The 288,358-nt window shown below is 44.6% G+C and overlaps 4 protein-coding genes and 1 pseudogene across 20 annotated transcripts; 2 read left to right on the top strand and 3 right to left on the bottom strand.

Moving 5' to 3' along the window:
• Positions 1-9,669: 9,669 nt before the first annotated feature.
• On the bottom strand, positions 9,670-53,802 carry ANKRD33 (ankyrin repeat domain 33). Of its 13 annotated transcripts, none has more exons than XM_067009327.1 (7): positions 53,020-53,296; positions 52,317-52,815; positions 28,174-28,345; positions 12,826-13,077; positions 12,448-12,573; positions 12,123-12,263; positions 9,670-10,988 (listed from the first exon to the last, which is right to left on the bottom strand). In XM_067009327.1, the coding sequence occupies exons 5-7, from the start codon at positions 12,566-12,568 to the stop codon at positions 10,267-10,269; spliced, it is 984 nt and encodes a 327-aa protein (XP_066865428.1). In that variant the 5' UTR covers positions 12,569-12,573; positions 12,826-13,077; positions 28,174-28,345; positions 52,317-52,815; positions 53,020-53,296; the 3' UTR covers positions 9,670-10,266. The 13 variants fall into 13 exon arrangements, with proteins under 13 accessions (XP_066865428.1, XP_058938817.2, XP_066865422.1 ...); XM_059082834.2 differs by lacking the exons at positions 28,174-28,345; positions 53,020-53,296 and adding an exon at positions 13,712-13,830 and having other exon boundaries at positions 9,670-10,398; positions 10,593-10,988; positions 12,448-12,577; positions 52,317-52,384; XM_067009321.1 differs by lacking the exon at positions 53,020-53,296 and adding an exon at positions 31,786-31,994 and having other exon boundaries at positions 12,448-12,577; positions 52,317-52,333.
• Positions 19,505-20,369, bottom strand: LOC131767235 (uncharacterized protein C10orf143-like; annotated as a pseudogene).
• FIGNL2 (fidgetin like 2) lies at positions 52,137-77,162 on the top strand. Its single transcript, XM_059082777.2, has 2 exons — positions 52,137-52,340; positions 75,106-77,162. Exon 2 carries the CDS (start codon positions 75,117-75,119, stop codon positions 77,085-77,087), a length of 1,971 nt encoding a protein of 656 aa, XP_058938760.1. The 5' UTR covers positions 52,137-52,340; positions 75,106-75,116; the 3' UTR covers positions 77,088-77,162.
• Positions 77,163-82,343: 5,181 nt separating this feature from the next.
• TMDD1 (transmembrane and death domain 1) lies at positions 82,344-83,328 on the top strand. The gene has a single exon (XM_059082835.2). The coding sequence runs from the start codon at positions 82,353-82,355 to the stop codon at positions 83,274-83,276; it is 924 nt and encodes a 307-aa protein (XP_058938818.1). The 5' UTR covers positions 82,344-82,352; the 3' UTR covers positions 83,277-83,328.
• Positions 83,329-87,235: 3,907 nt separating this feature from the next.
• On the bottom strand, positions 87,236-265,189 carry SCN8A (sodium voltage-gated channel alpha subunit 8). 5 transcript variants are annotated; one of them, XM_067009311.1, is made up of 27 exons: positions 265,105-265,189; positions 203,769-204,098; positions 179,332-179,449; positions 177,316-177,406; positions 176,535-176,663; positions 174,573-174,664; positions 163,400-163,621; positions 162,354-162,417; positions 160,222-160,363; positions 158,192-158,398; positions 157,039-157,332; positions 146,259-146,654; positions 136,510-136,642; positions 131,326-131,564; positions 122,890-123,063; positions 120,442-120,798; positions 116,917-117,387; positions 116,264-116,381; positions 115,567-115,721; positions 112,480-112,653; positions 106,662-106,784; positions 100,582-100,866; positions 98,696-98,749; positions 98,037-98,174; positions 96,945-97,049; positions 93,756-94,026; positions 87,236-90,746 (listed from the first exon to the last, which is right to left on the bottom strand). In XM_067009311.1, exons 2-27 carry the CDS (start codon positions 204,042-204,044, stop codon positions 89,599-89,601), a joined length of 5,976 nt encoding a protein of 1,991 aa, XP_066865412.1. In that variant the 5' UTR covers positions 204,045-204,098; positions 265,105-265,189; the 3' UTR covers positions 87,236-89,598. The 5 variants fall into 5 exon arrangements, with proteins under 5 accessions (XP_066865412.1, XP_066865413.1, XP_066865415.1 ...); XM_067009312.1 differs by lacking the exons at positions 174,573-174,664; positions 265,105-265,189 and adding exons at positions 174,816-174,907; positions 264,791-264,925; XM_067009314.1 differs by lacking the exons at positions 174,573-174,664; positions 265,105-265,189 and adding exons at positions 174,816-174,907; positions 264,791-264,925 and having other exon boundaries at positions 146,292-146,654.
• Between the last annotated feature and the right edge of the window lie 23,169 nt (positions 265,190-288,358).

Genomic DNA, 288,358 nt, shown 5'->3' with positions numbered 1-288,358 from the left:
GAGTCCGCATGCCACAAGCTACAGAGCCCGCGTGCCCTGGAACCTGCGTGCCACAACTAGAGAGAGAAAACCCGCAGGCCACAACTAGAGAGAAGCTGGCACACCGCCACAAGACCCATCGCAGCCAAAGATAAAAAACAAACAAAAAAACCCAAATAAATGAAGAAAATAAATAAATATATTTTTTTTAAAAAGCAAAGCAAGGAGGGTGGGGCAGTTAGCAGAGGGTGAGGTGGGCTTTGCTCCATTTAAATTGCAGAGTGGGAGATTTAGATCAGACAACCTAGGGAGTTTTTCAAATGAAAACAGTAGAACAGGATACATAAGGAGGAAGAACTGTGGGTCTCCTTTAGGGGAGAAGTGGGGCAGATTCCTATGAATTCCATTTAGCCATCTGTTCAACACAGAGGAGAGAGTCTCAGCTCTGAGGGCTGCAGGGAGAGGACGCTGCCCTCCCTAGATCTCCTCCGCTCAGGCCAGAGGCACCCTTACACCATTACTCCATTACCATGGAGTCCTGAGAAGAGCAGTAAACCAGGGGGCGTGGGGCCTTGGTTCCGGCCTGGCTTAGACCGGATCCTCCCAAAGGTTCTTCCCAGCCTTGTTATCTCCTTTGGCTGTAAGATTCAGGAAACTACCTGGTCCTGGACCGTGACACCGCAGCTCAGGTGAAAAGACAGTTTGGCCACTGCTAATGTTTGGGGAGGGTAGGGCAGCCAGAGCTCTGTCCAGCACCGCAAGAAGAGGCTGGGGGCTTCCCTGGTGGCGCAGTGGTTGAGAGTCTGCCTGACGATGCAGGGGACACGGGTTCGTGCCCCAGTCCGGGAAGATCCCACGTGCCGCGGAGCGGCTGGGCCTGTGCGCCATGGCCGCTGCGCCTGCGCGTCCGGAGCCTGTGCTCCGCAACGGGAGAAGCCACGACAGTGAGAGGCCCGCGTAACCGCAAAAAGAAGAGGCTGGCAGACAGAGGCCACATTTTGAGCCACTGAATCACCACCTTCCTCTTCCTCTCCAGCTCTTCCAGGATGTCCCCTAGATGGGTTTGTCCACTCCTTGCCCAGCCGGAGGCCTGAGGATGACTCATCTCACGAGGGAAGCTCTTAAGAAAGGAATGGCACTTCAGGGCAGGAGACTGAGATGAGACGGTGCCCGCACAATGCCTCGGGGGCCTGGGCTCTGTTGAGAAGCTGCCCCAGTCCCATCTCCTCCTCGGCAGTCCAGCAACCTGTGGATTGCCCCTCCCCACGGGCCTCCTCGAGGCCCTGACTCTCCTCCTCCAAACCCGCCCCAGCGCTGGAGGAGAGCAGCACCCAGGCTCATCTTCCATACCTGTAAAAAGGGGCTGCGAATTCCATCTCTACCACATTCTCCAAATAAAAGCAAAATACCTGTGAACATTCTCCTCTAGCTGTGAAACTCTCACAGCTGTCTGGTTTTGAGAGAAGGAGACTGAGCTGTGAGGTAGAAGGAGCACGGACTGAGAGTCTCCAGGAGGGCGGAGGCTTGCCTGTGTGACAGGGGCCTCCGCTTCCTTACCTGTTCAGAGAGGAGCACTAAATACTGCCTCTTCGGGCTTCCCTGGTGGCGCAGTGGTTGGGAGTCCACCTGCCGATGCAGGGGACGCGGGTTCGTGCCCCGGTCTGGGAGGATCCCACATGCCGTGGAGCGGCCGGGCCCGTGAGCCATGGCCGAAATACTGCCTCTTCTATGAATAGCTCTCTGAGGGGCTGTTGTATAGATGAATGTAGAGCCACTGCAGAGGACTTGGAGGTATGAGGCAGCCATTCTGAAAATAACTCAGGAAATCCCAAAGAAGCACAGAGTAAATACACTTTTAAAATTCTGCAGAAGAGTTTATCATGAGAAGTGACTCTGTCCATCCCCAGACCCTCTTGCTGGGGCCATCCCCTTCCCAAAGCTATTTGTTTCTCTGACATTTACTTCTATAACTCTAAATAATATGTTTACACTTCTATCTCTAGATTTTTTTCAGCTTTATTGAGGTATAACTGACAAACACAATTGTAAGGTATTTAAAGTACAAACACTGTAAATCAACTATACTTCAATTTTTAAACAGATGCAAGATTTTACCAAAAGATATTTAAAATGTACATCGTGATGATTTGATATACGTAACCATTGTGAAAGGATTCTTTCCATCTAGTTAATTAACACATCCATCACCTCACATATTTATCTTTTTTTTTTTTGGATGAGAAGTTTATTGGTGAGTAAAATTTAAGTGCTACTCTCTCAGCTAATTTCAATTATACAATAAAGTGTTATCAACTATACTTGTCACTGAGCAAAGGGCTTGTGGGCCCATCACGCAGAAAGTCCAACTCTGCCAGCAGGAGTTTGCAGCAAAGTAAGGATTTACTGCAGGACAGCAAGTAAAGGAGGAGGAAACAAGCCTCAGATCCACTCCCACATGGTCTATGAGTTAGGGGTTTTTTCAAGGGGAAAAAGAGGCTAGGATTAATCATCGTCTTGTGACATTTCTGTCACATTTCTTAATCGTAGTTTCAAGAGTTAGGATGTTTCTGGTTTACGATTCTCTGGCTAGTTGGTCCATGGATTAGGGGTCTGTTAGCTGATCTTGCCTTGGAGAAACAACCTAAAGTTTGTACGTTAATGGTGATATTTATAATAGCAATTTTAGTCATGAACAATATTATCAACAATTGCAATTTTAGTCATCTGACTCTGGTTGATTAGTGTTCAGTTAGCACAGGATTGAGGTCAGAGGGGACCAGAAAGGGAATAAATTTTGGGTAAAGAGATTAATCATAAACTTGGTAAGGGAACTCGGTTTTAGGGGGACTAGGTTTCATAGTCACCATGTTATATGCTAGATCCTCAGACCTTATACACCTTACAGCTGAAAGTTTGTACCCTTTACTAAACTCTCCCTGTTTCTTCACCCCTCAGCCTCGGGCAAGCACTTTTCTACTCTCAGTTTCTATGAGTTTGACTTGTTTTTAGATTCCATGTGTAAGGGATCCCATGCAGTATTTGTCTTTCTGCTATCTCTAGATTTAAAATCTTTGGAATTTAGGTTCTCTCCCTTCTAATTATTGATCATATGTTATTCTTTTGTAAATTTAATAATATATCTTTAGTTCCTGTTCTGTTGGTATCACACAGTATCTCTTGACTCTTCACTAAGTCAGAAGCGTGGTACCTCCACTCTTCCCTAGAGTTGCAATTTTGCTGCAATAAAGGAAGATGTGTCCACTAGCTGAGGTGAATGATCTTGTTTTGGGGGGATGTTCCCCTGAATCTCAGAACTTGAAGATGTCCTGAGGGTCTGGCTGAGCACTTTGGATGTCACAGGAGTTCCCAGGGGCATCAAGACTTTTGCCCACTCTAAACACAAGCAGGGCCTGGCAGGCTCTTGGGGGGTACTTTGGGGACCCTTGCTGCTTGAGGAGAGAGTCTGAGGAGTTAAAGGAACCATCCCCAATGGAGAGGGCTTGTTATTTGGACAAGGAGGGGGTCCCCAGGATTTGAGAGCTGGTAATGGCCCCGGCTGGGACAGACGTTGTTTGAAAGAGAGGCTGAGTGGCCGGGTGAGGCCAGAGGCCAGCGGGATTTCCTTCAGCTCCAGCCACTCGGGTGGGTGGGACCAGATTGCTGGAACTGGACACAGGAATGTGCCTTTGTTTCCAGCTGGAGGGGAAATGCCACAAATCCTGCCCCTTTCCTACCCCTCCAGCATCCGTACCTAGGCTCTGCCCTTCCCAGCGCCAGGGGGCCTGGTACTAAGGGCTCTCGGCGAGCTCTTGTCTCCAAGACTCCCTCATCTGCAGGCCTCTGCCCCTTGTCCGCCAGGGCAAATCACAGATGTAGGATGTAGGGGATGGGGGGTAGCCAAGCCTGGTCTGGAGGAAACAACCACAAAGAAGGATTTAGGCTTTAGCTGCCCACCTCTCTCCTTTCTTTCTTTTCTTTCTTTATTTTTTTTGGCTGTTCTTTGTGACATGTGGGATCCTTGTTCAGGCATGCGGGATCCTCACTGAGGCATGAGGGATCTTTTTTGCTGCGGCGCGTGGGCTCTTCTTTGCGGATTGCAGCCTTCTCTCTAACTGTGGCGTGTGGGTTTTCTCTCTCTAGTTGTGGCGCGCAGGCTCCAGGGTATGTGGGCTCTGTAGTTGAGGCGCGCGAGGTCAATAGTTGTGGCGCGTGGGCTTAGTTGCCCTGCAGCATGTAGGATCTTAGTTCCCCGTCCCGGGATCGAACCCGAGTCCCCTGCATTAGAAGGTGGATTCTTTACCACTGGACCACCAGGGAAGTCCCCACCACCTCTCTCCTTTTCCTGAGAGGGACCATGGATTTCATAGTTACGGATGATACCTAGGTCTGTGGGGAGGACTCGAGGGTCAGGCTTGGCTCTCCCTCAACCCCCTAACTCCCGCTCCCAATGGTTAGACAGACCCTGCAGCCTCGACCACCGTCATACAGGCTATGTATGGAGCCGGTTGGACAGGAGACTGCAACAGGTTGGGGGCACAGGGGATAAGAAGGGCAGCGGAGGAGCCAGGAACCTCTGGGAGTGGGGGGACCCTGTCTTTATATTTTTCCTTTGTTGGTGACCCTATGTGTTTGTGCACCTGTGTGATGGGGTGTGTTTATGTGTGCTTGTATGGCTGGCCTCTCTGTATGGGACTAGAAGTTTGTGGACTTCTGTGCCTGTGAGCCTGCAGACCCCTAGGGCCCCTGGCTGACCCTGTGTCCACATGTGACGTTGCCTGTGTGACTCTGAGGGATGTTGCAGAGGCCATCCAACCCCAAGCCTTGCCCTCAAGTCCTCCCTTCAAACGCAGTATCTTCCTTAACCATGAGAAGCCGTGGTCCCTCTGAGGAAGAGGGGCACGGCTGGCCTGGTGGCTGGTGTGATGGAAGGTACATAGATGTTTTCAACCATTTGGAAAGTACGACTGCCGGAGAGGAGGGAATCCTGTCAAGATGCCCCAGTTTGGGAAAAAGGGGACACAAACAAATGAGCCCCCACTTGTCTTTCTGTCCTCCCCACATATATGTACTCCCCTGCCTTCTCCTGACCCAATAGGGGTTTCCTAGGCTGTGCCCTGGAATAGCCAGGGCCACTGGCACTCCTGGAACCACGGCAGCCCCTGAGAAGAAGAGGGAGATGATAATGGCATCTCTAAGCATCCCAGACCTTGGTGGAGCCTGAACTCAGTGCTTTTCTATACACATTTATTGAGCCTGTATGGGTCGGGCACAGACCTAGGGGTTAGGGAGACAGACACGGTTTCTGCCCTCGCAGGAGTGAGGGGAGGGTTCCCCGGGAGTCCCCCACAGCCTGGCTGACATCCCAGTGTGCGTCAGGACAGCCAACCTTGCAGTCCCCTCTGTAGGAGCCCCTGTCTGCCAGGTTGGCAGGCCATCAGCGCCACGGTGATGGGAAGTGGGCTGGGCTTGGGGGCGCTGGGCTGCAGAGCTGTGTGGGGGCCGGTCTGAGAAGGCTGTCTGGGATAAGTGTGTGTTTTCACCTCAGGGGCCACCAGAATAATATCCTAGAATCACAGGGGAGGCCACGGGGTTCCAAGGACACGTCCGCTGGCCTCCTCCACGGAACTGCCCCCTTGGCCGTTTCCTTACCCGTTGCCGCCCAGCACAGTAACAAAAGCTGCTGTTTACCGGGCGCTGACCGTGAGCCAGGCCGTGCTCCATGCCTCCCGCTGTTTAGGCCGCACGACATCTCTGGGAAGTAGCGATTAAATATTATCACCCTTGGATGTTACAGAGGAGGAGACCAAGGCTGGGAGGGGAGCTGGTCACAGAGATAAGAGGCAGGGTTAGGATTCAAACCCACGTCTGTGGGCCGTAGCAGAGCGGCTTTGACGTGGCCTGTGTTCTTCACCACCAGGGACCTTGCCCTGGGTTCCTTGGCCTCTGCTGACAGGGACTCAGTTTGGAAGCCGCAGGAGCCAGGCTGGGGGTGCTAGTGGAGACATGGACCTAGGGCAGCCCACTAGACTTCTTTCCTTGTTGGTGGCCTGAAAGGCTGTCGGCTACTGTTAGAGGGTTAGAGAGAAATGGCTTGGCCTAGGACTCCAGTGGCCCTGGAGATGGTCAGGGATGGAGTGGTGGGTCTTCTCCAAGGTGGAGAGGTTCCCTCTGCTGGAAACTGTTGCCTGACCCATGGACAAGGCGATACCACCTGCTAGCCCAGATCTACCCCAAGCCAGCGAGCCTGGAGGGAGAGCCGCCGCCCTGAGGGTGCCATGGTCACCCCTGCACCCTTGTAAAACTCATGCTGCTTGGAAGTGGGAGGGAGAGGCTCCGAGAACCAGGGAGCCCAGGCTGTGGGCGGAGTCCGGGCGGGCTGCAGCCGAAGGGACACGGGCTTCAGGGTCCGACAGACTTGAACTCCAAGTAACACTTAGCCACTTACCAGCTGGTGACCTTGGGCAAGTACCTTAACCTTCATAGCCTCAGTTTCCTCAGCTGTAAACGAGGAAGGTTGTGAGGATTACATAGGATAATGATGACATTAAGGCCAGGCACAGTGCGGAGTGCTGCATTACCTCAATTAATTCTCACAACAGCCCTTTGGTGACAAGTCATTATAACCTCCACTCTACATGTAAGAGCCTTGAGGCTCAGAAAGGTCCAATAACTTGCCCAAGGCCACAGGCCAACTCTCAGGCTGAAGCATGTAATTTCCATGCTGTTCCAAGCCTGTAGATGTAGTTTCTTTCCCTGGCTGCAATGCCCAGGGCCAGGGTTGGCTTCATGTGCTTGGATTTCAGCAGTGGGTGGGGAGGAAAGAACTCTAGCCCCATCCCAGAGGTTCAGAAGCAACTCGGTCAAACTCGGTTCCCCAAGGCCCTTCCATAGCACCTCAACTCTTGGCAGCACTTTACAGTTTACAGAGCCTTTTTACCCATATTAGTTAATGGATCTTTCCAATAACCCTGTTTGCCCCCAATTAACAGATGAGAAAAGAGGCAAGAGAAACTTAAGTGTCTTATTCAGGATCACACAGGTAGGAAATGGCAAAGTTAACCTTGAACCCATTCTGGTTCACCATAGTTGCCTTCAGAGCCCTCTGGGGGAACTCACACACTATCTAACCCTAATATCATTGTCACAGATGTGTTTTACTTATTTATTTTTAACTGAGGTATAGTTGATTACAATATTATATAAATTTCAGTTGTAGGACATCGTAATCCACAATTTTAAAGGTTATATTCCATTTATAGTTATTATAAAGTACTGGCTATATTCCCTGTGTTGTACAATATATTCTTGTAGCTTATTTATTTTATACATGGTAGTATGTACCTCTTAATCCCCTAACCCTATCTTGCTCCTCCCCACTTCCCTCTCCCCACAGGTAGCCACTAGTTTGTTCTCTATATCTGTGAGTCTGTTTCTTTTTTGTTATATTCACTAGTTTGTTTTACTTTTTAAGATTCCACAAGTAAGTGATATCATGCAGTGTTTGTCTTTCTCGGTCTGATTTATTTCACTTAGTATAATGCCCTCCAAGTCCATCCATGTTGTTGCAAATGGCAAAATTTTATTCTTTTTTATGGCTGAGTAGTATTCCATTGTGTGTGTATATGTATATATATATATATATATATAAAACACATCTTCTTTATGCATTCATCTTTTTTTTTTTTTTTTCGGTACACGGGCCTCTAACCATCGTGGCCTCTCCAGTTGCGGAGCACAGGCTCCGGACGCGCAGGCTCAGCAGCCATGGCTCACAGGCCCAGCTGCTCTGCGGCATGTGGGATCCTCCCGGACCGGGGCACGAACCCACGTCCCCTGCATCGGCAGGCAGACTCTCAACCACTGCGCCACCAGGGAAGCCCTATGCATTCATCTTTTGATGGACATAGAGCAGATTTATTTTTAAGTCTTTCAAAATTTGGTAATACTTGATTAAAAAGTTGAAACCTTCTGTACAGAAGAATTCCAAATAATTTATGTAGATACTCCACCCCCAAGGAGATGGAATGTAACTCCCCACTCCTCAAGTGTGGGCTTCATATAATGACTTCCTTCTGAAGAGTACAATATAGAAAGGGGGTAAAAAGAGGAACATAACAGTGGAGAAACCTGACAAACACCACCTCAGCCAGGTGATCAATATGATCACCTGAATATGATGTGAGGAGAATGGTACATCTTCCTCCCGAAAACCCATAGCCCTCATCTCTTCAGAAAAACATCAGACAAATCCCAACTGAGGGACAGTCTACAAAATATCTGACCAATCCTCCTCAAAACTGTCAAGGTCAGGGCTTCCCTGGTGGCGCAGTGGTTGAGAATCCGCCTGCCAGTGCAGGGGACACGGGTTCGTGCCCCGGTCCGGGAGGATCCCACATGCCGCAGGGCGGCTGGGCCCGTGAGCCATGGCCGCTGAGCCTGCACGTCCGGAGCCTGTGCTCCGCAACGAGAGAGGCCACAGCAGTGAGAGGCCCGCGTATCACCAAAAAAAAAACAAAAACAAACAAACAAAAAAACTGTCAAGGTCATCAGAAACAAGGAAAATCTGAGAAAACTGTCACATTCAAGAGGAATCTATGGAAACATGATGACTAAATGTAATGTGGTGTCCTGAAAGGAATTCTAGACAGAAAAAGGATATTAGGAAAAAACTAAGGAAACCTGAATTAAGAATGGATTTTATTAATAGTAATGTATTGGGCTTCCCTGGTGGCACAGTGGTTGAGAGTCCGCCTGCCGATGCAGGGGACACGGGTTCGTGCCCCGGTCCGGGAAGATCCCACATTCCGCAGAGTGGCTGGGCCCGTGAGCCATGGCCGCTGAGCCTGCGCGTCCGGAGCCTGTGCTCCGCAACGGGAGAGGCCACAGCTGTAAGAGGCCCGCGTAATGCCAAAAAAAACCCCAAACAAACAAACAAACAAAAATAATAATATATTAACATTCGTTCATTAATTGTAACAAATGTACTACACTCATATTAATAAAAGAGGAAGCTGGGTATGGGGTACAGGCAAACTGTCTCCATGATCTTCACAACTTTTCTGTAAATCTACGACTGTTTGAAAAACCTGCTTATTTTTTAAAAAGGCCTAAAGTTTCAAAAAGATACTTAGTGAAAAGTCTCCCTTCCACCCTTGATCAGCTGCTTAGTCTTCCCTAAAACACTGTCATGTCTCTTTCCAGAAAGGTGCTGTGAGGCTGCATGATTTGGTGTTAAGAGTCTGGCCCCTACAACTGGAATGGCTGGCTCTCAATCTTGATCTCTGCCAGTTTCTAGCTGTGTGACCCTGGGCAATTCCTTACCCTCTCTGTACCCTGTGTCCTCGAAGATAAAATCCTCATAGGATTATTGGGAGTGTTAAATGTATTAATGAATACAGTAAGCACCTTACAAGTGGTTGCTTTCATTATCACAAATAAACAAGCAAATATATTTATGCAACAAATACGTTAAGGAAAAATACCCAAAACTTGTAAATAAGACACACCAAAAAAATCACTAAGTGCCCTTTCAAAGATATTTTAGATCATTGGCTAATAACCCCACCTATGGGTCATTCAGGGGAAGTAACTAAGTTTGCTATACGATTTACTATTGATTAGTGCGCAGACTAAAAAGTTAAGAGGTTAACTTGTACACTGATAAATAGCAAATTATTTTTGTCTGGTAGGAAAAAAAAACAGTTATGGTATTATTGCCAGGTAGGAATTGATTTTTTTGTATCTAACTTTGCAATCTTATTCAAGCATTCTTTTTTCCCCTGAATGGCAATGATAGTTTTTCATTTCTTCCTTTCATCCATCCTGCTGGTTTGCTCATTAAGTAGTTAAATAAATCTTGGTACTCACTACATATCTGTATTAGTCAAGTTTATCTTGGTTCAGATTTTACTTTGACAAATAGTAGCATGCCATAGACACTGTTCCACCCCTTGGTTTTTTGTTTTTTGTTTTTTTTTTCACTTAATACATCTTGAAGATAGCTTCACATCAGAACATAAAGAGCTTCCTTACTCTTGTTTTGCCACTATATAGAATACATCATACGGGTGTGCAGTATTTACACTCAGAATCAATTTAGCCAGTCCCCTTATGATGGACACCTAGGTTGTTTCCATTCTTTTATTGTTGCAAACGATGCTGTATGAATAACCTTGTATACAGGCTGAGAGCACAGTCAGTTAGACAGAGGTGGATGGGAAGGCAGAAGGGGCTCTAGAGGGCAAAGGAGCCTCAGGGAGGGGCCTGATTACCTGTTCCCAGCCCGGCCTATCCCGTCGTCCCCTGGCTCTGTGCCAACCTGGCCTCCTCCTGCCTCCTCCTCTCCATCCTGAGCTCCTGGTATCTCCAGACAGGAAGGGACAGCCTTCGATTCCCTGCAGACCTGGGCTCTGGCTTCCACTGAATGCCAGATGAGGGTGCCTTGGAGAGGAGGATCTTAGGGGCTCGGGGCCTGGGGCCGGTACTATCTCTGGGCTGGAGCCACTGATGGCACATGCTCAATACACCCTGAGGGCTCTGGTAGGGGATGAAGACCCGGGGGCCAGGGACTTCCTGGGGGAGTTGGGGTGCTAGGGGAGGGGGTGGGGCAGTGCCTAGCAGCTCTGGCACAGACTTGCTTCGCGTGCCCAGTGCAGGTGGGTGGTCAGGGCACAGGGTGCGGCAGGCAGTGGTAAGGAAAGGACTCGCCAGGCTGGTCGTGACGGTCACAAGGTGGTCCAGGACACCACCCTCCTGAGGAGACTGCGCAAAGGGGAGGCTCAAGGTGGCCTGAAGTCGTTCTAGGAAAGACGGGGCAGCCTGAGCCTGGGCCTGGGCCACAAGCCCAGGCAAGGCTGGCCACTCAGGCTGGTAATGATGGCTGAGCTGCTCCACTTGGGGCCGCCGCAGCAACTGCTGGATCCTTTGCACCGTGTCGAAGCTGTCGGTCAGAAATGCCCACTCCAGGGCTGTCTTGCCCCGGACAGGATCCACTGCAGTCAGGTCGGCACCTGGGGGCGGGCACAGGGTGACATGGGGTAGGACAGGGATTGGTGACTTGCAGAAGGGCAGATTCTTTAGCAGCAGGACTGATTGGGGTTAAATGCAAAGCCACAGAGTCCCATCCTGTTGCAACTGGAAGCTGGGGCCCCTCTGTGGCTACAGCCCAGAGACAGTAGCAGTCCCAGACCCCAACTTCTGGTTTAGGACTGATAGAGAAATCGGAGTCCAACGAGGGGAAAAGACTTCACAGAGACCTACTGGGGCGGGATGGGGGGGACTATCTCCAAACCTGGCGAAGAATAGAGACCTCCTGAGCCAAGGCACTGACCAGAGGGGTGGTGTGACGTTTGCCCAGGATGGGTGGGGGGAGAGCTGTACCCTCTGGAGCAGGGGAAGCGGGGATCCTGATGGTTCCCACTCCTGGTTCTTCTCTTCACCACCACACACCCCTAATCCTGGGAGCGAGGGAGGGGAGTGGCAGTCACTCTGAGACAAAGGAGGGGGTGTAGAGCTTCCTCCCTTCTCACCCCAAACCCAGGCTGACGGGATGGGAAAGGGAAAAGCTGGAGGCTCGGGTCCCCCAGAGTGAACAACAGAGGGCAGTCCCACCTCAGGGAGTAACGAGGGCCCGAGACTCCACAGATAGCATGGACTTCACCCCAGAACGACTCGACACGGCCACACGTCTCAACTACCTGTCACTGCATTCCTGGAACCCTGGCTCGTCAGAGCTGGAAATCAGCCCAGAGAAAGCCATCACTCTCATCTTACACTGGTGAGGCCCAGAGAGGGAAGCTGTTTGCCCACGGTCACTCAGCTGGTGGCAGAGCCGGGATGAGGACTTAGGAATCTGGTTCCAGGTACCAGCCTTCTTTGTATTAGGTTCTCCAGCTGGTCTAGGTTATCCTCCCAAGCTTTCTTTTCTGGGACCGCCATTCGCAATGCAAATAGAGCTATCAATAGCTGGACTTTGTTGCTTGTGAGAAGCCCCAGCACACTCCCCTCCTTCAGGAAGTCAGCCTGGATTGATCTTCCATCTCCACCTCTCTCCTCATTGCAACTATGACAGCTGATTTAGTGTCTGGTGGGGAGGCGTGGGGGAGGGACTGGAGACCACACATCCTGGTTCAGGCCCCATGCACCTGCCATGAGGAGGGCAGCCACGCATTCGGAGCGGTCCCGCATGGCAGCCTTCATCAGCGCAGTTAGCCCCCGCTGGTCCCGGCGCTCCAGGTCAAGGGCAGCATAGTAGTTGATCAGGAGACTCAGCAGAGGCACATGGCCTGCAGGGCACCAAGGGCAGAGCTTAGCTACCCAAGAAAGGGATGACAAAGCCCCAAACCCACCGTCTACCCAACAAGGCAGCATCTGGGGTGGGAGAACGTCGGTGCAAAGAGTGTGAGACTGTGGCCGGGTCTGGGGGGTGGTGATGGGGTTTGGTAAAGGGTGGTGTTAGCAGCCTCTCACCTGCTTGGGCAGCCAGCATGAGGGCTGTGTCTCCTTCTTTGTCCTGCTGGTTCACATCCAGGAAAGGACAGCGGCTGAGCAGGGCCACAACACTTTGGAAGCCGTGGTAGCATGCGACCATGAGGCCTGTCTGGGGGAGGGACAGCTCAGCCCCGGTGCTTTCCTCCAGGAGCTCCTTGGGGGGGGCCCTGTGCCTTCTAAACCCACAACTGTCCCAGAGATGTTCTAGCCCCTGTGAAGACCCACTCTCACCCACTCCCTTCCTCCTGAGGACCCAGGCTGTGGGTGCTGATCCTGAGACTCTCTAAGGATGAGTGTGGCGTGCTGAGGACACAGAGCGCCCCCTGTTGCCCTGTGAAGCACAGGTGTGTAGCTCACCCTCCCATTGCTGTCCACCTGGGTGGCCTCCTCTGGGGAGACCCCATCATCCAGCATGGCTTGGAGCTGGGCAGTGTCATTGCGGAAACAGGCCCAGTACAGGGCGCCCAGCATGCAGCTTGGGGTAAAGGTCTCATTGTCGGGGCAGGACAGGGCCTCAGAGACGTCCAGCCCTCCCTTCTGCAGTGTCAGCTCCTCCTCTTCCATCCTGGGGGCAAGAAGGCGAGTCTCCCCTCCTCACGCAGTTGGCATCTATAACAATGAATGAAGGGAACGGTCTCCCTGGATTCCGGGAGGGGTCCCAGCAGCTGCGAATCGCCCAACTGGCCCTGGGGAGAGTTTTTTCCCACTGGAGTCTCCCATCCCATCCACCTTGGAGAGAGGACAAGCCCCTGGCAGGGAGGCCCAAGGGCAAGAACCCTAAGAGGGCCGAAGTCATTCACTGCAAGTGAGGATCCTAGTGAGAGTCAAGGAGAGAGGCGGTCTTCTCTTTCCCATGGGACCTTACCTGGGGTTTGGAGGGTCCCTAGGAGGCAGTCATTGCTGGGGCCCAGCCTGGAGCCCACAGCATCCCCCCAGACTCCTGGGAGCACACACACCGGGTCTCTGGAGTGTCTCGAGGTGGACTATCCGCCCCAGGAAGTAACGCAGGTAACAGATGGCGCGACTTAACAGAAAAAGCTGCCTCAGACACCTCGGGGCTGAGCCGGATCAAGCCGGGTTTGTTAGGGATGGGGGGGTGGGCGGGGACGCTGCCCTCCTCTCCAAGCCGACCAACACCCGCCCCAAGAGCCTGGCAGGAGTGGGCGGGGCCCGAGTCAGGGCGGCTCCTCCACCACGGAGGCGGCTCTGAGAGTAAGACCCGCCTCTCTGCCGACGCGCTCACCTTCGGCCTTCGGGGGAGACTAGCTGCCGCAGAACCAGACCCTCCGACGATGGAAGCGTTGCCGGGTTTCCGAACTCGGCCTCGAAAGCCGAAGTCCCTTCCTCCTTGGTGGAGCAGGGCTTGGTGAGGCGGGGGAGCGGGGGAGGGTAGAGTGCAGGTGAAGACATCTCACTAAATAGGGGCTGGGACAGAGGTGGGATGCCAGGGGTCACCTGAATCTTTTCTCTCTCTCTGTGTGTGTGTGTGTGTGTGTGTGTGTGTGTGGTACGCTGGCCTCTCACTGTTGTGGCCTCTCCCGTTGCGGAGCACAGGCTCCGGACGTGTAGGCTCAGCGCCCATGGCTCACAGGCCCAGCCGCTCCGCGGCATGTGGGATCTTCCCAGACCAGGGCTCGAACCCGTGTCCCCTGCATCGGCAGGCGGATTCTCAACCATTGCGCCACCAGGGAAGCCCTGAATCTATTTTTTGAGGTTCTGGGAAAATTAAAGTTTAAAGAATTGCTTAATTAGGGGTACAAAAATCATGATATATTAAGTTTAATGGATTAATCTGGTGTGGTAAATTAAATATGAAATATTTAAATTGTGTTAATACTTAAATAAATCATTTAAAGTAAACCATTTATTTACAATTATTTATTAAATTAATAAATTATTCTTTAAGTTAAATTACTATTAAATATCAAATTTAATGAATTGGTTTTGGACCTCAGGTGTAGAAAATGGAGCCAATCATATTGCTCTGCTTATATCACTCCCACTATCAGACTGTACAAGATCTCTCTCTTGTTTTGTTGTGGTTTTTTTTTTTTTTTTTTTTTTTTGCGATACGTGGGCCTCTCACTGTTGTGGCCTCTCCGGTTGAGGAGCACAGGCTCCGGACGCGCAGGCTCAGCGGCCATGGCTCACGGGCTTAGTTGCTCCGCGGCATGTGGGATCTTCCCGGACCAGGGCACGAGCCCGTGTCCCCTGCATTGGCAGATGAACTCGCAACCACTGCGCCACCAGGGAAGCCCTCTCTCTTGCTTTATTTTACTTTATTTGGTTTATCTCCTTCATCCCTGATCCCCACAGCCCATTCTCCTCCTTTCCTTTACCAATTGACACATATATCCTTGAAAATGTACATTTCATTGAAAAAGGTAGTGGTTTTTTTTGTTTGGTACGCGGGCCCCTCACTATTGTGGCCTCTCCCGTTGCAGAGCACAGGCTCCGGACGCGCAGGCTCAGTGGCCATGGCTCACGGGCCCAGCCGCTCCGCGGCATGTGGGATCTTCCCGGACCGGGGCACGAACCCGTGTCCCCTGCCTCGGCAGGCGGACTCTCAACCACTGCGCCACCAGGGAATCCCGAAAAAGGTAGTGTTGACTTGCGTATGTTTTAAGTAACACCTTAGATTGTGCTACAGTGCTCATCGTGTTTGTTCTTTTTACTCAGCGTTATGTTTTGGGGATCTGGCCTTGTTGCATTCTGTGCAGTGTGCCAGTCATGAGTGCCTTTGGTTGTAAGTAACCAAAAGCTGAGACCTCGGTGGTGTGGTGGCTGCCACATTCTGGCAGTTCAACATCCATCCAAAACTATAGAAGCTGGAAAGCTAAAATGACACCACCCAGATTCTTGTGAGCTAGGAACCTGTGATTTAGGTTCTACTCTTGTGTGAGGCATAAATTTGGAATAGAACTAAGTAGCATGGGACATCCGTTTTGCTGTCACAGGTCATGACAGATGCAGGAGGGTCCTGGTGAGCAGCTTCCTGATTCATCAGCTTCCTGTAGTAGTGACTGTTGTTTTCCCCATCATAGGCAGAGGTCACATGCCTCTCAAAGCTGGGAGTTGTTCCAGAACCTAGAGCCTGCTTCTCCATTTAAACTAGCCAGATTTATTTCTGTTGTCTGCAATTGAACCCTAACTGACACGTGTGGCTTAAACAAATAGAGATTTATTCTTCATGCGGGATAAAAAGTTCAGGCATAAGAAGCTGTTGGTGTTGATTTAGTAAGTTTATGTTGTCAGGGTCTTCTCTAGGAGTCTCTTGACTTTTCCTCATGGTCACAAGATGACTGCTGTACCTCTAGCCATCACAGTAAAATGTGGTGAATGCACCCTATGGACTCTATGCAGCAGTTAGAAGAAATCTACCAGATTATGTGTCAGAAATAACTGATTAGATGATAGAATCCCTATCCATAACCTCCCTTCTCTCTAGTCACCTTTTACTATAGTTTGGTGTGACCAGGTAACACAATTTTGGCCAGTGAAATGCAAGCAGCAGTCTGATGGGTGAGGCTCCTGAAAGAAATCTTTGCTCTCTTGATAAAATATGTGAGGTGTACCTTTTAACCTCTTTCTTTCTTCCCTCTTATTCCTGCTGAATAGAATTCCATAGTCTGCATCCATCACATTTTACTTATCTACTCTTCCAGTGATGGACACCTATGTTGCCTCCAACTTCATGCCACTGCGAGTAATGCTGCAGTGAGCATCCTTGTACATATCTAGTTGTAGACCTGAAAAAGAGCATCTCTGAGACTGCTAGGTCATAGGGAACATATATACTTATTGACCAGGTACTGTCAGATCGCTCCCTATTTTGCAGTGCACCCACCGACAGTGCATAAAAGTCTCCCAAATCATTACAAACACTTGTACTTATTCGGCCTTCTAATATTTGTCAATCTGATGGTACAGAACTATAAAGGGATACTGCTATTTTACATTGGATTTTTCTGGTTATCAACAAGGTGAGCATCTCTCCACATACCTGATAGTCATTCTTGTTTCCCCTCCTGTGAATCACCTGTTCATAGCCTGGGTCCAATGTTCTATTAGAATTTCCTGTCTTTTTCTTATTGAGTTTTCAGGAATTCCTTTTAATATTCTAGATAATAAACCCATTGTCAGATGGGTTTTAAATGTGGCAACTGTAATATAAACCTTTCTGTTAGCTTTATCTGTGGTGAACTTCATCGAAAGAAATCCTGAATTTTGATGTGGTTAAATTCATAAAAAAATCTCCTTATACTTTGTGCTTTGTGGTCTTGCTTAAGAAGAATTTCCCACTCCAAGATCATAAGGATCTTCATCTCTCTTATTAATCTTGCAGTTTTATTTTTAATATTTAATTTTTAATCCATCTGGAATTTATTTTTATATGTGGTGTGAGGAAGAGAGCTGTTATGAACTGAATTGTGTCCCCCTAAAATTCATATGTGGAAGGCTTAACCCCCAATGTGGCTGTATTTGGAGACAGGGATATTATGGAGGTACTTAAGACTAAATGAGTTCATAGGGGGCCCTAATCCCATAGGACTGCTGTCCTTTTAGAAAAGGGAGAGACACCAGAGCACGCTCTCTTTCTCTTTTTCTCTCCTCCCTTCCCTCTCCCCTGTGTGAGCACAGTGGAAAGACCATGTGAGGATACAGTGAGAAGAGGCCATCTACAAGCCAAGGAGAGAGCTCTCACCAGAAACCAACCCTGCTGGCATCTTGATCTTGGACTTCCAGCCTCCAGAACAGTGAGAAAATAGATTTCTATGGTTTAAGCTTCCCAGTCTTTGGTATTTTGTTATGGCAGCTCAAACAGACTAATACAAGATCCAGCCTTTTCTCCAACTAGTGAAATAACCCCATCTATTAAACAATTCTCTTTCCCCTGATTTGTAGCATCATCTTTATCATATATAAACTTCAAGTTTTCTTTAATGTTTTATGTTGTGTTTGAGTTCTTATATCATTTTACTAGACTGTTCCAGTGCTCATGCAACACTGATTTTATTACTCCAGCTTTGTAGTGTGTCTGACTACCTGATAGGGTGAGTTCTCCATATTTCATTTTCTTTTTCAAAATTGATTTTTGTTCTTTCATATAAAATTGCAGGACTTCCCTGGTGGCGCAGTGGTCAGGAATCTGCCTGCCTATGCAGGGGACATGGGTTCAAGCCCTGGTCTGGGAAGATCCCACATGCTGTGGAGCAACTAAGCCCATGTGCCACAACTACTGAGCCCGCGAGCCACAACTACTGAGCCCGTGTGCCACAACTGCTGAAGCCTGCACTCCTAGAGCTGGTGCTCCACAACAAGAGAAGCCACCACAATGAGAAGCCTGTGCACCACCACAAAGAATAGCCCCTGCTCGCCGCAACTAGAGAAAGCCCGCGCGCAGCAACGAAGACCCAACATGGCCAAAAAAAGAAAAAACTGCAAATAAGTTTGTTGAATTCTTTAGAAAAAAATTTGCTAGCATTTTGATAGGAATTGCATTGAATTTATAGGTTAATTTGGAGAAAGTTGACTACCTCACAATGTTAAATTTTCTCCTCCACAAACATGGTATATGTCCATTTTCCAGGTTTTCCTTTATGTTCTTCAATAGTGTTAAATTTTCTCCAGCATGGTCTTATACATTCATTGTTAGGTTGATTCCTAGATTCTTTATAGTTTTTCTTACTATCATAATTAAAGTCTCATGTTTTTGTTTTTGTTTTGCTTATTGTTTATGTAGATTTAATTTTTTCTCTTTCTCTTTCTTAGACCTCATATATGCTGAATCAGATTAATCACAATCCCCAGTTCTCATTATTGGTGCCTGTATAGTCTGCTTTTATTTAGCTTATTAATTAGTTAATTATTTTTAACAAGGCAATAAACACCCATAATACCACCTCCAAACGAAAGCTTGAACTTGACAATACACTACGTGATTTTCCCAGTGTATCCCCTGCCTCTCCCCACCCAAGGCAGCTATAATCCTGAATTTCATGCCCTTTGTTTTGTTCCTTTATATATTGTTTTATTGTATCTTTAGGTATCCCTTCAAAGTATATATATTATATATATTACACATATAATTGTAGTATTTTAGCTTAAAGGATGTAAATGCTGTATGTAGCCTTTTGCTGTCTACCTTTATCACTGAATAACATATTGCTAAGATTCATTCATATTGTCGTGTGGTGCTACAGTCCGGTCATCTTTGTTGCTATGTGTATATTCGCTCCACTGTGTGAATACACCACAGTTATCATGCTACTTTAGTGATGGATATTTGGGGTGTTTCCAAGTTTCTGCTACTATAAATTGTGCAGCTATGAACACTCTCCATTTTTTTTTTTTTTTTTTTTGATCCAGCAGGGAGGTATGCAAGATCTTAGTTACCTGACTAGGGATCGAACCCGTGCCTCCCTGTAGTGGAAGCATGGAGTCTTAACCACTGGACCGCCAGGGAAGTCCCAAACACTCTTCTTTTTTTAATGAGAAATTTCCATTTTAATATAAAAGTGGTCCTGTGCCTGAGAACTTCAGTTAGGGACTCACACAGAACAGACTGGGTACTAGCATTTAGTAAAATTCAGTTGAAGATTATAGTGCATTTTAAATATAAAAATAAGACTTTTAGTTTAAAAAGTGTACATAGCCCTGGATACATCCATAAAACAATGGAAAAGTACAAAGCAGGGCTACATCTAGTTATGGGTCCATAAGCCACAGGCTTCTCAAACCTCACAGGATGTTTGATACTGAATTTTCTTAAACTTTTAAATAATGCAATTGATCTTCTCAAGCAAGATGCATTTGAAAGGAGGCCTAGTGAGTAATAACATCTGGAGGCTCTTCTGAAGTGACGAGATCGTCCTGGCTCTGGCGCAAAGGCCCATGGAATTACCTGGCGGAGAGGACAAACCGGGCTGCTATTTGAACAGGTGGGCACCCACATCCATCCATGAGAGATTTACATTTGCTGGCACAGGAGGGTTCCAAACCACAATTGGAATCTTCCTTTATCAACTTGCGTCTTCTAACAATTCTCTGTATGGTTAAAATGTCCAGATTCCCCTGCAGTGCATCTGGAGCGAGGCTGAGCCGAGGAATCCCCACACTTGGTCTCCCCTGGCCACCGTCTGTCCTTCGTGCTCCTCCCGGCTCCAGGATCCCAGGGTGCTCGCCTTCACCTGGGGGCAGCCCTGCTCCTGTGCCGCTGCCTCCAATCTCCTGCAGGCCAGTTTCCAGTTCCCCGGAATCTGCAGCTCCTCTGGCCTCTGCCGTCACCACCGGACCGGGGCCAGAGTGTCCACGCTGCCCCAGGCCTGAGTCCGCCCAGCCTCTCATCAAACGCTCTTGCATGATTGTGTATGCAAGAGTATTCTAGGAGAGGAATTGCTGAGTCAAAAATCACTTAATTATACAATTTTAGGAGATAATGCAAACTTGTGTTCCAAATTGTTTGTACCATTTATAACTGAACCCAGTAATGTAAAAGAGATCCTGTGAGTCTGTATCTTCTTCCACTCTTGTATTGTCAGACTTTTAATTTTTGCCGGTTAGAAGGATGTAAAGTGGTATCTCATTATGGTCTTGATTTGCATTTCCCTAATAACTAATATTGTTGCACATCTCTTCATGTGTTTATGGACTGTATGTAATAGAATTCTCTCGCTGGACACAGGCTACCCAACTAGAGAGTACATTTTCTAGCCATCCTTGCATTGAGTATGACTATGTGATTAAGCTCTGGCCTAAACTGACTCTTTGTAAGTGGAGATGGTATGCTCAGTTTCTAGAAGTATCTTTAATGCGATGGGAGTGTGTTCTTCTTGTCTTCACCATCTTGCCTTCTGGCTGCAGAAGTTATAGCTGGCGCTAAAGCAATCATCTTGGACCATGAGGCAGAAGCCATATGTTAAAGATGAAGGAACTACAGAGAAGGTACCTGGTTTATTTGTCTATACCTGGGTCCAAATCACACTGTCCTAATTACTGAAGCTTTAAAATAAATCATGGTATCTGCCAAAGCAAGTATTCCCACTTTCTTTTTCTCCTTTAACAATGTCTTGACTACTCTTGGTCCTTTGAACTATTGGAATTTTGAATGTTTGTCAAATGTGACAGATTGAAGACGGCCACAAATCCTTTGACACTTCTCCTACTGGGAGGTATTCTATTTACCTTTCCCCTGAACCTGTTTGGTCTTAGGGGCTCATGGCAGAAGTGATGCTGTGTGACATCTGAAGCTGGATCAGAAGAAACCTTTCAGCTTCCCCCTTGGAAGTTTCACTCTCCAGACACTCTCTCAGGTTATTCCCTCTCAGGATGCAGCCACCATGCTATGAGAAGTCCAGCTTGTAGGTGCTCTAGTTGACACAGCCCCAGCTGAGTTTCCAGCCTCCAGCCGGCATCAACAGCATTATGGGAGCGAGCCACCGTAGGCATCCAGCCTAGTTGAGCCTTCAGGTGACTCCAGCTTTGCAATGAACACCTGTCTGCGACCATATAAGAGACTCTTCTATTTAATCTGTAGATCAATTTAAAGAAAACTGATACCTCTATAATATTGAATCTTCTAATCCTTAAACATGGTCTATCTTCTGTTTATTTAGATTTCTTTAATGTCTTCAATATGTTATAGTTTTCTCCCTAAAGGTCTGTGCTAGAGACTTATTGTGCCCACCCATATTCAATTCTTCTATCTCTTCCAGACATATGGAGGATTATACTTCCCCAGCTCTCTTGCAGCTAAGCGAAGTTGTGTGGTTAATTTGTCTAATAGGTTGTGAGTGGAATTGACAATGTCCCTTTTGAGCTGGTGCATTCACTTGCTAATGTAAGACTCTACAGCAGCTTTTTTTCCTGCCTCAGTGATGGCAGAGGATGCCTCATGGCAAGATGATGGAGCCACAGGATCAAAGCAACCTGAATTACCAAATTGCTACCTGGATAATCACCCAGACACATGGCAGGTTTTGAGTGAATGAGAGTGAGAAATCAACTTTTTGTGTGTGTTAAAGTACCGATATGTGGTTGACTAATAGAACATTTTATATTGTACATGTTTTGATAGATTTTTTTTCCTACATATATTGTGATGGTAGGTAAATAGTATCCTTTTATTAATTTTATTAATATTTTCTAACTGCTTATTCCTACATTCTGTATTTCTATATATTATTTTTATGTTCTATTTTATATTTTATTCTAATAGAATATATTTTGCATATTAATTTTATATGCAACAAGCTTTGTAAACTTTCTTATTGATTTTAATAATTCATCTATAAATGCTTTTGGATTTTTGCACCTATATTCATGGATGAAATTGGCCTCTAATTCTCACTTTTTATCACCCTTGTCAGGTTTTGATATCATAAAATAATAATTCATAAAATAGGCTCATATAGTAAGTTGAGAAGTATTCTCTTTTTTCTGGAAGAGTCTGTGAGGGGATCATGATTATTTGTTCCTTAATATTTGTTACTCTTCCCAGTGAAATCAACCAGGCTGTAGTTTTCTTGTTGGGAATATTTTTGACCACTAACTTAATATTTTTAATGGTAATAGGACTATTCATTTTTTAAATCTCTTTTAAAGTCAATTTTGAAAGTTATCTTTTTCTAGGAATTTGTCCATTTCATCCAAAAATTTTAATATATTGGCATAAAGTTGTTCATAATATCTTCTTCTTACAGTCTTTTTATGAATGTGACATGTATAGTTAAGTCCCAATTTTTGTTCTTATGTCAGTCATTTATGCCTCCTTCTTTTATTTTTCCTGAGCAATCTTACCAAAATTTGACAATTTTATTAGTCTTTTCAAAGAACTTTTTGATCTTCTTGTTGTTTGTTTGTTTTCTAATGCATTGGTTTCCTCTTATCTTTTAAAATACATTTACTTCTACTTTCTTTGATTTAGTTTGCTGTTATTTTTCTAATTTTTTGAGATATAAATATAGATAATTAATTCTCATCCTTTCTTCTCTTTGAATATCCACATTTAAGACTTTAAACTTCCCAGTAATTACTGTATAAGTTGTTCCATTTTTATATCCTCTTTGACCAATGAATTATTTTTAAGTATGTTTATTAACTTCCAAACATATGGTGATTATGTTTTTGCTACTGATTTCGAGCACTATGGTGATAGAACATAATTTTAAATATTTATATTAATTGAGACTTGCTTTATGGTCTAGTATATGGTTAAATTTTGCCAAATATTTCATGTATACTTGAAAAGAATGTGTATGTTGCAGTTGTTAGGTGCGATAATACATTGAAACTATCTCACTGATTTCTGGCTTTCATTGCACTATTGAGAGTTCTTTGTTTCCTTTAAAGTTTGTCTTTTTTCTCTTGCTGTCTTTAAAATCTTCTCTTTGTCTTTGGTGTTCTAAAGTTTTTTCTTATGTGTAGGTATGGATTTCTTGTTGTTTACCTTTCTTTGGATTTTTATTTATACTTCTTTTGGATCTATAAATTGTTGTCTTTCATCAATTCTGGAAAATTCTCTTCACATACTGCCTCTGTCTCATTCTTTGTTTCCTCTGTTTCTGGAACTCCGTTTAAACATATGTTAACTTTATCACTCTATTATCCATGTCTCTTAACATCTCCATAAACTTTTCATCTCTTTTTTCTCTGTGTGAGGCATTCTGGGTAATTTCTTTTGAACCGCATCCAGTCTACTAATTCTCTCTTCAGTTGTTTCTTGTCTGCTGTTAAATTTGTCCATTTAATTATTTTATAATTCTATGATTTCAAACTTTGTGGAATGAAGTAACATTGTTATCATAGGCTGAACAATAGCCTCCCCAAAGATGTCCACATCCTAATCCTCAGAACCTGTGAATATGTTACCTTACATGGCAAAAGGACTTTACAGATAAGATTAAATTAAGGATCTATAGATTGGGAGATTGTCCTGGATTATATGGGTGGGTTGGATCTTGCTGATAGTCTTTTTTCCTTTTGTGTTTAGTGTTTTTTTGTTTTAAACTGTGAGCTATTTATTTTCCCTGGAATATTTTGTTGGAAATTCCTTGAAGCTGAGGATGAAGGTGTCTTCTTTCAGAGAATGTGAGCTTGCTTCTGCCAGGTACTTAGAGGTACCACCAGTCTTGAACCACTTTCAATGGAATTCCTGACTTGGAGGTTTTTGGATCACCCAGGATAATGTAAACTTGGGCTGATCAGCTCAAGTGGATAGAGGGGATAAGAACCTTTCCATCAGTTTAGCACTGAGGAGGCTTTCATTAAAGTCCCCTGGAGGTGACAGTGGGGTGGATTTATTTGAGGTTCAATCTTATATTCAGAATATACCCTTTGGACTCCTAGCTTTTTCAAGAAATCTTCTATGAAATTCCTCACCTTGATTCTGTCAGATATAAAGGCTATGGAAATTGAAACTCAGGTTTGCCTAATTAAACAGCTGTCCGCAAGCTAAAGCATATTCTTAGCTCTGTTTCCCTGAGTTTCTGCCTTCCCTTAGATTTTAACCTAAGAAATTCTTGCTATCTGGCCAGCTCTTCAATGCTTTTAAAATAATTTGTATTTTAACTTGCATTTTTACTGTTTTACTCAGAAAGATTAGTCCAGAGTCCAGCCAGTCATATTATTGGAAATAAAATTTCCTCTAATCCTAACTAAAAATCAACCTAATAGGAAAATGGGCAAAAGACATGGTAATTAATTCATAGAAGAAATACAAATGGCCAAAATAAATATATGAAAAGATGCTTCATCTCACAAGTAAGCAGGAAAAGGCAAACTAAAACAATAATGGGGCCTTCCTGGTGGCACAGTGTTTAAGAATCCGCCTGCCAATGCAGGGGACACGGGTTCGAGCCCTGGTCTGGGAAGATCCCACATGCCGCAGAGCAACTAAACCTGTGCGCCACAACTACTGAGCCTGCGCTCTAGAGTCCGTGAGCCACAACTACTGAGCCCACGTGCCACAACTACTGAAGCTCACATACCTAGAATCCGTGCTCTGCAACAAGAGAAGCCACCCCAATGAGAAGCCCGTGCACCGCAACGAAGAGTAGCCCCTGCTCCCCACAACTAGAGAAAGCCCACGGGCAGCAACGAAGACCCAACGCAGCCAAAAATAAATAAATAAATAAATATATATTTTAAAAACAATAATGAAATATCTATATTACTCTGGACCATCAGCTTAGCAAAAATTAAACACCAATAATATTAAATACTTACACTGTTGGAAGAATGTAAATTAGTGAAGTATTTTTGGAAAGCATTTTGACAGTGTCTATCAAAATAACAAATGTACATACACATTAACCCAGAAATTCTGATTTTAGAAATCTTTCCCAAAACAGTACTTGCATATGTAACAAAGATATACTGTGTATAACTTTGCCGCATTATTTGTATTAGTAAAAAAATTTAGAAACCACTTAAATGTTCATCAGTAGAGGAAGGGCTTGGAAAAATATGCATGTGTAGATTTTGCCTTCATTAAACAAAATAATAGGATAGGGGAATTCCCTGGCAGTCCAGTGGTTAGGGCTCCACACTTCCACTGCAGGGGGCACAGGTTCGATCCCTGGTCAGGGAACTAAGATCCCACATACCAGGCTTCCCTGGTGGCGCAGTGGTTGAGAATCCGCCTGCCGATGCAGGGGACACGGGTTCGTGTCCCGGTCCGGGAAGATCCCACATTCCGCAGAGCGGCTGGGCCCGTGAGCCATGGCCGCTGAGCCTGCGCGTCCGGAGCCTGTGCTCCGCAACGGGAGAGGCCACAACAGTGAGGCCCGCATACCACAAAAAAAAACCCACAAACAAACAAGATCCCACATACCATGCAGCATGGCCAAAAAAAAGGATAGATCTATATGGATTGCCCTGAAAATATCTCTGAGAAATGTTGTTAATTGAGAAGAAAAACACAATGTAATATATATATCACGTGTGTGTGTGTGCACCCGTGCACAGTTGGCTGCTTACATGTATGTAAATGCATAGAAAGGCCTGAAACAGTAGTTCTCAACACTGGCTGCAAAGTGTAATCACTTGGGGACTTTTAAAAATAGTGATGCCTGGGGACTTCCCTGGTGGTCCAGTGGGTAAGACTCCACGCTCCCAATACAGGGGGCCTGGGTTCGATCCCTGGTCGGGAACTAGGTCCCACATGCATGCCGCAACTAAGAGTTCGCATGCCACAACTAAAGATCCAAGTGCTGCAACTAAGACCCGGCACAGCCAAAATAAATAAATAAATTTTTTTAAAAGAATAGTGATGCCTGGAACGCACCCCAGAGATTCTGAGGTAATTGGTCTGGGGCACAACTTGAGCAAGGGGATTTTAAAAAATCTCCTCGTATGATTCTAGTGTGCAGCCAAAGTTGACTACTGTAAAGAATGAAGCTCATTAAAATGTTGGCAGTGGGGACTTCCCTGGTGACACAGTGGTTATGACACTGTGCTCCCAATGCAGGGGGCCCTGGTTTGATCCCTGGTCAAGGAACTAGATCCCACATGCATGCTGCAACTAAGGAGCCCTGGAGCGACAACTAAGGAGCCTGCGAGGCACAACTAAGGAGCCCACCTGACACAACTAAGACCCGGTGCAACCAAATAAATAAATAAATATTTTTTTTAAATGTTGGCAGTGATTCACTTAAGGAGGGGGATAGGAATGAGATGAAAGGGGACCTTCATATTTTGCTTTTTAATGTTTGAATCTTCCACCAGGATAATTACTACTTGATAACAAAATGGGGAAAGAAAAGCATCAGAAAGATTTCCCTGACTATTTTCTCCTCTTCCTCCACAACCTCTGCTGTACAGAGTTCATCATTGCTCAGTGCTATCTCAGAAATTCATTCATTCACTCAATAACTATTAAATGAAACCTACTTTGTGTCAGGCATATATTTTGGCTCTGGTGCTTTTCACACTAGTTATCATTCATCTCATACTTGGCTATTTCCCTCACCTTGGTCCCTCTGTCTCCTGCATCTAGCACAGTGTCCACCACTCAGGAAATGTGAATTTCCTGAGGCTCTCCTCTGGCCTGAAGAACCCCTCAGCACCATTCAGGAGGGACTGACTGTACTAGAAGGATAGGAGCCTTTAACTTGTGCTGAGAGGCCCCAGGAACATCTAGCTAGGTAAAGGGGATTTCACATTTTGCTTTTCAAATTCTCTTCCCCCAAGCCTCGAGAAGATCCTGCCAGTTCAGTACACACCACCCCCCAGCCTCTACAAGGGTCCTGTTTCTACAAGGCCACGCTCAGCCAGCAGGTGGCAGCCCTGTGCAGGGATTGGGAGAGCATCCCCACAGAGTAGAGGCTATAGCAGAGAGTTCTGGGGTCAGGTGCAGGTGCAGGGTCTTGGCAGGACTAGTGCACAGGGGGAGAGTGGTGGAGTTCGATTTGTGGTGCAAACCACAAAGAACAGGAGAATTATTTTTGTAGGTTATCATTAGTCAACTTGTCTGGGTACCCAGAAGTTTCATGAGTTTTCTTTTACATTCCATCTGCAGTGATGCCCATTTGGAGGTGCCCCGTCCAGGCCTCGGGAGACCTCTGTGTCCCTCCCCAACCCCTGCTCAGTTCTTCAGCCTGGGTCTTGACCCTTCCTGTGTATGTCTTTGCTGATAGAGATGATTGTGGCAGTGGGGGAGTGGAGGTTGCTGGTTAATGTGTCAAATAATGGATAACATCCTGGGTGATACAGGTAACTTTCTGTCAGGTACATTTCCTTCTGGAGTCTCCGTGTGGCGGCCTTAAGGATTAACAGTGAAGGAATTGTGCAGATTATCCTCCTTTTGATCTCTGAGCTGCTGGGGTCTGACAGGAGTTTACCAGAATGCTCTTTTCTTGTCACTCCAGTTTCGCTTCAGCCTAGTTCTCTTCACTGCCTTCTGTCTGTCTTCCTTCTGTCTGGCTTCACCTTTTCTCCATCTTTTCAGTTTTTGATCTCTCTCATCTTACTGTCTGGATCTTTCCATCTTTTTACCCCTCTAACTCTCTCTCTTAAGCCCTGATAATATGCATTGTTTGGAGCACCAGCTTGATTCTCTCTCTATCTTGCTCTCTGACTGTCTTGCCATATCTCCAGCCATCTAATCCTTTGGGCTGGGGTTTGCAGGAGTCTTGACATGTGGAATTCAATCAGAAAAAAAGGGGGAGTTTGGGGGAGAGCACAGTGGCAAATCTGCAGATAAAGAGCTCAGAAAACACTTGGGTCCAGTTTGGAGCATAGACCAGTCACCTGTCAGGAGCCAAATGTCCTCTCATCTCATTCCTCTTCCTTTCTTCCAGGATCTTTTTCCAGCATGAACACCCCTATTCCTACCCTACAGGTCTGGTGGCAGGTACAGCTGGGGCCAGAGGTCAGTAGGGAAATGGCCCAACCCAGCTTAAGGACTAGAAATGGTACCAGCAGGGTGGGGCGGAGAATGGAGGAGATGGCCTCTGACCCCAGCTCTGGCCCCTTCTGGGGGTCCTGTGTGACCTGCCATAGGTCATGCCCCCTCCTCCCCAACCACGATCTACATCACAAAACCCACAGCTCGTAACTCAATGCCAACCAGGGAAGCCTGGGATTGATTTAGGGCCCCCTCTGACCAGTTCACCCTCACTAGACTGTGGCCCCGGGGGTGGGGGTGGGGATGAGGGTCATGGGTGAAGTTCAGGCAGGGGGATCCTGCCCACCAGTACATCATACCTGTTGCACTCTTAGTGGACTTTTGGGGGGAGGGGTCCAGGCACAGGAGTTCAAGGTTCTCACTGACCAGCCCATTCTTGCTGGCTCAGCTCAGGACCATGCTGAAGGAGCAGCATCCATGGCTTAGTAGGTGTTCAAGGGTGAGCATCCTCAGGATTCAGGCCCCAGGCATCTTACAAAGCAAAGAGAGCCTCCTTATGCACCCAGAGAGCAAATGAGCAGATAGGTCCTAAGTAAGCCCCTCCACCCATCGCCACCAACCTCAGTTATACTGAGCTTCTCAGGGCTCATCTTCCCAGCCTGGGGTTCCACAATCCACCACCAATTACATATATATTGCACCTGGTGCATTTCTTGTTGTTAACGTCCATCCATCCACTATTCCTTTCTGGAGATACCACCAAAGAATCTCCTCCACTTGGAACGTTTCAAACTTTTTTGACCATCACCCACAGTAAATACATCTACCTTCAGCCCCAGGACACATGAACATACGTATAACGAAAAGCAAAGTTTTATAAAACTATGTGATGCACTGTGATGTTTTCTTTTCTTTTTTAAAAAAATTAATTTATTTATTTTTGGCTGCTTTGGGTCTTCGTTGCTGTGCGCTGGCTTTCTCTAGTTGCCGTGTGCAGGGGCTACTCTTTGTTGTGGTGCAAGGGCTTCTCATTGCGGTGGCTTCTCTTGTTGCGGAGCATGGGCTCTAGGAGCACAGGCTTCAGTAGTTGTGGCACGCTCTAATGTTTTCTACTCCATTTTATTTTGTTGTAAGAAAAAATGTTTAAAAAATAATTTTAGGGCTTCCCCTGGTGGCGCAGTGGTTGAGAATCCGCCTGCCGATGCAGGGCACACGGGTTCGTGCCCCGGTCTGGGAAGATCCCACGTGCCGCGGAGCAGCTGGGCCCGTGAGCCATGGCCGCTGAGCCTGCGCGTCCGGACCCTGTGCTCCGCAACGCGAGAGGCCACAGCAGTGAGAGGCCCGCGTACCACACACAAAAAAAATTTATAAACAACTAAGGTGCTGACACTTGCAGTTTATAAGTAACCTCTTACATTTTTACACCTTCACAAGTTGTAAAGCCCATTTTACGAAGAGGAAAATCCACATCATCTTCATAAAAGCCAGTGAGAAGGTAAGGCAGGGTTCTTTCATTGACTTTTTTTTTTTTTTTTTTGCGGTAGCGGGCCTCTCACTGTTGTGGCCTCTCCCCTTGCGGAGCACAGGCTCCGGACGCACAGGCTCAGCGGCCATGGCTCACGGGCCCAGCCGCTCCGCAGCATGTGGGATCCTCCCGGACCGGGGCACGAACCTGTGTCCCCTGCATCGGCAGGCGGATTCTCAAACACTGCGCCACCAGGGAAGCCCCATTGACCCATTTTATAGATGAAGAAACAGACTCTGAGAGGTTAATGGACCTGCTTGAGATCACCCAGCTGTGAGTGGCAGGGATAGGCTTCCAAGCCAGGTCTTTTCCGTGCCGGTTTGTGGTCCCCTGTACCCTGTGGCTTCCCTTCTTCTCCTCCTCAGCCCTCCCAATTGATATCATTATCTCTTTCCAGTTTGAAGGCCATCCCTTCTGGGGGGAAGATGGAGGGACGGAACATCTGAGTAATTCTGTTTTCCATGTCATCTGTTAGCCTTGCGCCATATGCCGATCCTACTCTCAGCCCCGACCCTCTCTCACTGAGAGGCCGGAGTGGGGGAAGAGGCTGTTTTCTGGGGTCTGGACTCAGAATACCCACAGAATGCTCACTTTTCTGCTCAGAACCAACAGAAGTGGACTAGAATTACAGGGCGTGCAAGGGAGTGGAGCGAAATGGGGGAAAGGGCTTTCTGACGTCAGAGGGATAAAACAGTAGCAGTCCCCCACCACTCACAGGGTTTTGTCTTCACGCCCCTCACACCTCCACCTTGATGAGGCTCCAGAGCTGCTGGGAGGAGGAACTGATCCCAGCAGCCAGAGCCCTGCAAGCTGCTTGGGGTGAAGGCAAAGGAAGTCCATCTTACAGGGAGCTGGGGCAGATTTATGGGGCCTCGGGTGTGGCCGGCTGTTACTCAGCCTCTGATTTTTTAGTTCCCCAGCCTCCTCCCCCGCCCCGTCTCCTCCCCAAGAAGGCCTTTGTGCAGGACAATGAAGAATCTATAAATTCCGGGGGACAGGGATGTCGGGGGAGGGGACACTTCAGCTCAGCATAGATAGCAAAGGGGGGCCTCCATGGACATGCTGCATCTCATCTGATCTACGCTGGAGCTCAGAGAGAACGGTGGGCCAAGCCTTTCCACTGCTTTTGACAGATGAAGAAACAGGCTCAGAGGCAGAGGGTGTCTCTAGTCCCTGCTTGGTTCACTCTATCTTTGAGTTTGGGTGTCAATACATCATGGTATTTATTTTTCCTCTCTTACTCATCCCCTGGTCATTCCCTCAAGCCAGGCATTCACTCAACAAACACGTGTATTCACTCAACAAACACTCATCAAGTACTAACTGTGCCAGGCCGAGGACAGAAGCATGCTGGAGGAGAGGTCAGCATAGGCAGGGGTCAGGGGGAGAAGTTGGGGCTCTCTTCCAGAGGAAGCCATGGAGGTGGTTTAGCAGGGAGTGACAAGCTCTGATTTGTTTTCTGATTGGTATTTCGAATGCCCCCTGGCAGCTGTATGGGTTGACTGTTGGGGAACCAGGAGAGCAGACAGAAGCCTCGGAAGCTGTGCAAGGAAGTAGGAGTAATAGGGGCTTGCACGCTGGAGAGGTTGGGGGCGGGGTCTGATCCAAGATATAGCTTAGAGACAGAAAGGCCAAATTTTGCTAATGAGATGGACAAGGGAAGGATGGGAGAGGAATTCGGAAAGAGAGAAAGGGCCAGCCAGGGAAGCCCAGTTTGTAGAGCTGTGTCCTGGCTCTTGAGAGCCCTCTTGTTCTCTCTGGCCCTGCCCCTGCCCCACACAGGCCACCTCGAGCCATCTGCGCTCCGGCACACCGTCCGCTGCCCTGAAGCACGGGCAGTCCAGGCTTGCTCCTTCCATCCCTCAGTGAGAAAAGGTGCCCCTTGCCTTCCTCCAGAGTCAACTCCTGCCAAGGCCCGAGCTTGGATTTCGGACCCCATTCTAAACTCCCGGCCCTTGTTTAGATCACAACCTGCACAACCGTACAGCTCCCCTCTCCCCAGCCTGAACCCCGGCCCGGACCTGAACACCCTAGGAGCTCTGAGACCTACAGGCGCGGGACTTGAAGGGACAACCGGCCCGAACCGACTCGGGCTGGGAGCGGGAAGGGAGAGCTTGGCCTTTCCTAAGGGAATCTCCCAGCCCCGCTCCCGGGTGAAGGAAGTCCCCTCCTGAACCTGCGCCCCTCACCCCGCTCGCCGCCTAGTCGGCTCCAGGCCGCAGAGGCCGCCGCCCCTCCCGCCCGCGAGAGCTTGCGAGGCCGATCTTCCGGCCTCAGGCTAAGGGCGGGGGAGGGTCCGAGCGGTAATTGCTGCCATCTGCTCCCTCCTCCCTCCCCCTCCCCCAAGCTTGGGGGAGGGGCTGAGGCGTACCGAACGCCCCCCTCTTACGCGCACCCCCCGCTCGGGAGGGGAGGGCGGGAGCTCAGGGGTGACCCGCGAACCCACCTTGGGGCGAATGTTGGGGGGTACCGAGAGCGCCCCGACCCGCCTCTCTTTGGCTGCGGACGGGGATTCCGCTGCTGGAGTCACACAGCTTTACAAGACGCAGAATCCCACTGTTCAGGTTCTACTCCTGGTGGGGTCGAGACTTCTGAAGCATCCTGGGGGTTGTCCCTCCTCAACTCGCTGACGCCCGCATTGGTCCGTGGTCAAGTCTTGCTTTGGGAAATTAACGCATCCATCCGTGAACAGGACGGCTGTGACTCGTGTGGGTGGGAGGGGAGGGTGAGGAACCCAGGGGAGGGCCTGGAACCCCCTGGAAGAGGCAGGGTGGAGGAGACAGAACTTGGCTCTCAGACGCCTCCCTCGGGCTGGGCTGAAATTCTCCGTCCAGTTACTCCTCAAGGGTGGGGCATCTTGAATACGTTCCTTCCCTGCTCAGAGCCGTTTCCTCCTCTGTAAAATGGGGATACCCCAGTATCTCCTTCTTGGGTGATTCCACAGAGGGCTAGTTGCTAGTCTTGGGGAGACCAGGAGCATCAGGCCCGCCCCTGGTCTTGGGGAGCCCCCGGGGCAGGGGGAGTGATGACAGGGTTTGACTGGGTCCCGTGGAAGGTGCTGTGACAGCTGGGGACCCTGAGGAAGCAGAGACTCCGCTGGGGAAGATGGGCGTGGGCTAGGGACAGGAGGCCAGGGAACAGATGATGCGAGCAGCCTCACTGGTTTCAAGCCCATCTCCTGGGGTCTCTGCAACATCAGCTTCAAGCGGTGAGGATGTTGTCCTCTCCATCCCTGTACTGATGGCAGCTCTGGGGGCATGGGGGTGTCACAGGGCAGAGTACCCCACTGCCCTGGCACAGGGAACCACTGCCCAAATGCTTACACATCTTCACACACACCCTCAGGGGTCTAAACAATCCCCCAGGAGCAGAAGCACAGGTGATCCTGAGTGAGATTAGGCTCCCATATATATCAAGCCCTCACCCACCTTCTCATGTCAAGGTCCCTGGGTGACACAGGTGTCCTTCCTGCCAAGATCCTTGGACCTCACCTTGCAGCACAGAACGCCTGCTGCCTCCCCTCCTGCAACCTTGCCAACTCCAACAAACCTGTGTTTGCCACTGAGGCCAGTTCCAGAGGGGCGGAGCTACAACCCCTGCCCCCAACCATCCCCATCACCCACCTGATGGCCTGATTCCTCAACACAGGTGAGCCCTGGGTATGCTCAGCAGGCCTGCTCCCAGCCCTGGAGGGGCTGTCACTATAGGGTGGGGATGCAGTGTGAGATGTTCTGGAATCCTAGGGACCACTGGACAACCTGAAGGTATTGCCTGCCGGAGGCGTCAGGAGGCTTCTGGGTTTGGGCTGGAAGGAGAAATAGAAGTTCATGGGGCAGGAAGAACAGCACGTATATTCAATATCCTGTGATAAACCAAAATGGAAAAGAATATTTTAAGAGAATGTAAGAGACTTCCGCAGTGGTCCAGTGGTTAAGAATGCGCCTGCCAATGCACGGGACATGGGTTTGATCCCTGGTCCGGGAAGATCCCACATGCCTCGGAGCAGCTAAGCCCATGTAGGACAACTACTGAGCCTGCGTTCTAGAGCCCCTGAGCCACAACTGCTGAAGCCCACGTGCCTAGAGCCCGTGCTCTGCAACAATGAGAAGCCCGCGCACCGAAGCGAAGAGTAGCCCCTGCTCACTGCAACTAGAGAAAGCCCATGTGCAGCAACGAAGACCCAGAACACACACACCCCCGCCAAAAAAAGAATGTAGGGACTTCCTTGGTGCTTAAGACTCTGAGCTTCCACCACAGGGGGCGCAGGTTCCATCCCTAGTCTGGGAACTAAGATCCCACATTCCGTAGGCCAAAAAATAAATTAAAAAAAAAAAAAAAGAATGTCTATATGTGTATAACTGAGTCACTTTGCTGACGGCAGAGATGAGCACAACATTGTAAATTAACTATACTTCAAAAAATGTAAAAAATTAAAAATAAAAAAAAAAGAACATGTGCAAAGACTCGGGACTGTGAAGGTAGTGATGTGTCTGGAGCAGGAGTGTTGGAGGGAAGGAGCTGACTGGGATAAGGAGCAGATAGCTGTGTGAAGGAGGCTGAAGAGACACATACCTTAGACTTGGGTTTGTTGTAGCAAATTGAAGTGTCAGCACAGGAGGAGACAGAAAGGAACATAAGATGCTGGAAGGAGTGAAACTGACAGGAAGTAAGATAAAAAGTCAGTGCCAGCCCAGTGATTAAAAAGGCCATTCACGGGGCTTCCCTGGTGGCACAGAGGTTGAGAGTGCGCCTGCTGATGCAGGGGACACGGGTTCGTGCCCTGGTCCGGGAAGATCCCACATGCCGCAGAGCGGCTGGGACGGTGAGCCATGGCCGCTGAGCCTGCACATCTGGAGCCTGTGCTCCACAGCGGGAGAGGCCACAACAGTGAGAGGCCCGCGTACCGCAAAAAAAAAAAAAAAGGCCATTCACTCATCTGGGCCTCAGACCTGGGAGACAGTAGGGACTGGTGGGGACTGTGGTGCTCACGTCAGCCCCAGGGATCCCTTCTGGAAGACCAGTTGCTACTCAGCTCCAGCCAGTTGTTGCCATGCCAGCCTGTGAGCTTAATATTATCAGCTATTTTCAAGAAAAATTACAAGTGTAGATTTTTATGTGTTGCCTCCTGGTTTTTAAATGTTGACAACTATTTTTTAAATCTTTAAAATGGTGTGTGTGTCTAAAACACACATAGCACAGATATATCTGAGGATGCAAACATACTGAAAGGCTGTTGGAAGTTTTGTAAGAGGGAAATGATCTGAATAACAGGCCTGGGTTTTAGAATGCCCACTCGGGCATTATGGAGGAAAGGCCTGGTCAGTGAGGGCAGTTGCAAGTGTCAGGACCAGAGGGGCTGAGGCCTGAACAAAAACAGCTAACCTGGAGAGGAGGGAAGGCCCCAGGCACAGTGTAGGGGTCTTTAGGGATTAGCCTTCCCTGGGGGGTTATAAGTTGCCTATCCCTTTGTCCCCTTTGACACTGCAAAAACATCATCTAGTGGGCAGGGAGGCCTATTTGGAGTGGGATGCCCCAGAAAATCCCCAAGGTTGCATTTTAGCAGGCCACCTGGAAGAACTGGGTAAGATATTCCAAACAGCCCCAAGAGGGAGGGGCTGTGTTGGGGGAGGGGCTCAGGAATCCGCCTGGCCTTCAGGAAGACCCCAGCCAGCCCTAATGGGAACCACACGTGGGGTGAGCTGGAATCCTGGATTGCCTGTGACGTCTGGCTTTGGAATCAGACACTTGGCTCAGGTCACTCCTGACCTGCTGAAGTCTGAGGCCTCCCAGCCCCAGCTCCCTTCGTAATCGCTGCCAGACATATTCTGCCCTGCACCCAGCTCTGGGGCCTGCCTGGGTCCTGGAGAGGAGGTGCTTCTCAGCTTCCCCCCACCCCCATCTCCTGCTAGGAGAGCACCTAAGTTCTGGGGGACTAGGGGTTCTCAGACCAGAATCCTAGGCTTCCTGCTGGGCCAAGGGTCGATGATCTCAGAGTAGCAGAACAAGAAGCCCTTTCCAGTGTCCCCCCAAACAGCATGCCCTGAACTTCACACACCTCCTGGTGCCCTTGGCCTCCATCCCTCCCCTGTAGCATCTATGAGGCACTCTGTGGCTCTGGCAGTCACAGCCTCTGCCATGCCCCACAGGGTTAATTTCCTGCAGGACCTCAGGCACCAGGAGCAGGAAGCAGTCCAAAGGGCAGGGGAAGAGCCTTGTGAACAGGTGGTTTGCTCCTGAGGATTCTCTGTAAAACCGGGGAGGGGAACACGTTTCTCCTAGTATATTTCCTGCTGCTCTCTCTTCCCCCTAACTCAAACACCTCCAGGCCCAGGGACTGGAGCTGTGTCACATGATATTTCAATACAACATGGAGGGTCTAGGAAAATTCCCAGTCCTTATTTGAGTGGCTCACTCCAGCCTTTGGGCCATGGCTGTCATCATACCTGCTAAACCCTCTTCATAACCCTCCAACTATAGTGTGTCTGTATGTGTGGGTGGGTGAGTGGGGATGCACTTCCTGCTCAATCCAGGACCCTCCCTATGACCCCCTACAGGCCCTCAGCCCCAGCCCCCTCCTCCTGGGTACCCTCCTTGAGAAGTTCCAGGCAGCCTGCTCAGCATCAGGCCAGGGGCCCAGGCGCTAGGACAGGCTGCATTCCTGGGGGAAGGGGAGAGGAGAGGAGGACTGCACAGAGCCCCCTCCTCCCTTCCGGCACAGACAAGGCTGCCCAGCCTGGAGGTCTCTCCAGCCTGCTGAAGATGGCCAGAGTAGCACCAGCAAAGCCCCTGGCAAAGGCAGCAGAACCAGGCACATAGAGGCCCCTCCTGGTCTCTGCTAAGGATGAAGTCATCTGTGCCTTGGAGCTATTCTACTCCTGAGGGTACCTAAGGTTCCAGCATTAATAATGACCCACAGTGGGCACTGACTGGGTGAGAGGTCCATGGGGTAAGGTGCCCAGGCATGGAGAGGATGCAGGGCAGAGGAATAGGGCAGCCCCTCGGCATAACTTAACACCACACACCTACAGGGCAGCTCAATCTCCCAGGAGTCTCTAGAGAGGGTTTAGGAACTTCCGGAGAGAAATGAGGTCCACCAGGATGGAAATCAGGCAGCAGTTGTAGGATATGAGAGAGTACTGGGGAGGAACAGGGAGCCTCCTCCGGAGCTGGTAGATTCGGGTAGTCCCTCCAACCCAATCACTCCCCTTCCCCCAGCCTGGTTTCGGGAAGGTCTCCTGATGAATATTTAATAGCTCAGCGCTGGGCCTGATTGAATTTTAATGCTGGAGACCCTAGCCGGAGCGTCCAGGCAATTAGTCAGGAGCCATTAACGCTGACCGAGCTGATTTATGGGCGGGACCGACCTGTGTGGGGTGGGGGGTGGGGGTGGGGTGGGATGGAGTGCTGGAGCCCAATCTGCAGGGAGGCCCTGGATTGGGCGGACAAAGTCTCCGGCGGCGTCAGCCAATCCCTACGGCTATCTTGACTTGCTTTGCATATCATTTGCATAGCACTGCCAGTGAGCAAACCTGGGCGATGGGGAAACCCAAGGGTAGGGGCGACTGACTGAGAGCGGGACCCAGGCTTGGCCCTCATCCTGAGACATGACTAGCATTTATGGCGAGGGAAATGTCTCTGTTTTGCACGTGGGATTCCATTGGACAGATCCATTGTTCAAAGGACCTGCCCCCAAATCTTGGTAGGGCCCAGTTCTGGGGGAAAATTCCAAAGGAGGAGGAGGGGAGCAGAGAGGAGGGCGGACCTGGGAACTCTGGGCAGAGATGCTGGGTCTCAGGACCTAACAAAGGACTCTGGGTTAAAACAGACAGGAGCCTTAAGGAGCCCTTACTGTGTGCCAGGCTCTGTGACTCCATGTGTTCCACGGCTCTTCCACTTCCCTGATCCGCCTCCCCTACCGGTTCCCAGTCGCTACTTCACCTCTCAGATGGAGGTTCTGCACTGATGGGGATGAAGGTTGTGGGTTTTCATGGTGCTGGATTATGCCTCCGAGGCCTGGGAATGAATCCAAGGGGCTCCTGGAGGAGATGGCCCTCCTCCCCTCCCTACTCCTCATCCCCCTGACCTGTGTGAATGAGCTGGGACTCAGCCTGGAGTGCTCTATTGAACTATGCCCGACCCCTTAAATTGTAGGTCAAGGATTTAGCTGGCCGGTCTGCTGCCACTCTGGCAGGTGGCCTCCTCCTTACCAGCCCCCCACCCCTGTCTGAGCTTTCAACCACTGGAGATGTGGTGGAGAGCCAGCGTCCCTCCCCATGGGTCCAGGCCTTATCTGAGCTGGAGTGGTCTTTACCGAGGGAGGGGCAATGGAAGGGAGTGGATAGAACTCTGAGCTGAGAAGCCAGTCCCTACAGGGAGGCTTGTGGAGGGGTTGGCAGGGAAGGGGGAGGCATTAGTCAGGGAAGGCTTCCTGGAAGAGAGAGGGCAGAGTAGAGCCTGGAAGGAAGGGAGGCACGGCTCAAAGAAAAAGAAAAGGAGAGGAAATCTTCTGCAAGGGAACATCCTGTTTGAATTGGGAGAAGGTGAAGTGTAAGCTCAAAACTCTCCATCCCTTTCAGCAGTAACTCAGTGTGAGGCTGCCTGCCAAGGCAGATGAGGCAGGGTGCGAAGGGTTGATGAAAATTAGTGTCACTATTTAATGAGCTCCAACTATGTGCTAGGCACGATGCTGAGCACTTTAAATATACAGTTTCATCTAATCTTTAGAGCAACCTAATGAGGTAGTATTCTAGTATTCTTAGAATTCCCATTTTACAGATGAGGACACTGAGGCTCTGAGAGAAGCGGTAACTTGTCCAAGATCACATAGCTACTTGGTGGCAGAGCCCTTGCTCTTGTCTACCCCTCCATACTGCTCACAGTCATATCAAATTCAACTTATACTCTTCTTTTTACTTTCCAAATCTCCTCCTCCTCTCATGTTTCTTATCTCCCTTTACCAGCATCTACCTAGTAATAAAAACAGATACTGCAGGTAATCTTTGCCAAAATGCTGAGAAACAATCCCATTTACATTGTCACCCAAGCCTGAGACCTTGGTTGTCATCAATCATTTACAGTTCCAGGATCTGCTTCCTAAAGATTTCTGAATTCTATTCCCACCTCTCCCACTTGGTTCAGGCCCAGGTAATCCTCATGAGGGCCAGGTGAGGTAAGACAAGAGCCTTATGGAGCCCTTACTATGTGCCAGGCACTGTGCTAAGAGCTTTCCTGCATTTTCTCTTAATTAATCCTCACCAGAAGTCTGAGAGTAGGTCCTTTGATTGCTAGGTCACTATGTTACAAATGGGGTGGAGAAGGTCAGGAAAACGGCGGGAAGAAACCCCCAGTTGTACTGGGCTCACTATGACGGTGGGGTGGGGAGCAGACCCCACAAAATCAGATGGAGCTCCCAAGTCTCTTGCCCTTTTCAGCTGTTCCTTGAAGCCCCCAGTTTCCCAGGCTGGATCTGTGTCCTGATCTCTGGGTGCCTCTCCCCACTTTGACAAGAGGAATTGGGTTTCAAGTTAACAGAAAACCCAACTTAAAAATGCCCTAAACAGCAAGGATGTATATTTATTATGTTGCAAAACAAGACATAATAGGTGGGACTGTTGGTTAATTCAGTGACTCAACAGTGTTGTTGAGGACCAAGGAAGGACCCAGTGTTCCTTCCTTCCTTCCTTGTTTGTTTCTTTTTTCTTTATTTCTTTTGCCAACTTTACTGAAATATAATTTACATGCAGTAGAATGCACAGATTTTAAAAGTACAGTTTGATGAGTTTTGACAAATGTATACCTAGTAGCCATCATTCCAATCAAGATATGGAACATTGATATCATGCCAGAAAGTCCTCTTGTGACCACATGTGGTCAGTCCCTCCCTCACCCCCACTGGTAACCTCTGATCTGATTTCTACCTCCATAGGTCAGCCTTGCATGTTCTAGACCTTTCTATGAATGGAATAATATTATATATACTCTTTTGTGCCTGACCCTTTTGCTTCAGACAGTGTTTTTGAGATTCAGCCAAATAGTTGTATGTATCGGTAGTGCATTTTTATTACTGAATAGGATTCCATTCTAGGAATATTCCACCATATTGCATTCTTTTTTCTGCCATCTGTATCATGCTGGTTTTTGTCCTTGTACCCTAACTTCTCTTAAACTCACAAGATGGCTCTGCAGTTCCAGATATCACATGCAGACAACAATATTCAGAAGCTAAGAAAAGGTGTTTCTCCTTTGGCCTCTGAGAAGTCTTTCCAGAAGTCTCCCAAAGAACATCCCCTCATGTGTCATAGGCCAAAATCATATTACACGTCCAATCTTAAACCAAACACTAGTAGAGAGAATGGAATTCCCACAGGTGTCTCAGACTAATCCAGATTCACCCCTGGGACTGGGGAGGGGCTCAGCCTCTCCTGAAGAACTGGCAGTCTGGTCCCTGAACAAAATCAAGGTTCTGTTAGCAAGAAAGGTGGTGAGGGGCAATGATTGTTGGTCAATAACCAGTAGTGACTGCTTTATCTGCTTCTTCAATGTTAACAATTCAGGTTTTCCATTTGCAGCAACAGGGATGGACCTAAAGATTGTCATACTGAGTGAAGTCAGACAAATATTATATGATATCGCTTATACGTGGAATCTCACAAAAGGGTACAAATGAACTTATTTACAAAACAGAAATAGAGTTACAGATGTAGAAAACAAACTTATGGTTACCAGGGAGGACGTGGGGAGGGATAAATTAGGAGACTGAAATTGACACATACACACTACTATATAAAAATTAGATAACTAATAAAGACCTACTGTATAGCACAGGGACTCTACTCAGTACTAGGTAATGGCCTATATGGGAAAAGAAGCTAAGAAAGAGTGGATATATGTAGATGTATAACTGATTCACTTTGCTGTACACCTGAAACTAACACAACATTGTAAATCAACTATACTCCAATAAAATTTTTTTTAATGCATCCGCATTGCATGTATCAATTGTTTGCTTTTATTGCTGAGTATTATTCCATGGAATGGCTGTACTACAGCCTGTTTAACCATTAACCTTTGAGGAACATCTGTGTCTTTTCCAGTTTGGGGTTATTACAAATAAAAAGCTGCCATAAATATTCATGTAAAAAAATATTTTTGTGTGACCATTAAGTCTTCTTTTTCTGGAATAAATGTCCATGAAGGAAAACAAAACAAAACAATTCAGATTTTGTTCAGGGATCCACCTCTCAAGGAATGTAACCCGTATCCACCCAGGAGTAAATCTTGATGCATCTACATCAGTCCTAGTAATCCTGCCCCCTGACCACGGTTTGGTTTAAGCATGAGGACTGTGGACGACACAGATTGCAGCACCTAACATCCATTCTCCTGTCTTCTTCCTTAATAATAAAGAGTCACATTTTATTTAGGGTGACACAGTGCTCTGCTGAAAAATGTTTCTAGATTTTCTTGCAGCTAGATATGGCCATGTGACCAAGTTCTGACCAACAAGATGTAAATAGAAATGCTCGTGGAACATCTGAGAAGTTGCTGACTCTGCTGAGAAACAAACGTTGGCCCTTTGTTTTGCTACTTCTGGTCTACCACGTGGATCTGATGGCTGGAATTCTAGCAGCTATTTTGGAACATGAGGTGAATTTGAGTGTGAAATCACATAAGCTCGGTGGTGGGTCTCCAGTGATACTGAAACTATGGAGCCAGCACACAAGCACCACGTATTTTCAGACTTTTTTTTTTTTTTTTTTTTTTTTTTTTTTTTGCGGTACGCGGGTGTCTCACTGCTGTGGCCTCTCCCGTTTCAGAGCACAGGCTCCGGACGCGCAGGCTCAGCGGCCATGGCTCACGGGCCTAGCCACTCCGTGGCACGTGGGATCTTCCCGGACCGGGGCACGAACCCACGTCCCCTGCATCGGCAGGCGGACTCTCAACCACTGCGCCACCAGGGAAGCCCCAGACTTCTTTTATGGAAGAAAGAATAAACTTCAATCTTGTTTAAATCACTCTCAGTTTTGCCAACATATGCAACTGACAAACACAAGCAGTAACAATTTCCCATCAATGAGGCAAGAGGGAAAATCTTCTGGATGTCTCTGGGAAAGGTTTCTTTGTTCTCAAAAGGAGGCACTTGAGGGGAATAGTTGGGCCCACATGGGATGATTAGAATTGCATTCAGGCATTTTGTGATTTGAGGGGAACCATCCAGGGACACAGCAGATATGCTGAGGGTGTTAGATGTGAAGATGGAAGGAACCTGGGTCCCTGAAGAAGGTGTTGAGTCTCTGAGTTAACTCTGGAGCCACCATTTCTCATTCTTATGTAAAATATTGTATTTGATGAATTCTGAAACGCACATTTGGTCACATGGTAACATTTCTGAAATCAGTAAACATCTTAGCATCAACAGCACGTTAACCTGCTGTCAGCCAGACAGCAGATGTGCTAAGCTGTCCTTGCTGCACATGTACACATTTGGGTGGCTTTCCTGGTGTCGTGACAGGACAACTGCAACCCCATGATGTTTCACTCCACAAACCATGTAAGGACTCTTTGAGTCCTGACTGATATCTAGAAATTTTTATCAACTATCTGACAAGATCATCTGCCAGCATCGAAACTTCCAGAAAGGATGTCAGTGGCTTAGAGGGAAACCCCAAGGGTAATAGTGGATGTGGTTGGCAACCAGCAAAATGGTCCCCAATGGTCCTCACCTTCTGCTAGTCACACCCTATGTAGCCCCTTCCCACATCGTTCTGGGCTGGTCTTTGTGACCAGTAGCATAGGGAAGAAATCATGATACTATGTGACTTCCAATATTAGGTTATAAAAAGACCGTGGCTTCTGTCTTGAATGATTGTGCTCTCTCTTGGATTGTTTATTGGAGAAGCCAGCTGCCATGTCATGAAGACAGTCAGGCGGCCTATGGAGAGGCCCACATGGTGAAGAACTGAGGTAGCAGCCAACAGTCACCTAAGAACTGAGTTCTGCCAACACCCACGTGCCTGAGCTGGGAAGTGGATTCTGCTGCCCACAGCTGGAGTGCTAGCTCATGAGAGACCCTGACCCAGAAACACCAGCTAAACCGCTCCCAGGTTCCAGATCCATAGAAACTATAACATAATAAATTTGTTGCTTTAAGCTTCTAAGATTTGGGGTAATTTTTTAAAGAGCAACAGATAATTAATTCAGTAGTGCAGTCTTTTAAGAAATGCTGTCTCACCAATCCTTAAATTGGCCCCAATGATGAGTCCATGTGGAAAAACATTGACAGCTCAAAGCTGAAAAGTGATTCCAAGTATCAGACTCTGAATATGATAAATTTAAAGAAATTCTTAAGCAATTTATTTCACCCATGTTTTCCTTGCTATATAGGTACAAGAGTAATTTATGTTAAAAAGTATATTTCGGGCTTCCCTGGTGGTGCAGTGGTTGAGGGTCCGCCTGCCGATGCAGGGGACACGGGTTCGTGCCCCGGTCTGGGAGGATCCCACATGCCGCGGAGCGGCTGGGCCTGTGAGCCATGGCCACTGGGCCTGCGCGTCCGGAGCCTGTGCTCCACAATGGGAGAGGCCGCGGCAGTGAGAGGCCCGCGTACCGCAAAGGAAAAGAAAAAAAAAAAAAGTATATTTCAGGGACTTCCCTGGTGGCACAGTGGTTAAGAATCCACCTGCCAATGCAGGGGACATGGGTTCGAGCCCTGGTTCCAGAAGATCCCAGGTGCTGCAGAGCAACTAAGCCCACGCATCACAACTACTGAAGACCACGTGCCTACAGTTTATGCTCTGCAACAAGAGAAGCCACTGCAATGAGAAGCCTGCGCAAGGCAACGAAGAGTAGCCCCTACTTGCTACAACTAGAGAAAACCCACATGTAGCATCAAAGACCCAATGCAGCCAAAAATAAATAAATAAATTAATTTTTTTAAAAAATGTATATTTCAGACTTCCCTGGTGGTCCAGTGGGTAAAACTCCACGCTCCCAATGCAGGGGGTCCGGGTTTGATCCCTGGTTGGGGAATTAGATCCCGCATGCATGCCGCAACTAAGGAGTCCACATGCCACAACTAAAGATCCCGCATGCCGCAACTAAGACCCGGCGCAGCCAAAATAAATAAGTAAATAAATAATAAAATAAATAAATATTTTTAAAAGTCTATTTCCATCTAAGTCGAAAAGAACTCTTTTTAATAAATGTAACATAAAAATTCCAAGTGATAAGAAATCATGTCAGTTTAATTGGCAGTGCTTTTTCTTTCTAATGGTACATAAAGTAACAGTGCTTCCGTTTTTTGGGGGTTTTTTCTTAACTTTATTTTCTTTATTTTCTTTTATTTTTTTGGCTGCATTGGGTCCTTGTTGCTGCTCACGGGCTTTCTCTAGTTGCGGTGAGCAGGGGCTACGCTTCATTGTGATGTGCGGGCTTCTCATTGAGGTGGCTTCTCTTGTTGCGGAACATGGGCTCTAGGCGCACAGGCTTCAGTAGCTGTGGCACACGGGCTCAGTAGTTGTGGCTCACGGGCTCTAGAGCGCAGGCTCAGTAGTTGTGATGCACGGGCGTCGTTGCTCTGTGGCATGTGAGATTTTCCCAGACCAGAGCTCGCACCCATATCCCCTGCATTGGCAGGCAGATTCTTAACCACTGCGCCACCAGGGAAGCCCAACAGTGCTTCTTAATATCAGTGGCATTTAGGGTATTTGTTTTTCTCTTCCTGCCTTACTTCACTCTGTATGACTGACTCTAGGTCCATCCACCTCACTACAAATAACTCAATTTTGTTTCTTTTTATGACAGCAGAGGATTTTAAGTCGGAGGTATTGGATAGGGTTGAGGAGGAGGTGCGTAAGGAGAAGCAGAGAACAAGTTTGTGAGGGAGGGTAGAGGAGGTTGGGCAGGGGTCTGTGGTAAACAGCTCAAAAATATTTATGGGAAACCCATGTTGCTCACTGTTCAAGTGTGTTAGTCCTAAGCCTCCAATTCGTTATTAAGGACCTGGAATCCTGTCACCCACGGTGTGTAGCAATTGCTGGCTGCATTGGAAATGCTTGCAGTTCCCAAACAAAACTGGAGACATGTGACCTGACACAGTTTTCCTGTATTTTAAATTTTATTTCCCCCCAAAAGCCTTTACAGTTTTACAGCTTTATGGCTCATACAAGGGCAAGTGGAAACATGCCAGACACAGGCTTCCCTGGGACATCCGTTGCCCCTCATCTCCCAGAGGTGTGGCCAGTTGTTGGGAAAATGTCCAGGGGCCAAAATCTCAACTAGGCAAGAGAGGGGACTGGGGCTAGCGATCCAGTTAGCTTTAGAGGTAAGTGTGAATCACTATTCATAGATTTTGATGACTCAGCCATTTGTTTCCTGAGCATCTTTTCATCCTTCCTCAGGAAAGCCCCGTGAGGGCTGGGCATCTATCATCAATCCACTTTACAGATGGGGAAGCTGAGGCAGAAATGTTAAATTTACAGGGTAAAGGGCAAACCAAGAGTTGAACTGGGGCAATATGGCTCCAGAGCCTGTGCCTGTCTTAGCCACTACCTTATGGCATTATAGCTGCGTGGAGAATTTAGCAGTCGCTGAATTCAAGCCCCTGATTTTACAGTTGAGGAAGCAGGGATTTTACAGAGAGAGCAGGACTTGCCCAAGATCCACAGGGAAGGGGTGGCTGGGCGGGACTCGGGCTGGGTCGTCCCGGATTACAGTTGGTGAAAGAAGGGGGTGGGGGAGGGAGGGTGTAGGCACGAGGAAGCACTGCCCCTCCCCACCCCGTCCCCAGTGCAAAGCGCCCCTTCTTTCCATTTTGGGAACGGGTTCAACTTGGTGCGGGGGTGTCTGGGGGTGGCCTCGGGAAGCCACCCGGCCTCCTTCATTCTCGGGATTCCCTGAGGCAGCCATTGTCCCGGGAGGAATGTTCGGCCAGCAGCCCCGAGGTGGGCGGGGCCTCTCTCGGTGCCCCAGACAAGCTTTGTGCTTTGTGCTCTCCACCCAGGGCCCCTCCTGGCCTTCACCAGCCAGGACTTCCGAGCATTTTTCAGGGCTTCCAGGCCAGGTCGCTTAAGGAGGAAGCTATTGGGAAAGGCGTGGGCCTTGGGAGATGCACTGGGCCCTGAAACGCCAGTCTGGGAGGGCTGCCTGGAGGAAATGTGAGGGCACCGCCCAGAGGCCTGGGGTAGTGGCTCCTCAAAGCTAAAAATATGCATTCGCAACCTCTCATTACTAGGATTTTTATCTTAACCAAACATATGCACAAAGGTGGGTGTTACAAATCAGTTCATCACGTTTTTATTTCGGAAAAAAGATCTACAACAAAGGAAATTTGTTATTCTTGCATGTCCACATGATGGAACATTAAACTGTCATTAAAAGTTGTGTGGTGGGGCTTCCCTGGTGGCGCAGTGGTTGGGAGTCCGCCTGCCGATGCAGGGGACGCGGGTTCGTGCCCTGGTCCGGGAAGATCCCACATGCCGCGGAGCTCCTAGGCCTGTGAGCCATGGCCGCTGAGCCTGCGCATCTGGAGCCTGTGCTCCGCAGCGGGAGAGGCCACAACAGTGAGAGGCCCGCCTACCGCAAAAAAAAAAAAAGTTGTGTGATATACATAAACAAGGATTTACTGTATATAGGGAACTAAATATAGGGAACTATATTCAATATCTTGTAATAAACTATAGGGCTTCCCACGTGGCACAGTGGTTAAGAATCTGCCTGCCAATGCAGGGGACATGGGTTCAGTCCCTGGTCCAGGAAGATCCCACATGCCATGGAGCAACTAAGCCCGAGCGCCACAACTACTGAGCCTGTGCTCTAGAGCCCGCGTGCCACAACTACCGAAGCCCACTCGCCCAGAGCCCATGCTCCGCAAAAGAAGCCACTGCAATGAGAAGCCCACGCACCGCAGCGAAGGGAAGCCCCCGCTCGCTGCAGCTAGAGAAAGCCGGTGCACAGCAACGAAGACCCAACACAGCCCAAAATAAATAAACTAATTAATTAATTAAAAAAAAAAACTATAATGGAAAAAAATCAGAAAAAAGGAATATATATATATATATATATATATATATACGCATAACTGAATCACTTTGCTGTACAAACAATATCGTAAATCAACCAGACTTTAATAAACAAAATTATGTGGTTTAAGTATTTTTATAGACAAGAAAAGATACTCAAAAATACTTGCCTATTGAGAAAAGCAGATTACAAGATAGTGTGGCAATCTCTCACTATATCGACATCTAGAAAAATACCTGTCTTACTCCAAAGTCTTACCAGTGGTTATCTCTGGGTGGTGGGATTAAGGGTGTTCAATTTAAAAAAATTTTTTTTGTTTTGTGCTTCTCTGTATTTTCTAATTTTTAAAGTTACTTTAAAAAGGTGTTTTACTTGTGCAACAAAAGTATTACGTGCGTGTGGATCCTAACTGCCTGCTGCTTGGGCTGGGTGTCCTCCACAGGAGAAGCTTCTCCAACTCTCAGAGGGTAGGCAGGGACAGCTGTTCAGGCATCAGAAAAATGAGCGGTGACCATCAGAGAGGCAACGTGCCTGAGCCCGGTAATAATAGCAACAACTCACTTAGCATTTCACAAAGTGCTACCACACACACAATCTTACTGAATTCCACCACAACCCTCTCAGGACACATCACTCACCTTTTCCAGGTGAGGAGCCAGGCTCCAGCAGCTAAGTGCTCCTCGGCTGCCTGCCCAGAGCGACAGCAGGCAAGTAGCTGGATTGAACCCAGGGTCTCCCATCTTCAACCACTACACCCCACTGCCTCCCCACTCATGTCCATTGCAGCATCTTACACTATCCACCTGTCCCTCTCCTCCTCTGACTGTGAGTTTCTCTACGGAGCACTGGGGTCTTACTCAAGTCTCTATTCCCAGAACTTAGTGTACGTAGGCATCAGTACATGCTATTGAATGAATGAATGAACAAATATTCAAACCTGGAGCCCTGGTGAAGCAGGTCTTGGTAGTTCCCAAACCTGTTCTTTGTTGCCTGTGTTCTTTTCTATTTGCTGCATTTTCTGTATTTATTTCCCTTTTGTTCTTTAATACTTGCAAAGTCTTTTGGAAAATGGCTGGCAGAGGAGTTGTTGTGGGAACAGCTCTCTGTCTGGATCTGAACCAAAGCTTTAAAAAGGCTCCCAATACCCACTACACACCAGTAACTGGAGGCAACCACCCTGGAGGCCAAGGGCACAGAGGAGAAGTCAGCTCTCCTTCGTGCCTGGGGGAAGGGTTTCTATCCAGGACCAATGCTTGGAAAGGATGGGGCTCCACATATTGAGTGCACACCCTTCCAGACCCCAGACCCAGAGAGATGGAGGTTCAAGAGTGGGCTGTGGTTACAGAGGCTGGGCCAATCAGGGAAGGCTTCCTGGAGGAGAGACCTGGGAGGCTGGTTTAAGAAGGGGAGGAGGCCAGGCCAGAGGGGAGAAAAGCAGGGAACATGCCTGGGCAGTTGGGCGCTGGATGATTTAAGTACAACCAGATGTGCTGGGAATCTCCTGTCAGGCCCAGCCCCAGTGAGGGCAGTGGGGGCGGGGAGATCTCTGAGCCACTTGGATTTTCAGTTCCTCGTTCTTCCTTGGGTTGTAAGCTTTAGGGACGGGAGAAGCTCAGTGGGGTTCCAGAGGAACAGGCATGTGAGAGAGTAAGCCAGGCAGGCTCGAGTGGAGTCTTCTGCCTTTGGATAGGGTGTAGGATGGGAAGGGCTCTTCTAGGAAGCAGGGTATTGGGCTCAACCCCTGGAACCTAGAAAAAAGGATTAGGAGAGCTCTGGGGTAGGATCTACCAGCTCTGCTGGGGGTAGGGGATAGCTAGGGAAGCATTACAGAAGAGGACATATCTGAGTTGGGGTTCTGAAGGATAAATGATACTACAGGGAGAGAGACTCTGCAGTATTAAAATGGTGTGGTGCTTAGTGAGAGGTTCTGTGGTGTTGTATTATAAAGGTGCATGGTGGGGTGACAGTTTAGTTTGGGGTGCTGGCCCAAAGGCTGTGATGCAGGATGGGGGTAGGATGGGTGTGTTTCTGCTCAGAGACCAAATGGCAGAGCCAGAGAAGGAATGAGGATTTGGGAAGTGGGTCCCAGGGTCCCCAAGTGTTGGGCCCCTGGGGGAAAGGAGGGGACTGACAGCCAGCCCCAGCACCTCCTCCCAAGTCTTAGGTGGTCCGGCACAGAGCTGTGTCTGCCCAGAGGGAGGGATGCTTTTCCTCATTCTCACGGAGGCTCTTATGTGCCCCTGGCCGGCCGTGGGGTGGGGATTGGACCCAGACACAGCCTGCAGCTCACTGGGAAGGCAAAGCTGGTATAAGCACACAAACTGTAAGAGAGTGAGGGCATGAGCAGGGGTGGGGAGGCACTGGGAACTGGGCCTTGAAGTCCAAACAGCCAGAAGGAGAAGGGTTAGGGCTTCCACTTGTGGGAGGAGCAGCCTGAGCCCAGGGTGAGTGGGAGGTGTGGCAGCCAGCTGGGTGTGGTGTGCTCTGGGCACGCACCCCAGTCACCCAGCCTGGACACATTTCCTTCCTTTCCTGCTTCTTAATGACTCCTGAGTGGCTGATCCAGAGGACTACAAAGAGAGGTCTCCCCACCCTTTCCTCTTCCTCCCTTCCATTTCTTTCTCCCTTCCTCCCCCCACCCCCATCCTTCCCCAAGGCCCTTTTCTTTCCTTCCTCCTCACCCCACCTGCTCCTCCCTCCCTCCCTCTCTGGCTTCCACATCTTCCCGAACTCTCCTCTCTCCCTTCAAGAACTCTCCTCTCTCCCTTCAAAACCCGTAAAGCTGATTCTCCCTGGGCCAGCTGGGTTATTTTCCTTGATGTTTTCGGAAAGGCCTTGTTGCAAGTCTCTGGACCAGGAAGGTCACACACACACCCCTGCACACATACCCATGCCCCCCTCCCCATCCCCCATGCTCAGGCACTCAGCAGCACACCCAAGCACAGCACCTGCCTCTACCTTGGATGTGATACAAGCAAAAGGGCTGGGAAAGAATGGAGGGCCCTCAGCAGAAGCTGAGCAGAGCATTACTGCCGTCACTACCACTATTATTATCCAATCCATTGCCAGGCACTTGACCTAGGCCCGGATGATCATAAGACCTGTCAAAACCCCGTCCTCAGCAGGCGGCTCTTAGGGCACAGATCTGTTGACTGGGGCCAGCCAGGAGAGGGGTCAGCAGGGAGTCCTCAGAGAACAGACCCCCAAGGCCCCGCCCAGGAGGGCAGACACGATGAAGGGCCATTTGCCAGGACTGAGTATTTGTTAGCCCAGGAGGCTGGATGATGTATTAACAGGACTTTAATGAGCTTGGGATGGGGAGCCACACTTCATTGCCTGAGCCTGGTGGGCAGAGGGGTGAAGAGACCAACCTCACCCCCATCTGCTAACTAAACACTTTAAGTCAACCTATGGCTGTTTGCCCATCAGAAACAATTCAGCACCTCCGAGATGCAGCACCTTCCCACGTGAAGTCCAGCAAAGGCCTCTCAGCATGCTGACCTGCCTTACTATCTTACTGGAAAGGCCTTCCTGAGGTCTAACCTTGTCTTTCATACTGGAGGGACCTGGGGGGTGAAGGAGAACCCGATCCCTACTCCAGGGGAGCACCTTATCAACTCCTTTCTCCATCCTCACACCTGTCACCCACCCCACTCTGGAGCCTGGGGGAGCATGGCCCCCAGTGACACCTAGCCACAATGCCCTGGCAATGCTGGGCTTGGCCTCCAGGCACTAGTCCTGCTGGTTGGGGTCACTCAGCTCATGCGGACATTGGCCTCTCCCTTAGCTCCTGCCCCTGACCCTTGGGGAGCCTGACAGATAGGGTAGAAAGAATACAGTGGATTCTAGATCCAGCTTTGCTGTGTGACCTCAAGCATGTCTCTTCTCTCTGGTCCTCAGATACCCCATCAGTAAAGAAATACTCAACAAATTCCTTCCCCCTCTGTTGTCCCGGGATTGTCCCTTTAGCTAGGGGTTCAGGTCTCCTAGGGTGGCAGCTGTGGCTCCCTTTATCCTGCCTTTCTGATTTTGAAGCCACGGGTTGCCCTACCATTCTGACCCTGTGCCAGGGTGTGGTCCTAGGATTGTGGCAAAGAGAGGAAGAGAGGGAGGGGTGGGAGAAGATCCTGACCTTGGTGAATTCCAGAACCTGCCTGGGTGCTAGTCTTGCTTCCATATGTGGGTTGGGAATAATATGGGAGCCTCCCCCTTTGCCTGAGTGGCACCTATAGGGGTGCCCTGGGAGATCAGAACCCAGAGCTTCCAGAGGGGGCCAGTGAGACCCCAGAGACTCCAGAAGAACCATCACTAGGAGAAGGGAAGGGGAGAGTTTGCAGTGTTTCTGCAACACACTGAAGACAGAGCACTACCGGGCAGTTGGGGGTGAGAGCACAAAGGGCAACCTGTCCCACTAGTACTCAGAGAGTCTGGGCAGCACCCACAAGAAAACAAAAACCAAAACCGCACCTCAGAAGAGAGGACCCTCAGACACTGCCCTTGCATTGGAACACAGAAGGCCTTGGGACCCTCTGGGTGCTCAACATCTCCTCTGGGAAATGTATCTGTAACTTCCAAGCTAAGCTCAGACCCCTCTCCTCCAGGGGCAAAGTGGGTTCTGCTGCGAGCTGCTCGCTTTGCAGATTTCCTTTCCCGCCTGGATCACCGCTGAAGACTTGCGTCAGTGTGTCTGATAGAATTCTGTCTACCCTTGTACTGGGAGCCCCACCGGGAGAGGGATGTGCCTTTGGGACTTTCTCGGGTGTCCCCAGCGCCTAGCCCAATGCCCAGGCACAGAGTAGACGCTGGATATGTATCTGCTGCATGAATGCACCAATCAATGAACGCCTTTGGATACCTCCAAGCCGATCACAGGTCTGGGATTCATCCTGTTGGCCCAGTGTGAATGCTGCCTTCTTGGGGAAGCCCTCCAGGGAAGCCCACGGTTTAGACGTCACATCGCATTCTCCACTGCCCACCTCCAGGGCTCTCGGTCCTCCCCCGAACCCACCCCACTCGGAGTGGCATTAGTGCAGGGCGGTGGACTTGCTGGGCTGTGTGTGTCCCACCCTCTGCATCCCGGGCAGGAGCAGCCAACTGTTCACCTGGGGGCGGAGGGGCGTGGGGGGGGGACGGCGGAGGAGAATGAAAGAGTGAGTCTACCAGGCTTAGGCTGAGAGGCCGAGGCAGTCCAGGGAGTGGGGGTCGAAGGCGGCTAGCGGACGGGGCGGGCCAGGCTGGCTGTCTTCCCCTTTGCCCTTCGACCCAGGAAGCCGCTCACACCCGGCGGACACGCTCGGCCGCCCTATTGCTCAGTCCCGGCCCACCCCCGCCCCCCCGGGGACTGCTCCTCACCCTGCTCGGCCTCCACCCCCACCCCAACTTCCCGCTCCAACGGCCCGGGAGAGGCGGGAGCAGGCCTGAGAGTGGCGCAATGACACTCCACACCAAGGGTCATTTGCTCTTTTTCCCCCTCTGTGGCTAATTTATTTTAGAACCTGGGGAGGAGAGGGGCGGGGCCGGGCCGGGCGGGTAGAGAGGAGGGGCAGGGCGAGCCCAGGGGAGGTGGGGGCGGGGCGGGGACGAGGAGGGGAGGGCGGGGAAGCAGCCGGGGTGGAGAGGGCCGGGGAAGGGGCGGGAGTTGGGGGGAAGGGAGGGGCACGAGGGGAGGGGAGGAGCAGGGAAAGGGGAGGGGAGCAAAGGCCTGCGAGGGAGGGCGCTGGGGGCGGGCGAGGGGAGGCGGGGGTGGGGGTGGGGGTCCTGCCTGCGGGGGTAGCCGGGGCGGCCCCTTGTCCGGCCACCCCCACTGCCCAGTCCCGCTCCCGCCCGCGGCGGCCGCAGCAGCCGCAGCAGTAGCGGCTCCAGGATGGTGAGCGCCGCTGCCCCCCAGTCCCGGCCTGTCGCCCCCGGCCCGCGCCCCAGCCCCGGGGCCGGACGCCCCCCCAGACCGCGCACACTCACCTAGGACCCGGCCGGGATGCCGAGGTACGGGGCCGCGGGCCCGGCGGGGGCAGGCACGAGAGCGCGCGGGCGGGCCGGGGTCAGGGGGTGGTGACCGTTCGTTCGGTCGGGGTGTCCGGAGCTTTGTCCGCGGGCGCGGGGCAGTGCGAGGGCCGGAGAGGGCGGGGGCTGCGGGGCGCGGGGTTCAACGAGGCGGGGGTCGAAGGGCAAGGCCAGCGAGAGACCCCGGCGGGTGCGTGGGAGCCGAGGGTCACTTCCCGGGGGGAGGGGGCGGGCAGAGAAGGGGCTCTCCTCTCCGCAGCCGACGGGCACCCTGTTCGCCGCCCCCTTTGGTGCGGAGGCTGCAGCAGTAGCGAGCAGCAGGCTCTGGGGGGAGCCTGCGGGATTGGGGGTGGGGAACCAGAATTTGCGGGTTCGGGTCCCAGAAGGATCCAGTGTCCGGAGCCCGAGGGCCGGCCCGAGGCCCCTCCCACTCCGTCAGGTCTTTGTCCAGCGGCCCCTGTGTGTGAGGGAGGGGGGTGGGGACTGGGTTCCAGGCCCGGAGATTCCCCCGCATCGTGACGGGGCAGTGACAGGAGACTGAAGCCACTTCGGGCCCTGCGGGTCCTGCGTCGCTCACGCCCAACCCCTGCCTTTCTTCTCTTCTGGCCCGGGAGAGCATAGCCCCCATCTCAGAGTCAGGGTGTTGCAGGAAGCAACTTACCTTCACCCGTGCGCTACAGGCTGCGAGGGTGACCCTCTGAGCTCCCGGCCCTCTCTCACGAGAGCCCTTTAAACTTCCCCACTCCAAGAGCCCTCTCTTGGTCTGTCTACACAGAGATTCCCTTGCTAAGGAACCCGCTCGATAGAGGGTCCTCCGCTAGGGTTGGGCACACAGTAGGTGCTCAGCAAATGTAGGCCCCCTTCTCGGCCCCTGGGCGGAGGAGGCCTGGGAAGGGGTCTGCGCGGGGGCGAGTGTAAGTGGCCTGGAGTCTGCGTCCAGAGGCAGCCAGGAGCCCAGAGCGCAGCGGTGGGTGGACGGGTGGGTGGGCTGTTAAAGGGACGGTCACTAAATCAGGATTAGGCCGTGGGGCTGTCAGGCTGCCAGGCCCTGTCTCCATGGATACCTAATTTGGAGGAGAATAGAGGACGGAAGAATGTTTGTGTTGTCGTCCGCGCGGGCTGCCGCGGCTGAGCGGACTCCAGCCCTCGGCCAGGCAGCGAGGAATGGGGATCCGTTTCGAAGCCCACTCTGGGCTTCCGCGGGGCGGGAGAACTTCTCGGTTCTCGGGGCCCAGAGCCTTCCCTGTGGAGTCGCTGGAGTGGGCCAGGTGATGCAGTGGTCCAAAGAATTCTGACCCTGCACAGGGGAGCCCCAGACCCTTCCAGAGTCCAACCTGAACCCCTGTGCCTCGTCCTGGAAGCGGCCGGGCTGGGGTTCCTCAGAGCCCCCATCCCGGAGCTCCTAGCCGGGAGCAAGCGCCGTCCTCCGCTGCGCTGTGACCCCGGAGGACGGACGCGCTGCGCGGCTCGTGGCTGAGCGCCGCGGGGACCCAGCCGCACGCCGGTACCCGGCGGCCGCCGGAGCGGCTGGGCAGGGGGCGGGACGGGACTTACTGGGGTGGGCGAGAAAGGGGCGGGGCCTGCCGGCCAGCTTCGCTCCACCGGGTGACAGGCCTCGTAAATCCCCCTCTCCCGTATTTAACGCCATTTCATTTATTTCCACTTGATTCCACTGGTGTCCTCAGCAACCACCCCTGTAAGGAGCGACCTTCGTGCCCTCCCGGTAATATCTTCTCGGGGGAAAGCCCTCTTGCGCCAAAGGGAATTAGCTCTGTGGGGCAGCGGAGTTGCTCCGGGGGAGGCCCAATAACCCCCACTTTTCAGGGGGACCCCCGTCTCCTCAGGAGAAAAAGAGGAGGGCTGAGAGACACAGGGATGAGTTTGACCTCCGAGGGCCTGCGGGATTTTCGGGCTGTGGTGTAAGGGTGGACTGGGCTGGGCTGAGGATCCCATGAGTGGACAATTCCACTATGCTGACTGGAGCGGGGCGGGAGAGGGACTAGACTGGAGTGTGTTGTTCTCAGAGCCCTTTCCTGCCTTCCCCCTGGTCATCCATGGCCACAGCTTTTTATGGAGCAAGAATCCCCTCCCCTCCCCTCCCCTGCTTGGGCTGCAGCTTTATTGCTGAGACCTCAGACTCTCTCCACGCAATTTCACGCCTCTCTGCCTTTGCTCTGGCTGTTCCCTCAGCCAAATGCTTTCCCATTGTCCCTGTCTCTCCACAACCTCCACATTCTTCAAGGCCCGACTGGGATGCCACACTTCCTCCATATACCCTCTTCAGAGCCCGCAGCTCTTGTCACTTGCTCCTCTCTACATGTTCTCCTAACCCTGCACCTGTGCCTCCTGTCAGCCTCTGAGGCTCAGTCCACACTAGGCTTTTCCTCCTGGAGGACAGGGGTGGAGCATACACTTCCCCACGCCCCGTCCCCACTGGGGACGCCTGGCACCTTGTGGGTGCTCCATAAATATTTGTTGGGTGAATAAAAGGGGTTTTGTAAGGGCAACCTGCAAAACATGGCATCTGGACACTTCCAGGCAAATAACTGTGCTCCTGGGTGGGGGGAGACCCCTGGGTGGGTCTCTTCCTCCTCCTCATTTGCTGACCCTCCCCCATCCCCAAGTCGGGGAGGACTTTGCCCCTTCCTTTCCCCACAGACCAGCATTCTTTCCCTGCCATTATCATCCTGTTAAACAGAGAGGCCAGTCAGGATCCATATGGATCACATTAACAATTGCTTATTATCTGGGCCAAGACTGCCCCCACTCTCCACCCCCAGCTCCTACTGCTGCAGTTGCTGGACCCTTAGGAGCCCAGCCTTCCCGCCTCCCCCTCCCCCCACCTCTGTCAGCCAGGGATCACAGGGGACAGGCTGGTCTCCCTTGCTCTCCCTATGCCTTCTAGCAGAAGTTTGCTTCTTCTTGACTTGGCTGGCAGCTAATGACTCCTCCACCTGATTTAATGAAAACCAGGTTCTTTGTGGGAGCATGGCTCAGTGAGGTTCCAGGGGCACTGTGGAGAGAGGTGGACCTGAGGCCGGGTACACCTGTGGTCCACAATACCGAGAGCCTCTGCCTTCCTGTGGACAGAGGCTGTGGGCTGGGGTAAGCCCCACTAGGCCGACCATGGGGTATACTGGTGCCTTCTGCCATCTCAGCCCTGGGCTGGCCCTCCTCCCTTTTTGGAGCTGGCAGGCTAGTGAGGAAGATCAAGGCAGGAGAGACCCTACAAGGCTATGTGGGTCCCAAGCCTTATGCTGCAGTCAAAGAAGCAAGAAATCTTGAGTTTTCCAGAGTGGCTGCTGAGGTTGGCCTTGAAGGATGAGGAGTGGAGTTTATGTTTAAATGCATGTAGCCCAAGAATACTAGAAATGGGAGGGGTCTTCAAGATTACCCAGTCCTGGGTCCATAACTTTTTGTTGATTTACAGACCCCCTCAAAAGCCATCCCCAGAAAAATGCACTTCCATCACTTGATACTAGACTTTGCCTTCTGCTTTAGAGGGTTCTTGGACCCCATGACACCCATGGGAACCCTACATCAAGAAACCCTCACCCCAATCCAGACCCCCCCTGAAGTGCTGAGAGTGGAGTGAGGCCTGCAGCCCAGCACTCCTGCCCTCCACTTGGTGCTGTCTCCATGGAAGGTGGGCAGGGTGAGCCAAGAGACCAGGGGTATCGGACGGAGCTGCTGGGCCAGCCTTTGCGTGGGAAAGGTTCACACTGCCTGGGTCGGGGTATGGGCTAGTCACCTCTGAATGTGTCACCTGGAGAGAGGAGGTCCAGGAGTTGTTTTGTTTTAGGACCCACTCATCCCCAGGAACAAGGATGAGTGGCAAGAGAGTCTAGCTCTTCTCTTGAGTGACTTGATGAGTCATAGCTAATATTTATTTACACAGTGCTTATTAAATATTCTATATCTCATCTGAGAAATGGTACTAATCACGGTGCCCTCCTCATAAACGTTATCATGAGGATTAAATGAGTCAGGAGCTAGAGGCCCTGAGTCCCAGTCTTGAAGGACTGTGGGCCTGTGAGGGCCTGGTCAGAAATGCAGGGGACAGGGCTTCCCTGGTGGCGCAGTGGTTGAGCGTCTGCCTGCCGATGCAGGGGACACGGGTTCGTGCCCCGGTCCGGGAAGATCCCACATGCCATGGAGCGGCTGGGCCCGTGAGCCATGGCCGCTGAGCCTGCGCGTCCGGAGCCTGCACTCCGCAATGGGAGAGGCCACAGCAGTGAGAGGCCCACGTACCGCAAAAAAAAAAAAAAAAAAAAAAAAAAAAAGAAATGCAGGGGACAGTGCTCAGGGCTATACAGATCTTCCTTGACTTACGATGGGGTCATGTCCTGATAAAACCATCGTAAGTTAAAATTATTGTAAGTCAAAAACAGTTAATACACCTAGCCTACTGAACATCATAGCTTAGCCTAGCCTACCTTACAGGTGCCCAGAAAACTTCCGTTAGCTTACAGTTGGGCAAAATCATCAAACACAAAGCGTATTTTATAATAAAGTGTTCAATATCTCATGTAAGTTATTGAAGACTGTACCGAAAGTGAAAAACAGAATGGTTTAATGGGTGCAAAATGGTTGTTTTGTATCAGTTGTTTACCCTCGTGACGGCATGGCTGACTGGGAGCTGCGGCTCACTGCCACTGCCCAGCCTACTGCATATTGATCGCTAGCCTGGGAAAAGATCAACATTCACAAATCAAAGTACGGCTTCTACTGAATGCGTATCACACCACTGTAAAGTCAAAAAGTTGTAAGTCAAACCACTGTGAGTTGGGACCATCTGTGATTGCTGTCGATGCTGACAGTTTCCTGCTTGGGCCAGCCAAGGAGAAGGGATTGCAGTGGGAACCATCCAGGTGCCTGGCTCTCTTTTCCTTTAGTACGGAGGCGTGGACAGTCAGCCTTTGCAATTCACCTTGGGGACTGGTGGTGGGGTGGGGTGTTCTCAGTGAATGGTAGCCATAGGCAGTGGCCTCCGACCAAACTCCGTAGGCCCCAATCCCACTTTATGATGACCAATCATGTCCCCCACCCGAGGGGCCAAGCCCTGGGCTGCAATGACCCTGCCCCTAATCAGGTCTAATTGCCCTGGACAAGTCACATACTCTGTTTGTGTCTCTATGTCTTCCTCTGCAAAATGGGGGTAAGAACACTGGTGAGTGAGTTCATAGGTGATAGAGGTGTTGGTTTCACATAGTGTGTCCTTGTCTCTGAAGTACATGCCTACCTATGGTGACCTACTTGGTGATTCGGTACCCACTGCAGAGAACCAACTCCCAGCGTAGGAGCAAGGAGAAAAAGGAGACGTGTGTGAAAGTTCTGGCCCAGGGCAGGGCTTGCCCAGGCCATCTATGAAGCTCTCTCCAAAGTAGAGTCAGGGCAGGATTGGGGGCTCAGGAGGTAGGTGAGAGGGGAGCCAGCTTGGCTACCTCTGGAATCCGGGAGGTGGAAGCTGCCTCCCCTCACTGCCTGGCAGATTGAAGCCACCTGATCCCCTGCCCAGTGCTGGAATTAATCAATCAGGGATGGATGGGAAGATGTGGCAAAGAGGCTGCATTTTATTCTAACAAACCTGGGTCGAGCACCTGCTGGGTCCTGGCACTGTGCCAGGTCCTGGGCGTATCTCAGCCAGGTTCCAGATGGTGCCCAGGGCCGGGACTCCTGGGCCCTTGAGACTCCCCACACACTCCCCGGTCACCTACATACCAGCCCCTGAGTGGGACTTTCCTGCCTCGGATCTTCCATAACAACCCTCAGCTTCCCATGTGGCCTGGAAGGAGCAGATCCCATCCTTAGCTCTGGCGCTCTTTCCTTTGCTGCAGGCACCCACGTAAAGCACTGCTACACTCACCTCACACTCAGCAGGGCCCTGAGCCAGGCCCAGATACTTTATCTGGGCAGGCTTTCATCCAACAAGCATTATTTCTGATGTGGTCCCACTTTCCAGGAGCTTACAAGACAGTCAAGGACCAGCGAATAGGCAAAAGAACAGGCTAAGCTTTCAGAACCGCTCTCCTTGTTTTCCCTGCGTAGGAGGGAGCCTCCGATAGGCGCTTGAGCTGGGGCGCGGTGGACAGGACCCAGGATGGGATGGAGAGGAGAGACTTGGGAAAAGACCACTTCCTTCACAGCAGGGCCTTGCATCTTCGGGCAGAGTCCCGAGGAGACTTCTTTTTCCCGAGGGAGGCTGTTCATAGGTGACAGAGGCCCTAATTCGGGCTCTTCCTCTCCTCTCTGCAATTTTTCTGGGTCATCCCCACTTACATGTCTAATAGGCACTGCAAACCCAGCAAGTCTAAAAACTGAACTCCTGACCACCCCACCCCGATGAGGCAGCTCCATCTTTGTGACAGTGGGAATTAGGAAACTGGGAGAGTCCACCTGCTGCTGACTGGCCTGTTGGGCCCTTGGATGCTCGAGAGTCTGGGGTGTTTTTTCTTCTTTCCAGGCCAGTGGGGAAAGAAAACTGGCGAGATTCGGGTTATACTGCAAAAAGACACCTCCCCCTGCCTCATGTTCTCGCACATCTACCCGGTCTACCTGGAGGTTTCTGTTGGGGCAGAGGGCCTCCAGGGGGACTTTGGCCACCAGGGGTGATCACACCTCCCACCCAGCTCCTCAGAGAGACAGCAGTCATTGGTGGCCAGACGCTCACCCCTCTAGGAAGGGGCTCCTTTTCCAGGTGGCCTGTGTTCTATGTGGGATGGCCATTCTCCTGTCACCAGCTTCCATACTGTAGCCCTCTTGGGTCAGAGTTTTGGGGTTTGAGCCCCTTATTGGGAAAGATGGAGCTGCCTCATCGGGGTGGGGTTGGTCAGGAGTTCAGTTTTTAGACTTGTTGGGTTTGCAGTGCCTATTAGACATGTAAGTGGGGATGATCCAGAAAAATTGCAGAGAGGAGAGGAAGAGCCCATCAACTTGCCCAAGAGTGCCCCTCCCTGTAGACAGCCTCTCATGTTGAATGCCTCTACTGATGGGGAGCTTATCACTTCCAGAGACAACCTTCATGTTCTCAGACAGCTAACATTAAGCCAAAAGTCTTTCACGGCAGATTCGCCTCATTCAAGGATGGGGTGGGGGGGGAGCTGAGGGCCTGCACAGAGCTGCCACCCAGCACCATGTCCTAGCTTGGTGACTTCGACAAGTTAACTATGCTTCAGTTTCCTCCTCTGTAACATGGGAGTAACAATCATACTTCCTTCCTGGGGTTATTGTGAGGATTACATGAGCTCATGTGCTTACAGCAGTGCTTGGCACATGTGCTGGGGTCCCAGATCAGAGCAGACAGGAGTTGCTGTGGTTGTTTGGGTTTTGCCTAGCACCATCCCCCCCCCCATTTCTCTTTCTGTTCCTGTGGCCCCGCAGGTGTAGGGGGCCACCCCCTCGAGGACAGCCCTGCCCACTCACGCCCAGGTAGACCGGCCAGGCTGCATAGCTGGAGTTACTCAGCTCGGCTCCCCCAGGGCTGGGAAGGGAGTAGGAGGGGGCAGAGGCAGCCGCTGGGGAAGCCTGGGTAGGCTGCCTGGGCCTGCGCCCTTACCTCTGCTCTGCTCTGGCCCTGTGCGGGGTGTCTCTCACATACCCCTATGCACAGGGAGGGGGGTATTTTGGGGCCCGGGAACATAGGATCACACAGACTTTAAAGCTTAAGCCTTCTGGAGGTCACATGCCACCCAGACTGACTCAAGTCAACCTTGGATCTTAAGCTTGGCTGGGGGGAAGGGGGTGGGGTCTGAGAGGGGGCCTTTGTCTCTTGGGCTAAACCACCCGTGATCTGTGATCCCGGAGGAGCTCATGAATAGAGTTGTATTCCAGTGTTATTAATTCCCTTTGTAGCCCCGTGTATTGAATATTTTAAAAATTCTACCCCCTCCCCAGGTTTATTAAGGTATAATTGACAAAGTAGTCCCATGTATTATTTGTTTCTTAATTGAGGTATAATTGACATATAACATTAGTTTCAGGTGTACAACATAATGATTTGATTTTCGTATATAGTATGAAATGGTCACCACAATAAGTCTAGCTAACATCTGTCACGATATATAGTTACACCTTTTTTTTCTCTTGTGTATTTTTATCTTATGCACTGACAGATACTTTTGAGAACAGGCCACAGGTTTACTAGATCGCACAAGGGGCCTACGACTGAACACTGCTCAAGAGCCCTGACCTCCTCCCCCTCCCACAGCCATGCAGGGCCAAGTCCCAAGGGGCGAAGGGCCCCAGATGCAGATCCACGAGGAGACAGGCACTAGGAGGGTCTCACCCAGCCCTGGCGAGCAGGGCTGCCCAAACTGGCCAGTAACCCCAGTGACCACAGCCTCCTCCACCAGTGCCCGCTGCTGTCCGCACTCGGTGTTGAGAAGCCGAGGGCTCCCCAAGATTCCCAGGGACAGGAAAAGTGTGGCTCGGGATGAAGTTGGGTCTGGCACAGCGGGTTCTCAAGAGGGACCTGAAGGGGCATGCGACATTATCTGGGCATTTTCTAAGTTGGACAGAGGGCAGAGAGGGGGCAGGGCCCTGGGGCTCCTCCTTCTATTGGCAGAGGAGGAGTGGGTGAGAGGTGCTCCAGGACACAGGGCAGCAGGGCCAGGGGTCAGGCAGGACGTCCAGGGAAGCCACGGTCTGGAACTCAGTTCCCCCCACAGTCCCACCCAGCAGTCGAGAGGGGCAGGACAGGGGCCTTACACTGCAGGGTGATGCCTCCACTCTGGGGCCCAGCTTGGAAACTTCCCTGCTCTCCTAGGGGTCTCTCAAGCACATTGGATCCTTTTGGCGCCAAAGAGTCTCCCCGACCCCGCCTTTTTCAGGCTGAAGTGCCTGGCCAGCCCTCTTGGGAACCAAGTCAGAGCCAGGCCTGGTGTCTTGCCCCAGCCCCTGGCTCCCTCCAGCCACTATTTTTTTTTTTTTTTTTCCTCCAGCCACTCTTGAGAGTACCACCCTTCCTTCACTGCCCTCATGCCAGCCTGGGGGGCATGCTGGGACATGCTGGTTCCCCCATTTCACACCGGAGGAAACAGAGAGGTTGAGACACTTGCCCCACATCTCAGAGGCTGACCCACTCCCTGCATCATCTGAGCCCTAGGAAGGAGGTGGGACTGTGACCTCCAGATGGACCCCTGGGCTTGCCAGGGTCGGCTCAGAGACCCCCAGCCCCAGGTCAGTCTTCAGACACCTGCCTAACTGAAGTCACCAGTGAGTCCAGGCTACATTTGAGGGTCCCTGGGAGCAGCCAGTGAAGGTGAGGAAAGGAGGAAGAAGGGAAGGAGTGTGTCCTGCTGTCCAGTGGGCTCGCACCATAAACCCCTCCTAGCAGTCTGTTGGGGGGACTCAATGACGTCATGGAGATCAAGCTCCGGGCCCAGGAGGCAATGGCCTCTGGGAGATAGCAGCCTGACCCACCAAGCCCTCTGGAAAGCATGAACATAGGGTGAGCCCTCACTCCCTTTCTGTCCTGTCCCAGGGCCCAGCAGTTAAAGCCCCCACTAACCTGCTCCAACACAGCTCAGGTAGTGAGAAGAGGGCGTAGTAGGGTGGGCTGTGCTGCCCTTAACGCAGTTACCAGCCCCGAAGACTCGCTTTACTTGGCCTTGATGAAAATTCTACTTGTTCAGTAGGGCCACTCTCAAGCAGGCATGGAGAGAAGCCAATCAGCTTTGCTAACTTTCATTGAGGGCCGAGTGGCTGATAGCCCAGAACCTCCCAGACCTGTAGGTAGTTTAAAAGAGGATGCCTGTTAACCAGAATGGTTTTCTGTTACTGAAATTTCAGGCAGCCTAAATAAAGCAAACAAAATCGAGGTAGGTAGAGACAAATTGAGTTTTCTTTGGAAGAAGGGGTAAGGGTGATAACTAGGCCAGTTCTCCCTACCTGCTGTCTCCAGGGAGATAGATGAGTTGGGGATAGGTAACCCGTATACCTTGCCCTGTGTTTCTGGATATCTTCCCAGCCTGCGGAAGGGGTGAGATTGTGTGGCTGGAAGGAGAGGGCTTAGAGCATCTCCCAGCAGCTACAGCCACCAGGATGAGGGTCAAGACAAAACATGGAGGGGCTGTCGGAAAGAAGGAAGTGGGCAGGAGAGCAGGGCTTCAGAGCTGGAAAAGTGATTAGCAGCTCTGATGAGGCTGATGTCAGCCCCTGCAGCCCCGGGGCAGCACAGGAGAGAAAAAGAGCTGTCATTCATAGAGGGCAGACCTGATGAGTCCCACCAAAGGCAGCCAGATCACAGTGGGTACAGGCAGGTCCCCAAGCCCTGGGAATGGATGTGCCTCATGGGGGTTGGGGATGGGACTGAGTCTGCAGATAAAGCGTTGGCTGCCTGTGTCCTGGCTCTGGCACCCCAGGACCTTCTGCAAGAGAGGGGAAAGCCCAGGAGCCATGCCCAAGTTCCTAGGGGAGTAGATGGTCCGTTTGATCAGTGAGTGTGTAAATTGGGATTTTATGGATCGCTTATTCACTGCTGGAGCTGGGGCCCCCAAATTCCTCTGTGCCCCAGAATGCTTAATTTAGTCCTGAGCTTTCCCCTGGGAGAGGAGGGAGGACAGCTCCCCACAGGCCCCCCTCCCCTCCTGCTGTGTCTCCTCCCAAGGCCCCAGGCTTTGTCATTGCAGGTTGAGCGGTTCAAATGTGCTAATACACTCCCTGGGGGCCGCTGGGCAGTGAGACTTACCCTTCAGTGCTGTGATTGGCTAGAAAGACCATGGGAGGGAGTTCATGGCAGCAGCTGGCAGTGTGTGTGTGTGTGTGTGTGTGTGTGCATGCACGCGCGAGCGCGCACACGCTCTGTGCGCCTGTTTGGGGGGATTTGGGGGGGGCTGTCCATCCTGCTCAGACCACTGGGCAGAGACAAAGGATCTTCATCTAGCCTGCAAGGAGGATTAAGTCCAGAATAAGCCACATCCCTACCTGGTCAAGCTGGTTAGGGAGCCCACCTGTCCATCTTTACATCCTCTTATTACCTCTTGACGTGGTGGGACTTATTCAATGTGCGCTGAATGGATGGATGGATGAGTGACCACATGACTGACTGCATTTTTAACTGGGGTTGTGTCGGCTAGAATAATCCAGCGTCTACAGATTCCTAAATCTCCCCCTAAGATTCCTAAGTACTCCGCGCCCCCGCCACCTTCTCTCACTGCTGACACAAGGGCGGGCATGAAGGACTGGCCAGGCCACAGGGGACACAGCTGTGACCCCCAGACTCTGTTGCACTGGAGAGTGCTTTCACAGTGATCACGTTTTTCCCTGCCGGCCCCCATCTGTCCATGGGATTTGATGAGGATGAGGATGGTAGGTGAGGGGGGATGGGTGTTAAGCAGCTGATGGGGGAGGGAAGGAGGCACAGACTGAAGGGCCAGATGACAAACTGCCCTGTCCTACTGTCCTCTCCTCTTCAGCGTGCCCCTCTGCTGGTGGCAGGCGGGACAGGCTGGGCTGGCGGGGAGTGGTGGGTTCAGCTCATCTGCCCTCCCTCCCTGGCTCCTGGGGAAGCTGAAGTCCTGAGGAACGGAATCCGAGTCCTAGGGATGTCTTACCTGGAGACCCTAAGACGTGAGACTCCATTCAAGTTCAAGAGAAAGCGGCAGAGGCTCCAGCTGTAGTGGGAAGCACCCCGGCTGCAGAAGCAAGTCCTGGCTGGGATGAGAGCAGCACTGTCCCATGGAACTTTCTGCAGTGATGGGGACGCTCTGTGTCTGCACTGACCATGCAGGTGCCACTACCGCATGTGACTAGTGAGAGCTTGGAGTGTGGCTAGTGCTGTCGAGGAAATTCCTTTAATTGAATTTCACTTTAATAATACATTTTTTATTTTTAAATAATTAATAAGTGATTTAATTTTAAATAATTAGTACATTTTAATGAATTTAAATAGCTCCCTGTGGCTAGCAGCTGCCATGTGGGCAGCACAGGATTAGAGGCTGTGTCCAGAGGTGGAAGCCAGGCTCTTGGGTGCAGATCCCTTCCTGCCTGTGTGACCTTAGGCGGGGTTCTTCACAGCGTGCGGTGCCCCCTCCCCAGTCTGTCAGAGCACCCCAGCCCCAGTGTGGTGGGTGGCCCTTAAGAGGTCCTGGCCGGTGAGGGGGCCCAATACCCAGGGACAGACCAACAGCCCAGGGTGGGAAAGGAGTGGCTGTATAGAGCTCTAGACTTTGAAGCATCTTAGAACTTCCTTGGGGTGTCAGTCCTAGAAGGCTTTCTGGAAGAGGGGGTGGGGAGCAGGCTTGGGGTGGAGCTGTGCCTGAGAGCCTAGCCCTGATGGGGCCCTGTGTTTGGCACCCAGGCACCTTGGCCAAGGCTGAGATAGGGAGGGGCTGGCAGGATGGGCTGAGAATCTCAGCTTCCCCTCTTTCTAGCTGTTGTGACCTTGGGAGAATCACTCCCCCTTCTCGGAGCCTCCATTTCCTCTTCTGTAAAATGGGGAGAATATGTTTATCTATCAGGGAAGTCGTGAGGATGAAACTGAATGGTAATTATTCAAGTTCTCTGCAAGCACTAGAAGCCTGGGAGAAAGGGAAGGTTTATCCTCAAGGGTGCTCGGCCCCTGGCCTGGCCTCTCAAGACGACAACAGATGGTCACAGCTTGTCTGTGGCCCTGACCGCGGACACAAGCAGGGATTTCTGCACTCTCCCCTCCCCCCAGCGCGTGTGCACACACACAGCCCAGATGGGGGCTGCTTGGCCAGCCTCCTGCTGTTTGGCATTTGACATATGAGGAGTCTAGGGCCAGAGCACACCCCACGCCCCCTGCCACCCCCATCTCAGAGAGGAGCCAGACTGGCGGGGAGGCCTTACTACCTTGAGGAAGCAGGATCCCAAGGGCCCTGATCTCTTTACCATGTGTCCGGTGGCCTTTGATGGGAATTCCATTGCCCCTTTTGTCCTCTCCCAGGGGCCTGGCTGGAGGAAGAGAGGAGGAGGAAGATTTTTGGGGGAAAAAGAAAAAAAATAAAAAAATAAGAAGGCCAGGTGGGGTCCCTGGGAGCCTGGGTGTCCCTCAGCTCCAGCCAGATCAGGGCTGGGTATGTCCTCTGGTGTTCACAGACACGGATTCCCCTTCCAGGCAATCCCTCCCCATCCACTCCTGAAGTAATTCCCTGGCTTTGCCTCTTGCCACCCTCAACAGCTCATGTGGGCTCAAATTCAGTCACCTGGATTTTTTTTCTTTATTTGGACACAGAAGCACTTTCAAGCCTCTTTGCTCATCCATCCATCCACTCGACAGAGTCTGTTAAGAACTTACTGTGCTCTAGGTACTGTCCTAGGTGCTTGGGATATGACAGTGACCAAAACCAAGTACCTGCTTTCATGTAACTTGCCAGTGGGTACAAGAAGATAAGGCAACAAGCAGGTCATATTATGATGAGTGCTACAGAGGACATCAGGTTGGGGGGGTCAGGATCTGATGAGGTGACAGTTGAGCAGAGGCCTGGAGTGAGTGAAGGTGTGAGCTGTGCAGAGATCTGGGGAAAGAGTGTCTCAGGCACAGAGTGCAGCAAGGCCAGGGCCTCTGAGGTGGGAGCAAAGCCAGTGTGCGGGGAGCAAGTGAGGAAGCCAGTGTGACTGGAGGGGAGGCGCCAGGGGACAGTGGTGGGAGGGGAGGCCTGGAGGTGAGGGGAAGCTAATCAGTGGGATGAGGTCGGCTACTAGGAGGACTCTGGCTTTTATTCCCAGTGAGATAGGAGCCTCTGGAAGCTTCTGGGCAGAAGAATGACATGCTCAGACATGTTTTCAAAGGTCCTGTGGCTACTGCGTTGCGGCTAGAGAGTGGGGGACGACAGTGGACATGGGGCGGGGAGAATGGGAGGCTGCTGCCGTGCTCTGGGTAAGAGATGTCGCCAGAGTGGTGAGAGGTGGCTGCAGTTTGGATAGATTTGGAAGCCGGGGCGAGTCTGATTTGCTGGTCGGAGGTGCGAAAGAGAGAAGTTAGAGGTGACCCCAAGGTTTCTGGCCTGAGCACCTAGAAGGGATGAGGCTGCCATTTCCTGAGGTGGGGAAGACCCAGGGTGGGAGTAGTGGGTGGTGGGTAGGTCGGGGGTGGGTGAGAAAGTCCGAAGTTTGCTTTTTGGACATGTCAATTGTGTCCATTAAACATTTAAGCGGGGAGGGGTCAGGAAGAAGGTTGACTATGCCAGCGAGGTGTGCATGGGGTGGAACTAGGCTGGAGAATCCTCAGTGTACAGCCGATGGTCAAGGCCGTGAGCCTGGATGGGGTCTCCAAGGAATGAATGTGGAGAGAAGGCTCCAAGGACTGAGCCCTGGGCTCAGCAAGGCTCAGAGGGGAGGGGTGAAAGGAGGGTCTGAAAGAGGTGGAGGAGGAGAGGGGGCGGGGCGCCCAGTAGAGAAGCTTCAGGAAGGAGGGGGGGATCGGCTGAGTCCAATGCCGCTGAGCTGAGGACTGGCCATCTGACTGACTGTCAGACTTAACAACGTGCACACAGACATCTGGAACGCCGGGCGTGCAAGCCTGGATGGAGGGCGTTCAAGAGAGAATGGGAGGGGAGGAATCAGAACTTGTCGTATAGGCATCTTTTAAACTCTTTCTTGTTTTTGTTTTGTTTTTTATTTTGGTAAAAAGCAAGCAGAGTGCAATAGGATGTAGTTGGAAGGGGACCAAGAGATCCTCTTGAGCTCCCCCGACCCCAAGATGGGAAAAGGAGCAGCATGTTTGTGGGCTGATGAGGATGACCCAGTAGAGGGGGAAACTGGTCATGCAGGAGACGGGAGACTTGAGGGAACACAGTCCCTGGGCATTGAAAGGGGATGGGATCCAGGCGCAAGAGGAAGAACGGCCTGTGTTCTTATTGCCAGGAGGGACTCTCTCCAGCTCTCTCCAAAAGGCAAGGGGTCAGTTAGGGCTGGAGTGGCCAAGGAGGATGCGTGAAGGAGGAAGGACCTGCCGTGGGCCTTGAAAGATGGGAAAGAGCTAGTTGGCACAGGGAGAGCTTTCCAGTGAGTGGACCTGGGTGAGCAAAGCCCTGTAGGCTGGAATGAGCAGGGCTGTTTTCCAGGTTTCTTTTGGCTCCGACCATTCCCACCTCCTGGCATGTGACCCCTTCCTCATCTCCCTATGGCTCTCCCTTCCCCCTTCCCCAGCTCCAGTTCTCCACCATTTTTCCAGCCAAGGAGTGAGTTTAGGGACATGGAGGGGAGTGTTGAGATCTGCTGGGTGGACCCCTGCTCTCCTCCGGGCTGTGCTCCTCCATCTGTATCCTTGCCTTACCAGAGCCTGTGGAGGTGGGAGAACACTGGCCAGAAGGAGGAGGCCCTCTTTCTGACCTTGGGCAAGCAGGACCTCCTCCCTGGGACTCAGTTTTATCATCTGTAAATACTATCTACTTAGGTGGGGTGTTGGGTGGTGAGTGATGACACGGATGTGCCAGCACTCCCTGCTCAGCTCGGCTGCGAACACACCCCAGTGCTTTCTGTCTGCAGAGACCCATTTTAGGTGCTGCTCTGATTCCCCACCGAAAATAGGCTCCACTGCCTCCCAACTGCCAGTGTTAATTCTTTTCTTTTCTTTCTTGCTCTTTCATTCTTTCCTCCTCTTTCTTTCTCTTCCTTCCCTTCTTTCTTTCTCTTTCCATGCCTCTTCCTTTCCTTTCTCTTCTCTTCTTTCCTATTGCCATAACCTCTTTCACCTTATCTTCCCTGTGAGATGGTAGAGTTGCAAGGACGGGTTTGATCCAGTTTTGCCCCTGTGACAGCTGCTGCTCAGTGGCTGGCACTCTGAAGGTATATGGAAGTGTTTGCTGGCTGGACGGAAACAACACAGTGAACCTGAAGAAAGTGGGCTGCGGCCCTTGTGGCGCAGAGTTTTGTAGCTGCCTCTCTGGCCTCTTCCGGTTCATCCCCTAAACACTTATTGAGCCCTACCCACGCTAGGCCCTGTGTCTAGGGCGGGGTGCTGGGGGTCCAGCTGTGCTGGGGGAACAGCTTCCTAGATGGTGGGTGCAAGGGCTGAGGCAGGTGACCTGTCCTGTCCTCCAGAGGCTCCCGGGTGCCCTCCCGCTCCTCTCTTGCAGTAACTGGGGGTTGGCACGAGGGGGCAGGGCCCAGTGGATGGGGGAACCGTCCCCTTCAAGCTCTGCCAGGCAGCCGGAGACCCCCGGGGCATCAGTTGTGAGTGAGAGACAAAAAGCCTGGGACAAAAGGCCTGTGGGAGCCGTGGTGAATAGATTAATGAGATTTCCATACGAGGCCCAACAATGGGATTCTCCACTCCAGCCCCTTTGTCCCAGGCTGAGATAATGGAGCCCGAGGAGCGGGCTCAGGAGGGTGACATCGGCCCTTCTCCATCCAGGCCTGGAGCCATCACACAGCTGCCCCTCCTTCCTGCCCCACCCCCAGCCCTGTGGGTCAGGGAATTCTGAACCAGAGAACTTCTGTGAGATGGGGAGGGCGTGTTAGGGGCCCCCTTAGGGAGTCGGAGGGGGTTGTTGACACCGCATGGTTGGGGTCCCTTCCCACCTCAGCCTGTATAAAATTCATTTAAAGGGTTCCTAGTGACAGCAAGTTTGCTATCCATCATCTACACCATCTCATTTGACAGCTGAAGAAAGTGAGGCTGGGAGAGGTTAGGTGTCTTGCCCGTGGTCACACAGGGACAGCTCAGGGTGTCTGCTGCCTCTTGATGTCAGAGTGAGGGTGGAGGCGTGTGTGAGGGAGAAACACACTCCTCCTGCGTGTCCCCCTTTCTCTCACACTGCTTCACTTCCAGCACCAGACCTGTGGGTTTTCCACACACCAGCCAGTTCTGGGACACCAGCTGGGGGGTCCTACACATTTAACTCAATTCTGACACAATCTGCTGGAGGTAGCGGCAGCTCCCACGGGTTAAGGGCCCAGTCCTACAAGACTGCCCCGTTCAGATGCCAAATCATGGGTCTGGGCTGTTACCTGTGCTTCTGACCAGTGGGGTGTAAATCAGAGGTTCCCACGACCCCCTCCTCCAGTTCGATTAATTTGCTAGAGTTGCTCACGGAGCTCAAGAAACCAGTTTACTTACTAGATTACTGGTTTATTATAAAAGGATTTAAGTCAGGAACAGCGGGATGGAAGAGATGCATAAGGCAGGTATATGGGAAGATGCATGGAGCTTCCATGCCCTTTCCCAGCAGCCACCCTCCCAGCACCTCCACGTGTTCACCAACCCAGAAGCTCTCCCAACCCCGTCCTCTGGGGTTTTTGTGGAGGCCTCTTGCACAGCCAACAGTGATTAAGCCGCTGGCCACTGGCGATGGAGCTCAATCTCCAGCCCCTCTCCTTTCCCTGGGAGGTGGGGTGGGGGGCGCTGAAAGTGCCAACCCTCTAAGTATGGCTGCTTCCCCTCACAACCAGCCTTCATCCTTAGGTTTCCTAGGAGCTTACCAAAAATCACCTCATTAACATAAACTCAGGTGTGGTTGAAAGGGGCATGTTAGGAATCACAGGACACCAATTTCATCTTTATTGCTCTGAAGCTATTTCAGGAACTCGGACAAGAGACCAAATATTATAATGAAAGATGCTCCCGTCACTCTTATGCTTAGGAAATTCCAAGGGTCTGGGGAGCTGTGAGTCAGGAACAGTGGATGAAGACTAAATATTGGGCTGGCCAAAAAGTTCGTTCGGGCTTTTCGGTACGACGTTACAGAAAAATCCGAACGCATTTTTTGGCCAACCCATATATATTTCTTATCGTGAATCACACTATCACAGCCTGTGTCAGACCTGATGCACGGAGTGTCCTGGGCCTGGTCCACGGGGATCGGAGAGGCCCACGAGGACTGAAATCAGTGCATTGAGTGCCTTGGCCATTGTAAAGGCCCAATCACTTCCCTCTTTGATCCTGGAAGCCTTCCTACAAATGAGGGGAGGGTTTTATAGAATTCTTTCCTCCCCCTCCATCCAGCAATTCTTTCTGTTACTATTTATTGACCACCTGTGAGTTTGAAGGACTGCACTCTGTGTGTGGAGTCAAGTGGAGTTCCAGCCTCCAAGGGTCTGCAGAGAAAGAATTGCTTCAGGAGCCTGACCTCCTTTGCTCCCCAAAGGGTGCAGTTTCAAAAAGTGGCGTTTTCTCCACAGAGTCCCAGCCACCCCCAGCGAAGGCCACACACCCAAATAAGGAACTGTCTGCCCAGCCTACAGTTAACTTGGGATCCCCCAGGGGGAGGTGCTTCCAACTGCAGGTTTGAAGGGTAAGCATACAGCACTTGAAGCATAGCCACATTCCCAGGTAAACACCAAAACACGTTTCCTTAGGGCCAAGGAAATGAGCCTTGGTGGAGGCTCTGTCATGGCCTCAGGCTCTTCTCTCTCTGTGAGTACCAAGGGCTAGACCAGGGAGATAGTGCAGCCAAGAGGTCAGGGCCTGGGCCCTGTAGTTAGACTGCTGGGGTCTGAGTCCTGCTCCCCTAGGTAACAGCTGTGTGACCTTAGGGGTGTATTAATCTCTCTGTACCTCAGTCTCTTCATCTGCCAAATGGGGATGATGACAATAGTATTTCTCATTGGGCTGTTGTGAGGGCTACACAAGACAGTGCGTAAAGCACAGAGAAGGGGCTGGCTCTGCCCCCAGTGGGTGCAGAGAGGAAATGGCATAAGGACCAGTCTGTCATATCAGAGCTGGAACATTCTTCACATTCCCCCAACCCCAAGGGGAAGTGACTTGTTCGGATTCACTCAGCAAGGTTGGGCCACTGCTCAGGTTCCTAACTGTACCATTTATCATTCTACTTTATATCCGACTGTGTACTTAGGTTATCTTTTTAAATCCTCATGGCCATTCTGCAAGGCATATGTTATGCCCTTTAACAGATGGAGAAATTGAGCTTCAGTGAGGTTAGACAGCCTGCTCAGGCTCACACCATAAGTGTTCGAGCCTGGATTCAAACCCAGGTCTCTCTGATTCAACACCCATACATACCTTCCCCCGAGTCCCCCAGGCCTTCCATCATGTGTAGCTCAGCTGATGTAGGGACTGCAGTGTGCCCTATGAACCTGGGAAGGAGGTGGAGTCCCCCTCCAAGGGAGATCCCTCCAGCTCCCGCGGGAGGCTGACTAGCAGGAGATTGGGCGGGCCACAGGCAGGCCCCACCTCCCCGTGTGAGAGGAGAGGGCTGTAACTGGCCTGAGGGTGAGGGCAGGGAGGCAGCATGCTCTATCCTGCTATCACTGCAGGCAGAGTGATGCTTGAGCGCAGGATGAAGGAGAAGGGCAAGAGAAGGGCTGGTAGTTAGTGGGGGACTTAGGGTAAAGGAAGTCTTTTTGAAAATGGGAAAGAATTAAGCTTGCTGTGGGGATGGAGCCAGGCCTTGGTAGTGGGGAAGAATAGTTAATTCATGGGGCAAGGTCCCAGCCTGGGCCAGGTGGGGTCACGGGTTGGGGTGGAGGGACACTCAGGCCGCCTGGCCTGCAAAATGGATGCAGATGTAGATAAAGGTGAAAACGGAAGGCCAGAGGTGAGGGAGACGTGCCCCTGGCAAAAATGGAAGAGAACGGCCTGGAGCGGAAGGCCAGTATCTGAGGGGATTGAGGGTAGAGACAGTCTCCAGGTGGGTGGCATGAGCTGTGGTGGACAAGGGCCCCCTTGGGTAGGGGCTAGGACAGCCTGGAAGGGGCTGAGCCCGGAGCAGATGAGATAGACAGGTGTGGAGCTGGGAGGACAGGTTTGGAGGGCCAGAGGTAGTGAGTTCCTGGAGTCCACAATGGCTGAGGTGGAGTGGTTCAATGCGGACCAGGGCCCGAGTGCTTGCTCTGGAGTGGGGACCTGAGTGAAGACTGCTGCAGGCCAGGGCAGGAGCTCGCTGAGGGGCAGGGAGGATACCGCATGACAAGGAGGAGCAGCGGATCTGGCGGTGGGTGAGGGGAAATGCGTGTGAACAAGTCCAGACCCAGAGCCTTTCTTGCTGTGTCTATGTATGTCCTTCTGGGAGGGGCCACCCTTTTCTCCCAGCATGCCCAGTTTAATAAGTTCAGGGAAAGTGCTCTCATCAAGTTCAAATCTCTTTTCCCTATATTAAGGAGCCAAAGCTCCTTATCTATATTCACAGATAATAGTGAATTAAAAAAAAAAACAGGTTTGGGGGGCTACGTCATAATACAATTTTTGCATGTGTATAACTGATGTTACCACATGTGACCCTGCAAGCAGAACCACTTGGGATTACCCCTTTGACAATAGGTAAAGCCTCTGTTCTTCGGAGACCCCTCAGTAGGAGCTGCATATCTGCATCCCCCAGACCTCACCCTCAGTTCTGCTGTCTCTGGTCTGCTCTCTTGCCATAATGGGTGGCCAGGATCACCTCTCAGATGGAGGCGAAACAAATCTAAGAACTTCTCTTTTAAAGATTTAGTATCCGTGGCTCATGCCTTCCCTAGGGCAGCGGGGATGAGAGTAAATAGTTTTATTTTCAAAGACTGTCGTCACCCACTGACATCAGGTTACAGCCGTAAGAGGTGATACAGTCAGGCTGCTGCATGTCAGGGCAACTGTGGAGAGCCTGAGAAATGGTCTGATTACTTTCAGCCTCTTCTACCACTCCCCCCACATATACCCACTTGCAAGGCTCCAGGGACCCAACAGTTCTTGGTGCTCCCTCTAGGCTTACAGCGTATGGTTATGTAGGTTGTGCACTGCACAGGAGCCCTACTTCTAAAGGGGCACAGTTCACATCATAGACGTGGTAGATGTGTAGATTTATTATGACGATTTTCCAGAAGGTGGCAGTAAGGCATCTTGAAGGAGGGAAGAGGGCATATGAACTATTCAGCCCTGGCTTTCTCAACGCACTGTGCTCTGCATCTTTAAGGGGGCTGGAACCCTCTAGCTGGTCGTCAGTTTTGGCCTCTCACCCTTCAAGGTCCAGCAAAGATACCCCTCCCTGGTGAGGCCTTCTCAACTAGGCATGGCATGTTCCCCTGAGCCCTAGACCTCTGGGCACCACCTCTCTTTTCCCACCTCATAAAGGATGTTGTCTGTCTCCTCCACCTGGTTGAACCATCATATTCACCTTTCAACCTGCCCCCATGCCCAGCGCAGCTCTTAGTATGTGCTCAATAAAAATTTTTTAAAAAAATTTTATTTATTTATGGCTGCGTTGGGTCTTTGTTGCTGCACGCAGGCTTTCTCTAGTTACAGCGAGTGGGGGCTACTCTTTGTTGCGGTGCGCGGGCTTCTCATCCCGGTGGCTTCTCTTGTTGCGGAGCACGGCCTCTAGGGTGCGCGGGCTTCAGTAGTTGTGGCGTGCAGGCTTAGTTGCTCCGCGGCATGTGGGATCTTCCCGGACCAGGGCTCGAACCCGTGTCCCCTGCATTGGCAGGCAGATTCTTAACCACTGCACCACCAGGGAAGTCCCTCGATAAAATTTTGTTGAAGAAAGAATTTTGAACCTGTAAGGTTAACTTGTCTTATCAAAAGCTTAGGTTTGAAAAATAATCATCAGCAAAAATCTTCTCTGGCATGTCATGGGCCCATTTAGTCTTTGAGATGTTATCCTCGGATCAGGCCAACCAATTGGAGCCATATGCCTGGAGAGTGCTGTTCCCCAGGCCTTGAATCCCTTTTACCAGTGTGGCCCATGCCTGGACTGGTGCTGAGGGACAGTGTACAAAACAGCTGTGTTAACACTTCTGCCGTGTTTACGGCACGGCCACTGAAGAGGCCACTTTTATTACATCTCACAGGTCGGCTTCCTGAGGTCCATGAAAAAAAGTTCCGTGATCTCTATGCCAGGAGCATTTTTGCTTCTTTTGAGTATGATGGTGTTTTTTTTCTTTACTTTGCAAGATGAGTTATTTGGTTCCTGGGAAGCTCCGAGACAAACCTGTGACCCACTTTCTATCATGTGCGCTAACTTCGCACTGCTGTGAACTAACTTTGTCCCATCTTCTCTAGAAGACATATATGTCTTTTCTAAACAAACTTTTTGTACTGTGGTGTAACATTCTGTGAACGAGGCAGGTGGCAGCACCTGCTCTTTGCACACAGTCGTCATGGGCAGAATTGGGTCTGGAACCCAGGTGCTCTAACTTCATCAGGTAGAGACTACAAGAAGCCAATTAGAAAGGAAGTGAGTGCTTCTGGGTCAGCCTCTGGGGTTTCCCAGGGACGATATGGTGCTGCCACTGACACTGGCATCCCTCACTTCAGGCCCAAGGGGAGCCCCTGGAGCCTCAGGGAAGGCTAAGGTGAACAGAGCACTTAGGACTATCAGACTGCTAGGCCACCGCTAGGCCAGGGGCCTCTGCACAACCCCAGCGCCTCTGTAGCGCCTACAGCACATGGTGGGTGTGCAGCAAATATCTGTGACTGAATGAGCCCCACCTGGGTTTGACTTCCCAGGGCTGGGGGCGGGGGAAGGGGGGACTACCCATTGCCTGACCCTTCACTACAACAGGTCTAAAAGTAAGGACCATGTGTCCTAGAGGGCAGGGCTGGAGGGGTCAGGACAAAACAATAGTCGTTACCTAGAAGGTGAAGTTAGGGCCAAACATGTCATTTTCAAATCCATCTTGGATCTGCGGAAAGTATTTTCAGATAACTTAATTGTGGGACATGAGGGGCAAGTCAAATATGATGTTTTTGGTGCCAGAAGACAGCCTGGGGAGGGTGGAAAGGTGTAGGTGGATGCTGGGAAACCAGCCTGTCCCAAGCTAAGGTTTAAGAAGGTCAGCCTGTGGCTGGCAGTCGACGGGTTCTCAGAGGCTCTGCAGGGTCTCACTAGACTCTTCTCTCTCTTGCCTGAAGCTCTGTCGAAGATGCACTGGACACCGGAACACGCCCAGCCCCTCAACCAGTGGCCAGAGCAGCACCTGGACGTCTCCTCCACCACCCCGTCGCCGGCCCACAAGTTGGAGCTGCCCCCCGGAGGCCGCCAGCGCTGCCACTATGCTTGGGCACACGACGACATCTCTGCCCTCACTGCTTCCAACCTCCTCAAGCGCTACGCAGAGAAGTACTCGGGGGTCCTGGACTCGCCTTACGAGCGCCCCACCCTGGGCGGCTACGGCGACGCCGCCTTCCTCAACGGCGCCAAGGGGGACCCCGAGCCCTGGCCGGGGCCGGAGACCCCCTACCCTTTGGCCTCGCTCCACGAGGGCCTCCCGGGAACCAAGTCGGGCACTGGGGGCGGCTCCGGGGGCCTCGGGGGTTCCCCAGTTTTAGCCGGTAACCTGCCTGAACCCCTCTACGCCGGCAACGCGTGCGGGGGCCCGTCGGCGGCGCCCGAGTACGCGGCGGGCTACGGAGGGGGGTACCTGGCGCCCGGTTACTGTACGCAGACCGGCGCCGCGCTGCCCCCGCCTCCCTCGGCCGCGCTCCTGCAGCCCCCGCCCCCGCCAGGCTACGGCCCCTCTGGGCCTCTGTACAACTACCCAGCGGGTGGCTACGCCGCGCAGCCGGGCTACGGGACCCTCCCACCGCCGCCCGCCCCGCCCCCAGCCCCCTATCTAACCTCGGGCTTGGCGGCGCCCACGCCCCTGCCCACGCCCGCCCCGTCCCGGCCACCGCCCTCCTCCTACGGCTTCCAGGGGGCCTCGGAGGCTGGGGTGTCGCTGAAGCGCAAGGCGGCCGACGAAGGCGCCGAGGGCCGCTACCGCAAGTACGCCTTCGAGCCCACCAAGGCCCCGGCGGCCGACGGCGCCTCCTACCCCGCGGCGGACAACGGCGAGTGTCGGGGCAACGGGTTCCGGGCGAAGCCGCCGGGAGCGGCGGAGGAGGCATCAGGCAAGTACAGTGGCGGCGTCCCCCTCAAGGTCCTGGGCTCCCCCGTTTACGGCCCGCAACTCGAGCCCTTTGAGAAGTTTCCGGAGCGATCCCCGGCGCCGGCTCCCCGCGGGGGCTTCGCGGTGCCGTCGGGGGAGCCTCCCAAAGGTGTGGAGCCAGGGGCCCTGGAGCTGGTGACCAGCAAAATGGTGGACTGCGGGCCGCCGGTGCAGTGGGCGGACGTGGCGGGCCAGGGCGCGCTCAAGGCGGCGCTGGAGGAGGAGCTGGTGTGGCCCCTGTTGAGGCCGCCCGCCTACCCCGGCAGCCCGCGCCCGCCGCGGACCGTGCTGCTCTTTGGGCCGCGGGGCGCCGGCAAAGCGCTGCTGGGTCGCTGCCTCGCCACACAGCTGGGTGCCACGCTGCTGCGCCTGCGCGGAGCCACGCTGGCTGCGCCGGGTTCTGCCGAGGGCACGCGCCTCCTCCAGGCCGCCTTCGCGGCTGCGCGCTGCCGCCCGCCCGCGGTGCTCCTTATCAGCGAGCTGGACGCGCTGCTGTCGGCTCGGGAGGACAGCGCGACCGCCGCGGGCGCGCTGCAGGCGCCGCTCCTGGCCTGCCTGGACGGCGGCTGCGGCGCGGGAGCCGACGGCGTGCTGGTCGTGGGCACCACGTCGCGGCCCGCGGCCCTGGACGAGGCGACTCGCCGGCGCTTCGCTCTCCGCTTCTACGTGACGCTGCCCGACGGCCCGGCCCGCGGGCAGATCCTGCAGCGGGCGCTGGCCCAGCAAGGCTGCGCGCTGAGCGAGCGGGAGCTGGCGGCCCTGGTGCAGGGCACCCAGGGCTTCTCCGGGGGCGAGTTGGGGCAGCTGTGCCAGCAGGCGGCGGCCGGGGCGGGCCTCCCGGGGCTGCAGCGCCCCCTCTCCTACAAGGACTTGGAGGCGGCGCTGGCCAAGGTGGGCCCTAGGGCCTCGCCCAAGGAGCTGGACTCGTTCGTGGAGTGGGACAAAATGTACGGCTTCGGACACTGAAGGCGCTCCGTGAGGCCGCGGGAGCCGCCGCCCCCCTCCCCGCCCCTCTGTTTGGGAGGGACGTCTTTAATCCTACCGGGCTGGGGGGTGCGGAGTGAGGGATATGGGGTGGGGGAGAGAAGGGGGCTGCCGGTGGATGTTTTTTTTTCGTGGGAAGGAAAATGCTTCTGCTAGGCAGATAGATGCCGTATGCGCTGTGTACTCAGGTTTTTCCTATTTATTGTGGACGGGAAGCTCGCCATCTCCGCTCCGCGGACGGACGGCCCGGGGCCGAAGGAACTCCTGCTCTCTCGCCACAATCCTTTTGTCTCCTTGGTTTCTGCATGGCTCCCTCCCCCTCCTCCACTTCCCCCTCTCTCTGCGTTCGCGTAGTTTTCTTTCCCCGTCGCTTTGTCACTGACCATACCTCCTACCCCGCCCCCCCAACCCGCGCTGGTTCTGTTTCTCTTTTGCTCCTCCCTCCCCTCTCTCTCCATCTATCACCCTCTGTGCTTCTGTCTCCATCCCTTGCTCTCCAGCCTCTCTTGTCTCTTGGTCCCTCTCCCTGCCTTCTGTCCCTCACATTCAAAGACTGCAGTGTCCCTTTCAGGAGATCTGGAGGTCTAGGGGCTGAAGGGGAGGGGTAGGGAGTCCCCTCCCACCCCGTATCCATCACCCAGCTGAAGCCTTGGGTCTGTGGGAGTCAAGCAAAAAAAAAAAAAAAAAAAAGTAAAAACACCACCCAAAGAAGGGTTTTTTGTTTGTTTGTTTTTGAGGGGGGAAATCCCAGAAATGTAGCTTGTTTAATATTTTAGGCCTCTTATTTTTGTAAGATGTGTAGAATTTGCTGTTTTTCTTTTTCTTTTGACAACTCAGGAAGAAACTGACCTCAGAAAGAATGTTAGATTTTGGCTGCTCTCCTGTGTGTGTCCCCACCCAACCCTTCGCCCCCAGGGAAGCAAGTTCTCCCAGAAGACTCAGAAAGTGAGACCTTTCTGAGTGGGGAAGGGGAGAGGAAGACCCAGAGGCCACACTTAAACCCCTGTGCTTCTTGGGACAGAAGCAGAATGTAGTGCTAGGGCTTCCTGCTCAGGTCCAAGGTTGTAGGTGGGGGTGAGGGGGATTGGGTTGTGGAATTTGGGAGGAGGTAGGTCTTGTTCCCTTCCTGCTGGGCCCACCCCTCAGCTTAGTGGGGTGTTTTCTGTGGAGAGTTGGTTATCCAGAGTTGGGATGCCCTTGTCTACTGCCTGCCCCAGACCCAGAAAGTAGGCTGAGAGGGCCCACATGGGAAGATGACCCAGGCCGAAAGTCCCCAGAGCAGTCATCCCACCTGGCCCTTGTCTAGGCAGAGGTCCCCTGTAACTTACGCTAAGGAGATTTCCTTGGGAGGGAACATAGTCTGGCCACAAGTGGTTGGGCACAAAACTGACTACAGACTCCGCCTCCCGGGCCTGCTGGGAGGCCCTGAGGAGGGGTGTATGAGCGTCCGTTACAGAAGGTTCTGTGGGGACTTGTACTTTTCCTATTCTCATAGAGTCCTAGGTCTAGAGCTCCACGGGCTATGAGAGGGTGAAAGAGATGGGCAGGCAGTGTTCCCCTGAATAAACATTGGGGGTTTATTCTCAGTCCCACCCAAACTTTCCCCCGGAAGCCCAGGCTTGGGCGCCCTTCCTCGTGAGAACCGTATTCTTCTTCCCACCAACTCTCCTTTGATGGGGCTTTGGCAGTTTGCCCCTCCCCCTCAGAGAGCCCATTTCACAACTCTGACCTTTGGTCCAAAGGTGGGGGGGACATGCTGTCACCCCAACTCTTCTTTCTCCCACCCCAGCCGCCTTTCCTGTTCCTTGCCACCCTTACAGCTCCTGCAGTCTCTGTACCACCTCCCACTACCAGCTGAAAGGAAGTCCGTGGGGGACATTTCAGGTGCCAAGGTGCTGAGGGCCTGTGCTGGCTTAGGAGTGCTAACAGGAAAGCTGCTCTGTTTTCCCCCCTTTCCCCCCATGGTCCCTGGCCTTCCACTCCCTGGAGCTGGCTGACTGCAGGGCTTTGGTGCCTCAGAAACAGTGGGTGCAGGGTCTTGGCTCTGAAAGGCCCTTGCGGGGAACAGGGAGTGAGCAGGTCCTCTCAGGTGTGTATATGTGTATGGGGGGGTGGAGGGCATTGGGGAGGTGGGGTTGGGATCCCAGCCTTCCCTTCAAGAGGCAGGCAGCTCTGGAGGTTGGGGGAAGAGCTCACTGACCAGGACCCAGGGCCCCCACTGCCTCCTCTCCTGGCCTCGGGGAGCTTTGCACAAGGAGACAGCCTCCAGTCTATAGCACCTACCTCATGGGCACTGCGGCGGGTGGGGAAGGGCAGGTCCAGCTCTGGCAATGTTTGGGGGGGCATACCAAAGAATCCAGGGGCAGGGATGGGGGGAGGGCAAGCTGGTCCTCTCCTTCCTCTGCCCAGATTGGGGTTGGGGTCCTCTCCACCAGCTGTAACCATTTCTACCTCATTTTGATGCGTGTTGTACATGGACGTATTTATCTCCTGTCTGACGATGCTCTGCAGTTTGGTCTGTCTACCTCAGAAAAGACTGTATTTTAAAAGAAAGTATTACACAGTATTAAAACGATGATACGTGATTTCCAGAGGATTTCTTGGGGGCAGCAGGATGTGGGAAGCTCTCTGGGGAATGCTTGGACTTCCAGGTCTGCTGGAGCCATGGGTGTGGCTCTGTGGGTGTTTCTCTTCCTTCAGCAAAACATGACTGTGGGACTTCTGTTACTGGCACAGCAGGGGCCCGCCATGTGCTGGGCACTGAGGCCACCAGATGAAAAGCCTGCAATTCTGAGCTCTTAGAGGCTCAGAATTGGGGCTGATTTATATCCTCAGAGCTCTGAATCATGAGGGATAAAGAAGGGCTCATATGTTTGTTGAATGAGTGAATGAATGAATAGATGTATGCATGGAGGAAAGGGGGGGCTGAAGAGGAAGTTTCACTCAGAACCTGGACAGCAGCCCTTGCTGGCCAGAGCTAGGATCCTACTTGTATTCCATTCTTGGACAGAAGGAAAGTGGACAGAGGGCACGTGTGGACACGGTGTGTTTCAGTCTTTCAGGTCACATGGGATCCTTTGCCACCATCTATATGTCAATCCCCTAACTCTGACAGCTCATCATAAACTGGGACACACAAAACTAAGGAACATATTGCTGAAAAAGCTATATGGAGATGCCCATGAGAGGTTTTTTGTTTTGTTTTGTTTTTGTTTTTTGCTGTATGCGGGCCTCTCACTGTCGTGGCCTCTCCCGTTGCGGAGCACAGGCTCCGGACGTGCAGGCTCAGCGGCCACGGCTCACGGGCCCAGCCGCTCCACAGCATGTGGGATCTTCCCGGACCGGGGCACAAACCCGTGTCCCCTGCATCGGCAGGCGGCCTCTCAACCACTGCGCCACCAGGGAAGCCCCCCCATGAGAGGTTTTGACCCACAACTTCCTGAGGTCTTGAATGCACTGAGCAAAATTATTAAAAATGCACCAGAGCGCAAGGGACGTAGGCCCCCTGGCTTCCTCGGGCTCAGGCTAAGGGCATACCCAGGACTTTTAGGAGGCAAAGCAAGCCCAAGGCCAGATCCTGCAAAGCAGTTTCCCCTCCAAGAGAAACAGCTGGTGTACCTGGACATGGGGGCTCCAGGGCATTGCCCCAGGGCTCACTGACCCCAACCCTCTTGGTCCTTGGAGGTCCTGACACCCCCTCGCACTCTAGTTGGTTTATTACACACCTACTCTGTGCAGACACCACAGAGTACTGAGGATACAGAAATGGTTAAGCACAGCCACCATTCTGGAGAGCCCATAGTACAAGGTGGGAAAAGCTCAAAAATGGATCATTTGAAAATACAACTGGATAAAGCTGCTTGAGGAGGGACCGTGTCAAAATTTTTATGTTCTCACATCTGGCACAGTATTTGGTACGCATAAAGATACTGAGTAAATGTTGACTAAAGCCTCGAATTAGTTACTTTCCAGATAAGTGTCCTGATGGAGGATGCATAGGCTATCTCAAGAATGCCCAGAAAAGATCCTGACTCGTGGTGGTAGTGGTAGTGATGGGTCAGCAAAACTTCCTGGACAGGATTGGGTGGGTACAGGCTGACAAAGCTATGGAGGCTGGAAACTGCACCATACCTGTGACTTGTTACAAGAGCATAAAGTGAGGGCAGGAGTGGAGAGAAGTGGGAGGAATCATGGAACTGCACCGCTGCACTAGGAGGACCTTCCATGCCCTGTGAAGAGCTGAGGCTCCACGATGAAGCCTGCGTGTGTGGGGCAGGGAGGGGGTTAGTGGCTGGTGGACAGGGACTGATTTGCAAGTTAAGAGTTTACCCACTGATTAAACAAATCTTTACTGAACACTTATGCACTAGTTGCTATGGGGACAATAGATGAACCTTACACTCTAATGCCAGAGACAGACAGTAAACAGGCAGAGCGGCAGCGTGCTGTGGGAGTACATAGGAGGGGTGCCTAATGGAGAGACAAGGCAAAAGGGTGTGTGGGGGGGCAGGGAGGGCGTCCCAGAAGGGACCTGTCAGCTGAGGAGTGACCGAGGCAGAGCAGAGTGCAGTCCAAGATCTAAAGGAGAGCCTGAGCCAAGTTTGCTTGGGGAAGCCAGTTCAGTCCTTGAGGGTGGGGGACTTGAGGAGGAGCTTACCTTATCCAAACGGAGGAGAAGGGTTTGGATGCACCCGTGGGAGGACGGGAAATGGTAGAGTCTATACATATTTTGTATTTAACAGGTAATAAGAGAATGTGGGACATGATTGGATATCGGAAATAAAGGAGAGCGAGGGGGTCTAGGGCTTCTTGTGGAGGGTGAGGGGCGATAAATGGGTTAGAAGAGATGTGGGAGACTTGCTAAGTTTGAGACATTAGTGGGACAGCCCAGAGGCCTCAGGCAGGCATTTCAGTCTAAGGGTCCGGGATCCTTGCCTCCTGGGGGACTGAGTCCTCCCCCACCCAATCTCTGGGTATTGGGAAACTCTCACTCCAATCCCCAGGTTTTGTGAGACCCTCCCCTCTTAATTCCTAGTTTCTGGATGTTAGCAGATCCTCCTCCGACAAGTTGCCTGTGTCGGAGGGCCCCCCTTCCCGTCCCTGGGTGTCCCCATCCTCCCGCCCCCAGTCCCCGGATGTAGGAACCTCATTCCTGCCACTATCCGTGGGTGTTGGCGCCCCTCCCCCATCCGCGGGCATTCGAAGCTCCTCCCCCCACAGTCCGTGGATTGTGGTCACCGCCTGGCGATGGCTGCGCGGGCTCCGGCGGGGGCCCTGGCCCTGGCGCTCTGGGTCTGGGCGCTGGCTCCGGCGGGGGCCGTGGACGCCATGGGCCCTCACACGGCCGTCCGCCTGGCAGAGCTGCTGACTCCGGAGGAGTGCGGCCACTTCCAGTCGCTCCTGAAGGCTCCGGAGCCGGACGTCGAGGTCGAGCTGGCCAGGCTTTCGGAGGACCGGCTGGCGCGGCCCGAGCCGGTGCCCACGTCGGCGGCGCTGGGTCGGCTGCGGCGGCGGCGGCGCGGGGCGGCGGGGGAGCCGGCCGGCCGGGCGGCCGAGCCCGCGAACGTGTCCGACGGCTGCCGGGAGGGACTGGCGGCCTGGCTGGCTGCCCAGGCCCCGTCCTTGTCGTGGGACCGCGTGGCCCGGGCCCTGCGGCGCAGCGGCCGCCCGGACGTGGCCCGGGAGCTGGCCAAGAGCCTCCACCAGCAGGCGACGCTGCAGCTGCGCAAGTTCGGGCAGAGCTACCTCCCTGCAGCCGGCGCCCCCGCTGCCCCCATCCCGGCCCCGGCCCTGCGCCCCCGCCGCTCCTCGGTCACCGAGCCCAATTGGGACGAGCTGGAGCTGATCGTGGAGCGACTACCCCAGGCTCCATACGAGCGGAGCCCCACGGGCTGGGCCGGGCCGCTGGCGCTCGGCTTCCTCACTGGCTTCGGAGGGGCGCTAGGCGCCGGGGCGCTGCTCATCCTGCTCACGCCGTGGATCATGGGCGGCGACGGCGATGGGGCGCGGCCCCACAACCTCCGGCCTCCTGCCCCTCCCCTGCTCCGGCCCGCCGGGGCGCCCGGCTGCGGGGAAGAGGAGCCGCTCTTGACTGCAGAGCCCCTCGCATCCCCGGGGGCCTGGGCTGCAGGTGGGCCAGATACCCCCTTGCCTCTGTGTCCCCGGCTGTGAAATGGGAGCACAATCCTGGTGGCGTGCTGCCTTTGACATATTATAAAAGTTACGAAATACGCAAAAGTGGGAGCGATCGGTTTGTTGGTTGGAAATGACCGGCATAGCCAGCGGGGCAGCCAGTGGAAGAGGAGGGCCTCGGGTGCCAGTCTACCCGGGAGGGCAGACCCTCCCAATTCTTGTCAGCTTTAGTTCCTTCTTCGTCTCGCACTTATTCTTCCAGTAAGAGCTACCATTTATTGAGCACTAACTGTGTGTCAGGGCCTAGGCGAAGCAGTTACATACATTATTTGATATAATCTTCAAAACCCAAGATTATAAGGTATTATCTGAATTACACATAAAGAAACTGGCCACAACTAGTTAGTGGCATAGTCAGGTGTTTGCATCCAGAGCTGCCTGAGCCAAAAGTTTGAGCTCCAGAGGGGATGATCCGTGAGCAGTAAGGGAGCTGGAGAAACAGGATGGGGACCGGAACAAGGTGCAGAATTTCTGTTTATTCTGAGGCCCTGCTGGAGTGGGCTGGGGACGGCACAGCTAGAGCTGTGCCCACTTCCAGGGCCTGCTGCCGCCAAGCTGCTGTCTCCAGTCAGGCAAGGCCTCCTGAAGCTCTATCTGGAGCCCCAAACTTTTCCCACCCACCTGAGTGTCTGGGGCACCGCCCCCCCATCAGAGGAGCTGAGCCTGGGTGAGCCCTCACACAGATCCTGCTCAGACTGTGCCCCTGCCAGAGGAAGGGGAGAGGACAGCTGTGGGGTCCTGCTGGGTGGGAGTGCTTGACTCCCTCACTACCCTGGGCTGAGGGGCTCCGGTGTGAGAGTAATGACAGAATGACAGGCCAGTCCAAGAAGAGAGTTGAAAACAAGATTGACGTAACCCTTTATTGCAAATTCTAAAGTAAAAAGATGTACAGTACAAAGTAAAATTGAAATTTCAGACTATAAACTTCCGATCCTCTTATACATTCTCATTTCTCAAGCATTTCTGCCATTTCCGCATATACGGAACAGGGAACAAGTCGAGGGGGTGAGGGAAGGAGATACAGCAAGGGAAAAAAAATTAAGTGTCTGGAATAATCACAAACCCCAGAAGCAAGTGAAAGGAAAGACATTTTCTCGACCTGCTGTCCTGGTGATGAGAAGCGGGGGTGGTTGGAGCAGTGCAGTTTAAAATGGCTCTCAGAATAGCAGCATTTATGGTACCATTTCATCTTCCATAAGTCCAAACAATACTTTGCCCTTCCCTAGTGCCTTTGCCTCTGTATCTCAAAAACACTTTACAAAACATTTAATTAAAGCCTCACAACACCCCTGTGAGGTAGGTCAGTATTATTATCCCCATTTTACAGATGGGGAAACTGAGGCACAGAGAGGTTAAGTGACTTGCCCAAGGCCACACAGCGAGTCAGTGGTCGAGCTGAGGATGGAACACAGGAGTTCTGTCCCTTTTCTGGAACCACTGGACCACGCTCCCCTTTACCTATATACATTCTTCACACACACACACACACACACACACACACACCACACGTGCACACCCGCCCACCCCACCCCACTTGGCCTCTATGTACAGCAAACAGCAGTGGGGGGCAGGGGCAGGGGGTGCCTCAGGAGTGTTTTGATGGAGGAAATCTTGGTACTCTTGGAAGGGGAATCCAAGAAAGCACAATGCTGAGCCACAGCACAGACTGTGCAAACCTCAGGCCCCTCCCAACCCAGACTTCTTCTTCTCTCCTGATGTCCCCCTGGCTGGCTAGTTGCAGCCAATTCTTTAGGGGGTGGGGGTACCTGAAAATGAACGAAGCTTTTTGCAAAACTTTGGGCAACATCTGAGAAAAGAAAGAGGCATCATCACAGAAGATGCCCAGGACTCAAGTCACAAAGTCATAACCCATGGCAATCTCACCTCCACAGCAGGCCTGGAGGCAGGGGGCCGAGGGGAGGAGGATGGGGACTGACCTACCAGCCATCTCTCTCCAGAGTGGAGCTACTGGAGCGGACTAGAGTGGGCACTTCAAAAGCCTCCTGAGTGTTCCTGGACTGGGAGACACGGCCTAGAGAGGGATGTCCCCAAAGCTGGGCAGGGTGAGGGAAGGGGAGGGGCGCCCCCCTTCCCTGCTGAATACAAATGAGAGCAGCCCTAGTCTGCTGGTTTGTCGCTGGAGCTGATGGAGGGCAGGGCCCAGCATTAGCTAGCAGAGGGGAGGCTGCTGGGCATCGTGCTCACCCGAGCTTTGGGGCGTTGGGATGGTTTTTTTTCTTAAAAAACGTGAAAAAGGCAGAAGTAAGGCCAGCCCAGCTGGGTTGGCTGACAGCCTCTCTGGGGGCTCTGCTGGGGGGACCGATGAGGAAGGGGTTTCATGGGCCTTGAAGCACTGGCCCAGTAGTGGGAGTAATGCCACATGCAATGGGTGACTGGGGATCTGGGTGGGGGGACAGACAGGACCTTGCTTTTCTCTCCAATCCTTACTTTGTAGCCAGAACTTTGCAGGAAACCCTCTGATTTCTCTCCCTTCCATTCCCCTCCTTTCCCCAGATGTGCTGAAGTCCCAATTCCCAGACCCCTCCCAGGAATCAAAAATTGGGAGAGTCAAGCAACAAACGCACACCAAGACAGGCTTCCCTTGTACAGTAAAAAGGGTCATTTTTATTTTGTTTCCTTTTGGCTTATAGTAGTGATGTACTTTTTATCACGTCTCGTTTAGAGCAGTGCTGGCCTCCATGCGTTCACTAATACACTAGTCTTCACTATTGGTCTTTTACAAGCTTACATTGGTTGTGGCGAAAAAGAAAAGAACTCTGGGCACTGTCGTTCCAGGGGCTTTGACTGGGAGTTTCTGTTAATCTCAGTCAACTTCTGATGCCAAGAGTGGCTCATTCAGAGAGGGATGGGAGCAGGTCCGCTGACTTGGGAAGTTTATCCTGCTCTCGCCCTCTGCTTTAAATTATGGCGTCTCCTCATCCTAAGCAACATGGAGGTTAAGGAAAGAAGAGGGGAAAGTGTTTTTCACACACAAACCAGCAACCGTGTCAGCTGCTGCTCAGTGGCTTTGGCTCTGCGTTTTAAATTAACAGCATCACACGTCTTTTTGCTTTTTGTCCTTTTTTAAAGGTGGATTGTGGAGTATAAATACTGCACCAAGGACCTGGCTACAAAAAATAAATATTTATATTGTATTTATATATCTATATATATATATGTGCAGTGATACTGTGGCTGCTGCTGCTCTTTGATTGGCTTCGTTAATATTTGGCAAAGCGTTGCCACTTACCCACTTGGTGAAGACGTACAAGAACGTCATCACTGACTCTTTGAGTTCAATGCCTGTTAACTGCGGGTGTAAACTGCTGGTGATGGTGTCACTTACTACCAAAGAAGTGTGGAGCAGGGCGGGTGAGGGCGAGAGTGCGTGAGCGAGTGGGTGGGTAGAGGGGCGATGGGTGAGGGGAAAGAAGGTGGGAAAAGTTAAAAAAAAAAAAAGTGAAACTTCAAATAGAGTGGAGGTGGCTTCTTCCCTATGAAGCTGGCTGATGGGTGTCAGATACCAAGGCCCGTGTGTGTCACTGAGGAGATAACCCGCTGGGTGGGGGCCAGGGTCTGGGGGAGGAAAAGGGTCAGAGCTCAGAAAAATCTCATTAATATGCTCTAGTAGCTTAATGACATCACTAGCACGAGCACTTAGAGGACGGAGCGGGGTCTTATAGTTCTGTTGCCCATCTCAAGACCTAAGAACAAGAACGATTATGAAGTTTAGCCAAATCTTGCATAGAAGTGGTTAGAATTTATTGCACATTGGAACAAAAATATATATATATATTTTTTGTTGTTTTGGAAAAGACCATTAGCAATAAAAAATTTTTTGTCTGTCTGTCTGGTTTGGGGATGTACATTGGCTGACAGCATCTAAGTTCTAAGAAGAAAGAAAAGTATAAAAAATAAAAATAAACATGACAATGGCATAAGCCAGAAGCCATTTCCTATTTAATAAGTTAATAATTTGTATTTACAAAAAGGCATGCCAATAAAATAAAATGATATATTACAGTATTTATAATTCTCTTAAAAAGAATAACCACACGTCAGCTTCTGTTTTGTGCTGTTTACGATGTAGCCGGTACACGTTACTATACATTCATCCTAGCAGTTAGCAGGGTCGCCGAGAAAAACGCCTTCCCAACCTGGTATCAGGTGTAGTACAAAAAGTACTACGGATGGTGCTGCAGAAGCAGGCTTATGAAAGCTGGACAGAGTTTCTAATGGTCCAACAAGATAGAAAGCTCTGCTTACTGACTTGCTGTGGTTTGTTCTATGCAAAACTAGTCAGGTGGACTGTGAAATTACATCCAAAGTGCTTCTACTGCAAGGCAGATTGGTGTGTCTGATTATGGGTTGTTTTTCTCCCTCCATTTTATGGTTCAGAAAGAATTTATTTTGATTTGGTTTGCATGCTGAAGTCTCTCCTCACTCTTTGTATCGACTTCCTGACACATTCAACTGCAGCATCTTAGCTCTGAAATCTAGTCATCAGATGAGAAACCCCTGGACTAAAAACTGTCTTCCCTGAAGCGGGAGACAGACGGAAGCTATGACGCTCCCCCGCAAAGCCACCCTCCAATGACAATGGGCAGGTCCCTAAGCAGATGGCAAAACTGGCCGAAAGGGAATGTGCTGGGGGAGGCTGGAACTTCTTAAGAATTCATATTAAGTCGCTTTCTCATGAGAACCAATGCAATAAAGAAACCAAGTGGGCTGGGTTCAGAGGCGGCCTCATCTCTACTGAGGTCCCACCAGTGACTATTTATTCTAATAATAAATGAAAGAAACCACAGCCGTAACTCCAGTGCTGTGGCCCTCACCCACCTCTGTGGGTAAAGGAAGCCCTGCTTGGTGGAAAAATGTGATGGAGGCAAGAGGAACCGTGCAGTGTGTCAGCCTGTGACAACCCCTCTGTAGAAGAGAGGCCTGTTCAGAATATCTGAACCCCTCTCCACATGGACCCAAGCCCAGAGAAAGCCACAATGCAGAAGGACGTGATACTGATGAAGTGAGCACCCCTTTACCCCCAACGAAAGGTTGTTTTAAGTTCCCCCAAATGACCCTCTAGAGATAACATGCTACTTTGAATAGCACTTTTATCTCTACCCCCAAAAAAGTCAGTTCTCCAGTATGAAGGCTAAACAATCCTCATAAATATTGCAAGATATAAATGAAAAAAATTTTTTTGATTTTTGTTTTTAGCCCTAGGATTTGGTTTTACAGTGATGTTAACACAAGCCATTCGCGATCACAATTTCCCCATGTGTGGGACACAGAGCAGCATTAAATAGTTCATCTTTCAAAATGTGCAACAATGGCTTATGTTAGAGATGTCTGTTAAACATATACACACAACGGATCCAGCTGCTTGTTGGACTGGGTTTGTTTTTTGTTGGTGGTGGTAGTCAATTGGTTGGTTATGTTTCCCTACCCGGAAGGTGTACGAAAGACTTCTAAGAATTCAGAAAGAATTGCAGCGGGTATGGAACGCTTACCATTTTTTTCCTCCAAATACAGTGAACGGTGCAGGGCTGGGTCCTGTCCAAAGGCTGACCCAGTGCAGGGGACAGGATTAATAGTGTCCTGTGGTATGGTTCTCATGCATGACTTCTGATCACGGCATGCCATCATGCAAATCATTTCTACGCATTGAACGAGCACAATGTTTGGAATTGGCCTGAGCAAGTCCTCCTCAGCCTGAAGAAACCTGATTGTTTTCCCCCACCCATCTCCAAACCACGTGAAGCCCATGTGGAGAAGATGCGGCTTATGTCAAAGAAACTGACAATTAAATGACATGGGCTAAATGTGAGTGTGTGTGTTTTTTCTTTTTGCTGCTTAGCCTAACTAATGTAAGAATGCAAATAGAGTTTGCATGAACAAACAAACTTTTAAATTGATGCTTTCTGCTTCTGAGAATCAACAGAATGAAAAAAATAAAATCCATTTGGCTGCAACGGAAATACACTGGTCCCGGCAGCCTCGCCTCTGTTTTTGTATCCTGTTAGTTTTGTCCTAAGTTGCATTGACTGATGTGGAACATGCAGTAACCACCTGCCCAAGCATTAGAAAATCTGTGAGTCCAGGGAGCAGGGTCCTTTGCCCTTGGCAGGTCACTGCTCAAGATGCAACCGTGTTACATGGTAAGCAGACTACGTTTGGTATAGATCTTCGGGTTAAAGTGTCTCCTCCACAGCTGTTCTGCATTGATAATATTCAAGAAGTTTGTAAACAATCTTTCGCTTGCAAGTTTTAAATCTGTACAGTGTTTAATTTTTGCTTTCCTCTAACACTTGGATTCTCTGACCTCTTTTTGTCTTTTGGCTCTTTCCCTTCTTCCTTCCTCTGCCCGTTGCTGTTTCTCCTTCTCGGGTTTAGTTACACTGTCATAGGATGGGAGGGAGGCTGTAGATGGGGTGCTCTCTTTTTTCTCCCGGTGGGTGCCTCCATTCTCCAGCTTATTGGAAGTTGTCTTTTTGCAAATGAAGCCCCGCCTTGCTAAATGTCCCCGGTAGGCGCGCTGCAGGACCACTGCTGACACCTCTTCCTGCTTGCGCCGCAGCGTGGTCGTGATTGGCTCGTAAGACATTTTGGAAGGATTGGATGCCACGAACCTCTCCTCCATCTGCTGCCGAAGGATGTCCAACTCCCCGCTGTCTCCCAGGACCCGCTTGGTGAAGGCAAAAAGGATGTCCAAGCAGTGGATGCGATCCCCGCTCACCATTGGCAGATCCATGGCAATGAGCTCTATGGTGTTGGGCTTGGGCACTCGGAGAGGATGCTCCAAGGCATCTGCAAAGTCTGCCAGCTTACTGTACTCGATGAACTGGGTGGCATCGGGGTCGAACTTCTCCCAGATCTCATAGAAGGTCTCAAAGTCATCCTCACTCAGAGGGTCTGCACTTTCCTCCGTGGCTACGCTGAAGTTCTCCAAGATGATGGCAATGTACATGTTCACCACGATCAGGAAGGAGATGATGATGTAGCTCACAAAGAAGAAGATGCCCACTGAGGGGTTCCCGCAGTCTCCTTTAAAGCCACTCCCTGGGTGTTCCTTATCCAGACTGCAGTCGGGGGGCCGGTTTAGGATGGGCAGCAGCAGGCCATCCCAACCGGCCGAGGTTGTGATCTGAAATAGGCAGATCATGCTGTTGCCAAATGTCTCAAAGTTGAACATGTCATCAATGCCAGCCTCGTGCTTTACATATGCGAAATTGGACATCCCAAAGATGGAGAAGATGAACATGACCAGGAAAAGCAGAAGGCCGATATTGAACAGAGCAGGCAAGGACATCATTAAGGCAAAGAGCAGGGTACGAATCCCTTTGGCACCTTTGATCAGACGCAAGATGCGCCCAATACGGGCCAGTCGGATGACTCGGAATAGGGTTGGGGAAACAAAGTACTTCTCAATTATATCAGCCAGGAACATTCCTAAGAAGAGGAAGAGAAGATATGTTACTGAGATTGGAGATGCCCTTTCTCTTTACTAATGTCGCCTGGCGCTGTGGAACCCTTAACTTCAAAGGACTTTATAGAATGCGTGCCTTACCATTCAACCTCATAATAAAAAATTTTCTCAAAAGAAAATCGCACGTCTCAAACATATAGAGAAGCAGAGAAAACAAGAACATGGACACCTAGGTACCTAACACCCAGATACAAAATTTGCTTCCACTCATCACCCCCCGAAGCAACCACTATCCTGCAGATGACAGGTATCACCCCAGTGTCTTCATAATTTTGCTATGCACGAACCCATAAATAATATATAGGTAGCATCCTACTACGTTTAAGGAATTATACCGTATCTCTCTTTCTAGATCTCTCACTTGCTTTTGAGACATAACATTATGTTTGTGAGGTTGATCTCTGGTGTTAAATTCGTTTTTTTTTCCAGGTTTGTCCGTGCATAACTTTCTGAGGTGTTATGGATTCTTCTCCAAAATGCTATCAAATTACCACATCCACAAACAGTGAATGAGAAGTCCTGGCTCCACCCCGTAACTTCTCTACCCTCTGGCTGTGAAGTCTTAGTCTGCTAATGCCACTAATTCTCAGGGCATCTTCTTCCTGGCTCTGAAAAGATATTTTTGGTTCTCACTGCCCCATGTTCTTACCCTACCAAACTAGCCTACAAACTAAAGGGACCTCTCGGGAGTAGTTTTCAACTGAAGAGCTTCTAGATTTTTGTGTTTAAAGCCATCAATCAAAAACCAGTATCACCAGGTAAAAATGTCCAGATGTTAATAGGATATAAAAGTAGAGGGTGAAACACACACATCGGAGGGCCTTTTTCTGTTCACATTCATCCAGGGGTCCACTTCCACCAGACCACCTGCCTTTAAAACTAAAGAGCGGTAACGGGAGTCCAGTGAGGGGCCACAGAAGGAAGAGGAGATGGAAAGGTTGGGAGATGACAGATGAAGGCATGGCAGTGACACCACGTGCTCTTCCTTCAGTGTCTTGTCTTGCTGTCGAGGCCCCCACGAGAGAGTGTGAGCACCTCTTCATTTAAAGAAGGAAATATCTTCCAACCATAAGGATTCATAAATATCGGGGTAGTGAACTGCAGGTTTTAAGGTGTTAAGCTATGAATCTTAACTTTCAGCTTTTAAGCAAATCTCTACCTCAGCCAGGACTCAAGATGATTTCTCAGCTCTCCTCTTTTTACTTCTCAGTTAAGTCATAACCAGTGACCATAAGAAGTCAGGGAATGTACGTAATACTTGCATTCCGTACACGGTGGGCAAGTAAGGCTTCAGAGAGGAGATGATGCCTCACTAAGGTTCTGTAGGATGAATGTGTATCTGTGCCCAGAGAAAAGGGGGGAGAGGTGGGCAGACGGCAATCCAGACAGTGGAATCAACATTTAAGGGGTCCTCCAGGAGGTTCCAGGGTGAGTTTTACCCAAACTCCTCTTAATTTAAAAAGATTTTTTCTAACTTTTGTTTCTGAACAGATTCATGACATTAAAAGAAATCCCAGTTATCAGAAGGAACTCTTCTTCTTCCTTATTTTCAAGTACCATCTGAGAATAGGGGGCATGGTTTCATCTGTGGGTTTTCCATCCCACTTAGTGATGGGTGGGCAGAAAAAAGTTTAAGAAACGTGGACAAGGGCAGCACGGTCCAAAGTGTGTCTTGTGGGAGGTTAGGAGTGCGGAGCTGAGGCCAGGGGGCTGGGCTCGCCCGCTTACCGGTTGCATGTCTCAGTAACTGCTCTGTGCCTCGGTTCCTCGTGACACTTACAGGGCTGTTGTGAGGGTTACATGAATTTAACCACGTAAAGCACTTAGAATGGTGACCAGCACATAGTATGTTCCACTAAACTCTTAGAAACATTATTATTACTTGAAAACAGGGTGTTGTGATTGAATAAAGGTGGGATGATGTGTTAAACAGAATTCTTCACTCCAAGACTTTCAAGAGCCTCCTGTAGGCTAATGTGCCTTGTGACCCTCCAAAGGGAAACTCAATGTATTGTACAGCGTTGCCCAAAGTAATTTCAGCATGGGATTCTTTTCTCGGGGAGAAACGTATGCGATTAGTCAACACATTTTTGGACACGCTGCTCTGGAGGACAGAACTAGAAAGTGGGAGCGCAGCTGCCTTCTGGTGGCCATGGTCACCACCTTGCTAAACCAGCTCTGGAGCTGGTTCCCCGGGTCTCGAGTGCTCTGCCTCTGCTGGCGTCAGTCAGTCAGACCCACCTGGAACCAAGGTAGTGTTTCACCATTCGAGATGCCTTTTAGGAAGGCAAGGAAATTTTGGAGGAGGGCGATCAATAGGACAGCATTTCCACTGCCTGCCAGGACATCAGCCCTTCCAGGCCCTTAGGGTGAAGCAAATGCCACACGGTCACTGTTAAAAACCACCTTCACCTTGAGTTCTGCCTCTGCCACCTCCTGAGTGACGCTGAACATCTTCACAGCAAAGCTAGTAAAATACCTTGCTTCCTGGGCTTGTCATAAGGATCGAATGAGGTAACACAAGCGAAGAAACGCCAACTACTTGGCACCATAAAATCTTAGTAAATGAGCACTGCCGTCAGCAGCGGTGCTGTCAGTCACCACCAGGATGTTCCTCCTTAATATCCAACTTAACAATCTCTTACCAGGCCTTTTTCCACTTTATACTGCTATTGTAGCCAGATTTTAAAATATATTTCTTTTACCTTACCGGTTAGAATGTAAACTCTTTGAAAGCAAGAACCAATCTAATCTTTTCCCCCTCTTCAGCCACAAAATTTACAATCCAAGACTACTATGAAGACTCATAGAAACTTGCTGACCCATATCAGCAATTTGGGGTGGGCCCCCCCTGGGTGTAACCCGAGAGTAACCTGCCTGCCCTTCGGCCCCCGTGTCATTCTTTGCACTCCCCGGAATCCCATCCTCGGGGCCAGTCAGGTGCCTTTCCCCTCCTCGCCTGCCCCACTCACCCACAATGGAGAGGATGACCACCACGAAGTCGAAGATGTTCCAGCCAATGGTGAAGTAGTAGTGCCTCAAGGCAAACATTTTGAGCACACACTCACAGGTGAAGAAGATGACGAAGACCAGGTTGATCCAGTAGAGAATGTTCTCCATCTGCTTGCTCTGAGTGTCTGTCTCCACCATCATTGTCACCATGTTAAGGCAGATGAGCATCATGATAACAATGTCAAAGGCTTGTTGGGTGACAAAGTCAAAGACGATACCTTGGATTTTGTTCTGGGTGGGGAGGGAGGGAGGGAGGAAAACAGAAAAGGCTTCATGAAAACCTTCCCCGGCAGACTGTGGGAGCTGCCATCCTGTTTTCTTTGCTGGAACACTGGCCAGCTCTCTGCTGCTGCTCTATCAGGATATCAGGAGCATGGACAAAGACCAACATCAACATTCCCTCAGCGAGAGTTTTCTAAGATTGCCACTCTTCTCTTCGTGTCTGTGCCATCACACGTTTCTGGGTGTCTTCCTACGTCTCCAGCCGCCCCTTTTTAGTCTCATTTGCTGGCCATTTCTTCTCTTAATCTCCTCTTCCTCCCTTGGAGAGCTCATCTACCATCTATTCCCACTACTCACATATTATCTAGGTACTTCAGTTTCCCAAGTGTTTTCTTCTCCAGCCCGTATCTTTCCTCTGAACTCCTGGGTTGCTTGTTTGATATCACTCCTGGATGATGCATAAGCGTCTAAAGCTCAGCAAGTCCAGAGCAGAGCTACCTCCTTTCCTCTGCCCCTCTCCCAACTTGCTCTTCTCTCACCACAGTTATTGATCCAGTCTCTAAGCCAGAAATCTGAGGGTCATCCCTGCTTTTCCCTCTCCCTCATCCCCCATCGAATCCACTGCAGGTCCTGTTGATTCTTCCTTGAATTCACCTGCTTCATGCCACTTCTGTGGCCCTCCTCTAACTAAGCCACCATCATCTTCCCTTTGGGACTTCTAGAAGGGTCTCCTGACTGGTCTTCCTGCTTCCTCTCTTGCCCTCATCCAATGCAGTCTCCACACGGTAGCAAGTGTGACTATTTAAAAACATAAATGGACCACATCACTCTCCTACTTAAAACCTCTCACTAGTTTCTCATTGGACTTGCAACAAAATTCCTGTGGTTAACCCGACTTAAAAATGCCTTCCACAGTCTGACCCCGCTCACCTCACACACACCCCTCTGGTTCATCGCCACCTGGCCGCGCTAATATTTCCTGCTTTTAGGGGCTCATTTGCTTTTCCAGGATTCCTTTCCCCAGCATTTTGGCACCTTCTCATCCACTCAAATAGACCTGCCGTAGTGAGGCTTCTCCCACGACTCTGTTAAAGGAGATGCCCCAGCCCAGGCCTCCATTATTTTCTGTCATGGCCCTTCAGTTAATCTTTTTCTCACAACACTCTGCATTTTATTTATTTATTTGATGCAGACCACTTTTAAAGTCTTTATGGAATTTGTTACAATATTGCTTCTGGTTTTTTTTTACGTTTCTGGTTTTTTGGCCGTGAGGCACGTGGGATCTTAGCTCCCTGACCAGGGATTGAACCCGCACCCCCTGCATTGGAAGGCGAAGTCTTAACCACTGGACCGCCAGAGAAGTCCTTGTATTTTATAACTGTTCGCTTACGTATTCATTATCTGTATTCCCACTACACTGTAAGCTCCATGATTGTGTTGTCTAAATTTGTTCATCACTTTTTGCCTAGTGCCTGGTACACGGTAGGAGATCTGTAACTATTTGCGGAATAAGTCTTTATTAATGCTTCCTACCACACTGAGCGTTTATATTTTAGTGTGGAAGAAAATACGCTCAGGTTCCCACGTGCAAAGTACTGAACAGAACTTTAGAAATGGCAATCCTCTTGCATTCCCTCTGATCACATTTCTATCACAAAGTGGAAACTATCATCAAGGAAATATAAAAAATGTTCTCTTTCTTAAGATCTCCCTGATTTTTTAGATACCTAGGCACTTGAGCTCGTGCTTATTTTCAGGATTACTTAACTTGGTGGTTTTCAAAGTGTTCTGCAAAGCCCTAGGGTTTTCTCTCCCTCAACAGTTGGTGAGGGGGGTATGCCAGGAACAGGGTGTGTGGGGTTAAGTCAGGAAAATGCTCTGGGACTCCCACTCTTGATTCAAACGAAGTAGCTTCACTTTCATTTTTATAAATTAGGTTGCCAGGTAAGCTTTTAAGAGTTCTGCTGTGTTGTTGTTTTAAATTAAAAGTTACTTTATTTATTTATTTATTTTTGGCCACGCCGCACAGCTTGTGGGATCCCAGTCCCCAACCGTGGATCGAACCTGGGCCCCGGCAGTGGTAGCATGGAGTCCTAACCACTGGGCCGCCAGGGAATTCCCTAAAAAGTTACTTTAAATAAAAGTTACAGAAGAAGGAACTTTGAGCGTGGCTTTTGGGGGTCATGTCCCACTCAACGGGATGTATGGCTTCAGGAGCACAGCGTCTCCTTCTCTGAAGCAAGAGAACCACCACCAACACGGTCAAGCAGAATCCCAGTCCCCAAATCTGTTTTACAAAAGGCTTAGTTCAAGGGAGGAAGTCGGGTCACAGACTCTCCTAGCTTCACCCTCTCCTGCTCCCACAGGTAACCAGAAAGAGGCATTAGCTTAGCTTTCAGGCACATCCTTGCAAAGACTTACTTGCTAAGCAGAGAGCCGAGAAAATAATGACCAAATCCTATCTCGTACTGGTAGGAAAGAGATCAGCTCTCATTTTACTTTCCTTTGTTAATTTTTAGTGGGTCTCTTAAAACATCTCTCTACCAGGGTCACAGCCAATGTGGTCAACATGCTGATTCTCTGCTGCTGCCCAAGGATGCCTCAGAGGAAAGGTCAGGTGCAAATGCAAAAGCCATCCCATACCTTAACCCCTGTTCTTCTGCTGTCTTGCTCAGATCCCTGCTTGCGGGATCTTAGTTCCCCGACCGGGGATTGAACCTGGGCCCTCGGCAGTGAAAGCACAGAGTCCTAACCACTGGACGGCCAGCGAATTCCCTTGCTCAGATCTTTTGGCTGGGACAGCGAGGAGAGGATCGGAGGGCACAGGCCGCCCATCATTTGCCCCTTTCCTCCCTCTGCACTAACTCTAGCCGTGTCTTTTTCCACGTGGGGCCTCACTCTGCCCCGGACCCGCACAATGCACTCACCAGGGGGCGGGGGATGGGTTTCTGTGGTTTCTTTGAGCCCAGCTTTTTCATGGCATTGTAGTACTTCTTCTGTTCTTCGGTCATGAAGATGTCTTGACCTCCAAAGTAAAGGAGGGAAAGAGAGAACGTGCAATTACAACTGGCTTTCACACGCTACAAGTTTGTACCTGAGCTGCAACCCTGAGAACCGAGGGGGATTTACCCCCTTTACTTTCTCCAGAGGTCAGTTTAGCTAATGGTTGTCCCAGAGTGAGGTAGACCTCGGACAACTAATCTAATTCGAAGAGATACCTTTGTTTTCAGCTTGGGATTTCTGAGACCTGCTAGGGGCTAGGAAGGAAAGAAGGAAGGAAATGGAGTAACAGACCCCCAGGGAAGGATAAGCTTGAGAGCCATGACTCTAAACACATCTTTGTAAATTTTGGGGGGGGCCTACTTTCCTGACACAATCCTCAAAAAAGCACTTTAAAATGAAAGGATTTTCAAGTCCTGGCTAATGGCCCATTTATTTCCGACAATATTAAAAATTTAGAAGTCTTGGTGGGAGCAAACAATTTGGGAAGCTCCTTGGAGTTCGTTGGGACAGGCTCGATTTATAAAACGAATGACAAGAGTAATCTTATTTGCTTTGGAAAAATTGTTAACGATCTGGGACCAGGAAAGGAAGTGAGCTTTCCAAGGTTGATCCCTCACATCCCAGGGATTAACACAGATAATGACAAGTCGAGACAATTTCTACTGCTCACTAAGGCTGTTCATCTGCTGCTTTCCTTCTCAGCTGTCACTAGACCCTCTCTGACCCTACCTCCCTCTGGTGGGAGGCCAAACCTAGTAAAAAGCCTCAGGAATTGCTAGTAAATTTGGTACCAGTAAATGGCTAGTCTGGTCTAGTAGATGTGGTAAACCACACACTGCAAAATCCAGCAGAACAGAACGAGCTGGTTGGGAATAATGTACAGTGGGGCCAGTGCCACAGTGAGGTGACGATACCGATTTTAGAGGGAGAGAGGCATTTCTCTCTAGAGAGAGGGACAGAAGTGCCTCTCATCCGGGTTGACCTCCGGCCACTGGCAATGTGGGGAGGAGACCTATCTTTTTCTTTTGTTGATTGAAGTTATCAATGATGACACCAATGAACAGGTTCAGGGTGAAGAAGGAGCCGAAGATGATGAAGATGACAAAGTAGATGTACATGTAGATGTTGTCCTCATACTTAGGCTGCTCATCAGGCTGTCAAAGGACAGGAGAAAAAAAAAAGAGAGAGTCACAGCTCCTAGCCTGGGGGTCAGGTGGGGGATTCCGACATGCCAAGGCCATCAGCCCCGCTGACTGCTTGAGCTGCTGAGCCAGCTGGGGTAGGGGAGCCCTGGGTTCTCTCTGCCTGTCTCCTTCTCCACACTGGCAGGTCCTGCCCTGAGGAGGCATTATGCCTTCCATGACATATGTGGAAAATATGCAAATCGTGAGGCGAGGGGGAGGGGAGGGCTGTCTGCTAGGAGCCACACTTATTTCGAATCAGCACCGAAGAGCAGACAGCTCCATTAGGGCCAGGTAAAACCAACAGCCTAACCATCTGGAGGCACTGTAAGAGAGTGATGACTCATTGAGAGAGGAGGAAAGTGATCTATAATCAGTGAGACAGGCAAAAAAGTGTTCTAACCCTCTCTCTCTTCCTTGATGAGCGAGCTCCACCATGCTGCTTGCTTTCTGACCATTTAAGAAGGTTGTGGTTTCACCAGGTATAACCTTACCTTTCGGGAATCTACAGCTGCATACATGATGTCCATCCAGCCTTTGAAGGTTGCCTGGCAAACAGAGTCAGTCATTAGACTGTGCCTGTTAGGGGGTGGGTGGGAGTCTGGGCAGGGTCCCAAAGGCAGGCTTAGGTTCAGCGAGAACACAAGTCAGGGAGTTTGGGGGCAGCCTCACGTGGACACAGAATTTTCTGTTTGTTAATACAGGTCCCAAGGGAGCTTTGTCTGAGCCCTGAATATAACATCAAAGATTGGCAGAGAAACACGTGGACAGTGGTAACTGGATCAACACTTTTACAAAAGGTCTTTAAAATGGGTCTGGGAAGGTCGCCTAAAGCTAGGGCAAACTCATATTTATGAGTGGCAGGAATCTACTGAGGTTACTTAGAACTTACCGCTCCACGAAGGAGTCTTTTTTTTTTTTTTTTTTCGAAGGAGTCATTTTTTTAAAAAGGTGTTAAACAAGCAGTGGGGGGGGGATCTGAAAAATTAATAGTTGCATTAAAAAAAAAAACAAGGTCAGAACTTTCCCCCTACTAAGATACACATGTTTAGCCTATGGTAGTGGCAACACTGGCTTCATCCTAGGCAGCCCCTTCCCAATTCTCCCACTATACCTAACCTGATTTTGGAAACTAATACGGGTAACCAGTTTAACAGTCTCCATGTTTTCCTTTCATTCTATGTTTTATTTACTTAACCAGATTCTAAGTTTATTCAGGGCCTGGGCAGTTCTTTATTCATCTGATGGCCCCGGTACTGCCCAAGTACAGTGCCTTGCATGTAGGGGGGACTCAATAGTGCACATGGGTGACGTGCACTGGTTTCCTGGAGCTGCTCCAATTTAGGTTCAATCTGTGGGTCCAATTTCTTGAACTGGGAGAGAACAGCTAAAGAGCTCTGGAGTGGGATAAACCGCTGCTCACCCCATTAATTCCTACAAGCTAACGGCAACTGCTTACTATACGCAAGGCCGAGTTGAGAGCTTCACCTGCACGATCACATTTAATACTCCCAACAACTCTGTGACGTAGGGACAGTTGTAATAGTAACAAAGAAACATAATAGCAAATACCATTAATTAAGCACTGCTGCGTGCCAGGCATTGTGCTAAGAAATGTTAATAAATTATCATGAATCCTCTTAACTACCATGCAAGGTATTATTACTCAAATTTAACAGATGAAGAAATAGACTCAGAGAGGTTTAGTAATTTGTCCAAGGTTACATATCCAGTAAATACCAGAGTGTGGCTCAAACCTACATCTGTTTGAGTCCAAAGACTAGGAGCTTTCATTGTACTCTACTGTCTTGTCAAACACTCCACAAAATCGACCAGAGAGGAAGAGAAAACTAGACGTGATGGAATGCTTCATTGTTCACTGTGATACATTAACTTGAGACCTTTCTCTGGGGTTGAGCTGGCATGAGTAGTGGCATCATAGCGCCATCATATTGTCATATTTAGTTAACTCTAGTGTGGCTGTTACGTGGGATTGTTCTGCTCCATCAATTTTTTTTTTTTTTTTTTTTTTTTTTTTTTTTTGGTCTATGCACTTACCTACTTTATTTTTTCTTTCTCTATAACTACATACTCTGTCATGGAGAGAGATGGTGATCTCTCTGCAACTTTATTATGCTGCAGGAATCCTTATTTGTTGCTAAGCAGAACTCTGCTTCTGAGCACAGTGAGATTCCCTTGGCTGAGGTTTTGGAGATGTCAGAGTACTCAGGAAAGGTGTCTCCCTGGCACTGGTTTGGGAAATTGACATTGTCCTCTGACCTATTAACAGCAATCCTGATTCTGGACACAGGGTTGAGAAGGAACCAAATGAGATTTCTGCTAGCCTTCTGGATTTCATAGGACTAAAAACAATCCTTACCACTTGAAGAAGCGCCAGATATCCTGCCCCGACGTTGTCAAAGTTGATCTTCACGTTCTTCCATCTGATTTCTGTATTGTTCCCCTCCATGAGCTTTTCACACTCAGTTTTATTGTTGACATCTTCAATTTCAAATCGGATTTCAGAAGACTCATTAAAGCAGTAGTGGTACTTTCCAGCAAACAGGTTAACGCCCATGATGCTGAAAATCAGCCAGAAGATGAGACACACCAGCAGCACATTCATGATGGAGGGGATGGCGCCCACCAAGGCATTCACCACCACCTGCATTGGAAGGGGGAGGTTGCTGAGTGTCGGGAAGAAGTAGAAGCACGCACACTCTTTTGATTTCCAGGAGGGGAATGACACTTTGTGGCTTGCTCTGACTATGGAAACATTATGTTCCCTTTGAAATTAGGGTAACCAGACAGATCCATAAGCAGGACCCAAATTTTGTATATCTATGAAATATATTTTGAGGAATTCTGAAAATTACATATTTATTTCATTGAACACAAATTCCCCTGCCCAAGTTGACCTAGGTCTCTCTCCTAGGCATCAACCTGGGACCGAAAAAATTATTTCATTGTCTAGTGTCCCTTCTCATCAACTCATAAAATAGTCCCCCCCATGGGAAAATGTGAGTGATTTCAAGCTCACTAGTTGCCTTTCCACAGACATTCCCCCTCTGCAAAGCAAGGTGAGATTGTTCAAAATCACAGAGAACTACCCTGTGGAGTTAGCAGTGAATCACTCAACGGTACATAAAGTCTCTTTTATGACTGTGCAAGGCCAGTTATCTTATTTCAGGCAAGAGCTGAGCATGCATTTTTTGCAGGCTCAAGAAAAAAAAAAAAAGCTATATTCCCTCTACCAAACAGTATAAAATAAAATCTGAACAGTTGTGTTTTTCATGCAAGATTCATTATTCTTCTTCAGGCTTTTTTTTTTTTTTCTGACTTTGCAGGCTTCTAGATCTGAGTCGCCCTCTGCTTGGCTAATGCTGGTGGTGTCTCTCTGCTCAATCCGGGGTTTGACTCAACTCTTCACAATGTATTATTAGAAAAAGGAATAATTTGGGTTTTTTGGGAGAATTTTGGGTTAGATCACTGGTCTTGAAACCCAAAAGCTGGCATATTGTTAAAAATCGCTGACTACAGTAAGCTCAGGAGTGAAAAAAAGCAAAGGGAAAGGAGCTCCCTCAGGAATCAAAGTTTCTGTGTTGTTTTTAACTTTGATTTTGCTTCACACTATAGATGAGAATAGCTAGACAACACTTCCACTGTGGCAGCAGTTTTCACTAGAAGAGTTCAAAGTGCTTTACAAAAATAGCATTTCAGGCGGGTGGGGCAGAAAACAAAGCTGGTGTTCATTTCTTCCCTGATTCTCACTTGCTGTTGTCTTAAGCAGGACTGCTAAGGCCCAGAAAGGTGACCCTAAAATGGGAAGCATGTTTCTTCCTTTTTCTGGTATCCTAGGAGGATAAGTGGAGTTAAAATAAAGACCCTGGATATAAACAAAGTCTTCTAATGTTTTGTTAGAAGGAGGTGACAAGTCTCACCACCTTCCTCCATCCGCTCGCTTTTCAGTGCAGGGAAGAGACAGGACACGCTGCCAAGCAGCACAGCATGGAAACGGCCAAAAGGGCCGTGCTGTAGAAGCAACACCAGGGGGCAGCTCTGGGCTCTAATTTGAGCCCGATTTGGGATCAGGTTTTCCTTATCTTCTGTTTTTGCCTTAGATTGTAATGTCACTCATTGGAACACGTGGCTGAGAAGAGCTGTCTGTTCTGTCCTATATAAAAAAGGCAACGACATTCTGCTAAGGAGTCACTCTCCCTTAGATTAAAATATTAGTTTTGTGTTTCTCCAATTCATGTATGAAGGCCTTTAGATTGAGAGGCAGTTATTTCTTAATTCTTAGACCAAGAAATCTCTTCTAGATGTAACAGCTCTGTCATTGGTATAAAATAATTATACTTCCATTGTTCATTACTTTGAGCAAGGAAAGCCAGAATACCTGAAATCTGGGAACTCCTCAATGTTACTGTGGAGAATGATATTCATATTTATTAATTTATGTTACCAAATTTGTCAGGTGATCAGATATCAATTTTACCTCCTCTTTCTACAGTTGCTTACCCTTTGATGGGAGTACTTCAAGGCAATGAAATGTGCAAAAGGAAGATGACCCACAAATGGAGTAATTTATTTCTCAAAAGTTAAGAGAGTTGGTTAAGTTAAGTTTCAAAAGCTCAAGTCTATGTGACAGCATTTTGCAGCAGAGCTCAGGTGAGAGAGCGTGACCTTCTATTAGACCATCACAAATGTGATGGTCTAACACAGAAGTTGGCCCCAAAAGATTTGAAACCTAGAAATCTTGCTTTTTATATCAATTCAGAATATACCTCCTCTAGGAATTCTTCTGACTACCTTAACCTAGTCTAACCTGTCCTACATAGTGTCTGTGTGTGACAGTTAAATATGGGGTAATGTTTCCAGCAGGGAAGAATAATTAGCTAATTGACTAAGAAATCTCTTTGCACTTTTAAACTCATAGATATGCTCAAAGAAATCAGTGCACAAAAATACTTACTGGGCCTCGTTCTCTGATATATATGACATAAAAATCCTGTAAAATCCAATGTACTTGTAAGATGTAAATGTACTTTCATTATAACCAAAGGAAAACTTCTTAGCTTCATTTCAAGAGTAAAACAGTAAACAGCTGATGAACTTTACTAATAATTCTTCCTTGTTGTGAACATTAGCTAATATTCTCAGCAACCAAAGAGCAAGAAACCATGCTTTCTTATTTTGAACTCTTACACTATAGACATATATATAAATGATCATTTAAGTTTCCATGGAGAGTTACATAAGAAAGTGGATCTCCTCTTCGGCTCCCTAATAACTCAAGTTATTCTGTGTCACCTTTAATTATGATGAAATTCATTATTGTTAAAAGTTAGGTATAGAAATACTACTCAAAGCTAGGATCTAGCAACCTATAGTTACTTTTTGCAATGGAAGTTTATATTTAGCAGTTGATAGAAATCTCATTTGATGAAAAAATTCCAATGGGTACTAAATCTTTCAGCATTTTTGTCTTCTCTATAATGCCTAGAACATTATTGCTCATTAAATACTATAAAATCTGTCAAATAGCTTTTAATATCTGGCAGAGGGAACATGGCTTTAATGGACAACTATATACTGACAACCAACAAAAATGCATGCATGTTTCACAGCATTACTATTCTGTACCCTCCAAAATTTAACAGCACAGCAAAATCCTTAAATGAAGATTACTATGGAGGAGAGAAAAGCAAAGAACTACATTAAGCATTCCTTTGCCGACAGCATGAGTGTTCCAGTGTTCTGGTCTTTGGTTTGAGGAAGAGACTGAAGTCAGTGTCCCAGGACAGGCTAGGGCCTTATGTTCCCTCTCAAGCGAAGGTCTGAACCTCTCACCGGAGCAGCACAGTGACAGTTCAGCCCATCTGCATTGATGGTGTTCAGTTCATAAAGATGTCTTGTTTAAAATTTTCTAAGGGGATAACCTCTTAGATTATGCAAGTGTTGGCACACACGAGGACCCAAACCAAGAAATGAAAAACACGGCCCTGCAGAAGAGTAACGTTCAAGTAAAACGTAGGTCCCTAATTCTGTTTATTATTGGGGCAAATTCACTCCTCCCTTCTTGCAGTTATTCTTGCACAGAAGGGCTGGGGAACTGCAGGAAAGGAATGGGTCCTGAGTTTTCACCTCCGGCCCAACCAGAAGTGGCCGTGCTGTCGCTGACTGGAGCCAACCAAAGGAGGTGACATCCTTTACCAGAGTTTCCCATACTACTGAATGTTTACTGTTTGAAAGCCCGGCTTTGGGTTCAAACTTGTTCCTGCCCTTATTATCTCATTTGCAAAAACCTTTACTAATGCTTTTCAAATAAAAGTGTCCGCTCTTCTGGTCACCCGTTCCAGACCTCGGAGCTCCTCAACTACTTGAAAGTTGACAAGTAAAAGTTCTGAGGGAAGGGAAACTGCAAGTCCCGGAAAGGTGAGGAAAGAAGGAGGAGCTAATGGGAAGAGGTGTGGCCACCAGAAGCACGCCTGTGTTCGGACAATTCACGTCATTTCCTCGTGAGCCAACTGGCGGCAGCTGGTCAGGGAGGACTGCCTCTGCCACAGGTTGGGACGGGCAGTAATGGGCACCCAGATGGAGAAAGGCAGTAGCAGTGTCAGTTGGGCATCTTTTCGGGGGCTTTCTTTGGGTATTACCGGTCCCCTTTTAGGAGTTCCAGGACCCCTCCTGGGGCATGTGGAGGATCACAGGCTACTGAGTTTAGGTACAATGTTGCAATTATTGTCTTCAGTTTTCAGTCACCAAAACGGATTATCAACTTTATAACAAAACTAGTATGACTTATTTTAAAAATTTAACTAACCCTTTCTGAAAAAAGTGGGAAGGTGGGAGAGGGGGAAAGAGCATTTTAATCCTGTTTTCAGTGACACCATGGCCCCCTAAGACACTGAGCCCTCTGCAATACACTTTCCCCTTACATTTAGCTCGAGCGTAACAGTGGCCTGAATTGCACACATTCTGAAACCTCTCTCATCTGTGGGAGAAAGGCTCAGAATCCCAAGTTTTGTTTCTTAAATTAAAATAAATTTATGCTGCTGTGGAACTGACCTTCCTGCAGGTGGTTTCAGGTGGGTTGCAGAAAGCTTATATTTAGTAAACCAAACTGTGACTGTGCTACAGGAGAAATGCAAATTTCTTGCAGAAAGCATTTGTCTGGATAAACTAAAATAATAAAGTTCCCAAGTCCCAGTGAAATTTTTGTCTTCCTGTACAGATGTGGGTGGCTTCACGAAACAGTGGCCAGGAACCCACAGATGAGGACTGAATGAAGCAGCACCGTCCTGGTACCTAGTTTCCCTGAGCCGTCTTGCTTCACGTGGACTACCACAACAGTTTAATTTTTATTGCTACATCCTGATATCTGCACGTTTAAAAACGTATCCTCTTGTTTGCTCTCCTGCATGTATTCAACATCTGAATTAAAATGAGTTTTCTTGGTCTCGTTAAGTATAACAGACCTCTCCGATACCACAGGACAACCATTACCACCAAAAGCCAGTGGTCCGTTTGATTTTACGGACTTGCATGTCTGCGTGTGTGTGTGCGCGCACACTCGCGCACGCACACGTGCGCACACACACAATTTTTTTAAACCAACAGAGACAGCAAAAAAGGCACCAAAAGAGGGAGCCTTATTTCTGTAGTTGGCAGGGTGACAGCACCTTGCACTGTTTGGATTTGGGCGGAGTTATCGCCAAAGCAGGAATAGCAGGTGTTGAGATCATTTCAGGAGAACTAGCTGATAGTCATCTAGCGTCGTACCCGGTGGTTGTTTTGACAGTGTTCGGACAGGGGACCATATAGCGTGGGCAGAGGGGTGGGGGGTGAGGAGGAAAGCTTTGCTATCAGACAGAGGCTGCCAGTCCTTACGGGACTGGGCTGAGAACAACAAGGTGCAATAAGAGGAATCAGAACAGAAAGAAAAGCATTTCTTTTCCCAAGGCCATGCCAGATTCCGCTCCATCCCCAATTCCAGGCCTGCCATCCCGTCTTCAAGCCCCTTCTCAGTGACTCCAAGGCCGCAGTCCTCACCTGGCTGACGCCCCTACACTGCACTCGCCCTGCCTGCGGCCTCTGCTTTTCAGTGGGTCTGTGGGTGACAATTCCCCTTCTTTGCACCTGGTGATTCTCCCTATTAAATCAACAGCCCAGAAAGCCGCCCCAAGTGCTACAGGTAAGCCAGGCCAGATGAGAATAGCCAAGGTTGACATGTTCTGCGATGGCATGTCGTTGGGGGTGGGGCCGGTATTAATGTGATGAGGCAGCTCAACGCGACTGCCCTTGGGGCAGGTGCAGGGGAGAAAAGAGTGGAGGATCAAATCAGCAGCTGCATCCAGAGTTCGTGTGTGAATGATCTTTCCGCCACGTGATCAGTTCTAGCATGCTTAGACAGTTTCCACTGGCATGCAGAAGGATCGGCTGCTCTTAGTATCTTACCCTCATCCCTTCAAATCGTGATAAGGCTCTTAAGGGTCTCAAAGCTCTTAGGGTCCTAAGGGACTTTATGGCACCTAGTTCCGAGTAGCCCAGGGCATTAGCTATAAGGCTGACTAAAGAGACCTACACGGAAACAGAAGAGAAAAACAAAAACAAAAAAGGGAAACAAAAGAAAAAAAAAAAAAAAAAGAAAGAAAACAGAGGTTCCAGAGTGTTAGAATAAAGCCCCTAGCACTGATTATACAGATTGGGCCCCCCCCGCCCCAGGAAGAGGAAGTGGGTAACACCAGCTGCCTACTTCAACTTGGACTCAAACGACCTGGAAGGAAAGGTGGTTGAGAGGCAGAAGAGAAAACACAAAGGGAAGAGAACGCGGAGAGAGGGCAGTAGAACAGACATACAAGTTGGCAAAGGGAAGAGGCTGATGGGAGAGGGAGAATGAGGAATTTCCATTGGAAGGAGAGGAGCCTGAACAGATGACAAAAACCTTACCCTCGCCCTTTACAGTCTCTGCAGGTCCCAGAAGTTCCCATTAAATTAAGCCAGACAAATTTAATGGTACCTATGGAAAAGAATACAGATAAATACACACACTCCACACAGGCTGCCCCCTCCTCAGCTCATTCACCATGGATTTCCAACAGGGACAAGCTCTCTTACTCCTGGTTGACAAGAAACCATTTGAGAATTGGATGCGTTACTACATCAACAAGGAAACGTATTCAATAAGTACCACAGCTGACTTTGCAGTTCCCAACAAGAAAAGGACCAAAAGAAGAAACTTCTTGATGGAGGTTTGGCTCCATGGGAACTCACTTAAGTGATTCTCTCACTTTTTAACTGCAACAATCCTTCCATCTTTTAACTATAAACATGACTCCTTCATGGCCACGAGAGCTTGGGTGGGTCTGGACAACTGAATGCATATTTTCCCTTATACTCCCCATTCTTTCTCTCCAGAACAGCCCCAAAAGAACTGGCCTCAGGTCTGTCCTTTCCAGGACAATCTTCTATTACTCTCATCACCAGAATAATAGCTGGAAGGGTTCCTGGAATAATTTTTTATTTATCGATGAGGAAATTGAGACCCATACACAAGAATTTGCCCGGTGTCACATTGGCAGTTCTGGAGCCAGGGTTAAAGGCTCACATACCTGATTCCCAGGCCAGAGCTCTTTCTCCCATGGATAGGTCACCTCCCTCACTGGCAGGTTGGATGACAAAATCTCAATAGAGGATTACGGTATCTGAACAATTTGGGGTTGAGTATGTTGCCATGCTGGGGAGAAGTAGTCTGGTCTCTTGGCCTAGAGTCGCGGTCAAGTTCTTTCCTGCTCTTCCACTGGCAAACTCACCTTATTCTACCAGATGTCTTAGAACAGTTACCACGCCAACCCTTAGCTATACCTAGGACTGCCTGGGCCTAACCGGGGAGAGATATGTAGCTCTTCAGGGGGCACCAGACCTGAAATACCTTTAGTTAGAATGTCTGGGCTCTGGCTTTCTTAGAGCAGTCTTTCCTTTATATTGCACCACAAATTCTGGGATCGGTTAAGATGTTTCCATCAACAATTCTTAAATTCCCTCTACTGGGAAGTGGTGATTACAGATCGGCTTGGCCTAAACTGGGATTTTAAAGCAACAATCCATAACTTAGTTTCATTTGTTGCTTTTTTTTTTTTCATTTGTTGCTTTATATCTCTAGCTGAGGGATTTACTTCTTTGATTCTGTTACCTCTGAACTGTAAAAAAAAAAAAAAAGTTGCTTTAAATGAAGATATTTATAATTAAGCAGCAGGCTGGCAGGGGTAGAAGTAGCAGGTCAATGACCTAGTGAGGGTCATGGATGAGCAGGCTCAAAGGTTTCAGGTTTTTTTTTTTTTTTTTTTTTTTTTGCGGTACGTGGGCCTCTCACTGCTGTGGCCTCTCCCGTTGCGGAGCAGAGGCTCCGGACACGCAGGCTTAGCGGCCATGGCTCACGGGCCCAGCCGCTCCACGGCACGTGGGATCTTCCCGGACCGGGGCACGAACCCGTGTCCCCTGCGTCGGCAGGCAGGCTCTCAACCACTGCGCCACCAGGGAAGCCCTGTGGTTTCAGTTTTTAAAAGGGTTGTGAACCTTCAATTATGCCTGTCCTCATAACCCATTAGTGTAGGTCTCTTCTCTAGAGTCCTGGGAAGTATCCAAAGCAAATCTGGAATGAAATGCTGCCCTATTAGGCTACTCATGCTCTTTGAAGGGTAGATGGCTCAGAGTTCAATTTCTGTTCAAAACAAGGGCCTCAAAATCCTTATCTAGAACACAGTAGTACCAACCAATCATTTTCCCTCCATCCATCATTAACAGTAAGACTCTACATGGAGGTGTCTTTTGCCTACTATTGCCAAGTGCAGCCAACTCTTAACCCCAAAGAATCTATAGGTACATCTGAAGGTAAGTTACCTCAACCAAATACATGAGTTCAAAATACCTGAGTCAACTTCATCCTGTGAAACTATGCCAGGTAAAGACTGCAAAAAACTAAGTTTCATACAAGACAAGACAACCCAAGTTCTTCTCGGGGCGGGGGGCGGTGTGTAATTTATCTGATAATAAATAGGCCTACCTAAAGTTGGGGGAAGGGTGGAGGAGGTACAGATGCCAATTCAGAGGCTGGCTCTAAATGGTGCTGAGAGATAGTCTGCCGCTTAACTCATCAGTCTGGCCAAGATCACCCAAGACAGGATCAGCAAGCATCCTATCCGGGTTATTTCTAAACAGTTAGGGGCAATTTTATAATCTGCTGAGTCTCCATGTTAAACTCTCACTGGACATAATCAGAACATTGTTTAGAATCAAGGAAAGAATCAAACCTGAAAAAAAAAAAAAAAAGGAGTTAAGGGGAAGTCAAAATCCAGGGTATCTGTGGCTTCAGGCATTGAAAAAAAGGGAGAGACACTGGGTGGCTTTTTCAAAATGATGTGAAGATTTTCAAATGGAGAATGCTTTCAGTAGTCTGAATTCAGGATGAGGTGAATGGTCTCTGCAAGTTCCCATCCCTGGTACCGATATGCTGGCTAATCTCCGGATCTGATGTGGTAAATCTCCCTGGGAAAAGATGACAAAATTCTTTTCCAGGACAAGATCTCCAGTGCAGCCAAGGACCTGGGCAAAAGAAAATGTTGTCTCTGTTTGGGAATTCACCTGGCTTATAAACACAGAGAGTTAACCTTGGAAGTTGTCTAGATCACCCCCATGATTCTAAAAAGTACTCTGAGCAGCTATAAAGGGCAAGAAGGAAGAATGAAAATCCATTAGGGAAACAAACGTGGTGATGAATAGCAGATTCAGACATCAAGTCACCGATGGATGAAATGGGAGGAAGAGAGTCTCAGAGATGCTGCAAAATTAGGACCTAAAATTTACACCTGCTGGATGTTCTAAAATGCCAAAGGCACTAGACACTTTGTCCAAAAGGACAGCAAAAACTGACAGTTCCACATGTCCAGGTGTCAGTCTAAGCCTTATTCTCCACGCACAACTCAAAAGTGGCAAACAGTGCAGCCATGGCATGCACTGGGGCTCCCCCACCCCAGCACGCTGTGCTTCACACTGGTTACTTGTGTACGTGTCCCATCTTTTCAGTCCTTTGAGAGAAGTGACCTTGTCTTCTGCTCTCTGTATCCCCCCCACAATACCCAGCAGGAGGCTTTGTGTTGCGGATGCTCAATAGACATGAGGCATGAAGAGTAAATGCACTGCTCTGTCCCAGAGAAAACAGAAGGAAGGTCCTGGGAAAGCCCTGTTCCTGGAATGCTGGATTTCCACAGCCTGGAATCAGGTCAGAGTGGCCCTGCAAGCCAGTGTGAGCTTCCCAGGGGCCGGGACTATGCCTGCCTGTCCCGTGACTCCCTATGGCTTCTGGGACAATTCCATACGGAGAATGGTATTTCATTTATGTCTGTCTACTAGTCACTGGTCCAGAGGTATTCTCAGGAGCCAGTGTCAGGTCTCATGGCAATGTAAGAATCCAGCAACTCCCCAAAGCTAGGGGGATTTAAGGATTATTGTCAGTTGGCTACATGCCTGTCTCATGTTTTTTGTTTCCCTGCCACCTAGTATAAAAAGTACTAAAAATATCTGCTAAATAAATAAATGGTGACATGCAGAATCGTTAATGCTTTTAGCAGCTCATTTGGGTACCAGAGGAATGTGGGATACTTGATTGAAACTCACAAATTCTGGGGTTGCCCACCCCAGAGAGAGGAGGAATAGAGTAGTAGAGGTTACGGTGAACAGGAGGCAGGTCATGGTAGGGATGCTCTGTTCTGAATCACAGCTTTCCTAGGGCTGTTGGAAGTGTGGTAGTGGATGTATCCGAGTTCTTGGAAGGTCCAGAAGATGAGGGGCTTCTAGGATTCCCACGGGTGTCCCACCTGATTCTAAGTGGTCCTGAGGAGTTACAGTGAAATGAAGACTCCAGAGCACTTCCCCTGTTCTGTAGAAAGAAAGCTGGCCCAGTGTCACTTTAGTTCTCTGGGCCTTATCCCAAGCTCATTCCTTAGCTCCTAGAACTCAAGCTTTCCATCTGTGGGAGGTACAGTCCCTTCCATCCAAGGTTGCTGAAACCTCTGGCTAGGAGGCTCTCTTGCTGGCAACTCTGGGGCAATACCTCTCTGGTTCACTCGGACGGCAGACAGTGACCTCCTCACTTCATTTAGGGATCTTCCCAAAGGCTTGCTTTTTGAAATGGGGAATGTAGATAGGAGCATAGTGACAGCTCTTGGAAGGAGTCATTAAACCATGGAAGTTGCAGATGCTGTGTTGGGAAAGGAGTGCATTAACAGAGCAGAATGCCAGGTGCCTGTTACTTCCTTGCTGCTCTATGCTAGATCCCGGAGGCACTCTACACGTAGTTCACCGTATAGCCAATGAAACCCATATTCTAAATGTATCAACCCAGCCGCCAAACACTCCACTTTCTTGGCACTTCTCAGCCCTCAGAAGGAAGTGAAGTTTCCATAGGCCCTGCTCCTGAAATTCCCATTCATTCCCATTCAAATGCTGATTTGGCTGAAAGAAAAAAAGCTTTAGTGATTAGACAGAACAGGAAACACTCATCATGGTTAGAAAACCCAATAAGAAACAAGTCGTGGTGGGGTGAGAAATAGTTTCAGGTGATGCAGCTTCCACCCTGAAAAATAACATGGCAGGTGAAGGCCGCTGAGCTGTGGAGATGGTCTCAAAACCTGGAGGAAAAAGAATTTTTTAAGAGTTTGATCGCCTTTGTGGAAATGGTGATGTGTGGGAAAAGGGGGGGGTTTGTTTTGGGGTGAACTCCTCCTCTCCCTGACAGTCTGACTTGTTCAGATGAGTCTGGTATGAAGACTTGAGGTGGATGGGAGTGTCCCCGGGGGACGATCAGCGGGAGAGTCTACTTAGATCCCACCACCACCTCCGTCCCAGCAGCACCCACCTCGTCCTCTAAGCCCTCTCCTGGCAGCAGGAGGACATCACACTGGCTTGGGGACAGAATCTTCCTGTTCCCAGCCTAATAGCAAGGCTCTGACACCAATGATTCTTCCCAATCCTAATCTCTGAAACTTCTAGGCCAAACCGCCAGAGTAAAGAGCTGCTGAGTTAGTCCCTGGAGCAAACGTAGGACTTCAGAGCCCCTTTCCAAAGTTACAATCGGAGTGCTCCAAAAGGAGCTGTAGTGCTCCATCTATATCTTGTCCTACACCCTGGGCCCCAGGCAACTCCAGCCATTAGAGGAGGGACAGTCCCTGTTTTTGCTTTCCTGCTGGCATGGGTGGGAAGTAGAAAGCAGGACACGTACAGCCACGATGAGGAAGTCCAGCCAGCACCAGGCATTGGTGAAGAACTTGACGAAGCCATAGGCTATCCACTTGAGCAACATCTCCAGGATGAAGATATAGGTGAAGACTTTGTCAGCGTACTCCAGGATGGTACGAATGGTCTTTCTCTGCTCAATGTAGATGTCCTCGAAGGCCTGGAAGAGAGGCAGCAGCTGCCTATAGTGCCTAAAGGGAAACAAGCAACACGGAGGTACTGCCCCCCTCGGCAGCCCTCCCACCTGCGGTGGCCCGTCATCGGCTCCCTGTCTCTTACACTCTATCCCTCGCTACACGTGACTTTTCTCTTTTAAAAAGTGTTCTTGAGATGTAATTCACATACCTCACAATTCAGCCACTTAAAGTGTACAATGCAATAGCTATTAATACAATTCAGAGTTGTACATCCATCACCACAATTTTAGAATATTTTCATTACCCCCCAGAGAAACCCCACACCTCTAGCTGTCACCCTCTAGTCTCCCGATCTCCCCCTAGTCCTGGCAACCACTCCTCTATTTTCTATCTCCACAGGTCTACTCCTTCTGGACATTTCGTATAAATGGAATCATATAACATGCGGTCCTTTGCGACTGGCTTCTTTAACTTAGAATAATATTTTCCAAGTTCATCCATATCGCAGCACCCCTCAGCACTTCTTATTTCTTTTTATTGACGAATAATGTTCCAGTTATGGCTAAACCAACATTTTGTTTATCCTTCGTTGGACACTTGTGTTGTTTTTACTTTTTTGGCTATTGCGAATAATGCTGCTATGAACATTTGTGTACAAGTTTTCACGTGGACATGTTTTTATTCCCCTTGGGTATATACCTAGGAGTGGAATGGCTGGGTCATTGGTAACTCAAGTTTAACTTTTTTGAGGAATTGCCAAACTGTTTTCCAAAGAGGCCGGACCAGTTTACGTTCCCACCAGCAGTATATGAGGGGTCCAATTTCTCCACATCCTTGTTAACACTTTATATATTTATAGGACAAAAATTTGTCTCCCTTCAGCCCCTGACACCACAGATACAGGTGGAGAGTTACAGGACTGGAAGACACCGGCTGAAGAGAATCTCAACACTCCTTCCTTTCTCTGGAACTCCCAAATGAGGGGATGAGCCTTTGTCATGTGAAGGTCTGGGCACTCGTGCGTGCAGGGTGGTGGACTGCAGAAGCTCTGTGCTGGGGGGAGGGAATCCCTGAAGCGTGGAAAAAGAAAAAACTGGCGGTGGACAAAAGGTCCTGTGCCCTGCGGTGGAGGAGCCTGCACTGGACAGTTCCAGAAGGAAGGACAGAGTCAGGCTGCCCGCAGACTCTTCTTCCAAAATGGAGGCACACGGACATCCAGGCTCGCTGCTGGGCAGTGGGGACAGAAATCATGGGTCCACAGTCCTCAGGGTCTGGTACAAATAAATCCTCTCCGCTCAGTGGAAAAGCTATAGCTTCCACGTCACGTTTCCCCTTAGCTCCACCTGTAGAAATCCATCCTAGAACCCAACATATGTGAGCTGTCTTGAGACTGATCATCCTGGCACTGGGGCTCTGACCCCCCTCTGAAATCTCCCCACAACCACATTCTAGTCTTTTCTTGGACACTTTAGCTGTGGCTTCACTTGACTTGAGTCTCGTGCCTACTACTGCACAGGCTCTTCATGTCCTGAGCCCGGTCTCCCCCGTTTTATTCACCTTTGATAAATAAAGACTGTCACAGGTAGCAGTAAAGAAAGTTCAATACATTTGTTTCACTGCTGCTTCTCACTCTTTTTCGTAGAGACGGGGGAAGAGAAGAATCAAAGGGTGAGGCAAGTCCTCTCTTATTTTAGGTTTTCATTTACTAGATTTGAAGAATAATGATGACAACAATAACAAAAGACCTTCCTCAGTCCCTGGCCTGAGTCTGATCCTCCCTTTCTCAAGGGCAGGGCGTGCGCTGTCATCTTGGGGCCTCCACAGAGCCTCAGGAGGTGCTGAGTGAATGCCTGTGGGTGCAGTAAACGGCCCGGCCCGGGGGCAGGCAGGATGGTCTGGCTCCCCTTCATTAGGGATGGAGGCTTTTTTGCCTCCTGCTCTAGTCCTGATGCTTTCCTGCATCCCTCACCACCCCCCACTCCCCACCGTTCACGGTCCTCTTCAGGCTCGGGCTCTTCTTCACCACACCTCACTTCCTGTCTCGGCTTCTCCTATTCTCCTACCTCACAAGTCAGAGAAACTTCTCGAGTCACTGGGGGATCTTTAACGCTAAATTTGGGGCTTCTCTCTTGTCATTTTTTGCTTCCAGATCAGGCTCTAATTCCACACCTACATGAATGTGCCCACCTTCTTTTTAAAAGCATTTCAAAATCCAGCATTCTTTACTTTTCCCTTAATTAAAAGAAGGAAAATGTGTTGTGTCTCTAGTCCCTGCTGTCTTCGAATCTACTCAACTAGGAAGCAGCTCCCTCACAGCAGATCCTGTCCAGATCTCCTCAGTCATAGAAAGTAAACACCAAGATAATTAGTCCTAGTAGGGGAGGAACCTGTGTGTTCAGTGCCCTGTGTGCCTCACTGATTAATGAGAAGCACTTACAACCATGTGAATATAAATGACCTTTGTACCAGAGATCTGACTCTTAATATCTGCTAAGGCCATGGGTTCTCCAAGTCCAGCAGCGTATGAGGGGAGATGGGGTGGAGGGGTACCACCTCCCTCCTATCTTGGGCAACTGAAAAGTCAAGAACAAGTGACTCAGGGTATTAGGTGAGAAAGGGAAGTTCCTTTTAGGAAGTTGTTTTGAATGGGGCAAACTAAGCAGTGAAGACACTTGGTCATCTGTATTCTCTTCCTGATGAAAAGGGGGTCCTAGGCTTCAGAGGGAACGTGCTGAGTCTAAAGATGAAGATTTGGACAAGTTTGAATTCTAATCCCAAAGGCTCAAAACGCCAGCTCGCAGCACTTTAGTAGATCGTTATTCTTGGGTCTGCAGTCAAGCTGTGTTCTCAGAGAAACTGGGCTTGGGCCCATCCAGTCTTTCCTGCTCTATCCCTTCCCCAGCCAATCCCCCATGGTTCTCTCCCCCGGACCTCACCAGGGCGCCACTGCTGAGCAGAATCATGAAGATGATGAAGGTCTCAAACCAGTTGTGCTCCACAATGAGAAAGCAGGTTTTCCGCAGGATCCACCAAGACTTGCCCAGCCCTTCCTCAATGTTGACCTGGCAGCACTTGAATCTCTGGACACAACCTGGCACCAGCGGGAGAGGCAGGTCAGACTGTGGGACGTGCCCCGCCCAGATGTGCCCTCTCCTCCTTCTCCCAGGCCCCACCAGCTGCTGCCCCACCACACAGCCAGGAGTTCAGTGGCTGAATCAGAAGGTCTGACTCAGAAGTGGAGAGGGTGGCAGGGCTGAGGCTATGCTGCCAGGCTACCAGGGCAAGGCCCTCTGGCGTTGGGAAGATGTCCTATAAAGAAGCAGTGAGAGGGAGGAGAAAAGGGGAGTCAGGAGGCAGACACAGCCATGACAGAAGAGGCCTTTCTAATGGAAGTTGTGGGCTGATGTCAAGAAAAAAGGACAAAGAAAAGCCTGAGATTTGTAAAAACTTGTGATAGCTAAGAATCGGATGGAGAAAACAGTATCAACGTCTCTCAAAATGATGAGGCAGGAACAAAGTTCCTGAAGATAGCCACTGAGCCCCCCTCCCCAGCCAACCACTGACCCTGGCAGAGATGTGTCTGTGAGCAGTGCAAGTGCTACATGCCATGCCCTCTCCTGGCCCCCTTTTCACCTTCTGTGAAACAGGCATCTGGATCCAAGTATTCCTCAGGCTGATCCACAGGGACTTCTTCTACTTCTGGTTTGATATCAATGGTGCTGCCTTCGGAGGAGCTAGTGTCATCCAGTTTCTAGATACACAAGGAAAAGGGAGAGAAGCAACACTGCAGCAACATGTCCACTCGACACTGACTACGCTACCTTGGTACAGATGACGTACCGTCTACAATTCTTGTTACAAATCCATGATCATCCAGTTCATCACAGACAAGCAATTACCACAGCGCCCTCAAAACTTCTGTCAGGATGGGCTACAACATTAAAGCCCACTCACAGATGACAGTGATCTACCCTAAGCAGAAGGTGGGCTATAGGTTGGTCTCAGTCATACAGCTCAGACAGATTAATGGCGGGGAAGTACTTGACGGTGTTCTCCAGCCTCTGGCTCCAGATGACCCAGAAGCAATGGAGGCACATCTGGGAACATCTCAGGAATCTAGCTCATCTAGAGTAACAATGGGGGGTGGGTAGGGTTGGTTCTCAAAGTTGTGAGTTGGCTCTTCCAGACTCTCTCTGCCAGACCCAGAGCTGAACCAATGCCTTGGGGCTGGCAGAGCCGTTCGTTCTCACATAGGATCAAGGCTGGTTTCTAGGTTAGGGCCTTACATCTTTGCTGCCTTCAGGATCCGACTCGCTGCTAACGTCCTCGGTGTTGAGGTTCTCAAAATCAGACTCGCCTACCGCGATGGGTACTCTCACGGTCAGGTTGGGATTGTTGATGAAAGACATGTGGTCCTCATCAATGATGTACTTCTCCACGCTGCTGCCGATGCCGCTGGTTGTGCCGTTGCCGTTCTTCTGGAAGTCACCGTTCCGGTGGATGTCGGCGCCAGTGTGGTTGGCGATACAGTTGGCCTTCTTCTCGTACAGCTCGTCCAGAGGTTTCACTTCATCGGCCTCGCGCTGCTTGAAGTGGGCCTGCATGAAGGCGCGCACTTTCAGTTTGATCCAAGCCACGCCCTTCTTGATCCGGATTACTGAGATTTGCAGGTTGTTCATTTCCCCGTCATCGTCTGTGGCTGCCAAGTTGTCAGCGCTGAAGGAGCTCAGGAGCAAGGCCAGAAACAGGTTCAGCACCTGTACCAGGAGCGTGAGGAAAAAGGAGAGTGAACGTAGAATGGTATTTCGTATCCACTAAACTAGGGTTGCAAACTGGGAGCCTACAGACTTATGTGGAAGACTCAAGAGTTTCTATTGTGTTTCATTTGACCCACGTAGTGTTTTAAATGTCACTAGGTGGGCATTTTGTTTGGTTTTGGCTGTAATACAAGGCGTTTAGTACCCCTTTTCTTGGTTCTTTTGTAGTGTTATATACATATATATGTACTTCAAAACATACTGCTTTTCTTATAATCCGAGAAAGCAAAGGCTGTATCCATTTTGGGAGAAAATTCCCCAAAAATAAAGATAAAAAGGTGGGCATGGATTATTGGGGAGGATCAAAGAATGCATAGATGCCATGTGTTCATGAGCAGCAGATGTCCTGGAGGACCCAGGTGAGAAAAAAATTAGGCTTGGAGAGCCAGACTCTCATACCACAAATCTAGAAGGTGGAACTGAAATACATTTGATGTCACCCTATTTTAAGAATTAATTTTCTTTGTTTTCCTAACATTTATCAAAATTAAGTAGCTCTAGCAAGACAGTGATGGTGACTTTTGTGTTCTATCATATATCGAAGTGTCAAGCCATCAGAAACAAGCTTTATTTATGTTGTTTCTTCCCCCATCTCACCACATCGGGCATTAAATTAATTATTTTTATTAAGACTTACTTTTGAAAAGTGGGAGAGATGTTCACTTCTTGATTTACACTTGGCCCTTACTTTGTCACACTTCTGAAGAAGAGTAAGGCATAGTTTTTCGGTGGAGATAATCATATGTGCAGAGTGGGAGAAATGGAAACAATATATGAACTATATGTATCAGGATTACTACGGCCATTTGCAGAATTACAAAGGAATATAGTCGGTAAAATGGGGGTCAGTTGCAGAAGGCTTTGAAGGCCAGGCTGAAAGATTTGAATTTTATTTAACTGGATTCACTATTGGTCCTTGAGCAAAGGAGTCACAGATGATGACAGAGATTTGAGAAAGTCATTCCTACTAGCTACGTACACGGGTCGGGGGTGGGGGCGGCGTTACGGGGGACTAGGAATTAGGAGGCTGTTGCTTGCATGAATTGATGAGGGTCTGGATTAGGCTATAGTAACCTCAAACCTTAGCATGCAGAAGAATCTCCTGGGGTGGGATGCTTGTTAAAAACAAGCATTTCCTTGGCCTCACCTGAAAGATTCTGATTCAGGAGATCTGATGTAAGGCCTGGGACTTGGCCTTTTTTAATGAGTGAAACTCAGGTGATTGTAATGAAGGTGGTCTTCCTCACACTTTTAGAAATAATAGATGGGTTGTAGAAATGGAAAGGAAGGGGCAGATCTCAGAAATACTATGAAGAAAGATGCAGGTATAGAAATGCTAAGAAGAAAGACATATGAAAGACATCAGATATTTACTAGGAGTGGAGAGAAAAATCAGAAAGACTTATTATAGGTTACTAGAGACTACATGGTCAGAAGGACTGAGCCAAGGGGAACTGGGAAAGGTGTCATCAGAGGCAGAAATAATAGTGGATTCTGTCATGTGCTCAGGTATCTACAGCCAGTCATGGGGAGATGTCCCTGAGACAACTGAGAAAAGGAGGCTAGAGAAACGGTAGGAGGTCAGGGCTGGTAATGTTGATTCCACTACAGACCAGTAGGCAGTAGCTGTATTCACTGAAGGAGTGGAAAGACCAGAGGGATCAGGACTGAGGGGAGGTTGGCTGGGCATGGAGAATAGGAGTGACTAAGAAACATTACAGGGCTTCCCTGGTGGCACAGTGGTTGAGAGTCCGCCTGCCGATTCAGGGGACTCGGGTTCGTGCCCCGGTCCGGGAAGATCCCACATGCCGCGGAGCGGCTGGGCCCGTGAGCCATGGCCGCTGAGCCTGCGCGTCCGGCGCCTGTGCTCCGCGACAGGAGAGGCCACAACAATAAGAGGCCCGCGTACCGCAAAAAAACAAAACAAACATTACAGTGTCTACTTTTATAGGTCCGATGAAAGAACAGGGGGAGCATGGCTAGTTCAGAGGTTGGTGAGTAGGAACCCTCTACTGGCATATGCTTCTCTATGGCAGAAAAAGGAAGAGACCTACTATGGATGTGCTTATGAGGGGTCATCTAAGTATGCCTTCTTCCAGCCCTCCTTGCTCTACACTTGCAAGTGGGCTTTGGCCTGATCTGAAAGATGCGTGCTTCTCAAGCTTTAGCATGCATGTGAATCACCTGGGGATCTTGTTAAAAATGCAGATGCTAATTGAGTAGTTCTGGGGAGGGGTCTGAGGTCCTGCATCTCTAGGACACTCAAATCATCTCATTGCTGCTAGTCCTCAGACGACATTTTGAGAAACAAGGTGTGAAGTCTCTGTTGGGGAATGTTCTATATACAGAGGCAGAAGACAGCAGGCAGACAGATCAGAGTAAAGCAAGAAAGCGATTTGCAATTTATACAAATTAGATAAAATCCTGGGATGGTTTAGATCCATGGTTCTCAATGGAGGGCAATTTTGACCCCTGAGGACAGTTGGCAATGTCTGAAGACACGTTTGGTTTTCACAACTTGGGATAGGAGTCACTACTGGACAGTAAAGAGTAGAGGCCAGGATACTGTAAACACCCTACAACATGCAGGAAAGTTCCACAACAAATAATTATCTAGCCCAAAATATCAATATTGTCAAGGTCGGGAAATTCTATTTTTTTGTAGCAGAAAGAGCATAGACTTTGAAGTCAAGGATCTAATATAAGCCCTGACACTTATCAGCTGTGTGGCTTTGGAAAAATGTCTTAACTTTGCTGAGTTTTGTTTCCACAACTATGAAAGAAGGTTGACAGATTATGGGGCTCATGACCTAGTAGGACCCTGAAAACAGCAGTCTCCTTTCCTTCATTTGTACCTTAGGGTTCTTGAGCCAAGAAAGAATAAAGACCAACACAGACATGGAAGGTAGTAGAAGGACTAAGCAGATTGGGCTTCTGGGTCAAGGGGAAGATGTTCAGAGCAAAGAACAAAAAGATCTGCAAGTTAGTACTAACCACCAAGTTGCCAATAACCATGACCATCATGAAGACAATGAGGCACATGGCCTGGCCGGCCACCTCCATGCAGTCCCACATCGTCTCGATCCACTCCCCGCACAACACTCGAAAGACAATGAGGAAAGAATGAAAAAAGTCATGCATGTGCCAGCGAGGGAGTTCACAGTCCTGGTTGATCTTGCACACACACTCTTTGTAGCTCTTTCCAAAGAGTTGCATTCCCACCACGGCAAAGATGAAAACAATAATGGCCAGCACCAGGGTCAGGTTGCCCAGGGCACCCACTGAATTTCCAATAATCTTGATCAGCATGTTCAGGGTGGGCCAGGATTTGGCCAGTTTGAAGACTCGGAGCTATGGAAAAAAAAAACACAAACACAAACAAAACCCAATGAAACTCAATTCATTTATTCTTACCACATGGCTAACAATAAAAACATATGAAATTACTAAGATCATCTTAACATTTATTGAGCACCCTTGGGAAATCCCCAGGACTTTCTAACAGTATCTTAGACAAAAATGAGAGAAACTGAGGCAAAGATGAAGGAAAACAGATTAACTGCACAGGAAGTGAAAGATTTAGAACTAAGAACCAAGAATACTGCCTCTAGTCCCCTGAATTAGTCTCTGGGTCAATCTACCTTTTAAAAATCCATAAGTGAAATAATCCTTTTCCCACTGATTTTCCCCTGGCTTCTCAAGGGTCATATCAAGGAAAGTGTGATTTGTAGTGAACCAAAAGGTCAGCTGGGTAAGGATGGTGAAAATAAATCATCTGTCTCTTTAAAAAAGCAAGCATTTAAAAATTCTACATACCTCTCTTTTTGCTTGCCAATAAATAATCAATCGCTGATATGAAACTTCGTGACATGCTTGGAATAACTTGGAGGAAAACCACAACCTCCTAGTAGGGGAAGTTCCAATATGTCAAATATCTTATGAAAAAGGACTATAATGATATTAATTCAGAGGACAGAACTTTTGGTATCTGTCAATCACAAGATTTCTGTATTCTGTAATGAATGATTACAAGGTCTTAGCTAATAGCCTGAGAATTATAATGCATGAAGCCCATGAACAGAGATCATCATCACATGTCTTAAGTTAATAACTAACACGTGATGTAATAAGAATTCTGGTAGAAGGCAACAGCACTGATTAGGACTTTTTTTTTTCCTGTTGAAAACTTGAGTCTTCATACATTGTTAGCGGGACTGTAATTTGATGTAACCCTTGAGGAGGGCAATTTGGCATCACGTGGCAAAACTATTGCAGATTTATCTCTGAGCAAGCAATTGCACTTTTAGAAGGTTAAACTTATTGTATTTAGGTTAATGGTGTATGGTAAATCTTTGTACTATCCTTTGATATAAAAATAAACCTCAATAAATCTAAAAAAAAAGAAAACTTGAATCTTATGTGAGAGTTCCAAGATTTCCCAGATGTTGCTCTGTGCATACGCTGGGTCTCATATTTTTTTCCCTATTCTGTCTGGCTTTTAATTTATCAAGAGTATTAGTGGTAAGGCTTCTATCTCTTAATTCTTCATCTTACCTTCTAGATAATAAGAACTATTCTCAAAAAGTCTACTGTGGGCTGGATCCTAACCAAAGACCAGTAAGCGGAGGTTCCAGACACTTGACAAATATTTGTGAAATGGATTCAATGAGATTTCTGTTTTATAAACAGTTTCACTCTAATCCAATTCTATTTCTTAGATATGTTGAATATCCTGAAATCCTTTCCATTGCAAGTGCTTAGGTATCTTCCCAAAAAGGAGATGCTTTGTCTGATGCTTTGTCTGAGTGGGATATCCCCATAACTCAGCTTCTCAAGGGACTTAATCAGGACATCACTTATGCCTATCCATATGGGAAGCTATTTCAAGGATATCATTAACTATTCTTTCATAGGCATTTTAGTAATTTGAACACTAACTTCTTCAAACACATTTGAAAAATCTTTCTTAGCTAATGATGGATGTTCAACTACTAATTTCAATATAACTTTAAAAAACATTATTTTATTCTCATTTTTTGGAAAGGGTCACCATGATAGAAGAAATGAGTAGAGCCATCTTTGAAAAAGGAGAAATTCTTGCCATTTCAGGGAGGTTTTCAGATAAAGAAAGAGGCTCACTAGCAAATACAAACTTGACCTCAGAATAGCCCTTGGGAATCCTTCTTCTTTGTCTTTTAGATTAACCACTATTTTCTGAGGAACTTCATAAAATTATTTCTGTTTGTTGACTGATTTTAACAACTACTTTCTATATTAGGTAGTTAGCAGAAAAGTTTTCAATATTTTAGTTGCTAAGCCAATAAACAGCCAACTGAAATATAGCTAAGGATTTTTAAAAATCATCAGATTAACTTATGCAAAACTCTTTCTAGTAGCTGCAAGATAGGAAATATAAAAAGAAATTGGAGAAATATGGAATACCAATCGGAAAGATCGCAGCACCGAAAGCCCCTCCACGTCTGCTAGACTCAGTTCCATTAAACTGAGGGAGACAATAAATCCATCAAAAATGTTCCAACCTTCTTGGAAATAATAGTAGGGATCCATGGCTATGAGCTTCAGGAACATTTCCGCTGTGAAAATTCCAGTGAAAACCTAAAGAGGGCAAGGCAGTGGGTAAGAAAAAAGAAATAATAAAAAGAAAATGCCTTTATCATTATCTTTGAATATGGCATGTCCAAGAAGCCACAGGCACCAGCCTTGGCTAAATACTGCATCTGAGGACAACAATACCTGGATGTCCCCTGACCACTCCACATGATGCAGGAAAGTCTTCTTATTTTCCTCTTGAATGAACAGGAAATGTTCACATCTTTGTTGCCAGAACTACTCAATTCATATTGTTCAAACGTGCAGTTAAAAAATTATTCTAAGCAATTGAAAATATCACACAGGTGACTCCTGAAGGGTCAGCAATCATTTGAATGTGTATGCCACATTTGGGATGTTGGCCAAAAAAAAGAAAAAAATCACTTGTGTTATATTTTAAAAATACAGTATTATTCCTGATTTGACATTATGTGTCTTCTCAAACGTCAACATGTACTGCAGGCTTTCTTATTTTAAATGGTAAAAGCAACAGAACATTGCTAAAAGTGTGAAAAATACAGGAGAAACATTCACAGTCTCACCACCTTGCATACAACTATTATTTTAATGTACTCCTTTTCTTTTTTTTTCTTCAAATGCATATATATTTTGTCAGAGTTGTAAACCACAGACTACATAATATTTTGGCTTTACACTTGACTTATCACAACTCATTTCATTTATCACGTATTTTTCATTTATCATGACTCCATTCATGTCGCAACACGGTCTTCCTAATTCTCACTTTTATTGCCTGTATAATATTCTATTGGGTAAATATATCCTCAGAGAATTTTCTTATTGTTGGAGACTTTGGTGCTTCCTTTTGATTTTTTCAATATGATAGTCAATAATGTAGTAATTGTTTTAGATTTGGAGCTTATTGGGTACGAGAATGACTTCTTCCCTGTGTTACCTGGCTCCCACTTTCCTGCCTTTCAGAGCACCTTGTGTTTCCCAATGCTTTCTGTATCCTTCCCAAGGCCTTAGTAACATAACATGCAGGGAGAAAGTAAAATCCCATGAACTCTAGTTTTGACAAGACCAATACCCTCATTCTAGCCTAAGCATGTAACATACGACTATTACTGAATATTCTATTTTTAGAGGAGAGGACTTTATACGCAGCAGATTTAAAATTCATAGTAAGTTAATACTTGTAACCACTTCATTACCAAGTTTACATATGAAAGAGTTTGAGGAAAACTTTGGAGATATGGTCTGAGGACAGAATTAAAAATAGTGAAAAATACTTAGATTACAGACACTTTTGAAATACACTGAATTAATGCATAGCAATAAACAGAATGACTTGATGAAAACACAACAAAATGGATAAATGGGCTGGAAATTTTGGGGGTCCATATACATTTCTATGGTCCCTCACTTTTCTAAATTGAAGATGCAGTATTCTAAAATTGAAAGAAAATATTCCCTGAAGAGATCTGGTTAAGTTAAATCAAAGTTCATAGTGCAAGCTAAACGTCTACAAATAGAATACCACTCTGCATGAGGTCAGGATAGTAGGGGCAGTGAATCAACTCCTGTCACACGCTTTACCCTTAGCATCAGCCCATCAAAGGTTTCTCTACATAGAAACATTAACCCACTTAACACACACTAAGTAGAGACTGAATTTGCTGTCCCATTAGTTCTTGGTGAGCATACAGTAAGTGCTCAGTAACGAGCACGGGCTGACTGACCTTGGAATATCTATACTGTGGGAACTCTGGTTCCTGACAAAAGATCAATGACACAGTTATGTGGTGCTGCCCTTCAATGGGATGAAAGGCCTCCAGGCGCCTGGTAGAAATGCCTGTGACAGAGGTCGGCACCCATGTAGTTTCAGCACATAGTGTGCTGCCCTTGTTTGGGGTTTGGGTGAAAATAAATTTGTAACTATTGGAAGGAATTAAATGGAGAAGAGTAGATTTAAGGTTATCCATTTGATGCTATTCTTGGCAATGTGATATACTTCTTGAGGAGAAAAAGGAACTACAAGGGCTTCCCTGTTGGCGCAGTGGTTAAGAATCCTCCTGCCAATGCAGGGGACACGGGTTCGAGCCCCGGTCCAGGAAGATCCCACGTGCTGCGGAGCAACTAAGCCCGAGCGCCACAACTACTGAGCCTGAGCTCTAGAGCCCGGGAGCCACAACTACTGAGCCCGCGTGCCACAACTACTGAAGCCTGCGCGCCTAGAGCCCGTGCTCCACAACAAAAGAAGCCACCGCAATGAGAAGCCCGTGCACCACAACGAAGGGTAGCCCCTGCTCTCCGCAACTAGAGAAAGCCCACGTGCGGCAACAGAGACCCAACACGGCCAAACATTAATTAATTGATTAATTAATTTTTTAAAAAAGGGGAACTACAAGCAGCACATCAACTATATATAAATGTCCCTCTTGTGAATGTCATCAAATATTCACCTGAGAATTTATGTTCTAGTGCAGCAGATCTCAAAGTGTAGTCGGGGATCCCTGGGGTCCCTAAGACCCTTTCAAGGGTCATGAAATCCTTTCCCTTTTCCAACTACACATCTGTGTGAGGCCAGGTTTGCGCCCTGTACTTCAACCAAAATAATATATCATGATGCATTAAATACAGAAGCAGGTAAGAGAATCTAGGTATCTTCTATCAAACCAGACATGAAAGAGATTTGCAAAAATGCCAAACAATGCCATTTTTTTCTCAGAAAATACAGTTTTTCCCCATAAAATGTTATCTATGTAATTGTATAATGGGCATACTATTGTGATTTTAAAATAAATATTTAAGATTTTTCTTGGCTTTAATTTCAAATATGGTAAATATCAAAAGATACAACTCTCATTTTAAAAAAGCTCTTTAGGGCTTCCCTGGTGGCGCAGTGGTTGAGAGTCCGCCTGCCGATGCAGGGGACGCGGGTTTGTGTCCCGGTCCGGGGGGATCCCACGTGCCGCGGAGCAGCTGGGCCCGTGAGCCATGGCCGCTGGGCTTGCGCGTCCGGAGCCTGTGCTCCGCAATGGGAGAGGCCACAACAGTGAGAGGCCCGCGTACCAAAAAAAAAAGAAAAAAAAAAAAGAGCTCTTTAGCTCTTTTTAAGAGTATAAAGTTGTCCTAAGACCAAAATAAGATCGAGAATTCTGTTCTAATCGAATGTTCTGAATTCACGGTTAGCATGTTTCAGAGGCCTATTGGACAGGCCCCTGGGCTGCAATGCCAGCTCACCAGGCAAGGCCTAAAGTGCCCAAAGATTGTGGCATTTCATCTGGGGCTCTGCCTGGGGCTGGGGAAGGGCGGGGAGAAGCAGCACATCTCCTCTGCCATAACTGCGTCTACAAAGCTAGGCTCATTTGGGAGCCACTGGGATTTGCATGCCCCTGTCTACGCCCAGAAGGAGGCTAACCAGCTCCTGTTCTGTAGTGGATCCTCTTCCAAAGTTAATGAAATTCAATTTGATAAAAGCCCTATGTACCACAATGTAGACATGAAAAAAAAATGTGACCATGAAAAATAATGGATCCTCAGGAACTGAGTCACCCATTGGTCACAACTGAGTCGGTGACCAACTTGGCTGGGTTTAGTACTGAGACTTGTCTGGTTTTAATACTGAAAGTCCTGCATCCTGGGTCGACAGGGTGATCAACCTGATCTGGTATGCCCAGAACCGTCCCACTTTCAAAGTGAAAGTTCCACGTCCTAGGAGCCCCCTCAGATCTGTGCTTGCCCAACCAGGAGAAGACAGGCACAAAAACACTTAGCAGGTAGTAAGAATTTAAAAAGAGGTATGTGTGAGGGGCTACAGGGACACAGATAAAGAAAAATGAAAATCTGAAAAGAATTCCTTTTGTTTGAAAATCTAGCTAAGCTATAATTAAGAAACCATAACATTCATGTGTATTTGGTGAAAATGACTTCCCGTTTTTCCTTTTTTGCTTAGATTATCAGCAATTAAACTTACATGTTAGGTTAAGCTTTTGCCCTTCCTTCCATACCCCCTCCCCGCTAAAAGCCCTTATCCACACGGAGGCGGGTGGCCTGGTGTCAGGAGCCGGAGCCCAAGCAGGGCATCTGTGCAGGAGGGCAGCTTAGCATGGATTATCAGAGCCGATGCAGGCCAAGGAGAATGTCCACTTTGTGGGGGACAGCCCAGTGTCTGAGTGGGATAAGGAGGGTATTTGTGTAGAATGGCTGCCCAGCAGGCCTAAGTGGGATGGGAGGGTGTCCACCCTGGAGGGGGTGGGGGGCCCGCAGAGAGAGTTAGAGCTTAAGCAGGTGGAGACTGCAACCTCATGGGGAGGACAGCCTGGTGTGGGGTGTCAGAGCCTGAGTGGGCTGAAGAAGGCATCCATCCAGAGAGGTGGCCCAGTGAAGGGTGTCAGAGCCAAGCAGAGCGAGGAGGATGGGGCCTGGCATCTGGAGCTAGCTACAGAGCTGGGCGAGGAGAACTTCTGGGTGGAAGGACAGCCTGAGTTGGGGGGAGAGTGTCCCTGCAGACGGGCAGCATGGAGTGGAGAGTCAGCGCCTGAGCAGGGCCAGGAAGGGTGGCCTGGCATGGGGTGTCCGAGCCCGAGAAGGATGCTGAGAGCTTCTATGTAGGGGAAGCCTGGTGTGGGGTGAGGAGGGGTCCGTGCAGGGGGAAGGTCCACTATGAGGCGTTCACGTTCAAGTGGGGCACGGGAAACAAGCATGTGTGGGGTGGCCTGGCCGGGGATGACAGTGCCTGAGAAGTGTGAGGAGGGGTCCACGTGGAGGGCACTGCGTGGCTGGAGAGCCCAGCATGGGGTGTCGGAGCCTGACCAGGGGGAGAGGACACCCACACTGGAAGAGGTAACCATAGCTTTTTTAAAAAAAATCAAATAAGGGAATATACTAAAGATGGTGGCAACCAGGTCTGTTTTCGTTGGAGAAGGAGCTATAAACATAGAAAGAGGAACACTAGAATGAATCCTGTAATGCTGGATTAGAATAAGCAGTGAGCCCCTGTACTGAGAGGGCCCAGTTGGGTATATTGCGTCAACAGATCTTGACTTCTAAATGTCAGTTTCCACTAAAACAACGGGGGCTGCTTGAGAAATGGCTGATTCCAGACCTGAGACAGGAAAAAGACAAAGTTAGCCTGGAATATTTCTGAGAAAGCAAGGAAGCGATGAGGATGTGTTGAAAGGACACGGAAGCCACCTTGAAGGGACTCCTACTGGCCAAATCAGGAATGGTTTAAATATCTAAGTACATGATAGTAATGGATTAAAACCCACTGAATAAGACTGAAAACTTTGAGTCCATACAGATGTAAGTAAGTAAAGGAATAAATCAAAAGTTTAATGAAAAACAGGACATTTAGATAGCTTTAAAGTGTCTTCCTCACAAATATGTATTAATTATAAATGGAAAAAGAGTAACTGTACAGGGGAGAAGCCTGGCAGAACCTCCTTAATCATGTGATCAAGTGACCATAGGCAGAAATGAGACAAATGCAAATCATGTGCCACCTGGTAGATGTAATGAGAAGATGACAGTCTTGCTTGTGAGACAGTCCTGCAAAAGTCCAGGAGAATGGACTTGTTTGTAAAAGCACACTACAGTATTTGGGGGTGACAGGCTGTGACAGCAACTTACTCTCAAAAAATAGTTTTTTACACTGTACTTGAAACTCTTCTGTGAGATTAAGATTGTCTAAAAAACCACGTTATAAACTCACTGTTGTGTTCAAATGGTTACCAAAAAAAGGCAAGAAAAGAACCATTACGTTTATCTACTAAACAATACAAAAGTCAAGTAGCTTCCCTGGGTCCACTTTCCTCTATAAAACATGGGGGTTGGATCGAATTACCTTTACTCTTCCTCCTATTATGAACATTTTTTTTCTTATGGGGAGGAGGAAGAGGCAGGCATTGCCAATTTACAGAATGCTGTTCTCATCTTCCCTCAGAAACATCTATCCGCACGTTTGTGGACAAACACAACTCAATTCCCTGTCCCAGCTGTGGGAAAAGCCTCACCGTCCAACCACAAGAGAAGGTCCTAGTCTATTTCACAAGCTAGTCCATCCTTTTTTTGTTGTTGTTCTCTTATTCTCAGGTTCAGTCAAAGGCTGTATCCAAATCTCCAAGCCTTTTCCTAAGTATGGAGAGTACTTTTCACTAGTCCAAATACTTCTGTATAGGTTCTCAGTTTTTCCTCCCAGCTACTGATGACATGGTGTCATCCTCATTTTACAGATGTGAAACATTTCCGGACAGAAATCAATGGCTTATTTAAGGCTAATATGTCCAAAACAGAACTCCTGATTTTAAACTCCACCCCTGTTCCTTGCTGAGTCAACCCCATTTCCCCCTCGGTTACCAAACTTCCCCAATCTAGGCACCGTTCCTGATTTCTTTCCCTCAACCCTCATGTCCAATTCACTGGCCAGTCCAAAGTATCCTGAACCATTCACTGTTCTCCATCCCCACTGCTAATCAGACATTACTTTTCCCTTGAAAACTCTGCCCCCGGAGTGCTTTCTCTTTTTAGAACTTGGTTCTGGTTGGCTTGGCTCAGGAAGTCCCTGAATATTAGCTGCTGACCTTCTCCTCTCTCCCTCTTCTTCAGTGGTGCTTCTGAGCAAAGTCTTCTGAATGCTCACGACTCTAATTTAGGTTTCCTTTTTTTTGGCGGGGGTCGGGGCTGTGCTGTGCGGCGTGCGGGATCTTAGTTCCCCAACCAGGGATGGAACCCGTGCCCCCTGCAGTGGAAGCAGTAGAAGCAGTGGAAGGGTGGAGTCTTAACCACCTGACTGCCAGGTAAGTCCCCTCTAGATGTTCAAGAAGCGAAAAATAACGTTATTTGCTGGCCTGGTCTGAGGGCAATTCTGCTGGTAGTATGTGAAAAGGCCTCTCAAAATCCCTTGGAAATCAAGGACTGGTTCTGCGAAAAGCAAGTAAAAGTAAAGACTTTGAGAAAAACAAAACACTGCAGGAAACACATCACTGCCACTACCATCAAGAACAAAGCTGATCAAGTCATATTTTTCATTACATAACTATTGGCTAATAAAATAAAGCTTCTATCTAAATGATATTGGTGATTGGCTCAAAATGCTGCTTGATGGCCAAGCCCCAGGGTCAGCCAATCACACAGCAAGCCACCTTCACAGGCCTTTCAGAGACAGTTAACAGATTTCCTGGGTAGTCTATGAGGGTACCCTGTTTCAAGACTCTGGGTATTTCATTGAGCTGTACATTGCTGTAGTGAGTCTGAAGTGTGTCACTAACTCAGACATAAAGGTTGGAAAGACTACAGTATCACCTTGGATGTGTACTAGGGAACATCAGCTGTAAGGACTAACCAGTATGTGTTTTCTGAATCAGCAGTCAAAATGATATTATAACACTTTAATAGTGTATTAGGACTTAAGGTAGAAACTCTGTGTGTGTGTGTGTGTGTGTGTGTGTGTGAAAGAGAGAGAGAGAAATACCAGGCAGAGATCATGCACAAATTAAATGGTAACAACTAGATTTGACATGCCTATAGTGCAGCTCCTAAGGAATAATGCAGCCAGATGACCTAGAGGATTCTTTCCAACTAACTTTACAGTCGATCAAAATTCAATCAACTCCTGATTTTTGTACTAAAGAAGTAAGACAGAAAATCCCCAATTACAACTACCTGACTTCACAATACACAATCTACTTTTTAAAAACTGCATACTTATCTTCTAAATAATATAATCACTTAAACCAACGTTAAAGTAAATTTAGCACAGATCAACTAATGGTAGAAACTGGCTGACACTCAGAAGTTGGACAGGAGGGGAAACCGGCCTAGAATTTAAAATTTCCCGTGGACAGTCCCCATATCGATAATTAAGGTATGACGGTGTGGGCAAATTTATCATTAGATTTAACACCCTGAAAGAGCGCCCCTATTTTGTGGTGGTTGTTACTGAAGGTGAAAGGGGAAGCGATTTGCTGGAGTAAGGCAGGAATTAATGTGAGAAACAGAATGAGAAAGAAATCCACAAGTCCTTGGCTCAGGTTGCTGAAACCAACCCACTGTACCATGCCTCCCATTCTGTCGCCAACAGCTCCTAAATGACGTTTTTAAAGTTCTGCAGAGAGAGGAAACAGCCAAGGGATGGCAACAGTGAACAGAAGCGGCGGGGCTGCGGCATATGTGGAAGCATTTGTCTTCCAATTAACTGTTACTTTCTTTCCAACTAAACTCCAGCTTTCAGTCTCAGAAAAAAAATTCCTACAGGCAAACCCCGTCCAGATGGTCAAACCAGGAGGCCGTGCTCCATCTTACCAGATTTCCTACAGTCAAGACATGTTCAAACTGTGGCGTCATAGGATGGTGCTCCATTGCCATAAACAGTGTATTCAGGACAATGCAGATGGTGATGGCCAGGTCCACGAAAGGGTCCATAACGATCAAGTTTACAATCTCCTTCAGCTTTATCCAGTAGGGGTGACACTCCCAGATGAGGAACGTGTTGGCAAATTTATACCAGCACGGCGGGCACTTTCTCTGAGACTCTTCCAGCTCTGTAGTGAGTAAAGAACAAAGGTAAGCCCCTCAGTCTCGGGGAGAAAACAAGAGGGTTGGACTTGCTGGGTATCACTGCTATTAACACAAGAAGGAAGGTGGCCAGGGAGTGCCGGCTTTCCTGAGAGGTTCCCTCGGTTTTCCTTCTCTCGAAGGCAGAGAGGAGGCATGACCAGTGCCAGGTCACATCCCAGTTAACAAGGATCTAGTTATGAACAAAACTCAATCCACCCGTTTGGGAAGCATAGCAACCCTGATTCAACTGGCTTCCACACTCACAAGTGTACGATCTCAGGCGAGGTACTGCGTCCTCTATGCTTCTGTTGCCTCATGTAAAAGGGCACTGACTTTCAGGCTATAGGACTAAATGAATCCTATAATCCTCCTCCATTGCTTACAGATTAAGTGGTTGATAGCAGACAACACAGGGCCTGGCACAAGGTAAGTCCTCAATAAACGGTAGGTATTTTATTACACATGGTATCATTAAACTATTTATTATCAGAGAAGTAGTCAAAAGCACACACACTGAAGCCAGACATATATGGACGTAACCAGCTCAGGCAATTGCTAACTGTGGGCCTTTGAGTAAATTACTTCAGTCTGCTGTGACAACTAAATGAGCTAAAACATATATAAAGTGCCTCAGAACACCCCAGCATACAGCAAGTGCTATGAAAGCATTTGCTATTGTTCTTTATGTTCTTTACAGCAGAACCAGCATTGTCAACCAAGCCACCACATGGACCATCTGTCTTAGGTTCCCAAAGATGTATGAGTTCACAATGTGAGGTTTGCAATGCAGTCAGGAACAGAGGTTGCATTCCTTCCCCTTCGCTCCTTCCTTCCTCTTTCTCATCTCTGCTCTTCTCTCTTTCTCCTTCTCTTGCCCTTTCACCCTTTCCCACTCTCATCCTGTCTTTCTCTATCTTCTTCGTCTCCCCGTCCCTCAGTCTCTTTCTTCTTTCCTTTTTGTTTCTCTCTTCTTTTGTCTTCTCCTTTTCGTCTCTTTAGTCTGTCCCTCTTTTAAAAGCAGGACCCATTTTTTTCCAACAAGATCTTATGTGACCCCCAATATGTAAAATAGACAAATCAGGAGCTGCTCTAGTTTAGGCAGTAAGAGGAGCTTGGAGTCCAGGGCAATCCAAGTCTTCCCTCCCTGAGGTACTACCCCAGGGTCCTAGGACTCTGATAAACCCAGACTGACAATCACTGGACTTGATGAGCTCTAAGGTCGCTTACAAAGCAAAGATTAGAAAGGACAATTAGACACTAAAGGCAGAGAGCCATTCAGCTCCAACAATCTAGGCGTGAGCCCCTCGGTGACAAAAACCCTCCTCAAATTAAGTATGAAATATAATAGCTAGCATTACAAAAGTCCAAGGACCTTGATCTGGAAGGATGTTCTTGAAGAAGTGTAACTTTGAAAACCAGTCAGCATGATAATCCTTAGAGGCCAGGTCTTGGCTCTGTGGGGTTGGATATAACTGCATCCGCTACCACCCTGACCCCACTCAAATCCACTAACAAAATCAAATCATTCAGGGAATAGAAAAAAAGTTTCCCAACATTTCATTAAGAGCAAGATGGCTGCTTTCAATCAGTCTACTTTCCCTTTTTCCAACCAGCCGGATGGTGCCCATGGTGATGGCTTTATTTTAGATGGGGTGCCTTGGTTGGGCTTCTAATTGGCTCCCTGGTTGCTAAGAAAATGGTTGCCTTGGTTTTTCAGATTTAAGGGCCACAGTAAGCGACACGTGGGAGTCTGCGTGGGAAAGGAAGTCTGTGAAGAAAATTTGCTTTGGTTTCTTCCTCATAGAACTCCCTCCCTTCCCAAGGTAAATTTAGTCTTCTTCCCAAAAAAGAAAATTGAAAAGGTTCTCTTATTTCCATAAATTCTTATAGTACATATTTGGAAATCTGGTTCCGTTCCTTTTTTTAATCTCCTCCTTTCTCCAAATGTCTGCTGTTCACCTGCACTTGGAGGCTGAAGCAGCAGACTGTTCACGTTTCTAACAGTTGACACAATTGTAACGTTTTACAATGAACTAGGCTCCGAGTCCTTGCCAGACAGACAAGGGTAGGGTTTCCCTACCCTATGGGGCACCAAAAAGGGATACTAGATGATACTCGTTTCCATTCCACAAAAACCAAGACAATATGGAGCTTTAGGAGCTAGAAGAGATCAGTTAGGTGTATAAGGAGGTTTATAAAGTGACTCACAACTCTGCACACCGTTACTGGCCCTACACACCCGGAACAGCAAAGTCTGGGTGAATGTGTTAACATATGGGGGTGAGATGTCCAAAAGTTTGCGGGGCTCCCCTTAGTTTGCTCCTGGACATTTTCAGAGAGAACCCTGGGGGCACTCAACCTTGGGGGCACTGGGAGTTGTAGTCTCAACCTTGGGGGCACTGGGAATTGTTTTCAGAGAGGGCCTCATGATTCCTCCAAGATGGTGGCCTTTGTAGACCAGGAGGTTCCTGAAGGCCAGGGCTTCTCCCAGGTCAATTCAACAACGTGCTAAGCATCGGGACTACGTTGACGAACAAGAATTGCCACCCTCACAGAGCTTATAGCCGCACCTGGAAAGGCAGATACCAGGTAAGTAATTGCACTGACACTTTTGAAACGGTTTCACCTGAGAATCAATAATGCTAAATACCATCACTGCTTCCTCATTCTTACTTCAACCCTCTCCCCTTCTCCCACAGCTTTACTGCTTTGAGGAGAAGACAGACCACATTACTCTCTGCCGACACCCCATGCCCCGTCCTCTGAAATATCCCCAAAGCTTATGGCTCTGCTGATTGTGAATTCCGCTGAGTTTATTGGATCCTGGTGAGCATGCTTGCAATAGGACAGGGGTGAGGCAGAGCAGGCAGGATTATCTCATTCTTTACAGGATTCTGGAATTCTCCACTGTGGTTTCTAAACCATTAGATAAGAAGCCCGCTTCTTTGGATTAAAATAATGTCAAGAGTTTCCTAACCGAAGGCTGAAAAGCAGAAACAATTATTCATTCAGTGTTGGCTTTCCCTGTTGCAGCAATTGTTAAATACAGAGGGAACAGTGGTTAAATAGGAATGGATCTTTCTTAATGTCCTTTAACTCTCTCACATCATTCAGCTCCAGCCATTCATTGTCCTTTGATTACAGCAGTTCTGTCTCATCAGCTTTAGCAAAGGGAGTCAAATCCTAGGAGACAGGATGGGAGGATGTGTGAGCAGGGAAAGGCAGGACAGGTACTAAGGCCTCCGAAAGGACTCCTGGAGCCCCAGTACTCCTCCCCAATTCCAAGCACAACAAAATTCAGTTCAGTACACATTTTTTTGAGCATCTACTTCTGCCAGACCCTGCGCTAGGCCACCGAGGTAACCAATAAATCACTGTTGCATTGCATGGATCGTTCTCCTGCTCTGATGTTTTTACCAGGAATAAAATAGGCCTGTTGGAGGCTGTTCGTTTTTCTTTCTCAACTGCTACAGATACTCAGAGAAATCTTGTCTTGGTCTCCAAGTGAAGAATAAAATTTGCTAAGGTTCTTAAGCTAATATTGATATATCTTATCTTGGAATTCTTATGATCTGCAGTTACTTACCTGTTACCTCAAAGTATAAACTATAAAGCTTAAAGATGTTCTATCAGACAATGACCTCAGTGGGAATTAAAGAAAACAGGACTAAATGAAGCTGTTCGGGAGCTGAAAAATAGTTAGTTCAGTATTCTTTTTACGTGATACATTCTCAAGATTAGTCTAGGTTTAGTCTAACTCCTTGCCCATATGTGCAGATGTAAGTATTCCAGGGGAGTTTCGGGTTCCCTTCTAGGGATTCTCCTTTCACCACAGATGCCCGCCCCCCTCTCTCTCTCACACACACACAGAGACTAGAAGTGGTATGTGGCTTAAATGACTCAAACAACAACAACAACAACAAAAAACCCACAAAAAACTTGTTCCAAGGACACCAGAGTAATTTAAGTCTCCTTATCTCAGGGACTCAGATTATTACTGGATTAGCCTGGGTGTGTGGATTCTGAAGAATGGCAATCAGGAACAGTACGGATCTATAATGGGACAACTCAGCTAAATCAACATGAATCAGATGAAGAAGAAGCGTGCAGAATCAATCAGAATCTTGTGAGAGAAAACCTGGTCACTGCATCTACTGCCAAAGAAATCAAGAAGAGCCTGGAATACAGACCACAGTCGGACAGAAAGCAGACAGTTGCGAGGGAACTGAAGTGTCATGGGAAATCCTCAGCTTCTCCTCAGCAAGCCAGGCTGTGTCACGGAGGAGCCACCTCCTACTGAGTTCAGGCTCTGACAGCTACGCTGCTGCAGGCACGCTGTGATTCAACAGCGGCTGCCCTTCCCCTGGGCACAGAGCACCAGCGTTAGAAGGGTTTCAGCTTACCTGTTCACACGTGCAATATATTTATGGGTATATGGGGGTGTTTAAAGCGAGGCAGAATTAGGTATAATCACAATGCATGGTACATTTGTCCTTAAGGGAAAACCAGAAGATCTGTAACTAGCTAAAAAGGAAAAGAGGAAGGTAAGTTTGGTGGTTGAGGGCACGAGGGGGGGTTCCATCATTTTCTATCATCACAGTTCTTCCGTCTCTGTTCCCCTCTGCCTCACGTCACCCTATTGGCTCTTCTTGGTGATGATTACAGAGACTTCTTGAGGTCCTCTAACTCACTCTTATGTTGTTCCTTCATACTTCTTACCTATCTGTGTACAGTGCTGGCAGCGGCTTTGAAGTCCTTCCTGGATTCTCCACATGTAGATCTGAAATGCTGGTTTCTATAACCAGCAGACTCTATTCCTAAAGCTCAGAGACAATTTTTGCGAAACTCAGACCAAGGGACTATATATATTATCACGCGCACTACATATTTATAGCTCAGCAGCTTGGACCAACATCACAAGGCACATACCTTCTACCAGTGTATTTGTAACAACACTCAATATACTGTTGATCCTGTCCTTCCGCCCATAAGAGGCCAATTGGTCCATGGAAACTAAGAGAGATCCAGGGCCTTTCTTCTTAATTTCCACCTCGGTTGTAGCCTGAAAAAAAACAGCAAGTTGGGTGAGTAAAGTCTTATAAACGCTAAGGCTGGGCCTTACCGGATATAGTCTAGAGTGAGGGAGAACATATGCTCTTCCTTAGATCTTTTTACTTTGATCCTACAATCGTATTCACCTCAAGAAGTAGAATGAAACGAGTTGGCCATGGATCATCCTTAGTTCCACAGATGACAAGACCCAGTCGTTTAAGTGTATATAAAATCTACAGTGAACCCAAGAGTCTGGCTGGGATCCAAATACCTCATCTGCTCAATGTAAGCATAGAGTAGAAAGACCAGATTCCCCTGGAAAGTGCCATCAGAAGTAGACCCTGAGTTCTCCTGTCCTCCTCTCATATCCACAGCGTTTGGCTAGAATTGGACCACATGATAAAATAAGTCAAATTCACCTGTCCGTGAAATTTCCTGAAGGGCCAGGTCCCTGACCACACTGAGTATTACAGACACCGTTTCCCTCACTTGTAGGAGCACCATCATTCTACCAAGCTGTCACTTCCAAATGCCAAACCTGGGCCTAACTGAACGTTAGCAAGTAGAAGTTCTACTCCAGATCTCCTCCAAGCCACCGCAAACAAGAATGGTAGGTTTCGCCATCTTAATTAAACACATTGCCTCATATGTCTTTTTACATTTATCTTGCCTTTTTACATTTTTATTTTATCGGTTAACCTGAAATTTTCAAATTCCCAACCAAATAAAAAGGGCAGAAAACACCATCAGACTGTTAAACAAAATACTTTTTACACGCTCCTCCTTGGGCAATACCAGTATGGTAGAGTACGGCAAAGCGTTTCTGAATGTCCCTTGCTTGCGCTGTTTGTGCCAACCTGAATATTCGACATCAGATCAGGCTTAATGGGGTGGCTTAAAACCTAGCTTTCTAGTAACCATGCTGTCCACTGTACCACGTCATCCATACAAACTTAGCTGCTCCTTCCATGTGAAGGTAAGAGGACAGAGACAGTCACCACAGGACAGGGAAGACATGTGTTTGTATGAAGCTAGAGAAGTATCTGTCTGATCGGTGACAGAAAGTTTTGAAAAGAAAATAATCGTCTCTGGAGAGTTACATCAGAAAACCTTTCTATTCTTACATATATTTAGATTTTAAGAACTGTACTGAAGAAAGTTCCTGGCAGATTACAATTTATCCCATTATAGTGTTTTATCAAATAGTTCCACTGATTCAGAGATTTGGTTTACCTTAGGGTTTTGTTTGTTTTGTTCTGTTTGTTTGGCAAAGCTACAGAAGAAATGGAAAAGAAAAAGAACTGGTTTCCTCGGGAATTCCTGGATGCATTACTATACAAACATCTGTATTTGTAAGAATGACTTAACCATTAGCTCAGGTCAGGATACGGTATATTTCCTTGAGAAATCACTTTTTGCTACAATTCTCAGCCTGATATTCATGACATTTAATAAGTGAGATTAAACTACTATATTTAAAAAATGACAGGACTTCCCCAGTAGCGCAGTGGTTAAGAATCCACCTGCCAGTACAGGGGACACGGGTTCAAGCCCCGGTCCGGGAAGATCCCACATGCTGTGGAGCAACTAAGTCCAAGCGCCACAACTACTGAGCCTGTGCTCTGGAGCCTGCGAGCCACAACTACTGAGCCCACGTGCCACAACTACTGAAGCCCGCGTGCCTAGAGCCCACGCTCCACAACAAAGAGAAGCCACCGCAATGAGAAGCCTGCACATTGCAACGAAGAGTAGCCCCTGCTCATTGCAACTAGAGAAAGCACACGCACGGCAGTGAAGACCCAACGCAGCCAAAAATTAATATAAATAAATAAATAGATAAATTTATTTTTAAAATGACAATCATCTAAAAATGAACACAGAAGTCCCAATACAATGGACATTCTTATTTCTGACATTTATTGATTCTAGATTTTTATTGAACTGCCCTTCCTCAAATCTACAATAGATAGATTTTATAATGCTGACCCCCGAGGTACTGGAAGATCTAATGCACTGGCTGGTTCATCAAAGAAGGATGAAACTGCACTTAATATGGCTTTGGTATTAGTGTAGCTTACTGTCTTCTGGGCATGCTGGATATAATAAGATATAAATTCTTCAGGCTTTAATAACACCAACCTTAAAAAACAAAATTAGTGAAAATGCTATCTAAAAAGACCTAGTCAAATCATTATATTACATTTGTTGACACCTATTCAAAAGATAAAACAATTTTTAGCTTGGATTAAGAAAATCCACAAAAATTAAAGAAAAATAGAACAATTACTATTTATCTCTTTCTATGTAAAATGAAAGTAAAATATAGCAGGGCTATGTGGAGACAACTTCTGAAATATTAAAATTTGTTCCATAATCCATAATATATTATAGAACTATAATCTATACTGTACAATTGCTTAAATTTTAAAAAAGAAACAAATGAAAGAAGATGCTGAGAAATGAACATTTCAAAGCCCATACTTAGGAGATTTTAGAAGGTAAAAAGAGAAATCTATTAATTTTCTTTTTACAAAGGCAAGAGCATTTAGCATAGATCCAAATAACTGGTTCCATCAAATGTCTTGGTAATATTAAGATATTCAGAAAAATTCCCACATATTTGTAAATTAAACAACAGATTTCTAAAGATCTGTGAATCAAAGAGGTTTGCACAGGGAAATTTTTAAAACTACTTTAACTGATGACAATGAAAGCACAATACATCAAGATTTACGGGATGAAGCTAAAGAAATTGTTAGAGAAAATTTTACAGCTTTAAATGTTTATATTAGAAAATTTTAAAAGATATAAGATCAATGCTCGAAGCTTCTGCCTTAAGAAACTAGAAAAAGAGGATCAAATTAAGCCATAGGTAAGTATATGAAAGGAAAGAATAAGAATGGAAATTAATGAATTAGTAAATGGACAAACAACAGACAATCAAAAAAGGTCAAATGCTGGTTCTTTAAAAAGATTAATAAGATTGATAATTCCCCAGGCAAGATTGATCAGGAAAAAAAAGAGAAAACACAAATTATAATTTTCAGGAATGAAAAAATAGGATATCACTATAAATCCTATAGATGTTATTAAGATAATAAGGATATGTTGTGAATAACTTTATGCCATTTCATCTTGGATGAAATAGACAAACATATCCAAACACAACTTATAAAAACTGACATAAGAAGAAATAGAGGGGGCTTCCCTGGTGGCACAGTGGTTGAGAATCTGCCTGTTAATGCAGGGGACACGGGTTCCAGCCCTGGTCTAGGAGGATCCCACATGCCGCGGAGCAACTAGGCCCGTGAGCCACAGCTACTGAGCCTGCGCGTCTGGAGCCTGTGCTCTGCAACAAGAGAGGCTGCGATAGTGAGAGGCCCGCACACCGCGATGAAGAGTGGCCCCCGCTTGCCACAACCAGAGAAAGCCCTTGCACAGAAATGAAGACCCAGCACAGCAAAAATAAATAAATTAATTAATAAACTCCTACCTCCAACATTTTCAAAAAAAAAAGTAAAAATAAATAATTTTTTTTTAAAAAGAAGAAATAGAAAATCCAAATAGCCCATATTACTTCAAGAAATTATAATAAAGAATATTATCACAAAGAGAACTCTAGGCCCAGATGGGGCTCCACAAGTGAATTCTATCAAATGTTTATGGAAGAAATAATACTAATTCTACACAAATTCTTTCAGAAAACAGAGGTTAAGAGAATACTTCTCAGCTTCTTTCTTAAAGTGAACATAACCCTGATACTAAACCTGACAAGAACATTACAAGAAAAGAAAATTAGAGATCAATATCCCCCATCAACAGAGATATAAATCCTTAACAAAGTATGAGTAAATAGAATCCTGCAATATATACAAAGGATACTACATCATGACCATCAGAGTTTATCCCAGGAAAGCAAGGTTAATTTAATACTAGGAAAAACGTCAGTGTTATTCATCATGTTAACAGAATAAAGGAGAAAAACCATATGATCATCTCACAGATGCGGAAAAAGAATATTTAACAAAATTCAACACCTCTGCATAAAAATAAAATTTCTCAGCAAGCCACAAATACAATGTAGCAGTTTCAGTCTGACAAAGATCATCTATGAAACCTATAGCCAACATCATGCTTCTTGGTGAAACATTAAATCCTTTTCCTCTAATACTGGAAACAAGGAAGGATGTATGCTTTCATCAAATCTATTCAATTTTGTATCTAATGTGTCTTAGCTAGTGCAATAAAGCAGGAAAAATAAATTAAGAGCATAAAGATTGCAGTTGCTGTTACTCACAGAAAATATTACTGTGCATGTAGGAAACACTATGGAATTTACCAAAAAAACCCAAAAAACAAAAAACCCTCCAAGGCGAATAGAACCAATACATTAATTTATCAAGGTCATGAGATATAAGGTCAATATACAAAAATCAACTGTATTTCTATATTCTACAACAAATAATTGAAAATAAAAATTTTAATTATACCTTTTACAATAGTATCAAATATCAAATACCAAGGAAAAAAATCTAATGAAAGATGTCTAAGACCCCCACTATAAACTATACAACTTTGCTGAGATAAACTTGAGAAGACTTAAATAAATGGAGAAATATACCACATTCATAGATTGGAAGACTCAATATAATTAAGATGTCCATTCTCCCCAAAGTGATCTATAGATTCAGTACAATCACTACCAAAATTCTGTGTTTTTTGAAAAAACATATACATATATTTATGTATAAATTTTTGTGTGAACACCTTTTTTCCTGGGTATATACCTATGAGTAGAATCTCTGCGTCATCTGATCACTCTGTTTAACTTTATGAGGAGCTGCCAAACTGTTTTCCAAAGTGCCTGCACTATTTCACTTTCCAACCAGTAATGTTGGCTATTGTTTCTTGTGTCAGACTATGACCAATTGAAGGGAAGAAAACCTGGAGCAGACTCTCGCCCATGTAAAGCAGCTTCATCGTCACTTTCCACCTAGAATCTGCTTGGGATTCTGTGAGGTATGTCTCTACTATTGGCTCAGCTGCCCAGTTCTCATCACCTGGAAGGTGGGAAGAAGGTGTCTTCCTCCAAGCATGCTGAGACCCAAGGACCAGAGGAAAGATCACATACTCATTCTCTCCCCACCCTTATTTATTCGGGTCATTTTTGGGGTGGGGGGGTGGAATGAAGGTGTATATTTTTATTTGTTTTGTTTTCTTTCATTTTGTTGGGGAGGGAGGAGGAGAACTAACAACTTTTTAAAGTCAGGAGCCTCTCTGCCTTTTAAAAATTCAGCCCCTAAGGAGCCTTGGTGCAAAACTATCAGTAACAGAGGAAGCAACTGAGAACCTTAATTACTTTAAACCCAATACAAATTTGTTGCATTTCTCTTAACTCAAACACAAAGTTTATTAGGCATTTAGCCACTGACTTCCAACCTCCTAAATTGTAGCTGTCCTTCTCAAAGAGATATTCTACCATGTCTGCAGATGGCAGGTTCTGCCCACATTTCTATAGATATATCCAAGGAATCTCAACTTCTTGATTCTGAACTGCTTTCACATGGAAATACATAACTGGCAACTTACCAGCCAGTCACCTTTCTTGGCACTAAAATTTAGAGCATTTTAGAAGTGGCCTTAGGACCTAGCCATTTATCTCCTGTTCAAGTCTTTCTAAAATTTTTGTAGTATTCTGCTTTAAAATATTGTACAATAATTTCTCCTTCTCAAAGGATCTTTGGACTCTTAGAAGAAATCCGACCCTCTCCAAGTCAAGCAATTCAGCAGAAATCCCACTGTCTACTTCTCAGGCTACAAAGGCCATAAAAGTATAGGGAAAGGAATGGAAACTGGCTTTCTGAATACCCAGGATGGGCCAAGTAATATGCTTCACATTTTATAAATGTTATTACATTTAATCTTCAAATAGCCCTATAACAACAGTCCTTTTTATCTCTTTTTTACAGATAAGGAAATGGGCTTAGAGATGCTCATTTTTCAGGATCACTTGAGTAAGTAAAGAACCCGGGCTTCGTAGTTAGCATAGCATAATGGTTAGTGGTTAATGCTGTGGAGTTTGATTGTCTGGATTCAAATCCTAACTCTACTGCTTACTGTGCAATCTTGGACAAGTTGCTTTATTTCTCTAAGCCTTGGTTTCCTCCTCGTAAAACGCACATGATAGTAGTATCTAACTCAGAGGGCAGGAGCTGTGAGCATGAAATGAGATAATGCTTTACATTTACAACATGATTTCTAAGTTATGTGTGTTTTTGGATGGTCAGTGGCACCTGCTTCCTTTACGAGTGAAAGGCAATGATTTTCCAGCTCAGAGATAAAGACATGGGAAAAGTCCCCTTATCCTCTGCTTCAGCAAAAAGCAAATTTCTCAAACTATCAAAAAACTATCACCACTCAATCACAACTGAATAATTAATGAAGATATGAAATAGTTTTGGATGAGATTCTAATGAGGTGATGTCTGGATGTCTTTTTTTCATAGGGAATATTATATTTCTTAATTTGAGCCTAAAGAAAAAAATACAGATGTGGCATAGCCCAAGCATTAATGTTGTGTGAGATCAGCTTATGGACCATCAACGGCTCCTACACCAGTCCATAAAGCATGAGTATGTAACTGGAAGCACTCTGATGGTTCAGGCGAGGACAAGTTAATCCATAGCTGCAGATGCATCCAAAACGTTGTGACAGTGAGAATCACTATCTTCTAGCCCAAGGAGGTATAATAATTGCTCATTTGGCCCCGGCTGCATATAACATTATGAATATATTAATTCCTTCTAAGATAAATGACTTTTCCTACTTCCCAAATAAGCAGTCAGGAAGTCCTCTTGGCATCAGGAAGACCTTGGTTCCATTTCCACAAGTCACTAAGTCTCTGAGTCTATCTGTTGATTAGATAAAACCACCTACTGAATGGGGAAGTTATAAGAATTAAATGAGATCATACATATAAAGTGCTTAGCATAGTGTCATCAGAACTCAGTCTATGGCAGCTAGAAGTATTAGGCCCATTGTAGAAAACTAGAAAGAACAGAAGAGTGTAAGGAAGGAAAAAAAAGTCACTAATAATTTCCCCTTCTAAAGGCAGCTACTGTTAACTTTTAGTCAGTCATCTTTTTTCTATATGCGGTTTGTCTTTATATAGACGATATCATACCACACAAACTATATGCATTCTGTTATTGTTTTGTTTTGTCTTTTTGGCCTATTAATGTAACTTAGATATTTCCCCACACCATTAACAACTAGGAGGTGCTTCTTTATGGCTTCTAACAAAATAATTTTTCCTCGTTATGAAGCCCTTGGGAATTTACAGTCCTACCGACCTCATCTTCCTGCCACTTTGGGATCTAACCTCCTGGCCTTGGGAATCCTCAGGTCTGTCACCATCATCACTTGGGGTCACTGCAAAGCATCTCCTAAGTGCTTACAGGGTGTTGAGTGTGCAGGACCCCCAAAACCCCAAAGGCAGCGTTCTGTCAGCCACAACGTAAAGCAGCGCAGACAGCCTTGCATTCCACGGCCATCTGCTCAACTGCCTCTCAAATTTATCTCCCACACAATATAACAGAAGCTGCTAAAAAAACAAAAACAAAACCCCGCAAACCTGCTCATCTGCCTTTAAGCTGAAGTTCAAGCTCCTTCTTCCTGGATACCTTTCCTAATACCTTCTCTTCAAAGAAAAAGCAAGATATATTATTTCGCTTAAATATTTTTTAAAACTGCTAGGATATCAAAATTTACTTTGGTTTTCAACACTTGAATTATCCCCACGGTACTGTCCATGCTGATCCACCCCTCATTCTCCAGTGATATCATCTCTTGTTTTTTTAGAGAATATAATGATCTATCTAATTACGGAGCCAAAATATTTACATCTAGACATAGAACCAGTGAAGATCAAGTAAAGACAGTCATTCAAAACATTTATTTTGGCCAACTACCTAGCTTGGAGGGGGCTCTGGAGCCGCTGTTTGTTATTATTATTGTTCCTCTTACGCTTGATCTGAAACAAAACAGTTCTCCAGAAGAGCAGTGGCCATGTGACTAGGCGGAGAAGACATTAAAATTAACTGAGAAACGGAAGATTGAGGTTTCTGAAAGATCTGTCAATGATAAGCTGTGTAACCCCAAGGAGTACAAATTCAGAGCCTGTTTCCTCATCTCAAAAACAGGAATAATCAGCTCTACTTTGTCAGCCTTGTGGAATTTTTATTCGAAACAAATAAAGCGTGTAAAAGTAATTTGTACCTTGTAAAGAGCTATACAAACATAAGGGGGAAAATATTTTGCTTTTAAATTAAAAGTCAGGAAGAGAAAGGACAACGTCAAATATCCTGTCTTTTGAATTTAGGACAGTCAACAACTGTCCTAAACTGCTAAAAACAGATCATTCTGAATAATTCCATATCCTTGATTGTCCAATTTTCCTCCACACATGCATCATGCTAATTAAAGGGCTGGCTATCTTCATGCTGTGTTAGAGGAAACTGAAGTGTTGGAACAAAACAGACCGACATGCTATCTCAAGAAGCTGAGACCAGCTAAGGAGAGACTGAGGAAAGTTAAGGAACCAGAGGTAGAAAGGATTAGGATCATTAAGGTTGTAAGAATTTAAAACTAGAAAAAAAGGTATAAACAGCTTAGAATCTAAAGAAGTGTTAAGAGATGGCTTTTCCCAAAGAGGCGAGCCATTATCCTAACCCCTAGACAAGTGATTTTGTGAAGCTATTATATACAGCTCCTCCAGAGCCTGACATTTGATTACATTTAAAATTCATCTTTCACTTCCCTTCCTCCCCCATATACCATGTGTTCTTGCCCTGACCACCTACCTTCCCCTCCTTTGATTTATTTCCATCTCAATCCCTTTTAAATGTCTAGGTCCAGTTCCCCACTGGTTTCCTTAACCTCTCCTTGCCTGGCTCTCCCAGTGCCTACCTCCTACCCTCAGCATCACCCATGCACACTCCTCTTTGGAAAAAGAGGAAAAATCACATCTCACTCTTGTAGAGGAGACTAAGAAAATAATTCAAAGCTATGTTACTTTTTTCTTTTTAATAGGAAGATAAGAGCTTTAAATTCCAAGTTGTTTCCCTACGAGGAGGGAGGACGTAGGGGGAGAGAAGCAATGGTAGTTCCAAACCCGCTCAGACTTGGTCATTGGTGACGGCAGAGGCCCTTCTCATTCCATCCAGGCAGGATCCGCTGGCCAGAGGCATTCAGTCAAAGCAGGTGTGGGGAGGAAAAGAGATAAGCAGGCAGAGACGTGCAGAGATGGAGGGAGAGAAAAGGGGATAAAATAAAGGAAAGAGTTGATGGGGAAAGGGCCAGAGTCAGAAACAAAGAAAGGAAGATGGGGGAAAATGGAGCAAGGAGTAAAGTAAAAGGGAAAAGAGGGCGAGTAAAAGAGGAGGGCTGAAGAGAGAAATAGGCACAAACCAGGAGGGAGAAAACAGAAGTGGTGGCGGGTAGAGACAAGAGTTGGGATGGGGCGTGGAAGAGAGACCGGGTGGAATGGACAGAGCAGGGAGAGAAGAGAGGAAGGGAGTGGGAGAGAATGCCATGCCTAGCCTCGGTCTACATTTTTACTTCCTTACACTGTCATCAGGAGCTGCCTTATCTATTTTCACCTCTGGCAGGAGACGCCCGCTGATGTGGGAGCCGGGGCCGCCGATGAGGGACACCACACCGTTGCAGTCCACCGTGCTGTTGCGCTTGACGCTGCGCCGCAGGCTGGGGAAGATGCGCGAGGAGCGGCTGCCCTGGCTGTAGCCGCTGTAGCCGCTGTAGCTGCTGCGGCGCTCGCGGGCTCGGATGGGGATGAAGAGCGAGTCCCGGCGGCCCTCGCTCTCCTCCACCGTGCTGTGCTCGTCGTCCGCAAACTCGTTCTCGGAGCCCGGGTCCCGGAACCGCCCGGGCCCCCTGAAGCTGAAGATGCTGCTTTTGCTGTTGTGGCGGGACAGGAAAGGGGAGCCCGGAATGCTGAGCAGTGACTGTAGGGGCAGGAAGAGAGACAGACAGAGAGGGAGGCATGAGACAGGAAGGGGACCCCGTAGAGGCTGAACAAAGGCTGTCAGCTTCCCCAGCCTGGCCCCATCCTTGCATTCCTGTTAATCAGAACACAGGTGTTTCCAGAAAGCACTTCTGGATGTTGCATTTCTACTGCTTTTCAACACCCATCATGACTCACTTCTCCTTGCCCTATGACCTTGTGATACACCTGTCTTTGACCTGTTAACCATTCACAAGTTCTATTCATGTATCGAAAGGATGCTTTTATCTCATGCTCTGTGTATTGAATCCACCAGGAAATACATTCCGTGTCTATTTCTCATTACTATGAGCTCACGTGGAGTGTGCCTTTAATCTACCAAGTTAGATTCTATGCCACACTTGGCAAAAGGAGAGAATTTAAAAGTGCCCAGTCACTTGCCACTCTCTCAATGGGTACCACATGCCCTAGAGGCTAAGAACTATGCCAATAGTGGTTTTTTTAGTTCAGTTGAAAATGGTATCTGTCCCCTCCTCCTCCATTTTAAAGTCAACGTTTTTTTCATGAGAAGTTTAAGTATTTGTAAATTATATAATTCCCAGCATTGACATTTTAAAGTCAAACTTGTATTTATCACTTAGAAATTGTTCATCTTTTTCTCCTTCAGCTCATACTTCCATTCCACCTTCCCTAGAGAATTTTATGCTAATGTATATCTTTATGCTTTAATGCGTTTTACTGATCACCTTTCAATACTTTTCTGCAACAAAAAATTATAAAGAAACTGTACTTAAAATTTAAAAAAAATTTTCCGGTGACCATGAGTCTCCAAGAAATTTAAAAAATTCTCCTGGATTGTGTTTTTACTACAATTCTCATTAATACAATTGAGCATAAATATATTCTACATTTTATAAGTAACTACTAAGCTTAAAAAGAAAATTTTATTAAAATATCTCAATGAGATGAATTTTTTTTCCAATTGTTGTTTTGGCATTTAAATATTTGTAGATAGTATTATTTATTATTAGAATCAAACAGGGCTCAACAGCAACCCCTCTCCCCCTTCTAATATTATTTAGATTTTAAGTGCTGAGAAACCTTATTCATGTAAATGGTACCTTGGAACAGAAGAACATTGTTATAAACAGTAATGTCACTCAATTCTTTGAAGTCCTTCTAAGTTATATGCCAAAATTGCATAGTAAGCTATCAGCAAAATTTATCTTAATGATCTATCAGCTGACAATTAAATCAAGTCCTCTTTCGATTGTGTTGAAAGCAAAGAACTGAAAACCACCCAACTTGCCAAAGGGTTTGTACCCAGTATTCCATTTCCTGATTTCTGAGGATAGAAAAAAGGCTTTATTTATTATTAACTAATAATTATATCGGTACCTCTTACAGGGGTTATTCTTTTACTTTAAAGGAACCTTATTTAACCCAACAGAAAAGGTGGGAATAACCAAAATATTGTCAATTTCTATACATCACTGCCAACATTAATTTTTTAATAAAATGATGTCATCACATGCTTTAAAGATATTTTCATCAAAACCTTAAAGCCACAGATTTAGCTCATTTAATTTACAAAAATGCCCACCATATGATCTAATTAGCAAAGCCAGTCCCCAATGTCAAAGCAATTGGCCAAATCAGACTTATTTTCATTGGGAAAAGTATGACTTCATTTTTCATTTTTAATAAATGTATTAATATGTATCCCAGTGGTGACATCCATCTTGCTCCTGAACTTAAAACATCCTAATGCCCCTGATTCTAACTCTCTATTTCACTCTTATTAGAAGTATGTAAGAGATAGGTAAATTCAGAAAGCCTTACAATGGGTTTGTTTCCTAGATTAAAGAAAACTTTTTAGACCCTAATATTTTCAACTGTCCCTTTGTTTCGCACCTCCAAAGATTTTTATATCTTTAGGCAATATACTACTTAGGATTTGGGATGAGAGAGAGGTATGCCTTCCTTCTGTAAAGTGGGAGAAGACTGACTGTGAAAAGAAAAGTGGAAAAGAACTGGTGTGACTTTGGACCACAGGCCTCACCCTAGGCATAGGAAAATGTAATTTAAAGATCTGGAAATCAGGTTCCCTAAAACTGTGCTTAGAAAGTCTTCAAGTGCCCTGAGGGGATGCAATCCCAGTTTGAGGACCTCTGCTCTCAGAGAACAAAACCTGACAGACAACTGACCTCAGACAATCCTCCTTGCTACCCTGAGATACTCAGTTTGGCCAATTATGACTCTGAAGGAATTTCAAAGTAACTTTTAGCTATATAAGATTTTTGCCTTAGAGTTTAGGTCTTACCCTTCTGGTAAAATGATTCCACTGTGGAAGTTCTTTGTGGGCTAGGACTCTGACAATATAGTATACATATTCAAAGTGCTAGATAAACATTTTAAAATAATACTTTTGATGATAACACTGGAATGGCTGTAGGGCTCCTCTTTAATATTTCTGCCCGTATCTTTTTGTTACCTGGAATTTCACTTCTAGTTCTAGACTCAAAATGATCCCAGTTCTATTCTCTTCCTATCATGTACAAAAAGCCCCCATGCCCAGATGGGTACATTTTCTTTGGATATTTCTAGTTTTATCACACTTCACTCTCTAACCTGTATTTCCCTTGTTTATGTAGTCTCTTCTTGCCTTGGCTTGAAGCGACTCACAAATCTCTGAGATAACAAATGAATGTGATTACTGGAAACTGCATCAAGAAAACCACTTATCACAGATCATTTTATATAAATGTTATTGTTAAATACACACTATATGCTGCAGTAGGCCTCTAAAAAATAGGATTCAGGTATGCAACATCTCTGGCCCCTTTCCTGATCACTCTGACTTGTTTTGCTCTTCTGCCTCATCCCTGCACCAGAGAGGAGGAGCTGCATAGGTTAGATTCTAGAATGTTCACTGGGTCTCATTTATGAGGGGAGGGTGTCACTGTGTATTAAAAGGGCACATACATGGCCATGTTCCTTCTCCATGCTGTTGAGCTGGTAGGGGGGTCAGCGCCTCCTCCAGCTTATCGCTTGCTATTCCTCATTTCACGTATATGTTTGGGCACCCTCACTGATTCATTCCCCTGAACCATTCACAGATTAATGCTAGTATATAATCCGCTACTGGTCTGCAATGAGACAGTAAAAACCTGAGAGAAGCATTTAGAAATTTTAATAGCAAGCAGGCATTTTTACAACATCCAAGAATGTGATAATTTTTCTAGAAGTTTATTGCAATTATATTTTACAAGAGTATCATTCATGAAGAAATGGGAAAGACAAAAACTGGTCCTTTGCTACAGATAGTTTGAGAAGCACACTTCTCTAAGCAATGTGGCTGGCCAGGAGATTTGTTAAGTGTTAGAACGTACCTATGAGTTTTGGTTTCTTTCCTTTTTTTTTGTTTGTTTTTTAAATATTTATTTATTTAGGCTGTGCCGGGTCTTAGTTGCAGCATGCAGGATCTGGTTCCCCGATCAGGGATCGAACCCAGGGCCCCTGCCTTGGGAGCGTGAAGTCTCACCCACTGGACCACCAGGGAAGTCCCACCTATGATTTTGTTTTAATCAGGTATGGACTGCCTTTGAAAGAAGAGTTTATTACTTAACAGTTCCCAAAATAAGGGGGCATGGCATGCTGCACCATGTCATGCCAGGCCACACGAGGGCTCACGGGGGGTGGGGGTGGGTACGAGGGTCAGTCAGGAGGTAGGAGGAACGAGAGGAAGAGCCTGGCCCAGAGCCTTTGCTGTGGAAGGGATGCGTGAGGTAGAGCAGGCACATTTGAACAAGTTTAAAATTGGATAGTTTGAATAATTTCAAACAGGTTCTGGGCTATAGGAATGGTCCTGGCTCTGGAGTGATTTAGGGCACGGGAAATATTGGCTGGGTGTGTGAACTAGATAACAGGAAGTTGGGGATAAGGGTCTTGGACTGGTTGATCTGCACATGAAAGGCATACTTCCTGGCAAGTTGTTCCCTCTCTCTAGGAATTAAACTAGCACCAAGAAGGGCAGCTCCTCCCAGCCAGCAAGGCTCCTAACATGCCAAAGCACCATAAAACACAGAAAATAAAAAACTGCCTCCCTTCTCACAGCAAGCTTCCCTGGACTGAATCTGTGATTTTCACAAGGCCGATGTCGGGTGCTGACCCTACCTACTATATTAGGTCTCCTATTAGGAAAGAGGTTTGATTTCTATTTGACAAGTGATCATTAAATACCTGTTGTGTGCTAAGTGATGTGGATACAGTGGTGAACAAGACATATAACATGGTCCCTGACCTCTCTAAACCTGCAGCCTAGTAGGAAATATTATGTACTACATGAGGAAATATTATATACTATATTAGATCTCATACAGTATATAATACCTGACTATTCTTAACTGATAGGAAAGTGAGAGGAAGTGATAGAAAGAGAATGAACAATTCAGTGACCTAGGAACACTTAGGAATCAGGATCCTGAGACAATACACACTAAAAGGAAACAGTTTCTCTATTATTCTTTAATTCTTTGTTCCATTCTTGGCAAAAGAGTTGACTGCAATAAATGTGGAAGGGGAAAAGATGAACTTGTCCCATTTCTCCTTATACCCCTTGTATCTAATCCTGATCTAGCCAACTGCCTAAGGAGACATATCCTGAGGGTAGCCTCCAGCCCCCCAGTCTCAATTTTCCTGGACCGGAGGGTTTTAGTTATGACTCAGGACCCGTGGCTCTATTAACTCCTGGGATCCAGGCTAGTTTATGAGATAGGTCCTGTTTTCAAAATCTTTCCTGTCAACAAACCAGGAGCTTCTGGTCCTTTTCAGGCAGTCACATCACAGCTAACTAAAAATACTACCTTAGATCTAGGTGTTTGCTTGGGAGAAGAGCTCTGGGGTGTTCTTGGTTTGAGGGAGTAGCCCTCACATTACACAGAAAAATTAATTGGGAATTTCAGCGCATCCATGTCAGCTGTTTACTGAGATAAGGCTTAACAATGACTGGGATGTTTAGAATGTAATAAATTCATGATTTAAATTCACTACTTCCATGCCATATTTCACCTTTTCTTCACTTTTTCTTTCCAACACAGCAGTTGGTTCTTAAAATGTGGTCTGGGAACTCCTGGGGTCCTTGTGGCCCTTTTATGGCGGTGGGGGGGGGTCACAAGATTAAAACTACTTCATAATAATACTAAGCTGATGTCTGCCTTTATCACTCTAGTTTTCTCACAGGCATACAGTAGACTCTGTGAGCCTGACAGTTTCACAGAATTTAAAGACTTTTCTTATGAGCTTGATAGAGGTAAATAATATACGTGATTTTTTAATATTGTGTGTCAGTACTCAAAGATCTGCATAACTCAGTGAACCAGTATTTCCCAAATGGTCAATGTAAGATGCTACAAGTCATTCATGAGTTAAAGACCTATAGTGCAAAATACAGCAAAGGATTTTAATGTAACAGAGTACCAAGTTACTGATACAGTTTCAGCTTCCACATTGCAACTAACCATTTAAAAATCTACCATTATCCAGTTCTGGAAAAGCATCAAAGAAGAATATTCACAATTATCTAAAAAGGCTGTTAAAATATTCCTCCCTTTTCTAGCTACATCTGTATGAAACTAGATTTTCTTTAAATACTTCAACCAAAAAAACATACATCGCAACAGACTGAATGCAGGTATATTCCAGCTATCTTCTATTAACCACAGATTAAAGAGATTCGCAAAGATGTAAACAGTGCCACTTTTTACGCTAATTTTTTTTTTGATCTGGAAAACAGTTTATTTTTTCAAAAATATATATGATCTGTGTTAAACATATAATGGGTTTATCATTATTATTTTATATAAGTCAGTAAACAAACATTTTTAAATTTCTTAATTATAATTTCTAACACAATAAATTGACAGCACATTTTAAAAAAGCTCTTTGGGGTCCTCAAAAATTCTTAAAGATATAAAGACCAAAAAATATGAGAACTGCTGCAACAGAATAATTAAAATACTTTGCAAAAATGAACTCAACCTAATACTTGTTTTCACCTAAACCCTAAAAACACAGCAGTAATTTTACAGAGAAACAGGTAGGAGACAGGTTGGGCAGATGTCTCGAGAGGATCTCAGCAGATCTGAAATAAAGGAAACTGACATTCACTTGAACTGTGCGGTGGGAAAACTGAAGCCAGTCGCCGTTAAGCCAAGAGGACAGATGACCAGGTATGTGTGGAGGTGAGTGAGGAGGGGTGGCTAGAGATTGCAGTACAAGGCTTATAGTCAGAAGCCCCCGGTTCAAATCTTGCCTGCAACACCTACTAGCTATATAGCCTTAAGTAAATTAGTAAATCTCTCTAGGCCTCAGTTTCCACAACCATTCCTCCAGATAAAATCAGAGAAACTGCAGGAGAGTCCTGGGACAAAGAGTATTACTACTGTGGGGGGCTTCTAAGCAAGTCTTGGCAGTCAGCCACGGACTCGAGGAATGCACAGTTTTTTTCACATGGGGAAATTAGAGGAAGTGAACATTTTCATGCAAAGCAGGACATCTCAGAAGCCCAGCTTTATTTTTGAGCTAGGGAGCAATCACTGCAACTCTGTGCTGAAGCCTATGGATTAATCAGAGCCCATTCAATAGCAAAGTGTTAATGGTACTAAGGTATCTATTAACTAGCTCAGGATGGCTCTCAAGACAAGGGTTGGATTACAACAAAGCTACAATCACAGTTTTCCCCCAAAAGAGACTGAACTAGGTGAAAGGTGAGGTGAAGGTGAGACAGAGATGGTTCCAGGCCATAAAGAAGTCCCAGAAGGGGTTATAAATCAGATTTATAAAAGTTCTTCATTCATTTTTCCAACAAATATCTGAATGGGCATAGAAGCAGGCCTTGACTTTAGGATTTTATCTGAGAGAGGAGAGGATATGAACATTAGTAAATATAAAACCACATACAGTAAAAAGCAACATGCAAAGAGGTACGTATAAACATAATGGAAAGATGAAATGATAATTTCCAATTGGGGGTGGGATGGAGGAGGGTCAGGGAAGGTTTCTTGAGAAAAGGATGTGACGAATAAATACAACGTGGACAATTCAGAAATGGAAGAAACAGGGCATCTTAGAGAGGCTGCTTCTGGAGCAAAATAGAGGGTAGAAAAGAAGCATCGTGTATGAGAAGCATCTAGTAGTTCACTCTGGTGTAAGTATAGGGTGCTTGAAGGGGCACAGGGACTGGAGACTGAAAAGGGAGTCTGCATCGGGGAGGGGGAGTGCTATGAATTCCAGCCCAAAGGGGAGTTCCCTCTCCCATTCCTCTTAATAACTACTCTAAACTGTCACTATTGTCTTCAACCTCCCGACTCAACCTCTCAATCCCTTCGATAAGATTTTTAATTTCCTACATTATTGAAGACTAGAGACTGACAGGTGTCATCTTTCTCCACTTCCTACTCCCCATCTACAAACTTAGCCATGCACACCCACCTCTATTGTGCTGGCGTCTTTGAGGTGGACAAGGTACCCCCTTTTCCTGTTAGAGGCTACACCTATTTTCACATCTCCCAAGACTGTGTTCTATTTTCTTTTCTATTCTACTCCATTTTTACTTCCAACCCTCCTTCTTCTGGGTTTCCTCTCCAACAGATTATAAAAATGCTTATTTTAGGGCTTCCCTGGTGGCGCAGTGGTTGAGAATCCGCCTGCCGATGCAGGAGACACGGGTTCGTGCCCTGGTCCGGGAAGATCCCACATGCCGCGGAGCAACTAAGCCCGTGAGCCATGGCCGCTGGGCCTGTGCGTCCGGAGCCTGTGCTCCACAACGGGAGAGGCCACAACAGTGAGAGGCCCGCATACCGCAAAAAAAAAAAAAAAAAAAAAAAAAAGCTTATTTTATTTTCACCCACATTCTTTGTTTTTTTTTTTCTAAGATGTTGGGGGTAGGAGTTTATTAATTTATTTATTTTTGCTGTGTTGGGCCTTCGTTTCTGTGCGAGGGCTTTCTCTAGTTGTGGCAAGCAGGGGCCACTCTTCATTGCGGTACGCAGGCCTCTCACTATCGCAGCCTCTCTTGTTGCGGAGCACAGGCTCCAGACGCGCAGGCTCAGTAGTTGTGGCTCACGGGCCTAGTTGCTCTGTGGCATGTGGGATCCTCCCAGACCAGGGCTCGAACCCGTATCCCCGGCATTAGCAGGCAGATTCTCAACCACTGCGCCACCAGGGAAGCCCCCACCCACATTCTTTAAAGAAGTCTGAATGAGAAGTCTTTACTTCCCACTCAATATGGCATCCACCCTTACCCTGGACTGAAACGTAACTTTCAAGTTCTCAATGACTTCTACTGCCAAATCCAACGGACATTTCCAGTTCCAAGCATCTCTGTTAGGTTTCAATCCACTGATCACTCCACTGCCTTCTCCCACCCTTGTGCTCTACAGCCCTCACTGCACTGTTGGTTCTCTTAGCACCTCTAATGACCGTTCACTTGTTTTCCTCCATGAGCTCCATCTCCAATGCCCGTGAACATCAGTGGCCCACTGTTCTTCCACCTGACACAACCGCTCCGAGACATCTCATCCAGTCTCAATCCCCACCTCTCAGCTCAGGACCTCTTCCCTGAGCTATCATTTGACTACCCCCGTGTCTACTTGGTTTCCCAACAAACGATTCAAACTTGGGATGTCCAAACTGGAACATACTTTTCTTCCAAACCTGGAATGTCCTTTCTTCCGTCTTACTGCTCCCTCACCAACACACATGTACATTACTTGATTAACTCCTGTTTATCCTTCATTGATCTTCCCCAGAAAATCTTTGCTGAACCTCCAGGTTGGGATAGATCTGTGCCCTCCAAAACACCCCAGCGTATCTCAATTATGGAATAATATCATCAGTGCTATTACACAAATAATTTTTTTTAATGTATCTGGTTGCCCCATTACACTGTAAGCTCCCTAGGGCAGGGATGGTGTTCTAACTACCTTTTAATCTCTAGGACCTAGTACAATCCTTGACACACAGTAGGCACTCCATAAATGCTTGGTGATGAATGATGAGAGATAAGTTTTAGGTAGTGATCTGCTGACAATATATAAAACATAAAGGAGAGAGAGACAGACAAGAGTGAATGAAGCTGCAATGGATAACTGCAGTAGAACAAAGTAACGCAAAGTCTGAACTAAAGTAGGATTAATACGAATAAAAAGAAGGGGATGGACATGAGAGATTCTGCTGTGATGAAATGAACTGGACTAGCAAAAGACTGAACTGGGAGGTGAGAGATGTAAGGGATATGCACAATCAATCATCTCTGGGAAACAAGAAAAGACACAGAATACACTGCCATAACCAGGAACTGTAATCTATTCTATACCTTACAAAACTTTCTTTAAAATGGGGAATTAGGCCTTCCCTGGTGGCGCAGTGGTTAAGAATCCGCCTGCCAATGCAGAGGACATGGGTTCGAGCCCTGGTCTGGGAAGATCCCACATGCTGCAGAGCAACTAAGCCCGTGGGCCACAACTACTGAAGCCCGCACACCTAGAGCCTGTGCTCCGCAACAAGAGAAGCCACTGCAACGAGAAGCCCACGCACCACAATGAAGAGCAGCCCCAGCTCACCAAGACGAGAGAAAGCCTGCGTGCAGCAACAAAGACCCAATGCAGCCAAAAATAAATTTTTTTTAAAAAAAATGGGGAATTAAATGGCTTAAGAATTGGAGTTTGGTGGTGGTCTCTGAAATCCAAAAAATATCTATTATGTGATGAAATTTATAGTAACACAATGCTCAATAATAATCCATAAGTCCTCTCCCTTCTCTTTCGCTTAGTTTCCCGATTTATCAAAGTTGGGTAAAACTGGAGGCTTTTAATATATCATAGGCTAATTTATCAGCATGACACTGTATATCTAGAATAATTAATTACTAGAACTTGCCACACTCAAATAAGGTGACCTAAAGAGTTTCATGACTTTTTCTTTTTAACCTAAAATTATATGAAACTCTTAAAAAGAGGTATTTGATCTAAATTCTGAAGTTCAGATGCTAAGAGGAGAAAAGTTCTTCATGATGTTTTAGAACAGAAGGCTTGCTGGTTGTGACACGGACTTTACTGCTGTAGTAAGTTTGCCAAAGGTGACCAGGCTGTCCTAGGGCTAGCTTTAGAGCAGAGAAGGGAGGGCAGGATTAGAGCACAGGGCAGTCCTAATACACGAGTAACACTTCCTCCTAAAGGAAAACAACGTGTAGGTACGGAGAGGTAGGCCTGAGAATGCAGGGATGGGTGTGGAAAACGTAAACCCAAAGGGGAATATGAGAATCAAGTGAGATTAGGAAAACCAAAATTTCTTAGGCTTATTTGACCCAACGCAAAGAGTTTTACCTGGTTCATGATGGAAAATTTCCTCCCAATTCTGTTGTCTGGTAGCCGAAAGCCCTTCCTCCTCATACCATCTTCTGACTCTGACTTGAATACCTTCTCGGGATCCCCTTTCTCTTCTCCTTCAGAGAGCTCCTTTTGTTTCCTCTTCTTTCTCCTGTTACGTCTCTCTTTGGCACTCTTGGAACTGAGCTTAGAGATTTCAGATGAGCTCCGGGGAGAGCCTGCCCCTTCTTCACCTTCTTCCTCTATGGCATCTTCTGAGACAGTTCCTGCTGAAGTGGCCATCGCCGCCGCCTACGAAAGGAGCCACAGCAACAGAGCAGATCAGAAGCAATTAACTGGAGCCACCCAAAGCCAAGCAATTAGTACAGGTCACTTCCTTTCCCACAGAAAGGGGAAAAAGGGAAAAAAGGAGGAAGGAAAAGCAGCCCGTCAGAGGAGACTGTGGCTGGGGCCTCGTATCTCTTCTTCCTAGCTGAATTTGTATCGTGGCGCACAGCCTTGCAAAATCAGAGCAGAACGGCACGGTGAGAACTCTGAGATTTATTCTCGTGAGTATCTCAGACAAGAACGTGGCTGCCACCTTCGTACCAAGTGATCCTTTTTTTGGACAACTCTGAAAATCAATGCTAAGAAACTATACTATACATTATGGGCCCAACAATGTAAAAACACATGTATATTTGGATAAAGATTAAAAAGTAAAGTGTTAGGGTGTTGGTGGAATCACAAGTTTGTTTTTCAAATTTAACTTTAATATTTTACCTGTATCTTCTTTTCAAGACTTGTTATAACCACGGAGAATCTCTGAAGGAGATCCTAATGTTTTTCTCAACAAAAAGGCTGTGCTTATATGAAGCATTATATAAATTGCTCTGGCCACTTTTTTTTCCTCCCCAGTCAGCACAGCAGTTGTACACTGAACAGTTGAGAAATTCAACAAAAGATCATATTCACAAACAATTTGGCCATAAGACAAATGCAATAATTGGACTGACCATCTGCAGTTGTTACTTGGGTTATTTTAATCAGATCAATGACTTCTATTTGACAGTGACTGATGCCTAAAAATATCAATTGGAATGGCAATCAGGTGGGGCCTTAGTCACCGTGATCTGGCAGGAAGGATCATAGCAAAGAACTGGTCACCAACCTGTGCCTCTTCCTGTTGCTTCTTAAGTTGCTCCAACATTGCCTTGAATTCAGCCTCTTTCTGCTCTGCTTCCTCCAGTGTTGCCTGATTCTGTTCTTCATAAGCCATGGCCACCACAGCCAAGATCAAGTTCACCAGATAGAAAGAACCCACAAAGATGACCAAGACGAAGAAGATCATGTACGTTTTCCCAGCGGCTCTTAAGGTCTGTAAAGACAAAGAGACAAAGACCACTTTCCGAGTCGCTTGCATCCAACGAATCGGGCTGAAAACAACTCATGGGCTGGTGTTCCTCTGCGAGGGCACTACTGCATTTTGAACAGGACAGTACTTCACTGCGTGGTACTTCTTCACACTGCAGAACACTTAGCATCCCCCACAGCCAAATGCCCTCGCCTACCCTCAACTCACAGGAAATGTTGGTAGTACGTCCCATTCATTATGACAAAAAAGTCCTCTTCCACTTCCAAATACTCTTAATATACTCCTTTTGTAGAAAAATGCTTAATTTTTTTTTTAAAGGAAAAATCTCTCTGGGCTAAGAATTACATTTGACTTTGTCAGCTGGTTCTAAAACAAGTCTGAAGAAATGAATACAAGACCTCAGCTCATTTATCTACTGGTCCTCAAAGAGCATTGACAGACAAATTCCACCTCTGGGATCAGGTCCAAGTCATAGGAAGTCCCTATCTTGAGGGACATCCTTCCTTAGCCTGTTGTAATAGGATGAGTTTTTAAAGAGGGATATGACATAAAGGATAGTGGAGGGAAAAGAAAACAGGAAGGAGGAGCCCAAGAGTATTCCTTGGGGAATACTCACCGAACACTGAGTATTCCTTGAGCAAAAGCAAATAGACATCAAAGAACAATTGTGTTTTAGGTTATGTACACGGGACCCACTATTACTTAGTTTTCATTTTTGTTCTTCTCAACCACAAATTGAAACTTAGCATAAGTCACAAATATTTCATGGGAAAGATTCAATCCTGAGGGAATACTAGGCTGTACAACAGAAAGGAAGGATTCTAGGAGATAGGAATAAGAAATTTCCCTTAAAGAGCTTCCTTCATGCCTGAGGGGAACACATTTCTTATCCTCAGACTAATCTGCATTACAAATGCTAGAGTCAAATGGAAAACAATGGATCGTCAGAGAATCTCTAAACTGGAAGACCCTTCGCAGTCACCTAGACTAACTTCTCCACCACAACCAGCAAAATTAAATGACTTGCCCAGAGTCACCAAAGCAGCCCAACAGAATACTAGTGACCTTTTTAAAAAAATCTGTCACAACATTCTTGAACAAATACAAATGTGTTACAAATTTCAAAACAATGACATATTTAGGCTCCAAGATCCCTGTGCATAAAATCTCATCTTTATAATGTCTAGCATAGTGCCTTACACAATGTGTTTAATATTTCTTTTTTTTTTTTTTTTTTTTTTTTTTGCGGTATGCGGGCCTCTCACTGTTGTGGCCTCTCCCGTTGCGGAGCACAGGCTCCGGACGCGCAGGCTCAGCGGCCATGGCTCACGGGCTTAGTTGCTCCGCGGCATGTGGGATCTTCCCGGACCAGGGCACGAATCCATGTCTCCTGCATCGGCAGGTGGATTCTCAACCACTGCGCCACCAGGGAAGCCCTTTTTTTTTTTTTTTTTTTTTTTTTTTTTTTGCGAATATTTCTTAAAAGATGCCCTAAGCCCAAAAATCCAAAAGGAGAAATACTCAAGATGGTCTGGTGAAATTATAGGAAGTAGGTAGAGAAGGCAGATTCCCAGGCCAGGCAAGAGGCTCTCAAGTCTGTGAACCTCTACAGCTATACATGATGAGCATTAAAGAACCGGGCCAAGAGCTGGGAGAATTCACTTACTTTTGTAAACCAGCTGACTCTGAGAAATACCATCCTAAGATCCTATATAACGTCTTCACCAAAGGTCCCTCACACAGAATGTCCCCAACCCCACATATCCTCATGTAAATTCTATCACCAAAGAAAAAGAGGTAGGACTCGAAAAAGAGGTAGTACTTACTAATTGATACAAGTTTTCCCAGTAGTCCTGGGTCATAAGGCGAAACAATGCCAAGAAGGCCCAGCTAAAAGTGTCAAAGCTTGTGTAACCATAGTTGGGGTTCCTTCCTGCTTTCATACACTGGTATCCCTCTGGGCATTGCCTGAGGAAAGAAAGGGAAACAAAGGCCTTTTCAATGTAATCCTACCCAGTCATCAGCTGTAAGGCATCTCTCTGACCTTGGAGATAATAAGTATATAGATGGTTATTTATTACAGGCCAACAAACAGGAATTTAAAAAAAGAAAAAGAGGAAAGAAACAAAGTAGCAAGGTCAATTTTTCAAAAAATGATGTCATGGGGACAGTCTAGGATCAGAATCACCTGAAAAATGTTGATTCCTATGACCTACCCAAGACCTAGGAATAAAAGCTCTGGATATGGGATCCATGAATCTGTATTTTTAAGGGGCGTGTCAGATGATTCTTATGCATGCCAAAATTTGAGAATCACTGTCCTAGATTCACATCAATGTGCAATCCAACCAAATTTAACTTAGCTGCTATCCGAAATGACAAATGGCTAGAAGATGGTTAAGGAACCATCTCAATTCTCTTAACACCCATTGTGACAGCCATGTCATACTGGGGATTTCAGTGACCTTGATTATAACAGTTCTTCTGCTTTAAGACTCGCCTGATATTTATTTCAGTGTAATTTCTAGTATCTACTTCAATACAGAAATTAAATGAACTTCTAGTTGTCATGTCACTGGGTTTTTTTTTTTTTTTTTTTTTTGGTGGTACACGGGCCTCTCACTGTTGTGGCCTCTCCCGTTGTGGAGCACAGGCTCCGGACACGCAGGCTCAGCGGCCATGGCTCACGGGACCAGCCGCTCCGCGGCATGTGGGATCTTCCCGGACCAGGGCACGAACCCGTGTCTCCTGCATCGGCAGGTGGATTCCCAACCACTGCGCCACCGGGGAAGCCCGTCATGTCATCTTAAAACACCAATTCCTGTATTTACCAATATACTCTAAATAATGACACTACACCCTACATTTATATAGTCCTCTGTTTACAAAGCACTTTCACATATATTATGTAATTGGATCCTTACATAACCCTTTGAGAAAGTGAGAACATGATTAAATCCATTTTTAGATGAAGAAACTGAGGCTCACATAAGTTAAATGGCTTGCCAAAAGTCTAGAAGTAGCAGAATCAGGACTAAACTTTGTTGCTGTACACTCATGTTCACAGAAGTATTATTCATAATAGCTAAAATGTGGAAACAACCCAAGTGTCTACTGAGAGATGAATGGATAAACAAAATGTGATATATACATACAGTGGAATATTATTCAGCCTTAAAAAGGAAGGAAATTCTGACATATAATATAACACGGATGAACCCTGAGGACATTATGCTAAGTGAAATAAGCCAGTTGAAGAAAGACAATTACTGTATGATTCTACTTAAGTAAGGTACTTAGACTGGTCAAAATTATAGAGACAGAAAGTAGAATGGTGGTCACCAGGGGCTGAGGGGAGGGGAGAATGCGGAGTTATTGGGTACAGAGTTTCACTGTAGGAAGATGAAGAGTTCTGGAGATGCATGGTGGTGATGGTTGCATAACAACATCAGCATAGTTAATACCACTGAATTGTACATGTAGAAATGGTTAAGAGACCAAATTTTATGTTACGTGTATTTTGCCACAATATAAAAAGGGGAAAAGATATTACATTGCAACTCTTTTCCCTCCCCCACGTTGTCAGGCCTGGAATATTCTGGGTCAACCTTGGGTGCTAACCTATCATGAAGACAGTGTCCTTATTCAATATTTTATTAATTGTGTTAGGATAGAATGAGGAGAGTCTTCAAGAGACAGGCAAGATATCTGATGTTATAGATTCTGTCTTTAGCCTTTTACTTCTTTAATTTTGGCTTGAGACTATGGACACCTTCACCTAGTAGTGAAATGTCAACTTTGGACGGACAAATATAAAACAGAAAGAAAATCTGAGTCACCCAATATGTCGGGCCCACTAAGGATCCGCTATATGAGCACAAAGAAAGAGAACATATTGTCCATTTTTGTCTGACAAATTATTTTAAGGGAGGAGAATAAAATTAGGTGAGCTACTTACCCAGCATCAGAACTGTTCCCACAGAGTAAAGGTTCCAGCATGCCAGGAACTGTGTAGAAATTTGCTAGAAACGTTTGAAGAGGCAGGAAATGAATAAGGCAGATTTCAGTGAATGAGAGAATAAACAGTTATTGATTTTAGCTCATATAAATTTTTTCTGACAGCAGTGAAACCTGATAAGAATTCTTTCCCCTTAACTATTTTCCTATATATATTTAACGATGACAAGTGCTGCTGTGCAGCCTTTAGTGCAATGTTCTTTTCACAGACACCTGACTTCTACTCGTACTTCAGATCTGTATGCCACGTTCTATCACTTGAATCAAAGGGTCTGAAAAAGGTTTCTGAGTTCTTTACCCCTTTACACCACTTTACTCTCCTATCCTTATAACTCCTCTCTACCAAAGATAAACTGATCGCTAGTTACCATGCCCTATTTTAAATTAGAAGGCACGTTTCCCTTTCATGTCCCTGAAATCCCCTTTGCAACACTTTCTTGTAGGTACTAACTGCCTTTATTTCCTCAGGAGTGACTAACAGTGATACTGCTGACTTTCCCCCATTGTTTTACAGAAGTACTACTCTACCAAATATTCCTAAGGGTAAGACCCAAGTGCCTTGGTGCCTGAAATGAACTTGTTAAAACTCCTTAACTGTAATAGGATCAAATGATTACTTAGAGATTACTCGACTCCCTAGACCAGACTGATTCCTAAGATCTGAGTAGTATTCAGAAACCTTACTCGGTATACTCTATACACTAAATGTTTAAATATCTCAGGGAAAAGAGGATTTTTATCAAGTTTCTAAGCCTGATTTTCAAAGCAAAAGTTTAGGGGTACATGTGAAAAAGATCTCAAGTTTCATTTTTGCTTTTAAAGGGAGAGAAAAGAGAGAGAGGGAGAGAGGGCTGATATCTGAGAGCTTCTGAACATAATCCGACCTCAAGGGAAGGGAGTAAGTTCACAAGGCTCCTTCCAGCAGTCCTGGCCTTCCTTTCTAGAAGACTTTTTCTTTCCCCCACTTGCAGAGACGGGGCCACCTACTTTTATTGTTGATGTACTCTTCCCAGTCAAAGCCCTTGGTGCCATTTTCAAGATAGCTCTCGTTGAAGTTTATGGGCCACACCACACACTTGTTTCGCAGGTTTCCCATGAAGAGCTGCAGTCCGATCAAGGCAAAGACACTCAGGCAGAACACTGTCAGGATCATCACGTCCGACAGCTTCTTCACGGACTGAATTAGGGCGCCCACAATGGTCTTCAGGCCTGAGGGGAGAGAACCGCCAGAGTCAGAGTCATCCCACAGCCCTCCCCACCTCCCCCAGCCTCCCCTCTCCGCCACGGCTCCCAGTCCGCCCCACAGGGCCACCCGTGAAGCACGGCCACTTCACCATTTATACCATGGGAATAACAATGGGGCCGCGGTATTATCAATTCTTCCAGGGGCATCCATTTTTAAGTCAATATTTTTTGAAAAGGAAAGCCCCTTCTCCAGCATGTGGCTCTTTTCTTCCTGGAAGTACTTCCCTGTCTCTGACTGCTTCTCAGCGACTCACATGAGTCAAGGTCCTACTTGCCTCACTGTTGCCACACATGCTGTTCCCTCTGCCTGGAATGCTTCCTTGCCTTCTCTTGTCCCTCCTGCCTGTTTCCTATTCATCCTCCACTCTCGCGTAAAGAGCAACTCCCCCAGAAAGCCTTCCCTGACTTTACAACTCTTCTCCCTCCCCTACTATTACTATCTTAATAGCACCTTTTCCTTCCTCCGTAGCATTTATCATGGTTATAGTTAATTGTGTCTGCCTTGTTCACAGGTGTATCTGCATGGCTTAGCCCACAAGGTACTCAGTAAATATTAGCTGAATAAACAAACAGAAAATCAGGAACTGAGGAGGCTTCCAGTTTGGAAAGAGAACTACGGGTAAGTTTAAAAGCCAATAATAAGTGAGAAGGTACAATAATATTTTCCCAAGAGCTCTGGAAATGCCAATGTATTGAAAAGGTTAATCATTATTAATCCAGTATTTATGGTTTATCTTTCCACTAAAAAATATACCTTCTCCGCATCACATATACTATACCTTTTTTTCTGTCCTAGATTAAAAACTTTAAAAAATTTAAAAAACAAATAACCCACTTGAATTGGCGGTTTAAATGCAAGCCACTGGTTCAAATTTGAATCTGCAGGCAGATTTCTTAACTGCACTGGGAGAGGTCAGTGATAGGAGTCAAAGAAAAGTATGGTTGTGGGTTCGTGATGTTTGGATCAAGACTGAGTCTACATGTGGTTCTCCTGGGCATGCTGACACATCACCTAACCATAAGACATGGCCAAGAAAAAACTGAGCGCTCCCGGGCTGTCAAAACACCAGGACGGACAGCAGGCAGACACAGAGCCTTGACACACAGGCCTCAAGAGGGATCTTATCCCTAATCTACTTCTGGAGAAAAGACTATGACACTGAAATTCTACAGAAATCCTAATCCTGGCTCTGATCCTAATCCTAATTCTAATCCTGAGTCTGGGTAGATAATTACTAATCTTAATCAAGTTATACAACTTACTTATGTGACCTGAGCAATAAACCTAACCTCCTTGGATCTCAGTGTTTTCATCTTTACAATGAGGATAATTATAGTAGAATATCATAGGGCTGTTGTGAGGATTAAGCACGATTCATACAAACACTTAACACAGCACCTGGCACACAATAAATGAATCAAATGTTAACCATTTTTGTCTGAACCTTAGTTTACTCATTTGTAAAAGGTATTTAAAATATCAATCTCGCTGGGTTGTTGTGAGGTTTAAATAAGATAATGAATGTTAAATACCAAGTACAGTGCCTGGTACTTAATACCTGTTAGCTATCACTATTATACATATGTTGCCCTCCTCAAAGAGACAGGATAATGGGATAATGACATTGCATGGCTAACCTCATACGATGGTGATCTCATAATGGGTGGTGTGGACGTGACTCTTCTTTTGCTGTATTTTGCAAGTGACTACCTAGAATTTTCAAAGTCGAGTCCAATAGTGGTAATCGATGCTGTGCCTAGCACAAGCCCTGGCATGAAGCAGACACTTAATATGTTGTTAAGTTCTTTATTGAAAGAGTAAATGAATAAGAAGCTTTCTTTCACACAGATATCCTGAAAGGGATGTAAGGAAAATGAAAGAAAAAAGAGCCAGGAGTTAGACTGTAGAGACGTGGCAGTGTGCAAGGCTTATGTATGCTCACAGAGTGGGCCTTCCGTGGAGACTGTGGCCACCAAAGAGGTTAGGAAGAGCTTGCCTGGGCTCCAGGAATAAGGCATTTCTGGCCTGATTCCTTGTCTCCTCACAGGGCTGTCCAGAAAGAGCACAAGGCAGGAATCAGAAAGCAGGAATTCTGATCCTGGCTCAGCCACTATTTATGACCCACTGTGTTTCAGAACAAACTTAAGCTCACCTCCCAGTCTCATTTTCTCATACACAGAACATGGATAAACACAGGAGCACAGGCAGTGGGCAATGGAGAAGCTGAAGAATCGTCTCTAAAAGTTTTTGGGGTTTTTTTTTTCTTTCTTTTTAAAATCTTTTTAACTGTGCCTTGTGGCACATGGGATTTAGTTCCCCAACCAGGGATCAAACCCGTGCCCCCTGCAGTGGAAGCGCAGAGTTTTTACCACTGGACCACCAGGGAAGTCCCTCTAAAAGTCTTTAAAAATAGGGCAGAGATATTTACTTGTTTGTGATTAGTAGTTGAAGTTTCAATCTTTTATTCCTAAGTCCTGGAAAACTGTATCATAATCACACAGCCAGGTAAGAAGGTATTGGTGGTATAGAATAAAAGGCAGCTATAAAGAAGTAAAAATTGTTCCAGTGTTCTGGAACTCATTTCAATAAGTTGCTAAGGAATAGAAAAGTCCTTCACTATATTTGGTTGAGGCAGGTGTATGTTGGGTCGGTAAGTCAATTCTAGGCTCCTAAAATTATACAGTTCTGCTTTCAAAGTCAAAGAGTGATTTTTATTTTTATTTATTTATTTATTTTTTTTTTGCAGTACGCAGGCCTCTCACTGTTGTGGCCTCTCCTGCTGCGGAGCACAGGCTCTGGACGCACAGGTTCAGTGGCCATGGCTCAAGGGCTCAGCTGCCCCGCGGCCTGTGGGATCTTCCCGGACCGGGGCACGAACCCACGTCTCCTGCATCAGCAGGCGGACTCTCAACCACTGCGCCACCACGGAAGCCCAAGAGTGATTTTTTAAGAAGAGTAGTTGATAAACCATAATGGAAAAGAATATGAAAAAGAATGTATATATATGTATAACTGAGTCACTTTTCTGTACAGCAGTAATTAACACAACACTGTAATTCAACTATACATCAATAAAAAATAAATTTTTTTAAAAAAGAGTAGTTGAATAGGTCACTGAAGAATGGTTGTAAAGTTTATTTTCCTGAACTTCTTTATGAAGAGCTTATATAGCCACCTCTCCTGAATGGTTCAGACAATCACCTGTCTGAATACTGGATGATATTTCAAGGCCCTTTCTACTTCTATTTTAATGAATTGAGAAATGAGCTGTAAGCTGTCATTTGTATTAGTAACAAGAGGATAAAACTTTAAAATAGTCAAAACAATGTATTTGCGACATTAATTAATTTTTTAAAACATACAGTTTTAGCATAAGTCTAATCTGATTTTCCTGGGCTGGGAACTCTTTGGACAGTTCCAAGCCCATACAACAGGAAATTCCAGGCTATGAGCTCAAACTATCTTCTGTTCCATAAGGGTGGGCTCCCAGCAGCCTTGTTTGTAGGAATGACCTTCTCTTAGTAGTTAGATGTCAGGATGGACACCTGACCTAAATCTAGATCCTGTCCTCCAGGAATATAGAATGGGACAAGAGACAGTCCAGTAGCCTTTTCATGTGGTGGGAATGATAATATATAAATCTGGGAGCTAAATGGTAGCCATATTCTATCATTCTATTCTATTGTTATATTAGGATATGTCTGTGAAGTCAAGACAGCATGCTAAGGGATAGAAAAAGGAAATAGGAGCATGGAGAAGAGAAAGATGAAGACAAGGTACTCCCTGGTGTCTGGGGCTTTCTGGCTCTGTATTCTGGATTCACTGGCTTCCAGAAGCCCCAAAGCATTCCAGCCCTTAGTTTCCTTGAAGTACTCCTGTATCTTTTAACTTGCAACCAGAGATGCTCAAATAATACACCAACCCTACATGGAACTCCTCACTTTTCTGGGGATTGACCTGAACACTCACAATCAGCTGGTTCAACATCTCTTCTCCATAAACCAGATGCCACTGCTGAAGAAATCTGTACACATAAGTCCAGAAAGCTAAAAAAAAAAAATTCAAGTGCTTTCCTTTGAAGTCTGAGGCTTAGATCAACTCCTCTGTGGAGTTCTTTCAGCTTTCAAGAAGGTTAAAGTAGGGCTTCCCCGGTGGCGCAGTGGTTGAGAATCTGCCTGCCAATGCAGGGGACACGGGTTCAAGCCCTGGTCTGGGAAGATCCCACATGCCGCGGAGCAACTGGGCCCGTGAGCCACAACTACTGAGCCTGCGCGTCTGGAGCTTGTGCTCCACAACAAGAGAGGTCAAGATAGTGAGAGGCCTGCGCACCGCGATGAAGAGTGGCCCCCGCTTGCCACAACTAGAGAAAGCCCTTGCACAGAAACGAAGACCCAGCACAGCCATAAATAAATAAAATAATTTTTTTAAAAATAAAAAGAATCATAGATAATTTGTATACACACACACACAAAAAAAGAAGGTTAAAGTAGAGACTTAAGTTGGAAATGGTATTCAGCCACTTATACTCCACAGGGTCTCAAAGGAACAAAACTTAATTAAGCAAAAACGATCACTAAATAACACTATGGCCATCCAAAAAGTTTACTCTCTTAAGATTCTCATCCAGATTGTTAGGAGAAAATTAGAGGAAGGTACAGGAAGAAGAAAGGTGGTGTAACTTAATATCTGTAAGTGAAGTTAGGCACACAATTACTCAGCAATATTAAATGTAAATAGTTACTGGATTATACACAGGCCTCAGCCAAGACTCTTCTTCCTTCCATTAGTGCTGATAATTGCAAATGACCATATTTGCAGACACTGATGCCAATTTATGGAAACGATGCCATCAATGCTTTTCTTTTTTTTTCTTTTTTTTTTTTTTTCCAGTATGCGGGCCTCTCACTGTTGTGGCCTCTCCCGTTGCGGAGCACAGGCTCCGGACGCGCAGGCTCGGCGGCCATGGCTCACGGGCCCAGCCGCTCCGCGGCATGTGGGATCTTCCCGGGCCGGGGCACGAACCCGTGTCCCCTGCATCGGCAGGCGGACTCTCAGCCACTGCACCACCAGGGAAGCCCCATCAATGCTTTTCTTAAGCTCAACCTTCATAGTCTTGCCAGCAGTGGCTGCCACATACTAGTAAACACAGCCAAGCAAAAGTGCTCCCCCAGCAACAAGCAACACAGGTCAAAAAAAGTAAGAAGTGGCTGGTAGAATTTCTGACCTGAGGCGTGCAAGAATGGAGAATGCCACTGTTCTGGTTGTGAGGATAAACTGTCTTACTTCCTCGACTGGTTCACAACACCACATACCAGAATACGCAAGAAAACTAATAATCCGAAACAGAGCAGAAAGCTCCTTCATATGACTCCTACACAACAGAGTGTGACACAAAAGCCAGGTGGTGGCAAATTGGACAGCGAGAAAAAGAGGCTAAGGTTAACTAGCACTGGGATGTGTCTGAGCAGAAGCAGTTGATGGATTTACTACGAACAAGGAAAGACAGCTGAACCCGATGTACAGAAAGGTCAGCTACCAGACAGGAAGTCGGACACTTAAGAAATTTTGAGAAGCAGGTGAAGCTGCTGTCACAGAATCTTACTCGGCTCTATGTCCAAAGGAGCCTCTGAACCTCCTGTCACCTTTCCCAACGCCCAGCGATCCCTTGAACAAATGAACAAAGCCTGCTTATGTGCTACATCCAGAGAAATCAGCCATGCATACTGGGATCAAGATCTTCCGCCATGTTGATGCCAGATTATAAATAAAGTCAATTTATCTTTCCTACTTTGTGGTTCATGTTGAGAAATCTAACTGGTTGGAAGCAACACGAGCTACCCCTCCTACAAAATGAACATCAGAACAGGCCTCAACAGCAGTAACAAGCAGCTCTCACAACAGGGGGAAGAAGAGCCCCCCAGTCCCACAGTCTGGCTTGGTCCAGAGAAGTCCTGGGGTACGGTCATGCCAGGTCACCTTCCCTGCTGCAGATTCAGTCCTCACAGTGACAGTTCTTGGAGGTTCTTCAGATCAAGAGTCATGTGGGAGAGACTTGGGGGGGCCTCGACCAGATTCGTATTAAAGTCTGACCACTGCTAAACCAGCTCTCAGAGGTGGGGCTGGGGATGGGGGGCTGGGGGTCCCCAGTGGTGCTGCAGTCAGGACCACTGTGGTCAACTTCAGCCGTCTTTCCTGAGAAACAGTGTGGAAAAAGGAGAAACACAAAAGCAATGGGATTCATCACTGGAATAATTTAAAAGAAACAATGACTCTGAATATAGTCTTAAAACACTTTCTATCCCCCTTCACCATGCAGCAGAAATTGCCACATTCATAATGGGCACATTTAAAGAAAATACCTTCTTTGTGAATACTGGGGTGGGAAGGAGAAGGGCCTCTCCTTTTCCCTGCTTCTTATCTGATACCACAGGTAAAGAGAGAGCGATGGTAACAGAAATGAAAGCACAGAAATAACAAATCCAAGAGAAAAATAATCGAGAAATTACAGCTCTAAAGAGAGCAAAATGACCAACAGAGGTAGTGCTTTGAGGAGCCATTTAAATGATGATGGAAATGAAAAGGGACTGACAGGGAGGCCCTCCCAACTGGCTTTATTTACACCATTAAGTGCTACACTCTAAGAAAACCCTGAGACACCTTCTTTGAGATGTCCACCCTATCTTGGGGGCATGTTAGTCCTGTGGCTTACAGCCAAAGCACGCAGGAGATGAAAAGTCTGACAGAGTCACTAAAAGTTCATTTTTGTATCCAGATAAACGCAAAGTGAAAACAAAGTTTTAAGACATGTGACATTCTCCACAGAATACTTCAATGTCAAGTTGAATCCAGCAAGTTTCAGACCAAAGAAAAAATTAAAAGGGTCTTTTCCTATAACTGACCCTTTTAGCACAGTCTGCATGGCACCGTTCTTCAAGTTGAATTCTCCGAAGCAGAAGGGAAACCATGAATGATAGGTATCCAGGTCTTGAGTTGGCAAATAAAAAGGGTCAGGATGTGAGTTTAGTCTCTTCTATGCCACAAGAAGGCTCTAAATCAAAGCCTCTCTTGTATAAAAGCCTGGAGCTAACTGATGCACTGCACTCTCCAATCTTCAGGGAGTCCTGACCGCCCTGACACATTCAGAGTATCTGCCAATACCAAAGATGCTAAGAGGGAGGACGGCACCAGACAGGTGAGCAGGGTGAGTGCTCTAGGAAAGGGAAAACTCTCATCAAGAGCTCTGTGAAAACGTGCAGGTCCCACATCAGTTCTGTGGCTGCTCTCACTCCTGTTTTTGGCAGCTTTGGCTGCATAGCACAGGGAGATCAGCTAGGTGGTTTGTGACCACCTAGAGGGGTGGGATAGGGAGGGTGGGATGGAGGGAGACACAAGAGGGAGGAGATATGGGAACATATGTATATGTATAACTGATTCACTTTGTTGTAGAGCAGAAAGTAACACACCACTGTAAAGTAATTATACTCCAATAAAGATGTGGGAAAAAAAAGCCTATCATCAAACTGGGAGCAGGAAAAGGAAAAAGCAAGCAACAATTCCACCGAAGTGGCCTATGAGAAAACTTGGTACCCAAAGCAATGGCTTTTACTCAGAGGGAACTATGGCCCAACTCTATAACTGTGGAGTCAAAATGACTTAGATTTCCAGTCAAGAGAGGGCCCAGGTCTACTGCCTCATACACTGGTGTTACCACCTGGGAAGGAGACCTGGGTAACAGGCAGGTAGGAACAAGGCAATAGCCCTCTACAAGTCGAATGGGGAGCAAAAGGACTCGGGATTAAAAGTCACACTTTAATTCAAGTATCAATTATACTACCATTCACTGATAGTGATCTATTATTGGCTTTAGTAACCCTTAAAGTTATTTTCCAAAGCCTCCCAAAGCCATCTCAGTTGGGGGGTGCTTCTAGAAACAGGAATCCAGGAATCTATTTCACACTGTGAAGCTGGTGTCTAAATCTTCATGCAAACCCTTTCTTTGGGTTTAGGTTTCTTCTTTATAATTGCTACTGCTAAAATCATTTATGGAGGACTACTATGGTCCAGGCACTGTGCTTATAAATATATTATTTGTAATAGAGAATATAAAACTAGACATGGGGGATTCCCTGGTGGCGCAGTGGTTGAGAGTCCGCCTGCCGATGCAGGGGACACGGGTTCGTGCCCCGGTCCGGGAAGATCCCACGTGCCGCGGAGTGGCTGGGCCCGTGAGCCATGGCCGCTGAGCCTGCGCGTCCGGAGCCTGTGCTCCGCAGCGGGAGAGACCACAACGGTGAGAGGCCCGCGTACCGCAAAACAAAACAAAACAAAAAACCAGACATGAATATATATCTATAAAACTAAAGTAATAAGGCTAAATTATATGACATCAGTCAAGGGTTATCTTGCCGAAATGCTGTGGTCAGAAGTTAATCATACAGCAGAGACAGAGACAGAGGCTAAGAGCTGGAGCAGAGACAGCATCTGCTGCCCTAGTTAGTGAGCAGAACGCAGCTTTCCAATTTAATTCTGGAAGAGAAGTTTTGAGATCACAAGAACATAAAGAGACAGATGCCGTGCGGAGTACGCTGGGGGAAGTGAGCAGAAAACATGGGATCATATTTAAAAGAGGCCAGAGGAGGAAAGAGACCAAAGGAAAAATGAAAATAAAGATTTGGTGGTACAGATGTCTTAAAAAAAAAAATAAGACAAGGCCTGCCTAAGGGTTAGGCTGCCATCAACAAGCTTCATGAAGCTGCCTAGATAACGAGCTGAATTTTCTGTCAAACAGATTTGAAATGGCTAGGAACTAAACCTTGATAAGTCAGGGTTATAGTTTTCTGCCAAGGAGAATATAGTCCAACTGACACCCAGCCTCTGGTTGATAAGGAGTAAGCTACCATTGCTAAAATAAAGGAATTCATTTAAAAAAAATATTTATTTATTTGGCTGCACTGGGTCTTAGTTGCGGCACATGGGATCTTTTAGTTGTGGCATGCAAACTCTTAGTTGTGGCATGTGGGATCTAGTTTCCTGACCATGGATCAAACCCAGGCCCCCTGCACTGGGAGCACCGAGTCTTAGCCACTGGACCACCAGGGAAGTCCCAAGGAATTCTTTTTTTAAAAAAAATAAATTTATTTATTTATTTTTGGCTGCATTAGGTCTTTGTTGCTGCGTGCAGGCTTTCTCTAGTTGCGGCGAGCTGGGGCTCCTCTTTGTTGCAGTGCGCGGGCTTCTCATTGCAATGGCTTCTCTTGTTGTGCAGCACAGGCTCTAGGCGTGCAGGCTTCAGTGGTTGTGGCACATGGGCTCAGTAGTTGTGGCTTGTGGGGTCTAGAGCGTAGGCTCAGTACTTGTGGCACACGGGCTTAGTTGCTCCGTGGCATGTGGGATCTTCCTGGACCAGCGCTCGAACCCACGTCCCCTACGTTGGCAGGTGGATTCTTAACCACTGCGCCACCAGGGAAGCCCAGAATTCATTTTTAATAGGGCCATAATTTACTGGCCCGCTTCATACCCCAAATCTGTAAATGGAGAAACTTGAGGTTTACCTTCCTGAGGTTCTCAGTAAGCTACATTCTAAGTCTTCCCTCTCTGGGATTCTACCTCTGTGCTTCCCTCTCTCTGCATCTGATATGTAGATAACGTGTTGAAAAGGGGAAAAGAGGAATTATTTTTGGTTCAGCCACAAGGAGAAGAGCCACGTGATGCCAGGAATAGGATGCCTCTGTTCTTCATGTCCCTGTTTCTACAAAACTGCAGTGGAAAGCCTGGCCTCTCAGGAGTCTTCCCTGAAAACTCCTGAACATAACCAAAGTCGAACCAGCAACAATGCAGTCTTGACTTCTGCCACATTTCTGCCAACAATATTTTAGTTAGCAGACTAACTAAAATATCTTTCCTTCCAGATTTCAAGATTGGTCTTTAGAAAAATAGCTATTACCTGGTAGAAAGGATTTGAATTAAATTAATGGATCTCAACCTGGGGGCCACAGAGGGGCTTTGGTGTGTGGGGGTGGTGCCTGTGACCTTTCATCTGACTCTCAGAAGGATCCAAAACCTTCAAAAGGTAAAGAACCACTGAGCTAAGCTCAACCAGAACCAAGAAAAAAAAAAGGCAAAAATTTTAGAGAGACTGTCAATCAACTACCTCTCAACCACCCACGGATTCCTTTTTTCTTTTCTTATGAAGTTTCTGTACTTTTTTGTTTGCCCACATGTTTAGACGTATCTTATCTTACCTTTGACTTTTTTTTTTTAACAGCACCTGCATAAGCTTTCACTGGGATTTATGTTTGAGAATGGTCTCTGAATATATATGTAGTAGATGTCTACTGGTTCTTATTCTAGTGAAACAGACAGCAACAGAATGTGACAGACAGCGATTGTTAAAGTTCAGGCTCTTAAATTTGTCTGGAACACTGGACTAGTTAACTGGGTAAGGTCTCTTCTGTGATTAAATAATTCCATTAACACAGTAACAATAAAAGTACAATTCTTCGAATAACATCCCATCAGCAAACCATGCGATAGGAAGCCTAGAAATCATAAGCAATGGAATGATGGTGAATGTTAAAATTACTGTAATTCCATGAGGCTAGGAAGCAAATGATTTATATTCAAAGAGACAGCTAGCTCCGTGACAATTCTTTCAGATATTGTAAGATTCAAGTGATTCTTAAGCACGTGCTTTTTCAAAGCATGGATGGAATGGGGGCTGCATGCCTAGCAAGCACTGTCAGAGATACTGCCTAAGGACCAAAGAGCCATTCCAGAGAACGTCTCCCAGGAAAAACATGCGGAATGCAAGGCCATATCAGCTGTGCTGACGCCGCTTCAGAATGTGGTGGACAAAATGAATGGAGGAGAAAGAGGAGATGAGGCAAAGTCAGTCTTGTATTTAAATTTTCTCACCTGGAATTACAGAGATAGTTTTCAAAGCTCGCAGAACCCTGAATGTTCTCAGCGCTGAGACATTGCCCAGGTCCACAAACTCTGTCACATATCTGTAGTAAGGGAGGTCACGCACAAACACAAATGACAAACACGGACACAAACACAAACACCAAAGGAATAAAACCACAACAAAACAAAAAGTACAATACGTCACGTCAGGGCCCTAACCCAACACCTAACACCAACCCCGGGCCATCTTACCTGGGATTACCGAAATAGTTTTCAAAGCCCTCAGTACCCTGAAAGTGCGTAGAGCTGAAACATTGCCTAGGTTTACAAACTCTGTTATATACCTGCAGAATCAAACCAAAGTTAACTTGTAATGGTACCACTGGGCGAGGGTTTGAGAATGGGGGTAAGAAAGGGTCTTATATACAAGCTATGATTTCATTTATTTCCTTGAAAAAGAAAAGTTTCAAAATATAAACATTTAAGGAACACATTTGTTTCACTTGGGCAAGGAGAACTGAAGTGTATTTGAAAGAAGTGATACCACCAGAAGGTTCCTAGGGCTTGCTTTCTTCCTCAGCATTGTGATGTGCAGATCCCAATCAGAAGGACTACTTAGTCCATTCACTTTTTTTTAGTAAAAAGGAAGGCCAGGAGGTATTCAAAGGCTTATGTCTCCAAGTTTTATGAACAATTTCTTAGGAAAAGGAGACAAATTTCTGCAACAGGAGCCTCATAAAAACAAATCTACATTAAAATAACTCCCTAGTTGACAATGGCAAAAATGCCTAAAATCTCTGCATAAATGACTTATCTAAGAGTTGTATGCATATCTTTGCAGTCATGCCTACAGATGAAGTTTTAGCCCGTGACATACAAAAACAGGGCTCAGGAAAAATCCAGATCATGGGATCGGAGCCAATATTGTGTCAAGTGCTCATTTAAGTGCCAATGTGGCACTGTGGCACTGTGTTAAGTGCCAATATTGTGTTAAGTGCTCACCAGCTCTGTGCCTAGCAAGGACACTTAAGTTTTAAATGAACACCAATGTGTATTCATAATGCTGGAAAGCTAGACATTGTCTTAATATAACAGAAAGTCAAAGTTCCAGTTTCAAATATTCAATGCATATCATTCATTCACAGTTTATAGTTGAAATACATTTTTCTATCTGATGTTCAGACCCACACATACACAAATGCACTCAATTTCTTATACGTCTGTGTGCATACACATAAACACACACACAATCTATACAACACACTTACCCCCTACCAAACCACAAAGTACTTTCCCAACCTGAAAATAAAAATAAAGTCTGCTATAACTCTTCTCTCACCAGCTAAACTTCCCAAAGAGATACATTTTCATTGTTGAAACAACACAAATTACCCTAGCATATCAATGTGGTGTTACACTGCTCCCTGGTAATAACAGTTTGGAGCTCTGGTCAGTAATTCTTTACGAAGTGACCAGACTGGACACTTGGCTCATGTTTTGACTCTAAAATATGCTCTGAATTCTGCAACATCTGGATAGCCTCATGAAATTACATGTGATATAACACACCCAGGACACTGAGTTCCAGCCTAAGCTTTACACCCAAAAAATCTGAGGTCTTCACCGAGGCCGCCTAGTGATAATTGTGTGACCCCTGGTCACTGTTGTAGGGGAAAATAAAATATGAGAGAGTGTCAATAGGAAATCACTTCCTACTTTCTCTCCCATCTGTAAAGCCTCTGCTGACCATCTCCGATCTATACATGCTGTCACTTCCTGAACCACAAGAGGCCCTCAGAAGCAAGAATCATAGGCATAAGTCCAGACCACCTTACATGGTTACCCATTAATTCCTCATACAACTAAGCCCACAAACTCACACTTACAAACTGTCATACAAACACACCCAAGAGTACAACCACACACACATAATCACACCCAGAACACCAATAAGGTAAGCAGAGAACTTACGCCATCATGATGACACTGAAATCTAACCAGTTCCACGGATCCCGTAAAAAGGTAAAGCCATCTATGCAGAAACCTCTTGCAATGATTTTCACTAGTGATTCAAATGTATAAATCCCTGTGAACGTGTACCTGTCAAAGAAATGCATATCTTGAGGTAATTTCTGAACAGACAGAAACTTTAAATGAATCTTTTAAGATAACGCTTGCCAACGGGTGGCTTCAACTAACAGAGACAAAACAGAAAGAACACAGCCAATGCAGCAGAAAGGAAGTGAGGAAGAGAAAGGGATGCTTCAAATGAAAATTACTGAAATGCACAAACCAAGAACTCTGGAATGTTGTACTGGGCCCTGACCGGTATTGCAAAGAAAAAACTCTGTATTGCCATCTAGCACATGATCATTTTGAACCAGGTGAGGAGGCCCCACAGGTAATTTTAACTTGAGACAAGTCAAAAAGAAAGGGAAAGCTAATGTTGGAGAAGAAGGCAGTATCATCAGGAACTGAGGGTACAAGATGGTGATGGGGCAGCAAGTCAAAGCATTGGCTAACATAAGAAAGAGCAGAGGTGATGAGTAGTAACTTCCAGGGCATACTTTCTCTTTCCAGAGTTGACTTCTAAGGATATTTCTTAAATTCCACATGTACCCTCACACATCTTTGTGACATGAAAAGTGGGCAATAATTTTCTTCCTTGATGGATAAGCTGTGCAGTGCAAGATTCAGTGACTAAAAATATTTAAAACAAACTGGCAGAAAAATAAATAAATGAGCTACTTACTCCACATTCTTCGACCAGTCGGGAGGGTTACTAAAAGTCATGAATACACAGTTGGTCAAAATAGTGCACATAATGATCATGCTAAATACTGTAGAAAAAAGTCAAGGGAGAATATACAAAATCTGGCCAGTTTTTATCCTCAGGAAGCAAACACACATCGCACTGGGTATCAAAGGAATTAAACCAGTAACCTGAAAGGAGACAAAGCACAGAGAGGAGGAAAAGGCGAGGTGATCATGAAAACTGTGGTCATCACCATGAACACAGAGTGCCACCATGTGTATCCACACCTGGCCAGAGAATGTGAGTGGACACAGGATGGCCACTCTCTTTCTTTCAAAAGCACTGTCACTGTTCTACTCCTTTTGGATAAACATTTCTCCCTCTTACCACTTATGCCTCTAAATACCTCTTTGCCCAATAACCAGAAATCTTGTAGTCTACCGGATGCCAAAGTCATCAGATGAGAAAATAAATTAAATCTAATCTATAATATTCAGTAGTCATTTATTGTTAATTATCTTGCACTACCCATTATTTGGAAATGTGCATGTCATTAATGATTTTTTTTTTTTTAATAGTCTTCCAAAGGTCTGATTGTTCTTGTGGGGCAAGGCAACAGCCAATGTATGCTGAATTTGTCCAATCTGGGAAACCAGTTATGGTACATTGGGTAAGGATTTTAAGGACATCTGCACCACCGTACTCCTAAGAATTACGTAACGAGGCAAATTCAACTGACCATTCTGAAAGTGCCTGGGAATGTTTATGGGTAGCAAATCATTTTGTTGCCATTTAAATTCCATCCAGCATCTTTCTCAGCCCTTCCTGTTCTTATCTACTGAGAAAAATTAAACTGCTTCAGGTCAATATGAGTTACTCAAACTCAAACTGTCACTTTAATAAGCACAGAAGCCATATCTCATTTATTGCTAATTCACTCTCTCTTGCTAATGGTATTCACTATCTTCATTATATTAGGGGAGTTTTAAAAAGAAAAACTACTTCTTACAGCTGTATTTTTTTCTTCACTACAGCTGTATTTTTCTTCAGGGAATAACAACATGTTCTGGCTAGAAGAGAAAAAACACCATCTTCTGATCCAACAAAAAGGGAAGAAGTCCATTGTGAATTATTTATTTACTTATAAACCTTTAGATTTCAGATCTATGTTGCTTGTAAACCAAAGATTCCAGACCAGGTTGCTAAGTTCTTACTGTTAAGAAAATGTGCAAAAGCTTAGCAAACCTATTTACAAAGTAGCAACTGCTGGTTTCCTTATCCTACTTGGAGGGTACAAAAACTCTGAAGCATGGGACTAAGTACTGTCAAACTGAAGACCAACCATGAAAGTTTAAAGTCACTATGCAAAGTTGCTAGCCCCATCACATAATTTTTCATCTGTCATATACTCTCCTATATTAATAAGACATAAAAGTCAAGCCACATGAATAAATTGGCATTTACTGTTTAAGGGGAGCAAAAATACCAAAACAGATTCATAACAATCTTGCAATCTAGACCAAGGAGGCCATTTAATCTGAAAAACTATCTTAGATACTTTCTAAGCTCACTGTTCAAGAAATCAAAAATATTCAAGGCAGATCTCTAAAACACTCATTCAATTATTTGTAACTCAAGAAGTAGCTTTTCAAAAATTCTAATATGAACTTTAATATATAAAAAGCTTTAATATAAAAAGCTGAATAATCTAACTCTTGAAGTCTGAGTGCTTTAAAAAGTAAGACTTCAGTAAAAGGTTACCATCTGAATTTGTCGTTCTTAATGATATCCACAAAATTCCAGACTCCCATGAAATCATCCTAAGAAAAAAGAATTTGCTGAAGCTCAACTCAGGATTCAGCAGAAGTCACTCTTAAAACTTCTAACAGATGGGATAGTCACCTACACTATTGGTAAAATACTTAATATACAATTAAGTTGTCCACATTCAGAAACACACACCAGAGACCATGCAACTGCTGCACTCACTCCACATTTGCAGAAAAGGATATGAATGTATCAAAATTTTAATAGCTATTCTTCTTATCAGGTTAAAAGGACTTAAAATGTACAAGGCAGGCGTGGCGCTAAATCTGAAGAGAGTTTTCCCTCTGTTTAATACTACAAAGGTCTGTGGAAAAAGAGAGAGAGAAATTATTAAAGCATGGGAATTAATCATCATCACATGAAACAACATTTTTCTAGGCAAGAAATAAACTCAAATGTACTTGTAAGTTTTACTTCCCAGTTTGGTGTCTAGGGCAAGAAACCTTCAGGCAATAATATTAAGGCAAGAGAAACCTCTTTCCCTCACCTCCCTCCCCTAGCCCCACCCCCGATTACATTACAAATAGATGACACTATCTTAGCAGTTTTACAGAATAAACTTTCCTTTCAGAAACAAGACATTTGAATTATACGTAAACTATTTTATGCCAGCTCTGGACAAGATACTTAAGTTTATTAATTTAGGATTCATTCACTCAACAAATATTTACTCAGTGCCTACTATATGACAGGCAATGTTCTAGGTGCTTGGGAAGTGTCAGTAAACAAGGCCACCCTAGTATGAGGAGCTTATATTCTAAGGGGGGGAGACAGATAATAAATTAAAAAACATCATGAGTAAGTAAATTACATCAAATGTGGTAAGTGCTATGGAAAAAGGAAGAAGATGGGGAAAGGCAGCTCTAGAGTGCAAGGGTCAGGGGATGGGGTGAATGGAGAGATGACAGGTTTGGGGTTTTTTTTTTTTGAAGTATAGTAGATTTACAATGTTATGCCCATCTCTGCTGTACAGCAAAGTGACTCAGTTATACACATATACACACTCTATTTTTTTTTAAATAGTCTTTTCCATTATGGTTTATCCCACGAGATTGGATATAGTTCCCCGTGCTACACAATAGGACCCTATTGTTTATCCATTCTAAATGTAACAGTTTGCATCTATCAACCCCAGACTCCGAGTCTATCCCTCTCAGGTGGTCAGGGTAAGCCTACTGAGAAGAGAGATTTGAGCAAAAAATTCGAAGGAGGTGAGGCGGGTTCTTCATTCCACCAGTATTTACCTACCAAGTCTACTCTGTCTGGCTTTTAAGAGCCTCCATTATCAGCCTTCCCAAAATCATTCAACTACATTCCTGGCATGAATCCTCCTGTCTTGCCAAACCAGTATAGGTTATAGTAATTTAAACCTTGGTCTTGGCTCTCATTGCTCACCCTACCCAGAATGCCTTTTCCTGTCGCATGACTTCAATTCAATTAAAATCTTTTTGAGCATGTTTTGTGCCAAGCATTGTGCTAAGCTCCTTGGATACAAGATTGAATAAAATTGCACTTTTAGGGAAGACATATATGTGAACTAGTAATTATGATGCAGGGTAAATACAAAGTTCAGTAACAAAATTATGCGTAATGTATGAGGCAGCAGGAGAGAGAGATTTTCCCCCCCTTGGGTGGGAAATGCAAGGGAAGAGAGCGGGTTGGGAGGTGTTCACAAAGGCAGGTCACTAAACATTTGGAAGGGGTTTTAAAGGATAGAGGAGATTAAGAGAGATTAATTGGGCAGATAAAGGAGGAAGGGTTGGCAAGGAAAGGGACCAACACAGGATTACAAAGGCACAGTAGCACAGAACAGTGGGTGTTTTCAGGGAATTGATAAGTAATTCAGTCTTGATGGAGGATAAAATACAGAGGGCAAGCAGCAGGCTGTGAAGCTGCAGAGAGATGTAGGGGCCTACTAGACTGAGTTCCTAAGGACACAAGGTCAGTGGCCAAGTACACAGCCCTAGCATCTCACCGTGCAGGTGAAAAAAGCAAATGGTCAAATGCTAGTCATTTTAAGTAGGTTTTTGTTTTTTAATTTAAAGCAATACACTTTCATAATCATAAAAAGAGGAAGAGAAGACAAGTTCCATCTCATTACCCAACGATAACCTTTGCTGCTTGTATACCTTTTCAAAACTTTTCTGTTAATATAACATAAATATAGCTTTAAAAAGACTCTCCTTCTCTCTCTCTCTCAAATGGGATTCTACCATAAATACTCTTCTGCACCTTGCATTAAAAAAATGAACCCTCACAAAGAAAAGCCCAGGACCAGATGGCTTCTCTGATGATTGCCACCAAATGTTTAAAGAAGAATTAACACCAGTCCTTCACAAATTCTTCCAAAGAAAGAACAGAAGAAAAGGGCACACTTCCCAACTCATTCTGTAAGGTCAGTATTGCCTTGATACAAAACCATACAAAGACATTACAAGAAATGAAAACTATAGACTAATATCCCTTATGAATATAGATACGAAAAGCCTCAACAAAATACCAGCCAACAGTATCTGGTAGCATATAAAATAAGGATTATACACCACGACCAAGTGAGATTTATCCCAGAAATGCAAAGATGATTTAACATATGAAAATCAATATAATACAACATATTAATAAAATAAAGCATAATTACTGCATGATCATCTCAATAGATGCAGAAAAAACATTTGACAAAATCCAATACTCTTTCATAATAAAAACATTAAACAAACTAGAAATAGAAGGGAACTTCCTTAACCTGATAAAGGGCATCTATGAAGAATCCACAGCTAACATCATTTTTAATGTTAAAAGACTAAAAGCTTTCTCCGTAAAACGAGGAATAAGGATTCCACTCTCACCACTTCCATTCAACACTGTACTAGATGTTCTAGACAAGCCAATTAAGCAAGAAAAACTATTTCTATTTGCAGATGAAATGATCTCGTATATGGAAAACCCTAAGGAATACATACACACAAAACTATTAGTGCTCATAAACAAGTTCAGCAAGGTTCCAAGACACAAGACCAACATATAAAAATCAGTTGTATTTCCATATACTAGCAATAAACAATCTGAAAATGAAATTAAGAAAACAACGCTATGGGGCTTCCCTGGTGGCTCAGTGATTAAGAATCCACCTGCCAATGCAGGGGACACGGGTTTGAGCCCTGGTCCGGGAAGATCCAACATGCCAAGGAGTAACTAAGTCCGTGTGCCACAACTACTGAGCCTGCACGCTAGAGCCCACAGGCCACAACTACTGAGCCCGCACGCCACAACTACTGAAGCCTGAGTGCCTAGAGCCCGTGCTCCACAACAGGAGAAGCTACCGCAATGAGAAGCCCGCGCACCGCAACGAAGAGTAGCCCCCACTCACCGCAACTAGAGAAAGCCCATGTGCACAGCAGCGAAGACCCAACACAGTCAAAAATAAATTAAACAAATAAATGTTTTAAAAATTATAAAAAGAAAAAAAAAGAAAGAAAACAATTCCATTTACAAGAGTATCCAAAAGAATAAAACACCTAGGAATAAATTTAACAAAAGAAGTATAAGACTTATACACTGAAGACTATAAAACATCATTAAAAGAAATTGAAAACACATAAATAAATGGACATCTTACACTCATGGATTGTAAGACTTTATATTGTTATGGTTCAATGCAATCTCTATCAAAATTTCAACTGCCTTTTTGGGCACAAATTAACAAGTTGATCCTAAAATCTGTATAGAAATTTAAGGGAACCAAAATAGCCAAAACAATCTTGAAAAATAAGGACAAAGTTGAAGACTCGCACTTCTCCATTTCAAAGCTTACCACAAAGCTATAATAATCAAAACTGTGGTACTAACATAAGGATAGCCAAACACATCAATAGGATAGAATTGAGAGTCCAGAAATAAACCCATACATCTACAGTCAATTGATTTTTGACAAGGGTTCCAAGACAATTTAAAGGGGAAAGAGCAGTCTTCAATAAATGGTGCTGGGACAACTTGATAACCACATGCAAAAGAATGAATCTGAACCTCTGTCTCACACCCGATATGAAAACTAACTCAAAATGGATCAAAGACCTAAATGTAAAGGCTACAACTATAAAACTCATTGAAGAAAACATAGGTGTAAATCTTTATACCTTTGGATTAGGCAATGGTGTCATAGATGTGACATCTAAAGCACAAGCAATCAAGGAAAAAATAGATAAACTGGACTTCATCAAAATTCAAAACTTTTGTGCAGCAAATGACACTATTAAGAAAGTGAAAAGACAACCCAAAGGATGGGTGAAAATATTTGCAAATCATGTATCTAATAAGGGTTTAGCAGCCAGAATAGATTAAAAAAAAACACACACCTACGACTCAACAGTAAAAAGACAAATAATCCAAGTTAAAAATGGGTAAGGATTTGAATAGACATTTCTACAAAGCAGATATACAAACAGCCAATAAGCACATGAAAAGATATTCAACATTATTAGTCATTAGGGAAATGCAAATAAAACCACAATGAGATACCTCTTTACATCCACTAGGATGGTAATAATTTTTAAAAAGAACATGGAAAATAACAAATGCTGGCAAGAATATAAAGAAATTGGAACTCTCATATATTACTGGCAGGAATGTAAAATTGTTAATCCACTTTGGCAAACAGTTGGCAGTTCCTCAAAAGTTAAACAATGAGTTACCACATGACCCAGCAATTCCACTCCTAGCTATATATCCAGGAGAACTAAAAACAGGTTCACACAAAAATGTATACATGGATGTTCATAAAAGCATTATTCAAAATACTGCAAAAGTGGAAACAGCCCATCAACTGAAAAACAGGTAAACAAAATGTGGCATATATCCATATAACAGGATACTCTCCAGTCTTAAAAGGATTGAAATTCTGACATATGCTACAACATAGATGAACCTGGAGGACATTATGCTAAGTGAAATAAGCCAGACAGAAAAGGACAAATGTTATATGATTCCACTTATCTGAGGTATCTAGAATTAACAAATTCATAGAGACAGAAAGTAGAATAGAGTTTACGAGGGGCCTCAGGCAGGAGGAATGGAGAGTTATTGTTTAATGGGCAGTTTCTGTTTGGGATGATAAAAAAAATTTGTGGAAATGGATAATGGCGATGGTTGTACAACATGGTGGATGTATTTAATACCACTGAATTGTGCACTTAAAAGTGGTTAAAATGGTAAATTTTGTGTTACGTATAGTTTACCACAATAAAAATATATTGACCCTTGAACAACATGGGTTTGAACTGCTCAGGTCCACCTGTACGTGGATTTTTTTCAATAGGAAATCCTATAGTACTACACGATCCAGTCGGTTGAATCTGTGGCTGTGGAAGCACAGGTACAGAGGAACCGCAGACACTAAGGGACCGCAGGTGTGGGGGACACTGCATGTTTGGAGGGCTGGCTATAAATTACACGTGGATTTTCAACTATGCTGAGGGGCCATGGCCTTAACCCCTGCATCGTTCAAGGGTCAACTGTACATTATTACCTGAAAAGTGCCCAGTAAGGTGTTATTGATACACTTTTAAAAATCAGTTTTATTCCAAGCCAAATAATAGAATTAAGAATAGTAATAGCTAAAATGGTTCCCAACCCATTCTGAACTTCAGAAAGATTTAAGGAGCTTTTTGAAAAATAAGGACATCTGGGCCAAGAAAAAAAGAAAGAGAAGTTAAGTGTTTATACATGCTACAACATGGCCTTGCAAAATCTTGAAAAGAGTTCAGACACAAAGGGCCACATGTTGTACGATTTCGTTTACATGAAATGTCCAGAATAGGCAAATCTTGATGGAACGTTGGTTAGTGGCTACCTAGGGCTGGATGGAGAGGGGATTAGGAACTCGCTGCAAATGGGTCTCTTCAGGGTGATGAAAAAAATGTTCTGAAACTAGATAGTGGTAATGCCTGCAAACCTTGTGAACAAAAAGCCAATGAATTGTACACTTTAAAATGGTGGATTTTCTAGCGTGTGAACTGTATCTCAATGGAAACAAAACACCACAAAAACACACACAAAAACGAACCACGCAAGAGGTATAAGACATATAAAAAGGCCTAAAGAATGATACCACAAACATTTATGCACCCATCAGTTAGCCTAGGAAATAATGCCTTACCAATACTGCTCTTTTCTGCACTCCTTTCCAAATACACACTCTCCTTCCCACAGAGGTCAGCGATATTTTGAATTTGGTACTGAGGTCCCACTTTTTTTGTGGTATATTTCCAGTTACCCTGAGCTCCCCCTTTTCTACACTCAGAGTTTGTGTCTTTCATTATTCTCCCAGCTCTTTTTGTACCCTCCCCTCCACCCTCCCCACCTACTCCTAGAACTAGGTTTCAAGCTCTTGGAGAGCAGGAACCAACCTCACTCACACTTCCTCCCACAGCTCCAATATAATGCTCAACCCAAGCACTCCCAATAAACGGTTGCTGGCAGATTTTTCAAAGTTCCTGTCCTCTCATCTTCTGCTCTTTCCTTTCCTAATCTGGCAGAGCCACACCAGTCCCTCCACAGTAGAAAAGCAGTGCTGGTACTGAGCCATATACATTCTGGAAATGCTCAATGCACCATCCCCAGTGTGAGAATGCACTGCAATAACATCCTTCCTGTACTAGAAGGGACTGGTTCCAGTGGGGTACGCTGCAGGGAAAGACTAATCCTAAACGCAAGAGGAAGTAGTAGACTTGGGGTTAGGCTGAAAGAGGTCAAGGGCTGAGCTACGGCTCTTCCATATTTTGGCTTCCCAAAGAAAACAAAGAGCCCCGCACTTTCCCAAAACCCCCTCTCTGAAGTACTTGTACTCCTCTGTGTTTCTATAGCAACCCCCCTCTCTGAAAATGCCAAGCCTTTTAAATAACCTCCTCATTCAACCTCATAATATTCCCATGAAGTATGTGTGAAGGAGGGATTATTATCCTCTATGCATTTCACAAAAGCTCAGGAGAGGGACACCACCTATCAAAGGTCAGGCAGCAAGGAGCAACATATTATTCCAAGTTTAGAGCCTCTTTACAGCTCCTATTGTGCCAGATTGAGAGGCAGTTCAATGGGAATATGGCAGAGAATGAACCTGGTGTGGGGGATGGAGTCTCTGGTGAATGAGAAAGTTGAGCCCCTGGGGTACACTGCATAAAAGCCTCAGCAACAACGGAAGGAGCACTGGCCCGTGCCCCAGGATCTAAAACTACCAGGCTGGGCCTTTACAAAATCACCTACCTACCTTAGGAGAAGACAGGCAACAGGGTTTTTAAAAGTTAACAAACTCTGCACCTTCCCAATTTCTCATCTTTTAGTTTGGTCACGATGGAAAGATAGGTCTAGAGGAACCACTGAGGGTGTTTCCTATCTCAGAATCAGAGCTGCACAGCACCTGGCGTGGAGCAGATGCTCGATAAATGCCTGTTGCTTGGTGACTGAACAAATGCTTGTATGTCTGAGGTGAGGGAAAAGGAAGACGTTAAGAAACTGAAGTTGTTAGGCCTTGGTTGAAGAAAAACTAGGAGGTAGCTAGGATTCTGAATGAGTACAGTGCTGAGTTGGCAAGAAAGAGATTGATGAGCCTGAGGGGAAACTAGGTCTTTTTAGTGAATTTTAAAATGATGGTGTTGTAGGTATAAAGGCCTCCTTATGGACATTTTATGTGTGAAGTAGAAATCTCATAATTAATTTGGATACTGAATACTGCACACAGAATAGTTTATCATCAATCCTTTCTAAATATTTACACCCTCTATCTTTATCAAGTATAAAAACAGGAGATATTTTTCCTATTCAAAGAGAAATAAACATCTAGCTTACACTAAACCTCCAGAAACGAAGGTGAATCCTCCATACTTCAAGCAGCAAGTTGTATTACAATAAAACATACTTTATTGTTAAAATAATTAGATTTACATATGCTTAATTCATATGCAGTTTTTCAAACTTCATCTTTTGCACAAAGCAAGATGCTGTTTGGACCAACACAAGTTCTCAAAGCTTAGGAATCTCCTTTTAACACTGGAGCTTGCAGTGCTTATCTGAGAGATAGAATAATATATATCAGGGGTCAGCAAACCGTTTTTGTAAAAGGGTCAGATAGCAAATATTATACGTTCTATGGGCCATACAGTCCCTGTCGCAACCACCTGCCATTGTAGGTGCAAAAGTAACCACAGACAATATGTAAACAAATAAGAGTGGCTGTGTTCAAATAAAACTTTATTTACAGACAAGGAAATTTTAATTTCATAAAATTTTCACATATCACAAAATATTATTATGCTCTTGACTTTTCCCCAACCCTTTAAAAATGTGGAAACCTTTTTTTTTTTTTTTTTTTTTTTTTTAAAGCCACACCATGAGGCTTGTGGGATCTTAGTTCCCCAACCAGGGATGGAACCTGTGCCTCCTGCAGTGGAAGCACAGAGTCCTAACCACTGGACCGCCAGGGAAGTCCCGTGAAAACCCTTCTTAACTCATGGGCTGTACGAAAGCAAATGGCAGAGCTGATCTGGGCCAGGGGTCAAGGTTGGCTAATCCTTGTTATATACTAACACCGTTCTGACCTAAACCAGACTGGTTGCTTAAGAATGATCTGATTAGCTTTTTTTTTTAAAAAAAGCAGATTCACAAGTCCCACCTCAGAGGTTCTGATAAACCAGCTGCAGAGGAATCTGTGCTCATCAGGATTTGAGAACTGCCACATCACCTGTCAGGTATTAAAACACATAGGTTGTCCTTCTTCACCTGCCTCTACCTGGCTATATGACCTGGGGGAGCCCCTGTAGCTCTCTGGATCTCATTTTCCTCATCTCTAACGTGAGAGAGGGGGCTGCCTGATGGGCGTGCCCAGGCCCTTTCCAGCTCTGACATCTGTGAGTCTACAATTTACAAAATACACAGAAGCATCCAATATTAAGTGCAACAAAGCAGCAAACCGTACTTTTGAGGAGGAAACCTACTATTATTCATTCCTTCACATTCCATCTTGGTAGAACTCTCCTGAGTTATTTATTTTGCTGCTTCAACTGAAACTCTGTCAAGTCCACGGTCAACAGTGCTTAATACTATCCCGACAACTATACTTATGTGGGCAGGGGGCAGCATGGGGCAGAAGTGTACCAGACAGAGCTGTACCACAGGCTGCTTTTTCCCTGCCCTATATCCCCTACTTATACCCCCTGTTCTTAGCAGAACAGTGACTATGGGAGAGAGAATGGATAGGGATGACTGGTGACGGGTTGACTTTTAAGAATATATATACAAAAGCATTTTAAAGTCATACACATGGCTGATTTAAATCTCAGTAATCACTGTTAAGCTGCTGGTAAGAATCCAGAAAAGGAGATTCGTCCCTTATTCGATACTGTGCCCCAACACCAGATCCTTTAAAGGTCAGGAGGAATGGGAAGGACAGCAAGCTTTGGATTCTTACGAGAATATTTCTTAGGCAACAGTCACTTACTTGGTACCCATGAAGTCCAATAATATTCTACCTACTCTGTCTTAAATTAGATCTTTGTGAAGTAAACGAGTTAAAAGGGAAATTGAAATTGAATTGTGGTTTATGGCCCAAGGGAAAACATCAGTTTATAACAACAGCCACTGAGTGTGTGTGAGCACAAGGCCCATGCAGAGCGGTGGAGCAGCTCTTCACAAGTCACGGCATGGAGCATTAATAGATGTGTCATGCCAGCACAAGACGAGCCTTCTGAAAAGCACAGGCTTTCCATTTCTAATTAGCAACGTGGGGCCTGGAGCACACGATGGAGGAGCTTTGCCATTGCTAAGGCAGGGTAAGAGATACTCTCCTCAGTCTCCGATAAGGAGCAGGAACATTGTGCAAGGCCAGGTACGAGCTCATTCATATTCATGCCAAACAAATCCTAGCACACTGCAAACACAATACAATAAACGCGCACAGGTACCAAAGTACTGCATGCAGCCAACTCATGAGCATTTTCCCACCCTCACCCCAGGACTGGGTTAAGTTTTTTAGCCATACAAAATGTATAAATTAAAGTAATAAAGGGTGAGTAAAACATGAAAGGACATTTCAGAGAAGAGTACTCAATGCAGGGGTGGAGCAGATCACAGAACAGAAAGCTTCTTAGGGAAAGGCTTATTACCCAGCTCCTGGTTTGCTGTGGGACACAAGGCGCAGGAGAGCAGTTCTCCACCCAACCAAGTTCTCCCTCCCCTGAGAGGTCATCATTTCAATTGGGGCGAAGGTAACCCGCAGGCATCTGATGACCTTCTGGCTATAACGAACACCTAGGGGCTCAGGGATTGAGCTCATCTACAAGGGGGCAGCTGGGAACCAATATCCTTTGGCTCCATCTGGCTATAACTGTTATGACACTGATTTATGACTATCTCCCAGGGTTTGGACCCTAGATCCTAACTGTTTTGACTTCTGGAATTGCCTGGCCCTCTCATTTTTAGCTGACTTCTAGCCTTAAATTCTTGCCTGCTAAACCTAATATATATATATATATATATATATATATATATACCTTTTTCTCCCAGACCTATGTACCTCTTCTGAACCAGGCAACTAGCTAATTTGACTTACAGTAGTTCTTAGCTCTTTCCTGCCTAACTATAAATTCTTAATTCCGGTACCTTCTACGGGGGCAAATCCTCTCTGCCTATTGGTTTCAGAGTGTGCATGCACAGAGACGTACTCGTCTACCCAATAATAATACAAATATAGCTGATCCGAAAAACAGCTATAACAGTGATAAGAGCAGTAGCCAGTCGTCCACTAATCAATGGCTACAGTTTTTGGCATTCGCTTCTAAGTAACTATACAGCTAATACAGCAGGCAACAAATAAATGTCCTTTCAAATTTCCCCTGTTTTAATGCAGAAAAACTTAATGCTAAATCTAAACAGATTCTACCTCAGACTAGGAAGCTGTTCAGAAATAAATGACCTGCACTGTCAAAATGACGACACCCTGTTGAAAAGGAGTCCTAATGCCTTTCTTAATGCTAATCTGCTCAGTGGGTCCCTCAAGTAAAATTACAATTATAGTCCCAATGTGTCCCAGGAAAGGCTCCAGCAAAGGCACAACTGGCCTGAATTTCCAGAGTACGTGTGTCCTGGTACCCAGCTTAGAAATATTGAACTAAAAAGCAGGACATCAGGACACAGGCAAATTTTTTTTTTCATTTAGGCTTACACTTCTGTTTGAACTATATATTTAAAGCCCTCATCTTCCAAGTCTCTATTCCACTACACTGAGGAGTGAGCAAGAGAGACCTCTAAATCCCATATTTATATTCCTTTTATTCATTAATAATTGTTCCTGGGCTTCCCTGGTGGCGCAGTGGTTGAGAGTCCGCCTGCCGATGCAGGTGACACGGGTTCGTGCCCCGGTCCGGGAAGATCCCACATGCCGCGGAGCGGCTGGGCCCGTGAGCCATGGCCGCTGAGCCTGCGCGTCCGGAGCCTGTGCTCCGCAACGGGAGAGGCCGCAGCAGTGAGAGGCCCGCGTACAGAAAAAAAAAAAAAAAATTGTTCCTATGAGTCTATTTGAAGAAATAATAACATTTAGCATGTATTAAGCAGGTACTATGTGGCAGGCACTCTACTGAGATGCCTTTTACAATACCTGTCTCACAGCAACCACTTGATGAGGTAGGTACATTTTATAGATGATGAAATTGTAACAAGACCACAAAGTGGTTTAGTGGTAAAACTTAGAACTGAACCAAGGCAGTCTAACTCCAAAGCCTATTCCTTTTTTCTTTATAAATTTATTTATTTTATTTATCTTATTTTTGACTGCGTTGGGTCTTCGTTGCTGTGCACAGGCTTCCTCTAGTTGCGGCGAGTGGGGGCTTCTCTTGTTGTGGAGCATGGGCTCTAGGCGCACAGGTTTCGGTAGTTGTGGCTCGTGGGCTCTACAGTGCAGGCTCAGTAGTTGCGGCGCACGGGCTTAGTTGCTCTGCGGCATGTGGGATCTTTCCAGACCAGGGCTTGAACCCGTGTTCCCTGCATGTTCCGCAGTGGCGGATTCTTAACCACTGTGCCACCAGGGAAGCCCCAAAGCCTACACTTAATTATCAACAACACTGCAATTTTTAAAAAGCTTCAAAACTACTTATCAAATCTAACTCCTCACTTTACAGATAAGAAAGCAAGCACATAGCGCTCTGCCCAAGCTGACACCACAGAGGTGGGAACAGGAATAGAAGGGTTCCTCAGAGTCCAGGTTTCCTGGCTTCCAGTCCTGAACTCTTTGCAGCACACCAGGTCATCTGGTCCAAACCTCAGACCAATGAAGAAATCTTCTTTACTTCATACCTTTAACTCTGGCAAAAAGAAAAGGCCTTGCACATGCCACAGAGTTCACAGCAGCTATTTATGGTATTTTCCCAAGTTAAGCTCGATGCAGATAATGCTAGCACTCCATCTGTCTGTGGCTTTGCTGTTTCCCACTGCTTCTGCATACACTTCCTCATTTGGTTTGACCTTGTAACTCCATGCCCTCCAACCCACATCTGGAGCAGCTGACGCCCCCTTCCTGCCCACATCCTGGTCCCAGGAAGCCACACCTGGCAGAACAGCAGCTGCTTCAGCTCCGAAACAGCGTGCTGTTGTTCCCCAAGGCAGGGCGGCTCTGAACCTCCTACATGGCCACCCCTCCTCACTGTCCTTCGATATGAGTTTGCTTTTGATCTCCTTCCCCCTTACCCTCTTGGGGGGTACCCAGCCTGCAGCTGCTCTAGGGTAAAGCAAAAGGCAGGTTTATTATGGAAAGCATGTTAATGCCTCTCTTCCCTGTACTCATATTCTAGAATTTATTCTCACTCTCCTTTCTCTTAGAAAGCAGCAGAGCAGAGTGGTTTTGAGGCTTTGAGGCCACAGACCTGGATTCAAGGCCCAGCTCCATTGATTATTAGCTGTCATGATTTTAGGCAACTAACTTAGGTTGCTAAGGCTAAGTTTTCTTATTGATAAAATAGTGATAATGATTGATAGTACCTACCTTATCAGATTATGAGGATTAAGTGAAAATTCACAAAAAGTCCTTAGTACAGTGCCTGGCACAGAGGAAGGACTCAACAAATGCGACTATGATAATGCTGCTGCTGTCACACAGATCGCTGCTGCTCCTTCCGCTCCTTGGCACCACAGGTGGGGTAGCAGGAGGGGACTAAGGGCTAATATTCAACTTACTTAGTATTCACATACTTGACATACACCAGTAGGACACTTGTGCATAAGCTAGACCAAGAGTCCAAAGTCACTAGGACCAAAGTCACAGTACAGCTGCACTGGCTCAAAATGGGCCCCAGAGGTTATTTCAGACCTGAGAACTCTGGAAGCAGGAGAAAGAAAACAAAAAGAAAAACGGCTGAATGCACACAGTGGGATCCAACCTGCTTCTCTCCTTTATCTCCCTTCTTACCAAACCAAGGCCCATGCTCCAGTCACAATGAAACTCATGGTTTTAAACACTTCAACGTTTTGCATGTCTCTCTGTCTTTTCATGTACTGTTCTTTATACAAACTACTCTTTCTTCTCTTTAACAGATGAAATGTTTTTTAACCATACTTTAATACTTCAAGGTACAGCTCAAATATCACCTCCTCTCCATTCAACTCTCTCAAACAGAATTATCCTTCCTTCCTGTGTGTTCCCACAACAGTTCTGTTAGAGCACTTAACATAGTATTGTCATTCTGTTTATACATCAGTAACTCTCACTGGACCCTGAGATCCTTAAAGGCAGGGGTATATCTCCAACTACTGTGACTTTCTTAGCTTAGCAAGCAGAAGATGTAATACGATCCCCATCTGGTACAAGGTAGACAGTTCGTACGTATTTGTTGAATGTATGAATAAATCTCTTAGTCATGAGGCAATGATGCAGCTAAAATCAACTAACTTATAACTATATCCAACTTTATGCTAGGTGTCTAATTGACCTTTTCCACTCTTTAGCTCATCCACCCATAAACATTCATTAATTTTAGTTTGAAAAGTCTTCTCATCTTTTCTACATCTTAGATACCATGCTGAAGATATGATATGAAACAAATGAACTAAAAAATACCCATATTATATTCATATTGAAGCAGTGTAAAATGACAGAAATGATCTAAAAACGATAGTAAAAAACAAAACCCCAAAATCATCCTGCAATATACTCTATAGAGATAGCGTGATACGGTAGAAAGACCATGAGCATTAAATTCACATATCCTGGGAACTGAAACCTGGCTCTACCACACGCTAGGTGAGGGAATTTCGGCAGCAAATTAACATTTCTGAGCCACAATTTTTTCTTACTTGTAAAAATGTGCAACATTCACTGATAGCTCCCTAAGTGATCCTCAAGGACTGCAGAAAATTGGAGAGTCAATAATGATACTTAGAATTTGGGTGGTATCCTCAACTAAAGTAGCAGATGAAATAAGTAGGTTTGAGGGGAGAAAAGGAGTTCAATTTTGAATACACTGAGTTACCTATGGGAAGTCCAGATAGAGATGCCTGGCAAGACACTGAATATTTAAGGAGTGCTCTAGGCTGGAGATACAGATTCAAGAGTAGTGAGAGAATGGATGAGATCAGCCAGGGAGAATTTGCCAAAGGAGAGGAACACAGGCCAAGGACTGAACCCGTGGGAATGTCAACATTTAAAGGAAAGGTGTAAGAAATGAAGGAAAGAGAAGGAACAGTCCGAGATGTAAAGAGAATTAGGCCAAGGAAGTGAAGAACTGCAAGAATCAGGGAGTAATAAACAGTGTCAAATACAGCAGAGAGGTTCAGTGAGATAAGAACTGAAAAAAAGTCCATTAGATTTGGCAATTTGAGATCCTGGAGGATCTTATATTGAGAATGCCAGTAGAGGGGGGAGGATGCACAGTCAGCCGCAAGGATGGAGGAGTGGGTGGGAGATGTGTCGGTGGTGAGGGTGAGCAACGGCTACTCTTTAAAAGCTTTAATGGCATGAGAAGAGAGATTATACCTGCTGGACATATGGGGTCAAGTGTGGGTTCATCAAGATGGGAGAGGCTTTTAGTATGTTTATAGGGTGAGGGGAAGAACCACTGTGAAAGGGAAAGATAGAAAGTACAGAAAAGAGAGGGGATAACTGAGAGAGTGAAGTGCTAGAGAAGGTTGGGAGGCATAGGTTGGGAGGCATGGACAGGCTCAAAGGCACAGGGAGAGGGACTGACATTGAGCAGCACATGGGTTGGGAACCTTATCCTCTGAAATGAGAGGAATATTTTATTCAAACTTCATTCCATAGGCCAAACTTTGTAGACTCAAAGTGTCTGGAACAGGAGTACCTCTTCAGAGCAGGTATCAAAAATTTTGCTAGAATCAGTTGACAGAAAATGCCATATAATGGGGAAATCCTAATCTTGAATCATGTCAAATAGGGTTATATATAAAGAATTTACAACTCGTGTGAATTTGGAATCAATCAATAAGAGAAGCATTCCCTGTATAATGATGTCACAGTCTTACTCTCTTTTACTAAGAATGGATTTAAAATATGGCTAACTATAGTGAGAAGATGATCAATATCACTGTAATCTTGAGAATCCTCCAACATTTATATGGTCATTACTAAATATCCCATTCAACAGGTTAATTCTTTTAAAAAAAATAAATTTATTTATTTTTAATTTTTGGCTGCGTTGGGTCTTCGTTGCTGCACGTGGGCTTTCTCTAGCTGCGGTGAACGGGGGCTACTCTTCGTTGTGGTACATGGGCTTCTCATTGCAGTGGCTTCTCTTGTTGCAGAGCACGGGCTCTAGGCATGCGGGCTTCTGTAGTTGTGGCACACAGGCTCAGTAGCTGTGGCACACAGGCTTAGTTGCTCCACGGCATGTGGGATCCTCCTGGACCAGGGCTCGAACCCGTGTCCCCTGCATTGTCAGGCAGATTCTTAACCACTGCGCCACCAGGGAATTCTCCAACAGGTTAATTCTTAATAGAATAAAAAGATTTCATAAACTACACCCTGGAGAAACCATCAGAAATTAATTCCTAAAATTACCAGTCAGCGTAATGTTATGGCTCAGGTGATTAGCTAATAATACACACCCAAGAATTCAGGTAAAAGTTGTCTCTTATATGCTATGTGGCTCAGAACCTTGGAACTTCAAATTAGGACTTGTACAAGGACTAGAGAAGACCTGAGGTTCTTTTCTGGGGAAAATGCTAGGTTTATCTACAGGTGCCCCTGTAGCTCACACTAATGTTGAAATGTATTGAACTCCTGCCTATGTAAAAATCTAAGATTGGCAAACTCAGTGGAGTGACAATACTGGCTTTTAAACAACTCAATATCTGTGGTATGGGTCCTTTTAAAGATTATAATTTAGTACTTGCTAAAAGCGTATTTAAGACACTGAATATTTAAGAGAGCATGTAGTATTTGGCTCTTCTGCATTCTCCAAGTTTGGGTCTCTGTACCAAGTTAGAGCACCACAATCTTTAAGGTACCTGGACTATATTAAATTCATAAATGTACCTATTGTTATCTGTAATAACTTTATTTCTTTACTTGTCTATTATCTGTCTCCCCAACAAAAACTAACTTCCAGGAGTGGTATATAGAGCTTGCCTGCTTTGTTCCCAAGGGTATGGAACAGAACCTGGGTATAAAGAAAACACTCAATAACAATTGATCAAATTATCAAGTGAAGGACTGAATGCTCAACTCTTTCCTTAAGCTTCTACAATCAATCACAAATTCCTATCAATTTATCTCTACACATCACTTCTGACTTCACCTATTCCCCTTACTTTTCACTTCCACCACCACAGTTCAGACCCTCACTACTTCCTAGCCGGTCGCTCCGTCCCAGTTCTCTTTCCCTCTGGTTTATCCTACACATCACTGCCACATTCACCTCCTCAAAACACAACTTTGATCACATATCCTTACTCCCATTCAAAAGCCTTCAGTAGGGCCTCCCTGGTGGCACAGTGGTTGAGAATCTGCCTGCCAATGCAGGGGACACGGGTTCGAGCCCTGGTCCGGGAAGATCCCACATGCCGCGGAGCAACTAAGCCCATGCACAACTACTGAGCCTGCATGCTAGAGCCCATGAGCCACAGCTACTGAAGCCCACGTGCCTACAGCCTGTGCTCCGCAACAAGAGAAGCCACTGCAATGAGAAGCCCGTGCACCACAAGGAAGAGTAGCCCCCACTCGCCGCAACTAGAGAAAAGCCCATGTGCAGCAACGAAGACCCAACGCAGCCATAAATAAATAAATAAATAAATTTATTTTTTTTAAAAAAGGCTTCAGTAGTTCTCTATTGCTTATCAAGTGAAGACCAGACCTCTCAGTCTAACACTGTAAGTCCTCCATGACTTGGCTCCAGCACTCCCTTCCCAGACTCATCACCCAACTCCCCAAATTCCAATCAAATTAGACTATTTAGCTTTCTCTTACATTGTCCTATGCCCTTGTTTCTGAACCTTTGTTTATATTGTTCTTTCTGCCTAGAGTGTTTCAGTCTATCTCTCTTTCCTAAAATGCAAATATTATGCCTACTATGAAATAGTAAGGCCCTTTCTGAGGCCCCCTTGTCAAAAGTGATACCACCCTACACACTACCATGTTATAAGCTATGTAAGGGTCAAAAATGGACTTTATTAATCTGTGTTTCCCCCAAGAGAGCCCAATACCCCCAAGGTCTCACACATAGGAAGTACTCAAGAAGTATTTGTTGAATAAATGGACCATATTTTATATGAGACAACCCAAACTGGTATATACCCCACGTCAGCTTCTCTCATTTTCTTTATAGTAGGTTAATACAGGGAGGGTAACACAACTCCCACAGACGAGAAAGAAGCAAAACATTTAATAAAGGTAGACATGACTACCTAAAGGTAGAACAACTTCGAATATTCAGGAAATAACATCCTTTGTATAATAAAGACTTGATACCAATAAATCAAGAAGAGCACTAGGTAGAGGCTATTACCTAATGGTCTTTGATAAAGTCCCTGTTAATTCTAAGGTTCTACAAGAGAAGAGTTAAGACCGGTGGCACTTACCAACAGTAATTCAGCTCTCCGAAAATCCCCTAAAATGTCAGGAAACCCATTTCTTGATCTAATTTCTCAGCCCCTAAAGGAAACTAAGATGTATTGATAATCAGTCTTTTTCCCCCCTAGAGTTCCATTCATTTTGGTAGATGGGAAAACTTTTCATTAGGAAAAAAAAAAATCATAACGTCACCTTTCATGTTCAAAGCACTTAGAAAAGTACACAGTGTTTCCACAGGAATTATCTCATAAGATTGACTCATTCATTCAACAAATATGGATTGAACACTTACTACAGGGCACGCACTGCTCCAGTTAATGAGCATACAAGAGAATGAACAATAAACAAATAAATATATGCTAGGTGTATAACGGAGAAAAATGAAGGCGGGCTAGCACAATAGGCTGTTTTGTTTTGTAGAGTATAGGCAAGATATAATCTTCACAACAACACTGTAGAATAGGTGGGATATTAGCTATTAGCATAATCTTAATTTTCTATATGAGGGAGACTGAGATGCTGAATGGTTAAGTGACATGCCCAAGATCATCTAGAATTAGGTGGAAATGGGATCAGAAATAAGGTTTCCCAACTCCTGGTCTATTGCTAAGGCTATAGAAGAGGAATCTGATTTAAGATTGTTTAATTAAATTCCTTTTCCTCTAGATAATGATACTTGGAGAATGGAAAAGAACCCCATACCACGCACTTCCTTAACCCACCACCCTGAGAATGGCCTTCCTCACCTTTGCTCACAAGCATTTGCCTCAATTTGATTTGGTGAATAAAACAATGGAAACATTTTGTTTTTTTTTACATTGTTGCAAAACGGTTTTTTAAAACAAAATAAAACATCTAGTTTTAAAACATCTAATATTCACTCAAAACAGAAAGCAGCATCTAGGCCTACTGTGCAACAACAGGCAATTCAACACTTCATTAGCAATACTTCAAATCACACCTAATGAACATAAACTCTCCTTTAATAGCCTGTCTCCACTCTGCACACCTGTTAAAAGTGTATGAAACTATATTCAGCAAAGGTTTTCTGCCAGGAGGTCATGGGCATGCATGCATGCGGCACCTGTGTGTGTGTGTGTGTGTGTGTGTGTGTGTGTGTGTGTGAGAGAGAGAGAGAGAGAGAGAGAGAGAGAGAGAGAGAGAGAGAGAGAGACTTAAGAGTTCTTCATTTGAGGAAGCTGATGACATTAATATTAGGGAAGTAAGAAGAAGATTCTAAACATTGCTGGGAACAGGGTGCCCTGCCATACCTAACCTGAGTTACAACTAAAACCCACTTCTTAGGGCTGGGATCTTAATGTATTATAGAAATTCAGGAGGAGGAATCCGTTCCAATGTAAACAATCAAGTTAGGCTATAAGGAAGAAGAGGCCTCAGGGCTAGGCCTAGACAAATGGGTAGAGTGTCAAAAGGTGAAGTTAAAGGACAGAGCATATTCCAAAAGAACCGGATGGAGACCAGAAGGCAGGCGACACCAGGGAAACAGAATAGTTTGCAACAGCTAAAACATAATATGTGATAGGCATAATACGCGAAATACAATTAGAAAGATATCGACATAAGCGCAACTCTTACCTTGCATATATTGTAGATAAGGAAATTTGAAGCCCAGAGAATTTAAGTGATTTGGCCAAGGGCAGACAAGAGGCAATGGCAGAACTAAAATGAGGTTTTTCTATTCCCAGTTAGGTGCTCTTTTCACTATGTTATTCTGCTGGTAGACTGGGGGGTTGGCAGGGGCTAAGAAATAACCTTCCTTTAAAAAGCAAAAATATGTGAAGAGGTTAAGTAAATTCCCTCCAAATTACATGTCCAGCTGAACAGTGGTAGCAGTATTGATACTGAGCCCATGTCTCTGGAACAAGTTGTCCAGGCTGCTAGACTACTCAGAGCTCCTTCACTTGAGAGGGTAAAATACTGGAACTAATACAAATGCCATCCTTTCCCCCAGAAGCACTGCATTTCTTAGGACCCATCCTAAGAAGGGTTATTAAACCACAGGGATTATCAGGGATGTGACTGAAAAGGCAGGGTTTTTTTCTCTCTCCGTATCTGCATGCCCCACTTCAGAAGAACTGAGCCAACCGAGGCTGAGGATCAATCAGTGAAAAATTAGAAAAGTGGAAAACTAGAAATATGTTGTAACAAACTGAGAGCCAGGAGGTGTTCGTAAATACTTTTGACAAAGCATTTCACCTTATTAAATTTATAAAATGAGGAGGCTGAACTAGATGATGTCTAAGGCTACCATATTCTAATTTTCTTTGATTCTAGGTTGACTCCAATTTGCAGGAAAAGACAGACATGAAAACTTGAAGGTAAAATGAACTTTGGGAAACCATATGTAATTTTTTAATGCAATAGGTATGTGCCCAATTTAAAGGAATATAATCAATCCTGTAATTTGGATTTTTGTTTATAGGGCTTTCTTTTTTTTTTATTTATTTTTTTTGTGGTACGCAGGCCTCTCACTGTTGTGGCCTCTCCCGTTGCGGAGCACAGGCTCCGGACTCACAGGCTCAGCGGCCATGGCTCATGGGCCCAGCCGCTCCGCGGCATATGGGATCTTCCCGGACCAGGGCACAAACCCATGTCCCCTGCATCAGCAGGCAGATAGATTCTCAAGCACTGTGCCACCAGGGAAGCCCTATAGGGCTTTCTTATGAGAGGGCATATACACTGAACAAAAAGGACACCAATAACAATTACTGGTTTTAAGAAACAGGAAAAAGGGTAGGAGCCAACTCTGAAGGCCTTCTTTCAATTTAATCCACTGACTTACTTGCTGCCCCACTTAAGACAGTTCTTAGGACTAAACACAGCCATTTAAAATTCAACAAGTTACTATTAAGCATTGGAGAGTAGATTTTGTAGTAAAGATAGAAAGGCACTTTGAGCAATAGAGAAATCCTTGATTTGATTTACCAAAAAGCATGTGGAAGGGGAGAAATGAACCGAGAATTTACCCTGATAAAACTTAAGATTCCATAGTATGAAAGAAGGGAAAACAAATACCAAAATTAAGACTTCAACTGGCTTAAGAAAATAGTAGAAAGAAAACCAAGAGCAAAGGCATTCAGGACAGTTCAAGTTCCTAAAATACCTATTTGTTTTTGCTTGTACATATACAGTATAAAGAAACTCTGGAAGATACTACTAACAATGGTTACCTGTGGCAGAGAGGCAGGAAGTGGGCTGATGAGAGAGAGGTGTAAAGGGGAGACTTTTTACTCAATATCTTCTTTACTGAATACCTTTTATTGAATTTTTAACCATGTAAATATATTACCTATTTTAAAAATTAAATAAATTTAAAAGTCTAAATGTCCTGTAAATTCAATTATTTTCAGATGACACTCGAAAAACAAGAAAGTCGAAGAATGGAGACATTTGAACAAAGTACCAAGAAGCAAGGAAAATGTTGTAGCACTGGGAGTTCTGAGATAATCCAAAGAGAGGATGATCTGGATTGTTCTGGGGACCATCTGGGAAAGTCGGGTAAAATGCAATATAGACACCACCAAGAAGTTTATGATAGCTCAAACCAGCACCAGCTGGTACAATGGTATCTTGAAAATGTGATACACATGTTTTCTGACCCTGTGTCCCTAGACAGTGTGAAATCCGCAACGGGATGAAACCAGAACTTTACTAACAGAGAACTAGTTTTCTTTCATCCTCTAAAATAAAGAGAGAAGGAAATGAGAAACCAGTTTCTATGAGAGTCACAAAAATGATCAATCAGGTAGAAAATGAGACCTATGAGGAAAAAATAAAGAAACCCACTTGTACCATTAAGCGAAGAAAAGAAATTCTACTTTGCAAGAATTATTTAAGGCAGCCCTTGAAAAACAAATGGAAAGGAATGTCCTCTTAAAGTCCTTTCTACTCTCAGGATATTTCGATATGTGGGTTGATTCCCAGCGTGCTTCCTTGTAGGGGAGACCTCGCTAATTTGGCCCAGTGAAAGCCCTAGTTAGTAAGATGTATTAGTAATGCCAGTGAAGATATGCAAGTGAACTTGAACAAGCACATTATTTTTAATCAACTGAAAAACCCTTTATTTAAAAATACAAATAATACCTTGAAGTGCTACTAATGTTCTTTCTCGTCATAGGTGTTCGTTTGCTTGTAATAATCATTAAGCTAAGCATTTATGTTTTATGAATTTTTCTGCATGGTGGTATATTTCAGTTTTTTTTTTTTTAAAAAAAAGAATTTAAAGAATACAATTAGAGTTATCCTTTCCACAAACTATTTACCCTTGTGGTAAGGCCAAAGGCTGAAGTCAGAATTTCTATCATGAAGAGCCAGTGCCATCAACATCTGGCCTACCCAAAAAAGAGTACCCATTAGGGCCAGAGACCACTCTTTGGGTCCTCACTCCCAAGCTAGGAGCACTGAAATCTAAGGCATTGGGAATGGAAAGAGGCTGTCTATAAGGCAGGAATCAGGGAAAAAGGCAAGCAAAGGAAAAACTAGGCTCTGACAATGAATAGCTCTCTACATTTTTCATGTATTAGTCAGGTTTAGAAAAGGAAGTTTAATTTGCACCTGAGTTAGAAAAACATAGTTCAAATAAAAGCAAAGAGGTTTCAGGCACCTGAAAGGCCAGAGTCCAAAGGGCTTTACCTATCTGCTTATTGCCATAAGAGTATTTTCTGAAAAAGTTACACCAGTTGGCCAAACTTATCTAAGTAGGCACGACCTAAACTCTGTGTTTCGTTATTTCTTTTTACCTCTACTAAGACTAAGGATGCAAGGGCAGGAAAGAGGAGGGAAATATATCTTAAAATATTTCAAAATTTTACAATCAATGAAATATTTTTTTAAAAACAGCGCAAGATTCCATGTTCCCTTATTCACTAACCCAGAAAGTTAAAACCTTGTCTCCTTCCTCACCCGCCTACCCCCATTCAGCAAAGGCCCAGATTAAATAGTTAGATTTTTTAAAAAGGATAAGTAAGTGAGGAAATCAATGACAGTTTATGGAAACTTACTTAGCCCCGGAATCTGACATTTGAAAACGTCCTTAGAAGTCTTGTCCAACTTCTCAATTTCTACATGAGAAATTTAGGCCCAGAGAGGTGAAATGACTTGCTAAAGGACATGAACTAGTTTTGAGAAGATTTTTTTTCTTTATCTACTACTTTCTTTTCCCATGAACTATTTGTGGTAGCTTGAAAAATACACATACTTAGGAAGGAAACTATAAATAATAAACATGGTGAATTATGGTAGAGTGAGGATTTCTTACTTCTAGTCTACTTTTCTTTATATCATATGTTTTGTTCCTTAAATATTCTAAATTTCGCAGTGGAAGTTACAGGCTACTGATTCTACTTTTTCCTATTACGTAGCTGCTCTGAGCTGCAACAGAAGTACATGGGTGAAGGGCCATTTTATGTAGACAACGTCTTAAACTAGTTTTGCCATTCAGACCTAAGATGCCCCCACAACTATAGCTAAATCAAGAGATCTATTCGCCTCAAGTCTTACTTCTGTCCCATTATTAAGACAAAGAAACAGAAATTTCTTCCATAACTGAAAGACTAGAAGGCAATTTAGTTAAGGGCAGTTTATAAGACAGTTTTGTTAATAAAGGCAGTTTAGTTAAGCTTTATATTTGTAAATATATAATTACACAAAGCCTTTTCACCCTTCATCTGGAAACACCTATGGATTTAATTCTTTAAATGACATCTGTCAAATGGGGGATCCCTATAATGGTATCTGATGTCAGTCTTCAGTATTCAATGGCTAATTACTTGGCCACTGGATTAACTGGGGGCTCTGCTTCTTTCCCTGTTACCTAGTTTCAAAAGATAATCGTGAGAAAGAAACCCAAGGTTTGGTCAAACATTTGTAGGGAAATTTGAAACTCTTGGCGAAATGAAGATTGGTATTTCTTTCACTCATGCTTCTTACTTAGCAGGAGTAACAGAATTGACTCTATGTAAGAATCAGTGCTCGCTGAATCCAGACAACTGTGTAACAAGGCTACAGACCTGGTCTCCTCATTGGCCCAGTTTGGTTTACTCTATTCTATTCCTGTCCCCAAAGGCTATGATCTAATGTCACAAAGGGGGCTAGGTAAGCATACAAAGCCATCATCTCCATTATATTAACAACAGGCTCTGTTGATGCTGCAATAATAACATCATCTTTACATTTAAAGATAGAATTCTGAATGTGTGAGCAAGATTCTACAGGGCTGCGCCACCTCTTACTATGCCATCTTTGTTGTACTCTATTAAACAGTCCCATTTCATTTATGTCCCCCCTTTTTTTAATCAATTATTTTCTACTGTCAAATTAGAAAAAGGAGCCAAAATCAGAAGTCTTATTAACAGACTGAAAAGTGCCAAGACCCATAAATGACCCTTAGCAGCAATTAAACCAAAAAAGAATTGCCGTAAACTGGAACTGAAACAAAAGGCTAACTACTTATCCAAACTCTGGCAAAGACACAGCTCTTTCTCCCCATCTCCCCTAAGCCTGTTAGGAAAGGGGTATCTGAAGCTCTGCTCCTCCTCCTCCAACTCACTTTCTGCGTCAAATAGTATGGGTCAAAGTCCTCCAGGGGAACCGCAACCAGGCCTTGTGGGATGTCCCCATAGATGAAAGGCAAACTCTTCCCTGCTTCCAGGTCACTGTTTGGCTTGGGCTTGCTGTCCTCATCATCTTCCCGATGACTGCCATCGGCCTTTGGCGGTTTCTTGAGCTTGCTCTCAGCAATGCGCCTCTCAATGTTTGCCAGTGACTCAGGAGTGAAAGGCTTGAAACTATCAGGGCCTGGTGGTGCGAGCAGCCGCGCTGCCATCTTCTCATCCTGCAGCAGCTTCGTTAGTTATGCTGCGTCCCGGACAGGTCAGCTCTGGAAGAAACAGCAACACAGACAGCATTAATCAATCGCTGCTCTAAAAAGAGGCCAGACCAAACCATCTCACTCTCAACCTTTATTCACAACCTTCGCAACATATAGTTTCTTCCATGACATGGTTATTTTTCTCTTCAGAAAGTCTGTGGCATGAATGGATGAGGCAATGTCCATAACCACCCCTCAGGGGAATGAGCAGCCAAGGTGATCAAAACATGGGAGTCTCCTGAATTGCTAGTTTTTATTATTGACTTAGATGCAGCTCACAGTTAGTAACCATGTACAGCTACAAGATATATTCCATACCCTCTATGCTTAGTGAAATAAGTCAAAGACAAATACTGTATGATATCACTTATATGTGGAATCTAGAAAATACAGCAAAAACTAGTGAATGTAACAAAAAAGAAACAGACACAGATATAGAAAACAAACTAGTGGTTACCAGTGGGGAAAGGGAAGGAGGAGAGGGGCAATAAAGGGATTAAGAGGTACAAACTATTAGGTATAAAATAGGCTACAAGGATCTATTGTACAACATATATGGGGAATATAGCCAATATTTTATAATAACTATAAATGGAATATTATCTTTAAAAATTGTGAATCACTATATTGTACACCTGTAACTTATATAATATTGTATAGCAACTATACTTCAATAAAAAATAAAGTGATTTTTTTATAGATAACATTAAAAATATATATATTCCATACCCTCAAGTAATTTCTATTCTAAATGAATAAGGTATGTTTAACATGACCGAGAGGCACCTATTAGCTTTGGAATCCTTATATGCTCAAGTCATCTTCCTTTCCTAGAACTCTGCTCCCTAAAGAAACACTCTTTTTCCAAGGACAACACAAGGGTAAACTGTCACTCTTTTCAAATTTCAGTTTCTGAAAACACTAAACCCTTCAAAACTTAGGAGGCACAAAAATATAGATAGAAATGCTTCTATTCGCTTTGGTTCTTCTGTTTCAAGTAGTTTTTCAGTTCACCGAGGTTTGTAAAATCCATCCGGTATAAAAGTCCAGAAGTACCTGCTCTGATGACCAAGCTCATGCCAAGGACAAACACAAAGCGCTTTTCTTCATGGACAGGGCAGATATTGCTCTCCGTACCTCCCACTCAGCAACAGGAAAAGCAAATGGGAGAGGAATCTTATAGACCTTCCTCTGATGCAAGAGCCCTGAAGCACTGCAGGGTGAACGACAGCAGAAAGGCCCCTGAGTGGGGCTCACGCCAGAAGGACAGGAAGTGAGAACTGAATCACAAACCAAATTCCTTTCTAAACAGAGAAACTGAAGTAGTGCCATACTAGAGCCAAAGACTTCTAAGCATGGTATTTGAAAAGCCCATTTTCATTCATGTTTATACAGAGTCCTAGGTTATTGAAATACACACCTTGGAACAGGGGGCTCCCTAATGTCAAAACAATGTGGGTCTCCCATGAAAGCTTTGGGGTTCCCCCCCCCCCCCCCCCGCAGTTCATCTGGTGCTGGTGGTGCCGCTTCTTCCTTTCGTTTTATGAGCTTCACAAAGACAATCTGGGAAATTTTTTTAAAGGCTAAAAACAGTTCTTTCCCTCCAGTTAGCCCTCAGGGTCCACTCCAAGGCAAGCATCCATAAAACCTGAGGCTCCTTAAGAGAACAGTAGTAGAGTTGGCTCTAAATAATTTGGGAGTGAGATACCCAAGGGCTCTTTTCGTAAGTACACCCGCAGAGAGCCCAGATTTTTCCCGTGGTGGTGACGGCTGCAAAAGGCAGTGTGTGGCACCCACATGGGCTGATCAGCTCACTCGGTTACAGCCTGGCACTGACGAGGCCAGAACCACAAGTCAGCTCCATGCTGCACACACACAAAACACCATTCCTCAGAGGATGGGGTCGAAGAAATCCTTTTCATGTATGAGGCGTGCGATTCTAGAGCTGCGAGGGATTTTATAGATCCAGTCCATTTCATTTTAAGAATTAGGGGGGCTTCCCTGGTGGCGCAGTGGTTGAGAATCCGCCTGACGATGCAGGGGACACGGGTTCGTGGCCCGGTCTGGGAAGATCCCACATGCCGCGGAGCGGCTGGGCCCGTGAGCCATGGCCGCTGAGCCTGCGCGTCCGGAGCCTGTGCTCCGCAACGGGAGAGGCCACAACGGTGAGAGGCCCGCATACCGGAAAAACAAACAAACAAACAAACAAAAACAAACAAGAATTAGGAAACTTGGAGTCTGAAGAGATGAGGCAATGTGCCCAAAGTCACAGGGCCGGGGAAAAACACACAGGAGCTCCGACTCCCCCAACTCATACTTCTTTTATTCTGACAAATATCAGTTACCCCTCTGCCTGTCCCAGCCCGACTCCCACTACTCCCCAACAGGAACAGTCTGCTTCAAGTAAATCACACGCAAATGCCAATGGTTCTACTGATCTAAGACTTTACTCCCATTGTTTCCCCCAAACCTAAAACTCCTTTCCTCTTCATCGGTCCCTGAATTGCCTCCCATAAATCCCTACTCCTCCGAAGAATCTTCCCATCAGCTCCAGCCCTTATTATTTTCCCCTTGTGAACTCCTACGGCTTTATCGTGATCTCTTAGCTAGCTAGCATTTATCACATACTTGCTACGTTTCAGGTATTGTTCCAAGCACCTTGCTTGCATTAACTCATTTCATCTCCAGAATAACCTATGAGGTAGATATTATTATTATCCCCTTTTAACAGATGAGGAAGAAGAGGCAGAGAGTCCTAACGGAGCTTGGTCAAAGTTACACAGCTAGAAAATGACAAAGTCAGGGTTCAAGACATCTTATTCACACTTGCTTTGGCTCTCAGTCATTGTCCAACTGCACCATATGAATCCCTAGGGGCATGAGTGGTGTGTTAAACTTCTTTTGTATTCTTCTCACAGAGAGTACGATTATGCTTGGAACCCATAATTGGTCCAAATACTTGGGACTCCTTGGTTCCCACAGCCACACTCATCCTCAACCCTGGGTCACCCTCTGGGTCACGCTACTTAGAGGACAGAGAATACTGCAAGAGGAAGTCACTGCAGATGCTGACAAATTCTTGTAACCTGACTGTACACACCTGGGCTCTTCAAAGGTAAAGCCATCCTAGGCTAAGTCCTCTGCCTTTGCCTCTGCCTTTGTTTCCTTTCCTGCTGCCTTCTCCAAGACCAGGTTCCCTCAATGATCATGGGTCTCCATCACATTCTCAATCTTTACTTTTCCTCTCCTACTTCTGTATTTTCTCCCTTTACATCTTCATCCCCCCCACTCTCTCTTCATTTGGCTTAAGCCATCCTGGTTCTCTTCTGATATCCTGTTCTATCCTGGTTCCTCCCCTACCACCTTTTTCTTCTCTAAGGGCTGGTTTTCTGCAATCTCTCTGCATCACTCCTTCTTTTAGGGATCTCATCTACTCAAAATAATCTGCATGTGGGTGATTTTCAGATTTCTATCACCAGCCCTGATTGCTCTTCTGAGCCCCACAACTGCCTGTCACCACTTCACAATTAAAGCATTTAAAACCACTCATCTTTTTACCTCCAAGACAGAGTCCTCCACTTGGCTTTCTTAATTCTGTGATCGGGACCATCGTTTTTCCAGCCATCTGGCATGGACCTTCAGTCATCTTTGCCCCATCATCCTTTGCTGTCCTTGCCCAACCAGTCACCAGCCTCACTAATTTTTCCTCCTTCAGTTTCCATTTTCAACCTAATTCAGGTCCTACTGCAATAGCCTCCCACCTGTGGACGTCCTCAGCCCACCAGGCACATCTCCAAAGATCTGTTTCCCTAAAAACTCTGCTTCTATTATGTCATCTTCCTCCCTCGAAGCTACTGGACTTACAGAACAGAATCCAAACTTCTGCCATTCAAGGCTTTCTACGACCTTACACTTCTCAGATATTCATCTACAACCTTATACTTCACAAACATTCTGTTCTACTGCTTCCCTGCAAGAACATCTACTCTGGCGACTGCTTTTTGTTTTAATTTTCTAGTATTTTTTTAAAGGTAGAACAATAAAGTGTATACGAATCTTAAGTGCACAGATTAGTTTGTAATATGTACACACCTGTGTAACCACCACTTAGATCAAGATACAGAAGATATGTCTCCAGCACCCCAGATGGCTCTCTTGAGCTCCCCCATCAAAGACCACCACAACCATCCCTGCCCAGCAAAAGCTATTCTGACATCTAGCACCACAGATTAGTTTGGCCTTAGCAGAAGATAAAATATACTCTTCAAAATCTGGCTTCTTTCATTCAACATTATTTCTGTGAAATTCATCTTTACTGTGTGTGTAGCAGTAGTTCATTCTTTTTATTGCTCTGTGGTATTCCATGTATGAACATACAATTTATTTACCCATTCTACTTTGCTAGACATTTAGGTTGTTTATAGTTTCAGGCTATTATGAATGAAAGCTGCTAAGTACCTTTTTGTGCATGCCTGTTGGTGGCCATATGTGCTCTTCTCTTTCCAGCATATAGGCAGGAGTGGAATGCTGGGCTCAGAAGAGAGCATACATTTATTTAGCTTTAGTGATACTTCCAACCAGCAAGATAAGAGGGTTCCAGTTACTCCACATCCTCACCAACACTTGGAAATGACAGCCCTCTTAATGTTTACCCATTCTAGTGAGCATATATATAGTGATAGCTCATGGTTTTTACAAAATTTACTGAGGTGGAATTAACCATTTTAAAGAGAATAACTCAGTGGCCATTAGTACATTCACAACATACTGCAACTACCACCTCTATCTAGTTCCAAAACATTTCCATCACTCCAAAGTAAAACCCTTTACCCGTTAATCAGTTTCTCTCCATTCCTCTCCCCTGCACCCACCTGACCCCGACCCTCCCTACCCCCCAGCTCCTGGCACTCATCAGGCTGTGTTCTGTCTTTATAATCTATTGATTGATCTATTCCAGAAATTCATATACATGGAATCATACAGTATGTAACCTTTCATGTTTGGCTTCTATCATCCTCATTATAGCATGTATTAGTTCTTCACTCCTTTCTATGGATGAATAATGTTTCAATATATGTCGGTATCATAATCTGTTTATTCATCCAACCACTGAGGAACGACTGAGGGGGGAGGTCTTTCCAATTCTTGGCTATTGTCAACAGTGCATGCACATGAACTTATTTTAGTTCGTCCCTGGTTTTTTTGTATGTGAACCATTTCTTTTCTTTTTAAAAAAAATTTATTTATTTATTTTTGGCTGCAGTGGGTCTTCATTGCTGCGCGTGGGCTTTCTCTAGTTGCGGCGAGCAGGGTCTACTCTTCATTGCGGTGCAAGGGCTTCTCGTTGCGGTGGCTTCTCTTGTTGCAGAGCACAAGCTCTAGGCACTCGGGCTTCAGTAGTTGTGGCTCACAGGCTCTAGAGCGCAGGCTCAGTAGTTGTGGCGCATGGGCTGAGTTGCTCTGTGGCACGTGGGATCTTCCCGGGCCAGGGCTCAAACCCAGGTCCCCTGCGTTGGCAGGCGGGTTCTCAACCACTGTGCCACCAGGGAGGCCCTGATGTGGACCATTTCTAAAGTCTTTATTGAACTTGCCACAATCTTGGCTCTTCGGCTGTGAGGCGTGTGGGACCCCAGCTCCCAGGTCCCCGACCAGGTATCCAACCCTCACCCCCTGCATTGGAAGGCAAAGTCCCAAACACTGGACCGCCAGGGAAGTCCCTTAGTCCCTGTTTTTAATTCTTTTAAGTATACACGTAGGAGTGGAACTGCAGGGTCACATGGTAACTCTAAGCTTTATGTTTTGAGGAAATGCCAAATTGTTTTTCCACAGAGGCTAAACCACTTTGCACTCTCACCAGCAATATAAGCAAGGTTCCAATTTCTTTACATCTTAGCCAACACATATTTTCCTTTCATTATTATTTTTTTTAACAGCCATCTTAGTGGGTGTGAAGTGGTATCTCACTGTGGTTTTGATTTGCATTTTTCTAATGACTAATTATGTTGAGCATTTTTCCATGTGTTTGTTAGCTCACTGGAGTTTTAATTTGCTTTTCTCTGAGGACACTGAGCACCTTTTCATATGTTTATTGCCCATTTAGAAATCCTCCTTTGTGGAATGCCAGTTTAAATCTTTGCCCACTTTTTTCTAGAGTCATCTGCATTTTCTTATTGATTTGTGGGAGTTCTTTGCACATTCCCCATACAAGTCTTTTGTCAGATATATTTCAAATATTTTTCTCCTTTTTACTTTCTTAATGGTGTCTTTTGATAAAAAGTAGTTCTTAATTTTACTGAAATCCAAACTATCAATCTTCCCATTCATGTTTTTTTTTGTTGTTGTCGTTATAAGAAATCTTTGTTTATCCCAAAGTCATGCAGCTATTAGCCTAAATTTTCTTCTAGAAGCTTTTTTGTTTTACCTTTCTTATTTAGACTTCATATAATCTGGAACCGATTTTTGAATATTGTGCGAGATAGGGTCAAGGTTCATTTTTTTTTCTACATGGGTCTCCAATTGACCCAGCATCACTTAATAAATGGTCACCGTTGTTTTCGTTGACTCCTAAACACTTTCATTTTCCTATTTTAAATCTCCTGAAGTCTTTCTCTCCTTCTCATCTAAATTCCATTCATCTCTAAAACCAGCTTAAATTCCTCCTCCTTCTGAGGACTAAAAATAAACTTTTTAGATTTAGAAGGAATTTAGAGACCATCTAGTCCAACTTTCCTTAACTTTACAGATAAGAAAATTTAACAGTAAGTTAAGTAACAGAGGCTGAGTTGTCTAACTGCTAAGCGGTGACAGATGCAGAGCTAGGGCACAGGTCTCTTGGCCTCCAATATAATGCTTTTTCTCTATGCCACACAGTCTCTTAGGCAATGCACCTCATCCATCATAATAAATGTGACTTTTAGCCCTGAGAATTCTGGAAGAGATTGAACCAGACTCAAAGTTGGGAGAAATCGATGATTAGGGCCCCCTTCTGTTGGTCACCCAGGAGTTTTAAGATCTTAAAATGTCAGTTGTGGCTTGAACACACACAAATAAAGATGACTCTAAATTAAGGAAAAGGGGGTGGAGGAGGGAAAGAAAACAGGCACTGGGGTGAGGTTATGATGGAGATGAAGGAGAGAAGTCATCTAGGAGGAGTTGTTAAGGGAAACACTATAGGTGGGGGTACACAAAAAATGTTAGGAGGAGGATCAAATAGCTAGTAGTATTAAAAACTTGTCTCAGACTTAAAAAAGAACAAATTGGAGGACTCATATTTTCTGATATCAAAAATTACTACAAAGATACACTAACCAAAGCAGTGTGGTACTGGCATAAAGACAGACATATAGACCAATGGAATAATACATTAGAGAGCATAGAAACAAATCCTCACATATACGGTCAAGTGATTTTCAAAAAGGTGCCAAGGCCATTCAGTGGGGGAAAGAACAGTCTTCAACAAATGGCACTGGGAAAATCAGATACTCAATGCAAAAGAATGAAGTTGGACTCTCACCTTATTATACCGTATACAAAAATTAACTCAAAATGGATCAAATATCTAAATGTAAGAGCTAAAATTATAAAATTCTTAGAAGAAAACATAGGGGAAAAGCTTCACGAAATTGGATTTGGCAATGATTTCTTGCATATGACACCAAAAGCACAGAAATAAAAGAAAAAAATAGATATATTGCACATCATCAAAATTAAAAACTTTTCTGCAAAGGACACTATCAAGAGAGCGAAAAGGCAACCCGCAGAATGAGAGAAAATATTTGCAAATCATGTATTTCATAAGGGATTAATACTCAGAATATATAAAGAATTCCTACAACAACAAAAACAACAACAAAAAACCTAATTTAAAAAATGGTCAGGACTTCCTGGGTGGTGCAGTGGTTAAGAATCCACCTGCAAATGCAGGGGACACAGGTTCGAGCCCTGGTCCGGGAAGATCCCACATGCCGTGGAACAACTAAGCCAGTGTGCCACAACTACTGAGCCTGCGCTCTGGAGCCCTCGAGCCACAGCTGCTGAGGCCACGTGCCACAACTACTGAAGCCCGAGCACCTAGAGCCCGTGCTCTGCAACAAAGAGAAGCCACCACAATGAGAAGTCCACACACCGCAGATGAAGAGTAGCCCCCACTCGCCGCAACTTGAGAAGGCCTGCGGGCAGCAACGAAGACCCAATGCAGCCATAAATAAATAAATTTAAAAATAAATAAATAAATAATGGTCAAAGACTTGAATAAACATTCTCCAAAGAAGATATACAAATGGCCAATAACCACATATAAAGAAGCTCAACTAATGCTCACTAATCATTAGGGAAATGGAAATCAAAACCCCAATGAGACACCACTTCACACTCGTTAGGATGGCTATTATAAAATGAAACAAAACAGAAAATAACAACTGTTGGAGAATGTGGAGAAATTGGAACTCTTGTGCTGCTATGGAAAACAGTATGGCGCTCCCTCAAAAAATTAAACACAGAATTGCCATAAGATTCAGCAATCCCACTTTTAGGTACATACCCAAAAGAACTGGAAGCAGGGACTCAAACAGATATTTGTACACCCTTGTTCACAGCAGCATTATTCACAATAGCGAAAAGGTGGAATCAAAACAAATATCAACGGACAGATGAATGGATAAATAAAATGTGCCATATACATACAACGGAATATTATTCAGCCTTAAAAGGGAAGGAAGGGCTTCCCTGGTGGCACAGTGGTTGAGAATCCGCCTGCCGATGCAGGGGACACGGGTTCGTGCCCCGGTCCGGGAAGATCCCACATGCCGCGGATCGGCTGGGCCCGTGAGCCATGGCCGCTGAGCCTGCGCGTACGGAGGCTATGCTCCGCAACGGGAGAGGCCACAACAGTGAGAGGCCCGTCTAGCACAAAAAAAAAAAAAAAGGAAGGAAATTCTGACATATGCTACAACATGGATGAACCTTGAAGAAGACATTATGCTAAGTGAAATAAACCAGACACAAAAGGCCAAATATTGTATGATTCCACTTATAAGTGGTGCCTATAGTCAAATGAATAGAGACAAAAAGTAGAACAGTGGTTACCAGGAGCTGGGGGGAAGGAGCAATGGGGGAGTTATTGTTTAATGGGTACAGAGTTTCAGTTTGGGATGATGAAAAAGTTCTGGAGATGGATAGTAGTGATGGTTGCACAACAATGTGAATGTACTCAATACCACTGAATTGTACATTTAAATGGTTAAAAAGGAAATTTTTATATTATGTATATTTTACCACAATTTATTTAAAGAGAAAAAAACTGAAGCATTTACTGTGTCCCTACTATATGCCAGAAACTGTACTCATGATCAGTATAGCTCCTTGCCTTCAGGGACCTTTAAAAGTCTTCTGGGGGTAGAAGACAAATAAACAGGCAAAGTACAGTATGATAAATCCAGTAAAGTAAAATGGGCTTCTACAGACAAATACAAGCAAGACACCTAATCAGGGAGATCAGGGAAGGTTTCCTGAAGAAAGTGACATCTTAGCTAAAGCCTGAAGCTGGTGACGTACAAGATGGCAGGAAAATGGATAGAGCTTTGCAGGAAGAAAATATAGCATATACAAAAGACCACAGACAAGGGAGATCAAGCCCCTTAGGTACTGCAAACAGTTCAGTGTAAGTGGTCTTTAGAAAATTAACTAACAGGTAAACAGGTGCCACATCAGGGGGGCAAAGTCATTATCATGGCAAGTGGTTTGGGTTTTATCCTGAAGGCAATAAGGAGATACTGAAGGTCTGAATGACTTGATCAAAGTTACACTTTAGGAAGATTATTCTGGCTACAGTGTAAAGAATGAGGCAGGCAGTGAGGAGATGAGGTGGGGGAGGAACAAGATCAGAGAGAAGATGACCAGGTGAGAAGACTGTTGTAGCAATTCAGCTGAGAGAAAATGACGGCCTGAGCCAGGCAGCAGCAATTCCGTTCTGATGTACAGAACGGAATGTCGACTAACTGAAGTGGGAGGTAAGGTAGAAGGAAAATCAAGAAAGGGGCCCAGATTTTTGCTGTGGGCAATGGATGCAAGGTAGTAAAATTCAGAGACAGGGAATAAGATGTGATGCACAGCTCTGGGGTTTACGGTAATGACTTCACTTTTGAGTCGCTTTGGTACATCCAAATGGAGATTCTGAATAGGCAGTAGACAGGTGGTCCTGAAGTTCAAGGGAAAGACTTAACCACAAGAACTAAAAGGAGAGAAGCAGCTTTGTATAGAACTACAGCTAGACTCTGAGGACTGCCAGCCAGTCTCTGCATGTTGATATATAGCTCATTTGGAATTAGCCAGCAGAGCAGCACTGCACTGGGAGGAAGGTGGGCGGCTCTTATCACAGGAGAAGAGAGAAATGCAGCCAGATGCACAGAGTTTACACTGTCCCCACTCCCTGGGCCCCTCCTTCCTCCAGTGACAACTAGATTCTAGGCTGCCAATTTTCTACTCTGTCACTTACAGATTTCATTTTGGAAAATCATATAACAGTTCTAGAAACTGAAATAAAAACAATTTTGTCAAGTTTTAATTTTACTTCCTTGAAACATTAAAAATTGGTGTCCTAAGCCTCTCTCAATAACATCGAAATCTGGCTCTCCCTCCTACAAGATGTTATGGCCCATCCTCACCCTGGTGAATGTCAGCACCTGTGCTAACTGACAGCTGTCCTGTACATTCTTCCGTCTCACTGGCTTTCCACCTCATGAGGCCACTTCAAAGTTTGCTCCTCTTAAGCCTCGCACCCACCAAACTTTTCCAAAGCTGAGCTATTTGCCTCTGATTCTCAATAACTGGTCTCTTCTTAATCCTCTGAGATAGTCACTCTTGGTTGATTTACATCTGTCTTCCTGCAGATACCCTTTGAAGGATCTGTTTATAGAATATTTTGAAAGAGGCCTAATATGGATAAAAACTTAAGATTAACCATGATAAGTAAGTAACTCTATCCGGAGGTATGTGTGAAGCACTTACGCTTTGAGTACTTGAATATTTTGATCTAAAAATGCTTTCAAGTGAAGTCACAACCAACGATTATAATGATTTTAAATGGATCTAAAAGCTTCTCTAAGCAGGTCCCAGCAGCCCAAAATGAAGATAGGTTTCCACCTTGTCTATGTATCCATACAACTATCAAGCCTCGTCTTCCACCTGCTACTCAATATATACAGCCCAATCAAGAGGTCATTAGACTTCCATCCCCCTGGCCCTGCAGACACTACAAGTCACATTTTCCCTCAATTTTATCACCTATCCCCCATCACCAATTTTCTTTTTTTCAAATTTAACTGGCTTTCCATGTTCCTCTTATTTCTTCCACAAGGTACAGGAGCCTTTCCCCTTTCTACCCCTTTGTAGGCACTGGTTGTTCCCCACCCTCCCATCTATTGCCATCCTCTTCACTAGTCTCCTGATTCAAGTTACAATGCAAACAATTTTTCTTGCCTATTGCTTTATAACTGAAAAGGGTTTCATTTTTGTGATCTGTGGTTCTCTACTTCTTTCTGCCTCAATTCCAACATGCACATTAGATTTTACCCTCAATTTCCTATGCATTTCTTTCACAGTAATATTGAGATTCCCCTCTCACCTATGTGGTCCCTTCCTTCCATCCCCACGCAACCCCACGCAATTGTCTAAAGAGACAGCAGATGTCTTTTTTCCACTAGATTGTCTCCATGTATTCCAGAGAACTAAACTACTGACATATGCTTGACACTGAGAAAAGAAATGTCAATGAATAGGTGTTCTCACGCTAAGGGAAGACCAAAATGTTTAGGAAGCCATATTTTGTCTCAAGTATCTAAGACAGGCTTCTAGGTACTACCCTAGAGCCTGGATGAGAAACTCTCACTTTATACCATCTCCCATAAGCATTTATTGGGCATGGTGGGAACAGGAAAATCCCTCCATATGAAGGAACATGTTGGGAGTGGAGGAAGGAAGTAGCTGTATACACACAAACATTACAAAATTTCTAATTATAACTGAGGAAATCAACGAATCTCATGTTTGATGTTGTTTTTTTCCTTTACAATTATATACAGTTGTTAATCAGCTTAAGTCCAAGGAATATATGATTTGGACTCATATATATATGATTCACTGCTCTGACCAAAATCCAACGGTTTTAAGCTTTGCCTCTACTATATAATGACTGTGAGACCTACTAATATGACAAAGAAAGCACGGGGTTAATATGGTGTCTAACATGCAGAAAGGGCACAGTAAGAATTAGCTCATACCATCTGTATCACCAGTTTCATTTTTTCCATTCCACACAACCTTCATAAAATAAATAAAAATCCAAAACAATTTCTTCAAATCACTGCATAAATCCTGCTGAACAAAGATGCCATCACTGTGGAAATTCATTTGTGGTGGGCAGTCAGTGAATGAAACATTATCTATAATGTTCACCTTTCAGTTGATACAAAAAAAAATCTAAATGTGGGTATAAACGGTAGTTAAGGGATATCAATATACCATGTGTACAAAAGACAAATGTAGCTAAGTTGTAGATATTCTCTACTACATAACAGACTACATACAGCCAGAGGCACACTTGCCAAGCTCACCTGAGGAATGCAGATGATTTCACTCTTAGCAGAGAAAGAGATGGTGGAAATGCTTGTTGGACTTATCTTTCACAACTGAGGATGAAGGTATGGACTACGATAATATTAATAATATCACAGGGTTATATTACTTTCATCTGCATATACCCTTTTTCATTGCATATAGAATTCAGAACTTAAGTCACAAGATTTCACAGCTAGTTTTTACTTTGCCATCTTCAAAATATGGTGTTTGACTATAATGAGGATTACAAGGTTTCTGTTTTCCACAATTGGTAAGACCCCAGCCCATATGCGTCTATAAAGCTTGACAATTTGCAATCAAAATAATGGTTGTGGACAGCTGACATCACCTATGCCATAGAGATTTTTTTTTTTTACAGTAAGACAACAGATCAAGATCTCTACCACACCCCACAAAGAGATACAATCCCAGGCCATGCTTAAGAAACTGATGTTGTAATTCAGATATTGTCACTGACCAGCTGTATGGCCCTTAATAAATCAATTCACCTACCCAAGCCTTGGTCTTATTTATAAAAGGAGGGAGGTGAGTGAAATGATTTATAGAGCCAGATCTATATTATGGAGGTTCCATAATATTATGTAATTTGCCCAAGGTCAGCTAAATGACCTTGGGCAAATTACATAATATTATGGAACCTCCATTTCCTCATTTGAGGGTTAAATGAGATGATGCATGTGAAGTAGATCTCAATAAATAAATGAGAATCATAATACTACCAATAATAATAGTTAACATGGAGTATTTACTACATGCTCTAGGCACAGCTCTAAGAGTTTTTATTATAATTCTTTTGATCCTTCCTACAACCCTGTGAGGTAGGTATTATTACCAGCCCATATTACTTGTGAGAAAACTGAAGCACAGAGAGATTAAGTAATTTACCCAAGATCACAGAGTGGTATTCAAACCCAAGTTGTTTGGCTCCAGGGTCTGTGTTCTTAACCATTTCATTTCTATACTTCTTGTTATCAGCACTCTTTCCCTTTCTCTGAATCTCTTCTAAGATCCCTTTCAGCTCTGCTTCCAGAAAAATAGACTAATTAGCTACCCTGGACTCTGACAGGCTAAGCAAAGTTGGCTTCTCTGAGAGAATTACAAAGGTTCTAAATGTATAGAGGCTTAAATCAGAAAGAATTGTGTCCAGATTCAATAGCTGTCATCAAATAATTATGTGTTGAATAAAGGAATGAACACAGAGGCTAAAAAGAAGTCAAGTACCATTTGGTTGATCCTTATGATAACCGTGACCAAGAATTCATTCATTCAATAAGCACTTCTTAGGTGTCTACTATATGGCAGGCACTGGCAAGCTTGTAACTTAGAAAACTGATATCAGAACACATTCTCCTAAGTCATTATTTGGCAGTCATGTTGTAAAGTAGATTCCTGTACTGGATAGTAGAAAGTTGGATGAAAACTTTAAAGCTTCTTTGTTTTTCAAATGAAATCTCAGAGGAAATGTCAATATGTAACACACACAAAAGCATCTCTGCTCTGGTTGAAGCAGGGAGTGAGCCTGAAGCCCACCTCGATCTGCCCATGTCACCCCAAAGACATTCCTGCAGTGTCAGGATGGCTCTAAAAGTATTACACAAAACAATTATTGGGGGCTTCCCTGGTGGCGCAGTGGTTGAGAGTCCGCCTGCCGATGCAGGGGACATGGGTTCGTGCCCCGGTCCGGGAGGATCCCACATGCCGCGGAGTGGCTGGGCCCGTGAGCCATGGCCGCTGAGCCTGCGCTCCGCAATAGGAGAGGCCACAACAGTGAGAGGCCCGCGAACCGGAAAAAAAACAAAACAACAATTATTGGGTCTCTTTGAACTTCAGAATTCAGTGGACACCTCTTATAGCAATGGACCGTGATTGTTTACTAATAAAGTTCACTTGATATGGACATGCAGAAATATATGAATGTGGTTATGTGCCTTATGTAAAGCTGGTGTAATGTCTATAAAGATTATTATAATATCAATTGTCAGGCATTTTATAAACATTACCTTTAATTCTAACAACAACCTAATTAAGCAGGTATTGACAGCTTCATTTTACAAGCAAGGAAAGTGAGACTCATAAAAAAATATGAATTCCCAAGGTCATATGGGAAGCAGCCTCCCTCCAAAGCCCACAGGGATTCCCTCGTAGACTAAGATCAGGTACTTGCCTACTCCAAAGAAGCTCTATAAACAGGAAGATGCAAGAATGGACTACTTATATGGAGTTTTGCTACTCAGGCAACTCGCAGGTTGTTTCACTGGACACCCCAACTAGGTCAGACCTAGGGCATTCAAGCAGCATGGAGAACCAGAGCATCGTGCGTGGCTAAGAGGTTGGAATACAGGAACCACAGAGGTCTCGTGGAGCGCGTATGGTTTTTGCTCTTCTCTTGCTGAATCAATCTCTACCGAATAGCAGGGCAGACCCGCTAAATGGTTACTAGGAGATCACCTACTTACCAAACTCAGAAGCACAGCTCACACTTCTATGAGGTTGTACGGGGGAAGGGAAGATGGGTCACCCAAGTAGCTGCTGTGGTTCTCAGACACAGTGACTACAAGCAGGGAGACACACACAACAGGGGGCTCTGAGATACTGCTTCAACCAGGGGCTAACGAAATCCTCCTCACAGGGTTACCGCGAGGAGCTGATGGGAGAGTATCTGCCAAAAGCTCTTGAGGTGTTATACAAACGTCAATACAGCAATACACAGTAGCCTGCCTGTGAAGTGCTAGGAGGTCATCGCAGCAAACAATCTGGTGTGGTCAGCCACGATTAAAAACAGGATAGATCTTTCCTGAACAAGATTTTAGACTTGCTAGGAATCCTAGGAGATTCAGCCGACAGAGCGACAAACTCTGCAAACAGTTGCTGAGGCTACAAATTAATGCAACCTCATATTTGTATGGGGCTGTAACATTTACAGAGCATTTTCTTATCCTTTACCTCATCTCAGCCTCACTTGTGAGGTTAAAGGAGCAAATATTGCCAGATTCAATTTCACAGAAAAGGTATTTGAGGTTAGAGAGGCCAACGGACTTGCCTTGTTTCAAAGAGCCAGTGACACATGGACAAAGTATTAAATGCGCCCCTATCCATTTTCTAAGGTGGGAGAATTCCTTACCTGTTAAAAGTAGCTATCTTCCTAATGCTGAAAAGAACAATGGGTAAGAAGGGAAAGGGAAAAACTCTTTAAATAATAATAATGATGATGGTAAAGAAGCCACGAAGGAAAACTCCGGGAACGTGGCTGCTACTGGAGGTGGCTGTCAGTGCAGCTGGGAAGTTTGGGGACAGAAAGGAAAAGAGGAGAGAGGACAACTATTATAGGAGTGGCTAAAGAATACTCTTTAGGAAGTCTAGCAGTTTAATGCCCAACACGCTTTGCTAATCTCTTCAAGAATCATGCAGTGAAGACACGCATTACTCATTAAGTCTTTTGGAGCCGAACTTGAGGGTGTTTTGTTTCTGTTGCTGTTCTGTTTTGTTTTTATGGTGCATTAAGACAAAAGCAAGGTAGCTTACAAAAGCAGACAGTTACATCTGAGTTACACCGACAAGTGGCAGGGTGTGGGCTGGGACTCGGTACTTCTGCTTTCTACCCCAGTGCTTTTCTATGACAACACACTGCCTCTAAGCACTGTGGACGTGATGTAGACAGTCTTTTCAGAAGCATCCATGAACATCATCTCCGAATATACAGCACAGCAACTATATATGCATCCCAGTACTGTTAGTAATGCTTCCACAACTACTTTCCAACTGAAATCCCACAACCACCCTATGACAGGCTCACAGAGGTTAAGTGACATCTTCAGGGTCACAAAGATAGCAGGTAGCAGAGCCAGGCCTTAAACTCAGGATATGACTCTTCATCCAGTGTGCTTTTCTGTAGGTTGATGGTCCTCAATCAGGAATAGAATGTTATAATGGGACGCGCACAGTGATAACAAGATGAGAACTCTATTTCTAATCTCATTTGTAAAGCATTAACAAAAATTAATCTTATGCTTTCCCCTACAATGTTCAAAGTTCTCTCTCTCATCTACTCAGAGATGATGGGACTAGCAAAAAATCCTGTAGGAAAAATTAAAGCAGAAAATTCTTCATGATTGTTATGGTGCCTTAACTATTGCTAACCACCTCACTGATGACAAATGAATCCTTTCAGCCAGCACAACCCATGCAACCTCTGGACGGTACAGTAATTCTAAACTGGTGGATACACTTGGAAACTGGTATGAAGTTTAGGTTTGATGGCCATGGCTCCCTTCTGCTCAGAAACCTTCAGACTCTCCACTGCTTTTTTTTTTTTTTTCGGTATGCGGGCCTCTCACTGTTGTGGCCTCTCCCATTGCGGAGCACAGGCTCCAGGCGCGCAGGCTCAGCCACCGTGGCTCACGGGCCCAGCCGCTCCGCGGCATGCGGGATCCTCCCGGACCGGGGCATGAACCCGTGTCTCCTGCATCGGCAGGCAGATTCTCAACCACTGCGCCACCAGGGAAGCCCCTCTCCACTGCTTTTGATTAAAGTTTCAAATCCTTAAATGAGCACTCAGGGTCCTTTTCAGGCTATTAATAGACATTCTCTGCTTGTATCTCATGCTCCATAAAACCACTCCTCACTCCTGTGCTTTTCCATTCCCATACCTGTGGCTGTACCACTCCTTTTGCCTGGAATGCTACCTTACCTATCCTTGCTTGGGATAGCTGTTCATATTCCCCTAGTCAAAAACAATCTCACCCTCCCCTCAGTATTTTATATCACTCCTAAAATACTACTGTAAGTTTTATGTTTCTGTGTTTCATTTTCCCAACCTGATCGTAAGTAACTCGAGGGCAAGATCATGCTTATTAATCACTGCATCCTCCGAATGCCTTGCCTTGTGCTTTGCCCACAAAGAGGAATACAGTGGGATGTCAGATAACTGTGGCATAAATGAAAGAATGAGATTCAGTTTTTGTCCTAAGACAACGGCTATACTGGGAAGCAAACTGACTCCAATACCTTTTAAATAATGCATCCAGAAGTCTTGAGATTGTCAATATCCAAGAGAACACCAGGGCTCAAAAATCAACTATGTAACTAACTTTCTATTAATCACCTTTCCACATACCCATAGTCCAAGATCTCTGTCATAAAAGTTAAGTGATGGCTTGGGAATGTGGCATTCATTGTCAATAAAATGAAGCATCTCCTTGGGGCTGAAGCTGCCATGCCTTCATGCAGACCACTAGGTGGAAGATGTTAACAATCTGAAGAGTCGGACCCAACAGGCTGACTTACTCCTGATAGTAACAGGAGTGTGACAGGTTGAAGTAGTCTATAAAAACTGTATTATTTTAAAAAATGAATACTCAGGATAGTAGTTCCATTGGGGAAAGGTAGAAGAGGCAGGAGGAGACTTCTGGCTTACTGGTTACAGAGGTATGTTCACTGAAAACTTACCAAGCGTATAGTCATGGTTTCCGCATTTTTCTATATGCATGCTATATTTCAATATGAAGTTTTTATAAATGATGATTAAAGAACTTATCTAGGGCTTCCCTGGTGGCGCAGTGGTTGCGAGTCTGCCTGCCGATGCAGGGGACACGGGTTCGTGCCCCGGTCCGGGAGGATCCCGCATGCCGCGGAGTGGCTGGGCCCGTGAGCCATGGCCACTGAGCCTCCGCATTCGGACCCTGTGCTCCGCAACGGGAGAGGCCACAGCAGTGAGAGGCCCGCGTACCACACACACACACAAAAAAGGACTTATCTAATATTAAGAAACCAAAAAGAAAAAAAAAGAAACCATACCATTTAAAGCAGTATCTTAAAACAGCACTTAAAATCAGATAAGATGAAGGAGGAACCAATTAAAACTTTTAAAAATCATTATTTATTTCAATCCTAGGTATACTTTCTTCATTTCACTACTTCCTCATTCATTATGTCTAGTAAGGCAATGGCATTTAAAACTCTGGCTTTTCATTTCCCCACTTAAAAGTTCCAGAGAGGGGCTTCCCTGATGGCACAGTGGTTAAGAATCCGCCTCCCAATGCAAGGGACACGGGTTTGTGCCCTGGTCCAGGAAGATCCCACATGTGGCGGAGCAACTAGGCCGTGAGCCACAACTACTGAGCCTGCGCTCTAGAGACCACGAGCCACAACTACTGAAGCCCACGTGCCACAACCACTGAAGCAAGCCCGCGCGCCTAGAGCCTGTGCTCCGTAACAAGAGAAGCCACCACAATGAGAAGCCCGTGCACCACAATTAAGAGTAGCCCCCGCTCACCACAACTAGAGAAAGCTCGCGCGCAGCAATGAGGACGCAACACAGCCATAAAAAATAAATAAATAAATTTATTTTTAAAAAAACGTTCCAGAGAGAATTCTGGAATTCTTATTACTCAACCTAATGACTTCTCTTATACCTATGAGTAGAAAACCCTAGTTTAAAGTTTCCTATCAGGGTGGGGGTGGTGGTGGGATGAATTGGGAGATTGGGATTGACATGTATACACTGATGTGTATGAAATGGATGACTAATAAGAACATGCTGTATAAAATATAAATAAAATTAAATTCAAAATAATAATAATAATAAAGTTTCCTATCAAATGGCTGTTTCCAGAATGTCCCCTTCAGTTGTGACATTTTCATTAATTGATTCATTCAATTTATTCATTAATTCAAGCATTACCAGTGCTTTCTATGTGCTGGACATTGTGCTAGATACTGGGGATTAATTGAAAAGTGAACAAAATATCTGTATCCCATCCTGTGGAGCTTAAACCTCAGTAGAGATAGACAGATTATCAGCCAATTACAGTGCAGTGACACAACAGCATTAAGGATAAGGTACTAGGGACCCATATAACCCAGAATTAGCGGCAGATGGGTGTGGGTGGGGATGGGGTAGAGGTAGGGTTTCCTATAAAAGTAATATCTAAGGTGAGAAGAAAAGGTAGTTTGTTCTATGAACATGTGAAATGTGAAGTCCTAGGGACAAGACAAACAGAAAAGAACTTAAAATTAAGTTTGTTTCTCTGCAGTCTGATCCAGCCTGTCTTCAACTCTATGAGAATTTCTTCAAACTAGGAAGTGGCTAACTTGTTAACCATGCTGTCAGTCTTTGAAAATCATTATTTGTCTTAACATGATTTTACATAATATTAAGTAGCATTCTTTGGCTTTAAAAGTCCTAGCAGTTTTTTCCTCTAAACCCAATCCTTTAAGAAAAAAAAAAAATTTTAATGCAAAGAGAACAGTAAAGCACTCATCTAATTAAAGTGTTTGAAAATTATAGCTAGTTAAGGTAACTGTAAAATAGTCTCAGGTCCAGATTGGAGAAAAACTCTGAGTGGCTGCCAATACTACTTTACTATCTTATTTTGATATCCTGTGATCTCTTAAATAAATATTAACTGAGTAATATTTATTATCATTTTTCCTACAGAAAACTCGAAAAATACAGGAAAATATAAAAAATGAAAACCGTCTAGAGATGAATGACTGTTAAATCCTTCCATGTTCTTTCCTTTGTCCGTAATTTTACAAAGTTGAGGGTCATATTTTATATACATTGCTATAGGATATTTGTGTCCTCCCAAAATTCATATGTTGAATTACAAAAGATAGAGTCCCTTATAAAAGAAACCCCAGAGAGCTCCCTTGCCCCTTCCCCACATGAAGACACAGTGAAAAGACAGCCTTCTGTGAACCAGGAAGCAGGTGCCCACCAGACCTGAATCTGCTAGCACCTTGACCTTGGACTTCCCAGCCCCTAGAACTGAGAAATAAATGTCTGTTGTTTATAAGTCACCCAGACTATGGTATTTTGTTATAGCAACCTAAATAAACTAAAACATACATTTTGAATTATTTTTATCACAGTTGACTTATTTTATGAAATATTTCAGGTATTAAAAAAGCACACAGGGAATTCCCTGGCAGTCCAGTGGTCAGGACTCCTCGCTTCCGCACCAGGGGTCATGGGTTCAATACCTGGTGGAAACTAAGATCCTGCATGCTGCAGCCAAAAAACAACAACAACAACAAAAACATATAGATAGTAATAGAACTTGACAGATACAGTGTATCTGTGTACAGTGTAACAGTGTATCCATTATAACATAAAGGACTCCTTTGCATGTTATAAAATTTATTATTTTATATTATTTTTAACTATTACCACATAAAGTATATCTAATATAACATAAAGGATTCTTTTTCATGTTCTGAAACTTTGTATAAATGTGAAATATTGATCATATCCTGAAACTTGCATTTTTCCATTCTACATTATGGCTGACATTTATTCCTTTTGACATATTTTCTGCTAATTCATGCATTTTCACAGCTTCATAGCAGTGGGTCATTGTCTGACTATACCACAATTTATTTACTCTCCTATCGATGAATCTTTGTTACTAACAATTTTGCACTATTGTCAACAACACTACCATAAACATTCTTGTCCAGGCCGCCATGTGCTCACGTGAGAAAGTTTCTCTTGGGTATATATACTTAGGATTTCGATTACTGGGTTCTAGAGTATAAGCATTTTTAATTTCTACACTTGAATCCTAAACGTTTTAAATAATAAAACTGAACAGTTCTTCAATTATTCAGGAATACCTTCACCCAAGTATCCCTTCTCTAGTCTGGGCCAGGGTATCATAATTTAGTAAATGTGGAAGGCTAAGAGACAATGAGCAGCAACCAGGATCTATACAGAGCCTGCACACAGTGGTACAGCAATTATTAAACAGTAATTACACCTGACTATCTTCAGTTTAATGCGCTATAAAGGAATTGTCGAGGCATCCTTAACTCTTACCAGGAGAACTCTCTTCAGACTACATTCAGCAGGAGAAATAAAGAACAAAGGAGAGAAAGACGTATTCTGGGGTCATAAAGAATTGGTAACAGAATTTTTGCAAAGCATATCAGGAAAAGCAAACCTCCTTAGCCAAATAGTCGATGAAGATTCTCATTGAAAATGTGATTTTCTAGCAGAGACTAAGAAAATGACTTTTTTAAAGTGGACATTCCACAGCAAAACAATGTGGGAGATAGGTCAGAAAAAGGCTCAGAACCTTGAAAATGATAGAAGGGAATATAGAGATGATTTCCCCTTGACCTCTGCGTTCCAAGTATTTCTAACTCTTACCTGTGCATATGTACATACATGTGTAAACACATCCAATGTAAAGTAGATATGTTAGAGTTTTAAAAAGCCCTTGGGGGGTCTTCCCTGGTGGCGCAGTGGTTGAGAATCCGCCTGCCGATGCAGGAGACACGGGTTCGTGCCCTGGTCCGGGAAGATCCCACATGCCGCGGAGCAACTAAGCCCGTGAGCCATGGCCGCTGAGCCTGCGCGTCTGGAGCCTGTGCTCCGCAACGGGAGAGGCCACAACAGTGAGAGGCCCGCATACCGCAAAAAAAAAAAAAAATTAAAATTAAAATTTAAAAAAAAAAAAAAGCCCTTGGGGATTCTGATATACCACTTCCCTCGACAATCTCCCTTCCTCCGCTCCCCCTCCCACAGCCTTGGAAAACATCGCTGTGGGTTCTCTATACAGATGACTGATGCCACATGTAACACAGAGCTTTACAAACGACCTCCACATACATTACGGCATTTGATTCTCAAAATAACTTGGCGACGGCAGGTGCTGCTATTATTCACATTTTACAGAAGAGAAATATAAAGCTCAGAGAGGTAAAGCGATTTGCCCAAGGTCACAGCAAAGGATGGGGAAGGGAGCTGTGAAAGCACCTGAGGAAACAGAATAATGAATATAGGTCTTGGAAGGCAGACCTCCTACAAGGAGGCTAAGCACTGCAAAGAAGTGTTTTGCTCAAAAGAGTTGGGGAGGGGGGCGCACACGGTGATTCTGGGCTTCAGGTGAACCTATGATGATTTCTGACATTCAGAAAGAGACCTAAAGCAAATATTATATTATTCTCTATGTTTTTCTGTATGCTTAAACCATTTCATACTAAAAATAAAAGAATTCTGTGGGCGAAGTTTAGAGATACCACCATATTGAGGTTAGGATGCCAAGGAGTAGACACTACCTGAGGCCTAGGTAGAAAAGGTTTTACTTCTCCAGGAATCAGAAGAGGTGAAAGGTATACCTATGTTTAGGATGGAGGTTGACATAAGAGCACACAAGCAAGAGAGACGGAGTTATGCAAGCAGTAGACCCAGAGGGGAACTAGGGAGCCCCCAAAGAAGCCAACAATACTTTACACTGGGTCAAGCTGATTTCAGTAACCTGAGGCCACACACCTAGGACGAACTTACTCTGTAAACTGTTCTGAAATAATTCCTCCGCTTAACAGAAAAATCGTTTGTGCTTTTCAAAACAGCTGAATGTACCCAAGCACAATGCAGTGAGTCCTGTGGCAAAGAGGCATGACTGGTTTGAAAAAGAACAAAGACTAGGAATGCTGGGGTTCATCTTGAAGGAGAAATTCCTCCTTATTTTAAAAGTGGAGGGCTTCCCAGGTGGCGCAGTTGTTAAGAATCCGCCTGCCAATGCAGGCGACACAGGTTCGATCCCTGGTCTGGGAAGATCCCACATGCTGCGGAGCAACTACTCCCGTGTGCCATAACTATTGAGCCTACGCTCCAGAGCCCGCGAGCCACAACTACCGAGCCCGCGTGCCACAACTACTGAAGCCCGCGCACCTACAGCCCATGCTCTGCAACAAGAGAAGCCACTGCAACGAGAAGCCCGCGCACCGCAACAAAGAGTAGCCCCCGCTCGCCACAACTAGAGAAAGCCTGTGCACAGCAACAAAGACCCAAAGCAGTCAAAAATAGATAAAATAAAATAAATTAATTTTTTTTAAAAAAGCTTTAAAGAAAGAAATAAATAAAAGCTGAGGCTATGGTAAGTTACTTGGGCAAGGGTGGTGACAAAGCCTGGCCAACCAGGAGTCACAGGGTAGGGGGCTATACTGCCTCATAACCTTGCTGGGAAAACCATTTTACATAAAAAACTTTTCTACCTTATCTGTTGTGCTGGTTTTACCTATTTCCCTAATCCTTCCATATTAACACAGTGGGGGTAGCGCGGGGAGAGGGATGTATCTTGCTGAAGGTACATAGCTGGGCCAAGAATAGAACTCCAGCATCCTGTCTCTCGGTTCACTTCTGGACCATGCTACCTCAGGAAGGAACAGTTGAAAATAGTAATTCTCTCCCACCTTGCAACCAAGCTGTGCACAAGCACATGATCAATGAATGGAGTTGGCTAAGTGACTCAGCACTGGGCTGGCTCTCCTGTGAGTCAGGCCCAGAATCCTGAGTGGTTGGAAGCACAATCTCTTCAAATAAGACTTTAAAACCAAGCTCTTTACCACCCAAGAGCACTGAAATATTTCAGGGGTATTTTATTTTGTTAGAACAAGGATCAGGATGTCACTTCTCACATCTTAGGTGTGAATCAGCTTGAGTAATTATATAGACCATAATTTTCATGGACGTACTTTCTTTGTACATTGTAGATTGATTCAGGTAGCAGTCTTCGAGTCCAGAACCAGCTGAAGTGGATAGAAGCAAGAGCATAGACAGGACAGTGGATAAGCGGCTGGACTATAGGAATTAACTAACAATTCAGGATCACATCTGCATCCTTCCTCTTTAATGCAAAAAAGACCCAAAAGTAAGGCCTTCTCATATTCCTCTGAAGATAATAACTAAACACACAGCTTTGGGGGCATACGGGTAAGCTGCCCCAACCTGACCCTGTCAATAGCCGTTGGTTTTGACCACCTGCTCCCAGTAGGGAAGAAGCTAGCCTCTGAGCAATGACCCCTGTGACAGATGGCACAGCACAGACAGAAAAGGGTCAGCCAAAAATATTCCTTCCCACACAGGGAGGGAGCCTGGGTGTTTAAAGACAGGAGTCAAAGGAACAAAGCAATGAAATTCACCAAGTGTATCTAAAACTTACCCTCAGGATATCAATAGTCTTTTGAATGACAAATGAATCAAAACCCTTGATGAAGGGACCTCAGGACCCTGGGCACAGCAAGCTGCCACTAGCAAGGTTTTAGAACAAATTATCTTGGGGAAAAATGTGACAATGAGTTTAGTGAAGGACTCTCAGAGCCATTAAAGAGAACCTGAGCACTTAAGGCAACCTTAAAATCAACTCCAATTTCCAGAGACTGACTAGTCTTGATATAACACAAAGAGTTCAGAGGACAGTGGTTGTAAACATCCGTCCTGGAATGGACTTTAACTGGCAGGAAAAAAAAAATCCATTAGCCCCTGCTTTGGTTTGATTACCAGTACTAGGAGGGAGATATAAAAGAAGCAAAAGTGAAGAAGCTGGCATAAAGAAAGGTGAGGAAAGGAAATGTCACTTATCATGTGCCAATGCCCGGCACTCCTCAAGGAGCCTTTACACACAGTACAAAGGAAGCATTATTTGTTGCCATTTTTAAACAACAACAACAGAAAAGAAAATACCATAGCAGCATTATTTGCAGTGGCCGAAAAGTGGAAGCAACTCAAGTGCCCACTGATAGATGAATGGATAAAGAAAATGTGGCATATACATACAACGTAATATTGTTAACCCTTAAAAAGCAGATTCTGACACAACCTAGAACACGGATGAGGCTCAGAAACATTTTGCTGAGTGAAATAAACTAGTCACAAAAGGACAAATACTATATGATTCCTCTTATACAAGGTACCTAGAGTAGTCAAATTCATAGACAGAAAGTCGAATGGTGGTTACCAGGGGTTGGGGGAAAGGGAAAAGGGGAGTTATCGTTTAAATGGGTACAGAGTTTCAGTTCTGACAGATGAAAAAATTCTGGAGGTGGATGGTGGTGATGGCTGTACAACAATGTGAATGTACTTAATGCCACTGAACTGTACACTTAAAAAATAGTTAAAATGGCAACTTAAGTACCCATCAATAAATGAATGGATAAAGAAGATGTGGTACATATATACAATGGAATATTACTTGTCATCTGCAACAATATGCATGGACCTAGAGGGTATCATGCCAAATGAAAGAAGTCAGGCAAATACTGTATGAGCTCACTTACACGTGGACACTAAACACCAAAACAAATGAATAAACATAATAAAACAGCAACCATGTCACAGATACAGAGACCAATCAGGTGGTTGTCAGAGAGGAGGGGGTGGAGGGAGGAAAGAAATAGGTGAGGGAGATTAAGACGTATGAACTTTCCAGTTGCAAAATTATGAGTCATGGGTATGAAATGTACAATGTGAGGAACAGAGTCAATAACTATGTACTATCTTTGTATGGTGACATATGTAAGTAGACATAGGTGGTAATCACTTTGAAATGTATAGAAGTACCGAAGTGCTATGCTGTGTAACAAGAACTAGCATAGGGTTATAAGTTAATTATACTTCAAAAACAGACAAACTCATAGAAAAAGAGATCAGATTTGTGGTTATCAGAAGCGAAAGGGTGGGAGGAGGGAGAATTGGATGAAGGCATTCAAGAGGTTCAAATTCCCAGTTGTAAGATAAATAAGTAGTGGGGGGGGGGAATGCTTAAAATGGTAAACTTTATGTTATATATATTTTACCACAATTTTTTTAAATGAAATAAACAAAGCATAGGAAACAAGGTTAAGAAACTTGTCAGGTCACAACTAGTAAATGGAGGAGCCAAGCTTGAAGCTTGTGATCTCCTCGGGCACCCCTTCCTCCTCCAGCCCAGAGCTGTCCAGGCTTTCAGAGGGAAGGGAAAGGATCAGGAAGAGACCTTTGATGTGCTGCTTGACCACAGTGGACTTGGCTGTAATGGCTAATTCACATCTCTCCCCTTGCTCTAGTCCTTCTGGTGTCTTTACTCAAACCTTGTCTAATCTTCTCATTTTCATCCCATAGCTCTCTCCCAAGAGTATGCCCCGTTTAGGAAACGTCCTGTATATTCCAAGCTCACGGTCATTCAACAGGTTCTGAAAAACCTTCCAACCCAAGAAAGCCTCCCAGAATGGGAAAGTAACTGAATACCACGACTCCAATTATGTAGGCCCTCTAAACAGTTCTTTCTTGCTGAAAAAAAATTTATGCTGCAGAATTCACTTGCAAAGCAAAAAAGAAGTTTAAAAAGTTCTGAGGCACCTTAACTTCACCTGGCCCAGAGGTTCTCTGCTGGGGCAGTTTTGCCCTTCAGGGAACATTTGGCATTGTCTAGAGACATTTTTGAGTGTCACAACTCAGGGCGAGGGGAGTGCTACTGGCATCTAGTGGTAAGTCAGGGTTGCTGCTAAACATCCTACAATGCACAGAATAGCCCGCCACATCAAAGAATTCTCCCGATCAAAATGTCACTGGTGCCAAGGTGGAGATACGCTGATGCTGACAGCCCAACCATTCCATGCCACTTGCACTCCCTTTACAAATTGCCAAGAGACAACAGCCTCTGCTGTCGTAATGAACAGAGAGCTGTGACCTGAGGCAGTTCATTTCATCTGTGAACAAATAAGTGCATTCCTCACATTCCATCAGAATTTGCCTCTAAGGAGCTTTCACCTAATCAACCTTAATGCTAATTCTTGAGGTCAAAAGGTAGTCAACTCCCTGATCTACATGGCATCCTTCAAAATCAGAAGATAGTTACCACATCTTATAAACGTAGTAGATGGACATTTATATAATTGTCTAGACCTGCTTTTATGTTTATTTTGGTTTAAGAGTCCTACACTGAAATTGTCAGGTAACATGTCTAAATTGTGTTGCCCAGTTTACCAGTTAAAAATATCCAGACTAGTACTTAATAGTATATAACTAGTACTCACTAATATATAACTAGGTTGATGGTGAACATGAAGGAGGTGACACCTGCCAACCTGCTGTAATTCCTGGATAAGCAAGATACCCTTATTTTAGGGGAGAAGTGCCATTAGTAGCCCACACAAACACAGGCCTGTTGATATCAATACTTGACTCCTCTTTCCACTTTAAACAGTCTCTACCACAGAGGCCAGCATATAGACACACACACACACAGAAACACACACACACACCAGCTTGTGAGAATCCCTACACAGCAAGAATTCTCTTCATCCTCCAGAAGGAAAGTAACCCAAACATCTCCATAAAAGGCTGCTAATTCCTGGCCTATTTGCTTATCTGAGCTACAAAACTGCTAAAAACCCCTGACACTCTACATGGATTATATTATTAATGACATCAGCAGTCTAAGAGATTGGCTCTACAGAAGCAAGAGGCTTTGTAAGCATTAAGTCTAAACCTTGAAGAGCTACTCCATACAATGACAAGGACTCATTTCTGAACAAAGTTCGAAGGTTGCTTGTTTGACTCTGACAAATGTATAGCCACAGTGAATAACTGCAATTTTTAAATGATTCTTAAAACCTCAACAACTTGGCCTTTACTACTGTCCTACCAGTTCATGCACCTCCTAATACGCCACTGTCATTCCGACCTCTAACCCTCCATCAGGCATGCCCTTCGTTTGTTTTCCAAACTAAACCTCCAGTGTCTTTAAGGTCTACATCAGGATCTGCCTCAAACCTTCTATCAAGTCTTTTTTATTAAATCCGTTCCTTGATGATCTCTCCCAGGCAGTATACCAACTTCTCACTCACTTGCATATATTCTGCTTTAGAATTCGTTCTCAAAGGATTTATTTAGATACCCTAAACATTGAACCAGTATCAATGAACCAACAAATATTTACTGAGTACCTATAATGTACTTAGCACTCTAGGTTCCATAGGAGATAGGAAATATATATACTCTTTAGTTACTCCCCTTAAAGTGCCAAAACTAACTCACTCAAAACAATCACTAAATATAAGAAAGAACACAATTACTAAATTACAGCTATAGATGATAAATACTGCCGAAGTTTAGAAAATAAGATCAAGGTCGCTCAGTCCTCATTCCTTGGAGTGAATGTCAGAAACAAAAGAAAAAAGAGATATATTCATTCATTCCAATATCTTCTGAGGCTTTTTATGTATAAGGCATTGTAATATACCTCACATTTATAATGGACTTTAAGTCTTATTATCTCATTTCATCTTTAACAACAATATAAGATAGGTAGGCAAAGTGGTAATCATCAACCCCATCTGTAAACGAGGAAACTAGGCTTAGAAGGAGGAAGACATCTGATCCAGATGCACATGTTAACAGCAAAGTCAACAGCAGAACAAGTTTCCTGACTCCTAGTCCTGGGTTTCTAACTCTCTCCTCACAGCCCCAAATAGTGCCTCACAATCCCTCCTCCCCTAACTCCTTCAGCTACACACATATGACTATGAGCCTTCCCCCATCGCTGCTTTTCAGATGCAACAGTAAAAAGACAACTACCTAAACACAACTTTGAGTTTTTAAAATATCTGCTCCAGATCCTTAAAAGAAAATCTGTCGATCATATGCCTTTCCTTATATCTGTCATGAATGTGAAAACTCAAATCCATAAAATAAGCTCCTCTAAATCTAAAGTATTGGGTGGGCCCAAAAGTACCTTCGGGTGTTTTTGTTTGGTCTGGTGTTGGTTTTGGTTTTGTTATTGGGGTATAGCTGTTTTACAATGTTGTGTTAATTTCTACTGTACAATGAAGTGGAGTTCCCTGTGCTGTATTGTAGGTTCTCATTAGTTGTCTATTTTATACATATCAGTGTATACATGTCAATCTCAATACCCCAGTTCATCCCACCCTGCCAACCCCCTTGGTGTCCATACGTTTGTTCTCTGCATCTGTGTCTCTATTTCTGCCCTGCAAACCGGTTCATCTGTACCATCTTTCTAGGTTCCACATATATGCAATAATATATGATATTTGTTTAACTCTTTCTGACTTACTTCACTCTGTATGACAGTCTCTAGATCCACCCACGTCTCTACAAATGACCCAATTTCGTTCCTTTTTATGGCGAGTAATATTCCATTATATGTATGTACCACACCTTCTTTATCCATTCATCTGTCGAGGGACATATAGGTTGCTTCCATGACCTGGCTATTGTAAATAGCACTGCAGTGAAGATTGGGGTGCATGTGTCTTTTTGAATTACGGTTTTCTCTGCATATATGCCTAGTAGTGGGATTGCTGGGCCATATGGTAATTCTATTTTTCGTTTTATAAGGAACCTCCATACTATTCTCCATAGTGACTGTACCAATTTACATTCCCATCAACAATGCCAGAGGGTTCCCTTTTCTCCACACCATCTCCAGCATTTATTGTTTGTAGATTTTCTGATGATGCCCATTCTAACCAGTGTCAGGTGGTACCTCATTGTAGTTTTGACTTGCATTTCTCTAATAATTAGTGATGTTGAGCATATTTTTATGTGTCTCTTGGCCATCTGTATGTCTTCTTTGGAGAAACATCTATTTAGGTCTTCCGCCCATTTTTTGATTGGGTTGTTTGTTTTTTGATATTGAGCTGCATGAGTTATTGGTATATTTTGGAGATTAATCCTTTTCCATTGAATCGTTTGCAAATATTTTCTCCCATTCTGAGGGTTGTCTTTTCGTCTTGTTTATGGTTTCCTTTGCTGTGCAAAAGCTTTTACATTTCATTAGGTCCCATTTGTTTATTTTTGGTTTTATTTCCATTACTCCAGGAGGTGGGTCAAAAAAGATCTTGCTGTGATTAGTATCAAAGAGTGTTCTTCCTATGTTTTCCTCTAAGAGTTTTATAGTGTCCAGTCTTACATTTAGGTCTTTAATCCATTTTGAGTTTATTTTTGTGTATGGTTTTAGGGAGTGTTCTAATTTCATTCTTCTACAGGTATCTGTCCAGTTTTCCCAGCACCACTTACTGAAGAGACTGTCTTTTCTCCATTGTATATCCTTGCCTCCCTTGTCATAGATTAGTTGACCATAGGTGCACCTTCAGTTTTTTAAGTAAAAATAAAAGACACATTTTTCTTTTTTCTTTAACGTCTTTACTGAAGTATAATTGCTTTACAATGGTGTGTTAGTTTCTGCTGTATAACAAAGTGAATCAGCTATATGTATGCATATATCCCCATATCCCCTCCCCTCTTGTGTCTCCCTCCCACCCTCCCTATCCCACCCCTCTAGGGGGACACAAAGCACCGAGCTGATTTTTCATTTTCACCAAGAACTTTATTGAACAACGTATTAACCCTTTTGTTCTACTACCTTCTGCCATTTTTCAGGCAACTTCATAATTCCATCTTCCCAAAACTTTTCATCTTTTGCGCAAAGAACTGTTCCAGGTGCCTTTTACAGTCTTCCAGGGAATTGAAATTTTTTCTATTAAGAGAATTTTGTAAAGACCAAAATAAATGGAAATCCAAAGATGCAACGTCTGGTGAATACAGCGGATGAATCAGAACTTCCCAGCCAAGCTGTAACAGTTTTTGCCTGGTCATCAAAGAAACATGCGGTCTTGTGTTATCCTTATGGAAGATCATGCGTTTTCTGTTGACTAATTCCGGATGCTTTTCGTCAAGTGCTGCTCTCATTTGGTCTAATTGGGAGCAGTTACTTGTTGAATGAATCATTTAGTTTTCCGGAAGGAGCTCATAATAGAGGACTCCCTTTCAATCCCACCATATATACAACATCACCTTCTTTGGATGAAGACTGGCCTTTGGTGTGGTTGGTGGTGGTTCATTTCACTTGCCCCATGATTTCTTCCATTCCACATTATTGTACAGTATACACTTTTCATCGCCCATCACAATTTGCTTTAAAAACAGAACATTTTCATTACATTTCAGTAGAGAATTGCATGCAGAAATACGGTCAAGAAGGTTTTTTTGTCTTCCCTGGTGGCGCAGTGGATGAGAGACCGCCTGCCAATGCAGGGATCACTGGTTCGTGCCCCGGTCCTGGAAGATCCCACATGCCGCAGAGCGGCTAGGCCTGTGAGCCACAGACGCTGAGCCTGCGCGTCCGGAGCCTGTGCTCCGCAACGGGAGAGGCCACAACAGTGAGAGGCCCGCATACCACAAAAAAAAAAAAAAAAAAAAAAAGGTTTTTTTCGCTTAACTTATGTGGGACCCAAACATCAAAGCAATTCACGTAACCAAGCTGGTACAAATGATTTTGAACACTTGATTTGGATATTTTGAGTATGTCAGCTATCTTCCATGTGGTATAACGTTGATTTTTCTCAATTATTGTTTCAGTTTGATCACTATCAACTTCAACTGTCTACCTGACCATGGAGCATGGTCCAGTGAGAAATCTCCAGCATGAAATTTCACAAACCACTTTTGACATGTTCAATCAGTCACAGCACCTTCTCCATACACTACACAAATCTTTTTTTGCATTTCAGTTGCGTTTTTACCTTTCTTAAAATAATAAAGCATAATATGCCAGAAATGTTGCTTTTTTTCTTCCATCTTCAATATTAAAATGGCTACACAAAAATTCACCAAATTTGATGTCTTTTTTTAAATGCTTGCTGATATGAAAGCTGTCACAGACAATCTAACAAAATTGTTTCAAATGAAGTTAAATACAACTAAGTGTTACTAGAGCCATCTTATGGGAAAAAAATGAACGAACCTTTTGGCGCACCCAATATATTCAGAAAACAACTGGAGTGTAGGGGGTAGAGGGAAATTGGAAACACAGAGCAAAATAAGAGGATGTATTTTTGTATGAAACATTAATGTTTATAAGGGAGAGAAACGTACTCTATTTATTTGGTTATAAGCTTTCCATCTGTTAGATTAAACCCTGTGTCTTCAGAGACTAGCAAGTGCCTGGCACATGGTAGACGTTCAATAAAAGTTAGCAAACGAATGAATCTGTTTTTTCTGATGTATCATGAGCTCCCTGAGGGCAAAGACCTCATCTCATACACTTTTGTACTCCTGTTTCAAAGTAGGCAGTCAATAATGTATTGAATTAGATTATTTGACTGCTGGGTAGAGACAGAACCATGTAGGAAGGTTCTATCAGTACTCTGTGTTTTCATAGAGCCTGGATTTGTCTACTTGGCATCCATTAATCACAAGGCCAAACTAATGGCCAGCATTGTTTACACCTCCCCTGCCAGCAAGAGCCCATATTCGGGACTATCTTATTTAACTCTCACACACAAGGCCAATATTTCCCCTGCCCTAAATCAATCCAGGGCCAGGTACCAGACAACAAGTAACAGCCCCTGTGCCCCAGGATCCAAGGAATTATTCAAACTAGCCAATTCTAACCCATTTCCCCTGCCCTGCCTTGCCTTTCCCGTGGAAAACACAAAGGCTCTGGGCCATGCTTTCTCCTCGCTACTGACCAAACCAGGTGCTTCTCCTTGCGTCCGTGTGATGTGGCATGTCCCCTTCTCTTGGGAAATGTAAATGATAATTTTTTCTTTTAATGGCATTGACCTCTCCATGTTGTCATTTGTCGCCTTCATATTTATTTATTTACTTTGGCCAAGGGATCCTAGTTCCCTGACCAGGGATCAAACCTGGGCCCTCAGCAGTGAAAGCATGGAATCCTAACCAAAGGACCACCAGGGAACTCCCTCAGTCACCTTTAATAATTAAGACTTAGGCACAAATCAGTTGGATACTATCACTACCACACCACCAGACACAAAGAACCAGAACTCAACCCAGACTAATCCTATATGCCAGCTTATACCACTGCTTACAGTATCTTACCTCCCCTGTTAGATGGCACCTCCTTTGATGACTTAAACAAGACCTTCTCTTGTATCACGTACTCACCAAAGTTAATGCTATATACACAGCAGCCACTTGATAAGTTGAATGTTACAAAGAAAAGTAAATAATTAGTTGACTTTTTTCAGCCCAAATTTTATCAATTGTTAATTATTTCCTCTGCCCTCAAAAAAGAAAAAAAAAACCTGAAAATGGGTGACTAAATGCTAATGCTGCACAGCTGGGCAGTTTACTTAAATGTTTAGAGCAACTTTATCTATAAAGGTCCTATAACTTTAAACTGGAAGCAACCAAGATGTCTTTCAGCAGGTGAATGGATAAACAAATTGTGGTATATCCATAGAACAGAATATTATTCAATGACAAAAAGGAACAAGCTACTGTACTGGTTCATGAAGCAATATGGATGAACCTTCAATGCGTTTTTACTAAGTGAAAGACTACAAATTGTATGAGTCCATTTATGTAACATTCTAGAAAAGGCAAAACTATAGGAATGGAAAACAGATTAGTGGCGTTAAACAGTTTAGACAGTGTGACTGCTATGCGGGTCGTACATGGAAATTTTTAGGGTGACAGAACTGTTCTATGTGGTACTGGGGTGGTAAATATCTGACTTTATGTATTTGTCAAAACCCAAAAAACTATACCTTACAAGCAGTGAACTTTAATGTACACAATTTTTTTTAAACTCAAAAAGGATATCAAGGGATCCCAAGATAGAATGCAGACTGTGACAAATGAATCTCACATATTATAAATGTATGACATAAACTCACTGAAGGGGGTGAGGGGAAAAAAGGAGCTGACCTAAGTAACCTTGGAAAATGTTGTTTCAATGGGGAACTATAAGGCTAAAGACAAAAGGAACTGTACATAAACACTGTATGCTAATTGCTAAATTTACTGCTCACGGGAGTATGGATTGACAATTCTGAACTTGCTTCATGTGTATACAGAATTAAATAAGTAAGTAAACCCACCATCTACTGTGGTGGATGGTGACAGGTAGGTTTCTCACTGTCAGAGAAGGAACTGCAGATAAGCAAGGGGGGGAGGCTAGAATAAACTCTGTGGTACTGGATTAGAGTCAGAGATAACAGTGTGAATCCATGTTTAGCTTAATATATATGCAGATGGATACATAAATGATTATACATATGTATATACATGTGGGTTAGTATACATATGTGTATTTCCTAGCTCTCTCTGCTGAGGGGGGCCTACTAGCAATGCATACACCCAGTGCTCAGATCTTGGTTTCTCCAAAGAAAAGAACCAGGGCTCCTGAAGAAAATGCTTATTCTATAGCAAGGGCAGGGAAAATACAAGATGAGCCTGGAACATCTCCTAGTTCCAGAAAGTAAGGAAGTGCTCAAGTGGCAAAAGGAGGAGGGCATGTCAAAGGGATACAGAAGCCAGCCTGGAATAGTTCCCAGTAGCTAAAACTGGAACAATTTGAGCAATAAAATAAATAGCATGGTACTGTATTATAACCCAAAATATATGAGTTCATACTGATATAAATTAATGGCAATTAATAAACACATGGGTAAAAAGAGTAAGTGTTCCTTTACAGAAGAATTCCAAATATGTGCAGACAGTACCTCCTCCAGGAGGTGGAGCTTAATCCTCACCCCTCCTCCCCCAACTGTGGGCTGGACTTAGTGACATTTCCAAAGAATACAGCAGGGAAAGGGGAAAAGAGTCACTTTATGGTGGAGAAACCTGGCAAACACTACCTTAACCAAGTGATCAAGGTTAACACCACTGGTGATAAGTCATGTTAGCATCACGTCCCCAGACAGGATGTGATGAGGAAGACACTTCATCTCTGAGGTATTCTTCCTCAAAACCCATAACCCTTGTCTAATGATGAGAAAGACTTCAGACAAACTCAAATTGAGGAACAGTCTACAAAATTCCTCACCAGTACTCTCAAAACTGCCAAAGTCATAAAAAACATGGGAAGTCTGAGAAACTGTCACAGACCAGAGGAGCCTAAGGAGAGAGACATGATGACTCAATGCAGTGTGGTACACTGAACTGGATCCTGGAACAGAAAAAGAGCCATAGTGTAAAAACTGGTAAAATCCAAACAAAGCCTTGAATTTAACAGTAATGCACCGATGTTGGTTTCTTAGTTTTGACAAATATACCATGGTAACTTAAGATGTTAACATTAGGGGAAACTGAGTGAGGTATGCAGGAACTCTCTGTATTGTATTTGCTAATTTTCTGTAAATCTAAAATTATTCCAGAATTGAAAGTTGGGCTTCCCTGGTGGCTCGGTGTTTAAGAATCTGCCTGCCAATGCAGGGGACACGGGTTCGAGCCCTGGTCTGGGAAGATCCCACATGCCACGGAGCAACTAAGCCCGTGAGCCACAACTACTGAGCCTGCGCGTCTGGAGGCCGTGCTCCACAACGGGAGAGGCCGTGACAGTGAGAGGCCCGCACACCGCGATGAAGAGTGGCCCCCGCTCGCCACATCTGGAGAAAGCCCTCGCACAGCAATGAAGACCCAACACAGCCAAAAATAAATAAATTAATTTTTAAAAAATTAATTTGTTTAAAAAAAATTGAAAGTTGATTTTTTAAATAATTTAATGCTGGTGTGGGGTCAAATTAGTGAGGAACAATTAACTAAATATTTATTTGCAAGACATCCGTACGACAGAAGTATAGGATCACATTATTGGACACATCTTTTTACAGTGAGCAAATGAAGTGCACCTGACACACTATCTTATAAACTGAATCTACTGTGATGATACTTCTGTTGATGGAGAAAATGCATTTCCATGGCACATTCACAGTCAGGTGCTTCTTTACCAGAGGGAGAAATAATCCTCCCAGTATAGGACTACATGTTCTTTCTTTGACAAGAACTCCTCCCTTCCCTCCCACACCTCCAGATAAGATTAAGTAGGTTTCCCTGGCCATCTTTGCCTTTGTAGCAGAACTCTGGAAAAGAGAGAGAGTTTCTAGACCCAAAGAGACACGGTAAGTTTATGATAAGGGCCATGCTCGATTAACTTGCTTTATACGATAAGCAGAGAAGGTCACAAAACTTTAGGATGATAAAAATAAAAGATAAAGCATCTAAACAATAAAAGTTTCTGGACAGTCTTTCCTCTACTGCCTTACTCTGTAAAGCCACAATCTGAGGAAAGGCCAAGGATGCACCGTGAACCATCCTCAGCATCTTCCAGTAAGCCCACTCCATTCAGGTCATTTTAAGAACCATCACACTCTTCCTTCCCAGTTTGCCCCGTAGTGTTATCTGATCCTATTCTTTTTTTTTTTTTAATTTGACTGACATGGAACAGGTTTGAAGGGCAATTTCAAACAAATTCCAACAATGTTTTGTGTAACAATTGCTTCACTGTATTAAGTGCACAGCCTTCCAAGATCACTGTTTTCCTTTGTTTTGTATTTTCTACTGAGTTTTATTTCTTTTAAAAAGTAATACATGCTCATCCAAATTTTTCCAAAAATATAGGGTTAAATACATAAAAATTAAAAGCAAGATGACTATTTTAAGAGCCACCCAAACCAGTTTTATTACTTAATAATTTACCCAATTAGGGTCCCCACTTGGAGAGAACACACCATTCACTTTTAAAATAGTCTTTTTTTTCCAGATTAATTTTATAGCTAATTTTATTTTTTAAAATTAATTGAAGCAGATAACAATACAGTCAAAGCCAAGTAAACATGAAAATTTTTAAGCACCTCACTGATCTGATTTCTAGTCTCAGGTGCAATGTAAGGACTGTTACTAGTAAAATGCTCCATCGTGTTGGAAAATTTGTATGTCAGATTTTCCAAGAAAGCCTTGCTTTCAAATAATACTATGAACCATCAGAAAAACCACTAAGTGACAACTCTTTGGTATCCATAATAGTAAATATGTCTCCAAGATTGCTTCACATTAAACATTTTCACATCAAATGTGTTGATCTAGGGATCAGAAAAAAAAATCATTATATTTGTAGGGCTTCTGTTCCACCATAAGTACAGTAAATGATAACAGCTTTCACTTGCCCTCTCTACCTACCTATATGGGCATGGTTGTGTAGGTGAGAACACATGATAGATATAATGTTCCTCAGAAGAAAGGCTTTAATGCAAACCAACATTTGAGGTTTAGGAACTGATTGTCCAATCAACTGGTCATCCAAATCCTCTTGACTGTTATAGCCTTCCTTTTGGATATTTCCTATTTAGTTATTTTACAATATTTTTTGCACAGCTTGTTGGCATGTCTCTTACTAGAGTAAGAAGGGAGAAGAAAGAAGGAAAATGCCAATTAATACATTTCCCTTTTCTTCCATATCATGTTGGTGAAAGACTAGGCAGAACCAGAGTTAGATGTTAACCAGAGTTAGAAAAAGACTTAAGATTATATGAAGGTTTCTATTACCTATTCTAATTTTACTCTCCTTACCAAGGCTTAAAAAATTGATGGATTATTTGCAGTTGTAAGAAATAAGGTATCAATATGCTATTAATAATTTGGTAAGTTTAAATGGACACATATACTTTCTAGTCCAGCAATGTCACTCCCAGGTATTTATTCTATAGATATTGCCCCACATATGTTAAATATACAAGCGTATTCAATACAACTTTCCTGTAATAACAAAGGACTGAAATTGATGGAATAAATATTTATTTGCTGACTAAATAATCATTTATTGGTGCAATAAAGCCCATCAATAAAGGACTTATTGGGCTTCCCTGGTGGCGCAGTGGTTGAGAATCCGCCTGCCGATGCAGGGGACACGGGTTCGTGCCCTGGTCCGGGAGATCCCACATGCCGCGGAGCGGCTGGGCCCGTGAGCCACGGCCGCTGAGCCTGCGCGTCCGGAGCCTGTGCTCCGCAACGGGAGAGGCCACAACAGAGAGACGCCCGCGTATCGCAAAAAAAAAAAAAAAAAAAAAAAAAAAAAATAAGGGACTTATTAAATGAATCATAGTGCATTCATTCAATGACATTCTCTGCAGCTAAGAAGAATGAAGCCTTCGGTAGCCACTGCTGTGGAAAGGTCTACAGGACATATTAAGTGAGAAAGCAAGGCATCGAGCAGTACAGTACACTGCCGTTTTTGTTATTATATGCACACTTATTCCCATTTTATATTTGGTATTGTGGGGAATATCTCTGTAAGGATACACAAGCAATTGGTACATGGGTGCCTCCAGGGGAAGGAACTGGGTAGCTAGGGGATTTGTTCCCTTTATATCTTTCAAATTTTGTACTGAGTACAAATATAATCTATTTTTTAAAAACTTTTAATTTAAATTTAAAAATTAAAAAGGAGGAAGAGAGCACATCCTGCACTGAAAACACTGGAGCCCTTCCTTGAGGTGTCTTCTCCACTAGGGACCCTAAGGCCTATCAGTCCAGTCATTTGATCTTTCAGGATTGATAACCTGCCTTGAAGCCAACACCTTTCTTGCCCCTGCCAACCTTGGTCCTCTCTTAATATGTGTCTAATAAATAACCAAAGTTTCTGGTTCCAGTTAAGACGGAGTAAGTTCACTCTACCCTGTCTCTCCCAGTGAACTCAGCTAAAATCCATGGATAGACAGAGATGCTCCATGCATTATCTGATGACTGAAAAGTAATTGATAGCAGGTGGACTGGAAAAACAAACCAAAGTTCAAAATATCATGAAACCAACAGAGCTTCCCTTTTTTCTTCTTCTGGTATCTCTTGGCCTGGACTCAAAGGCAGCCCAAAGCCAGAACTGTGCACCAGGTACAGACAGAAAAAAGCTCCAAGAGAAGACCTCCATTTTTGGCCCAAGAAGCAGGAAAGGGATCCCCTAAGGTCAAAGGGAGTGGAGGAAATCCCGATTGTCTCTGTTTGTTTCTCTTTTGTCCTCTCTTGCCCTACCTCCAAGGCAATTAGGCAGAAGTGGCAATGACAACACTAGCCAGAAAGGAAAACCTTTTCTCTGACCTGAGGAACTGTGATCCCAGGAGCATAGAGGGAACCTCCACTGCTTTCTTTTCTCTCCCTAGCCTCTTGCCATTTGGTTCCCAAGGGAAAGGTAGTCACAGGGCATGCAAGGCAGAGCAGAGAAATTCAAGTCTCAGCTTTCTAGCAAGAGGAGCAGGAAGGAGAATCCTTTGGATCTAGAAAGTTTGGGAGAACAACAGGAAGAAAAGAGCTCAGTGAAGCTGTATGTGAACTCCAGGAATCATCTCCAAGCTGTACATGAAAGTATCTGACCCTAAACAGCATACTGAAGGTTTTGACAACTGATCTATGAGGTATACCACTGCCCAGGTCTGAGTCTAGCCACTGGCTGGTATGTACATGGAACAGATACAAATAGCACAGCAAACAGAACTTTGAAAACTGAACAGATACTGAACCCCAGCCCAAAGAAGGCAGGTAGGTACTTGCAGCCTGAACCTAACTGGATTGACAGCCTGCTCACATAAACATACAAACAAAAACATTCTCTACAGGATTTAAACAAGACCCAAAGTCTCATAATATAATATTCAAAATGTCCAGGATACAAATCCAAACTGATATACAGTTGACCCTTAAACAACATGGGTTTGAACTACGTGGATCCACTTACATGAAGATTTTTTTCAATAAATGCATACTACAATACTACACAATCTCCAGCTGGTTGAACCCACAGATGTGGAACTTCAGATATGGTTATATGATAAAGTATATTGATAAAGTTATATGTGGATTTTTGACTGCATGGGTGCTGTTGTCCATAATCCCCACACTGTTTAAGGGTCAACCTGTACAAAGAGACTTGAAAATCTCAATATCTCACAAGGGAAAAGACAATCAACAGACTCCAACCACAAGATACTGGAATTAACAGACTTTAAAGCAGCTATTATAATCATGCTGCAAGAAATAAAGGCAAATGCTCTTGAAGTAAATGCAAAAATAGATAGTCGTGACACAGAAATAGATGAAGAAAAAGAAGTCAAAGGAGGAGAAGGAGAAGAAGAACCAAATAAAAAAAATCTAAACTAGAAAATACAATAACAGAAATTTAAAACTTCACTAGATGGCCTCTATAGTATAACTGAGATGACAGAAGAGTCACTGAACTTGAAGATGGATCAACAAAAATTACCCAAGCTGAACAACCGAGAAAAAAGAGTGGAAGACAAAAATGAACAGAGCCTCAAGGACCCACTGGACAATACCCAAAGGCCTGACATTTGTATCATCAAAGGCCCATAAGTAAAGGAGAAAGAGTGTAGTGCAGAAAAAAATATTTGAAGGAATTCGCTGGTGGTCCAGTGGTTAGGACTCAGCACTTTCACTGCCGTGGGCCAGGGCTCAATCCCTGGTAGGGGAACTAAGATCCCGCAAACCACACAGCACAGTCAAAAAAAAAAAAATTTTTTTTTGAAGAAATAATAGCCAAATACTTGCCAAATTTAGCAAAAGACATAAACTTGTAGATTCAAGAAACTCAGTGAACAGCAAACAGGATGAAGAAATTCCTGCCCAGTGAAAACTGAAACAAAGAAAAAAATCTTGAAAGCAGTCAGAGAAAAATAATGCATTACACATAGGAGAAAAAATAATTCAGTTGACTGTGGATGTTTTATCAGAAACCACAGAGAACAGAAGGCAATGGAACAAGAATTTTAAGTGCTGGAAAACAACTATCAACCCAGAATTCTATATCCAGTGAAAATATCTTTAAAAAATGATCACGGGGCTTCCCTGGTGGCGCAGTGGTTAAGAGTCTGCCTGTCCATGCAGGGGACATGGGTTCGTGCCCCAGTCCGGGAAGATCCCACATGCCGTGGAGCAGCTAGGCCCGTGAGCCATGGCCTCTGAGCCTGCGCGTCCAGAGCCTGTGCTCTGCAATGGGAGAGGCCACAACAGTGAGAGGCCCATGTACCACAAAAAAAAAAAGATCATGAAATAAATTCTCAGATGAAGAAAACCAAGAGAAGTCATCACTAGCAGACTTGCCAAAGATGCTAAAGAAAATTCTTCATATGGAAGGAAATGTTACAATAGGGAAACTCAGAATTTCAGGAAAGAAGGAAGAATAATAGAAATGGTAAAAATCTGGGTAAATGTAATAGCCTATTTTACTTCTCAGTTCTTTAAAATATGAAAGATGATTGAAAGCAAAAATTATAACAATGTCTGATGGGGTTTTCAATGAATGTAGATGTAATGCATATGACAATTACAAGATAAAAGGAAGAGGGCAAACCAATCTATGTGGTACTAAAGTTTCTATATTCCACTTGAAGTGATAAATATTAATTTTAAGTAGACTGAATACTTGAGTATGTGTACTATAATCCTTGGTCAACACTAAAATAACTATACAAATGCAGATAGTAAAAAATTCAATAGAGAAATTTAAATAGAATACTAAAATAATTCAAATAATCCAAAAGGAGGAAAGAAAGGGAAACAAAGAAACACAAAACAGAAGGAACAAACAGAAAACATACAACAAAATGGCAGACCTAAATCTAAAATATCAATAATTATGTTAAATGTAAATGGTCTAAACACATCAATTAGAAGAGAGATTATGAGAATGGATTTTTTTTAAAAAGACACACTGTATGTCATCTACCAGAAACCCACTAAATACTCTAATATATATAGGTTAGAAATGAAAGGAGGCTAAATGTAATATGGCAGCCTGGATTGGATTATAGAACAGAAAAAAAAAAACATTCATAGAAAAACTGGTGAAATCCATATAAAATTCTGTAGCTTACTTAACAGTGTACCAATGTTAATTTCTTAGTTTTGATGAATGTACTATGGTTACGTAATATGTTAAGATTAGGGAAAGCTAGGTAAAGTGCATATGGGAACTCTGTACTATTTTTGCAACTCACTTATAAATCTGAAATTATTTCAAAAAAAATTTTTAAGTAAAAGGAGGGGTAAGTATATACCATGAAAACGTGAATTATCACATCTATATTAACTATATATTAACAGGCTCTATTAATATCAGATAAAGTAGACTTTAAAACAAGGAAAATTACCAGGGATAAAAATTTATTTATCATTTTAAAATAAAACAAATTATTTATTTAAAAATAAATTTTTAATTTAGTTATCATTAAATAATGATAAAAGGGTCAATTCACTAAAATTCATAACAATCCTAAATGTGTGTGCACCTAAGAAAACAACCTCAAAATATATGTAGCAAAAATTGATAGAACTAAGGGAAGAAATGGACAAACCTACAATTATAGTTAGAGATGTCAATCTTCCTTTCTTACTAATCAATAAAACAAGTAAACAGAAAATAATCAAGGATATCAAAACATGTTGTACATGTTAAATAAATATAATTCCTATTTGTCAATAATATCTCAATACATTTGAAAAAATAAAGAGGATATAATGTTGCAATTAAATAATAAATCACATTTCAATTTTTTTTTTAAAGGAGAAGGAAAAAAATCAAGGATACAGGGGAGTGAGGGGAGGAAAGAAAGAAGTAAGGGAAATTAAGAGGTACAAACTTCCAGTTGCAAAATAAATGAGTCGTGGGTATGAAACGTACAGTGTGGGGAATACAGTCAATAACTATGTAAAACCTTTGTATGGTGACTTATCATGATGATCATTTTGAAATGTATAGAAATATCACAACACTATGTTGTGTAAAAGGAACTAACATAGTGTGTTGTAGGTCAAATATACTTCAAAAACAAAAACAGGGCTTCCCTGGTGGCGCAGTGGTTGAGAGTCTGCCTGGATGCAGGGGACACGGCTTGGTGCCCCGGTCCAGGAAGATCCCACATGCCACGGAGCGGCTAGGCCCGTGAGCCATGGCTGCTGAGCCTGAGCGTCCGGAGCCTGAGCTCCACAACGGGAGAGGCCACAACAGTGAGAGGCCCGCGTACCGAAAAAACAAACAAACAAACAAACAAAAAAAAAACCATAGAAAAAGAGATCAGATTTGTGGTTACCAGAGGCAGAGGGTGGGAGGAGGGGGAATTGGATGAAGGCAGTCAAAACGTAGAAATTTCCAGTTATAAGATAAATAAGTACTTGGGATGTAATGTACAACATGATAAACATAATTAACCCTGCTGTACATTACATATGAAAGTTGTTAAGAAAGTAAATCCTAAGAGTTCTTACCATAAGAAAACGTTTTCTAGTTCTTTAATTTTATGTCTATATGAGATGATGGATGTCCACTAAACTTATTGTGATAATCATTTCATGATGTATGTAAGTCAAATTATTATGCTGTACACCTTAAACTTATGCAGTGCTTCATGTCAGTTACATCTCAATAAAACTAGTAGGAAAAAAATCAAGGATACAGAGGAACTGAACAACCAATTGCATATAATTAACATTTATAGAACATTCCACCTAACAACAGTAGGATATACATTCTATTCAACTGCACATGGGATATTCACCAGGATAGACCACATCTTGGGTCATAAAACAAACCTTAACAAATTTAAATATATTGAAACCATACAAAGTATGTTCTCTGACCATAATGGAATTAAACGAGAAATCAATAAAATAAAGACTCTGAAAAATCTCCCAATACTCCAAACACTTGAAACAACACACTTCTAAATAATCCATTGGTCAAAGAAGAATTTTCAAGGGAAATAAAAGTCTGACATATTAAAATTTGTAAAATGTAAACACAGCAGTGCTTACAGGGGAAATTATAGTATTAAAAATAAAAACCTGTATTAGGAAGGAAGAAAGGCCTCAAATCAGTGATCTAAAAAAGATAGTTTTCCACCTTAAAAAATAGAAAAGCAAAAGAAGAGTAAATTAAAGCAAGCAGAAGGAAGAAAATAAATAAAAGAAAGGAAATCAATTATACTGAAAACAGAAAAAAAAAGAGAAAAATCAAAAACAGTTTCCTTGAAAAGATGAATAAACTTGCTAAGCCTCTAGCCAAAGGGAAAAAAAGAATGAATACACAAATTATCAATATTAGGAATGAAAGAAAGGATATCACTATAGACCCACAGACATTAAAAGGATAATAAGGGAATACTATGAACAAATCTATGTACGTAAAGTTGACAACTTAGATAAATGGGCCAATTCCTTCAAAGCCACAAAGTACCAAAACTCACCCAAAAAGAAACAGACAACCTGAATTGGCCTGTATCTATTAAAGAAATTTAATTCGTAGTTAAAAACTCTCACACAAAGAAAACTCTAGGCACAGTTCACTGGAGATTTCTACCAAATATTTTTTTAAAGGAATTCTACAATTTCTCTTCCCCCAAATACTAAAGGGAACATTTTTAAACTTATTTTATAAGGCCAGCATTATCCTGATACCAAAACTAGATAAAGACAAGAAAAAAACAAAACTACAGACTAACAACTTCATGAACACGGAGGCAAAACTCCTCAACAAATATTAGCAAATCAAATCCAACAATACAGAAGAATAACACATCACAACCAAGTGGTGTTCATCCCAAGAATGCAAGGGTAGGTCAATATTTGAAAATCAATCAGTGTAACTCATTATATTAACAGATAAAATAATTTAAAAATCACGTAATCATATCAACTGATACAGAAAAAGCATTTGACAAAATTCAACATCCATTCCTGAAAAAACTCTCAACAAACTGGGAATAGAAGGGCATTTACTCAACCTGAGAAACAGTATCTACAAAAACTAACAGCTACCATCATACTTAATGATGAGACTAAATACTTTTTCTCTAAGATCAGGAAGAAGTCACAAATATCCACTCTCACCACTTTCATGCAATATCTTACTAGAAGTCTGTAATAAGGGTGGAGGAGAGAGAGAAATAAAAAGCATATAGATTAGAAAGGAAGATATAAAACTGTTCCTTTTTACAGAAGACATAATTGTCTATATAGAAAATCCAAAATAATTTATAATAAAGCTCCTAGAATTAATGAGTTTAACAAGGTTGTAAGAGACAAGTTCAAAATCCATCATATTTCTATATACAAGGAATGAATTAGAAACTGAAATCTAATTTAAAAAATTTACAATAGCTTAAAAAATACTTAGGTATAAATCTAACAAAATATATGTAAATCTATATGCTGAAAACTATAAAATGTTGATGAAAGAAATCTAATACGACCTAAATAAATGAAGACATTTATCATATTCATTGATTGGAAGACATGATACAGTTATCAATTCTCAAATTGATCTACTGATTTAATGCAGTTCCAAGCAAAATGCCAGCAGGAGTTTTTGCAGACACAGACAAGCTGACTATGAAATTTAATGGAAAGACGAAATAACATAATAGCCAAAACTATTTTGAAAAAAGAAGATTAAAGTTGGAAGACTCACACTATATAATTTTAAATCTCACTGTAAAGCTACAGTAATCAGAACAGTATGGCATTGGTGACAGGACAGATACATATGTCAATGGAAGAGAATAGAGAACCTAGAAAAAGGCCCCAAAAAATATAGCCAATTGAGTTTTGACAAGAGTGCAAAGTCAATTCAATGGAAAAAGAACAGTCTTTTAATAGCAATGTGCTGGAACAATTACATATCTATCTGCAAAATAAATACATAAAAATGAACCGTGACCTAAATTTCATGCATTATATAAAAATTAACTCAAATGGATCACGGATCTAAATGTAAAATGCAAACTATAAAACTTTTAGAGGAAAACAGAGAACATATTTGTGACCTTGGATTAGACAAAGAATTCTTATTTATAACATCAAAAACATGATCCATAAAAGAAAGAAATTGATAAATTAGACTTAATCAAAATTTTAAATGTTAGCTCTACAAAAGACATGGTAAAGAGAAGAAAAAGAAAAGTTACACACTAGGGGAAAACATGTCCAGTAATTTACGTGATGATTTATATCCAGGATATACGTTTTTTAAAAAAACTCTCAAAACTCACAGTAAGAAAACAAATAATCCAATTTAAAAAATGGGCAAAAGATTTGAACAGACACTTGACCAAAGATATATGGATGGCAATAAGCATGTGAAAAAATGCTCAAGATCATTACTATTAGGGAAATGCAAATTAAAACCACAATGAGACACCACTACATACCTATTAAAATAGCTAAAATAAAAAATCTGAATGCTCAATGTCACTAATCATCAAGGGAATGCGAAATCAAAACTACAGTGAGAAAGCACAACTGTCAGACAGCTACTATCAAAAAAATCCCAAAAGATAACAAGTGTTATCAAGGATGTGGAAAAACTGGAGCTCCCTGCACACTGTTGGTGGGAATGCAAAATATTGCAACTGCTATGGAAGACAGTATGGAGATTCCTCAAAAAATTAAAAACAGAACTACCATACGATCCAGCAATCCCACTTTTGGGTATTTATCCAGAAGAATTAAAATCAGGATCTTGAAGAAATATTAGTTCTATCATGTTCACTGCAGCACCATTCAACTGTAGTCAAGATAGGGAGACAACCTAAATGTCCATCAACAGATAATATCTAAAGAAAATGAGGCATATACATACAATGGAATACTATTCAGCCTTTTTTAAAAAGAAGGAAATTCTGACATATGCTATAACACGGATGAACCTTGAGGACATTATGCTAAGTGTAACAAGCCAGTCACAGAAAGAGAAATGCTGCATAATTATACTTATATGAAGTATATAAAATCATCAAATTCATAGAATCCAAGTAGAATGATGTTTGCCAGGGGCTGGGGGAAGAGGGAAATAGGGAGTTACCACTGGGCAGAAAGTTTCAGGTAAGCAAGATGAATAAGCTCTAGAGATTCACTCTAAAACACTGTACCTTTAGTCAACAATAACGTATTGTACACTTAAAAATTTGTTAAGAGGATAGATCTCATGTTAAGTGTTCTTACCACAATAAAACTAAAAAACAAGCAAAAATCTGGCAATACCAAGTGCAAATGAGGATATTAACAACTGAACTCTCATACACTGCTGGTGGAAATGCAAAATGGTATAACCACTCTGAAAAATAGTAGTTTCCTATAAAGGTAAACATATACTTAATTACTCAGCAATCTCACCCTTAGTGATATCTTTGAATACTGTAAATTTAGATTCACACCAAAACCTACACATTTACAGCAGCAGTATTCAGAATCACTTGAAATTGGACACATCTCAAATATCCTTCAACAAATGAATGGATAAACAAACTGTTACATAACCACACAATGGAATACCACCCAGCAGTAAAAAAAAGAACAAACTATTGATGAAGACTACAAAATAGATAAATCTCCAAGGTATCATGCTGAGTGAAAGAAGCCAGTCTCAAAAGGTTATACTCTGTAGTATGATTCCATTTACTTGATATTCTAAAAAAAGCAAAACCACAGGAATGGAGAGCCAATTGGGGGTGGCCAGAGATCACAGGTTACAGAGAGTCTGACTACAAAGGGGCAGCAGAGCGGGGCTTTTTGAGGTGATGGAACTATTGTGTATCCTGATTGTAGTGCTGGTTACATGAATCTATACATGTGTTAAAACTCATAGAACTATATTCCAAATTTTTTTCAACTGTACTGCTTGTAAATTTTTTTTTTTTTTTTTTTTTTTTTTGTGCGGTACGCGGGCCTCTCACTGTTGTGGCCTCTCCCGTTGCAGAGCACAGGCTCTGGACGCGCAGGCTCAGCGGCCATGGCTCACGGGCCCAGCCGCTCCGCGGCATGTGGGATCTTCCCGGACCGGGGCACGAACCCATGTACCCTGCATGGGCAGGCAGACTCTTCACCACTGCGCCACCAGGGAAGACCTGTAAATTTTTTAAATAATAATTAAAAATAACCAAAGTTGGGGCTTCCCTGGTGGCGCAGTGGTTAAGAGTCTGCCTGCCCATGTAAATTTTTTAAATAATAATTAAAAATAACCAAAGTTGGGGCTTCCCTGGTGGCGTAGTGGTTAAGAGTCTGCCTGCCCATGCAGGGTACACGGGTTCGTGCCCCGGTCCCGGAAGATCCCACATGCCACAGAGCGGCTGGGCCCATGAGCCATGGCCGCTGAGCCTGCGCGTCCAGAGCCTGTGCTCTGCAACGGGAGAGGCCACAACAGTGAGAGGCCCGCGTACCGCACAAAAAAAATAATTAATAAATAAATAGATAAATAAATAAATAAATAACCAAAGCTGTTAAAAAGGAAAAAATATATTTGTCATACATAAGTTAGAACTTCAAAAGGTTTTCAAATATTAGTAATATTGAACTTATTCTTTTGAAGAAAGTAGTACTCTACTTGGTTATAGTGCCCTAATAGGAATAAATTTCCAAATAGGAAAAAGGACACTGTTTGTTCCAGGGGCACTGTGTCTTGGCCCAAGGCCACAACTAGACTTCAAGGGTTATGATGGCTCAGTTTCCACCAGAAGAATATCTGATACTCTCTTGCCCAAAATATAGACTAGCACCCACACTTCAAACTCTACAGATCCACTAGATTTTTATAATACCCTCAAAAGTCAGCATTCGGTTCTCACAAATAAGAGTTCTTACTAGGTTCTGTGATTAAACCACGGAAGGAAAAAACAATTGGCAAAGCCCTGACAACTCAACATCTATAAACAGAAGCAATGCCTATAAGAAGCTGATGGCTCTGGAATCCTGGCTAGAAAAGTTGTACTGTTTTCTGGAGGATTTTTTTTTTCCTTGAGATTTTGCAATAGATTGCACTAAGTGATAAGATAAATGCACTGCTCTTAAAAAAAAAAAAAAAAAACCTTTCTCTGAGCACTAGCGTGGGCAAAGGCAGGGCTGCAGAGCAGAGCCCAAGCAGGGCATAGAAGTCACACAACCCTGTGTGCTCTGCCTCACCCCTGGGAACCTGGGCAGCCTGCTGAGGAGACGGAAGTGAAAGACGCGCACCTCCTACAACCTGAAAGGGGACAATACAGGCCAGAGACTTACTAATGGTCAGGAAGGAGCGTGTGGCTAGGAACAAAGCACATCAGCCCCCAAGGGTCAAGCTGCACATAAGCTTATTAAAATTAAAGATGGAAGACACTCGGATCTAATTAATAACAAGTCTTTGATATCCACTCATCACACAAAATGGACTTATTTTCTTTGAACTATATAGCTTTTGAGCAAGTTCTAATGCAAAGAATCTACATTAAGATCCCAAAATAAAAGAAGTTTCTACCCCTTTGGCCCTTATGGCTGAAGTTTTCTTGTATGAGTCAGAAAAGAAAACAACCTTATGAGGTAAGTGAAATACTCATAGGATCATTCTACTTTGTTTCCCCACTACATTTAATCACTCAATCTGCGCCTTTCTTTGGTTTTATACAACCCCTCTCTTCTAGAGACAAGGAAGAAGAAATATTACATATAGAAGGAAAGTGAAAAAATAAAAACCTATAAACCTACTGAAATATTACTTGCACTAGAACATCTAGAGTAATAAAACAGATTGCCATCTTTCAGTTTAGTGGTCTTTATGGACTTTCCTCACCCCAAACTATTTTAAGAATGGTTTACGGCCTTCCCTGGTGGCACAATGGTTGAGAGTCCGCCTGCCGATGCAGGGGACACAGGTTCGTGTCCCGGTCCAGGAAGATGCCACATGCCGCGGAGCGGCTGGGCCTGTGAGCCATGGCCGCTGAGCCTGCGTGTCCGAAGCCTGTGCTCCGCGCAATGGGAGAGGCCACAACAGTGAGAGGCCCGCAAACAGCAAAAAAAAAAAAAAAAGAATGGCTTCCCAAGAGTCTGTTATTTATCTATTCTTCATCACTGCTACTTTGAGCATTCATACTAGGAAGCAGGTGCAAACTTACAGTGTGACTGCACAGAGAACCCCCTGATGGGATTATTGTAAGGATGCTTTATATCCCTAAACAGAGTCTAAATTTACTAACAACTTGTACATGAATTCTGCCTGCTCTACTGGTTCCACATAAACCATAGAGACTTCTATGAACAATCTGAGTGCAAACTATGGCAAATGTTAATGGAATTTGCAAAAACTCAGTAACTTCGGTGGTGAGAAGGAAAATTAAATGGAAAGATTTACTGAATTAAATTGCTTTTCTCCAGGCACATTCTATTATTTTGCATGTATATGTTGATGTTCCAATCACCCTTTTTTCTTTCTTTTTTTTTTAAAAATTTATTTATTTTTGGCTGCATAGAGTCTTCGTTGCCGCGCGCGGGCTTTCTCTAGTTGCAGCAAGTGGGGGCTACTCTTCGTTGCAGTGTGCAGGCTTCTCATTACAGTGGCTTCTCTTGTCGCAGAGCACAGGTGCTAGGCACGCGGGCATCAGTAGTTGTAGCACACAGGCTCAGTAGTTGGGGCTCGCGGGCTCTAGAGTGCAGGCTCGGCAGTTGTGGTGCACAGCCTTAGTTGCTCCGCAGCATGTGGGATCTTCCCAGACCAGGGCTCGAACCCGTGTCCCCTGCATTGGCAGGCGGATTCTTAACCACTGCACCACCAGTGAAGCCCACCCTTTAGTTTTTCTTATTCAAAGATCTTTACTGACTGCAAAAGGCTAGACTAGAACCCAAGCTCCCTGAGCTCACCCTTTGCTCTAAATTATCACTGTATACTGAAATTACACATTAGGACCCACTCTCTACTCTCTTGTACCGCAGCTACACCAAGGAAGTTTATGCAAGTCTGACATTTTGTATTGACAGCCCAAGGTCAATACCTGAAATAACAAGCAACATCACTGGCTGATAAGGCCTAACACTTTCCCTCTGCTTTCACCTGTTAGAATTCTCTCACTTGCTACCTTTAATTCAACCTGCAATTTCAAATACTTACTATGGCTTCCATGAAACACACAGAATATAAGCAAATGATCAAAGAAAGAAAGTCACTGAGTTTCAGTTAAGGACAAAACAGTCATCCACCTATGAAAAGGTGCATAATTCTTGTTTCTTTATACACTAAACCGAAGGTTAGTTGAGAGTATCAAGGAAAAAGACAGCGAGATAAGTGTCTATAAATGGACAGAATGAAAGACCACAAAATAAGAAAAGGACAGGGGCTTCCCTGGTGGCGCAGTGGTTGAGAATCTGCCTGCTAATGCAGGGGACACGGGTTCGAGCCCTGGTCTGGGAAGATCCCACATGCTACGGAGCAACTAGGCCCGTGAGCCACAACTACTGAGCCTGAGCTCCGCAACAAGAGAGGCCACGATAGTGAGAAGGCCCGTGCACCGCGATGAAGAGTTGCCCCGCTTGCCGCAACTAGAGAAAGCCCCCGCACAGAAACGAAGACCCAACAGGGCCAAAAATAAATAAATAAACAAATGTGGGGTTTAAAAAAAAAAAAGAGTGCGGGGCTTTAAAATCAGAAAGAACACTGACTAAAGCCTTGTGGTTGTGTGGTAGAAAATGTTTAAAAAGAAAGAAAAGGACAGAGACCCACAAAGATTAAGTAATATTTATCAGTGAGAGAACGCACAGAATAAAGAAGTTGGAAGATTTAGGTTTTCCTTAAAGAAAGCATGAGAAGCTGATGGGGGAAAACCCACTGCAGAGAAAGGATTAAAAATTAGAAATTAAGGTAGCTTGCTAACCAAGATGCTCTGGACTACACTGCCAATGTGTATTACAGAACTTACTTCCTCAGATTTTCTAAACAGAAGATTCTCTGTCGCTGAACTTTAAAACAACAAAATAATCTTTAACTCCTCCTCCTCCCTTTTCCCCAAGTAAAGTTATTCACCAATTCCTATTGGGCCTTCCTCGAAACAATTTCTTACATTATAAAAATGCTACTTAAATGCACACATCCATGTGACACACATGTACAAAATTGTATTTATATTCTTTCCTTTCCATCTTCATCACTACTATCCAAGTCCAAGCCTTTCTCACCACACAGCTAGGCCAAATCAAACAGTCAATTAACTGTTTGTCCGTTCCTTGTTCTGTTCCATCCTGTTATATACACACTGCTGCCCAATTCTCCTAAAATACTAAAGCATGGCTTTGATGATGTGTCATTTTGTACCCCCTAAAAATTCTTCTATGTTCTCCATTGTCTCCAAGGATAAATGCAACTTCAAAAAAATTCTTAGTGTTTGGCTAACTCTATTGTATCTTTGCAGGCTTATCTGCCACTGGGGGATTCTACCCCAGCCCAACTGATTTGTTCTTAGCAAAATTTCTATTCTAATTTGAATATAACTCTAATTATGCTCTATATTCAAATCCCCAAATTTATAACACAGAATGGAAGAGATACCTTCAACGGTGCCTTTTGAGAAAATGTTTTCATATTAAATGACTTAAAATCCTTAAAAAAATTAAAAGAGGAAATTTTAAAAAAACACTTAAGAATGTCACTAAAATTTTTGCTAACGGGGAATTAATTGATCTAAGATGACATAGAATGAGAGTTAAACCCCCAAACTATTTTAACAGTCTTCCTCAAAAGACAATGGACATAATTGTGGGGGAGGGCAGGGGAGAGAAAATGTGTGCAGGCATATATATGTAGAAAGGATACAAGAGAAACTGGTAACAGTAGTTGCCTTTATGGAGGGCACACTGAGTGAAGGTGACAGTATAAAAGACTTAACTTTGAACTCTGATTTTTTAACCCTTTGCCTCTGTTAACTATTCAAAAAAATAAATGTAAAAGATATATTTTATGTATAGAATACAGAGATACCTTCCACAGTGCCTTTTGAGAAAATGTTTTTTATATTAAAATGCCTTAAAATCCTTTTTTTAAAAAAAGAGGAAATTTTGAAAAAACATTTAAGAATGGTACTAAATTTTTTGCTACAAAGCAAGAAAATTTCTCCAGCTTTTCCAAAGCAGACATCAGATAAAGTAAGCAATTTGCAGCAAAGTTCTAGCAGATAAAGGGATAAAATAACATTTAAAACACAAAACATCTTCCTAAGGTTCTGTGCCCTACAGGGAACACCAGGACAACTCTAGTTCAGGAAAAACAAAGACATGTATCCAAAGGAGTCTGCAGAGGAGAGAGAACTCTTTCTCTTAAAACATGAGCAGTTCCCCCAAGTTCACATCCAAATTCCCTTGTCCATTTTCACTGCAGTCATTCTTTCACCTTTCCTCACTCTCCACTCTGATGATTCCTCACACTCCCAATGCTTTCTTCCCTATCACAGTATAAACCTGTTTAAAATGTTTTATTTTGTTCAAGGTATCTTTCCTAGAAATAAGACATTCCACCTTTTTAGTCTTCACCAAAATCTTAGGTTCTGTAGCAAATGAGATTTCTGGCTATTCTGACCTCCGAGAAAGCTCTACCAGTCTCATTCGCAACCTGCTCAATTTTTCTCTGCAATTTAATAATAACGCATCAATTTGTTTTCATTTAAAAGCATTTTGTTCAACTTCTTGCTAATACAAAAAGTCACTAGTGAATGTGAAGAAAAGCCTGCTACATTATCCTTAATTGAAGAATTATTCCTTGTGAAACAAGAAACTAACCATGTAATAAATTAAGCCCTATTTATTTACAGGGCTGTCACTCAGTAAAATGAGGGAAAAATGCTATTTCACACTGGCTTCCAGAGAAGCTTTTGGAGGCTCAGCTTTCAACCGTCTGTACTTTAAAATAAAGAGAGAATAAGAATAGATTAAAAATAAGTTGCCTTCTCATTGATCTATTCCTTTCTCAATCATTATCTAAAAATTTAAAGTAACATTTTAATTTTGACTTTTTCTCCCTTCCCAAGTTCACTCTGATGGAAACACTAACGATCAGTTAAATGCTCAAGATGCAGAAAACGAGAGGAAAATAAATGACATGTATAATTCATAGCCTAGATAATCCATCCTTGGATAAATAAGCATTCGCTATATTTCTCTAATGTTCTTACTCCCTAGAAACTCAAAAGATTTAACATCATAAAAATCGCACTAATCAACTGAACATGAAAGGAGCCTGTTAATGAGTCTTTTGAGGGATTTCAGTGCTTTCCATTTCCAGATCCTGGGACAAGCCCAGGGAACACAGGAGGATCTCGCTACCACCAAGAGTGAATATAAAAGCGTTCCAAACCTCTCCAGACAACATTTTAGTTATCCTAACCCAATCGACTCCTTCCAGGATCAAAAGAGCTTCAGTCCAAAACTAAAAGCACATCTTAGACCCTCAGGGTCCCAGCTTTTCTTCTGTTCCACTCTCCTCGGTATGACACATCTCCATACACCTAAGGGAAATTGTAACTATTATCTACTTTCACCTTTGCTCTTTTGGATCTAGAGCCTCCCAGAACTTTTTCTGCTTCAGCTAGCATAACCCTCCCACCACCCAGCACCAATTCTTCTCTGAGTCCTACACCAATTTCAGCCTTGCATAAGCAAAAAAGTCCAGGTGATAGTGGCCATAATTCCCCTGTGGTCCTGGTTATAACTTATACTGGCAGTGTGGGAGCATTTATGAGTAGCCAAATGTGTATTTATGTGCAAGAGAAATGATGAATGACAAGTAGACAAGATGACCTTTAAAAAAGCAGCCAGGATAGCTGCAGAAACAAAACGACCACGTTACTTCAATGCCTCCTATTTTCATCCATATTTTATCTATTGATACATCTTCTGTTCATCTTACCTCTCCTTCCTGCTTCCAAAATGCTCTCCTTCAAAGGTACTCTTGCCTTCCCTCTGCATATCCCAGAATCTTTCATTATGCCCACTCAGTAAGATATGTTTAGATACCTAGGATAATGATATTTTCTTAAAGCCAAAATCGTTCACAATACTTGGTTATATGAACATCAGAATATAACACCATTTAATGGAAGAAAAATCTTTAGGCATGAGTCAACCAACCTGGGTCCCTGTCTCCACTCCATCACTTAATGGTTCCATAGCCCTAGACAACTCATTCAAGCTCTGGGATCCTCAGTTTACTCAGCTATAAAATGCGTAGAATAATATTTGTCTTACCTAACTCAAACAATCAACTGATAGAAGGATTTTTTTAAGCTTTTATAAACAGATAAACATAGAGTAATAATTACCAAAAGTAGATGGTCAGCCATGAGACCTAAATGTATGAGACTCATTCAAATAAAGCAATTAAAAGACTATATAGGGCTTCCCTGGTGGCGCAGTGGTTGAGAGTCCGCCTGCCAGTGCAGGGCACACGGGTTCGTGCCCCGGTCCGGGAAGATCCCACATGCCGCGGAGTGGCTGGGCCCGTGAGCCATGGCTGCTGAGCCTACGCGTCCGGAGCCTGTGCTCCGCAACAGGAGAGGCCACAACAGTGAGAGGCCCGCGTAACGCAAAAAAAAAAAAAAACCTATATAATGGGAAAACCTAGAAGGGTGCTGAAGACAAAAGCAATTCCAAACCCATATAATCACTTACTACAATTAACACGTTCAGCTCAAGTAAGGATAAAGGGACACCTCAGCCTTTGGGCCCATTCCACCTTCAGATCCCAAACTATAGCTAAAAACAGCACAGTTGCCTGCCAACCGGCGAATGCCAGAGCATTCCTATTTGGTAAAGAGTCCTATTCTAGAATAGTTTGGGAATGAATGCAGAAAGAGTTACTTTGGTAACTGCATTTGCACTGTGTTGGTGGAGATCAGCACTGCAATTATACAGTAAAACTTTTCTCCTTTTATATTAGCAATGTCCACCCAAGTCAGCACACCTGCAGATTCTATTCTCTCTGCCAGACTGCAGATAAAGCAACCGTCTGCTTTTCAGACTACTGAAATTTAATACACTACATATAAACTCTATCAAATACACATATAAATACACACTAAGCTGCTAAATCCCTAGAGGAAAAGGAGCTAATATATACTGAGCTCTATGTGTCAGGAACCATAAGGAAACAGAGATTTCACTTAATCCCCACAAACACCTTGCAACGTAGGTATTATTATTCCAATTTTTATAGATGAGAGCACTGAAGCTCAGATAGATTAAATAACTTACCCAAGGTGACAAAGCTAGTAAGTAGCAGAATCAAGACTTGAACTTAGTTTTGCCTATCTCCAAAGCCTACACTGTTTCTGACTTTTTCTTCTTAGCAGTGTAACTAAGGCAACCTTCTTGGGTCTTCATTTCACCTTAATTCCTGATATGTACTTAAATGCGGGTCCTGGTTTTGTATCTATAACTTCACGAAGGGACAGAGAAAATTTTTCCAGAAGATTTCTTCTTTGTCTTTTCTTTACATACATTTACTTCATATTCCTGCACACATTATTCTTTTTAGTTTAAATCACTGAGTAAGATCAATAGGCTTCCAGTCAACATTTCAGCAATTAATAAATGTGAAGGGTGAAAGTTCTGTTTCCTTCTTTTAACATTTTAATAGCTATAGTATTTGAGCATGGTATAATTTTCTAAGCTGATTCTTGCCATTTAAAGAGTGTTAGTGCTTAGTGCAATGCTTCACACACAGTAAAGGTGCAGAGGGAGAATATTTGTAAAGTTTTCTTTATTCTTCTAGTTAACTTGCTATATTTAAATCAAAAGACTTTACAGGAGTCCAATTCTAAGAATGAATTCTTTCACATTAAAGATAATTTCGGAGAAATTTTTTTTACATGATTCAGAAAATAAAGGTAAACTGAAATATAACGATCTAGCTGTTAAGCCTCTCAATGACTAACTAGTGGACTGTGAACTTAAGAGTTTAAAAGGCTTGGTTTTAAAATACTTATTTTTTGTTCTTCTGAATAACTTTTGCAAGTGCTTCTTGCCCTCTCTACAGAAAAAAAAAGACTGAAATAACTACAAACACAGACAACTGTTTTGCTAAGGATGACTTTTTTCCTGTCTTTTATATATTAAAATATTTCTGCAATAAGTATACATTATTTTTATAATTATGGGAACTGATCTGACTCTGCATAAACTGTATTTTTTAACACTTTCTATACAGTGTGGGTTTTGGGGTTTTTTTTAACATCTTTATTGGAGTATAATTACTTTACAATGGTGTGTTAGCTTCTGCTTTATAACAAAGTGAATCAGCTATACATATACATATATCCCCATATCTCCTCCCTCTTGCGACTATCTCCCACCCTCCCTATTCCACCCCTCTAGGTGGTCACAAAGCACCAAGCTCTCCCTGTGCTATGCAGCTGCTTCCTACTAGCTATCTATTTTACATTTGGTAGTGTATATATGTCCATGTCACTCTCTCACTTCGTCCCAGCTTACCCCTCCCCCTCCCCGTGTACTCAAGTCCATTCTCTACGTCTGTGTTACAACGTGGTTTTATTTTCCTTCTCAGATATAATCTATAGGAATTAAGTATTCATTAATTCATGCATGTGCATCCAGAACAACTTGTTACATAATATCAGCACATTAAAGATAATTACGTTTCTTTCCATTCAAGAATGTTTTTCTTGATTTAGGTGGATTTGTCTCTATCTTTGTATTCTTTTCAAGCAGGTGCAGGTTTCTTGTGTAATCTCTATAGAACACTGAATGTCAATCTTTTCTTGGTAAGAAGCACAAGAATGACATTTGCCCCTGACATAGCCAATTTATATGTCTTTTAACTTTATGTATGTTACCTTTTCAATGACATAAAAGTACTTCAATCACAGTGGAACCCAAAAGGAATGAGCTGCTTTATGTGAGATGTCCCATAAGGGGATCCCTGTGCTAGGTGGGAGATTCATACAAGCTGAATTTTATGGCTCCCTTCACTACTTTAGGATTTTAAAATACTTTTTTGACAAATTACTTTAGTGAAACAATGAATCACATACTGGCCTCTGCTGTGTTGAGTCCTTTTCCCAGCTCACTGTTCAAATCAACCCAAAGAAGATGCCCTTCTGATTCAGCTTAATTTAGCAAGCTATCTGATTACTTCTTGAGGAGACCAAATTCCCATAACATTAATAGTTTCTTGCTACTTGAAATTATCAAAATGTGCTGAAATAATGCAGTCAGCAAAATGTCACTGGATCTGCTGCAGCCTGTAAAAACAGTCTCCATGAGGGACAGCCAAAATGAAGAGTTATGTGGGAGTAATAAAATATGGTAACTAGGCCTGCAACTTCAAGTATAAACCCAGCTGCGCATGCACATGCGCGCGCACACACACATCTACAGGAAAGCCTGCTGATAATAAAAGCAAGAAAAACCCAAATCATGTCCAGCATGAGTGAACTCCACGGCAGGACTGTTAGGGAACTGTCCTTTCAGCACCACAGCAAGAAACCCTGGCGCAAACCTCAACACCGGCAACCAAAGCTGGACAAGTTGGGCCCTGCGAAAAATTTGTTAAAGCCCCTACAGAGAAAGCAACATCAACTGTATGACTGTTTGTTTTTAAATACGCTATATTCCATTTCATACTCCTTTTTTAATTTAAAATAAAATCCTTCAAATATTTTGATAAAAGTTGACAAAACCCCAAATGAAAACTGAAGCCTCTCCAACTGAACCCAAGAAACCAGTAACTGGCCAGAATTGTCAAGAACTGTGTTGTAGTACCCACCACCAGCCCTACTAAGAAACACAACATATTTACACATACCCTGAATCAGATGTCCATAGAACACAGAACATGTTTGGAGCCCTCTCCAGGGAGAGCCTCAATTTCTAGGACAATGTTTGCTGAGTACCAAGCCATCACTACTACCCGCTTCCAAGCAATCAAATTCTCTTTCAGGGAGAACTGAAGCCTTGTGGATCGTGAGCTCCAAAGAAAAAATGCTGCAGTATTTCAAGAACCAGGTTACAGTCAACGTGTTACAAAGCTTTCAGCATTTTAAGTCTGATTCCCCTGAGATTTCTACCAGGATGGTGGTACCAGGTGGTAATGTTATCCAGCCATTTGCATTACACATCAAAAAAACCAATTTTCTTTTTGAGGAAAGAAAAAGAAGTCCTCTAACCACCATTATCTTCTAATACACGTGGTGAAAAGAGAAGTACAAAATATTGTGAAACAGTGAAAACCTACCTACCACACCCGAAATCTCCCTTGGAAAGCTAAAACATCCCACAGCCCTAGCACACCACTACCCTTCTAAAGGCTCTCCAGGTTCAAACTTGAGAAAACGGTTATAAAAAGCACTCCCCCCCTTTGCCCCCAGAGCCCTCACCCACACTTCCTGCTTCCGTCCCGGCTTCTCTGGTGCCCATTGTGCGTGCATTAAAAGCAATTTTCCCTGTTTGGTAGAGCTTGCTCCATGCTAATTATTTCTCCCTCTCCCTGAATTAGCCAGATGCAATGCAAAGTTTCTTCTACCCCTTCCCCTCCCCCAAAACAGATGCCATCCTTTTATTATGAATACCGACGCTGAACCTTGGCATCTTGGAATCTCCGGATATAAAATGTATTCCCCCATGTTTCAAAAACTGCAGTGTAAGTGAGGAAGAGGGCACAGGGTGGGGTAGCTGGAAGGAAGGCATGGATTGTAGAATCATATTTATCAGGCTGTAAAATTATTCCCACTTCATCCCACCTCGAAACTGGGGCCCTTGAAGGGGTCTGAAAGCCGTGGCTAAGCCCCCCCGAAAGTTAGCTGCCAAGTCTCCACCGGTGGTTGCTACTGGCAAGGAGGGGATGGAGCTGAGCTCTCAGGAAAAATGCAGAGGATTTGCGGTCCCCCAAGTACCAAGTGAGAACTAGAGAGGAGGGGTCCAAGCCTGTGGAGCTGGGCAGTCCTGTAAGCCCAAAGCTAGCAGAAGCCCAGGGTGCTGCTGCCGGTGGTAAGGTGGGGGAGGGAAGCATAGAGGAGGAGAGGAGCAAGCTCTGCATCGGGTGGCGTAGGGGTGGGGGCGGGGGAAGGGGATGTTCTGAAAGTGATGTACTCCCTAATGCAGGAATCCTAGCCTGCCAAGGAAGGTCCCGGGGGCCCCCAACAACCCCAGACTACCCTGTCGGGAGGGGGACGGATGCATCCAAGTAAAGGACAGGGGAGTCCTGGCTGCCCTAAGAACCCACGAGCCCCAGGCTTCCGCAGTTGGTAACAATCTGGAGCCGGATGGGGGAGAAGGATGCAGTAAGACATGGGGGAGGGGGTAGAGCTAAGGAGCTGCCTAGAAGATCCGGACGGCGCTGCCCTTCCAGTGCAACCGGGCGAGGGGCCCCGACTCTGCCCCGGCTCTGAGAGATGGGGAGGAGAGGGTGCTGCCCTACGGAAGGGGCGCCGAGGGCACGCCAGTGTCCCCCAGTGCAGCCAAGAGCGGAGGAGAGAGGGGGTGTATGGGGGTGGGGGCCGGTGGTCCTCAGTTCTCCTCAGGGATCCCCAGTAAACACGGTAGAAGGAAGCAAGACTTCCAAACACCTGTCCAAAACAGGGAGGGCAGAAACCCCGCTCCACTGCCCCTGGAGCCCCGCCGCGCACTCTGCGGCAAAGCCCCTGACTGGAGGTGGGCGAGCCCCGCTCCAGGGTCCCGAGGCGAGAAGGGGAAGCCGGCGGGCAAGGAGCGGCGCCGGGGCGGGGGCTATGGGGCTACTTACGGCAGCGGCGGCAAGGGAGGCAGCGGCGGCCCTAACGCGGGGCCCGGGAGGCGCGGCCGGACTGCGGAGGTGCGGAGGATGCTGCGGGCGGGACTGCGGTCGGCGCCATCTTGGAGCGCTCCCCGCGCCCGCCCCCCGCGCCGCCGAAGTCCTTGCATAATTGATGACTCGCGCCCGCCGCACGCCGCCGCGCGCGCCCCCGCCGCCGGGGCCCCCGCCCGCCCTGCCCCCGCGCCGACCCCCGGAGCGCGACCCCTGCTCGCCCCCTGCCCCTGCCCGCCCGCCTGCCTGCCTGCGCCCAGCAGCCCACCTACCTCTGCAGGGCGCGCCCGCCCGCTCGCTGGCTGTCAGGCCGGCGTCCCCGCGCCGCCTGGACCGGATCCGGGGCGAGGGAGCAGGGCGCCGGCAGGGGGCGCCGCGCCGGAGCGCCTCGCGAGCGTCCCCGGGCCCGCCTCCCCGACGCCCCCGCCGAGCCGCGCGGGAGGGGCACCCGGGCCGAGCGCCGGGACGCGGCCGCGGAACGCTGGTGGGTTGTCAGGCAGCACGCGGGCGTTGAAACCCGAAAGGTGCTTTGTGGACTCGAGGGCCCCGTGACCCTTGGAAATGCCAAGTCTTACCTTTCTCCTGAACGACAGTCGTAGAAGGAAATGCCCAGTAACAGTGCAGTGCTCAGCTGTTACAATTTCTGACATCTATAAACAGGCACTCAATTTACCCGATCTTTGGCTGCCTGAGAAAAAAACGTAGAAGTCTATGGGCTGCAGCTGGAGCCTTGTGATTCAGTGGACGCGGCTCTGGTATGAGGAGGAGGGAGACATCCCTTCCCCCAGGCCTGAAACTGTAATGGTCACCTTAATCTTTTTGAATCTCAGTTTGTCCATCTGTAAAGTGGGCACGATCATTTGACCTGCTTACTCTACACTCTCTTACGAGGATCTAGACAATGAATGTGAGAACTCTTAGCACTCTATTGTGCTTCTCACACATATTTCTTTTTACCGCAAGTTCACAGTTAAGAGTGAAAGAGTATGGGCAGGCCGCCGCCACTTACTGAGTACCCTTGGACGCGAACAACTCTGAGCCTCATTGTTCTCATCTGTAAAAGGGAACAATCATAGGACTGACCTGATAGGTTTGTTATGAGAATTAAAGAGGGGAATGCATTTCACACACTGAGAACACGATGTGGCACACATAGTGTGCCCACTACATACATTTTTAAATAGCTTTATTGAGGTATATTTGACATAGGATAAACTATGCATGTTTAGGGTGAACAGTTTTGACATATGTACACATGCATGAAACTATCACAACCATCAAGGTAACGAACATACCCGTCACCTCCAAGTTTCCCAGTCCCCCGTGTAATCCCTCTGTGTGCAACCACAATCTTTCTACTATTACTGTACAATAGTTTGCATGTTCCAGAATTTTAAACAAATGGGATCATACAGTATGTACTTTCTTTGTAGGGCTTCTTCTACTCAGTTTAATTATTCTGAAATTATTCAGTTGTCTATCAATAGTTCTTTCCCTTTTATTGCTGAGTACTATTCATTATAGAGATATAACACAATTTGTTTATCTAGTCACCTGGTGATGATATCTAGGTTATATCTAGTTTTTGCCCATTATAAATAAAGCTTTTTTTTTTACTCATAAAGCTGTTATGAGTATTTGTGTGCAAGTCCTCGTGTGGACACATGATTTTATTTCTCTTGGGTATAAATATCTAAGAATGGAATAACTGAGTCCTACTGTAGATGTATATTTAACATATTAAGAAAGGGCCAAACTGCTTTTCAAAGTGGTTGTATCATTGTACATTCTTACTAGCAGTATATGAGAGTTTCAGTTGCTCCACATCCTTGACAACACTAGGTATGGTCAGTCTTCTTCATTTTAGCCATTCCAACAGGTAAGAAGTGTTATTATGGTTTTGACTGGTATTGCCCTAATGACTAAAGATACTGAGCATCTTTTCGTGGGCTTATTTGTCATCAGTAAATGCTCTTGGGTGACGTGTCTGTTCAAGTCTTTTGCCTATTTTTTTAAGTTGGGTTGTTTGTTTCTTATTAATGAGTTTTGAGAGGTGTTTATATATTCCAGATACAAGTCTTTTATGAGATACGTGATTTGTACATATCATCTCCCAGTGGGGGTGTACCTTTTTATTCTCTTAAAGTCTTTCAAAAAGAGCAGAAATTCTTAATTTTTATGAAGTCTGATTTATTACTTTCTCCTCTTCTATGGATCATGCTTTTGGAGTAATATATAAGTTCTTTTTTTTGACATTGATATCTAGTGTTCCTGCACTATCTGATTACCCTTGCATCTTTGTCAAAAATCAATTAATCAAGTATGCTAAGGGTCTGATTCTGGACTCTCTATTCTATTTCGTTAATCTTTTTGTCCATCTTGACACTACTACCACACTGTCTTCATTACCCCTGCTTTATAATAAATCTTGAAGTCAAATAGTGTCAGCCCTCCGACTTTGCTCTTCCTTTTTAAATATTGATTTTGTTATTCTAGGTCCTTTGCATGGCCATATGAATTTTAGAATCAGCTTGTCAAATTCTGCAAAAAAAAGCCCCCTGGAATTTTGATCAAGATTGCACTGAGGGGGCTTCCCTGGTGGCGCAGTGGTTGAGAGTCCACCTGCCGATGCAGGAGACACGGGTTCGTGCCCCGGTCCGGGAAGATCCCACATGCCGTGGAGCGGCTGGGCCCGTGGGCCATGGCCGCTGAGCCTGCGTGTCCGGTGCCTGTGCTCCGCAATGGGAGAGGCCACAACAGTGTGAGGCCCGCATACCGCAAAAAAAAAAAAAAGATTGCACTGAATCTGTAGATCAATTTGGGGAGAATTGATATCATAACAACAATACAATGTATCATTCCATTTATTTCAGTTCTCTTTAATTTCTCTCAACAATGTTCTGTAATTTTCAGGATACAGTTTTTTTTTCACCTTTCTGGGATTTATTCCTAAATATTTCATATTTTTGATGCTATTAGTGTTTTTATTTTTTGGCTGCTCTGCAAGGCATGTGGGATCCTAATTCCTGACCAGGGATCAAACCCATGCCCCCCCACACAGTGGAAGCACAGAGTCCCAACCATTGGACCACCAGGGAAGTCCCAGTATTTTTATATTTTAATTTCTGATTATTCATTGGTAATATATAGAAGTACAATTAATTTTTATACATTGATCTTATGTATTGCAACTTTGCTAAATTCACTTATTAGCTGTTGTAGATTTCTTTGTAGATTCCATCAGATTTTCTACAGAGACAATTATGTAATTGGCACATAAAGAGTTTTGCTTCTTCCTTCCATTCTGAATGCCTTTTATTCCTTTTTTCTTACCTTGTTGCACTGGCTAGGACTTCTAGTACAATGTTGCATACAAGTGGTAAGAGCATAAATCTTCCTCATCTGAGGGGGAATACATTCAATCTTTCATCACTGAGTATGATGTTAACTGTAGGTTTCTCCTAGATACCCTTTATCATGTTGAGAAATTTCTCTTCTTTTCCTAATTTCCTGAGTTTTTATCAAGAATGAATGTTGAATTTTCTCAATCCTTTTTCTGCATATGGCTTTCCTTTTTGGTCTGATAATATGGTGAATTACATTGATTGATTTTCAAATGTTAAACCAACCTAGGATAATGTATTGATCATGGTGTATTATCCTTTTTATATATTGTTGGATTTGATTTACTAACATTTTGTTAAGAATTGTTGCATCTGTGGGACTTCCCTGGTGGTGCAGTGGTTAAGAATCTGCCTGACAATGCAGGGGACACGGGTTCAAGCCCTGGTCCGGGAAGATCCCACATGCCGTGGAGCAACTAAGCCCACGAGCCACAACTACTGAGCCCATGTGCCACAACTACTGAAGCCCTCGTGCCTAGAGCCCTTGTGCTCCGCAACAAGAGATGCCACCACAATGAGAAGCCCGTGCACCACAATGAAGAGTAGCCCCCGCTCGCCTCAACTAGAGGAAGCCCGTGCACAGCAACAAAGACCCAATGCAGCCAAATAAATAAATAAATCTTAAAAAAAAAAAAGACTAGGATTCAAAAAAAAAATGACCTTCTTCATCCTTGGCAATATTTTTTGTTCTGAAATTTACTTTGTCTAATATTGACAAATACTGGCATGGTATTTTTACATTTTTAAATTTTTAACCTATTTATATCTTTATATTTAAAATGGGTTTCTTTTGGGCAACATATGGTTGGGTCTTGTTCCCCACTCCCCACCCCTGCCAACTAACAAGTTATGTTTTTCAATTGGGGTGGTTAGACAATTTACAGTTCATGTGATTATTAATATGGTTGGGGTTAAATCTAACATTGTGCTCTTTGTTTCCTATTTATTCTTTCTATTCTCTGCTTCTTCTCTTTTTCTGCCTTATATTGATCAATGGGAATATACTTTATGAGTCCATTTCATCTACATTGTTGACTTATTGCTATAACTCTTTGCTGTGTTATTTTGCTACTATATAAGTTTAAGTATTTTGCCTTAATTTGGGTACTAACTTAAACTGTAAGTTCTTTGACCACTTGGGCTTTGTATGCATTGCATACAGTAGGCTTTGAATACATACTCATTGAATGAATGAGCATTTATTTCTTCTCATCTTACATCAACATTTAGACATTACCTTCTTAGGGGGCTCCGGATAACTGAACTAGAAGTTGGTTTTGATTGGAGCAGGCCTCATACCAGATGAAGAGACAGAAACTGATTTCCAATATGGCAACTATATCAGGATGATTGTAAAGAGAAGGAAAGGAAAAGAAATCCACGAAAAAATGGTTAAAGTAGAATTACTAAAGGCTTTATGTAGTATAATTTATAAGAAAGCCAATGTGTAAATAAGTTAGAGAAGTTGAGGTTACAGATTTTTTTAAAATTTAATCCCATGACATAGAGAAAATCTTTCTTCTTACTTGCCTTTGTAAATGGTTTTTGCTTTGCATTTTTGAAGCTCTATGGTTGTTATAATCAGGATGTATGTCCTTATTAAAACTGCTTTTCCTAAAAATCAGACCCTTTGGAGCTATCATTAGACATTATTTGCCAAAGAGTGAGAGAGGACAGTTCTATATCCTTTCTCCAATATTTTCATGAACATGGAAATTCAGCCTCATGGGATTACATGGAGTTCATGTAATAGAATCTGTTACTTTTAAGCTCTGAGTAGCTAAACTTACAAACTTTTCAAAATTTGAGAATCTTTGCTGACTTCATGAGAATCTTCGAAGGCATTACAAATGTCAAGGATTTCCTTTAACAACTAAGCTCATATCAGAAAAAAAATTCAATACACTGAGATGAAAGAGGGATTGGACTTCCCAGTGTTGCTCCAGGGGGCAAAACCTAGACCAGGGGTGAGAGTTCCTAGAATATATGTGCCAGCTCACCATGAGGAAGGATGTTCTAACAGAGCTGATCAGTAGCAAGACAGACCACCCCTGAGGAAAGAAGCCAAAAGCATTTGTTCAAGGAGAAACTGTAAGATCAGTTGTTCTGGACATTTTTAGGATGAAGGACTCCTTTGAAAATCTGATGAAAGCCATGGATTTTTTTCTTCCCAGCTATGGATCCATGCCCACACATGCACATATACTAATGCACAGCTTTACATTCTATTGTGAAACTCATCCTTGAACCCCGAGTTAAGAATGCCTGGTGTACACAGATGTTTAAAGTGTGAAGTGGGACATGCCCCTTCCTACTCTGAGAGCCTGTGACCCTTGAGTTCTATCCCCATCCTCACCACTACTTTTAGAGGTCATCTATGGTTTCCTGATGGAAATCCAGCAGAAGCATTTTCCCTCTTTGGATGTTCTGCCTCACTTCTCATCTCTACCTTTTGACCCTATAATAGTCTACTTGATCTTCTATCCCTCATTCCAGACTTTACTGCTTCCTCTGAATTTACTGTTCCCTTCAATGGAAACAGGATTTAATCCCTTAGCTTTCTGCGATGCCAGCAGACTCCAGTCTGGAACTTTTATCTCTGAGATTACTCCTAATCTTCCACACTGCAGAAATATTGGTGATGTGGAGGACATCACTCATTCTAGTCCATTGCACTGCAAGCAATGTGAAATCCCCCAAGACAATATCCACCATGTGTTAGCCTGTAGACTTTTGGACAGTCCTACTTTGGGTTTATCTTACTTCTGGCTTATCCTACTTTTATTATAGCTTTACAAATAATTTACTGATTAATTTGGTCAAACTACATCTGCAAGAGCATACCTCAGGCCTCAAGATCAGCATCTGGAACCTCACTGATGGCACTGCTATGCATTCTATGTAGTAAGTACACTCTCTGATAGGCATAATGAGAGGCAGGATTCATAGTGGTCAGCCATGTGGACTGTGGAGCGAGATGTCAGGGATTCAAATTCAAGCATCAGCATGACTTAACTACCATCTTTCAAACCTCACATCTGATCCGTCGCCAAATCCAGAATGTAACCTCTCTCACCACAGCTACCTCTGGTCCAAGTCACCATTTTCTTTCACCTGACTTGTTTCAATCGCCTCTTGGCTGATCTCCCTGTTTCTCCCCTGGCCCTTCTTCAGTCTCTTCTCAACTTAACATCCAGAAGGATCCTTTTAAATAGAAGGTAGGTCAAGTGACTCCTCTCAAAACCTTCTGACGGCTGTAAAAGCCAAAAGCTGTATTATGAATTACAAGCCCTCCCAGGATTGGCCCTTGCTAATTCTCTGACTTCATATCCTTCTATCTGTACTCACACCACAGCACTCACTGGCCTCACCCATTACTCAGACACAGCAGGCACAGTCCCATCTCAGGGTTTTTGCACTTGCGGATCCTTCTGCCTGGATCATCCTTCATCCTTCTTCTTTCTTTCTCCAGACAGCTACAGGGTGCTCCCTATTCCCTTTAGATACAAACCCAGGTATCCCCTTCTCAGTGACGCCTTCCCTGGTCAAACTATCCAAAGTTTCAGCCCCACCCCCAATACTTCCTATTCCCCTTCCTGCTTTATTTTTCTCCTTAGCAAATATTATTATCTAACATACTGTCTATTTTATTTATTTATCTTGTTTATTGTCTGACTCTCCCACTAGAACAGAAACTCTGGGAAGGCAGGGATTTTATGTCTGCTTTATTCACTGCTTTATCCTCAGTACCTAGAAGAGGGTCTATCAGGCACTCAAAATAAATGTATTGAATGAATGACAGAAGGAAAACTGAAATGGAAAAAAATATATGGGGTTCGCACAGGGTTAGATGAATAGAGCAATGGAACAGAATGGAAATCCCGGAAACAGACCCCCACTTATATGAACTCTTGATGTACGACCATAGGTGACATTGCAGATCAATGGGGAAATGACAGACTTTTCAATAAATGGTGCTGAAATTGGGTAACCAGATGGAAAATAATGAAATTAGACTTCTACTTCCATGTGAAATAAATATCTAAATGTGAAAGCTAGAACTATAAAAGCTTTGAATATAATACTAGAGAATAACTTTATGATCTCAGGGAAAAGAAGGATTTCTTAAACCAGACACAAAAAGCACTACCTGTAAAGGAAAAGATAAATCCAGTCCTGATCAAACTGAGTCTTTATTTTCCAAAAGATTCCATAAAAAAGTACAAAGAGATATGGGAACATATGTATATATATAATTGATTCACTTTGTTGTAAAGCAGAAACTAACACACCATTGTAAAGCAATTATACTCCAATAAAGATGTTAAAAAAAAAAAAAGAAAGTACAAAGACAAGGTGTGGGGTAGGGAAAATATTTTAAAAACATACAGCTGACACAGGCCTAAGATTAAGAACTCCTGCAATCAAACCACCATTAGAAACTAGTCAAAGACTTAAAAGACTTAAATTAAGCGCTTCACACGAAGAGAAATCTAAATGGTCAATAAACATAAAGAGGTGTTCAACCTTATTGATGATGAAAATTTCAAATTAAAACCACAATGAAATGCCTTTCAGATTGGCAAAAAAATTCGAAGTCTGATAATGCCGAATGCTGGCTTAGATGAGGGACAAGGGGACCTTTCATATACCACTAATGCGTGCACCGTGCAAGACAGAATGGAATTATCCAGTCAAATTAAAGGCAGGCACATTCCATATCCTAGCAATTTCACTCTTCAGGTGTGTACCTTAGAGAAACTCATGCTCATCTGCACCAGGATACATGGGGGAAAATGTTCATAAAAGCAATGTTTACCATAGTCAAATGTCCTTCAACACTAGAAGGAATAAGTTACATGCAGTATAGTCACAGAAAGGACTGCTCTACAGCAATGAAAATGAACTAACCAGCCCTACATGAAACAGCATGGATGACTCTCACAAACATCGTTTCGGACACAGAAGCAAGACGCAAAGTAAATAGAGCTGATTACTCCCTTTAAATAAAGTTCAAAAACAGATCAACTACATTACGTAATACAGGGATCAGACATAGGAGGCAAAACTATAAAGAAAAGCATGGAAATCGTTATCACCAAAGTCAGGATAGTGATTGCCTCTGTAGGGGAAGAAAGGAAATTATAATCAGGAAGGGACAATTAGAGGGCTTCTTGGGGGTCAGCAACGTTCTGTTTCTTGACTTGGGTGGCATTTTACAGGTCTTCATTTTCTGATTTTTCTCGAAAATATACTCTCTGTTTTATGTCCTCTGCTGTATGTATGATGCATCTCATAATAAAATTTTTAAAAGGAGAAAAAGAAGAGGAAAGCTGGCAGATGTTAACACTAGAGTAAAAAGTTAAAAGGTCTAAGAAAGTATAGTTCTGGCAAGAAAATGGAAATGCTGAATCTATTAAAGAATGAAATATGTCACATATGTCACATATGCCTGTGGCATAGCTTTGTGATGTGGATGATCCTACCATAGGTACTAGGTAAAAATAAGAAAAATCAATTTGTGAAACTGTTTCAGCGAGTATTCCAGCAAGTGTACCCAATTATGCGTATCAGGTGAGATAAATTAGTAAGAGTCTGAAAGAGCCATTTAAATTTTTCAGTTATACTTTGAGAGGAAAATTTTATACTAGAGTGGTGGATTAATGAAGTTGTTACAAATTGCAATAACAGATATACACTGTAATCTCACTAGCTAAACACCATAGAATTTCATTTCTCATATGCAGCCTGATGGGTGATGGGTGGCAGGGGGCAAGGGGAGTAAAGTAACTTTGCTGTACACAGTCATTCAGGAACTTCCTGGATGTCAATACCCACAGGAAGTTTTATGGTTACATCACTTCTGCCCACATTCCATTGGCCAGAATTTAATCACATGGTCCCACATGCAAGGAATGCTGGAAACAAAGTCCTTTGCTAGAAGCCACTTCTCAGTAATAACTCTATATCCTGCAAGGGGAGCATGAGACTTCATTAAACAGCTGACCCTCACTGCCACCGTGTTAGTCATTATTTTACGGTTTTTGAAGATTTCAGAATATATATTTTTGATGGTCAATGTTCCATTGTACATCAACTATAGCATTGTTATGGTATGTTGTCTGAACTATGAACTTCATATTGATAAGAACTGAGTCTATTATTTTAACAGGTAAAAATACACAGAAGAAGTTTTAACCCCTCCTCCTATTTTACCCAAAAGTTGGCATAGGGGCTTCCCTGGTGGTGCAGTGGTTGGGAGTCCGCCTGCCGATGCAGGGGACACGGGTTCGTGCCCCGGTCCGGGAAGATCCCACATGCCGTGGAGCGGCTGGGCCCGTGAGCCATGGCCACTGAGCCTGCGCGTCCGGAGCCTGTGCTCTGCAGCGGGAGAGGCCACAAGAGTGAGAGGCCCGCGTAACGCAAAAAAAAAAAAAAAAAAAAAAAAAAAAAAGTAGGCATAGTGTTCTGCCCCTTGCTTTTATACTTAACAGTATATCTTGGAACACTTCCAATGTCTTTACATAAAGAGCTTCCTCATTTTTTGTTAGAGCTACACAGTACTCTGCTATATGGATGTTTTGTCATGTTTTAACCAAGGACAGGTCCTATATCCCCAGTGTCTAATATAGCACCTGATACATAGGGAGACCACTTTATAAATGTTTGAGAAATGAATAACTCTGCCCTCAAGAAGATGGTACTTAAATAAAACATATAAACCTAGGCATGAGAAAGGCCAAGAACGTGATATATAACAGTATATGTGATACATTAATATTAAACAAACAGATGTAATTTATTTTAAATGGTAATTATTCAAGCAGTTAAGTGGAACATGATGTCTAAGAGCCCATGTTCTGGAGTCAGACCACCCGAGTTGCAATCTGAGCGCTACCATTCACCAGGTGTATGTCCTTGGGAAAATGATTTACTCTCAGTGTGCCTCCGTTTCCTCGTCTTTATACTGGACTAACTAAAGGGGATAATGCATATAGAAATTTTGTACAGTTCCCAGCACTGAGAACTCAGGTTAGATATCATCGTGAGATGGGGCTAACAAAGGCAGCCTTGCGGAGGTGTGTTTTGATGGGGAGAGGGGAGGGTGATACAGATAATAGGAAAGTCTCAACAGGAAGGAGTGTCGAAAGCAAAGGTGTAGAGATGGGATCCCTATGGACTCTGTGGGAAATGTCAGCAGATTTGTATCTGGGGCACAGAAAACCTAAGGAGTAATGAAAAAATGCGATTGGTAAGATGTAGGCTTTGATAGCAAATTGAAGTTTGTGATTAATAGCACTGTAAGTCAGAGAGATGACATAGCAAGGATCTCTGTTTCAGGAAGATAAGTTTAACCAGCAGTGTTCAGGATAGATCAGACGAGAGAAAGACCAGAGAAAGAGGAAAAAATTAATATTGTGTGGTGATCATTTTGTAACGTATATAAATATGGAATCACTATGTTGTGTACCTGGAACTAACATAATGTTATAGATCAATTATCCTTCAATTTAAAAAAATCAATATACCTCCTGACTAGCCAAGTGCATTAACTGAAAAAAAATTAATATTGTGCTCCTATTTTGTGTTGATTTTGGCACTTCACAAACTTGATCTCATTCTGTCCTCACTCAACTCTATGATGGTGGTATTATTAGCCCTGCTGTAGAAATAACCAGACTTGAAGAGGCTAGGTATATTGCCCATGGTTGGAGAACGAGGAACCAGTAAAGTTAAATAAAAACCTGAACTTGTCTGACTCCAAAGCAGAGGTGTGCCGGAGCTGACACATACAGCCTTGTAAGAGCTGATAGTCAAAGTTTCAGGAATTTTATGAGCATTTGTTAAGCACAGCCATTATTAAAAATTAAGCGAAACAAACTTACAATAAATAAATTATATTTAAAACAAGAGAATAAATATTCAAAATTAACTACTTCCTAGTTATTATCACTACTTTTGACTAGTGTCTACTCTTAAGATTATTTACATCTCTTAGAGCTACAGGGTGGAAATACTAAATAATATTGTGTTACTTCGCAACTCTTCCTAATTCCACATTCAGTAAGATGACTTTGATAACTTGAAATTGACCACGCTGGGAATATTTACAACATAGCAATTGGCACATATTACAATTCAGGGCTTCCTTTATCATTTTGCTGATTGTGTAGACTTAAGAAGGTGGGAAAATGTTAGAAATGTAGACTAAACTTGAAAGTGTGTTGTGTCTATAGCTGTTACATTCATAACACAAAAACACTGGGGGAAGATTCTTTCAGTATTAGAAGACTGTTATCTGATTCAGCAAGGAAATCACTCATGTCATTGACAAACTAGTGAAGTTCCAACATAGGTCTTTGCTGTTCACTTTGCTCTTATTCATTAATGTAAACAAAAGTACCAACCAACGTTCATGTCAAAATTGTACTCATTTGTCAACTACAACCGTAGGTTGGCTATGGATACAGAGTTAGGGAAAAATCAACAAAAGTGTTCTGTGGGAATCAATCGGCTATATGGTAATTTACAACAAAGAGTAGTATATTTAATAATATTTTTTTAAATACATGCAATTTATTTCTTTTTGGACACACACATCTTTCTGCCTTCTTAATAAGTATACTTTGCTCATCTCACTTGATTTTTTTCCTCTAAAGAGAGGAAACCAGCTTTAATTTTATGGCAGGTATCAGTGAGCTCTTTTAAGGGAGACACACAGAGGATTTAACTAAATTCCCCCAGAACCCTTGTTTGGGGTTTTTTGGGGGTTTTTTTTAACATCTTTATTGGAGTATAACTGTTTTACAATAATAGTGTGTTCGTTTTTCCTTTACAACAAAGTGAATCAGTTATACATATACATATGTTCCCATATCTCTTCTTTAATAATATTTTTAAACTGTGTGCTACATACCCCTTATATCAGTAAAAGTTATAATAAACCTATATATGCACATTTTTCTAGAAAACCAGTTGCTAAACATTTATCAGCACTCCAATGCTCTAAGTTATCATATCACCTTGCCTCCCAAAAAGAGAGAGAGACCAGCCATGCTTTTCTACATCAAGTTAATGAATACCAGCTTCCACCAAACATAGTATATTTATTTTAGGCAAACTATGCTATTTTCTTTTAACCTTTTCCCTGATTTTCTTCTAGGTCCTTGAAATACATCACTTCTTATTTTCAGCCCAAATTATGCAAGTATGTAAGACTTCCTCTAATTCTGTAAATAGTAATTTTCTGACTCTGCCTTTTCCTTCAACACACTGATTCATCGGTTCTAAGATGTACATTTTTTTTTCACATTTTAACATCTTTGAAATCGAGAATCCTCTTATAGTCACTGTTGGCCAGGCAGCAGCTGTGTCACTGCTTCACATGTGTGAACTTGGCCATAGCTATTCTATTGGCATCACTGCAGATGAGCTTAGCTGATGTTTAAAATGTCCTTTAAAAGACTGCTAATTGAAATGAAAGGTTATTGTAGTCACAGAAAGGCAGAGGAACAGAGCAACAGGGGCACATTGGTAGTAATAAGGCAAGCATTTCACTTTGGAGGAATGGCCAAAATTCTAATTCTCCTGTAAAGACCAACCAAGAGCCTCACAGGACCAAAGAAAGGAAGAGGACCCCAACAAGATGAAGTTGTGTTCCATTTTGTACCTGACATGCATATATGCAAAAGCAATGTCCATCATAATATCACCAAGCAAATAAGGCAAATAAAGGGAGGAAAAATAGCCAAATCTTTTGGAATAAATCAAAGAAATCTCAAAGCAATAAGAAGCTGATATAACTAATTCATGTGTCCCCCAGGACTATTGTTAAGGTATGGTCTCACATTTAATTAGCAGCATTTTCCCCTATAAACGATTTATTAAAATAATGGTCAATGGTATTTGAGATTTGCTGAAATCTGACTACTAGTTTTATCTTCCTCTTCCATCTACCAATTTGTATCAAATATCAAACATTGCTTTGTATGTATATCAAATATCTTATGTTTTGGTGTTTCACTGGAGAAATGTAACAGCTATTGATACTTTGAAACCAAATGAAGACCACCTCCATATAGGCTCTGTCCTAACTCTGTCATGCCTCTCTTTCAGTCTTCCTTCCTTTAGAATATAACATAGCAACCAACTTCTTTTCTTTTTTTTTCATAAGTTTATTTATTTTTTATTTTTTATTTTTGGCTGCATTGGGTCTTCGTTGCTGCGCTCGGGCTTTTCTCTAGTTGCAGCGAGCAGGGGCTACTCTTCGCTGCAGTGCGCAGGCTTCTCATTGTGGTGGCTTCTCTTGTTGTGGAGCATGGGCTCTAGGCGTGCGGGCTTCAGTAGTTGTGGCACGTGGGCTTAGTAGTTGTGGCTCACAGGCTCTAGAGCGCAGGCTCAGTAATTGTGGCGCACGGGCTTAGTTGCTCCGTGGCATGTGGGATCTTCCTGGACCAGGGCTCGAACCCATGTTTCCTGCATTGGCAGGCAGATTCTTAACCACTGTGCCACCAGGGAAGTCCCCCAACTTCTTTTTTAAAATAACTTTTAGATTGATATATAATACACATACAAAAAATGCAAATATTATGAATGTACAGTTCAAAGAATTACTACAAGGTGACCACCACGCAAGTTAAGAAATAGAACATTAACAGTACCTCAGAAACGCTCTGCGGGTCCCCCACAGTTACTAACTCTACTCTCCTCCCCAAAGATAACCTGCTAACACCATAGATTCGTTTTGCCCATTTTTAAACGTTATATACATAGAATGAGATAGTTTATATTATTTTACTTTTGATTTCTTTCACTCAATAACATGTTTCTGAGATTTATCAAAGTTATTATATATAGTTTAGCTCACTTGTTTTCATGGCTATATGCTATCTCCTTGCATGAATATACCATGATTCCTTTATCTATTCTACTGCTGGTAGACATTTTGGTTGTTCTCATTTTAGGGCTATTTTGGGGGGCAGTTAACCTTTTTTAAGATTGACATATATATGACATATACCATTGCACAAATTCAAGGTGTACATCATGTTAATTTGATACATTTATATACTGTAATATGATTGCCATTGTAGGATAATTAGCATCTCTATCCCATATATGATGATCCTTAAGACCCATAAAGTTCTGGTCTCTTAGCAAGTTTGATGATTACAATACAATATTGTTGTCTATTGAGCTATTTTGAGTACTGCTGCTATAATCATTCTCAAATCTCTCTTTTCATGCATGTATGAATGCATTTCTGTTAGATATACATCTAGGAGTGGACTTAATGGATCAGAGAGTATATGTATGTTCAATCTTAGTAGATACTCCCAAATGCCTTTGATTTATGACAAAGTTATCACTGTAGTGCAATAAGAAAAAGGATGATTTTTAAAACAGTTGAAAATTTGTCCTTACCTCATACCATACACGAAACCCAATTCCATGTGAATTTCAAATCTAAATGTGAATAAAAGAATGCTAAAGCGTCTATCAGATAATTTCTGAGAATATATAGAAAATATTTGAAAAAACACTTCACTTTTTAAAGGTGCGTGAATAGGGCTTCCCTGGTGGCGCAGTGGTTGAGAATCTGCCTGCCGATGCAGGGGACACGGGTTCGTGCCCCGGTCCGGGAGGATCCCACATGCCGCAGAGCAACTGGGTCCGTGAGCCATGGCCACTGAGCCTGCGCGTCCGGAGCCTGCGCGTCCGGAGCCTGTGCCCCCGCAACGGGAGAGGCCACCCACTGAGAGGCCCGCTTACCCCAGGGAAAAAAAAAAAAAAAAGGTGCGTGAATAATGCCTTTGGCCATGTGACCATCAATGTAACAAACACCTTTAGCCTGATTCTCACATTGAGTAAACTTCAGGATTGAAAAGGGAGAATCAATGCTTTTCAAAAATACCTATAACCCTACCCTTAAGAGACTTTGGGATATTTTAATTGCTCTCTCCTATTCTTCAATGTGAAAACATTTACCTTGCCTTACACTTTTTCCTTCCCCTACATTCTTTGAATTGGATTCCTTTTCCCACCATTTCCTAGCACCAGCAGATACTAGATGCTTCAAGGGAGAACCCAGATGGCACTCCCATCACCATGGCCACCCCATCAGGGGAAGAGGTTTATTCCTTGTTCTTGTCATAGTTGGATAGCATTCAGGGCTGGTACAGTGGCTCATAGGAGGGCAACCAGGAACCCAAGAGTTTCCTTCTATCTTGTTGCTCTGCCATCTCTATGATGCTTCCTGGTCCTCATGTTCCAAGAGGGGGTACCACAACATCTACTTTGTGAGCAGTAGGGTCGGGGGGAAGGGAAAGGCCTGCCCTCTCTTTAAGGGTGCAATGTGGATATCACACAAGTTACTTTTTCTCATAGCAGCCCATAAGCCAGAACTTTGCCATATGTCCACACCGAACTGCAAGGAAGAATAAAAAGTTATCTTATTTCTGGAACACCATGAGCCTAGGCTTAGAAGAAGGGGAGATCTAATGTTAGAGAACAACTGGCACTCCCTGCCACCCCATCTTTGGAGGCTCAGCTGAAATGTGAACACTTTTACTAGGTCTCCCTGATGTCCAGTATCCAGAAGCACTGAGTCCCAGCCAGCTCTGTCTCTTAGGAACGATGGTCCTCTGGGCATACTCAGAATCCTTTGCACCTCTTGGATTCTCTCATCACTTCTGTCCACATTTCTTATCCCCCTACCAAATGGGAAGCTCCTTGAGGGCAGGATCCATGTCGGATTCAATTTGCATTTTCCATGCCAAGAACCAATTCTTATGTTGAAACTGGTTCAAGTACTTATCCTGCCTTTCTAAGGGAACTATAAATAGGGATAACCAAACAGGTAAGGAGAAGTTTCTCTTTGTAGAAACATTCCAGCTAATATATAAAGAAGAAATGATAGCACTAAAATATTACCACTTTGTATCCCCTAAAGAACTAATAACGGATTGAACATGACTAGTGACATATCAAAAGAAGAGACAACCGTACATTTTTTTAAAACCTCTACAGTTATTAGTTTATTAGTATCATCCAGGACTCAGATGTTCAGTATTCCTCCTGAAATTACATAAACAAATGCAAATGGAAAGAATCCAAGTCCACATTATAAAACAAAACATCACTCCATCACAAAAGCGTGTAAAATTACACGAACGCTATTTTAAAACACTGGCACTTTAAGAGAATGATAATCTCGAAAACCACAAAATTGCCAATGTTTCCTAAACTGCTAAGCAGACAGACATATGACTCTAATGAATGAGCCTGAGTTTTGCAAAGAAAATTCAAATTCAAATAAATCAGATAATTCATACTGAGATCACAAAGCTTAAGACCACCAAATGACCCCAGTTAATGCCACGTGGACCAAAGAACTGTCCTGCCAAGCCCCGTCAGGATTCCTGACTCACAAAATCATGTGACATAAAATAGCTGCCACTATGTTTCCAGGTAGTTTTTTACAGAGCAAACTGGCATAATAGTGAGATTTGGAGATGAACCCAGGATATCTGGCTCCAAAGCTCATGCAATTCAGCACCAGGCTACTCAGATGATATTAGCAGCCATCATCAGGCAAAAACCAACCCCGCAAGCGTTCTTCCTGTTTTCGCAGAACACCTGAATTGGTTCTATATTGCTAGACAGTTCGGAGACTTTGTCTACTGCCCCTCCCTCGGTTCCAGGCACGCTTTCCTGCATGTCATGATATAGGAGAAACCCAAACGGGCTTCAGTGTTGCAGAATGGACACACGACACCAGAGAAGGTCCACTGTCACAGTGGGAGAGAGTCCAGCACAACTGCCCAGAAGGAAAGGGAGCCAAGCTGTCCTAATGATAGGTTCCTAAGCTGGGGTCCAACAAATACCACTGCCCCCACCCCCCGCCAAAAGAACAGGGCCAAGTAGAAAAGTACAAACTATATAGCAGGCCCTGAAGAGCCCTGGAGACACGGAGATGACAAGGTAGGGGAAAGAACTGGGGACAGGCAGCCTTGTGTTCAATCCCAGTTTTGCTGATTTCCTGCTGTGCAACCTTGGGAAAGTCACTTAACTTTTCTGACCACTATCTCCCTTTTAACAGTGAGAGATAGAATATTTAGCCTTCAGTGTTGCTCTGAAGAATAATATAATCTGTGTGACATATTGTTTGGCATGTAGTAAGAACTCATTAATTGTTAGTTTCCCTTGATCCTTACCCAGGGATTCAGAATATCACTTAGCTCTTTTTTTTTTTTTTTTTTTTTTTTTTTTTGCGGTATGCGGGCCTCTCACTGTTGTGGCCTCTCCCATTGCGGAACACAGGCTGCGGACGCGCAGGCTCAGCGGCCACGGCTCACGGGCCCAGCCGCTCCGCGGCATGTGGGATCTTCCCGGACCAGGGCACGAACCCGTGTCTCCTGCATCGGCAGGCGGATTCTCAACCACTGCGCCACCAGGGAAGCCCACTTAGCTCTTTTTATTTCTCCAGTATTTCATGGTTTCTGATCATCAGTATTTGTTATCATTAAAAGGGATAAGGGAAGAGGGGGAGAGAGAGGAGAGAAAAGTGCAATCGGAACCGCATCTCCTTTTTTGCAACTAACCAAAGCAAGGTACTACCCACTGACAGTGAGGGGCTGGGCCTCAGACCTTTCGTTGGAGGGGAGGTGGGCTGCGGCCAGGCGGCTCACGTCTCTCTTCTCTCCCTGAGCACATTTGCCCGAGACCTGTTTTTAGCAGGCTGCTCAACCGTGCCGTTTCAGTGTGAGGTCAGCTTGCTGGTGGTTGTCTGTTGGTCCTGCCACTGCGGTGTGAGGAAGACTCTGCCGGGGGTAGAGAACAGGTTGGGGGACGCCCTCTGCTCAGCTGCTGGAAAACCATTTCCCGACACGGGGTCTGGGCTCTTGCTGCTGCAGTTAATGGGAAACGACAGCTGTGGATCTCACCATCTGTCAGTCAGCAGGAAGGAGGACAGGGACCCAGGGAGCTTGTTCAATCTCCGTCTTTGTAAGGGCAAGAACTGGGGAGTGGCTTGCCTCACCTCCACTTACAAATCATTGGCCAGAACTCAGTCAAGAGACACATCTGGCTGCAGAAAGGCTAGGAAAACCAGGCTTACCTGGTACCTTTGTAATTTTGGAAGAAGGGGAGAATAGATACTGGGGAACGGCAAGAGTTTCCACCCACTACCCCCTTCCAGTTCATGTCTAATACAACAGTATAAATATGCAAATTTTTGCAAGGAAAAAAAGAACAAACAGAGTGACACACTCAGAGCAGCAGGACTTTAAAAATATAAAGATCAGGGCTTCCCTGGTGGCACAGTGGTTGAGAATCCGCCTGCCGATGCAGGGGACACGGGTTCGTGCCCCGGCCCGGGAGGATCCCACATGCCGCGGAGCGGCTGGGCCCGTGAGCCATGGCCGCTGAGCCTGCGCGTCCGGAGCCTGTGCTCCGCAACGGGAGAGGCCACAGCGGTGAGAGGCCCGCGTACCGCAAATAAATAAATAAATAAATAAATATATATCAGCAACTTGGGATGCCAGAAAGCAAGGAAGCACTCAAAAAACAAAAGAATGTCAGACACAGGGACAAGCTTGAAAGAGCACCCAATGGCTAAAGCTGGGACAATTTGAGCGACAAAATAAATAGCGTAGTACTGGATTACAACCCAAAGTATAGAATATGCATGACATCTTGGTATAAATTAATGATTCAGTATATGGATAGGGGACAAAAGACAAATCTTCCTTACAGAAGAATTCCAAATAATACAAGTAGACACTCCACCCTTAGTAGGTGGAGCTTAATTCTCAACTCCTGTGGGCTGAACTTAATGAACACAGAATGGAAAGGGGGGAAATAGTCACTTTACAGTGGAGAAACCTGGCAAACACTACCTTAACCAAGTGGTCAAGGTTAACATCACCAGTGATGTCAGGTCAATATCTTCTACCCCCCAACAGGATGTGATACGAGGTCCTCCACCTCTTCAGGGTTCTTCCTAAAAACGCATAACCCCGCTCTAATCATGAGAAAAACACAAGATAAAAACCCACCTCTGGGTGGTTTGTAGGTTGAGGGACATTCTACAAAATATCTTATACCAATACGCCTCAAAATCATCAAGGTCCTGATAAACAAGGAAAGACAGAAACTATCACAGACCAGAGACGGCTAAGGAGACATAGTGACTAAGTGCAAGGCAGTGTCCTGGGTTGGACCCTGGAACTAAAAACTGTAAAAATGACTGAAATCCAAATAGAGTCTAGAGCTTAGCTTAGTTAATAATAATATACCAATGTTGTTTTCTTAGTTTTAACAAAGCACTATGGTAATACAAGATGCTAACAGGGGAAACTGGGTGGGCGTATGTGGGAACTCTCTGCATTTTGTCTTCACGACTTTTCTATAAAATCTAAAATTATTTCAAGATAAAAAGTCTATTACTATATATGTATATGTATATTACTATTTGCGTATATATGGGTATTGTATACGTTACTACAATACGTGAATATGTGTGTGCGTTTGTGTAAAGATGATCCAGGTCCAGATTGAGTACCTTCACATCAGTGGCTTTCAGACTCTTCCCACTGGGACATCTGGTGTAAGAAATTCTGTTTGGGGCTTCCCTGGTGGCGCAGTGGTTAAGAATCCGCCTGCCAATGCAGGGGGAACACGGGTTCGAGCCCTGGTCCGGGAAGATCCCACATGCCGCGGAGCAACACAGCCCGTGAGCCACAACTACTGAGCCTACGCCCTACAGCCTGCGAACCGCAACTACTGAAGTCCGTGCACCTAGAAGCCGTGCTCCACAGCGAGAGGCCACTGCAATGAGAAGCCCGCGCACCACAATGAAGAGTAGCCCCCGCTCGCTGCAACTAGAGAAAAGCCCGCGCGCAGCAACGAAGACCCAACACAGCCAAAAATAAATAAATAAAATAAATCTGTTTTTTTAAAAAAAGAAATTCTGTTTATGTTGTGTACACGTATATATTACTGTACCACCTGCAGGGGCATTCTGATGTTTTCTCTTCTATTCCATTTTGATTTTTCACATGCTGCTCTCGCCCCACTAGTGAGGCTCTCCCTGGGACTCTGCCCACGTGACCAGCTCCCCAGCCTCATCTCCAAGCCAGCCCAGCACGTGGCCAAAGTGCCATCACTCCTACCTGGAACACCCATTACACAGATACTGAAATAGTTCAGACCTTCGCTTTATATGAGTCTCTGCCCAAACACCACCTCAGTCCCAGAAAGTCATTTCCTGACTATCCTGTCTAAAGTCACACTTCCTCCATAATCCTGTCACTCTCTGTCTTGTTACCCTGCTTTCTATGTCTTTGTAGCACTGATCACAACCTGATATTATGTCCCATGTATTTGCCATCTATTTGAGCGTTGTGTCTCTCCCTGGCAGCCCCAGGAAACGTGGACTTGATCTGTTTTGCTCACGCCTGTGTCCTCCTTCCTGGTACACAGCAGACACTAAGTAAACATCACTTTGTTGACTTCACCAAATTTCTAAATGCAAGGAGAGAAAGCACGGCTTGACTAAACCTTGGATTTTCTTCCTGTCCTCCCTTAACTATGGACTCTGGCCAGCTTCTCTGGTCTCTTGAATTGGTGTTGAGTTCTCTGCAGCCCTGCTGTGACCAGGCCCTGCAACCCATGCCTCTCCTTCTGCCCCCAGCATGCACTCAACTTTTATTGACAAGCTGGCCCCTCTCTGCTTCCATCTACCTGTGCCTCCAGACTTCTTGGCCATCTTTTTTTATTTCCGGCAAGAATAAGAGAGGAAAGATGAGGAGAAAGATGATGCATTGGCCTTCTCTATCACTGTTTCTCTTGCAATTAAAAAAAAAAATGTCACTCTTGGCCATCAGGCTTCTACAGGGCTCACTCATTCCATAGCCTCTGACTTTGGCATTCTCTGCAGATGTCCAAATTGTTCCTGCATAAAATGAATTAGGAGTTCTCTTTAACTACATTCTGTAGCTCAGTGTCTTCTGACTAGATACAAACTGCTTCTACCTCCTAAAGGGCTGTACTTTTCTTCCCCTTCTGACCATTTTGCGGGGAGGGTTACTAGTAGTTTCCTCATAATTATGGGTTTTTAAAAGGGGATTCAATTGTTAAGTAGAAAGGACCAGGAACATGGCAGTGTGAGTGATGTGCACAGTATCTTAATAGCTATGTAAAGGGGAAAGTTGGAAAGCATGTCTCCAGTTTTTGCTTGTAAATGCAGAAGATACTGGGAAAATACACATAAGGAATGAATAACAATGGTTCCCTCTGGAGCATCCCTTGGGAACAGGAAAAAAATTTCAGTTATTTATTCCAAGCACTTAATCAATCAGTCAGTTCTAAAAGATTAGCCCTTGCAGGTGGACAAGAAGGTCCATGCAAGTTTTGTTTTGGAGAACAAAGCAGCTTGTCTGTTTGTGGAAGGTGTGACGTCATAGAGAGTGAAATTGAAGGGGATGAAGTTGATCTTTGATACTCAGGGCCGTTTTAAAAACTTTGTAAGCCCCAGGGACTCCTACTTTTATTATATCAAATACATTAAAAATGCATTCACATCCTACATTAAATATAATTTTGCCCTGAAAATCTGAATGGAGTTTTATAATTTTACTTTAGAAATTATTTGGCTATGAGTAATATTTGATTTGCAATTGGCTACAGTTTGTCAGGAGTCATTGTCTCTCCTTGGGAATTCTTTTTTTTTTTAACATCTTTATTGGAGTATAATTGCTTTACAATGGTGTGTTATTTCTGCTTTACAACAAAGTGAATCAGTTATACATATACATATGTTCCCATATCTCTTCCCTCTTGCGTCTCCCTCCCTCCCACAGGAATTCTTATGAATGAGAAAATCTAACCCACAAATTCTATTCAAATGGAATGAATATTTATAAATGCTAAATTTAACAATTAATGAATTTGACATGTTATATTTTACTGACATTTAATTAAGTATATGTTAATTTTGTTTAATTGTTTTCTTTTTGTATTTGGAGCCAATAATTTCTCTTTGGATCCTACAAGATGCAATGACTCCTTTGATGTGTGTCCCACACTTTTCCTTCTGGAACCTCTGGCTCAGGGTAAGGGAGTCCTGAGTCCCCTTCTGCCCTCTCCAATACCCCAACCTCTCCCCAACCTCCCCAGCCAACTGTCTTCAGAATTGTCTTGTGCTCAAGCTCTCCTCCTTTATTCCTTTTATTCTTTTTTTTTGTTTTTTTGGCCGCGCCATGCGGTATACGGAATCTTAGTTCCCCGAACACGGATCAAACCTGTGCCCCCTGCACTGGGAGCACGAAGTCTTAACCACTGGACCATGAAGGAAGTCCCTCCTCCTTTATTCTTTAACCTTCTTCCTTTTATCATCTTTCTTTGCCACCTAAAAAATTTTCCCATAACACTATGGCTCTGAGCTCTGGGCATTGCTGATGCACTAATGCCCTAAGTGGTTAATAACTCACAGTCCGGGCAACATGATGACATATTTTCATAGTTACATTTTCATTGGGTCTTTTTGAAGATACATCAGAATTCAGAGGACTTCTTTAAATGATGTAAATTTACGGTTTATTTTTAGGAGACATTTCTGGGCAGGTGCAAAATCTTTCGGGAGTAAATTTCCAAAAAGAAAAACAAGGAAATCCTTTTCTCCTGGGATCTCACAAATTAGTCGGGGAGATAACGTATGTACTACATAACTGTGACATAAGGTAGACAGCACCATTTAGGGAAGTGTAAATGAAGGACTGTGAGAGCACATAGTAAAATGACTTGCTTCCAGCTGCAAGAATCTGGGGAGGCTTCCTGGAGGAGGTGACATTTACCTTGGACTCTGAAGGATGAGTAGGATTTGAATGGGATTCTGGAGGCCTGCTTTTGGCTCTGTCCCTCTGGACTAGCCGCTGTTCACAAGTCACTCCAGCAGAGGGCAGGCTGAGCAAAGATGGGATGGAAAGTCCAATCTTTTGGCCAAGTCTCTCATGCTGGTCTCAGCACACCCTGAACTGCCTGAACAGCTTCCTAGACTTACGAAAAAGGGTGAGTCCTCTCTATGTGAGATTTGGAGTTATTTTGACCCAAGTGTGGGCTC

This window comes from Kogia breviceps, chromosome 12, assembly GCF_026419965.1.
Source record: "Kogia breviceps isolate mKogBre1 chromosome 12, mKogBre1 haplotype 1, whole genome shotgun sequence".
NCBI lineage: Eukaryota > Metazoa > Chordata > Mammalia > Artiodactyla > Physeteridae > Kogia > Kogia breviceps.
Note: the sequence above shows the minus strand (reverse complement) of the source record. Positions and strands in the feature narration are given on the sequence as shown.

Coding starts and splice junctions, on each gene's coding strand:
- SCN8A (XM_067009311.1), bottom strand. CDS start 204,044: ATGGCAGCGCGGCTGCTCGCACCACCAGGCCCTGATAGTTTCAAGCCT. Junction 100,867..106,661: donor CACGATTTGAAGGGATGAGG/GTAAGATACTAA, acceptor CTTCCAATGCAG/GTGGTGGTGAATGCCTTGGT. Junction 97,050..98,036: donor TCAATCAACAAAAGAAAAAG/ATAGGTCTCCTC, acceptor TCCCTCCTTTAC/TTTGGAGGTCAAGACATCTT.
- TMDD1 (XM_059082835.2), top strand. CDS start 82,353: ATGGCTGCGCGGGCTCCGGCGGGGGCCCTGGCCCTGGCGCTCTGGGTC.
- FIGNL2 (XM_059082777.2), top strand. CDS start 75,117: ATGCACTGGACACCGGAACACGCCCAGCCCCTCAACCAGTGGCCAGAG.
- ANKRD33 (XM_067009324.1), bottom strand. CDS start 13,032: ATGGAAGAGGAGGAGCTGACACTGCAGAAGGGAGGGCTGGACGTCTCT. Junction 12,578..12,825: donor AGGTGGACAGCAATGGGAGG/GTGAGCTACACA, acceptor TCCCTCCCCCAG/ACAGGCCTCATGGTCGCATG. Junction 10,989..12,122: donor GGCTGCCCTCCTCATGGCAG/GTGCATGGGGCC, acceptor GCCCGCCCCCAG/GTGCCGACCTGACTGCAGTG.